General features: G+C 46.1%; 1 long non-coding RNA gene across 1 annotated transcript; it reads left to right on the forward strand.

Moving 5' to 3' along the window:
- The first annotated feature begins 18,226 nt into the window (after nt 1-18,226).
- On the forward strand, nt 18,227-236,032 carry LOC138467145 (uncharacterized). The gene is made up of 4 exons (XR_011268072.1): nt 18,227-18,359; nt 18,607-18,720; nt 18,821-18,905; nt 235,952-236,032. It is a non-coding gene; the product is annotated as an uncharacterized lncRNA (long non-coding RNA).
- Nucleotides 236,033-256,684: the final 20,652 nt, after the last annotated feature.

The following is a 256,684-nucleotide window of genomic DNA, read 5'->3' on the forward strand; positions in this document are numbered from 1 at the left end:
AAATAAAATATAAGTTATGTTTTATTTATTTTTTGTAATGCAAGCTCCTGAGCTGTGGCTAGCACCATGTAGCTCTTTACTTCTGGAGTGGCTGGCTTTCTTGTTCAGGCCCCTTTAAAGAAAAAGAAGAAACATAAGAACAGGAGTGCCACAAGTCTTAACACTTTCAGCACTGACCCTAAATAAGAAAGAATAGGAATACCAAATAATGTGTCTTCTGGAATTCTATACAATAATTGCTAGACTCACGGTGTAGTTCAGGCACACTTCAGGAGGAGAGTCACTGATTTAGTCTGTTGTTAAACGCCTAAACTCAGCCGTTCATCCTTCTGAGGTCGATAAATGAGTACCAACGCAGGTTGAGTGATATTGGGTGTATATTTTTTCAATATAAAGCGCTTAAGTGTAAGTGCTATATAATAACACATCATTATCATTTGGTCATGGACGTCTGCTTGCATTCACAGTAATTTGGTAATATGGGCCTATGCACACTGATCTTAACAAAACATATGGCGTTCCATACTTGTATGAAATGTACATCACATTATAGTGATATCTTAACCATATTTTTCGTAGTGTACAATGCTACTTACTGTTTTGTCAACGGGTGAAAGGTCGTGTTCCATCGCTTCCCGCAATATCACTTTGGGGGGTCAAAGGTTGTGTATGTCACTTCCACCACCCGTGGCATTTTGGTGAAATGATGTCCCTGGTTCATTGTGCCTTCTTTGTCACAGTGAAAGCTGCTGACCCAAATGGCATGCTAAACTCTCCTTTGACTGAGTGAGTTTTCAATAGTAGAGTGTCTTGTCCTCCACACTAATGGCCTTCAGCTTTCTACAATATTGTTCTTCCGGGTGGCTGCTACCTGATTTTATTGCAATGGTGCCAAAGAGGGATGCATAGAATTCATGGTGCAGGTTGCCCTTCCTAGTAGGAGCTGTAGAGGAGCAGCTGAATGCCTCTGCAGGAAGTCCCGCCCCCATTCTGCCTATATGTTGGAAACCAGAAATTGCGACATGCTCAACGCCAGTAATGATGCCTATACCACGAAGAGCCTTTGAGACAAGGTATCCGTTGAGAAAACCTTATATGATGTACCCCGGTAGAGATGACAATCTCTTCGAGAAGATCCCTGAAGGAATATGAAGATGAATGAAATAGAAGGTTGGTGACATCACAAGCAGCGAGCATAACGCACTGAAAAGAGTGGCTGAAGAAGAGAGTGCATAGAACGTATTGAATCTGATAATGAAGTAAAGAAACGAGAAGACTTTCATGTGCGTAATGAAGATTGCACATCTGAAGAGCACTGCAGACAATGCAAGCTGTTTTATAAATGTACAGATGCTGTAGTAATCGTAAATGCTGGCTATACGTAGTGAGTAGACTGCAGGCAGTGCCGCCGTTATAGAGAATCTGGACATTCGATGTCATACTTTTAGTAAGCTCGAACCCATGGAGAAAGGAGGATTGATAGCTATGCATGTGTCACAGCAAAGAAATAAGCTGATGCTCGCAGGTAGACCAAGAGAGGTGGTCTGGCCTGGTGTCAAAGGATGAAGCAGCCAAAACTGGTTATCAGTCTTTGAAGAACAGTGAATGTGAGACGCCGAGGCAACCCTTGTTAAGTTGCAAAGAGAGAACATAATGAGCGCCAAGTTTCTTTATTTCAGACAATTAAATGCTATAATATGGGCCGATTCACGGTCTCCTGTCACGTGAGTCCAGGATGGAAATAGAAGTGGTCATGCAGACCAGAACTTTGATAAGCACATGCTTAAACTCCCTTATATTCCCAGAGAATAGAAGCTACAAGGCTAAATTCAAAGACAAATCTGAATGGCAGATAGCATGAGTGATGATGGATGTCAATCTAATTGGGTGGGGAGGCATGGTCAAGTACACCCACCAGCACCTGGTTACCAGCTAACGTGCTGCTAGTGAGTCGAATTTCCAATAGGGTACAAGGTGCCAACCAATTGTAGAAGGCCATATAACGAAGGGCCTTATAGTTTGAGAGCCAATGAGATGCTGTGTACTTAATAACCGTTGAAGATGACTTGCACTAGGGGTGTGCATAGGTTGTCCTCCTGACTGTAGAGACCCAATCACAATCCAAGCCCTTATATAAAGTATACTTAGATGTTCCGCTTAAGCCAACCACAATCTCACATAGTTTTTCATAGTTTGCCATGTAGTATGACATCATGTATGATTAATTTTTGCTGTATAAGGATGTTTTTTTTATGAAATTCACTGAGCGAGCTAGTACGACATCTGTTGATGTCCATTGTAACTCCCTGTTTTAGAAAAATAGTCTTTTGAGACATTCTTTGACAACTTCCTGAGTTGGTCTTATCATTTGGTGTAAGAGTTATTCTGCGCCCCATCCATTGGACGATGTGTTACCTCAACTAAAAGGACCATAAGGGTTCAGAGCACCCACTCCTGTGGACAACTGAGGAGTAGTTTGGTATGCCATCAGGACCTGGATGAGGGCCCACTCCATGTCCGAGTGGTGTACAACAGCAATTCTTGTGACTTTTCTCAATGTTTGCATCAAACCTTCAGCATTGCGTTTGGCATGTGGCCAGCAAGTAATAATGTGCACATGCACATTGTCTCGGAAGGATAGCTCAGGGGAAACCTACTCACCTTGGAAGCAAGAAGACACAGAGCAACACAGGTTTGATCCCTGGGTCCATGCTTAGAAACCTCTGGGTATTAAGCATGTTATAAATAACCAATCATAGCATGCTTTTTTTCAGTGACTCAAGGACTTCGTTCTTTTGGATTTTGGTAGTCTATGAGTCACCAACAATTTCTCCGATATGGGTATGAGGGCTACAGCTGATGTTGATTCAATTATTGTGCCTTGTGGGTAGTGGGAGAGCTAATCTGTGACCAGTAATGCATATTGTCCATTGGGCAGTGATGCAAAGTCAGTGCAGATGCATTGTCATAGAGTTTCTCCTATCAGCATTGACCTGGAGGTTGCTGGACTTGCAGCATGCCTTGTGGCGGACATGGGATGCAGTTTTCTAGAGCTGGCTTAACAGTTTGATCAAGGTCCAGAAATAACACCTTCTACAGAAAGTGAGCTTGATCTTGCTCTCTTGCTCTGATCTTTCGATTGCTAGTATGTGCTAGCTGGACTGTTCTGGACAGCACAACATTGGGCAACATTGGGAAATATGATCCACAAGTCGCTCTGAGGAGGCCTGTGGACATCTTAGCCCTGATCATGATCAGGCTTTTCAGTATTTGCTGGGTTAAGTCGGTGTGTTGGCATTGAGATTCCATGAAGCCCTTCCATCTACCAGTGTCTAGTGCACTTTTAATGATGCCAAAGCTTTTCTTTTCCAATGAGGCACTTTTGAGTCCATGAACCAGAATGGACCTCAGCGTGGCATTGGATACCACGAAGTTGACTTGTTGCCCTAAACAGTGGTATGCATTCTCCTCTCGTTCAGTAACTGGCCGTAGGTGCCATGAGAAGATATCTGCTGGGTTGTTCACCCCTGGGCATTAGGTAACTTGGAATTCTTATTCTTGCTGCTCTAGGATTCATTTCTCTACTAGTAGTGGTTGGCAAAGTGCTGAACCATTGAAAATATGCATGAGCGGTTTCTGGCTGGTGATAATCATAAATGGGTTGCTGTATACTGTTGGAATAATTATGAATAACACTCTTTATTAAAATAAAGAGTCAATTCAAAGGTGGTTTCCAATGCTATGGCGTGGAAATAGCCACAGTATAATATTCAAACTTAGGCAGCTTTTGTACAGAAGAAATCAACCTGCCTGCAAAGTCTTGTTTATAATCATTAATAATAATAAAAATACTAATAATAATAATAATACTAATAATAATGATAATAATAATAATAATGATACCATTCTTGCTTATACTAGAACACAAACATTCATTCACATACATCCAATACAGCACAATATGGTATGCGTTCATGGCACATGTACGACATAAATAACTTTGCATTTATTTTCTCCAATATCAGAAACAAGTGTTGGTATCATTGAAATGTTAAACAGAAAAATGCATTTGCTCGATACTTCATATTAGCAATGTGATCCCATGTGCAAGGTGGCGTGGATGGTTTCTAGCATATGGACGTAAATGAAATAGAAACTGTACTGGGTTACATCACAATCTACAAGCTTGAGTTTCAGAAAGCTGTGCTATCGAATTTCGAACACACAGATTATTGATGTATCTACACTATGAAGCAACCTAAACATTATAATTTACTGAAACAACAACATCTACCGACAATTCCCTTGGATGATTTGCATGTATCTGATTCAGTGATCTCTCACTTTCTCACAATGTCATTGGAGAAAAGTAACAGCTCATTTGAGATTCCATTATTATCAACGGTTCAGGAGGATAACTCAGGGGGGACGTGCTCGTGTTGGAAGCAAGACGACACAGAGCAACACAGGTTCGATGCCCGGGTCTGCACTTAAAAACCTTTGGGTATTAAGCGTGTTATAAATAACCTATCATATTATAAATGGGATAGTGTTTCATTTCAACTCCCTTTCATCACAACATCTCTTTTAATCTGACTTGGCTTTCAAAGGGATTTATGAATTCTCTTTTAGGGTATGAAGCATGCATTTCTGTTCATAGCCCCAGTTGTTGACTACACCTGTGAAAATGTCCTGGGCTTCCATTCACTCCTGGGCTTCCATTCACTTGACTGTGATTGCAAGGGACTGTGTGTCCTGTGCCAAAATGCTATCGGGTTCCAGTTTAAACTACTCTTCCTTGGTTTTAATAGGCCCAGAAAGCACTACACATTTCACTAGACAGCTGAGGACTTATTTATGAGGGATGTTCTACCCCACTTTCTCTTGAGGGGCTATTGTGCTGTTTCTGTTGTTAAAGAAAATAAATTGTATGAACTATATCATGATTTACAACATTAAGAAACATGCTGTCGCTTCTGCTACCCCTAGGATGTTGCCCAAATGAGGCCACCATCACTATCACAGATAGAGCACATCAATATGACTGAAACTAATCTACTACCCATATGTTAGCACCTCTTGAATGTCAGCACCTGACACAAAATGGAAATAGAGATTTCTGGAGAAATCAGGCAGAAGCAACATATTTCCAATGCATATGTAATGATGCTAAAATATGCAAGTGCAGTAAAACAGACGAAATGTGTACCTTATTTATTAATGCATATTCATGCATTGTTATATTTCTGCAGTATGCAAGTGTATCAAACACAGGTTTATATAGCACAAACTAGGTCCAAAGAATTTCAGAGCATTGTAGATGTACTGTTAGAATTATAAAGACATCTAAGAACAGTATCATTAGACAATAATCTTTAGGAGGAACACATTGGAACACATTTCACGCCCTGAAACACTTGTGTATAGGCGCGTTACAAATGCCATATCATATCATATTGGAAGAATTGAACATTTAATTATGCATTTATTTATTGGGGTTTCCTAAGGTACCAACTGCGAACGCAGTTGCATTGTTGCCCCCAATTGTAAAGGAGTAAAAAGGTGGTGGGGAGGAAATAGGGATCTTGATCTTTAAAGCTTTGTAAAATTCTGGAACATTTAAGTGTCAGTATGAGTTGAACGAAGAAATGCAGTGCACCCAACTAAGCATAGAATTACAAATTACAACTACAATTAAGTTCAAACAGGAGCAGGGTCAGCGTATGCCTGTCTGGTTCACAGTTAGCATAAGTGCAATATTGCCAAACAGAGGAACATTAGAGTCCGTTGAGGCATTTCTATCAGGGCCTACACGGATCAAGAATTAAGATGGAATGTAAAAATCAACGTCTTCAACATTTCCTAGAACAGAATATGTATTTTTTTTTAAATTGTTTGGCAGATAAATCAACCTTTCAATATAAAATGTATAAATGCAAAAATGTATTATACATTACATGGTTATGAAACCATTACTAATCATAAAAAGAAATAAATAGCATAATGTAAACAAGATTACATAGTTAAGTAATCACAAAACACAACAAATATCAAAATCCTTATTTACATTTCTTCAAAAAAGAGAATTCATATAAAAACACGATAGCTCCCTGCTTTCTTTGTTTGTTAAAAGCTAATTTCTTTCAGTTAATTACAATCATCCAGTTCACAAAATCGATTCTAAATTTGATATAAAACTCTACTTTCAATTCTGTCCCAAAACAGTTTTTTCCGTGGCAATTTGATTTCAGCCCCCTAAGTTATAATGGGTATTGGTTTTTGGTTATAATGCACAAACACAAAGCTACAGGAAAATTTACTGAATTTGTAAAGTAAAGCTTTTGCTTGAGATATAGTGCTAGACACTTACAGTCCAGATTAACTAAGTATACACTTGGATCATCATTTATGTTGACACCTAAGCACTTATTTCATGGAGTTACTAGCAGCTTAGTTTTTTTAAGAAACCATGTAAATGATTTTAAATGATGCCATCTTGCTTTAACGCATTCCATTGTGTTTTGTCCAGATTAATGATCAAATGATTCGTTTATGCATTGGAGCTCAGTCCATCTAGCAATCTATGCAGACCTCTTTGAGTTTTGGATCGTAAAATTAGGTCATCAGCATACAACAACCACAGGCCCAATTTCGGGGCATCAGAGTTGATGTTGACAAAACTATAGCCCATGTGTAGAATGAAAAGATTGAATAGAGTGGCGGCCAATATACACCCCTGCCTAAGGCCTCTATGTGTCGGAAAGGTGGCTGACATGTGTCCATCTAGGGTTAATCTCACCTGCATTGTGGTGTTAGAGAGAAGCAGCTCAATAAATGTCACTAGCGAGGGCGGACAATTAAATGTTCGCAATTTCTTTATCAGCTTAGCCCTGTCAATGTAGTCGAAAGCTGTGCAAAAATCTATGAAGGCCAAAAATAGGGGCTGTTTCTGCTCGACGCAATTGGCTTTGATTGCATTTAATGTTGTTATATTAAGGGCTGTGCCCAAGGCTGACACAAAACCCATTTGATAGGAATCACGTTTTTTTGTTAATGCAGGCCATGCATTTAAATCTCTAAACATAATACGTGAGAAAATGTTACCCGGAGTATCAAGAAGGGCGATAGGTCTGTAATTAACGGGATCTTGTCGATGGCCCTTCTTGAATATTGCTACGATAATTGAATGGCGCCATGATTTTGGTATACGTTGTTGTTGAACTATCTGATGGAACACACTGTACAGAATAAAAGCCCAGATTTCCGGAAATTGCTTAAGCAATAAATGTGTCAGTCTATCGGGCACAGGAGCCCTTGAACCACGTGCTTTCTTTATGTAGTCTACTATATCTTCTTTGGTAAAATGAAGATCGAAATGACCCATATCAGAGTTGTAAGAAGCTTTTGGCACAGCCACTGGATTTGCGTACAAACTAGAAAAGTGAATTGCCCACTGCGTCTCTCTGACTTTATTGATTTGGAATGTTAGTTGTGACCCAGTATTTGTTCTATTATTAAGAGCCCATATTTGGGTCGTGTTTTTATTGGTCAATGATTTTAACATTAATTCACCATCAATCTGAAATAGAGTAGATTTGAGTGAACAGACCCAATTTTATATGTCGTTGTAATTGACTTAACGGCGGACCAGTTTTGTTCAGCTGGTAACAGCGAGGCACGATTTTTAGCTCTCTTAAATACTGATTTTCTTTCCTTTACCTGCATATCAAAGGTATGCACAGGTTGAAATTTTCTTTTATTGATGTTATTAGTACTTTTCTGAAAGAGTTGTAATAAATCACTATATTCAAATTCTCCAAGTGCATGGTCCTTAGATATGTCCAAATGTGCTTTTATTAAAGCTCTATTAAATTGATCTAATCCCTCTGTCCAGCGGAATCTGTTTTGAACGTTATTTACTATCAAGGTGCCTTGCATTTTGATCAAATCTTGGGTCTTTGATTCATAGTTCATTTTGCATTTCAGGTTGAGCATTTTGTGATTGGTATCATTCGTTGGGATTATTTGGAATTGAGTTGCTTGGGAAAGTAGTTTAGGGTCAACATAAACGTATTTGATTATTGCTCCTGAACAATCTCTCTTCCATGTGTTATGAGGCGGAATATCACCCTGAATAGCACCATTCACCATAATCATATTTTTTCAGTCTATTAGCTTTTTCAACGCTTTAATCTGGCCTCTTGCTGCATAGATGCTGTGTATAAGCAATGCAAATTAAGGTCTCCAGCCACAATGATGTGTGTGACTGCTGGCACCTGCATGATCAATTCCCAGAGAATTTCAAAGTCCTTAAAGTACTGTTTGTCAGAAATCGCCATCGGATTCCAATATATGTTTAATATGACAAGTAAGGACCCATTAAGGACCCTTTGCTAATTGCATAAAACGGTTTGGATTATTCCAAGATTCGAGAGAAATGCCAGAACACATTATTTTGGCAATCAGAACACCTGACATTGGTCTCCCATTTTTTGGTCTTTGTGCAGGGTTTATTAGTATGTCATGATTGTCCCATGAAGGGCGCTCCAAAAGCCATGTCTCTGCCTCATTACACGGATGGCGGAGAACCATGGCGCTATTAGCGCCATGGTTCTTGCCGGTAAAATACCCGAACCGCGTTGGCGGAAAGGGGAATTACAGCCCCATTCCAAGGTTGGCGGGGCGGTAATTCCCCCTTCCACCATTGCCCTTCCCCATTCCCATTTTTGCCCCATAGGGCTCAATGGGAATGGGGAAGGCGCTAATTACGGTACTAAAATTACGGTACCGTAATTAGCTCCCTGGGTCCCTTTGCGGGTTGGTTTTTAACGCCTGCAAAAAGCAGGCGTTAAATCCCCCAACCCGCAAAGGGACCTCGTAGTAAGGCTGTAAGGATTTACCGGTACCGGTATTTTACCGGTAAATCCTTACCGCCATCCTTGTAATGAGGCCCATGTCTTATGGATTTTTTAGCAAATGGGCAAAACCTCTGGTATTCCAACACAATCGGGAAATGATCATAGGAGCGATATCCGACTCTAGTTACATGTTTTCGCTGCTGCAAAAACGAGTCATCTGCGGCTTCTGGGTTGCATAATTGGGCTGAGGTTTGCCACGTTCATTTGTGTCGTTACACTTAGTGGTCTCTCCATTATCCATTACACGAGAATTACTTGCGCAACCTGTGGAAGAGTTTTAAAATGTGATTTCAGAACATAAGGCAAATAATTCATTCTTTGCAAGCCATATTATGTTCAAACTACTCTGGATGTCAGCCATATTCTCGATGCTGTCACATTTCTCTCATAAAGTAACTCGATCTGATCAATATCTAAAGAGCCAATGTCTTCGAGACTAGGGGCCTCATTACACGGAAGGCGGTAAGGGTTAACGGTCACTGGTAATGGTACCGGTGACCGTTTACCCTTACCGCCTTACTACGAGGTCCCTTAGCGGGTTGGTACTTTAACGCCTGCTTTTAGCAGGCGTTAAAAACCAACCCGCTAAGGGACCTTGGTGCTAATTACGGCACCGCAAATTTGCGGTACCGTAATTAGCACCTTCCCCATTCCCATTATGCCCTATGGGGCAAAAATGGGAATGGGGAAGGGCAATGATGGAAGGGGGAATTACCACCCCGCCAACCTTGGAATAGGGCGGTAATTCCCCTTTCCACCAAGGCGGTGCCGGTATTTTACCGGCATGGACCGAGGTGCTATTAGCACCTTGGTCCACCGCCTACCGTGTAATGAGGCCCTAGGTATCTCAGCCATTGTGGCTGATAACAGTTCTATTCAATTCATACTTAGGAAATGCCTTTGCGCGGCAGCTAATTACCAGTGAGTAAAGCTAATTGTTCCTATTGCGCAACTGCTCTGGCGCTGAGAAAGTATTATGAGCGATATTATTTACTTTACTCAGGTTCTCGTTATATGTCTTGCAATGTGGCATCACAAGAGGATGAGATGTATGCAATTGGTGTTTATATGGAACCAGCTCGGAGGCATACACTTGCCTTGTCGTGTGAATACAAGTTGGAACATTAGAGTTATGTGTCAAGGAAATATGGGAGTCCATATAATGTTACACAGCCACTCTAATTTCTTCTTGTATATCAATTAAAGACTCGCTCTGTGGAGTGTTAGAGATTGTTTTTTTGCTGATCCTCAATGGAGGTTTGTTTTGTTGGGTTACTTGAACCCGCCTTGGCTAGTAGTGTGTCCTCTTTAGTTAGGTTGACAACAGGAATACTTTTTTATAATTAGGTAAACTGCTAGGTGAATTTGATAACCTGGTCACGTGAGCCGCATTTCTGTGGATCAGAGGTGGTTCCATTTTTTGTGAGGCCATATAATTATCGACCTCTTTTCTGATTTCTTGTTGTCTTAAATCAAGAGCTTGTATTTCAGAGAGCCAACCTCGTGTGTCCAATTTAGAATGAGATGTTAGAGGTGCGGTTTGTTTAATCGTTTTCCTGGATTCAGACTATTCTAATTCCAGGCGACTGTGATGAAGTCATTGAGTGGAGCGTATGAGGCAACCAAGTGCTGAATACTTGAATTTGCTCTTTCTTTTTTCGATTCACTTATTTGGGAGTATTCTTTTAGGATTGCAACAGATGTTATAGTGGGGTCTTTTGTTGGCAAGGTCAGTGATTTAAAAAAGGGATTAATATATGAATGAGTTGTAGATTCGAGTAATTTTACAATTTTAGTTTTTTTCCCTTGATTAAATTGATTATCCTTTTTATTGTTTTTGAGCTTTCCAGAAGCTGCAAAGATCGTTTACGCACATTTATTGTTTTCAGGAGATGCATCATTGTTAGTTGCAATCTCTTGTGTTGCGATTTGTGTAGTTAGTTGTTGCCTTGCAGGCAAGTCTGCATCAGGTTTAGCTGATTGAATTATTGTGTTTATCAGGGGTAAATTATCACCACACTTTACGTAAAGACTTTTTTCCTGGGTTTGCTTTGTTTGCTGTAATCTAATGTTGAAAGGGTCCGAACATTTTTCATAATGTTTAAGCCATGAGAAAGTATCAGCTAGCCCTTTTAGACTGTAGTCTTTATACTCTGATTGCTAATCCAGGATTTTATTGATTTTAGCGGCTTGTGAGTTTAATTTGAAATCCAAAATTTCTAATAATCTCACAAGAGTCAAAATTGCTGTGTTTAAGATTTGTAGCCTTGTATCAAATAAGGTTATCGCAGGATATGAAGGATTCATAGCAGTTGGACCTTAGGAGACTGAGCGTGAGAGATTTTACTAATTACTTTTCTAGGAGTGGGCGCGGCATACGATGGAGCAATTATAGATTCCTCTTCAGTTCTATTAGCAAAGAAAATTGGAGATTGGATAAATTGTCTGGCACCTCACAGTTGGAAAAGCAAGAGTTATTTGCATTCAGATCATCAAAGCTGGTTCTGCATAGGTAATATTACTAGTAGCAGACTGATTAACAGAGTACATTGAATTCGATACATTTAAAGCTGGCTGTTCAAGTGATCTAAGAGCAGATGAAGCATTTGCATAGCATAAAATGGCATAATGATCTGACATGTAACTGTGCTTATGTTTGCTTTAGACGTTGCTGAACATTTCTGCAAAAAAGGGGATATTATCGCAGCCAAACGTTAGAGTGGCATCAGACATTGTGTCACCTCATGGGTCATTTGCAGGAACTATTATGAGATCGTGAGTTGGAGCCTGCGGGTTTGACTTTGTAGTTTGTAGATTGTGTATCGACTCGTGACAGAATTGCCTGATGTCAGCATGTGGTTCCTTCAAGTAGTTGCTAAATGGGAGCGAGCAAGTTAGCTGCGGGGTTACTACTCAGCGCATTGCTTTTGCAGCTGTCTTGGGGGCATGGTATTGGTCGCCTTGCGTTTGCCATCGTAGACCAATTTGCTAACCCAGAGGGCATATCCAATTTTAAAGTGTATTAACCAAGGCAAATCTGTTAATCAAAAGTGAAAATGAATTGTACCTGTAGTCACCAGTGTTGCCACACGCTGCATCACCACGGCAAAGTGGAAAAGCAGTACTTGCAGGTACCTGACTTGGTGTGCATGCGCTGCTACGCGCGGATTCAGGAGATATAGGCGGAGATTTGCAGGGGGCGGGACCACACTATATAAGCAGTTTTAAAAATCTGGAACAAGACAAAAGTGAATGTAAGTATATTGGTAACAATGTATCAACTTATACTATGCAGAAGACTACAATAGAATCACCTCAGCAGTAATTTGAACTAACAAGTAACAGGAGGCCTCTGGAGCACAGACAAACGTGACATGGGCGGTACTTGCAGGTACTTGGCTTGGTGCATGCACGCTGGTGCGCACGGGTTCAGGAGATTTAGGCGGAGATTGGCAGGGGGCGGGCCACACTATATTAGCAGTTTTAAATATCTCAGCAATAATTTGAACGACCACATGACAGGAGTCCTCTGGAGCACAGAGAAACGCAGCAAAGTGGTACATGCAGGTACTTGGCTTGCTGCACATGGGTTGAGGAGATATAGATGGAGATTGGCAGGTGGCGGGGACACTCTATATTAGCAGTTTTAAATATCTCAGCAGTAATTTCAACGACCACGTAACAGGAGTCCACCGCTGTAAAGCGGGACTTGCAGGTACTTGGCTTGGGGCGCGAATATGGTTATTCAGTTCTCTTAAAGTGATACGGGGCTGTTCCAGAGAGTCACTCCATTCGAGTTTAATAACATAACATGTATTTATCCTGAAGCAACCATGCCATAGGGAGAATTGTAGTTCTTGGTCATCTTCTGTTGAAGGTAATCTGTTCCAACATCCCAATAGGCTTGCTGTATCAAAGAGAATGTTTTGATGGCAATCTGCCTTTCAACAGGAAGCCAGTGTAGGAATGAAAGGGCTTTGGTGAATGTTCTCTGTGTTTCTCAATCATAATTAGTCTAGTGACCTTATTTTGGATAACTTCTAGTGGATGTCCAAGACCTTCAGGGAGACCAGGTACAGGCTGTTACAGTAATCAATTCCGTGAATGTACAATATCGCAGGTGAACTTATTATCATTTTTTAAATAAAGGGTGTGTGTTTTTATCATTTCATGTTTTGAACACACAAATTAAGGATAGTAGCAGTTCAGATCCTACTGGCATGAGGACAAAAAACAAATAAAATTTCTTCAGAACACACATATTAAATCCTAAATAATTGTACAATTATATGCAGATTCAATTTCAAGCACATTTGTTATTTTGCAAGATTAAATATTACACAAATTTTATAAGGAGATCTGCTATTTTCTTCAAATTAAGTCAAATATGCACTTTAGTTGATCTACAAGGATAATGCATTTTCAAATGAGATCTTAAACTGTAAAACTTAATTTACTGGAATAAACCGAGAGAGTGATATGAATACAAAAGATATGTGGTCAACATTTGGAAAAGAAATAGTGAAACTGTTAACAATGAGACTGTGATACCTGCATATGATATTAATTTGTAAGTCAATTCATAAACTAAGTATCAACTGCTGTCAAGATAATTGCCTTTTACAAGCTGATGGTACAAACGTTCAGATTGACCTCTGCCAACAAAATTATTAGTTAGCGTTAATGGATGTGACATTCAGATATAAAAATGGCATGGCTGGAATAATGAAGGGACACTCCATTCATCAGATTGATTGTTATTTTAGGTTGAATAATACAAACTAGCTATTCCCCAGAGAACAGAATTCTTGTTTTTCCACAGCATCTCGTCAGTGTCCTATGATCTTCAAGAGTCCACTTCACAAGTTTAGACTTACAGAATGATAAGAACTTGCAGTTAAATGCAAAGGAAATAAATGTACCACCTATAACTTCATTTGATTACAACAATCCTCAAAATCCCATTATCATATGTCCTAAGAAATTATGAACTACATTTTTCGGACCCTTATGAGATCCATGATCAGATCACTATAGTTCATAATTAAAAACATGTTTTATTTCTCCAGATAATAGATCAATGTTGGCTTAGCCAGTTCTCTATGGTACATGTTTTTGGAGGCATTGTGTTGGAATCAGTACACGCTTATTACTAATATTATGTTATTTAGCACAATCTCACATGTACACAAAATGATGTTATGTAAGAAATAAACATTTAAACAGAAATACCAAGTCACGCCTAAAAATGAGGGTGGCTGATCTACCATGTCTTCAAACCAATGAGACTTAGGAGATGGGCTCTTCTAATATTCATTATTGATATACCAATCACAGTGTTTGTCCAATAGGATATTGCTGCAATAGATTACCCTAAGGTGGGAGCAGCAAGCTAAGTATGAAAAGTCATAATCATACGTGGAAGGGGTGAGACAACATTATTCTTGCATGCTCACACCATAGGCTATTCAGCAGAGGAAATGAATGCCAGTTTGCTGACAGGACCTGAGGCACACTAGCACACAAGTGAAATTACCCAGGAAGGCTGAAGGGCACAGCATTTGGGATATTTGTTAAAGGGAGCCAGGCCTGAGAAGGGAAATATGATTACCTGTTGTCCAATGAAGCTTCTCCATCTAGGATAGAAGAGAAATTAGTATTGAGAGGGACCAGGATGATTCATCGCAGGTGCTTACTCTTGTCCAAAGTTGCTTATCCAAAAGTAGGCAAAATTAAGTAAAGCAATGCTCATGTTGTGTATTTAGATATTACACCCCATTACAAAATTAATTTTGAAGATGTCGGGTTATTTCCCTCTGAAGATAAAATAAATAATTAAGTTTGCCTGCTTTAATTCAGAAGTAAGATTTTCATGGACCAATGACTTCTGGATGCATTACAATTGACAGATATATCACAGGAATTAAAAATACTCTATGTCCTGTAAGATCCTTAGCCAATCAATGTCCCACATTTTCTTTGTTTTTTAGTCTTTGGAATATTGGCAGAGCTTTCTTAAGGAAATGGGTTCTCTGGAACCAGCTGTTTAAATCATTCAAGGTTAAAAGACCTTTTAATAAAAAACAATTAAAATAAAAAGATTTAGAAAGACCGATCTTAGAACGCTCAGAACGGTCTTTCTAAATCTTAGCTGTCACGTCACTGCAGCACACAAGTGTGCACATTGGCTGACAGGCTGACCGAGATGGGCAGGCAAAGACGGTTACAGGTAAGTGTGTGTTTGCGTGCGTTTGTGTATGAAACGGGACAGTGTTTCTGGTGGGGAGGGGCCTGGGGATGGAGTGTGTCTGAGTGTGTCTGTTTCTGAGTGTTTTTGTATGTAAGGGTGTGCTGGGGAAAAGGGCATGTCTGAGCATGAGGTGGGGTAGGTGTGGGAGAGAGGTTGAACTGTAGTTCATGGGTGAAACCCCCAATTTCAAAGCATGGAGGGGGAGGAATTCAAGTGTTTTGAATATTAAAGGCCGCCCACAATCGGTCAAAAAAAATCTGTCTTTTTTAGGTGCAGCCTTTAATATTCGAGACAATGGGCCTCATTACATATCAGGCGGTCCGGAAGGTGATGTTCCCGCCAGGTTTGACCTGGCGGGTTTAACACCGCCCGCCTGCAAGCGTACGAGGGAACACCGGCAGCATTACGAGATGCTGCCGGTGTTTCCATGATCCCCATTCCCATTGAGTCCTATAGGATTAACACCATTCCGCCTCCGTGATTCCCGGAAAACCGGGGTTGTAATGCCCCGGTAATTCCGGGAATCACGGAGGTGGAATGGTAGTACGAGTCCGGCGTTAACCAGGTGGTTTTACTGCCTCAGTCACCGCCGGACTCGTAATGAGGCCCAATGACATAAAACCATTGGAATTGTTTTTTCTTTTCACTTGCCCTCTCTCCATAACCATTTAGAATGTTCATTTTACTTGTCCTTGTTCAGATTAACATGCCATTCGGAGTGCAAACTTTCATTGTTCAGATAGGGAAAATGTTGCATTGTATATAACGTATTTCTGTTGAACTACATGTTGCTTCTGTCAAATTTAAAGTATTCAAACTCTGAATCACAATAGAAAATTAGATTTCAGTTGATTATGAGATATTTCTTCGTCCAAATGTTAGTCATGTGTCTATGCGTTATATTGTCTGAATATTCTAATTATGTGATGATTTGCTCAAGTTTCAAGATGTCACATTTTATTGAATGCTGCAATAATATTGTGTTTGCACTGAAATAAAGACAATGGTTCTGAGATTATATTTAGAATAGCCATTTGTATATGATCATTTATAGCTGCTTGAACAAGTGATATCTTTCCTGTATTTCACGGTCTATCAACATTAATCAGAGAGGCAAAATTGGGCCAGCGGCATGGTGATATCTACATTGATTGGTTGGAAAATCTGGATTTATTTTGAGTGTGTTGGTGATTTCCCCTGTTATGGAATGGGGTCAACCTGTATGTATTTTATTTTTAATTTAAAAAAGAATTTTGACCAAAACAGTCTCTTTCTTGTCCCAGATTCCGGTGAGAGTGTCACTGTACTGATCATTAAATTGTTTGTATTCCCGTCCATTAAACAACCTGAATCAAATAAGTGTAAGATCTTGTCTTCGGGACGGTTGGTAAATTATGCCAAAGGGAATGTCACCTAATTGAATGCCCCTATCTCAAAAACATCCTTTTTATGCCACATGCTTAGACATCAGATGTTTCATTTGAGCATTAAAAGGTGAGAATGCAACTTATTGATGTGTCCTACTGCTCCCTATCAATGAGGAGGAAGGCAACACAATCAAGCCAGGATACTGTTGAAGGCTGCATGTATCATCTACAAATTAGTCATGAGTAGCACACCAGCGTACCTTGCGGCTAAGCTCCACATATTTGGTGGTACACGCTCATCGCGCAGCAAATCGACCAAACAAAGAGGACCCAACACAATCAGTCTCTTGTCATACACCCACTCTCTGGAACTCAAACCCGAACCCGGTGTCGGTTCGGAATGCCCCCACAATTCTCCAATTTCGCAAATCTCTCCAAACATGTCTCTTTCAACAACACCCGATCAAGGACTAATTCACAAACCGACGCACAGACCGCACAGAACTGTGCTACTGTTTAAAAGATGCCAGCCCAAATGTTATGGATCGCAGTGTCAAAAGCTGCTCACATGTCAAGGATGATGGGGATATCAAAGGGGCCATTATCCAGTGAATGGAGAAACCCAATCCCCATGAACAGATGGTCATAGAGTTTTCCTCTTGTGGGCCAGAATAAATGGATAACACACAATAAAATGAAAAGCTAAATCGCCATAACCAGTACATTCTTAGTCATGGCACTTTTAATATCAAGTAGGTTAGAAGACACAGGTATCATCTGCTTAGGGGAAGGATTATCCCTACCCATGTACCTCTTGTATGGCTTGTAATTATTCCAAAAACACTATGTCTTTTTTTTGCAGAAGGTAAAACTTGGGATCTGCACACTTTTACAACATGTAAAAGTAAAAATGTAATCTATGTGGTACAATGCCAATGCAAAATGTTGCACATTGGAAAAACTACAAGCAAAGTTAATGTGCGCATTAACGAACATTGTTTGAAAATAAGAAATCGTACCTTGAATGCCCCCATGGTAATGCATTTCTTAGAGATGGGCCATAGTGCGGACCAACTTCTAAGGTTCTGCATGGAAAAAATAAGGGCATCCAATGCCGTACAAATGACAAACAGTCTGGCATATAAGGAACAGCTACGGACCCTTAACCTTAAACTAAAGGTCTAACTACATTGGAACCCTGGAATTCCAATATTTAAGGCCCACTCCCATTTGTGACAGAGATATAACAATATCTGGTTGATCAGTTATAGTTTCCTTTGACTCAGCTATCCCTATTCAATTGTGGTTTTGGGTTTTCCTTGTCTTTTCCCTTTCTCTTTCACTGGATTTGGGACAATTTTGTTATACATGGTAGTGCAACGTGTTTCTCCTTGTAAGTAATATACCATCCCTGATTGGTTTGCATTATCCGTGTATGTTTAAATACACAATGCACCACGTGATTAGGCTTAGCGTGCATACGCTTTTAGCATACATATAAGCTTGATGGGTTTTACAGAGTTCCATCAGCTCTGAATGCCCCGTATGTATTACATTACCTAATCAGGCTGTGAATCACGAAGCAGAGATTGAGCGTTGGATGCTGTCTGAGCCGTCTCGTATCACGTGACTGGTCTCTTGACATACGGCTATGTTTTATCATATTAGCTGCTTTATAGAGAGCTGGCAAGGCAATGGGCTTTCTGACATGCGCAGTGTTCTTTTGCAGATCCCAGAAGCGTAATGGTGTCCCACGGGAGACCTCGGGATTAAGCGAGCGCTTTGCTTGTTACTACATTGCCCTCATGACAAGCGTGACACGCGGTAAGTAACTTCGGCTGTATAATGCCGTCTGGGGCTGGGGCTGTCACTTCTCTTTTCTCCTCCCATCTACCTGGCCCCTTCTCGTAACTTTCATAGTTGATCACTTATATATAGCGAGTCTCTTTTTATACACTCCGATTTTGTGCTGTGCATGCGCCAGGGACCAGTTGAGTGTACACATGTATTGTTAGAATTGTACAACTGACATGGTGATATGGCAACAATTGATTTAATCTTTTACACATAGATGATTGCAGCAGACGTGTGCAGACTCCAATCTTTGTGTGTACGTATGGTGCGGAATTTGCCATAATATCAACATCCCGCTTTCTGGGGAGGTGATTGCAGAACCCACAGTGTGGTGAGTTCCCTCCTCACAGATGGTGCTCTGAGTTGTAGTACATGCTATAGAGGATGTGGGCACTCTCTATATATATATATAATTTGCGATCTCATTTTAGACATTGCCATTCCTGTCTTGGATCCGTTGTGCCTTGTAAACTTCCACCAACATGGGAAGTCGTACCTTCTATGTCCAGTCATAAGGTTAGTGATGGTTCATTTACTTATGGATCTGTGCATTCAATGAGTGCATGTTAATTGCTGGGCAACTTTCTGGATTCTGGATATTTTTATCAATGCATGCCATCTTTGCAGCTCTATTCTGGCTTACTCTTTCACTGCACCCCAGGGCACCAGTGTTTTTATGGTAGCACTTCCTGTTTCACGCCATAGGAAACAAGTGGTGCACCTCAGAGAATGGTATTTCTTGGGATGCACCTCTTTTTAGTAGTTTTGTGTGTCTTAAATCGATTTTAAATTGTGAGGGCATTTCTAGTATGGATGGTCCCTTTCAGTGTTGATGTGTCTTTTTAGAGATGGGGGCTGACACAAATTGTGTATGTTTCTCTTTCTCTATAGTCTAATTGTATTTTCCTGACAAAGACGTTTTAAGTGATCTTCATACGTCAAAACTGGTGAAGAAATTGGGGATGTGATCATGGTATGCATCTTATTGATCCAGTCCAGGAGTAGACCACATAGGATATAACTCTAGTGGTCTTGTACATTGAATGCACCTTTCTAAAATTCAAAATGTCAATGTTATTTGTTAGGTTCTACCACATAATTGTTTGGGTGGTACTTTTATGGATTATTGTATGGATGGTCGCTGTCTGTGGACGAATGAGTGTATCGTGTATTGTCAATTGTATGAAATGTTCTTAATAGTCAACTCCCTTGAAATGTGAATAATTTGTTCAGTGCTGATTAAATCATGATTAATTTGTTTATTCAAATAATGTATCAGGTTCAATAAAATTCCATTTGATACTTTGTTTATAAATCAGTTTCCTCTGGACTAACTTTTCTGAGTTTAACTATTATATTAATACCCTAGCCCAGAGTGTAGGGTCTCCTGCGTCTTTCAGTGATACACAAGTTTTGCCCATGGCATATGGCAACATTATCCCATTATTAGAACGTTTTGCCATGCTGCAGCCTGACGATCATATAACTGTGTTGACTATCCATGCAGAATTGACAAAGAAGTTAGGCTCCCTCTTTTCTAAACCTCGAAAAGCCATTTGTTCCCTTCTGGCATGTAGAACTCCCTGGTACAATACTGATAGACATGCCAACAGCTTGCTAATTTAGCAAGATAACTCCAATGATCCATGGGAAGTTAATTTATTCGGGAGGCAAGGAAAGTGTATTGTCTACCCCTGAAGGAAAAAAAGAGCATGTGTTTAAGAGACCGGTACACAACTTTTGTTGGCTATTGACAAGGGGGATTCTTTGGGATTTTGGAGAACTATGGGAAACTGTTGTCAAAATAATAGTAATAATGTGCAGGGTTGCATCCCAGAATCCGCCTGAGTCAAACATTTCACTAAATTGTATAAGGAGAACAGAAATATCACCCAGGAAGCTCAGGGTGATTTGGCTCATGTACAACGAACCATGGACCCTATTGAAACTCCCTTTGTTCTCTCTGGTGATGAGGTTAGAAGAGTCCTACACAATCAGAAATTAGGGACAGTTCCTGGACCAGATAGGGTCCCAATAGATCTTTATGGTTTGGAACCTGGTATTTGGGTCCCCTATCTGACAAAACAATTCAATTTTGTCCTTAAAACCAATTATGTACCTGTCTCATGGGCAAAGGATGAGACTGTTCCCATCTTCAAAAAGGGTTCTATTAACTCGCCAGGTAATTACAACCCTATATCCCTGCAAGATGCACGCAGTAAAATTGACATCAGAGTGATCTTGGTGTAGCTGGAAGACTGGATTAGTGATAACAACATCAACAACCATAACAAGGCAGGTGTGTGTAGTGCATTGAGTACCATTGAACAAGGTTTACTGTTGGAGCTAATATGTGACAAGTATACTGTCCAAAGAAAGATGAACGTGTATGCTATTTTCGTTGAGCTTTGCATGGCTTATGACACTCTACCGAGGAGTTGGCTATGGGATGTTTTGCGCAATCTCAGGATCCCAGCAGATCTGCTATTGGCCATTCAGACCTTATATTCAGAAATCTCTTCTGTGATCCGATGGGGCATTAATAGAAGCACCATCCAATCTATTAAGATCAAGGTGGGAGTGCGGCATGGGGGTGTGTTGGTCCCTAAACTCTTCTGTATCTTTATTCATGGGATTATTGTAGAATTATCCTCTTCAAACTCAGATGCCCCCCAAGATGGCAGGCGATAGCATCCCTGTTTTAATGTTTGCAGATGACGCAGGCCTCTTATCCCCAGCACTAATGGGCACTAGGAAGCAACTAGAGAACTTCCTGGACTTTTGTAGCAAAAATGGCTTATCTATCAATACCTCTAATACTAAAAGTATGGTCTTCACCGTTTGGAAATAGAAGAAACTGAAACAATTGGGGCTAGAAACCCCAAAGAACAGGTTGACCATTACGACTATCTTAGTCTGAGAGTAGCATCGACCTGTCATTGGGTTTTACATCTGGCAAAAGCAAAGGTTTCGCTAGCCAGATATAGTGGGGCCCTCTTGAGGTTCTCCAGTGACTTTGGAAAGGAAGTAGTTTGTGTCTCCCTGGAAGCCTAGAAAGCCCAGGCAAGAGAGGTTGCTATCTATAGAGCAGAGCTGTGGAGGCACATGAACTGCACTGCTCTTATCATAACTGAAGAGAAACACCTGAAGAACATTCTGGGGCTACCTTACTCTACTCTAAATTTACCAGTCCGATTAGAAACAGGGAACTCAGGTGTCGCCTGTTACTAGTTTATTACTGGGTTCGCTTATAGACGAGCGATTCTCTATTAAATTACAAAGAGGCCTGTGAGGGATGTTTTATTGCAGGCATGGGAAACGGCTGTGCCATGGTTTGTCCATATAAAGGAGGAAATGAAGAAATGAGTGCCCTACATTTAAACAAGTTCTGGATCGCTCCTTCTGCTATGACTAGTGTTGTCAAAGCGATATTGGTAATAAAGCAGAGGGACCTGCACTTTTGACATGATATTGGAACATGAAGCAGAATTTGGTTTATGAGTATTACCTAGACTTTGTTAATCCCAAATATGAAAGATCATTATATTTTAAGTACTGTATTGGGACTCTACCGATTGCCAGTCTTCACAATAAATGGTAATATGCTGTACCTGTGGTGTGTCTGCTTTGCGTTGCACTTGAGAGACCATGGTCCATTTCCTGGTGATTTGCATGTTTACCCTGCCAGCCAGGAAATGATACTTGAAGCTGCTATTTAGGGATTATGGAGCTCCTACAACTGTGGAAGCCTTGTTATTATCTTGTGCTGTTTTAGCAGTACATTCCACATGCAAATATCTTACCTGGGCATGGAAATGAAGGCAGAAAAGGATTGGATGAGCATGTTCTCTGCCAACCAGATGGAGGGACGATCTGAATGTTGAAGACTTTAATCCCTGATTGGGTGGTGCCCTCATTAGTAGCATTTCGGTGATATCGGGATGATCTTAAATGCTGCATTTGGGTATTTATGGTTTCAATACGTTAACCTGTGTTCTTGATAAAGTTGTATTATTTTTATTGTAAAATCGTGTTTTTGTTTGTCAAAGATTTTATAATGTACTGTATTTCAATATGTTCGTTATAATTTTACAAATTGTATGGAATTCGCATGTGATTCTATTGTGTGCTTTTATGACATTTTAATAATAATAAAGCATTGCATTAAAAAAGTAGTGGTCAAAGGCTTTGAAGCCAAGGGATTTGACAGGTGTGGAGAGGGAAATGTTTGGGTTGTTTGTTTTGAGTTCTTTGATCCAAGGAGTGTAGTTGGACTTTTGCCTCAGAGTGTAGTTGAGGAGGTATTCTGTTTTGGAAGGATTGAGTTTGAGGGAGTGGATAGCCAGTGATGGTGGCAAGAAGAGGAGACAAGGGGAAGAGGAAAAGATAGCCAGTTTGGCTGGGAAGTAGAGAACTTCTGTCTTAGTGGAGTTGAGCATAAGTAAGTGAGACGTGATCTAATATTTGATGGCACACAGACAGTTTCAGATTTTTGACAACAACATGTCAGATAAGGGGTGAAAGGAGAAGAAGATCTGAGTGTCGTCAGCAAATAGTTGATAGGAGAAGCCGTAAGAGGAGATCAGGGCACCAACAGCTGAAGTGTAAAGAGTAAAGAGAAGTGGACCAAGCACTGACCCTTGTGGACCACCAACAGTAAGAGACGGGGGTACGTGTGAGTTGAGTTTGAGTGGATAGCTAGTGATGGTGCAGAGACAGCTGTTGAGTGTGTGGAGTTGTCACGAGGAAGATATTTGGAAGTATATTTTCTTAATGTCATCTGCATATTGGTGGAAATGGATGTTGTATTTGTTAAGGGTCTATCCTAGGCAATCTACATATAGGCTGAAAAGCAGAGACTGTGAGGAAAATTGTGGGACCCCATACTTGACAGATCACTAGGGGAGGCATGTAGACTAAAAGGGTTCTGTCAGTGCAGAAGGAGGTGAACCAATCAAGGACCCTGCCTGAGATTTTCATTTTATGGATTATGATGTTGTCGGGAATGGTGTGGTTGATTGTGCTGAAGAATGCAAAGAGATCAAGGAGAATGAGTTTGGTAGTGTTACCTTCATCAGTGATATTGTGGAGGTTGTCGATGATGTGAAGTGTAGCATTCTTAGTGCTGTCTCCAGCTCAAAAGCCAGATTGGGAGGGGTTAAAGAGTTTGTTTGTGATGATGTGTAATTACAGTTGGGTTGCTATGAATGTAACATGATTCCGGTGATGTATGACAGGATGATGGGGCAGTAGTTTTCATGGAGCATTGGGTTGAGGGACGGTTTTTTGAGGAGAGGGACATTATATCCAGTTTTGAGCGAATAGTAATATGTGAAAGACAGGTGTTGATGTTTATGAGACAGGGCATGTTAATGTTAATGTTAAAGGTATTTGTACCACGCACCGTCACCAACGGAATTGGTCCCCAGGCACCCAGGAGGAATTGCAAATAAGATGGCGGGGTGGGTTAGTCAGGTTAAGAGGGAATAGGAAAGTGAGAAAGGTGGTGTGCTGTTGGCAGCTTCAGTTCGATTTTCACTGAGCGCTGAGCTTGGGTGTGAATATCAGATCGATGTGAGTCCTCGTGTGTGGTTGCTGCGATGTATGTGTTGTTTGCTTGTTGTTGTGGTATGTGTAGTGCATGTGGTTTGCTGAGCGAGAAGGTGGTTGTGGATATTTTTGTGTGAATTAAGTATGCAGAAATGTGAGCTTTTAAGTTAGTGGGTTATATGTAACTTAGTCCTTATAATTCTTATTCTATGTAGCCGGTTGTCCTATGGGTAGGCATATTCTGTCTCTTTTTCCTTTCTGTCCATCTAATTGTTAGGAGAGATGGCGCGGCAAGTTCACACATGTGTTAGTTTTGACCTTAGTGTACCAGGTTGGGGTGTGCATTGTCCCCCAATCTGGTATTGGTGCTGTACTTTTACAATTACCTGATCCCTTCCTATCTATTTCCTGTCGGTGGTCCATTGCTGCCTGTGTGTACTTTGTAGGCCAAGGTGTTATTGCTATATCAACCTTACCCTTCCATCCTGATCCCTCCATAATCTTTCTTTGGTATGGTTCTAGCTTATCTATCTTTCAGTTGGTAAGTTGATATTCCGTAGATTCTTTATAGGGAGGATACGTTTCCTCTCTCAGCATTGTTTCGGCTGTGTATATGCCCCCATAGGCATTCTTTCTAGTTATGGGGTGAAGAGCCAAGATAGATTTGAGGAGTTTTCTCTTGTGTTACGTATGTTCTTTGGTAGCTCGTTCCAGGTTTTTGGGGCGAGGTGAGAGAAAGAGGATCCTCGGAATGTTCTTTTGTTGTATGATTTTGGTTCCAAACGGATGTCGCTGCTGGATCTCAGCGAGATTGTTGCATCCAGTAAGTGTTGGGATTTTGTTTTGGCCATGAGGGTAATCAGGTTGTCTGTCAATGGGGTGGAAGGTTTTCACTATGATGGAATGTTTGGAAGTGGGTGTTGTGAGTAGGATGCTAGAGGGGAGGTCTTGTCTGACATGTATTTTCGAGTTGAAGTAGTCCATAAGGAAGTTGCATACTTAAGTAGATGGACATGTGGAAGGCATAGATGGTGGTTTGGGGTGGGACTTGACAATGTTGAAACGTTTTGGTGTACGATTGGTGGTGGATTAGAACCCTTGGAGGCAATGGGTGGCCTTGGCATTGAGTATGGCAGTGTTTAAAGGGGTGTCCTGGTGGTGGAGCATGGGTTCTTTACCCAGGCTCTCTCTAGACATTGGGCATCCAGCTTTGTAGAGAGGATGGAAATATTGAACCATGGTTTATGTAGGTGTTTGCTGGGTTTTTGTGATTTGAGTGGGGCTAATTTGATGAGTGTCTGTGTGATGATGGTGTTGTAATTGTTGAAGAGAAGGGAGGGATGTGTGTGTGGTGAGATGGGGATGGTATCAATGTTGCTAAGGCTGTGGCTGTAATGTGTTTTCTGTTTGGCTAAGGATGTGTGGCAGATGGGGATCTTGTGTGGTGGACTGAGAATAAAGTGGATCACAAAGTGAAATTGATTGCTTGTAATCACAAGGCTATGACAAGCTATATGTATGGGTTATACAGTGATATAAATGATGATAGTCAATGCCTCAACAGTTAAGAATCATAAATCCTATTCTTGGGGACAAAAATCAATTTACAATGACCTCAGACCCATCTTTGACAACAAATGCTTCTTGTAATAAATCCAGCATCTCACCAAAACATCTCAATATCAGCTCCAACTATGAAATCATATGGTACACGAACATGAAACCATTGTCCTAGACTGCATTGTTTACTGTATCAGCCTTCACATGAGCCTCCGAACACCCAAGCTCCAGGTTATCCGAATATTGTCAAATAACCCTGCCCGGATGAGTCTAGGCTTCAAACATTAGCTAATGTATCTTCTTCAAAACACTGTGCATGACACATGGTGCCTCTTGGAAAAAAGTCCCAACATTCCTCTACTATGATATAAAAACAAATCTACTGTCCAGGAACCTTAAATCAACCAGCGCAATGAAAACCATAATCATCACGTTTAAGAAGACACAGACAGGTGGTAGAACCATGGCTCACAGTGACTATGCCCTGGAATTATCTCGCCTGTCTCCTTGAGGCTTGATCATCTTAATTTAGTAAACAAATTAAAGAGTGTCTTTTCAAGCAAACTGTCACCAAATAGGCTTGCCACTCCCTGCTCCCCTCCCAGGATGGGTGCTTCTGTCCTGGTGGCTTCAGCAATCGTAACACCACCCTCCTCTGACATTGAGTTACCTATATCCTAGCAATACCAATGTATTTTCACTTTTACAGTGAACAAATCTGCTAGAGACGTTTCGACAACCTTCAGCATTCTCTTTAATAACTGACTGTGCCTGCCAGGACAAGCATTCTTTTGGACTTAGTCTGGGCAACAGCTATCTCAGAGGATAAAATCTAATGGAAAACGTACTCCTTGCATTTACTGACTGTTTTTATACATGACCTTGCTTCCTGCAATACTGGATTCACAATGCTGGAATTCTGTTATGCTTGTACCGACATACTTTTCTCTCTTGCACCTAATCGTGGACCTTACTGGATCTGTAATGAGCCAAGAACATGAACATTAGCTGTGTCTGGGTCTTCTTTTAAATTGAACTATGCTGCAGCGGGCACCTTATAAGTTATCAATAGATAGATAGGTAGGTAGAGTATCTCCTGCATGAAGCATTAAAGCTGAAGGCAAACAATGGAGAGGGGTAGAGGAAGGATGTTTATAAAAGAAATGCACATGAGCTACTTAGTGTCACGGGTGGACCGGTATATGGGGACCTGTGGAAATGTCCTGGTATGCCTCTGCACCTTGGGCCTCTTTTGCGCGATAACCTATTTTATTTTAAAATGTTCTCATAAGAAAAGGGTTAGCCTTGCTGAAAATTTGTAATTTGGGGGCACTTTGAAAATTATTTCCAGGGACCTTTCTGGTTCTCAGTCCATCCCTACGTAGTGTTATGAGGTCATGGGTCAGGAATGGGGGGCCATTGAGGGCAACATCGATAGGAGGAAGAGTGGGCAAGCAGTAATTAGTAGTGGGCTGACTCTCACATGCCAGACCCCTTCAGGGTGAGTGAGACATGTCTGAGGGGAAGAGGGTTTGATGTAACCTATGTATAAGGAATTTTTGAAAAGCAGAGTTGTTAGCTCTTTGTAGCCTCAATTCAGGGAGAGGCAGTTCCAGAATTTTGGAGTACTTCTAGAGAAGGATTGGTTTAGAGTTTGCTTTTTGCTGAAACACAATATACTCTGAATAGAAGTTCTCCCTGCAGTGGAAGAAGCGACTGCATCCTCTCTATATAGAGAGATTGCCCTTCAGGTACTGTGGTGTATTGTGATGGAAACAATTCTGGGTGAGAAAAGTCATCCCGAAGAGCTATCTCACAAGGTAAGTGGTGACCCAACATACAGGGGAATCCTACACTTTGCATATTTGACTTCTATGGCAGGACCAACTCAGCCATTCACCTTTCTGAAGTTCATACATTGAGTACCAATAACCTGGAGACAATTAGAATCTGTTATTACAGTGCTTAGAAGTTGGAGAAATGTGGCATGAAGTGCTATACAAGAACACAAATAATGTTATTACTATTATTACTGTTAATAATAATGATAATAATACTAATAGCAAAACTACTACTAATAACTATCATTAAAAACATTGCAAGAAATCACTGTAATGTGATGTGAGTCAAAGTGAAGTGGGAAAAATGCTGTAGGCCTTTGATCAGAGAAGAAGTTGCGGGTTATTCTGCATTCAGTGAAGATGGGGAGTTTTTCCAAAGAATTGTGAAGAGAGTGCTTTCATAGTCTTGAACCTTGAACCACTGAGGACAAGTCCTCTCTGGGAGGTTATTTGCAGTCTGCAAAAACCCGACTTCAAATTTGGACTTCAAATTTATTTCTCCTTGATGATCAGTCTTTTGTCTATGTTAAAACCATGCAATGTATCATTTGTGACCTGTGTAGTGGAGATGTCCTTGTCCATCCGAGATGTGAAACAGGTTTAAAATAAGAGGATGAAATATAATACAATAAACTGAATTACATGTTGTCCTAAATTATGTGTTTGGATATATTTAAGGTTATGTTTTGGGCAGTGGAAATCCTCCCTTAAATGCCCTTTGTTTCGCTCTCTAGTCCCTTTCTGCTTTCCTCATCACTTACCCTTTACCATTTAGACATAAATTACCTGCCAATTACATGGCATTATAAGTGTCTAGCCTACCCACCACACATCCACAGCTTTACCCTTCATTTCATACAGGCAGAAACAACCAAACCTCTGCCCGCCTCCATACTTCGATTTCTTACCCGCAATGGATAAGGCCATTGAGGTCAACGTTGGAGCACCATAGTTTAACAATGGTAGCCTATGTTAGGTAAGACAAACCTCATCAGAAAGTGTTTTGGGAATAAGATAAAGGAAGAGAAGCATAATGCTCATCTTGGCTGCTCCTTGAAGGAAAGAGGTATTTGGAAATATATTGAATGAATGAACCAAAAGGCCCATTCTGGGTGTTAGCACTGGTACAAATTAATGTGGGTTACCACAGGTTTTCATGTAATCCTGACTGGGTTTTGAAAGGGGTTGTGAAGGATATACCTGCCTAGGTAATGCACAAGTCTCCATTTATACTGCTGCTGGGGAAGTACCCATGTTCTGAGAATCTGCTTTGGCGAAATTCAGATTTTAATGTAATCCCTTCAGCTTGCAGTCACACATTTGAAAACAAGAGCTAGAAGCCTAATGCTTTTACCTCCATTTGCTTTGGGTTTTTTTTGTTAAACTTCTATCTGCCTTGATTGGGGAGTTGCTCCCACTTTCTTCCTTCCAAACTTCAATTTTGTTACCAAATTTTGTTAAACTTCTATCTGCCTTGATTGGGGTGTTACTCCCACTTTCTTTCTTCTAAATTTCAATTGTTACCAAATGCCCCTTTTCACTTTTGAGGGAGTGTTGCTCATTTTTCATTGTATCTTGATGTATATTTACTTATCCTCTCTCACGACCCGTCGATTTTTGGGCGTAACAGCGGTTTAGTTATGTGAGCATCCTAAGATGCGGCATATTATGTAATGCTATATGAGTCATGTCTTGTTATGCCAAATTTGCAATGTCATGTTACTTATACCAGGCCGACAAGGGCAGTGAATCAGTGAGAAATGTATATGTAGCAACTCATCAAGTGACTGAATAATTAAATAATACACCTTAGAAGCATTCATTTCAGGAAACGAGACATGGCGCTCAATATAGGCTTGCAAAGTCAGACTCTACAACACTTCTGAACCAATATCAGAGAGACAATCCACTGATGAACTAGGCGATCAGGTGACAAGAGAATGTGTGTCACTCCTTCTAGTTTTTGGATTCACTTTCACTCTGGAACTTCTCTTCCAGTAGCCATTTCAGATTGGGGACATCACTTCCAGTGTCCATCTTGGATTGGTGACATCACTTCCTACGGCCATCTTTGATCAGTGAATATTAACACAAAGGGTAGGCAAGGCCATGAACCCTCATTGCATGGCAGCAATATGTGGAACAAACAACAATAAATATTTATGAAGGAGAAATATTGCCAAAAGATTGATTTATTGATTCCATTGTGGGGCTTTTTTTTATATGCCCGTCTTCGGGTGGCTTTGGCGTGAGTAAATACACTGGTAATCAATCTGCATGATTTCCTAGATATACAATACATGGAAAGTGCAATGTGACAAGAAAGTGCAACAAATATGTCCCTCGGGTTAGAGCGAAAGAGAAAAGAAAGGGTGAATATGTACAGTGAGTAAAACACCTTGCCTCCTAATCAATTAGGAAACAAAGAACTTTTACACATTGATTTACAATCTAAAAACAATGTAATCAATACATATTCCATAAATCAAGATTTTGAAGTACATAGCAGTCATAAAGCATTTTAATTAATTGTGCTGAATTCTGTTGAATTCTATCTACTAGGTGAGACAATCTGCAAGGGATCGCAGATGTCTTCAAAAACGTACATTTCTTGAGCTCTGAAAGAGGGGCGAAAAGGTATGCCGACTTCCCTTTTATTCCTAGTTTCAACAAGATGCCGGTGGCAAGGTGGGAAAGTTGTCATCAGGACATGTTGCCTCTATCTAAAAAGAGTAATAGAGAACAACTGCTGAAATTCTAGTTGTAGAGTAGCCAGAAAGTTATTTGTTTTAGCCAAAATAAAATGTAATAGCGTGTGAATAGCACACTTACTCTAATTCATTCAAAGCTGTGCAGTTTGTCAAGAAGCTTCAGCTTAAGGTATCCCCAGCAAACATACAGATAATAAAACAGAAAGAACACCCGGGGGCAGAGGATGTCATTCATCTGATATTGGGGAACCTCTGTGGCGATGTTTGTGCCCCACACATACCATTCATATGGTATTCTTGAGAAGGCGAAAGCATGTGAAATAAGACATGGCTGGTGGTCGGAAGGGAAGCAGGATAGGAAAAGAGGTTGGTATGGTGTCAACCTCACTCTGTAGTTGGGTACAGAGGATTGTGAATAGATAGATTGGGGGACATAGAGCCTGTGCGATAGAAATTATCTTACCTCTATAAAAGTTCAGGAAAGTAATGGTCTGATAGTCCACCGGCCGCAGATGTTGCCGCCACTGCAGGATCTCCAGCACTCAGGATATGCTTGGAGAGACTGTGCTAACTAGACTCTGTATGTCATAAGTAATGAACGGTACCGCAGGGAAATGCGTCGCTATGGACAACAGCAGTCCTCCTACCATGTGGTGTGGATCACGTGAGGGGGCGGAAGGACACTGAAGCACCACTGCCATGGCAACGCCTTGGCATCAATGTGTGCAGCACACTCCCTGTCTACAGCACTATATGGTGGAATGGCATATGGCCTGTCCAATACAATAAAGGGGTAGTAGAGTAAGGAAATCCCATGACAGAAATTGTACAAGGAGTAGCAGCTGCAAGCTCACCGGTTCAATGCCTTGAACATATATGAACATCCATGTGTGGGGAAAGGATGTCCAAGCGGTGCCTTCATGGGAGGCTGTTAGCATAACAATGTGGTGACTTGCAATCATTCTGTCTATCCCTAGAATGGGATGTCCCAGTTAAGGGTGGAACAGTGAAGAGTGAAGATGAGCCGTTAACCAGCCTCTTTGCCTCTTAGCCAATGAACCTTTTCTTTGCTGTGTACAGCAACTTGTCTGTAAGGTTGGTTCTTCTCAGCTTCACCCTCGCCATGCACTTCTCATGCTATCTCTTTGTCGTACTTTTCTTTGCTCTCCTCTGCTCAGAAACATCTTAACTCTCTTCCCATCCCTGTCATCTCTTCTCCTCAACACCAACTTTCTTCTCGCTTCACTACTCTTTCTATTCACAGACTCTACTGCAACCCTAACTTCCAATACACATCCTCTTCTTGCATCTACCATCAGCGCTTCTCGATTTCTTCTCAGACTCAATATCACTATGCTTCTACATTTCACTTTCTTTCCATTGCTCTTTGGATTGCGAAATCTGAAATAAAACCTCCTTTACCTCTGACTTCTTCCTTTCTCCTTCTCCTTCTCTTGACCTCATTACCCTTGCTGTAACCTGGATCTCTCCCACTGACTTTGCAACCGTTGCTGCTCTTCTTGGCCCTGCATACATCTTCACTCACACTCCACCTTCACTCAATCCACCTCCATCTCCTCTACTGTTTCCCAAGATGATCTTGCTCTCTACCTTACGTCTAAAATGTCTGCCATGCACAATACCCTCGCTAATTAATGTTGATCCCTTACTCCTGCTCAGTTTTCGTCACCACACCTATCCTCCTCTGCTGCTACTGTCTTCCTTTGCTCCCACCAACCCATATAAGATACTTGCCTTACTCCTCAGGGCTAATCTTTTTGTGTCCCACTGACTCTCTTCTACCGCACTATTCCAAAATCTTAGAGCAAGTAGTATTCAATCGACCCACAGAGTTCCTTGATAGCCACACCCTCTGGAGCCCTCTTGAATCAGCTTCCTACCTCTGCATTCTAAAGAGACAGCTCTCCACGATGTCAGTCACTTCATCTCTTCCACTCAGCATGCAAACCTTTCATCTATTCTTATTCTTCTCGACCTCTCTGCTGTCTTCTATACAGTCGATCATTCTGACCTTTTTTCTACATGTTCTATTCTTGGCAACATAGATAAGGCCTTCGCTTAGTTTGTTTCATCCTTTGCCCCCAGACACTTTCAGGTGTCCTGGAACAGCCTTAGCTTTCCACTCAACTCTTACAGTTGGTGTTTCCGAAGGGTCAGTGCTTAGTCCACGTCTCTTCACTCTTTACACTTCAGCTGTTTGCGCCCTGATCTCCTTTTACGACGTCTCCTATCAACTCTTTGCTGACGACACTCAGATTTCCTTCTCCGTTCACTCCTTATCCAACAAGCTGGTGTAAATAATTTTAAACTATCTCTCTGCCATCAAATATTTGATAACGTCTCACTCACTCATTCTCAACTCCACTAAAACAGACGTTCTCTACTTCCCAGCCAAACAGGCTATCTCTTCCTCTTCTCCTTTTCTTTCTTCTCTCCTGACTACCTTCCTTACTCTGTTTCCGCTCGTAACCTTGATGTCATATTCGACCTACCCCACAACTGCTCGCTCTTCATCTCCAAATCTGCCACTTCAGTTAGACTCAACCTCCTCAATATCAGAAAAATCTGTCATCTTCTTCCTTTCAATACGGCTAAACAGCTAATTTCCTCCTTAGTACTTTCTAGATCTTACTACTGTGCCAGTTTCCTCTATGGCCTTCCCAACTAAGCTTTGCTTTTTCACCTCTGGGCAAAGTCGTCAACTTTGCGGTCTGCACACTATTCAACTTTTCTCACTTTACCGCTAACTCCTGTGCCTGTCACCAGATTAGCTCACTTTCTATGAAACAAAGGGATAAGTATAAGCTTCTTGTCATCATTTTCAAAACTATGGATTGACTCACCTCATCCTACCTATATGCTCATCTCACTCCCTACTCTCCTCCTAGCTTCTTAAGCTGATCCTCAGCTCAGCCCCTTGCCACCACTTGAGCCCCCGGTGCTCCCTCTCGTTTCCGATCTCTCCTCGCTCCCCGACTCTGCAAAGCTCTTCCTCTCCTGTACAATTCCAACTCTACCACTATTTAAATCTAACCTCAAAGCTCACCTTCTTTCTGAAGAACCTGCTTCATAGCACTCTGTGCTACTGCATCGCCATGTTATCCTCTCTCACTAGCCTTAACGGACAACCCTAGAGAACTTTTCAATCCTTAATTCAGCACTCAGCACTTCCTCCACCCACCCGTTCCTTTGTCAATCTGTCCTGTCCTCGTCCCTGGATTATAATTCCACCTTTCCCTGCAACATCTGGTCTTCAAGTCACCTTCTCTCACCCCATTGTAAAGGACCCATATCCTCCGCTCTGTTATCAATGGTAAATTATGTGAATGTTTTTGTGCCACAAATGCATTGCTTTCCCCGTGATTTTTATGAATAAATAAATAAATGGAAACTAAAATCATACTGTAGTCTTACATTGTAATAGATGTTTGAGACGTTATAGTCTATAATATAGTGGAGGGTGTATATTGAGGAAATTTGGTGCAGTTTGTCTGGGGTTACATTAGACTTACATTCACTTTGTTTGGCAACCAGATTAACCCCTCAAATCTCATAAACTAGAAAACCTGGTCACTGTCAATAATGCTCACAAATGACCGATTTCTTGGTGCATAACAGTAAGTCTAAATATGTGTTACAAAGTAGGGTTCATTCCGGGAATCCTCTTTTTCCTCAATATCCTTTTTATGCTTTCTTCAAAGCTTTTATGCATAAGCACCATAAGTATTCAGGACTGATTGGTCCTTTTTCTCAAGACCTTTAAAGGACACAGTCTTTCCAAGTGGCGACCTAGGAAAGCATGAGCACAACACAAGTCCCTCATGCATCCATACAATACATCCACATGTCATTATTTACATCCTTTCCATTCATGTGTTCATACATTTCAAGCTTCCTTCCAGTTCTCTTTTACTCCTTTCTCTTCCTATCCTTTCTCCCCCATCTCCTTTCCCTTATTTTTATTTTCCTCCAGGATACTACACTCTGGTGATCCTGGGGAGGGGAACAATGCTTGCTAAATATCAGTCAAGGACACTTTGAGAGCACAACGGTGGATATTCGGCACTTTATAAAAGCTGAATAGTTAATGAATGAAGCACAGGGAAGTCGAAGGGAAGAAAATAGTGAAAAAACAAGCTACTGGTTAAAAAATTAAATTTGAATATTTAGGCCAGATGAATACACTGCATTTGTCACAGCAAAACAAAAATGCACACTATGTCATTACACACCATGCCCCAGGTAAGATTTTGAAGTGGGAGTATTTTACTCGCTATTTTTTAAAGTTGGGAGTCAAATGATTTTTTTAGGGAGTGAAAAAGTAAGTCCCATTCCCATTAAGTCCCAGTCCCATTCTTATATTGATGAATTTGTCCACTGCTTTCGATACCATTGATCATGCCACCCGTCTGGCCGGATGTGGGAGGCTGGCATTGCTGGCACTATATTGCACTGTTTCTGTGCGTTTCTGGAATCAGGTTCTCAATCGGTTTCTCTTTGTCCTTTTAAGTCTCCCACCGATCACTATCACTTGTGTGTACCTGTCCCCCAGGACTCGTCATTTTCCCATCTGCTTTTTGATATTTATGTTCAGCCTCTGCCCAGCTTCATTCATTCTCATTGTTTTCGTTTTTAGTCTTACCTGAATGACATCCAGCTGCTTCTCAGACTTGACCTGGAAAGGCAGTGTTTAGCCAACCGCTGTATAGCTTGTCTTGAGGCAGTTGTCTATTGGATGAATGCTAATTGGCTTCCATTGAATGCAGACAAGACTGAGGTGCTGGTGGTGGGCCCTCCACGGTCTGCCTCTTTATGGACCCATATTTTTGGCCTACATCTTTGGGTCCACTGCCTAATCCTGTCAAATTGCTTAAGAACCTGGGCATAACGATCATGGAATCACTTGTACCTGATGCTCAGGTTGGTGCTGTTTATAGCTCATGATTTTTGAAACTTACATTGTTGAAAAAGTTGATCAATTTATATCCCTTGAAGGATTCATGTCAATGGCAGTCTTGACTACTGAAATGCCACCTTACTCTTCTAACCCTCCTCCCAGCTTCATCATCTACAGGTTCTGCAAAACGCTACAGTTAGATTGGTCCCTGGGATTCCCTTTGGCCAGCCTACTTTGCTAGCCTACCATCAACTGCATTGGATCCCGGTTCCAGCATGCATTCAATTTAAAGTGCTCTGCCTGATTCATCAAGCCTATCATCGTAAAGGTTGTCTATCACTTCAGGAGAAAGTTATCCCTTATACTTCCTCTTGCCGTTTGCGATAAGTGCACTTAGCACAGATGGTTGTTCCCTGATATCGTTTGAAACGTGTTGGAGGGCGGGCCTTCGCAGTGCTTCGTCCCAAGCTCTGGATTTATCTTCCTGCCTCTCTTCGACTCTTTTTAGACTTTAATGTTTTTAGAGCGACAGTGAAGACCTGATTCACAGAAGTATTTTATAATAGTGCCATCCCATAGAAAAACGATCTGTGAATCAGGCCCATAGTCTCTTTGTCTAACTTCTTCACTTTCTATTGGTCTGACTGTTTTCGCATCTTTCTAACGCCATGATACCTTTGGTATACGTGTGCGCTCTATACGTTTGAAATAGATAGATAGAGTTGGAGAATTTAACAGAGAGTAGAACTATGAGTAGAGCTTCTTCCTGTGGCATTACAGTTACCACTGGTCCAAACATATTTGGCACCAGGAGGCGAATAGGCCAAAATGACCGAATATTATTTACTGACTTTACAAAAAGACCTAAAACACATACCACCAAAAGGTCGAAATACCAAAAGTTCAAACTTTTGGATTTATGTGTTTTGGTGGGGTCATTAAATAAAAAAAAAGAAACACAAAGCCTGTGAGGGCTGCCGGGTTGTCCCCCACAACACCTTGCTCACTATATACAGTATAGTGAGCAGGGTGTTGCGGGGGAAACCCCTGCAGGTCACCCGAGCAGGAAAAAAAGAAGAAAAAAAAAACGGGGGGCTGCCCCCCACAACACCCCACTCACTATACTATACAGTATAGTAGGCGGGGGTTACGGAGGACACCCCTGCCGCTCACCGAGCAAAACAAATTTTTAAAAAACTAAAAACTAAAAAAAACTAAAAAGAAAAGGACCCCGCGTCGCCTGTTCCCGATCACGGAAGTGAAAGGGAGCTGGCGTTGCAGGGACACAGCGCGTCTGAAGGAAAGGTAAGTAGGGGGTTGGGGGTGTGGTGGCGGGTGTGTGTTGGGGGTGTGAGTGAGTGTGTGTGTGAGGCTGTGTGTTTGAATCTGTGTGATTTTCAATGGATGTCCGCATGGTAAATGTACGAAAATGTTTTTGTTGCATACATTTCCCCTGCAGACATTTCCGTCACGGACCATTCCGCAACGGTAAAATCACACAGATCCCCAGGAGGATAGCTCAGGGGCAATGCACTCGCCTTGGAAACAAGATGACATGGAGCAACACAGGTTCGATCCAGATCCAGTGCTTAAGCGTGAAATAAATAACAAATTTAGAGTTCAAATTACAAAAAATATTCCTAGAGCTCTATGTGGACAAAAGCAAGGGGACATCATCTGTTTGCCATCTTTGTTGGGAGTATTTTTATTTATTTGTATTTGCCTATTTTTAGGGAGTAAAAGTAGCCGATACACCCTTATCTGTAGGGCTGATTACGCCTAACATTTTTTGCCATGAAATTATCCCCTGTACCTTTATTTCTGCGATCAGAGTCAACACACTGGAAAAATAAGAAGCTCCATTTAAGACCTTTCTGTGGAACATTTTCAACTCAAAGAACTGACGTTTTCATTTACGCGCTGTTATTTTCTACGTGCAATGTTTGGTTCCCACGTTTTCACCAGTGGTTCAGTTTGATTCCCACATAATAAGACGGGGGAAAATAGAAAGAACGCAAAAATAGACTTCATAAAAGAAACACGTTCCCTTTGAAACATTCCCAGGAACAACAAACTTCAAGAACATATGGCAGGCATGTATGCCGCCCCAGGGAGCGGTGAGCAGTACAAATACAACACATCTGAACCTCGTGTTTACTGCGTCTATCAAAAAAATATATATATATACATTCTGGGTAATCAGAAAATAAAAATGAGATTCAGCCAGACCCTCGTGTGCGTGGGGGAACCAGATAACCAACACAGCGAAGCTGTGAGGATGTCTAATACCAAAAATAGAAACGCAGAGGGAAAACAAAAGGACCCTTGCACATTAAAATGACATTCATTCCCAGGCATAGCAGAGATTAGGCTGCCTAGTGTGTTTTATGGCAATGTTTTTCGATATGACTAATAAGAGGGGGTTGGGGGGATTGATTCATGCGGGCGCTGTTATTTATAGCCTCTGCTTCCACTTCTGGCATGTGAGCAAATAGTGTCTTGGAGCCCCATTCATTTCTTCTCTGGCTGAGGCGGGAAGAGCGCTGTGGCTGTCAGGAGCCGTGACGCACGCGGCACTCTGGGAGTCAGGCTGCTGTCAGGCAGGGGGAGGAGAGGAGACTGACAATGGTCTGGAGAAAGTGAAAGTGTCCTCTGGGAGAAGGAAAGACCTTGAGAGAACTGACTTTGGCTGCCGGCAGTACCTGTTATTTGCGCTCAAATGAGGAAGGCCGGGAAGGCATGACGTAGACCGCATTGGCAGATGCACTGGGGTGGTGCATGCGTGGTAACATTTTGCCCCTTGCATCTTTGACCTGGGCCTGCAGTTCCCACCTTTCTAGTGCCTGTTTGATAAAACTTGTGAGGTTTAGGAGGGGACGGTCCCTGACCCGTCCCATGCGTGTACTTGATTTATAGCCATGCATTGAATCACACTCATGTGTGGGGGCGGTGGGGGGATTGAGGGGGGTTGGCGCTGGGTTCTTTCATGCCCCCCCACCAGCCAATTTGCTTGCAGAGAAAGTATCTACAGTACAATTATGCATTCCTCTGTTCTTGATTTCTAACTGTAGGGTCTGGAGCAGAGAATGAGCTCAAGGGCTTCCAAGTGCACCCCCCTGCGAATCAGTTGCAAGGAAGGTGCAGCCTTGCCTTAGCATACAAGTGTAACACATGTTTCAGGTGGGTTGCTGCACATCACTGAAGCTGCTCTCCCACATCCAATGGTGCACACAGATCCACTCATGTAAGCCAGCACTCCCTGAAACAGTTTCACTTAATTGACCATCAGTTAAGATTGGGCAGGGAGAAAGAGCATAGGAGGGGGGGAAGGAAGGAAGGAAGGAAGGAAGGAAGGAAGGGAGGGAGGGAGGGAGGGAGGGAGGGAGGGAGGATAGATTCTAAACTCCAACTCAGCCTCACACTATTATGAAACCAGAATCATAAAGGTGATGAGGCACAACCCGAGTAGTCAGCTCCTTCACCTTGGGTAGCATGGGATGAGAAAAGGCTATAATACACAAGGGGGTTATGAGCTAGAAAGGAAACATCCAAACCACAATAGTACTGTAATAGGGAAATAAAGGAAACAGCCAATCATGTTTCCATAAAAATGCAAAACGTTACTAAAACAAAAAGGGCAGACAAACACTAACAGCTTACATCTTTAATGAAATGCACAGAGCATGCAAGTTTTTGATTGTCATGCGCACTCAGCGCATGAAGACGGTTGTATGCAGCCAGTTGTCTTTGAAGCAATAATGTGCACGTTTTCAGTGTATGTCTTTTAAAAAGGTAAGGAGCAGGGTCTAAATTGTCAATACGTTCCTTAATACAAGGCATGGGGTCAGAATCAATGTGATCTTAAAATGTTCTACTGGAGGCCTGATAGTGTCGCACAGGTCTTCTGGGTGCTTTTCCTACGGGTATGCCAGAGTCCAGATGGTCAAGCTGGTTGGACAGACACGCTGCACTTCAGCAAGTAGCAATCAGGAGATGTGAAAGAAGCTTGGAAACAGGTGCTGTGTAGGTCCATGCGGTTTGACGGCTTAAATGGGTCTTGATGTAGGGAACCAACTGCAGTGGCGAGCCCACTCGACGGGTCCAGGGATGTGATGCTGTTCGGCAATGGCAACGGACTTGAAGAAGCTGGAGAACAGGCAGGGGATGGGTGGTTTGCTGGCTTTACAAGGCTTGAAGCGGTTTCAAAGACATAGAGTGCCAAAGGCAGCTCTGTGGCTCATGCGGCAGCTTGATGTCGCAAAGAGCAGTCGTGTCTGCTGCAAAGCAGTTGCAAGTGAGAGAAAGAGCCCAATGTGATTTTGATTCTGGGCTGCTCTGGTACCAGGTGCAGGGTCTCACAGGAAAGATACGTTCTTAATCTGCCCTTCCCATTTGGCAAGGTGGCCAGAGAGAGCTTTCAAGCGGTTCTCTTCCATTGGGCAGGATCCTGGGTACCAGTGTTTCAGCAACAGGGGCAGGCAGGCTTTTCCTGCAGCAGGTTACTCATAATGTTACCTGAAAGTAGCTGGGGGTGGAAATGTCTTGCTCCTTCCTTGGAAACCCTTGTCTTCACTCCAATGCCTGAGAACTTTGACGGGTGCCCCACATGTTCACTCCTGACCAATGCCCCAAAAAGGTCTCAGTGAGTACATTGCAATGCTTCTGTAAGGGGCCAATATCAGCTGTTATAACAAAATAAGTTGAGAGGGGGCACAGAAAGGAGTGGTGCCGAAATGTTTACAAGATGATGGAACCTTTCCTCTGGTGACAGACCAGATCTTCTCCGAATTTCTTCTAACCATCCCCCTAATTTCCCCCTGATCAAAAATACTCCAGTAATTTCCCCCTGGTGTGACTTTCCCATTTTGTTGTCAGACCTACCTTGGAAGCACTGACTCCCACCCATACCCTTGGGGGTATGTTCTTTTCCTCTGGGGAGGTTCCAAGCCTTCCCAGTGTAGAGCAAAGGGAGCCTTCAGGATTGGGCTTTGCATACTTTTCTGGGTTACCCCCAGTCCGAGAGATCAGTAGGCAAATGCTCTGACAACTATAGCATAGTGAGAGGAGATAGGAGTAAAGAAAATAGAAGGGGATTACATGCCAACCAAAGCGAAAGGAGGGTGAAATAAAGAAAATACAATTGGAAGGAGAGAACGCTGTAGGTTGTGTGAATGCGCAGCAGAAGTGAACTAGAAAAGAGCAAGCCGTAGACAATGAATTAGGGAGTGTTGAAGGAAAGGAAATATGTACAACAAGGAGGACATTGAGGTGTTGTAAAAGAAAACAAGACTAGAGATGGAATGTGAGATGGCTGACGAATATGAAAAAAGAGAAGAAGGAAAAACAAAGCAACATCAAGGGAAAGATAAAGGGAGACGTTGAGTCAGGCCCGGCTCCAGCGGGGGGACAGGCCTCCCCAAGGCCACCCCTGACCCCCCTAGAAAGGAGGCCATGCCAGTGATGTTATACACCACTGGGACCTTAAGGAGTTGAAGTGTGGGGCGTGGGGGGTGGATTTCACTGTAAGTAAGCTGCAACAACCTCAGAGACATCATTCTGAGAGGCAGAACTGCAGGAGGCCCAACCAGGATTTGTTCGCTTGCCCCAGGCAATGATTTGTGCCAAAGACATAAAAGCACAAATGACCAGGATGATGGAGGGCCATTCGCACCTCTAAGTGAGGTCAAACAGGCTGCCAACAACTATGTTCGCTAACCTAAAATTACAATTTTGGTTTCTGTAATTTAAAGTATGTGTATTTTATGTGCAGCGTTTCATATCATGCTTAATAACATGGTTAACTATATCAAACATTAAATGACAGGTAATGTTGCTTGAACACAGATTTCTGCAGAAGGTGCATCAGCTGACTTGGGGCCCTTACAAATTACTTTCAAACTATATATATACGACTTGATTATCAGTAATAAAAATAAGGTTAGTAGTAACAAAAAGCTAATGCTGGAGGGGGGGTGTAGTAAAATAAAAAATTGATAGATGCGAGGCTTTGAATTAAACATTACCACTACCGTTGCTTTGCGCAACATTCCATGCCATAATTATGTAGTATGTGCATTAGATAATGGGACAAGCTATTAACAAATGTCTCTTGGTGCTGCTGCCAAACGTTGTGGTTCAATCTCAATTGCTGAGGCCTTGTTCACTACTGCACTGGAACACAAGCAACCACACACATTTTTAGGCCTTGTGGTCTAACAGGTTAGGAAGGGCTTCTCACATTAATGAAAGGGCCAAGGCTGATTCGAAAACAATGGTATAGAAGGATCAAAGTCAGTGATTATAATTGATTCAGAGGCTTTTGACTATTAGTTACACCCAGAACTCATGCAGTGGCACACAAATAGGATGGTGATAACATGTGAAGAGAAACACACATCTGATGGGTGTGTTTGGTCATTTAACCTCCCAATGACTAGCCATGGCTATGTTAATTCCTATGGCATTAGCATTAACTATCTGCCCCTTGCCATCTAAACGTAACCTTTCTGGAACTCTTTGGGCAAGCTCTATCACAAAGTACCACCAAGTGTGTTGCTGTATAGGGCCTGCCAGTGTTATATCTAAGCATTCTTTTGAGTGTTTAATGACTTAATTGCCACTGTAAAGGAGCTCCTGTTGCAATAAAAATCTCTTAGTTTGTGTTTCCAGCCAGTTGATTTTATAAGCAATATCTTTGTCAATGCCTCTGTTCCTTGCACTGACGTCCTGTCTTAAACAAACAATCACAAAGTCAGCAGTTTTGGCTTCCGTCAATGTATTAGACAGAGATTTGCCAGGCAATGCCATCATACACCCAGGTACTCACATTGTTTTCCAGCTGTTCCCAGCTTATGGCCAGGTGACCTTATGGCAGTGCCTGGCAAATGCCTATCCATACTTCAACCAACACCTCCTGCCTCCTGATGCAGCTCTTTTAGCCCTAGCACTGTCTCTTACATGCTAGCACTCCCTTGGACCCTCAACTCAATTAAAATGTGCTGGAAAAAAGCAACCAAAAATAAAACTTTGCGTTTAAAATGTAATTTTGTAAGAAACAAAATCTCCTATTCCTGGTTTCAGTGTTTTGGAGGGGTTGTCTATCTTTCACAACAAGATGGAGGGACAACAAGAACCTCCTCTGTGGTCTGCTGGGAGTAGCCACAGTGTCCAGGGTGGCATTGCTGGGCGAATACCATCTGAGATGGTACAAAGACTGGGGACCTCACTGCTCAGCCTTCTCAGAGGAGGAGGGAGGTATCACCCTAGATTCTCTCCAGCCAAGCCAAGAAAGGCATGCTGGGGTCTGGTGGGAATGGAGGTAAATGGGGATGGTGGTTAACGGGAGCTGAAGGAAGGTCACTGGGGGGTGAAAGGTGAAGGAGGATCAGATATTTATTTATTTGTACATTTATAGCAGCACGCACAGCCCATAGAAAAGGTGGTTTGTACTCAATTCCAAGCATTTGTAAACAAAGAAAAACTGCTGGACAATTGTCAATCAGGATTTTGCCCGAATCATGGCACAGAGTCAGCCCTCTTGGCTCTACATGATGATTTGTTAGAAGCTGGGTTCAGGAGGGGTGCAATAGTGTTATTGATGTTATATCTGTCCGCAGCCTTTGACACTGTGAATCACCAGATAATGGCACAACGGATCGGGCAGGTTGGAAAAGCATCTAAACAGGTGGTAAAATTGTTTGAATCATTACTCAAAGACAGATCTCAGAGGGTTAAAGTGGATAGCTTCACCTCACAAATGGTGGAGCTTGAATGTCCCCTCTCATCTTCAATCTGTATTTTCGCCCAGTCTTTAATATATTTAAGAAGTATGGCTTGCTATTTCATTCATATGCAGATGATACACAGCTATACATCGAAATCCAGAATAGTGAGGATGCCTTTCAGAGAATAAACCAGTGCATGGAAGAACTTAATGAATGGATGGCTAACAACCATTTACAGCTAAATGCAGCCAAGACTGAAATTATATTGTTTGGCCCAAAGGATAAAATGCTATTGGAGAGACAAAGTCCCCCACCCATTGATTCTAGGGGAACAATTACAGTATGCCGAAAAAGTTAAAAACCTAGGCTGCTGGTGGCAGGACAACCTGGGCAGCGAGACTCAAGTAGGAGCAAAGGTGAAAACAGTCCACTTTGCACTGTGATCACTACGAAATGTACTCCCTTATATTTGGATGGACGATTAGGCATTTGTGACTAACACCCACCTGGACTACTGCAATAGCTTGCTAGCAGGAATCCCTCAAAAACAAATGGACAGACTTCAAAGAAGGCAGAACGCAGCGGTCAGAGTGGTTGGAAACCTCAGGAAACAGGACCATGTATCATCTGGTTGAGAGTGGAGGACAGAATTAAATTTAAGATGGCCTGCTTAGTTTTTAAATGCCTGAAAGGGCTTGCACCCGCATACCTGGCTGATAAAATTATGCTATATCATCCAAGAAGGAATCGGCGTTCAGAGGACAAATTCCTGACCTGTATTCCACGGACAAGATGTGTCTCGAGAGGAGACAGAAGCTTTGGAGTCTTCAGCCCTAAAGTGTGGAATCATCTTCCATTAGAAATCAGAATGTGTGAAACTTTAGATCTCTTTAGGAAGGGACTGAAAACGTTCTTATTTAAACAAAAAATGAAAGTAAATTCATTTAAAACTCCTGTTGCTCTTTTTTCTGAATTTTGTTTAGTTATCATCTGCGCTCGAATACGGTTTACTCTGTCTGGTGCGCGTAATAAATCAATCAAAATCAAAATAAAAAATAGGCATCTAGGCGCTAGTTACAGGTGGAGAAACAGAAGTCAGTAGGCAGTGGACAAAGGGGATGAAAGTCAGTTCAACAACAGTGTTTTAAGTTCCTTTCTGAAAACATTGTAAGAGGGTACTGCACGCAGGTGAGGGGGTAGCTTGTTCCAGTGAGATGGCGCTTGGACTGGGAAACTGGTGCACCCCGCTTTGGCACAATTGAACCTTGGGATGATGAGGCAGTGACTGTAGGCTGCCACAGTGGGTCTTTCCGAGGTGTTCTTCCTTAAATTGGCCACCAAGTAGCCTGGGGCGTTATTCGAGAAACAACGGTGGGTAAGGGATAGGATTTTGAAAATGATTCTATCCTTTACAGGAAGCCAGTGGGCGGATCTCCTGACCTCTGATATGTGGTCCCGTTTGCCAATGTTCAGGGTGGCTCGGAGTGCATTGTTCTGGGTGGTTTGAAGTTTGCAGAGTTTTTTATTTCGAAGTGCCGCAGGGCAGGTAGTTGCAGTAGTCAAGCTTTGAGCATATTAGTGCTCGTGCAACTTCCAGATGGTTCATGGTGGTGAGTAATGTGGCATTGATGAACAAGAGCAGATGGGAAGGGAAGATAGGTCGATTGATGTTGCAACACTATTTTCCTTGCTTCTCTTTTGCGCTGTACTTTTATATTATAGAGAGGTGCAATTGTATTTTGCCAGATCTGGAAAGGTTTTTTTGCTGGATCACGGATCTTGGAAATCTGGATCAACCCCATCACTTTTTTTAGGGTACTCCTAAACCCACACCCAGTGGAATTTGGACCCCACCTGATCACAAACCTGGCCCACCTAGATGGCACCTAGATGGCAATTCCTGGAGCAGGACCTGCTTTGAGTGTGGTTATGCAGCGGGGCAGTGTTTGTACTATGGAATTGAGTTGCGCTTGTGCCTAGAAACTGCACTGGTCATTGTTAATGCCACTATCCCCCGCTTTTGTTCTCTGATACATCTGCAGCAGCAGACACAGCAGCCTTCTTTTCTCATGCATATGGCACATGTCGCGCAAAGTGTACATTGCTGTTATTTAATCAAACTTTAATTATTCAGGTTTATTGCTCCCAAGTTACATACTCACCTCTTAGGCAGAACCATATAATTCATATAGTCTAACCTGCAACAGAGCTGACTCTTCCTGGTCTATAAATTAGGTACTGTTAAACTGGGTAATTATACTAACTGTTTTAACAATGTTCAGAAGATGTGGGTATCTATCATGAAGTGGAATTTGGAACAACAAACTATTATTATAATTAGTGTCATTGCAGGACAAACATCACAGTGTAGTAAGGATCTTCAGAAGAGTATTGGAATAACAGAAGGTCCTACTGCACCAATAACACTCAATAAACACTTAGTTTATAGAACACATTTTATCATACACATTATTATCTGACTCTTTGCACCAGCTGCCAACTCTGGCCAGTCAGTGACTAGTACTTGCAGTCAGGTTAAATACTAGGCATTAGGGTGATGGTGGAACAGTGGTCATCCTGCCATTGTTGCCAAGAAGGTTGGTGAAGATGGTGACCATGCAAGACAAGTCTACAGGTTTACTCTGTGAACATCATTAAACCTATTTTAGATTCAGTGTACTAACACACACACAATCAAAATCACAAGTGAACAGGGTCAATCCTACCCATTCAGACAACCCAAAAGTCCACTTCATATAATATAAAGGACACACCTTCAAAGTAGCTGTAAATGTTCATAATCGAAGGATGAGACATAATATTCTAATTGTACACAAACCACAGAACTATGCTAATGATGAACACTGTAATTGAAATTGAAAAAAGTCTACACAGGAGTGTTTCGGCCCTAACAGGTTACAGCATAAGCCTTTCTTGAGCGGGCCTTCATCAGGATGGATTAACTCAAAATCTGGAGTGTTCTGTGTGTGTACTACATACAAGACAGGAACAATGCAGCAGTGTCAGTACTTGGGTAACGAGGAATAGGTAAGGAGGTAAACATAACTAATTTGTTATTTATGTACAAATGTGTAAATTTCTTACTGTGTCAATGCAATGACTCAGCACAGTTTCAGAAAGAGCGGGGCACCCATGACATAGCAGGTGACCTCTTGGGAAACTTCATAGTTTCAATGGAGGGGGTCCAATCTATAAATGAGAAAAGGCTTATACTGTAACCTGTTAGGGCCGAAACACTTCTGTGTAGATTTTTTTTCAATTTCAATTACAGTGTTCATCATTAGCACTGTTCACATCTGTAACAACATTGCATTATGTTAATGAACTTCATGTTTTATCCCCTGTTGTGTTGTAATTTAGCAGTAGGCAATGTATTCACTAGTATGTTTGTATTGAAATCCGAGTCCCATGTGTCTCGAAGATGCATGTGCTTCAGCATCACACATTTGTTCCATGTCTGTTGTTCATTGGAATGTTCTGTGTTTTGTGTAGACCATTAGGTCTCATCCTTCGATTATAAACATTTACAGCTACTTTGCAGGTGTGTCCTTTATATTATATGAAGTAGACTTTTGGGTTGTCTGAATGGGTAGGAGTCACCCTGTTCACTTTTGGGCAGATTAGGGTCTCAACCAGGAGCCCTTTACATTATTCTAAGACACACACACTAAGCTGCCTTGCATCATTATGCCCAACGTGTGCCTTTAAAGCCTAGACCTTATAAACAAGAGAAATAATCATCCAGGGTGGCACTGCACATAGAAAAGCACGCGAAGGTCAAGGTCTTGCTCATTTGCAGCGCCAAAGTGAAGCAGCAGCAATGCCTTGTGCACTCAGTAGGAGCGCATGCCCTTTGACAGCAGATCACTGGCCGCCCTTTAGCCATGTGACGTATTTGGTGCACACGGGAACACACATTGCTCCTGTGTTAACATAATGAGTGTGAATTTGCTGTGCGCTTGGTCTTCTTGTGTTTAGCTATCTGCTACAAGAAGCACGGCAGGGGTGCCAAGTACTCGTGTGCTCCGGGGCCTAAGAACACCCTGGGAAAGGGCAATTTCGTGAAAGTTCCAATACTTACAATGGGACTTTTTTGTTGTTGTTGCCGCCGGAGCCCCCAGATCCTGCCGGGAAAAACAATAAAACAATAGTCTATGCCCCTGCTTGACGTTTGACTTTCAAGCGCTTTATGGCTGAAACAAAAAGTGCAAATCCTCACAAAAATATATACTAGGAGGATCTAGCAAGAATCCCAAAGCCACTTGAATATACTACAATTTGGGCTATTTCTAAAAAAAACATTTAAAAACAGTCACAAAAACCATTAATCATTGTAGTACCCTTTCTGCGGGATCAATCAATCCATTCTGTGGGATCGATCGATGTGCATCACAAAAACAAAGTTACCAAGCTATCAAAGGAAAATATTCACAAATTACAAAAAATGCAATGAGTACAGTTGGGGGAAATCCCCCAGTTGTGAAGAGGTTAAACACTTTTGGGCTCATTTTCGATGGGGCATAATGTAAGAAATATGCAAAAAAGCCTTGAGTAAGGGTTTGACACATGTTTCTTACGTCACTCCCCATTTTCCTGCGCTTGAATGGAAAAGAAGAGGGCCGAAATGCAACTTTTGTTTTCGCCACTCCCTGCCATGCACATACACCCAGCATTTGTGCCAGCATGCATTTTCATGCTGCTGCACATGCTGTGCAACTCAATGGGGTCCGTTGGCTTTATGCGCCAGAAAAAAGAATGCAGACCCCATATAGATAGAGTATAAACCCGGATTGCAACGCAGACATGGCAGAGTGCAAATGTGCAGGCCAAAAAGGCGGCGTACACGCTTATATGCCTCCTTTTGCCTTGCGCTTTTGCACCCCGCCGTGCAAATGGCCAACATTCAGCAGAGGGGACCCACTGATGTGTATGTCTACACAAAACTTGTCTCAGCTGCCGAAATACAGCTCAAATAAAATGTAAATTTTCCTTCTTCTGCTTTTTAAAACAAATAAATTCAGCTCCTGGATTTCTATCCACACCCCACTTTTCCACTGGAATTAACTTTGAATCCTTAGGGCATACATAACTTTGAGCCTGCTTCTGTGCCGGTGGAGGGGTACCAGTACCTCTTTGTATATTGCTAATGTGCACTCAGCTCTTGTGAGTGTGTCTAATCCAAATAGTAAACATTAAGAGGCCGATTCATGGAATAATTAGCGCGGCGCAAGTGGGCAAAAACGTGCGAATCGCAGTGGAATAGCGAAAATCGCAGTGCAAGTGCGAAAATCGCACGAAAAGCAGCGCACATCGATTCATGGAAGTCCGTGCGCGAGAAAACCAGCGGATGTGCGATAAAAAAGTGCGCGGCGCACGTTGGCGCACAGGCCATCTAACAGCGTGCGCCAGGTCACAGCGAAATTCGCACATAGCGCGGCGCACGCAACAAAAGTAGGCGGAACACGGGCGTAACACTCGGAATGGGGAACAACTTGCCAAAACGTGGGCGTCACGGGGGAAAGTACAGGGCACAAGTGCGCGGAACGCCCACACGCTCGCCTACAACACGTATTCATGGAATAGAATAGGGGAAAAAAGCGCACGCTCAAACCAGCGCACAGGCACAAACACGACCGCCACAAGAAAGCAGGCGGTAGCGTCTCTGCGGCTGTAAAAAATGTGCGCCAAAAGGTGCGCCAACAAATAGCACCTATATACTGCCATGATGAATGTCCTATACTGTGGCCCTCCAGGACAAATGACGTGCAAAGGGGTACCCACAAACACGGACACCCGCTGACAAAAAATACGTGTGCGTGTATACCGGGGTGCGCGGGAAGTCTCACACGCGATTTCAGCAGGGTACTTACAGGGGTTCGCATGAAGTTTTTCACGCGATCGAGCCTGGGGGAGCGGGCTACGTGTATTACAGGGGTTCGCGTGAAGTTTTTCACGCGATCGGGCCTGGGGGAGCGGGCTACGTGTATTTCAGGGGTTCGCGTGAAGTTTTTCACGCGATCGGGCCTGGGGGAGCGGGCTACGTGTATAACAGGGGTTCGCGTGAAGTTTTTCACGCGATCGGGCCTGGGGGAGCGGGCTACGTGTATTTCAGGGGTTCGCGTGAAGTTTTTCACGCGATCGGGCCTGGGGGAGCGGGCTACGTGTATTTCAGGGGTTCGCGTGAAGTTTTTCACGTGATTAGCCAGGGTACGTGTATTTCAGGGGTGCGCGGGAAGTTCCACACGCGAATAGCCTGGGCGCGTGTATTTCAGGGGTGCGTGGGAAGTTCCACACGCGAATAGCCTGGGCGCGTGTATTTCAGGGGTGCGTGGGAAGTTCCACACGCGAATAGCCTGGGCGCGTGTATTTCAGGGGTGCGCGGGAAGTTTTACACGCGATTTCAGCAGGGTACGTGTATTTCAGGGGTGCCGGGGAGTCCTACATGTGATTTGACAGTGTGGGTCCTCCCAGGTGTTCCCTGTACACCCTCCACGGCCCCTGCAGGCAGCCCACGCCACAGGGGACTACCCTGCACACCTGCTCATGTCCCCCTGCACCCCCACCCCCCAGCAGTGCAGGGGCAGCCTCCACCAGGCCCCCACTCATGTCTCCCACTACCCCCACCCACCACCATCCAGGGGCACCCTCCACCAGGCCCCCACTCATGTCTCCCAGCGTGCTACGTGTATTTCAGGGGTGCGTGGGAAGTTCCACACGCGAATAGCCTGGGCGCGTGTATTTCAGGGGTTCGCGTGAAGTTATTCACGCGATCGGGCCTGGGGGAGCGGGGTACCACTCACCGTCTGCCTTGCGTGTAGAAGAACGCGTAGCCAACACCCGCTGTGAAGTAATAGCGTGTGAACCCCAACGGATGGAAAACACACGCACCACACGAAAAGCACGTACAGAACATAAAGGCACGCGGGATCACCAAGCCCTGCCAGGGCAACGCCCATGCGCAAAAAGTCACAGACGCGCTTACGCTGTAAGGGCCTTTGGTCCAATGAAATCGCGTACGGGCAACGCCCGTGCGCAAAACGTCACAGACGCGCTTACGCTGTAAGGGCCTTTGGTCCAATGAAATCGCGTACGCGTGCTGACGCGCTTACGCGCTAAGGGCCTTTCCTCGATTTTCACGCTGACGTGCAGGATTTTCACGTGCCAAATCACTCCGTATCAAGCTGGCCACGCGAAAACACACGGAAGACCACGCTCCTGCCCAGAAGGCCGAATTACTGCCCCCCAGTGCCCCGAGCAGCCTCCCACGTGCCATCTGCTGCTGCCTGCCTGCCTGCCTGCTGCCACCGTGCCCTGCCATTTGGTGCCTGCACATCAGCCATCTGCAGGTGTCCAGTTGCTGTGTCCACCCCTGCTGGAACAGAAGACTCCCGACTCGGATAACATCGCTCCACAGCCCAGCCCCAGGACCCAGTTGCCCATCCACTCCTGCCCCTGGGGTTGCCATGTCGGGCACATCAACATCTGGCACCAGTGGCAACCCCCAGCCAGAGGGGCAGAGGGGCACCAGCTTCACTGCCACCGAAGTTGGTGTCCTGGTGGAGCAAGTCCTGGGGCAGTATGATGCCCTCTTCGGATCGTCCCGCGCCAACAAGGAAGGACGGGACAGGATCTGGGCCAACTGTGTGGTTGCCATCAACGCGGAGGGGGTGGCAACCCGCACCATCCAGAAGGTCAAGAAGCGCTGGGAAGACTTGAGGTCCAAGACCCTCATGAAGGCCCGGCGCCTCGTGGAGGGGGGCCGGGGCCGCATGAGTTCCATCCAGTTGAGGGTCCTGGAACGCGCACACCCAGCGCTCCATGCCCAGGTCCTTGAGAGGGAGACCCATCTGGAGTTGAGCGGTAAGTGGCCAAGCATTGCTGTGTGAGACAGGCCATGTTGCAGTGTGCTGGTTGTCTGATACTTGCCTGCATGTGTGACATAGGCCATGTACGCATGTATGTGTGCAGGGACATCATGGGAATGCATGTGCGACCTTTAATGTGTGAACCGCACAGTTGTTGCATGTGTTTGAATGCGACATGGGGAGCCCTGTGCAGATTGCACACATGAGAGCATGGCAGTCTCTGTTCCTGGACATGGGTGGGGGCGAGGGATGGGTGCTGATGCCAGATACATATGTGGTATCCATGTCTGTGTGCCTGACCTGCGTGTCTGTGACTTGTGAGTGCCAATGATGCATGACACATGTCTGTGACAATGTACACATTCACTGATGCAGCCTAGTCATCCTTGTATGCACTGTGATTGGGGTGTACGGGGCCAGATGGATGTGACTGAGGTGAAGTGTGTGCATGTGATAGGCATGACCCATGATGCATGTGAGTCCCATTACATTGTATGATTCGAGAGTCCATTGGACATGCATTGAAATGTCCATGGCACGCACCATGACTGTCACTGTGTGTGTTTTGCCTGGACTGACACATGTGTTGTGGTGTGACATGATGGAATTGTACTTTGACAGTGGCACTCATCTGCTATTGCTTCCTGTCTAGGGGACTATTGTACAGTACCCTGATGCTTGTGTTCTATGACTCCCTCTACGCAGCGGCTAGTGAAGGAGAGGGCGGAGACGGCGCTGTGGAGCAAGGCGGCGTGGATGCCCCCACGGCTGCAGCGGAAGGGGTGGGTGAGCCCCCACAGGGGCCTGCTACGGCGGTAGACGGCGAGGAGCCATCCAGGTTGGTGGTTTCCACAGAGGAGGAGGAGGCCGCCACTGAGGCGCACATGGGGCCTGGTGGGGGCATCCCTGCTGGTACAAGTGGTGCAGTCCAGGGCAGGGGCAGGAGGCAGCACAGGTCACCGTGGAGGGGCCTGTGCATGTCGCTGTCCCTGAACCTGTGGGTGCACCACCTTGCACCAGCAGGGATGCCCCGTCCCAGGCCCGTCCGCAGGTAGAGGGGATGTCCATGTCATCTGACTCCCCTCCACCTGCGGACGAGGGGACCCCTGGCCGTGTGGAGAAGGTCCTGATTGGGGTCGCGATGCGCACGGCTGTGATTCGTGATGCCGTGCGTGCTTCCCAGGAGGAGCACGCACATCATCACGAAGAGCACCGTGCCGACGTGGCCCAATTGGGATCGGCCATGTTCGGGGGTTTCCTGCATGTGTCGGCCAATCTGACGGCCCTCTCCTCCTCTGTGGAGACTATACGCCAGTCGTTCTCCTTGCCGTCTTCCGGCCCAGATGCCACCAGGGCCCCCTGTGGACCTGCCCTGACCAATGCAGCCAGCTCGGTGGGGATCCCATCCCTGCCACAGTCGGGAGTCAGAGGTCCAGCAGGGGTGGACAACACAGCAACTGGACCCCAGCAGATGGAGGATGTGACGGCATCATCGGGCAGGGCACGTGCACGACGGCGTCGGTGGTTTCCATCATCCTGGATGCCGTTGTGCTGGCAGAGGCAGTGGCGTCGGAGGCAGCAGCAGGCTCGACGTGGGAGGCATCATGGCTCGGGGCCATCAAGATCAGAGGGGCAGGCATCGGCCGGAGGGCAGGAGAACCCTGGGATGGTAGTGTCTTCCGTGTGGGAGCAGTTGGTCCAGCAGATAGGTGCGGAGCGGCAGCGGGCGGAAGAGGAGCGGCTCACCATGGTCAGGGCGGAGTTCTCCATGCGTCGGGCGTTGAGGCGGGCAGAGTGCCTCGAGGAAGCTCGCAGGGAGTTTGAGGTGAACATGGGGTTATCCCTGCGAGACCTCAGGGCCAGGACAGAGTCCCGCCTCCAGGACATCGACATGGAGTTCGATGATGCCCTGGCTGGCAACATCACAGAGTGAGCCGCAGGACTTGCCCGCTGCCATTGTATTTAGTTATATAGTTAGTGGTAGGTTTCCTTTAATTTTTTTTTTTTTTATTTGGTTGCGATTGGACAATGCGCCACTTTTTTGTATATAGTTCAGTTTTTAGTTAGTTGACATAGTTAGGTTTCATTTGGTTGGGCTCATGGACCCGGGATTGTCTTGTAAATAGTTATTCTATGGATTTTTTGATTTCTTGGATTTTTTCATGGACATTCTTCTTCTTTTTGTTGTTTTGCTTTGTGGTTTTTCTAATTTCATTTCCATTCTAGTTGATTTTCAATACATTTTTATTTTCATCCTTCAATGTGTCGTATCATCTCATTGCTTTCATGCATGTCATGTTGGGTGTTTTAACATTCACTTGCAGCCATTGTGTGTGACAGACATGTGTTCATTTGCATTATTTACATTGGGTGTGTATATGTGGGTGGATGTGATAGTTGGTTGGGCCTTTTGGCAGGGGAGGATGGCCATTACGGACATGATTGAGGATTGTTGGGACCCAGGTGCAGGGGGGCATGGATGGGACATGGGCGAGGGCCTGCTGGCAGGTGCCCCACAGTGCTGGGGGGTGGGGGTGGTGGGGGACATGAGTTGGACATGGGCGAGGGCCTGCTGGCAGGTGCCCCACAGTGCTGGGGGGTGGGGGTGGTGGGGGACATGAGTTGGACATGGGTGGGGGCCTGCTGGCAGGTGCCCCACAGTGCTGGGGGGTGGGGGACATGAGTTGGACATGGGTGGGGGCCTGCTGGCAGGTGCCCCACAGTGCTGGGGGGTGGGGGGGTGTTGGACATGAGTTGGACATGGGTGGGGGCCTGCTGGCAGGTGCCCCACAGTGCTGGGGGGTGGGGGTGGTGGGAGACATGGGTGGGGGCCTGGTGGAGGCTGCCCCTGCACTGCTGGGGGGTGGGGGTGGTGGGAGACATGGGTGGGGGCCTGGTGGAGGCTGCCCCTGCACTGCTGGGCGGTGGTGGGAGACATGAGTGGGGGCCTGGTGGAGAGTGCCCCTGGATGCTGGGGGGTGGGGGTGGTGGGAGACATGGGTGGGGGCCTGGTGGAGGCTGCCCCTGCACTGCTGGGGGGTGGGGGTGGTGGGAGACATGGGTGGGGGCCTGGTGGAGGCTGCCCCTGCACTGCTGGGGGGTGGGGGTGGTGGGAGACATGGGTGGGGGGCCTGGTGGAGGCTGCCCCTGCACTGCTGGGGGGTGGGGGTGGTGGGGGACATGAGTGGGGGCCTGGTGGAGAGTGCCCATGGATGCTGGGGGGTGGGGGTGGTGGGACACATGAGTGGGGGCCTGGTGGAGAGTGCCCCTGGATGCTGGGGGGTGGGGGTGGTGGGAGACATGAGTGGGGGCCTGGTGGAGAGTGCCCCTGGATGCTGGGGGGTGGGGGTGGTGGGAGACATGAGTGGGGGCCTGGTGGAGGGTGCCCCTGCACTGCTGGGGGGTGGGGGTGGTGGGTGACATGGGTGGGGGCCTGGTGGAGGCTTCCCCTGCACTGCTGGGGGGTGGGGGTGGTGGGAGACATGAGTGGGGGCCTGGCGGAGAGTGCCCCTGGATGCTGGGGGGTGGGGGTGGTGGGACACATGAGTGGGGGCCTGGTGGAGAGTGCCCCTGGATGCTGGGGGGTGGGGGTGGTGGGAGACATGAGTGGGGGCCTGGTGGAGAGTGCCCCTGGATGCTGGGGGGTGGGGGTGGTGGGAGACATGAGTGGGGGCCTGGTGGAGAGTGCCCCTGCACTGCTGGGGGGTGGGGGTGCAGGGGGACATGAGCAGGTGTGCAGGGTAGTCCCCTGTTTTGTGGGCTGCCTGCAGGGGCCGTGGAGGGTGTACAGGGAACACCTGTGAGGACCCACCCAGCCCAATCGCGTGTGGAACTTCCCGCGCACCCCTGAAATACACGCGCCCAGGCTATTCGCGTGTGGAACTTCCCGCGCACCCCTGAAATACATGCGCCCAGGCTATTCGCATGTGGAACTTCCCGCGCACCCCTGAAATACACGTACCCTGCTGAAATTGCATGTAAAACTTCCCGCGCACCCCTGAAATACATGCGCCCAGGCTATTCGCATGTGGAACTTCCCGCGCACCCCTGAAATACACGTACCCTGCTGAAATTGCATGTAAAACTTCCCGCGCACCCCTGAAATACACGCGCCCAGGCTATTCGTGTGTGAAACTTCCCGCGCACCCCTGAAATACACGTACCCTGCTGAAATCGCGTGTAAAACTTCCCGCGCACCCCTGAAATACACGTACCCTGCTGAAATCGCGTGTAAAACTTCCCGCGCACCCCTGAAATACACGCGCCCAGGCTATTCGCGTGTGGAACTTCACGCGCACCCCTGAAATACACGCGCCCAGGCTATTCGCGTGTGGAACTTCCCGCGCACCCCTGAAATACACGTACCCTGCTGAAATCGCGTGTTAAACTTCCCGCGCACCCCTGAAATACACGCGCCCAGGCTATTCGCGTGTGGAACTTCCCGCGCACCCCTGAAATACACGTACCCTGCTGAAATTGCGTGTAAAACTTCCCGCGCACCCCTGAAATACACGCGCCCAGGCTATTCACATGTGGAACTTCCCGCGCACCGCTGAAATACACGCGCCCAGGCTATTCGCGTGTGGAACTTCCCGCGCACCCCTGAAATACACGTACCCTGCTGAAATTGCGTGTTAAACTTCCCGCGCACCCCTGAAATACACGCGCCCAGGCAGGCTATTCGCGTGTGGAACTTCCCGCGCACCCCTGAAATACACGTAGCACGCTGGGAGACATGAGTGGGGGCCTGGTGGAGGGTGCCCCTGGATGCTGGGGGGTGGGGGTGGTGGGAGACATGAGCGGGGGCCTGGTGGAGGGTGCCCCTGGATGGTGGGGGGTGGGGGTGGTGGGAGACATGAGTGGGGGCCTGGTGGAGGCTGCCCCTGGTGGCTGGGGGGTGGGGGTGGTGGGAGACATGGGTGGGGGACTGGTGGAGGGTGCCCCTGCACTGCTGGGGGGTGGGGGTGGTGGGAGACATGAGTGGGGGCCTGGTGGAGAGTGCCCCTGGATGCTGGGGGGTGGGGGTGCAGGGGGACATGAGCAGGTGTGCAGGGTAGTCCCCTGTTTTGTGGGCTGCCTGCAGGGGCCGTCGAGGGTGTACAGGGAACACCTGTGAGGACCCACCCAGCCTAATCGCGTGTGGAACTTCCCGCGCACCCCTGAAATACACGCGCCCAGGCTATTCGCGTGTGGAACTTCCCGCGCACCCCTGAAATACACGTACCCTGCTGAAATCGCATGTAAAACTTCCCGCGCACCCCTGAAATACACGTGCCCAGGCTATTCGCGTGTGGAACTTCCCGCGCACCCCTGAAATACACGCGCCCAGGCTATTCGCGTGTGGAACTTCCCGCGCACCCCTGAAATACACGTACCCTGCTGAAATCGCGTGTAAAACTTCCCGCGCACCCCTGAAATGCACGCGCCCAGGCTATTCGCGTGTGGAACTTCCCGCGCACCCCTGAAATACACGTACCCTGCTGAAATCGCATGTTAAACTTCCCCCGCACCCCTGAAATACACGCGCCCAGGCTATTCGCGTGTGGAACTTCCCGTGCACCCCTGAAATACACGTACCCTGCTGAAATCGTGTGTAAAACTTCCCGCGCACCCCTGAAATACACGCGCCCGGGCTATTCGCGTGTGGAACTTCCCACGCACCCCTGAAATACACGCGCCCAGGCTATTCGCATGTGGAACTTCCCGCGCACCCCTGAAATACACGTACCCTGCTGAAATTGCGTGTAAAACTTCCCGCGCACCCCTGAAATACACGTACCCTGCTGAAATCGCGTGTAAAACTTCCCGCGCACCCCTGAAATACACGCGCCCAGGCTATTCGCGTGTGGAACTTCACGCGCATCCCTGAAATACACGCGCCCAGGCTATTCGCGTGTGGAACTTCCCGCGCACCCCTGAAATACACGTACCCTGCTGAAATCGCGTGTTAAACTTCCCACGCACCCCTGAAATACACGCGCCCAGGCTATTCGCGTGTGGAACTTCCCACGCACCCTTGAAATACATGTAGCACGCTGGGAGACATGAGTGGGGGCCTGGTGGAGGGTGCCCCTGGATGCTGGGGGGTGTGGGTGGTGGGAGACATGAGTGGGGTCCTGGTGGAGGGTGCCCCTGGATGGTGGGGGGTGGGGGTGGTGGGAGACATGAGTGGGGGCCTGGTGGAGACTGCCCCTGGTGGCTGGGGGGTGGGGGCGGTGGGAGACATGGGTGGGGGCCTGGTGGAGGGTGCCCCTGCACTGCTGGGGGGTGGGGGTGGTGGGAGACATGAGTGGGGGCCTGGTGGAGAGTGCCCCTGGATGCTGGGGGGTGGGGGTGGTGGGAGACATGAGTGGGGGCCTGGTGGAGGGTGCCCCTGCACTGCTGGGGGGTGGGGGTGGTGGGAAACATGGGTGGGGGCCTGGTGGAGGCTGCCCCTGCACTGCTGGGGGGTGGGGGTGCAGGGGGACATGAGCAGGTGTGCAGGGTAGTCCCCTGTTTTGTGGGCTGCCTGCAGGGGCCGTCGAGGGTGTACAGGGAACACCTGTGAGGACCCACCCAGCCTAATCGCGTGTGGAACTTCCCGCGCACCCCTGAAATACACGCGCCCAGGCTATTCGCGTGTGGAACTTCCCACGCACCCCTGAAATACACGTACCCTGCTGAAATCGCGTGTAAAACTTCCCGCGCACCCCTGAAATACACGCGCCCAGGCTATTCGCGTGTGGAACTTCCCACGCACCCCTGAAATACACGCGCCCAGGCTATTCGCTTGTGGAACTTCCCGCGCACCCCTGAAATACACGTACCCTGCTGAAATCGCGTGTAAAACTTCCTGCGCACCCCTGAAATGCACGCGCCCAGGCTATTCGCGTGTGGAACTTCCCGCGCACCCCTGAAATACACGTACCCTGGCTAATCGCGTGTATAACTTCACGCGTACCCCTGATATGCACGTTACCCGCTTTGGTCCAGGGTTAGTGCAGCCCTTTGCGATGATTTAGCGATTTTGATGGCTTTTCCTTGCGCGAGGGCGTTCTTGGGGGCGTTACTGGCGCTGCTGCAGGGTCGCTGCGATACGCTGCGATACTCTGCGATACTCTGCGCCACGGCTGGTTTGGGAGCCTAAAATCCATGAATACGCTGTGCGCGGAAATCGGTTTTAGCGCACGTGCCTGGCGCAGACAATCGCACGCGGACACTCTGCGCCAGCCGCTTGCGACACTTTTCTGCGAAATTCTATGAATTACCCTGTTAAACTGCAGCACTGCCATTAACGAGTCAAACCAAAAATCCCAGACGCGTTCACAGGAATACAGCCAGAGGTTATCTTGCTTTTTTTTCCTACAAATGGCTTACTTTCTGCCACTTGCATTATAGCCTATAAAATAATGAGCTTAACTTGTGGTTCAAAATAACACTCAACGTGCCATAAAAACTACATCAAAACATTTGCTTTAATTCACCAGAAGGCAGAAGCCATGATAATGTTTGTGGAATGTGCTGTCTGACTTGAGGCGCTGGATTCCACTTGGCTGTGCTGCTATTTCTGAGACTGAACTTGTGCAGGTGCTGCACTTGGTCAAGCTACACAGTGAAATGTATGTTTCTCTGTGTCTGTTTCCACATGTATGTTCTGGGCTGAATGGTAACTTCTAGGTCCCAAAATATCATTGAGGACGAGTCGTCCCCGCATTCCCTATTGAACCCCCTGGCCTTAATGACATCGAGAAGGGACTGCGCAGAGATGGTCCCCCCCACCCCCCTCAACCCCCTTGGGTTTTTTGATGCTTCACTGATTGGACATTAAGTACTGTCATTGCTTCAATGCAGTGATGCACCTCTGCTTAGACGCTACACTTGGGAATATGCCGTGCTCCACTGGCCATGATTGGCACGGGAGACACAGATGTAGATGTACACCTGAAGACGCGATGGCAAATGGAAGTGGCGTGGCTCTGAGGGACCATGTCCGAAAAGCAGAAAGACCTTGGGGTGCCTTTCATGCAAAGCGAAATACGTTCTGAGAAACTTTCATTTCGATGACATCTTGATCCATGTAGGCAAGTTATATGAAGGCAGCTCTTCAGAGGTGGATCACAGAACCCTGTCTTCTATGACATTATTTTTATTATCCTTAAATAGGTATTCATTTAATTTAATTAGAAAATTCTATAAAGATATACAAGTTTGATTATGTCCGTGCAAGCTCTGTCCCCATGCTTGCAATGCACGTATGGAAGCCGGACCTCCCACAGCCAGTACACATCTGTATTGCCACAGCCTCCACAGTCATACAGGAACACAGAGTGGATGGAGCTCCTTGAACAAACTCACAGAAGTGCAAGTGTAGAACTGAGTAGGAAGAAGAACAGGTAGTGGGAACTCAGAATTACCTCCAAAGTTATTTGGAAAGGAGCAGAGGACACAGCCTGACTGGAACCAGGAACAGAACTTCCTGAGCTGGGACAGAGAGGAAGCTGAGCAGGAAAACACAAAAAGGAAGAGAGCTGATGAAGAGAGGACCCCAAGCAGGAGAACGCAGAGTGTGGCGGCTGGAGCGACTACCAGGGGCAGCAAGAAGGGAGGTGAGGATGCAGCCACATATGATAAGATATGATATGATATAGCATTTATAACACACCTATACACACGTGTTTCAAGGCGAGGAAATGGAGGAGAAATAGATGGAGGACAAAGGCAGCGATCTTACTAGGTCTAGTGACAGTGAGATCACGCAAGTGCGGGGAGGGGGGAGGGGAAAAGTGCTAGGGGTGGGGGAGGGTGGGCAAGTGCCAGACATGGGATCAACACAACAAGTAGTGCAGCCAGCAGGTGGCAAGTGTGAGGGTTAAGTGCATACAGTAGATGTCCAATAAGTGCAGGTAAGGGGACTGTATGGTTGCAGATACAGACCCAAGTGCAGGGGTTGCCCAGAGGCAGTGTGGGTGTGCAACTGGGCGGGCAGGGACTTGGGCCTGAATTCAGAGGGTAGCCAGGTGACCAGTGCAGTCTCAGGCAGGAGATTGGCAGGAGATCGTCAGGGGAGATGAAGAGAGAAGGCAGAGGAAGGTCTTGGGGTGCTTCTGGAACCAGAGATGGTTCTGCTCAAGTATCAGAGAGGCAGGGAGGCTGTTCCAGATGGAGGCACCAGCCAAAGAAGGAGAACTACCATTAACTCGTTGCCCGGAGAAGCTACTGACCCTCAAGGAGTTGGAGGTGGAGGAGCGAGGAGCTTGAGTAGGAAGATATTTCTGAAGAGGAACCCAGAGGATCCCAAAGAAGGTGGAAGGGAGAAGAACAAGCCAAGCACCATTACAATGTCACGCTAGATCTGTCTAGGATAGGCCATGGCCAGCTAGCACTTTTCATTCAGCTGCTGGTTAGATGATTCACAATGTTGTTGGTGGAACAAACCTCAAAATAGATGCAGATTAAGAGAAATATGTATAGATACCATTAAAAAACATACAAATGTGAGTAAAACGTGCTGCAAAAACCATGATTGTTGAGGCATGCAATGCTCTAATTCAGAATGCTGCTAGAGGTTGAACCACAGATGTAAGAACAATACCTTGCAGCCAAGGCTGATAAGGTGCCCTGGATATATTTCCTTCCTTGAATATTAGGCACTGGCCTAAAATGCGATTAGTTGCCTTGTTTTCCTCTAAGACTCCACAGAGGAAGAGGCTCAGTGCTGCTGTTGACTATTACTTACAACCAGAACTCATGCAGTGGCACACAAATAGGATGGTGATAACATGTGAAGAGAAACACACATCCGATGGGTGTGTTTGGTCATATAACCTCCAAATGACTAGCCATGGCTATGTTAATTCCTATGGCATTACCATTAACTATCTGCCCCTTGCCATCTAAACGTAACCTTTCTGGAACTCTTTGGGCAAGCTCTATCACAAAGTACCACCAAGTGTGTTGCTGTATAGGGCCTGCCAGTGTTATATCTAAGCATTCTTTTGAGTGTTTAATGACTTAATTGCCACTGTAAAGGAGCTCCTGTTGCAATAAAAATCTCTTAGTTTGTGTTTCCAGCCAGTTGATTTTATAAGCAATATCTTTGTCAATGCCTCTGTTCCTTGCACTGACGTCCTATCTTAAACAAACAATCACAAAGTCAGCAGTTTTGGCTTCCGTACATGTATTAGACAGAGATTTGCCAGGCAATGCCATCATACACCCAGGTACTCACATCGTTTTCCAGCTGTTCCCATCTTATGGCCAGGTGACCTTATGGCAGTGCCTGGCAAATGCCTATCCATACTTCAACCAACACCTCCTGCCTCCTGATGCAGCTCTTTTAGCCCTAGCACTGTCTCTTACATGCTAGCACTCCCTTGGACCCTCAACTCAATTAAAATGTGCTGGAAAAAAGCAACCAAAAATAAAACTTTGCGTTTAAAATGTAATTTTGTAAGAAACAAAATCTCCTATTCCTGGTTTCAGTGTTTTGGAGGGGTTGTCTATCTTTCACAACAAGATGGAGGGACCACAAAAACCTCCTCTGTGGTCTGCTGGGAGTAGCCAGAGTGTCCAGGGTGGCATTGCTGGGCGAATACCATCTGAGATGGTACAAAGACTGGGGACCTCACTGCTCAGCCGTCTCAGAGGAGGAGGGAGGTATCACCCTAGATTCTCTCCAGCCAAGCCAAGAAAGGCATGCTGGGGTCTGGTGGGAATGGAGGTAAATGGGGATGGTGGTTAACGGGAGCTGAAGGAAGGTCACTGGGGGGTGAAAGGTGAAGGAGGATCAGATATTTATTTATTTGTACATTTATAGCAGCACGCACAGCCAATGAAAATGTGGTTTGTACTCAATTCCAAGCATTTGTAAACAAAGAAAAACTGCTGGACAATTGTCAATCAGGATTTTGCCCGAATCATGGCACAGAGTCAGCCCTCTTGGCTGTACATGATGATTTGTTAGAAGCTGGGTTCAGGAGGGGTGCAATAGTGTTATTGATGTTATATCTGTCCGCAGCCTTTGACACTGTGAATCACCAGATAATGGCACAACGGATCGGGCAGGTTGGAAAAGCATCTAAACAGGTGGTAAAATTGTTTGAATCATTTCTCAAAGACAGATCTCAGAGGGTTATAGTGGATAGCTTCACCTCACAAATGGTGGAGCTTGAATGTCCCCTCTCATCTTCAATCTGTATTTTCGCCCAGTCTTTAATATATTTAAGAAGTATGGCTTGCTATTTCATTCATATGCAGATGATACACAGCTATACATCGAAATCCAGAATAGTGAGGATGCCTTTCAGAGAATAAACCAGTGCATGGAAGAACTTAATGAATGGATGGCTAACAACCATTTACAGCTAAATGCAGCCAAGACTGAAATTATATTTTTTGGCCCAAAGGATAAAATGCTATTGGAGAGACAAAGTCCCCCACCCATTGATTCTAGGGGAACAATTACAGTATGCCGAAAAAGTTAAAAACCTAGGCTGCTGGTGGCAGGACAACCTGGGCAGCGAGACTCAAGTAGGAGCAAAGGTGAAAACAGTCCACTTTGCACTGTGATCACTACGAAATGTACTCCCTTATATTTGGATGGACGATTAGGCATTTGTGACTAACACCCACCTGGACTACTGCAATAGCTTGCTAGCAGGAATCCCTCAAAAACAAATGGACAGACTTCAAAGAAGGCAGAACGCAGCGGTCAGAGTGGTTGGAAACCTCAGGAAACAGGACCATGTATCATCTGGTTGAGAGTGGAGGACAGAATTAAATTTAAGATGGCCTGCTTAGTTTTTAAATGCCTGAAAGGGCTTGCACCCGCATACCTGGCTGATAAAATTATGCTATATCATCCAAGAAGGAATCGGCGTTCAGAGGACAAATTCCTGACCTGTATTCCACGGACAAGATGTGTCTCGAGAGGAGACAGAAGCTTTGGAGTCTTCAGCCCTAAAGTGTGGAATCATCTTCCATTAGAAATCAGAATGTGTGAAACTTTAGATCTCTTTAGGAAGGGACTGAAAACGTTCTTATTTAAACAAAAAATGAAAGTAAATTCATTTAAAACTCCTGTTGCTCTTTTTTCTGAATTTTGTTTAGTTATCATCTGCGCTCGAATACGGTTTACTCTGTCTGGTGCGCGTAATAAATCAATCAAAATCAAAATAAAAAATAGGCATCTAGGCGCTAGTTACAGGTGGAGAAACAGAAGTCAGTAGGCAGTGGACAAAGGGGATGAAAGTCAGTTCAACAACAGTGTTTTAAGTTCCTTTCTGAAAACATTGTAAGAGGGTACTGCACGCAGGTGAGGGGGTAGCTTGTTCCAGTGAGATGGCGCTTGAACTGGGAAACTGGTGAACCCCACTTTGGCACAATTGAACCTTGGGATGATGAGGCAGTGACTGTAGGCTGCCATAGTGGGTCTTTCCGAGGTGTTCTTCCTTAACTTGGCCACCAAGAGGCCGGGGGCGTTATTCGAGAAACAACGGTGGGTAAGGGATAGGATTTTGAAAATGATTCTATCCTTTACAGGAAGCCAGTGGGCGGATCTCCTGACCTCTGATATGTGGTCCCGTTTGCCAATGTTCAGGGTGGCTCGGAGTGCATTGTTCTGGGTGGTTTGAAGTTTGCAGAGTTTTTTATTTCGAAGTGCCGCAGGGCAGGTAGTTGCAGTAGTCAAGCTTTGAGCATATTAGTGCTCGTGCAACTTCCAGATGGTTCATGGTGGTGAGTAATGTGGCATTGATGAACAAGAGCAGATGGGAAGGAAAGATAGGTCGATTGATGTTGCAACACTATTTTCCTTGCTTCTCTTTTGCGCTGTACTTTTATATTATAGAGAGGTGCAATTGTATTTTGCCAGATCTGGAAAGGTTTTTTTGCTGGATCACGGATCTTAGAAATCTGGATCAACCCCATCACTTTTTTTAGGGTACTCCTAAACCCACACCCAGTGGAATTTGGACCCCCCCCTGATCACAAACCTGGCCCACCTAGATGGCAATTCCTGGAGCAGGACCTGCTTTGAGTGTGGTTATGCAGCGGGGCAGTATTTGTACTATGGAATTGAGTTGCGCTTGTGCCTAGAAACTGCACTGGTCATTGTTAATGCCAGTATCCACCGCTTTTGTTCTCTGATACATCTGCAGCAGCAGACACAGCAGCCTTCTTTTCTCATGCATATGGCACATGTCGCGCAAAGTGTACATTGCTGTTATTTAATCAAACTTTAATTATTCAGGTTTATTGCTCCCAAGTTACATACTCACCTCTTAGGCAGAACCATATAATTCATACATTCTAACCTGCAACAGAGCTGACTCTTCCTGGTCTATAAATTAGGTACTGTTAAACTGGGTAATTATACTAACTGTTTTAACAATGTTCAGAAGATGTGGGTATCTATCATGAAGTGTAATTTTGGAACAACAAACTATTATTATAATTAGTGTCATTGCAGGACAAACATCACAGTGTAGTAAGGATCTTCAGAAGAGTATTGGAATAACAGAAGGTCCCACTGCACCAATAACACTCAATAAACACTTAGTTTATAGAACACATTTTATCATACACATTATTATTTGACTCTTTGCACCAGCTGCCAACTCTGGCCAGTCAGTGACTAGTACTTTCAGTCAGGTTAAATACTAGGCATTAGGGTGATGGTGGAACAGTGGTCATCCTGCCATTGTTGCCAAGAAGGTTGGTGAAGATGGCGACCATGCAAGACAAGTCTACAGGTTTACTCTGTGAACATCATTAAACCTATTTTAGATTCAGTGTACTAACACACACACAATCAAAATCACAAGTAAACAGGGTCAATCCTACCCATTCAGACAACCCAAAAGTCCACTTCATATAATATAAAGGACACACCTTCAAAGTAGCTGTAAATGTTCATAATCGAAGGATGAGACATATTGGTCTAATTGTACACAAACCACAGAACTATGCTAATGATGAACACTGTAATTGAAATTGAAAAAAGTCTACCCAGGAGTGTTTCGGCCCTAACAGGTTACAGCATAAGCCTTTCTTGAGCGGGCCTTCATCAGGATGGATTAACTCAAAATCTGGAGTGTTCTGTGTGTGTACTACATACAAGACAGGAACAATGCAGCAGTGTCAGTACTTGGGTAATGAGGAATAGGTAAGGAGGTAAACAAATGTGTTATTTATGTAAAAATGTGTAAATGTCTTACTGTGTCAATGCAATGACTCAGCACAGTTTCAGAAAGAGCGGGGCACCCATGACATAGCAGGTGATCTCTTGGGAAACTTCATAGTTTCAATGCAGGGGGTCCAATCTATAAATGAGGAAAGGCTTATACTGTAACCTGTTAGGGCCGAAACACTTCTGTGTAGATTTTTTTTCAATTTCAATTACAGTGTTCATCATTATCACTGTTCAAATCTGTAACTTCTCAACATTGCATTATGTTAATGAACTTCATGTTTTATCCCCTGTTGTGTTGTAATATAGCAGTAGGCAATGTATTCACTAGTATGTTTGTATTGAAATCCGAGTCCCATGTGTCTCGAAGATGCATGTGCTTCAGCATCACACATTTGTTGCATGTCTGTTGTTCATTGGAATGTTCTGTGTTTTGTGTAGACCATTAGGTCTCATCCTTCGATTATAAACATTTACAGCTACTTTGCAGGTGTGTCCTTTATATTATTTGAAGTAGACTTTTGGGTTGTCTGAATGGGTAGGAGTCACCCTGTTCACTTGTGATTTTGATTATAGAGCCCTTTTGGGCAGATTAGGGTCTCAACCAGGAGCCCTTTACATTATTCTAAGACACACACACTAAGCTGCCTTGCATCATTATGCCCAACGTGTGCCTTTAAAGCCTAGACCTTATAAACAAGAGAAATAATCATCCAGGGTGGCACTGCACATAGAAAAGCACGCGAAGGTCAAGGTCTTGCTCATTTGCAGCGCCAAAGTGAAGCAGCAGCAACGCCTTGTGCACTCAGTAGGAGCGCATGCCCTTTGACAGCAGATCACTGGCCGCCCTTTAGCCATGTGACATCTTTGGTGCACACGGGAACACACATTGCTCCTGTGTTAACATAATGAGTGTGAATTTGCTGTGCGCTTGGTCTTCTTGTGTTTAGCTATCTGCTACAAGAAGGTGCCATCTTTAAAAGGACCAAGCCTACCGATGAAAGCCGTCCTATTTTAGTTTGGGACGGTGCCTTGACGGCAGGGGTGCCAAGTATTCGTGTGCTCCGGGGCCTAAGAACACCCTGGGAAAGGGCAATTTCGTGAAAGTTCCAATACTTACAATGGGACTTTTTTGTTGTTGTTGCCGCCGGAGCCCCCAGATCCTGCCGGGAAAAACAATAAAACAATAGTCTATGCCCCTGCTTGACGTTTGACTTTCAATCGCTTTATGGCTGAAACAAAAAGTGCAAATCCTCACAAAAATATATACTAAGAGGATCTAGCAAGAATCCCAAAGCCACTTGAATATACTACAATTTGGGCTATTTCTAAAAAAACATTTAAAAACAGTCACAAAAACCATTAATCATTGTAGTACCCTTGCTGCGGGATCAATCAATCCATTCTGTGGGATCGATCGATGTGCATCACAAAAACAAAGTTACCAAGCTATATTATCAATTATCAAAGGAAAATATTCACAAATTACAAATTACAAAAAATGCAATGAGTACAGTTGGGGGATATCCCCCAGTTGTGAAGTGGTTAAACACTTTTGGGCTCATTTTCGATGGGGCATAATGTAAGAAATATGCAAAAAAGCCTTGTGTAAGGGTTTGACACATGTTTCTTACGTCACTTCCCATTTTCCTGCGCTTGAATGGCAAAGAAGAGGTCCGAAATGCAACTTTTGTTTTCACCACTCCCTGCCATGCACATACTCCCAGCATTTGTGCCAGCATGCATTTTCATGCTGCTGCACATGCTGTGCAACTCAATGGGGTCCGTTGGCTTTATGCGCCAGCAAAAACAATGCAGACCCCATATAGATAGAGTATAAACCCGGATTGACAAGGCAGCCCGGGTTTACTCAATGTGAATGGCAGAGTGCAAATGTGCATGCCAAAAAGGCGGCATACACGCTTATATGCCTCCTTTTGCCTTGCGCTTTTGCACCCCGCCGTGCAAATGGCCAACGTTCAGCAGAGGGGACCCACTGATGTGTATGTCTACACATAACGTGTCTCAGCTGCCGAAATACAGCTCAAATAAAATGTAAAGTTTCCTTCTTCTGCTTTTTAAAACAAATAAATTCAGCTCCTGGATTTCTATCCACACCCAACTTTTCCACTGGAATTAACTTTGAATCCTTAGGGCATACATAACTTTGAGCCTGCTTCTGTGCCGGTGGAGGGGTACCAGTATCTCTTTGTAGATTGCTAATGTGCACTCAGCTCTTGTGAGTGTGTCTAATCCAAATAGTAAACATTAAAACTGCAGCACTGCCATTAACGAGTCAAACCAAAAATCCCAGACGCGTTCACAGGAATACAGCCAGAGGTTATCTTGCTTTTTTTCCCTACAAATGGCTTACTTTCTGCCACTTGCATTATAGCCTATAAAATAATGAGCTTAACTTGTGGTTCAAAATAACACTCAACGTGCCATAAAAACTACATCAAAACATTTGCTTTAATTCACCAGAAGGCAGAAGCCATGATAATGTTTGTGGAATGTGCTGTCTGACTTGAGGCGCTGGATTCCACTTGGCTGTGCTGCTATTTCTGAGACTGAACTTGTGCAGGTGCTGCACTTGGTCAAGCTACACAGTGAAATGTATGTTTCTCTGTGTCTGTTTCCACATGTATGTTCTGGGCTGAATGGTAACTTCTAGGTCCCAAAATATCATTGAGGACGAGTCGTCCCCGCATTCCCTATTGAACCCCCTGGCCTTAATGACATCGAGAAGGGACTGCGCAGAGATGGTCCCCCCCACCCCCCTCAACCCCCTTGGGTTTTTTGATGCTTCACTGATTGGACATTAAGTACTGTCATTGCTTCAATGCAGTGATGCACCTCTGCTTAGACGCTACACTTGGGAATATGCCGTGCTCCACTGGCCATGATTGGCACGGGAGACACAGATGTAGATGTACACCTGATGACGCGATGGCAAATGGAAGTGGCGTGGCTCTGAGGGACCATGTCCGAAAAGCAGAAAGACCTTGGGGTGCCTTTCATGCAAAGCGAAATACGTTCTGAGAAACTTTCATTTCGATGACATCTTGATCCATGTAGGCAAGTTATATGAAGGCAGCTCTTCAGAGGTGGATCACAGAACCCTGTCTTCTATGACATTATTTTTATTATCCTTAAATAGGTATTCATTTAATTTAATTAGAAAATTCTATAAAGATATACAAGTTTGATTATTTCCGTGCAAGCTCTGCCCCCTATGCTTGCAATGCACGTATGGCAGCCGGACCTCCCACAGCCAGTACACATCTGCATTGCCACAGTTTCCACAGTCATACAGGAACACAGAGTGGATGGAGCTCCTTGAACAAACTCACAGAAGTGCAAGTGTAGACCTGAGTAGGAAGAAGAACAGGTAGTGGGGACTCAGAATTACCTCCAAGGTTATTTGGAAAGGAGCAGAGGACAGAGCCTGACTGGAACCAGGAACAGAACTTCCTGAGCTGGAACAGAGAGGAAGCTGAGCAGGAAAACACAAAAAGGAAGAGAGCTGATGAAGAGAGGACCCCAAGCAGGAGAACGCAGAGTGCGGCAGCTGGAGCGACTACCAGGGGCAGCAAGAAGGGAGGTGAGGATGCAGCCACATATGATAAGATATGATATGATATAGCATTTATAACACACCTATACACACGTGTTTCAAGGCGAGGAAATGGAGGAGAAATAGATGGAGGACAAAGGCAGCGATCTTACTAGGTCTAGTGACCGTGAGATCACGCAAGTGCAGGGAGGAGGGGAGGGAAAAGTGCTAGGGGTGGGGGAGGGTGGGCAAGTGCCAGACATGGGATCAACACAACAAGTAGTGCAGCCAGCAGGTGGCAAGTGCGAGGGTTAAGTGCATACAGTAGATGTCCAATAAGTGCAGGTAAGGGGACTGTATGGTTGCAGATACAGACCCAAGTGCAGGGGTTGCCCGGAGGCAGTGCGAGTGTGCAACTGGGCGGGCAGGGACTTGGGCCTGAATTCAGAGGGTAGCCAGGTGACCAGTGCAGTCTCAGGCAGGAGATTGGCAGGAGATCGGCAGGGGAGATGAAGAGAGAAGGCAGAGAAAGGTCTTGGGGTGCTTCTGGAACCAGAGATGGTTCTGCTCAAGTATCAGAGAGGCAGGGAGGCTGTTCCAGATGGAGGCACCAGCCAAAGAAGGAGAACTACCATTAACTTGTTGCCCGGAGAAGCTACTGACCCTCAAGGAGTTGGAGGTGGAGGAGCAAGGAGCTCGAGTAGGAAGATATTTCTGAAGAGGAACCCAGAGGATCCCAAAGAAGGTGGAAGTGAGAAGAACAAGCCAAGCACCATTACAATGTCACGCTAGATCTGTCTAGGATAGGCCATGGCCAGCTAGCACTTTTCATTCAGCTGCTGGTTAGATGATTCACAATGTTGTTGGTGGAACAAACCTCAAAATAGATGCAGATTAAGAGAAATATGTATAGATACCATTAAAAAACATACAAATGTGAGTAAAACGTGCTGCAAAAACCATGATTGTTGAGGCATGCAATGCTCTAATTCAGAATGCTGCTAGATGTTGTACCACAGATGTAAGAACAATACCTTGCAGCCAAGGCTGATAAGGTGCCCTGGATATATTTCCTTCCTTGAATATTAGGCACTGGCCTGAAATGCGATTAGTTGCCTTGTTTTCCTCTAAGACTCCACAGAGGAAGAGGCTCAGTGCTGCTGTTGTGCTGGCTGCATCGGATGCTGAAACTCACTGGAGATGAATGTTTCCTGCCCCATGGGGAGGCTGGGTCAGACAGCTAGTGAAGCCAAAGTGGAGGACCCCAGCAGGTGCTTGTCTACGATTGATGCCTCCCAGATGAGGAAGAATCTGACAATCTGTTAAAAGAGGGGAGCATGGAAAGCAGACACCCAATTGTGGAGTAGCTTCAGAAATAGGGGAGTGAAGTAGGCATTCTTGTAAACCCCAAAGCAGATCCAAGTCCAGCCCTCCTTCAAAGCAGAGCCAATGAAAGAACAGCAAAGAGTTGGACCTACCAGGGTGGGCCTGATTGTCTCTGCACACAGAGGATTAACAGAGAGACCAGTGATATGGTTTGATAACAGTGGGTGGGGGCAGGAGTAAGGCCTTTAGCCGACAGACACATGAAGTCCCACATACATTCTCACTCCTAGAAACACTTGTGTATAGGCGTGTTATAAATGTCAGGGTCCGAATGGGACAAGAAATGGGCTTGGACACCTCAAAAAAAGTGGCCCTCAAACCATCATCCGTGTCAATTGACAACTTTACAGAAAATGCTACTTATGGAGGGTTAATGGTGTTTGTTGCATGTAATGTTTTGTGTAAATACTTGAGAAAACGAGTGATAACATTCCTTTTCCATGGCCCCAACATTTGATAATGATTTGTTATTTAAATGGGGCGTTTGCCAAAGCACTGTACCTAGCACATGTTTACAATCATTTCGAACCGAAGTAGTTGGTACTCATTTATCAACCTCTGATTAATGAAAGGCTGAGTTGACCTTGCCAGGATTTGAACCTGCTACCTACAGATCATGCAAAGATCGTATCAGCACCTGCGAGCGCTCATCTTGCACTCCCTTACTCTTTATTTTCTTTTTTCTTTTTTTTGAGTTCCTTCCTTTTTTCCTGCTTCCCTTTCCATTCCCGACACTTTCGTTTATGGGCATCTTTCCTCTCCTCCTTTCCTTCCCCTCTCACATTGTTTCCTTTCTGTCTCCCTACCAACTTCCCCCATCCCTCTACCCTCCTTGTTTTTGTCGCTTCTACCATTCATCCTTAATTCTTTCCTTCCTCACTCTCTGTAATTCCTACCCAATTGTTATATTGGAAAATAGCAGTTAAACATAAAATATTATGCATGGGTCAACAGACTAGGGTGCACTAGAGTCCCGAGTCTGCAGCATTCTTGAATCACAGCTGATACCAAAGGGCAGCTGCATCAACAAGCCCTTAGTCGAGACAACATGAAAGTGTGATAAATCCATGTTCAGACAGAAGCATTTAATCTAAGCATGCATGAACCGCACATCTGGGCCTGTCTAGGTATAGATCTCTTTCAGAATTAGGGGTCAGGATTTACAATGCTTACATGTGTTATCGAGTCCTGCGGGTAAGGTTCCAGGAAAGGGTGACATCTGCAAGCATGCAATTTCAGCTATGACTTAACAATGCCACAATTCACCACAAACATGGTGCCACCACACACCTCATGCCACTCAGACAATCCCCAATCTAAAGCAATGCCACACTACGGTTACCACCTCTCCAATTCTACCCAATTCTACAGTGTGAGAACCATCCCTTGTTAAATCAGGGTAATGCACCTAAACTACCAAGGTGCGATTGCTGGCTGGAAAATTAGGAAAACCTGTCTGTCCGCAGCATACCACGTGATGCTCATACCAGTGTGACACAGCGTGCTGCAGAACTGGCACAACGATAACCTGGCTTTAGATCGCTGTATTTAGACTTTAGCAAAACATGCCCTACACCAGAAAACACATATTCAAAGGAAACATGGTGCAATAAACCTCATGTCCCTCGGGCTCCCTCCCAGGCACACAAATGGCCCAAGAAAAAAGGCCTTGATGCAACTTCAGAAAGGGTCACAATAAATATGTGCAGGTCCTCAATGCAGCCACTGAATCTGAACCATACACAGCGTCTGAGAGGTCCCTTACTGAGGGGCCTGTAACAAAACTCCCAATGCGCAGGGAGGCACAGAGAAAACATTGTTTCATATCATTTTGTGTATTGGGGTTCCGCTGTGCAAGTGCACAGGCACAATCACAGTTAGAATCTTTACATTCAACCATATACCCAATATATATTAAAGCAGGCTGTTTGGATTAGGGGGCAGCGTTTAGATGCCAGAGACCATGAATAACGTTGGAATACTGAGCTTTTAAGAGAGAATAATGACTGTACGCCTCAGGTATCAGCAAATGCAACCGTCGGCCAGCACAAATGTTCTTTTTATTACACCCACCATTGACCTGAAAAGGTAAAGAGAAAGCAGTGTGCATGGCATTCTGGGAAATAGTTTTTTAAAATTAAATTAGTTTTGCTGATTGTCTTAATCCCCATATTCTGGATATATAGTACATTCTGAAATATAAGCCTAGGGTTTGCAGAACGCGACAGCCGTATGGTGTGAAGTTTGTAAGCAAGGTCAAACACTAGGCTCCAAAGCTAACAGTTTGGACTGAGAGCGAAAGGACCACATTATGACAAATTATAGTGCACACTTGTTCTTGCCACACTTTATACCTAATGCAGAAGTACAATAGACTGGCTGTGTCCGATAATTGTACACGGGAATTTAGGAAATCAGCTCTTACAAGAAGCAATGTGCATTGGACCCTCCTAGTCCACGGGCATGCACAACATACACATACATGCAGCAATATTTATTACAGTTTAAGGGAAATTTCCATTTCTGTAAACTAAAATTAGCAAGCTTTGTCCTGGCCTGTAGCGGGTTGTCCATGTCAAATTTCAGACATTTTTAGAAAATAAGAGCTTTGGCTCATGGTTTAAAAAGAGACATGTGACATGGATGCAGTTTGTTTTCAGTTTTAGAGAGCTTTCAGAAAGGCTCAATCATGACCTGATAAATGTTACATACATACATACAATCTCACTGCATGCAGGAGCCAGCAGGTACGATAAAACAGACCCAGGGCAGCCCAGGTCGAAACATAGAGCTTCCTGCACATATTTATTGTGACACTGGAGCCACCTAAATACTGTGTCGTCACCACTCCCTCCCAGGTCCACCCAATTTAAACCTTTACATTGAACCACCTTCACTATGCTTTTTTAACACTGACACACTGAGTAGCATCAAATGCCTTTACCACTGAGCAGCACTAAGTGTTTTCACCGCAGAAAACCAGAATATTCACATGCCTTTAACAGAAAGAAGCACTGACAGGAGTGTAGCACCTTTGACAGCAGCATAAACATCTCTTTCGCCGAGTACCACCACAGAGCAGCATTCATGTTTTATACATTAGGCTGCACATTTGGTAACTCTGTCCTGACTTTGCTGCAGCAGATAACCACTTCAGAAGCATTCCTGCCTGATTCGCCTAAATTGTAGTTGGACCTCCTCCATTTTTGGACCCCTCCCACCGAGTAGCACCCAAAGAAGTGAGGGCCCGTGCCTGGCCCGGGTTATCTTAAAATGGATAGACAAGCGCAGACTGTCTCGGATTTGCGACCAGAAACCCAGTGCCCACTAAGGAGCAACAGTGGGGCTGCCTCTAACAAACAAACTGAGCTGCACCATAAACGTAACATGGAACTGCCAGGCCCCTAACACCTCCTGGGCCCACATTATGAGAAATTGTATTCAGTTGAATACTTGGGGCCAGGCTTGATAGAATATGGTTGGAGGACACAGGAAGATAAAGGTAAAAGGGGTATGGGAGTTGGGAGCAGGTTGATGCTTCAATTATTCTCAATGATACTATTTCCGAAAACTTCACATCAACAAGGATACCTAGGCCCTACATGTGCCACCAGGACAGGACCTTCACCTTTCCCTACACCCGGTCTGTCCAGGGAAGCTCTTCCATGTGGGCCAAGTCCACACTACTTTAAGCGTGTTGTTCTGGTATTCATTCAAATTGGCAATCCTGCATGCGCACATTTATGTACACACAAACGGGTCATTTTAGGATTCAGTGTTCACCTCTCCCATGGTGCACTTTTGGAAGGAGTAGGACTACTCCAAAGGCTGGCCGTCCACCTCTGTCTATGCCACACTGAGCCAGGTTTTGGAAGCAATGACCCACGCAAACCACAACACAGCTCCATTCCCCACCCGCTCCGGATACAGCGACAGGAACAGCATTGAGTTTAAGTCATCTCATGCTCCCACCACCATATGCCATGAATGGGAGGGATGTTGCTGCCTGCAACAGGTGTTTGAGAAAACTTGATCTTCATTCAAAATTCATCATTTAGTCTGAATGGAAATGTGATTGTTTTTCATATTTGTTTTTGTCTGTGCTCAAACATCCCCTTGTGGTTTGAGTTGCATGTGTTGTTAGACATGCTGACACGATGATTGCATGGCCGTGACACACACTAACTTAGTGTCAGTGCTGGGGCCCTATCTCAATTAACAGAGATACTAACAATTAATTAGAAACACTTCACTTGACTGTTCTCGTTCAGAGTGATTGCCTCTTCTCCAACTCCTGACCCCTGCTGGCCCATTCAATTTTATGGTTTTATTACTTACTGTGTGTAACCCACATCCACAAATTCTGTCTCCAGAGACTCTCCATTGCAGTTTACGGCTGGACCCTGCAGCTCGAATAGGCCCCTCATCGTTGTCAAGTGTGCTTTGCTTGAGGCCTGCTCCTTCCTCTGTCATTAACACTTCCTTCAAATATATGTGCATTGTGCTTGGTGTGACACCAGCAACCCACTAATATGCATGATGGCCCATGCCTCTTGATAATGATTGGCTGCCACTGCCAACCTACTACATGTCAATAGGCCCCCTGACCCTGCCCTGAGAGGGCAAGGCTCAAGAGTCATCCCCAGGTCAGCCCCGCCCTTCCTCCCACTCAAGGCAGGCAAAAGCAAACTTGATGTAGAGCCCACCCCCATGACCGGAATTGTTGGTGTTCTCAAAGAGAACGTGGATGGCTGTTACACTGGCAGCCCCACGACTCATGCTATTGGTGCATCTTCACACCATTTTTAACACTTACTGGCCCTCATTACGACCCTGGCGGAAAGTGACTGACCGGACCGCCACAGCGTAAATAGCGTTTCCGCCATTGCACGAAGGAGCAAAGTGCGGCCCATTCCGACCCATCGGGCACGAGCACCACGGCATGGCGGAAGTGCAAAGTCCGCGATGGTGGAAATGAACCCAAAACGGCCCACACCGCCGCCGTACGGCGCCCTAGGTGCAATACCGCCACCCATCACAGCGGACACCGCAGTGTGCGCCTACCGGAAAGTACGGTGACCGGAAATATACGGAAACGGAAGTTAAAACACGGGCCCGGAACGGGAAACATCCCGCCGTACACCTATAAAACCACTAAAACCACACAACCACTAAAATCACTACCCTGAGACACACCCCAACCCGTCATCCACCCTAGCGAAACCAAGAAAAATGGGAAAAGTAGCGAAGAAAGCGTGCGACCGCAAGCGGCAGGTCCACTTCTCCCGTGAGGAACTCACCGTGCTAACAGAGACCCTCCAGGAGAATGCTGCCGTCGTCTTCTGCACGCAAATGACCAGGACGGCACTTGCAAACAAGAAGGCCATATGGGCTCTGGTGGCACAGCGGGTAAGTGCGGTGGGGACCGCACCCCGCACCCCACAGCAATGCCGTAAGCGATGGGACGACCTGCGGATACGCGTCCGCAGCATACTCTCTGCCAACCGCAACATTGCCACAGCCACCGGGGGAGGTCCTGAATCACCCATCAAGTTGACCCCCTGGGAAGAAATCTGTGCCTCCACCATCGGAATGGAGAGCATAGAGGGAGTCGGAGGGATGGAGAAAGGAGTGCAGACATCCGAAGATTCAGGTAGGTGGCCCAAATAAAACAATGCCAAATCCACAAAGTCCATCCATGTGAAGTACCATGCGTCCACATAGTGCAACAGAAACACATGTCCAGGAGAACGGCCACACACATCGGCCTGATAGCGCACGTTAAAACCCACAATAAATACATAAATAATTAAAAACCCCTAAAACACGCACTACACGTGCAGCAGGCACACCCTAACTGCAGGCTGCCAAACAACTGCACCCTCACTCCACACACAAATGAAAGCACCTCCAAGGCCCCGACCCAAATCACCCTCAGGTACCACCCCAATGCATGTGATACAATGCCATTCCAATTCCCACAGACCCATCAATAACCCTCGCCCTCCTCTACTCCACCACAGGGTCCAATCCAAACGACGAGCTTCAGGACACCCCTACCAGCACACCTGCAAAGAGGGCCAAGACCAACGGCCAAAGACCCTCCACCTCAGCTGCACGCATCAAGACACGGCAGCAGCACAAATCAGGTGGCAGCACAGAGGAGGGAACATCAACAGGCACCCCAGCAGCCAGCATGCCCACAACACCACCACCACAGGTCCCCCCAACGGATGCCACAGAAGGCACTGCCTCCGGTGGCAGCAGCACCATAGGTGACACCCCATTGATGGCAGCATGCTCCGACACAGAAGACGGGGATGTCGAAGTCAGATCCATCCATGACCTGTCCCAATCCCCCTGTCTGTCCCATCCCGTACAACATGAGGATACCACGCAGGGGCACCCACAAGACGACGACTGGCCATCCCCCACAAGCCCTGTGGCAGGGCAACATGAGGACAACAGCCCCTCTGTGACACCCCCGCAAATGGCCATGGCCCAGCAGAGGCAACAGTCCCTCGACCAGTTAATCGTGCAACAGCAGCAACTGGCCACGCTCCTCAAGGACCATGCCGATGAATGTGGGGGCACTAAGGCAGACATAGAAACATCAACTGAGACACTTAGGGCAGAAATGGAGAGAGGTACAGAGACACTAAGGGCACAAATGGAGAGAAGCACCGAGAGCCTGAGGGGGGAACTGCATGCGACGTCCAAGGACGTATGTGCCGAACTTGCCGCAGTGCGCCGTGTGCTCACTGAGCTCTCGCAAACCCTTAGGGACATGCATGGACGTGAGCAGGCAGAGACATCATCCGTTGCAAGTTCCGTCCAGGGCAGCCCCCAACGTAGATCTGGGAGGAACCTGCGCTCCACAGGCAGGGGTGCCCCTGATACCCGCAGAGGGGGCTTGCAATAGCGACTGCCCACTGACAATGAGCATCTTTGGACACTGGTGTTCGGGGGGGAGGTGGGAGGGTGGAGGGGGTGTGTTGGGCTCACTTGGGTGGCGGGTCGATAGGGTGTACAACATGATATCACATATGCCATAAAAAGTGCACGATCAACCAATGAGATGTGTGGACATTGATCTTTGTGTACTAGGCCATCATAGGCGTACAGTCCATATTGTGCATGTCCCAGACACACACAGTGCCACGAGTCCCGTGTCCATGTATCAGCCACCAGGCGTGAGTGCTAGAAGCATACATCAATGAGATGCTGACGAATGTCACGGGCCTCCGGTGCCTTGCAGACTCCTTGAGGTGCTGCCACATCCCCACCCTCATCATGACCATCATCAGGTGCTTGCAGTTCTGCGTCAGGGGGCATGGGCACATTTCTACGTACGCACATGTTGTGGAGCATGACACATGCCATCACCATCTTTGCAACCTTCTCATGGCGGTACAGGAGTGCCCCGCCAGACCTGCTGAGGCAGCGGAAACGACCCTTCAGTAGGCCGAATGCCTGTTCAATGACTACACGGGTACGTGAGTGGGCATGGTTGTAGTCCTCCTCATGCTGGTCCCGTGGGTTCCGGACTGGTGTGAGGAGCCATCTCTTCAGGGGATATCCAGCATCACCTGTATGTGGACGAGAAACGTATGATGTGGAATGCCATTGCTACGTACGCACACCCCCCCCCTTCCTGCCAGGTCATTGCCGAATCACATACCCCACATTATCATGCATGTAATGAGACTCACCGAGTAGCCAGGATCTGTTCCCTGCCTGTCGCTCCATGTAGCGTGGTATTGTAGAGTTCCTCAAGACCATAGAATCATGGGTTGATCCAGGGAATCGGGCACAACAATGTGTAATGATCCTGTTGGAGTCACACACCATTTGTACATTCAGAGAATGAAATTGTTTTCGGTTGCGGTACTGGGCCTCCATGGCATGTGGGACGACCAATTCCACATGGGTGCAGTCGATGGCACCAATGCAACCCGGTATGCCGGCAAGTGCATGGAATCCCACTTTTGTGTTGGTAATTTCCTGCTCCGAGCGTGGTAGGGAGATGTAGTCGTCTGCGTGCTGCAGGAGGGCATCGAGCACTTGCAATAGTGTCCGTGAGAACAGTGGCTGAGAAATGCCATGCAACTGTCCGACTGTGTGCTGGTAGGTGCCTGTGGCCAGGAAGTGGAGTACAGACACCACCTTCAGTAGGGGTGGGATGGCGGTTGGGCTATCTATCATGCTGACAAGGTCAGCCTGTGTCATGTCCACAATGGCGGCTATGGTGTCCCGGTCCAGACGGTAGAGGGTGTGGATCTGCTCATCAGTGAGGTTGAACGGATGTGCTCGGAGGCGTGGGATTGCGGGCTGCCTGCGTGGTGGTAGTGGCTGTGCTGGCGGCCCTTGCTGGCCCTGCCTTGGCCTCCTCCTCCTCCTGCGTCTCCTCCGTGCGGCCGGTTGTAGTTGGTGTTCGTCTTCTTCTTGGTGTTGGAGTACTTGCAGTGCTATCAGGTCCTCCAGGGCCAACATCGCGAGTCCTGCCGGTAGCATTTCGGTGTGGTTGTGGGAGGAGACTGGCTGTGCAATTTATGTGTTTTCAGGCTGAATGGCCTCCACCTGTGGTGATTCATTCCACCTGTGCAAACTGCTCTCCCCTTTGGCCGAGCACGTCCCGCGCACAACGCTGCAATTCATGGAATGGCATCTTGCTATTGCAATCATGTATTTGTACCCGATGGCCGTGTAACATTGGTTGATATGTTCATTGATATGTGAAGGCAGTTGCCATTTTCACACACAGCCGCACTCGATGGATTAATTAGTGTTTTCAAACGGCCACAGATGCCTCTTCGACGTGATGTTGCAAATGAGGAATTCGAAGGGCGGCGCTTTCGGTTTTCAGCTAGCGGCGAGGAGATGCCCACAGGTCTGACTGCAAATATAACGTTCTATTGTTCAATGTCCTTGGGACAGGGGCCATGGCGAGTATGCAATGATTGATATGAATAGTATGGGATGCGCAATAGCGTAGTGGACGATAAGGCAGGACGTTCCCAAATACATGTTACTTCACTACACTGGAATTACGGGCTGGGGCACTGTGGATTTTGCAGGCTGCATAACGCACAGACTCAATGGATATTTCTAATGTTATGTGAGTAAATATTCAGGCGTTTTAATCCCGGGATGAGGGAATGATGAATGGATGCATGGGCAGGTGATTTGATACAGAGTTTGCCATGTACAGGGCTTCTTGGGATCTATCCGCCTCCCCTACGCTATGTGATGCAGGGCTGCCATAGTGGGACCATCGTCTATCTGGCCTTGTTGAGCCCTCCCTGTCTCGACGCGCCCTCAGACACTTGTGTCCATGCACGTTACCAATCCCATCAGATGGATTCTGTTTTCACAGGCGCATGCACAGGTACACTCGTTTGTGATGGTGTTTACACCTCGATATAGATAGTTATGAGTCGCAAGTGGTTTTTGGGTGGTGATGGACCTTTGGAGTGGGCTGGCATGCATGTGGCTGTGGATTTAGTGTGATCATTGCAGTGAGTTGTTGGAATGTAGTACTGATGGCCATTCTGTTCTTTTTCTTTTCTTTTGGTTGACAGGTATCTCCTCCCCTTTTGCCACTGCCATCTGTATGCCACTCCTGCAGATGGGTTTTACTCCCGACACCTGCTGCTTCGTGTTAATCAGTGGAGCAGCATTACGATCTTATGGGACGATCGCCAATGGGCCACATGCCCTTACGCAGTACTGGTGGCTCGGAGCAACATTTCGGCCTTTCAGCTGGACTAGTGCCTCCCCATTGGGACGGCCCTGCGGTTCTGTGCGCTTCCATGTTGCCTTTTCGTACGTGAATGTGGCTCTGTGTACCATGAGGGAACAGGGCGTCACACAAGTAGTGGCTGGTCATTTCTTGCGGATGCAGCCCACAATGGTGAAATGTGTTTTGGAGTTCATGGCCTGATGGCTGTATGGGCTTGGTGATTTTGATGTGCATTAAATTTCTATTCTGATTTGGCCCGTGTAGCGTTCTTCTTTGCAAGTGATGTGGCATATGCCTATTTGGGGGGCGATGTATTGTGAGGAGATCTGCACTGGGTTCCAGCTTCGGAGTTTAGTTGCGTGGTACTGTACTGGGCGCGTTTGCCTACGAAGCCCGTGAGGTCAGGGATGGGGGCTGCCAATATGACAGTTTGAATGTTGTCATGCTCAGGGGCGGGGGATTGGGTTTTGTGTAACAGATGCCGGTCAGCCAGGTGGACTGGTGGAATGATGTGATTTTCGGAATATTGCTGGTCACAGGTGCCTGTGTTTGCGTGCGTTTCTTGGTGGGGGACTGTGGTCATGTCCATTGGGATGGCTTCTGTATTCGTGCCATCTGTGCCCTGCAGCTCCCATTGGCCCCTGTTGTGTTTCTATTGTTCGTTCGCATGCATGGGTGACTTGTACATTTCACTGGTTGCATTGTGGCTTCGTTGCACCTACGGGGAGTTGTACTTTGTGGGCAGGGAGCGGTGTACGGGCACTCAGTGGGGCCGTTTACGGTTGATTCGCGATGCCGTACTTCTCACCATGGCGGAATGGTGCATTCCGCCATGCTTGATGGCGTTAGGTACATGTCCGCTAGGGTCGGAATTGGCGTACCGTTGCGCCATGGTGGTGTTTACGGTTTGGCATGGCGCGCGCGCGCGTGCTTGGTGCAGTTAGCGTTGGCGTTCACTACGGTGTCGCTAATGGCATCGTACTTTGCAGTGACGGGTCATAGTCGCACCGAGCGCTATTCGATGGCGGTATTGCATTTCCGCCATCGTTTTCCGAATTCCGCCAGGGTCGTAATGAGGGCCACTGTGTGCATTCTAATCATAAATACATCCGTGTGCAGGGAACTGGCAGCAGGCTGTGTGAGGCAACATAACAATGACCACTTCAGTTACAAAAGTCCAGCCCAGCTCCATGGATATTAATGTGGCACATAAAACCGGCCCCAGAGTGGCTTATAAAATTGGCTCCAGGGCAATCCAAAGTCCATTTTGATTCGGCCGGTGGCAGAATGGCAGATAGGCCAGTCCGCCCCTCTAAATGCCATATCATATCATACTGATATCTATTTGAGCCTGGAAAGTGAGTTGGGAGATATCTTGAGGTCACAGGCAGTTAGGACAAATAGTTTAGCCATCTAATGAAGATCAAGAGGACTGCAAGGTGATCTCATATTCTATCATGCTTAGCATCCATTGTTGGAGGGCTTATTACCTACAGTGATAGTGTTCAGGAATGCAGTCTTGAGATCAATGAATTACCAGCAGTGGCAGCCCATTTGTAATGGGCGACAAGCTGTCATTGCTTCTGTTATGCAATGCATTCTCAGGCCACACGTTGTCAGAAAATATGAGGGGAAAACCTTAACATTGCCACCGAGTGCCTGCGGAATGAGGGACTCTGCAGGCCACTGTTGAACAATGTTTCTTGATAAACTGCTGTTTTAAGTATTTCACTATATCGTTAATTTCTATTCAAAATTATTGAATTTATTTTTTAATAGAAAAAAACTTTGGGGTAGATTCACAAAGAAACGTGTTTGAGCATGAAAAATGTGGTGGCCTCTACAACCCCTTACAAATTGCTCATGCACAGTGATTAACAAAGGACACACCCATCCAAAAATGGACTAGCCTCACACCAGGGTGCAGCATACCAAAACAGGGTCTTTGGTGATATTTACAAGGGAAGGGAGTGGAGTGAGTGTATACAGAGGGAGCTCAGTCCACGGGGAGGAAGATTCATCCACTCTATCTCTACCTTTCCTACCTCTCCCCTCCACTTCCTTAAAAACAAAACATTTTGAGTGTGATGTCTGAAGGCAAAGACCACTTGTCTCAAGCACAGGGATTGGACTCTTTAAAGCAGGTATGCGTTGGTCCAATCACCTGTGGGCTTTTGCTTTTGAAGAAGTGGTCTCTCACTCCTTCTTTGTTTAACTTTGATTACTATTTCCCAGACCAGTTGCTACAGGCAGGCTGGCTCACTGGAGAGAGGTGTTGCCCTGCCTCACAATGGATCAACGAGATCCTACCCCACAAGGCCAAAATCTTTCTCGGAGGAGCAGAGACAGCCTGGCTGGGGGAGTGGGATACACATTGGCCTTCTGCAGTTGAGCTGGGCTCTGTAGGGTATTTTGTGTAAATTTGGGGCCTAGCAGTATTTTCTTACCGCCAAAAACAAAGGTAATTTAGCAATGACTACTCCTTGCATTTAGATTGGGTTTGGCTTTATGGTAGTATAGTGACTATGCATTATTTCAGTACACAGATACATTTTGTTGGTATACATTTTGTTGTGGTATAGTGGTGAGCATAGCTTTCTTTTCTATTTGTGGCCCTAATATACAAAACCCCCTTCTTCTTGCTTGGTCTGTTCGTGTGATCACTAGAGAGGCCTCGGGCCTACATTTATGGATACCAGCATTTTCACATATAGCATTCACAAACCCCTGTGGTATTATCACTAATTTATTTACATTAGTGAGATTATATTTCCAGAGGCCTCTCTCTCTGCTTATTCATGTACGCTCAGCAGACTATTGTATTATATTCCACTCAGAAGCCACACACACATACCCTGAGTGGAATCACGCACACAGCTATTTATAATTGCTAATGACATTACTTCATCTGCATAGGAAATTTGGCACGTATATTACCTAATAACCTCCCCTTTTTTATGGCATAATTTAAATGCACCAAAAAAAAACAGAAGCAAAAACACCCTTACACAGTCTGTGAGTTATAACAGTTTCATTTCAAAATAATACATTACCAGCTTTGCGAGGCAGTCCTTTCTAAAATAAACAGAAGAGAAACAAATACAATAATACAACGCATTTTATTTTACATTTGCAACAATAAAAAGAACAGTACATCAATATGACCGTATTTAGATGGCAACATTATAATGTGGCATTTACAGTGATTCCCCAGCTATATTTTTCCTGCCTGAAACAAACTTCATTCACACAACACTCCCTAAAATTTTGCGTGATAATTACCAGTTGTTTGTAGCTTTTCAGCACACGAAATCTCCTGGCTTATCACCTCCGAGCAGTGACCCAGGGCTTTCTTTTTTCTTTAAAACACACAGCGAGAACATGCAGTTCAATCTGCTATCTGCAGTTCTCAAGCCGGTGCCAAGTGACCAGGAACCCCCAGTCTTTGAAGGTCAGTATTCCAGCTCCTCACAGCAGCAGAACAAAGGCGACCTCACTGCAACTCCGCAAAACCTTCATTCTCTCAGAGCTACCCCAAGAAACCTCTGTTATATCCCCCAGGCTGACGTGTCACCAATCAAATTCACAATATCATATCCTCCTTCCTCAACAATAGCTTGCTTTTACAGTAGGCAACTGTATCTAACTGATTTCCTGGTATGCAGAGTGATTTCCTGCAAAGGCAGTGAACAGAGCAAAGAAAGAAAAAAATCTAAATGCACGTTTAAAAATGACTCTCAGAGCATGTCTTTTCTGCCTCCTCTTTTCACATGGAGAGCACATTATAATGTTAATGAGTTAATATTGGTGTTAGTATTTGTTAATTAAGTCAGTCAATCAGATAGCTAATGTGGTCTCCTGTGAATGAGGCATTTCAAGTGAGAGAAGAAAAAGAAAGAAAACTTCTGGTGTGCTTTTAAATCTGTAGAGAAAAACGAAATTCTGGTGTGCTTTAGATCTGTAGAGAAAAACAAAATTCTGTTTTCATTTGCATATTCATATGTTACACTGGCGACACATGGCTGACTATATGTGCCACATTATAGCAATAATGTAATCCCATACCTTGGTGCTGCATTCCAAAACACACTAAATTATACTACAGCTCACAGGGTTAATGTATGTGTGATATCATGTTGATCTGGCTTGGATAATTAGGAGAGATAGTAGACACCATACTTTAAATTCAGGTATGGCTTATATTTAAAGTTTACAACTGCCACCAGGACAGTAACTCACATAGTTATTAGATTTTGGGAACAGGGGTGCATATTTTATTAATACATTAATTTAAATAAACAGGGCTTCTATGCCATCGCCAGAAGGCATTCCGTCATAGGGGTTAGGATTTTCAATCTACCTGGAAGAAAGAGATGAAGGAAATAATATTGAATGGTTGTGATTTTGAAAGCTATCAGAGTCAAAACCAGCATGGCAGAGCTCCTGCCCTCTTGAAGGCCCTTTGAATTAATGACATAAGGACAAAAAAACATGTGATTTCAAATTTCCTCCAAAACTTGAAGATTGGACAATTGATAACAGTGTATCCTGAACCTTGCGTAATCTGAAATCCTCTGCTTTGGTCACCAACACCTGCTTACCCTCCCTTTCAAAGGCTCTGACTCATGGGTCAGGCCCCTTCACCTTTTCAAAAAGATGGAAACTTGGGAATTCTTCATGACAACAACTTGTCATTTGCCCCTCAAAAAAACCTGTCCACAAAATGCAGTTCCACATGCAAAATATGAAAACAATCTTCCAGTACCTTGCACCAACCCAGAACATCGAGCCTCCTTAAGCCCTCGTTAAATCAATACTAGATTACTGTAACTCTGTCTAAATGGGTCACATTAAATACTTAGTTGCCATTTTTAGTACTTGCAGAACAGGTTGCCAAGGTTATTCTTTTCCTTAAAACCCTATCATTGCATCTTTCAAAACTTTCCAGTTGAGGAAAGAATTATGTTAACACTCTCTGCTCAATATAGAAGAGCCTTTCTAACAAAGGCCTAAAATACCTTGGGCCCGATTCATGGAAAAGTGCGCAGTGATCTCTCAAAGCCTGCACGTGGAGAATGGCTCTGTGTGGCCTTAAGCGCAAAGTTTCCAATACGCGCTTTGCATATTCATGAATTGAAACGTGCATTCCAACCCGACCAGCAAAGAAAACTGAGCTGCTTGAGGAACGCCCATGACACGCCCCCATGCAAACCAAAAATGCAGCCACAAACTATCATTCCACAAACCTCTGCATCCACCAATGACTCGATACCCAGCACCCATGCAAACCTGTGTGAGCTTCCCCGTACGTAACGGCTGCACTGCTGAGAACCTGCGCGAGGCCCTCCATAAGTAATGGCTGCACCTCTGCTAATCTGTGCAATGCCCCACGCAAGTAACGGCTGCATCCCTGAGAACCTGCACAAACTCCCTGTAGGTAACGGCAGCACCCCACCTAATATGCACTATGCCCCACGAAAGTAATGGCTGCACTCCGGAGAAATGGGGGGTCCGTCCCATGCAGACCAAACCAAACCCCCACTCCTTTACACCCCTAGCTCATCATACACAAATACATATAAATATATATGCCTAGATAATTGGTCAATTCCAGCCAAACGTGCACAAAGAAAATGCTAACTTTTAAATAGTTTAGTGTTAACTATTGATAGCGCGTCCTTCCCTGATGGTGGACAGACCCACCCTGGGGTGCCGAAAGTCATTGGGAGTAAACCTTGTAAGTCATTGCCCTGATCACACTGTGACCCAGATGGGTTAAGAGCGAAGCTTGTATATGATAACTTGCCCAGCATGGAAATATGCTTGAATTCATCCAGTGATTCATTTGGGGTCCCAGATTCATGGGGTAATATAATAAGGGGGCAGGTGAGGCCTTCATGCAGATCTCCTGTAAGACTAGGGGCCTCATTACAAGATGTGCAGAATGGGTTTAACGGTGTTGGCAATGGTGCCGGCGCCGTTAAAGCCACTCCACACTATTACAAGGTTCCCTCGCGGGACCCGATGTGGACGTCTGGTTTATCCAGACGTCCATAGCGGGTCCCGCGAGGGAACCAGGGAGCTTACAACAGGCCCATTATGAGTGGGCCCGTTGTTAGCTCCCTCCCCATTCCCATTGAGCCCTATGGGGGCTCAAATGGGAATGGGGAAGGACCGCGTTCGGGTTCCCTGAAGGAGGAATTACCAGGCCCTCCATACTCGGAATGGCCCAGTAATTCCCCATTCAGTGAACCCGGACCCAGACACGGTTTTGGAGGTAGCCATGGCGCCAATAGCGCCATGGCTACCTCCAAAGTCGTTATGAGGCCCTAGGAGTTTTAATCAGCACGCAAATGTTTTTGATGCCAAGTGTAAGCTCTTCAAACAATGACTCCTCCTCTCTTTAAAACGTCTTATTAGGGGTACTATTGAAATCGCCACAGCTTGGCAAGAGTACAAAAATATCAGTAGGGAGAGGAAAACCCATATGGCTGAAAATAACAGGATAGAGTTGGAAAGATCTGCAGCTTCAGTCAACTCGAATTGGTATTGGAAGGTGATTGCTGCTCGTCTGAGTGACAACCCACCCTGTGTTCATGATAGAGTTGCTGATATTTCATCAGCAAAATGGTTTGAAAATGTTTTACGCTTACATAACCCTCCAACAAATTCTCTCGACTCAGATTTGTGTATCAGTTTTTAAGGGCTATCAGGAAGCACACCCCATGAGCACTGGTGGCAATCTAACGCTATCTGTGGAAGACCTTGAGATTGCGCTAAATAATATGGCTGTCTAGAAATCAGCAGGCCCTGACCTCGTTCTGATGGAGCTTTTTAAACATGAATATGTAATGCGTTTGCCAATTTTTACAAGAGTATTTAATATCTTACTACTTCATAAAGTTGCCCCTCATAGTTGAAACAGGCAGTTATCTTTCCTATTTATAAGGAAGGCAACTGGGCATGTTATCACAAGATCTCTTAGTCGACACTAGGGCCAAGTGGTTTGGTAGGGTTGTGTATGGTAAAATCAAGGAATGGGTAGCTTTTATGGATTTAAGTACAGCGATTGATTGTTTAAATCATGGGAAGCTATGGGCATCCTTGACATGCCATCCTCGCTGTGGGACTGTTTGGTGGAAATGCATACAAATCTGCCAGTCAGAGTGCGCCTTAATAATTTAAGCAACTCTCAGACCCAATCAATGCAACACAAGGTGTTAGACAAGGATGAGTGCTAGTGTGATGGTGCAGGTAAGACCAGTGACAAGCACAGGCATGCCCCTGCTTGTTCCCAAACCGACAGCAAACATATAGAAGAAGAAAACTAGAATAAGTTGTTATTTTGTATATACCAGAGCCATGTAGAATGCAACACAAGTAGGATAGAGCTAGTTTTGCCACATTGTAGGGAGCTAGTCTATGATATTATATGGAACATTAGGTTGCTGAATACACACATAGGCAATGTAGTAAATGGTGGTATGTACAGTTAGGTAGGGTAAATACATGTATAAAGCAGCATTATAAATTGCAAGAGATGCTTTGTAGTTTAGATAGGTTAATGGGGATTTTTGTTGGTCTATGTTGGTGTCCAGACAACTGTAAATTTCAAGGCCAGGAGGATAGTTGAAACTTCATGAATAGGCCTTTCTCATGATTCCAGTTCAGATAAGCAACAAGGAATTTATTTTTGTTGCTAGCATACAGAAATACACAAGTTCCATTGCCAGGAACACACAGTAACGTTACCAATAACACACTAGCAAAATACACTCATAGTGCTTCCAATGGTAAAAGCAGTTCAACACACAACACATTAAAACAGCAAATTACTACGGCCCTCATTACGACCCTGGCGGAAATCGAAAAACGATGGCGGAAATGCAATACCGCCATCGAATAGCGCTCGGTGCGATTATGACCCGTCACCGTAAAGTACGATGCCATTAGCGACACCGTAGTGAACGCCAACGCTAACTGCACCAAGTACGCGCACGCGCGCCATGCCAAACCGTAATTACCACCATGGCGCAACGGTACGCGAATTCTGACCCTAGCGGACATGTACCTAACGCCATCAAGCATGGCGGAAAGTACCATTCCGCCATGGTGAGAAGTACGGCATCGCGAATCAACCGTAAACGGCCCTACTGAGTGCCTGTACACCACTCCCTGGCCACATTGCACAACTCCTCGTAGGTGCAATGAAGACACACAATGCAACCAGTGAAATGTACAAGTCACCCATGCATGCCAACGAACAAATGAATCCAGGGGCTCCAAGTGCCATGTGAGTGGGCATCCATATCTGCCATGGCACCATTGCCGCACTGATGCAGCACAGGCATGTGAAGGTCCAAGTACAGCAACATGAGCAGAAAAATGAGACAAACAAAAACAGGCCCCCCCCATCGACTGACACCAGTGTAAGGCAACATCCAAAGCAGTATCCTGAGTAAGACTGCACCAGCCCTGTACTCCTGCCAGTAAACAAACCAACCATCAGCATAAGCATGTACCACACAAGTTGGCAGAGTGACAGAGCAGCCAGGCTCATCTCAAGAGGGGCCAATGGGAGCTGCAGGGCACAGATGGCACGAATACAGAAGCTATTCCAATGGACATGACCTCAGTCTCCCTCCAAGAAACGCACGCAAACACAGGCACCTGTGACCAGCCATAGTCTGATAATCACATCATTCCACCAATCCACCTGGCTGACCGGCATCTGTTACACAAAAGCTAATCCCCCGCCCCTGAGCATGACATCATTAAAACAGTCATAATGGCAGCCCCTATCCCTGACCTCACTGGGCTTCGTAGGCAAACGCGGCCAGTACAGTACCACGCAACTATACTCAGAAGCCGGAACCCAATGCAGATCTCCTCACAATACAACCCTCCACCAATAGGAATATGCTACATTACTTGCAAAGAATAACGCCACACGGTGAATATCAGAATAGAAATTTAATGCACCACAAAATCACCAAGCCCATACAGCCATTAGGTCATGAACTCCAAAATACATTCCAGTATTGTGGGCTGCATCCGCAATAAATGACCAGCTCCTGCTTGTGTGACGCCCTGTTCCATCATGGTACACAGGGGCTACATTCACGTTCAAAAAGGCAACATGGAAGCGCCTAGAACTGCAGAGCCGTCCCATTAGGTAGGCACTAGTCCAGCTGAAAGGACGATATGTTGCTCCTAGCCACTAGTACTGCGTAAGGGCATGTGGCCCATTGGCGATCGTCCCATAGGATCGTAATGGTGCTCCACTGATTAACAAGAAGCAGCAGGTGTCGGGAGTAAAAGCCATCTGCAGGAGTGGCATACAGATGGCAGCGGCAAAAGGGGAGGAGATACCTGTCACCCAAATGAAATGAAAAAGAACAGTATGGCCATCAGAACTTCATTTGTATTACTCACTTCAATGATCACACTAAATCTACAGCCATATGCATGCTAGCCCACTCAAAAGGATTATTCCCACCCAAAAATCACTTGCAAATCACAACTATAAAAATCGAGGTGAAAACACCATTACAAACGAGTGTTTGTGTGCATGCGTCTGTTAAGACAGAATCCATAAGATGGGATTAGTAACGTGCATAGACACAAGTGTCTGAAGGCGCGTCGAGACAGGGAGGGTTCTACAAGGGCAGAAAGACGATGGTCCCACTATGGCAGCCCTGCATCACATAGCGCAGGGGAAGGGGATAGATTCCAAAAAGCCCTGTACATGGCAAACTCTCCATCAAATCATCTGTCCATGCATCCATACATCATTCCCTCATCCCGGAATGAAAACGCCTGATTATATACTCACATAACATGTGAAATTTCCATTGAGTCTGTGCGTAATGGAGTCTGCAAAATCCACTGTGCTCCAGGCCGGAATTCTAGTGTTGTGAAGTAACATGTATTTGGGAACGTCCTGCCTTATCGTCCACTACGCTATTGCGCATCCCATACTATTCATATCAATCATTGCATTCTCGCCATGGCCCCTGTCCCAAGGACATTAAACAATAGAACTTTACATCTGCAGTCACCCCTGTGGGCGTCTCCTCGCCGCTAGTTGAAAACCAAAAGCGCTGTCCTTCGAATTCCTCATTTGCAACATCACGTCGAAAAGGCATCTGTGACCGCTTGAATTCACAAATACATCTATGTAGTGCGGCAATGTGTGAAAATGCAAACTGGCTTCACTCACAAATGGGACGCCCCGCCCGTCGGTGAACCGCGGTACAGTGCTGCATGAGGGTCCACCGTTAATCGAGTACTACATTCCACTGACCCTTCACAAGTTTGTTCGCGACTGCAAAGATGGTATGTGAAGCAATGGGACCATAGCAGAATGAACATATGAACCAATATCTCACTGCCATCGGGATGAAATACATGATTGTAATGGCAAGATGCCATGCGTCGAATTGCAGCGTTGTGTGCGGGACGTGCTCGCCCAAAGGGGATTGCAGCTTGCACAGGTGGAATGAATCACCACAGGTGGAGGCAATACAGCTTGAAAACACATAAATTGCACACCCAACCCCCTCCCACAACTACACCACTCCAAAATGGTACCGGCAGGACTAGCGATGTTGGCCCTGGGGGACCTGATAGCACTGCAAGTACTACAACTTCAAGAAGAAGACGAACGCCAACTACTACAACAACCAGCCGCACAAAGGAGACGCAGGAGGAGGAGGAGGGCAAGGCAGGGCCAGCAAGGGCCACCAGCACAGCCACTACCACCACGCAGGCAGCCCGCTATCCCACGCCTCCGAGCACATCCGTTCAACCTCACGGATGAGCAGATCCACACCCTCTACCGTTTGGACCGGGACACCATAACCGCCATTGTGGACATGACACAGGCTGACCTTGTCTGCATGATAGATAGCCCAACCGCCATCCCACCCCTACTGAAGGTGGTGTCTGTACTCCACTTCCTGGCCACAGGCACCTACCAGCACACAGTCGGACAGTTGCATGGCATTTCACAGCCAGTGTTCTCACGGACACTATTGCAAGTGCTCGATGCCCTCCTGAAGCACGCAGACGACTACATCTCTCTACCACGCTCGGAGCAGGAAATTACGAACACAAAAGTGGGATTCCATGCACTTGGCGGCATACCGGGTTGCATTGGTGCCATCGACTGCACCCATGTTGAACTGGTCGTCCCACATGCCATGGAGGCCCAGTACCGCAACCGAAAACAATTTCATTCCCTTAATGTACAAATGGTGTGTGACTCCAACAGGATCTTTACACTTTGTTGTGCCCGATTTCCTGGATCAACCCATGATTCTATGGTCTTGAGGAACTCTACTATACCACGCTACATGGAGCGACACGCAGGGAACAGATCCTGGCTACTCGGTGAGTCTCATTTCATGCATGATAATGTGGGGTATGTGATGCGGCAATGACCTGGCAGGAAGGGGGGGGGGTGCGTACGTAGCAATGTCATTCCACAAACATCCTTTATTGTCCACATACAGGTGATGCCGGGTATCCACTGAAGAGATGGCTCCTTACACCACTCCGGAACCCACAGAACCAGCATGAGGAGGACTACAACCATGCCCACTCACGTACCCGTGTAGTCATAGAACAGGCATTCGGCCTACTGAAGACTCGTTTCCGCTGCCTCAGCAGGTCTGGCGGGGCACTCCTGTACCGCCATGAGAAGGTTGCAAAGATGGTCATGGCATGTGTCATGCTACACAACATGTGTGTACGTAGAAATGTGCCCATGCCCCCTGACGCAGAACTGCAAGCACCTGAAGATGGTCATGATGAGGGTGGGGATGTGGCAGCACCTCAAGGAGTCTGCGAGGCACAGGAGGGCCGTGACATTCGTCAGATTCTCATTGATTCATGCTTCTAGCATTCACGCCTGGTGGCTGATACATGGACCCGGGACTTGTGGCACTGTGTGTGTCAGGAACATGCACAATATGGACTGTACGCCTATGAAGGCCTCGTACACAAAGATCAATGTCCACACATCTCATTGGATGATCGTGCATTGTTTATAGCATATGTGAAATTATGTTACACACCCCATCGACCCGCCACCCAAGTGAGCCCAACACACCCCCTCCACCCTCCTACCTCCCCCCCGAACACCAGTGTCCGAAGATGCTCATTGTCAGTGGGCAGACGCTATTGCAAGCCCCCTCTCCGGGTATCAGGGGCACCCCTGCCTGTGGAGCGCAGGTTCCTCCCAGATCTACGTTGGGGGCTGCCCTGGATGGAACTTGCAACGGATGATGTCTCTGCCTGCTCACGTCCATGCATGTCCCTAAGGGTTTGTGAGAGCTCAGTGAGCACACGGCGCACAGCGGCAAGTTCAGCACATACGTCTTTGGACGTCGCATGCAGTTCCCCCCTCAGGCTCTCGGTGCTTCTCTCCATTTGTACTCTCAGGCTCTCGGTGCTTCTCTCCATTTCTGCCCTAAGTGTCTCAGTTGATGTTTCTATGGCTGCCTTGGTACCCCCACATTCATCAGCATGGTCCTTGAGGAGCGTGGCCAGTTGCTGCTGTTGCACGATCACCTGGTCGAGGGACTGTTGCCTCTGCTGTGCCATGGCCATTTGCGGTGGTGTCACAGAGGGGCTGGTCACCTCATGTTGCCTTGCCACAGGGCTTGTGGGGGATGGCCAGTCGTCGTCTAGTGGGTGCCCCTGCGTGGTATCCTCATGGTGTACGGGATGAAACAAACAGGGGGATTGAGACAGGTCATGGATGGATCTTACTTCGACATCCCCGTCTTCTGTGTCGGAGCATGCTGCCATTAATGGAGTGTCACCTATGGTGCTGCTGCCACCAGAGGCAGTGCCTTCTGTGGCATCCATTGGGGGGACCTGTGGTGGTGCTGTTGTGGGCATGCTGGCTGCTGGGGTGCCTGTTGATGTTCCCTCCTGTGTGCTGCCACTTGATTTGTGCTGCTGCCGTGTCTTGATGCGTGCAGCTGAGGTGGAGGGTCTTTGGCCGTTGGTCTTGGCCCTCTTTGCAGGTGTGCTGGTAGGGGTGTCCTGGAGCTCGTCGTTTGAGTCGGACCCTGTGGTGGAGTAAAGGAGGGCGAGCGTTATTAATGGGTCTGTTGAAATTGGAATGGCAATGTATCACATGCATTGGGGTGGTACCTGAGGGTGATTTGGGTCGGGGCCTTGGAGGTGGTTTCATTTTTGTGTGGAATGAGGATGCAGTTGTTTTGCAGCCTGCAGTTAGGGTGTGCCTGCTGCACGTGTAGAGGGTGTTTTAGGATTTTTAATTATTTATGTATTTAATGTGAGTTTTAAAGTGCGCTATCAGGCCAATTTATGTGGACGTTCTCCTGGACATGTGTTACTGTTGCACTATGTGGACACATGGTACTTCACATGATTGGACATTGTGGATTTGGCATTGTTTTAGTTGGCCCACCTACCGGATTCTTCGGATGTCTGCACTCCTTTCTCCATCACTCCGACTCCCTCTATGCTCTCCATTCCAATGGTGGAGGCACAGATTTCTTCCCAGGGGGTCAACTTGATGGGTGATTCCGATCCTCCCCCGGTAGCTGTGGCAATGTTGCGGTTGGCGGATAGCATGCTCCGTACGCGTATCCGCAGGTCGTCCCATCGCTTTCTGCATTGCTGTGGGTTGCGGGGTGCGGTCCCCACCGCACTTACCCGCTGTGCCACCAGGGCCCATATGGCCTTCTTGTTCGCATGTGCCGTCCTGGTCATTTGCGTCGAGAAGACGACGGAAGCATTCTCCTGGAGGGTCTCTGTAAGCACGGTGAGTTCCTCACGGGAGAAGTGGACCTGCCGCTTGCGGTCGCACGCTTTTTTCGCTACTTTTCCCATTTCTATTGCTTTCACTAGGGTGGATGACGGGTTGGTATGTGTCTCAGGGTAGTATTTTTAATGGTTGTGTGGGAATTCTGATTTTATAGGTGTACGGCGTGCTGTTTCCCGTTCCGGGCCCATGTTTTTACTTCCGTTTCCGTATATTTACGGTCACCGTACTTTCCGGTTGCCGCTCATTACGGTGACCGCTAAGATGGGTGGCGGAATTGCACCTTGGGCGCCGTGCGACGGCGGTGAGGGACGTTTTGGGGTCATTTCCGCTGTCGCGGACTTTGCACTTCCGCCATGGCGTAGTGCTCGTGCCCGATGGGTCGGAATTAGCCGCACTTTGCTCCGTCGTGCAATGGCGGAAACGCTATTTACGCTATGGCGGTCAGGTCAGTCACTTTCCGCCAGGGTCGTAATGAGGGCCTACATATGCAAAATGTGCTTCTTACAGGCGGCATTATAAAAGTATATTCACTTGACATTATGGTAAATGAATGTGTGTGTGCCACCTGTCACATGCAGGCCAATAGTAATTGTGTAAAAAGTGCATGGTAATGTATATCTTATGTCTTGTGAATGTAAGAGGCTGTCTAGTAAAATAAACCATTGCAGCTCTCCACATAGCCTTACCTGCAACATTAACAATCAGTGACAATAAGGTATCCACCTTTCTTTGATGATATGTGGCAGTGCTTTGAGTCCCATTAGGATTTCTATTACTGGATTATCCTTTTAAGCCTGTATTTTCCTTCATGCATCTATTTCGGTCCGATAGCACAGCGAGTAGAGCGTTCGCCTTAACATCTGTGCAGAGGCTGCTGACATCCCGGCAGGGCCAAACGCAGCCTATCATCCTTCCGAGGTCGATAAATGAGCACCACACCGTGGGTAATAATAAGCAGCGCTCAAATTCCTGAGGGTTCGTAACACTATATAAATGCTAAATTATTATTATTATTATGCCTACAGAACATTCTTTACAGCTCAACTCAAACACAAACACATGGATCCCTAATTTTTAGAAAGTTATATAAAGTCATATAAGGCACAAGCCTCTGAAGGACAATGAATGTCAATTTAACTGATAGTGTGCTCCAGAGATTTACATTTCAAGGATGTTTATTTGAAATAAATAGAAAATGCCTACCTGTCCCTATTGCGGGGTCTACCCTGCCTAGAAACTAAACTAAGGGTGCTCGTCAATTGTCCAAATCAAAATAGTTTTAAATCTTTTCACAAATCCAATGTTTCCAATTCCTTAAAACGAGAAATGATTCTCTTATTGCGATTTCACCAACGTGCAATTGTTCTTGATTTAGGATTGAGTGCACTGTTTTCCAAGTGTTGAAATATGTTCCTTATTCTTCTAGGGCCCCCCAAACCCCTCTGGCCCTCTGATTGGCTCAACTCAGCAGGGACTCTCTTGGCTAGCTGCCATCCTGCAATCGCTATTCTTTTAGGCTGCAGTAACTTTTTTGCCTTCTCCAGCTTAATTTAGTATTGGGTAGTTGAACACACCAGGTTCTCATTTTCCTAGGGATGCACACAGCCTTCTGGCCCTCTGATTTACTTAATTCAGCAGGGTCTCCCTTGGGCATTTTCCATGTCCAGCGATCATGTTTCTCAGGCTTCCGTAACCCTTTTGACTTCACCATCTTCTTGTCTCACTGTCGCTAGTTAAGCCCCTACTTAAGCCCCTTTTTCTTTAGGAATTGCTTAACTCAGGGACGTAACGGTCCATCCCTCACCCTAGCTTTACCTTTCCTTTGCTTCACCTGACCGGCTTAAGAGTTGCTACATTTATCGCATATAGACTGGAGATTTGATTTCCCAATTGCGGCCTGGTGTCTGCGTCACTTAACCAGCCCCAGGCCCACCAAGGCTGTTGTGTGGTCATGCCACCAGACGAGACGGTCTCTCTCTTGTGCCTGTCTGTGTTTCCAGTTTGGAGTTGTTGATGTTCTACCTTCTGGTGTTTTTCTCACCATTCTGCTCCCGCTCCATGCTACCACTATGCTACCACTGGCTCCTCGGTGTAGCACGGCTCTGCCCCTCCAGGACCTTCCTACGTCAGAGGCTCGCCTCTGTGTAGGATTCTTCTTGCTCTATTCCAGTTTGCTCGCCTCTTTATTCTCACCACCACGTTCCCAAGGGGCGTGTTGATCTCCATCAGCTGTTGACATCACGAGGATCCCAGCATTGCCCTCAGACAAATATCTGGGAGTAATGTTAGTCTGTTGGGTATGCCAATCCACAGAAATAATTTCAGTATGATCTATTCCCGTATACATCGGCTAAAGTGTTCTTTGTAGGGAGTTCCTGGTAGGAATAGGCATCCTTGTCAACTAGAAGAGAGTCACTCCAAGTGAGGTCCCAATTTCCCTGACCCCTACGGAGGGTCTTGCTTAGAAGGCTTACCTCCTTAGCCTCAAAGGGTGTGGATCACTCCTGGGAAGAAGGCACACATTGACCTTCAACACCTGTCAAACATCCGTTAGCAAATTATTAATTAGGGGTTATGTGAGTATGTCTCTCAACCTCTGCAACTTGTGATGTGCTCTCTTCTGGAATCTAATTATGTCATTAAGTGAACACGCACCCAATGTATGGTCACATGCCAGATGACAACGTTCTTAATAGCACAGCCAGAAACAGAATGTTAAATGCTAATTTGTGGATTCAATATATTTCAGAAAAACCTTACTCTGCTAAACCAATCTTGGCCATCTCATTATAGTGCAATCTCATTTCAGTGCACATTTTCATGGCACAATTTGAAAATAGCAAAAGCAAATTCAGTTCACTGAGTACATAGAATAACTCGGGTGGGGGGTTTCCTTGAAACTTTGCAGTGTGGATAATTTACCAACCCTATGCCCCAGTCATGCAACATTTGGGACAAGGGCATGTGGTGTTTGTAAGTATTCGAAGGGTGAGACCATTATATATGCCTTTTCTCCAGTTGTACAATATTTGGGGAGGAGGTTGATTATCCTAAATATTCAGAGAGAGAAGGCCTGTATTTATCTTGTCACTTTTTGATGTGGGGTGCTCTGTGGAGTTCATTAATTTGGGTGATAGATAATAGTCCATATCCAATAGCCTTGTTCATTCCTTGTCCCTGAGGATTTTTTCCAGTTGAACAACATTGTTGAATTAATGACAAATACCTGGTAGAGAAGGGGGGAAAGAGGAACACATACCAGAAACACGTACCTATTAATATATATATTTTCTAAAGCTTTAGTTTCATCTCCATCAACATAGCAATAGTAACATACAACTTTTAGAGGTATCAATGATGGATGACAGTATTTCAATTTCAACCCCCGTTCCCCAAAAGAAGAAGAACAAATATATATTATTAAAGGTCATGCAAGTAGTTGCAATGCTACATTCTAGTCCACAAGACCATCCCATCTTGTTCCAGTGTGTTGTCCAGGTTCATTGGAACCCTGTACTCCCCTAGTAGACTTAACTCCTGCCCCTGACATGCCTTCTCAATATTATCTCACTTGATCACTAACCAATGCATAAGGTTTGCATGAGTCAGGGCCTATGTAATGGAGCCTTTCTGTCTCTCACATGTTCCATGACAAGATGCTGGTTTATATGGGGATAGTTTTTACTCACAAAAGCTGTGATCCCCTCCATGGCCAGAATCTCCCAGATCTTGATCCACCAGCATGCTATTGGGGAGGGGTGGCCCTCTTGCAATTTCAAAAGCGTGTCCTGGTTATTCTGGCCCCTAGAAGTAAGTGTGTAAGAGGTTTTGCCCATTGGCCTGAGAGTTGGAATGTGCCATCTTCTGGGGTGTCTCCCAAAAGTTTTACCAAGGGGCATAAGGGCAGTTTACCCCCAATAATGTCCTTAATCTGCACCAGGAACTCCTTCCAGTATAGTTGTATCACGGGACATGTCCACCACACATGGATCAAATGTCCCTTACCCCCGCATTCCAGCCAGCAACGGTTGGAGGTGGTCGGGAATATGTTTTGGAGTCTCAGTGGTGTGAGATACCATCTGTAACACATATTTATAGCCCTCATTTAGAGCTTTTTTGGGTTCTCTGCCAGATCCTGTACCAAGAATCTTCTATGATTTCTTTCTTGGTCAATATCCTGCTTCCAAATGATCATATAGGGAAGCTTTCATTCCTCATCTAATTTCTCCAAGAGTTTATACAGTTGAGAAACCTTTCCATTTCGCCTGTACTGTTGAAACATGAGTTCCATTCGGCCAGGAGTCCTGGTGCATGTCTTTTTGACTGGCGGGTTGGTAATAAATGTCTCACCTGTGTGTACCTGAACCTTTCAACTTCGGGGAGTCCAGATTTCTCTTTGCATTTGTGTGGGAGCGAGAGGCTGTCAGGCCCCCCTATACCCCCCATGCATTCAGTACAGCTTGGACCATGTGCCTCCAATGGTGGGGAATGCCTCCATAGCCCTTATGTAATACCAGCGTTCGCTGGCATTTGCGTAGATGGGGCTGTTGCGCAGGACATGTGGCATCCATTTTGTGCACCCTCGATTCCATCTTTTCTGACTAGGCCTCACTGCGATAATACAAAAAGGCTTCTCTCCCCTCAGCAGTGCCGCGCACACCGCGCACAAGCCCCCCACCCTTTCTCACTGTGAAAGCTTCACAGCTCCATTCTCACGCTCGAGCTGGAGGTAAAAACAAAAACAAATATAACATCTCAACCTTCCTCTGAGATCACTGTCCCATGTGGGAACCGGCTTGAGCCAGGCCCTGTAGCTCATCCATCTCCACAAACTTGCCCATGCCCCCTCACCCTCGCTATTGGAAAATTACTTCCAGTATAATCCTGTGTCCCTGCAAGGTTTTCTCTTGATGTACCAGATATTTGACCCCGTCATGATGCCCACCCCAGCATGCCCTTAGCTAAAATCATACCTCTGTCACAGTATATTGTCTGCCACTACTAACACCTCAGCCTCTTTGATGAATCCAGACCCATGGTGCAATCAATGTTATTGTACTGGTCAAGACCCTTAACCTGCTACCCCATATGAGTTCCAATAAGTAATGATGTAAATACACAAATTAAATTTATAGGTTTACAGTGATTTGCTCAAAGGAGTTGTGATGACTTTTATCTAGTGCATGTTTTATTAGGTTGTATTATGTTAGCTTAGTTAGTGGCCACCCCGCCTCGCAGCAACCTGACCCTCACCCCACCCAGACACATGCAGATGGACCTCATAACGCTTGTCCTCCCGCCAGTTAAAACAACCAATCCGGACGGAGCAACGCCCCGTTGACTATATGCATCTATACTGCCTATCCAATCCTGCACTGGCCTAGTACCCTATGTTAGTTGCGTCATCTGTGACTATTTTTTACTTTATATTGTCATGTAAGTGTAATGTTTGCCAGAGCGCTCTCAGGCAGCAGAGTCCTCTGGATGCCAATTCTAGATAAAACATTCAAACTCTCGCAAACCTGTCCTCTTAGCCTTATTACCCACCTGGGGTGTGTCTCATTTATTTGTTTTGCACGTGGTAAGACTGGGGCTCTTACATTTGGTGACCCTCTGCAAAGTGATTTGGGACAGGTGCCCTGAGGCCCGTGGCGTGCGGCGAGATCCAGGACGCCCCACAGCAAAACCATTGCCTCCGCAGTCGACCAGCCTGTGCGCACAACAAGAAGGGTCCCAGTGTTCCCGGTTACCAAATACCCAACTAAAAAACTGCTCGCCAAGGTGGGCCATGGCTTGGTTGGGGTGCGGACCTGACTGTGGATAGACCGTGAATGGTGACTCTCGAAACACCCGACTGAACATGTGAGTACCGGTTGCGAAAGTTTCCAAGAGGTAAAGGAGGGGTTGGGGAAAAAGGGAACAGGTAACAGAGTGAGCAAGACAAAAGGTAGGCTCTGTGTGTATGATACTGAGGCTTTTTCTGATCTATCCTTTATATGGCCATTAGGTTCAGTGGAGATGAAAGAGGTAAAAAGAAGAGTAAGGGATCCTAGCCCGAACGGGGTAGAAGGCGGCTCCGCGTAGCATTGTCTCATCCAGTGCAGGTAAATAAGTGAAGATAAAGAGAAAACAGTAGAAGTCTTGTATATTTAGTAGACTCGGAGTAGTAATTTAGAACATTCTTTTTCCGTATGAGCAGAATTCTTGGTGAGGTAGCAAGAAGGGAGCAAGAAGTGGGGAGTGAATGAGAAAGTTAGAGCAAGGGGTAACAAACTGAAATGATTAAAAAAGGGAGTCAAGCGCACAGGTAGTCCATGTTACATGTTTTATGTTTTTACGTGCTTAAAAGTGTTACATGTTGGTCTGTTAGTAAATGCTTATGTGTCTGTGAATTGAAAACAATTTAAGGTTAATTAAGAAAACTGACAATGCAATGTGTACGTAAATGAAAAATATTTTGGTTATTTGTAAATGATGAATAGTCACAGTTGAAATAATTTATGGTCCCAGTAAAATGGTATAAGTGGGAAGGTTGTTGAAATATTGTTAGTACCAAAAGCTAAAAAGAAAGTTGAAAAGAAGTGTTACAGCAAAGAGATTGTTAACTGAGTGTCCGTATACCTGCACTCAGGAGACTAATTGACCACAAATAAGAGTCAGAAATACATTATCATGGGGGGAGCAACACCACTAGCACATATTTGTCAACACCTCCCTTTGTACAGTGAGAAGATACAGAAATATCACGATCAGTGGGTGGCGGAAATAAAAGGAGACAGCACAACACCCATATGGCCGGAGGGAGGGTCTTTTGACAAGAGGGTACTGGATCTAGTGTCTACACACTTGATGGCAAGGTATAAGGGAAAACAGTAACAGAACAGGAGGGAAGTGTTAGATCTGTGGCGAATGTTCGAGGAAGTAGCACCCACAAGTGAGGTAAGTAAGGATATGACAGCTGAGAAAGAGAAGTTGCTGGAAGAGGGAAGTGGGGCCACGGGGGGAGAATGCACGACAACCACAACAGAAAATGACACTACTAAAATATACCCACTGATGACAAGGCCTGCAGTGGGATACAGTGAGCCCCAGTATGGGCCCACGTGCCACACCCCGACCACTCCGGCAATGGCATCAGCCATCACACCACCCCCGTATGACAGGGGAGGGCTCTACAGCCCAACGAGCGCCCCTCCGGTGAATTTAGCACAACTAACCGGAGATTTAGACAGGCAACTTGCACATGCACAATTGGAAATGACACGATTAAGAGCGTTATGCGATAGGAGCCAGATGTTGCCAGGGGGAGGGGAGGTGCAACCATTGGCGGTGGCAGACATCACGCCTCTGCCAAGCGTTGCAGGAGAATCAACGCCAGCGCCGCCACAGCCGGCGATAATACCAAGAGGGCAAGAGCAGGAGTGGTAATTGGGGGGGTTTCTGTTCCATTTAAATGGTAAGCCTGTGAGAATAATACGACCAACAACCCCAGATAGCCAGCGCGGGGAGGGGCAAGAAGAGAGGGAGCAAGAAGAAGAAGTAGAAGTAGTATGGAGCGATTTAGATGACTATGAAGAAAGGGTAGCGGCGGCGGGGTCTCCGCTGCCATTCCCATTCGACCAAGAAGATGAAAGGGCTGCACCAAGGTGGCAAGGGAGGTTAAGAAAATGAGTAGGAAATATGCTGGTGAGTAAGACAAAGAAGGGAATGGTAAGTAAGGGAGGAAGAAAACACAAACTACAAATGCAGCTAATACATAACGGGGCAGGGAGGCCGCAGTACATTCCCTGGGCCCAAATGGATAAGAACAACTTGTTGATACTTCTCCCCCCACTTTCGGGTGGGGCGGGGAAATGGATACACACATTCAAAACGAATACAGCAGGGGTTCCATTAGCAATAGAGAATGTGAAAAGAGTGTTGGTGTCTGCTCTTGGTGATCAGGCAGATGCAGTGTGGGTGAAGGCGGGGTTCCCGGGAGTGACAATGAGTTGTGAATGCCATGATGGATCTCCATTCAATAACGTTAGAGCACAAGTATGGGATGCATCGCGGAGAACATTTCCAGACATTCCAGATTTACACTTAGTGATGCAGTGCACAATGGGAGAGGAGGAGGAGCTTACGCAATTCATCCTCTGAGTGCAAGACCTGTGGAGAAGTGAAACGGGTATGGCGTGGGATCAATCCACCGCCTTGTTCTATTTCATAATTAAAAAAAGGACTCCCGAAGGAGGTACAGAAGTCCTTGGATAAAATAGCTGGGATAGAAGCCAAGGCCTGGCCTGAGATCCAAAGCATAATTGTGCACCATTGTAGGAGGATCAAAGAAAGAGAAAAGGAGATAGCACAGAAAAGGTTGGCAGACAAAGCAAAGTTGGTGCAGAATAAGTTAGTGAAGGTTGCAGCGCTGAATGCAGCAACCTCAACTGATAGGAGCAGTGAAGGGGATGACGAAGTAGGAAACGCACCAGCCAGAATGGCCGCAACATGGGCTGCAAGAGGACAAGAACAGTGGGACGGAGAAGAACAATACGGAGGGCCCCAATGGCAAGGAAGACCAGCAAGAGGACGAGGTGTGTACAGAGGACCACGAGAGGGATTCGGAGGAATGGGAAATAGAGGATTAGGTGGCCCTGTGATGAGAAGAGGATCGCAGCGATCAATTTGGAACTGCGGGAGGTGGGGGCATTATTCAAGAGAATGTAGAATGCGGCCTATGGGTTACTTCCAAGGGCAGCCCCCTATGGGAAATGAACAACAATACGGTCATCCACACCCGGGTAGTCCCTATGGGTTGACTATGGGAGGCGGGGGACAAAATGAGCAATATTACAATGAAGCCCAGATGCCACAAATACAGCAACCCCAACAGCAGCAGCCACAACAGAGGGGTATACAACCACCTATGGCAAGACAAAATACTGTATGGAATGCAAACAATACCATTTTTGCAACATCTGCCAATGGTGCACCTGCACCTTTTCGAGGCGCAGCGGTGGTAGGAGATAATGTTTTCTCAATGGCAGGAACTGAGACGTATGCCAATTAGGACAGCCCACAGAGAGCTCTTGAATGTGCAGTCCTATCCACTACCCTACGTGCAGAAGAGGAACCACTAGTGGGAGCAGAGATAGGAAACAAGCAGTTTATCTTTATGGCAGATTCAGGAGCGGAGAAATCATGTCTCATGGAAGGGCGGTTTCCGCTCTCGGGAAGAAATTTGGAAACGCAGGTATTCTCTGGGGCTATTTTAAAAGTTCCTTACACAAAAGACCTTGACATAGCGGTGGGGGGAAAAACAGTGCACGCACCCTTACTGTATCACAAAGACGCGCCAATAAATTTGCTGAGAAGAGACCTTTTGAGCAAATTAAACATGACAATCTCCTTTACTGAAAGGGAGATAGTATGTTCGACCCCCGGAGTTTGCCCCGTGCGAGCGATGTTGATGATTAGCACCATGACAAACGAAGTTGCAGTAAGAGTGGTGCCCATTGACATGGACATGTTCATTTATGGTATCAGGGTGTTGACACGAGTGGTGCCAGTGATAACGAGAAAAGAGTGGAAGGTACCCTCAGATTTAGTTTTTCGTCCAATTGTAAATACAGACATTGTGCCAGGAACCATTTTGTCTATTGATCTATAGGGGGTTCAGGTCTCAAGCAAACGTACCACGGTGATAGGACTGGACACACATGGGTGCGAGTGGAGAACAGTACTGTGCATAGACCCAAACATAATGTTGCGCGACTTAACTGATGAAGAGTTGTCCACTGACAATGAGAGTGATGGAGAAATAATAATGGAAATAAGCATACCATGTGACATCATGATCCAACATAGGGAAATACACAGCTCACTCATGGTCAGTGTCAACATGCCACCCACAATATTTGAGAAAGACATGGAAAGGGTCCTGCCAGAAATATGGACTACAGGCCCCCATGATGTAGGGTTATTACACAAAGTAACACCAATAAAGATAAAATTGAAACCAGGCGGCATACCCCCTAGAGTCAAGCAGTATCCACTATCAAGGGAAGCAGAAGAAGGGATTAGAGAGACAATAAATACACTACTAAAGCAAGAAATAATAGTGCCATCAAATTCACTATATAACACTGTGATTTTTCTGATCAAAAAAGCAAAAGGTGGGGCGTGGAGAATGATACAAGACTTACCCCCACTCAATGACGTCATCCAGAAAGAATTCCCATTAGTGCCTAATCCAGCATCAATATTGTGTAGCATACCTAAAGATGCCACATGCATCACAGTAGTGGATCTGAAGAATGCTTTCTTTTCGATTCCTATTGACCCAAGCTCTCAGTGCCTCACAGCGTTCACGCTAGGGGGGAACAGATATGAACATCGCAGACTACTGCAGGGATATTGTGAAAGCCCCAGCATTTTCAATAGGATCCTGCATGAAGATCTCGGAAACATTTATTTAGAAAGCACAATAATACAATGGGCCTCATTACGACCCTGGCGCTAAGTGTTTAACGGCACCGTAAAAGGCTGTGCCGGCGTTAAACACTTAGCGCCTTACTACGACGTCCCTTTGCGGGACCCGACCTTAACGGCTGGTCTACACCAGCCGTTAAAGTAGGGACCTGTAAAGGGACCTTGGTGCTAAGTACGGTACCACAATTTGCAGTACCGTACTTAGCGCCTTCCCCATTCCTATGGGGCGAAAATGGGAATGGGGAAGGGCCATGGTTCAATGGGGAATTACCGCCCCGCCAACCTTGGAATGGGGTGGTAATTCCCCATTGAACCATGGCGGACCCGTTACAACACCGGCACCAATAATAGCGCCATGGTTTAGCGCCGGTGTTGTAATGAGGGCCAACATGTAGATGATTTACTCATCTGCAGCAAGAGTAAAGAGCAGTGCAGGGCCGACTTCATAACATTGTTGAATTTGTTAGCCATGAAAGGGTACAAGGTAGATAAAGGAAAACTGCAATACTGCCTAGCAGAAGTACTGTACTTAGGGCAACTAATTTCCAAAGATGGCAAGAGGATACTGCCTGACAGGGCATCTGCCATACGCCATATGATAATACCAAAAACAGTAAAAGACATGCAAAAGTTTCTCGGTATCTGCAATTATTGCCGCACATGGATACTAGACTATGCAGCATGCACATGCCCACTGCTGCAAGCGCTAAAGGAATCCCAAAAGAATAATGTCCCGATAAAATGGACAAATGAGATGATGACACAGTACTTCAAGTTGCAAGATCTGATCGCGAACACTCCAGTTCTCGCAAACCCAGATTATGACAGGGAATTTTATTTATTCTCACACTGCAATGTCACGTTAATGACTGCAGTGCTGACATAGAAAACTTCACTAGGCCACAAGCCATTGCCCTATTGCAGCGGAACATTGGACTCAGTGATGCAAGGGCACTTTGTGTGCGAAGAAGCTCTAGCTGCAGTGGCCTTCGCCATTGAAAAAAGAGCCACCATCGTAATGGGATGCTCAGCGACAAGATACGCGGAGCACTCACTATTTGAAGTTCTGGAAAGATCCAAATCAACCTTAACAACACAAAGGGCAACAGCCTACAAAATAATAATCTCCAGGCCAAATGTACATGTTGTCAGATGTAAAACAGTAAACCCAGCCACGTTCATCACCGAACCATGCACTGTAGAAGACATGCAGGAACATGTGGGAGTAGCAGTTGTAAGAATGGAAGAAGAAGGATATGAAATAATTATACAAAAACGCCTCCCCTCTCATTACTCTGCACAAGCGGCGGAATTGGTAGCACTAATTGAAGCACTGCGCACTGCAAAAGGATGCACAGTGACGATATATTCAGATTCAGCATATGCCACAACAACGGTACACTCAGGGTTGTCACGATGGTGACGAAGAGGGTTCCGAAGGGCAGATGGGTCACCAGTACAACATGCAGCATTACTAAATGAACTAATAGAAGCGTTAGCAGAACCATGAGTAGTGGCAGTGGTGAAATGCCAGGCCCATACCAACAACACAGACGCAATCTCATTGGGAAACGCAGCAGCAGATGCAGCAGCGAAAGATGCCGCATGTTTCAAGGCACCCCCAACCATTGAATGTATTGTCAAAACTACCAGTACTGATACATTAGAGGAGGGGTACAGCAATACACCATTAACACAATAATAGAAATGCAAAGGAGAGCACCGGTAGAAGAGAAAGACTTGTGGGTCAAAAGAGGGTGCAAGCAGTAGCCAACAGATTTGATATGGAGACAGGAACTAACTGGAAAAGTAGTTGTGGCAGTGAAAATGTTGACAGTAGCATTTCAGCAGACATACGAGAGCATTGGTTCGTTCCGGAGTGGTGGAAAAGATCAATGGTCTGCTCAAAAGTAAATTGTCAAAGTTGTGCAACACACTTAAAAAGAATTGGGTGTATTGCCTGCCTCTAGCACTGTTCCAACTCAGAACGCAGACAAGCCAGGACTATCATTTGAGCCTGCACGAAATAGTGACGGGCAAGCGTATTCATACACCACACTCCCCAGTAATAAAAGCATCAGATGTACACAGGGCTGCCACAGTGCTGGGGGAAGAATTTAAGGAATACCTTACACAGTTGACACGCGCAGTGCGTAGCATAGCACGACAAATTGCACCACCCTTTACAGAAAACACTGCGACAGATACAGCAATGCCAGCGCAAGACAGTCCGGAAGGACCATTGATGCCAGGAGAAAATGTGTATGTGCGAAGTTTTGTTCGGAGGTGGAACTCTCCAAGATTCCATGGTCCGTATGAGGTAATTTAATGCACACCCACGGCAGTAAAAGTGAAAGGATTGAAATATTGGGTGCGAGAAGAGCATGTGATAGTGCAATCCCTCAATGCGAACAAACAACTAGCAATGAAGTAGCAAATGGGTAGGAAGAGTGATCATGGAAACAGTATAAAATGATAAAAGCAAGAAGTAACAAAAACTGAATAAGAATACATGTGCGACTTTCTCTCTCTCTCTCTCTCTTGCTGTCTCTCTCTCTTTGTCCATTTCACTTTATCTATCCCTCTCCGTCTCTTTCCTAAATTTGCTGAAGAATACAAGTAACAACCAGTACACAGGAATGATGCTTAAAATTGAGAAAAAAATCATGTTCGTTATAAAAAAGTATAACAGCAATTGAAAGTACCAGAAATATAGAAATACAGTATTACAGTGTGCACACCACAGACAGTATAACATAGTAACAAAAAAGAGCTTAATAAATAGCATGAAAAAACAATAATAATAGTGAAATGAACAATGAAATGATTGCTTATCACTTAACAATTTTATATCGGCCCTCTAGGTAACACAATGACCGAAAGAAGTGCACTCACAGACACCAGAGCAATGTTAGTTAGCGATAGGGTAGTTAATAGAGCAAATAAATATAATATTGAATGTGGACTGAAATATTCGGCAATATTGTTTTCTACAATGTGATTTTTTATGGCTTGGTACTACACTGTGTTTTTCATTATAGAGGACATGAAAAAGGGGGGAGCGGGGCACAGCTAATACAAGAAGGGTCAGTACTTATATGGGCAGGTGTGAAAACAATGTGGAGACATGATTATTCTGTTAATGATTACCCTGCCAATACAAACCTCACCACGTTGCATATTAATCACACAGCAACAGCCCCCCTCCTTCCACTTGCTGCTATAAGCGTAAGCAATGACAATGAAAAAAACCGAATATGATGGTAATTACTTTTGGGTAAATGAACCTAACATGATACATGTTAATGCACAGACAACCAGAGAACCTACCTCGCACAAAACTATAATGCAATTTCATGTTGCTGCTACCCAAGAGTCCCCAGATTTATCAGCTGGGTAAACTGTGAACGAACTTAATGACACAACATGGGCAGGAGTGTTTCCCATACACTATTGAAAAGTAAAACAAATGAATAACCGGGAAGGGGGGAGGAGGATATGGAAAAGGGGGTGGAAGGGAAGATATATGATATCTACCACAGCTGGAGATTAGACGAAATTGAAGACCCCTGTCACCCCGACCAATCAAATAAATGGTACTCCGATATGAGTGCTACAGCAAAACAAGCCACGAATGAGAGCTGCTATGTCTGCTCGCTCATACCCTTGTCAGACGCCCAGTGTTTTATTCATCTCGTATTATGTAGAATTCAGAGCACCTTCCAGCCACACACAGTTACAATAGAGCTGCTGCAGAATGAGAAAACATGCACAAGCAGGCGCCAAGGAGTAATTAAAGAACCGTTCTTCATCATAAAAGGAACAAGGGTCACAGAAAACAAGTGGCATGATGAAACGATCGAGTGCAAAGCTGAAGCACTCAGAGGATTAACGGAAGAAAACTTTCAATGGGTCAAAGAAACGTGTGCTCCTTTCTGGTCTCAGCACAGTGCAAAACTCACTTGGGTCACCGCACTAGAAAAACCCATCAAGGCGCAAAAAGAAATATCACATGAGCTTTGCTTTCATGGAGAAGGGAAGATGCCTATGGGTGTCAGCAAGCAGTGCAACAAAACAATCATTATTCCGGACATGAAAAAAGGTACAGCCGCATTGATGGACATTGAGACCCAATGGTCTGCGGTAAACAAGCCTACCTGCATCTCCCGGCATCATGGAGAGGAACTTACGCCCTAGCCACCCTACATTCAGCTCTGATGGTAATACCAGAAAGCCATATCCAAGGAGGTGAAGGTTCAGCTGGCATATTGGTAGCAGGGAAATCGGCTGACATATCGGCAGCAGGGAAATCGGCTGGCATATCAGCAGCAGGGCAATCGGCTGGCACATCGCCAGTGCCCCAAGTAGCAATAACAGAGCCTGCTGTATGACCTGACCTAAAAGACAGACTCTCTCGCACAAGCAGATCATCAAACTATATCTCCATTGAATCATCTGCTCTTCTTGCCGAGATCCCGGCGAAGTGTAAACTCTTCAATTCCGCAGAGACATTCTTTGCTTCTCTCTTAACGCCAGGTCTCCAGGCTCGAACTAACACCAAGTTGTTACAAATCATCCGCTGGGAGCCGATCCAACTGGCCAACGACACTGACGAAGGGTTCAATGTGATCAAGGTGGAACTTTGTGCTTTGCGCCTAATGACAATGCAGAACCGGTACGTCCTGGATCTTCTCACAGCAATGGATGGTGGTGTTTACTGAAAAATCGGTAACCCATGCTGTACATTCGTACCCTCTGAAGATGCAGATAATGGGACCCTCTCCCACGTAATCTCACCAGTACACAGCCTGGGGGAGAGAATGTCGAAAGAGGGAGGAATAGAACCAAGCAACTGGTTTGACAACATGTTCAGCTGGGTACCATCCTGGTTCAACACCGTGATGAAAATGTTTGTTCCTGTCATCGTGTTCATTCTGCTATTTTTCTGTGTGTGCCAACTAGGTACCCGATGCTGCGCAAAATCTATGCTTAGCTCAACTATGATGATGGTAACGATGGGCCGACAGAAAACGGTAACAACTATAATAGACGCACAAATGCAAACTGGAGAACCTAACCCACCAAATTATCGCATGACAGCTGTATACCGCCAGAATGGGGACAGGGTTGACAAACTACACCACACCACCATAAAAGAACCAAGCGAGCTGCAATGGTACAATGAAGCATGGGTGGACCTAGATGGGAATGGAGGGATAAACATGACATGCACCCCAGATGAATACGCTAGGAAGGGCCACAGCCTTAAAAGTGTATGTAGAGCATGGATGCCCATAAAAGGTACACCTGCTTGGGATGAAGCGGTAGCTGAAGCTGAGTACTATTGAAGTGAGAACAAAAGAGCTAATAGTTTGTTACTTTAGATGTAACGAAAGGGGGAAATGTGTGGGAGTGAGGGGCCGTTAGGCCCCCCCGTTCCCCCATTCATTCAGTACAGCTTGGACCATGTGCCTCCAATGGTGGGGAATGCCTCCATCACCCTTATGTAATACCAGCATTGGCTGGCATTTGCGTAGATGGGGCTGTTGCGCAGGACATGTGGCATCCATTGTGTGCACCCTCGACTCCATCTTTTCTGACTTGGCCTCACTGTGATAATACAAAAAGGCTTCTCTCCCCTCAGCAGCACAGCGCACACCGAGCACAAGGCCCCCACCCTTTCTCACTGTGATGAAAGCTTCACAGCTCCATTCTCACGCTCGAGTCGGAGGTAATTGCAACAAAAACAAATGTAACATCTCACTCTTCCTTTGAGATCACTGTCCCATGTGGGAACCGGCTTGAGCCAGGCCCTGTAGCTCATCCATCTCCACAAACCTGCCCATGCCCCTGACCCTCGCTATTGGAAAATTAATGCCTGTGTCCCTGCAAGGTATTCTCTTGATGTACCAGATATGTGACCCCGTCATGATTCCCACCCCAGCATGCCCTTAGCTAAAATCAGACCTCTGTCACAGTATATTGTCTCCCACTACTAACAAACACCAACCTGCCTCAGCCTCTTTGATGAATCCAGACCCATAGTTCAATCAATGTTATCATACTGGTCAAGACCCTTAACCTGGTACCCTATATAAGTCCTGATAAGCAATGATGTAAATACACTAATGAAATGTATAGGTTTACAATGATTTGCTCAAAGGAGTTGTGATGACTTTTATCTAGTGCATGTTTTATTAGGTTGTATTATGTTAGCTTAGTTAGTGGCCGTCCCGCCTCGCAGTGACCTGACCCTCACCCCGCCCGGAGACAGGCAGATGGACCTTGTGACGCTCGTCCTCCCGCCAGTTGAAACAACCATTCCAGACAGAGAAACGCCCCGTGGACTATATACATCTATCCTGCCTATCCAATCCTGCACTGGCCTAGTACCCTATGTTAGTTGTGTCATCTATGACAAGTTTTTACTTTATATTGTCATGTAAGTGTAATGTTTGCCAGAGCACTCTCAGGCAGCAGAGTCCTCTGGATGCCAATTCTAGATAAAGCATTCAAACTCTTGCAACCTGTCCTCTTAGACTTATTCCCCGCCTGGGGTGTGTCTCATTTATTTGTATTGCACGTGGTAAAACAGGGATGGGCTCTTACATTCCTCAAAAGTTAAAGGTGCCCCTTCTTTGTATAAATCCCCCAGTTTCAGAGTAGAGTCCCTTTGCCATTATGCAAAGACCCATCTATTCATCTCCAGAATGCAGGAGTGGTCAGAAACTGGTCTACAGGTGACTTCTTCATAATAGGAAACAGTGTTTGTTGTGGATTAAGCATACAAGGCACAAGCAGAGCACAGATTCCTTAGAGCAGATACCAGGACATTGTGCTTCTGACTTTAAAACATACAAGTCAATGTTATCAATTCAATTTGGGAGACACCAGTCCAGTCCTGGTTTTATTGTGCATTCTGGGACTCTTAGTCCTGGATTCATATTGGGGAAATCCAGGCCTTCAAGTCCCCAATGCAAAGCTGAAAAGAGGAGTGTACTAATCTCTCCCAAATGGAATGTTGACATGTATGTTAAAACAACTCTGTAAATGGTCGTCGATGCAGCTAATAGCAGATCATGTCGTGTTCATTTTTACGATATTACCCAAATTGTTCGAACACAATTGTTCGAATTACCTAATTGACCGAAAGTGGAGGGTCCGAATTGACCTTTGCACAATTGACTGGATATATATATATATATCTGGATCAGAGGTTGAGTGAATCAGCCAGCAGGGGGAGATAGAGTCTGAAAGGGGCATACCGAGAAACAGACAAAGTGTGAGGTGGTGGTCAAGGAGTGGGAAATTGTGGTTACAGAAGGGTCGATGGTGATTCGGGAGAAGGTGGTGATGATTGAGATGGGATAGATAGAGAATAGGGATGGAGATAAAGAGCATGAGGAGGTTAATTTGTGTTTCTCTATCTAGAGAAGGTCGTGGTAGAGGCAGAGTCAATCGAGGAGTTCCTGCAGAAGGTAGGCATGTACCTTGACCATGGAGTTGGTGTAGGAGGAGGTATTCCACAATCAGAAAGGGAAGGCCACCACAGAGGTTCAGCAGGGCAAGGGCAGAGGTGCTAATAGAAGGAGGTGGTAATGGTGCAAGAGACCATAGAGCATGAGTTGGACAACCCACGATTTTCTGAGCAGAAGGTTCTGGAGGAGAAATCTGGGTTCTCAATATTTTTTGAGGATAGGGATGGCAGGACATAAGGCATCCCCACCCATGGCATCACATTACATCTATTCATGAAGACTATTGCAATGCCATTTATTTAGGGATCCCTAAAACATTACAGTGCATTCAAAATGGGACTGCAAGGCTGATTTTCCATCTCAAGCAATGTAACCATATCTCCCCCTCTCCCTATACTTTTCACTGGTACTCAGTAGCTCAAAGGATTTAATTGAAAGTCCAGTGCCTTACACATAAAGCAGATCATAAAACAGGCCCTGCACTGAGTAGGAATGATCTCTCCTCTTATGTCCCGGGGAGCCATCTTAGATCTGTCTCTGCTAAACTTCTAACCAACCCTATATTCAAGTGACATGAATGGGGTTGCCCATGATATCACATTCCATCTGCTCAAGGGTGTGGGACTGATTCAGCTTCCCTGAGGTTTTCACTGTCACAGGGAAGCAGGCGGTGTAATATGGAGACTCTGATAGAAAGCAATTCACAGGCGTAACACATGTAAGATTGCCTTGAGCACCTCCTCACTGAACAAGCATTGTAGTTTGTGGCACCACAATGTATTCAAGTACAATATGTAGTCCAGAACCCTCCTGCAGCACTGACAGTGGCCACAATGCAGTGTCAGATAACATATCAGCTCATCGCTGGTCACACTCTGGTAGACAACCTCCATTCCCACTGACTCTTACCCAGGCTAGCTGCCTTCTAGACCACGAATCTCTGGCTATGGCCACTTTACCACCACAATCAGTATGGCCTAATGTTGGTTGTGGCAGAATTCAGGGTGTGGTATTATTTCGGCAGCATGAGTGAGATAGAGTGATGAAGAAAGCAGGCTGTGTGCATTGCATGGCCTCTCTTGGTTGATGTAAACTGGATGATGACCTAGTGATGGATGCAACAGAGAATCATGTACCAGTCTGCCCTCTAATAGGTGACTAGGCAGGGGGTTTGTAAAAGGATGACATGGAAAACTGGAAGAGTGCCGTAAAAAGGCATTAGTGGCTCCACTGGTTGGTAGAGCCAATTAAATTGAATCAGAACTATGACTCAGACTAGGACTGAAGAATGGCTCAGAGTTAAATTCATAGAGACATAACCATGACTGAATCCAATGTTTTTTGTTAACTGAACTGTAGAAGAGGTCCTGAATGTAGCACTATTGACAAAGACTAGAGTATTGTCACTGCTCCTGAGGGGGCTAGGGAGGTGAGGCCACTACCCAATAGTCCCCCTGGGGGTGGTACTCACCGGGTGGATCTCATGGGGCGGGAAGCCCTCCATGGGACCTGTGATGACTATCGTGGGAGACCATGGTATGTAACTCCTCCTTCTATATCCCCTCACACCTCTCAGCCCACTCCCCCCTCTATATCATTGCTAGTAATTTCTACGACTGGCTTTTAAACATGTACAGAATTACGAAAAAAGGTCATCAATTTTTTTTTTTAATGGAGGTTTAACCCTAACAAACCCACCCTACCCCACCCATTTTTACCTATTCCCAACCCCTTATCTGTCCTTTAGCATTCCCCTAAAAATTGGGAGCTGGACCAAGTGACCGAGGCAGAGGGAAGTATATCGAGGAGACACAGAGAGAGCCGGAAGGGGTGCGGAAGTCCATAGCTTGCAGAGGCAGTCCTGCAAAGTCATCCAAATCAGACGTTAATGCCACAAAAGGTACCTGGGTTACCGTAGCAAGTGGCTGGGATCACAAAGAGCAAAGGAGGCATTTGGGGAAGCTCAGGAACCCCTTCTCACTCATCCCAGTCCCTGGGGAGAAATGCAATGCGGACATATGAGAAACAGTACCTGGCAGGTTAGTGAACCAGGCCTGGCCAAAAGTGAGTGAAAACTTTAGCGAGGGTTCTGGGACCCATATGACATGGGTAAGCCGCACAAGATGAGTACAGAAGGGTCAATGACCCACTGCAGTCTAAGGAAGCATGCAAACAAGGTGCTGAGAAACAAGACAAAGCTGAGAGAGGCGTCTGGGGTCCATATAAGACTGGTGAAACCGCACAAAAAGAATACCGAAGGGTAAAGGACCCTTTACAGTCTGAGGAAGTACGCGAACAAGATGCTGAGCGCCAAGACAAATCGGGGTAGTGCTGAGAAGGCAAAAAGGGGTCAGGGACCCACAGAAACAAGAGAAAGGATACAGAGTAAATCAGGGACACCCTGATGCATTCCAGAAGGATATAGGACCCATTCAAAAGTGAGCAGGAAGAAGTAGAGCTAAAGGGGCAAGGGCCCATTGTTAAACACAGTCTCTGGCGCAGCAACAAATACAATCAAGTCTGGCAGGGGAGTAAACCAGACTTAATTATACATTTGGGAAATTTGCTTTTGATGCTTGTTTTCTTGTGGGACACAGCTATAGGCGAACAAAGAAATAACCATAAGAAAATCTGTCAGTAGAGTGAACCAGATTCGCTGTGTGGCATTAGTTCTGTGAAAGTACAACTATCTACACCAAGATGATTTGCAAATCAAGTCTGATAGAATAGTGAACTCAGACTTGATGAGACATTTGTGAAGTGAAAGGAGAAGAGGGGAATTGTGTTTTCTTGTTACGATTTGAACATGAAGAACTGAACATTTTAGTGGGAGTCTAGAACTTGAGAAGCATTCCTCTGCATCCAGAAGGTCAGAGTTTTCCTCAATTAATTTAGTGTGTAAGGGACGGAAATAGGTTTGGACACAAGACGGTGGACATTTTATGTTTTCAGACTTCCTGACAAAGTCCTTTGACTTTTTGGTGAGGCCGGTAAACCCCTCTTAGAAATAGGGCCAGATATGTTTTTCCTTTTATTTATCTTTTATAAAAGTATTTGCCAACAAATATGCCACCTCTTTGTCAGGCTCATACATTTGCACCCTTCACACTATAGAGAGGATGTGTGGAATTACTATTTGGTAGAGCCAAATAAATTGAAGCAGAAACATAACATAAGCAAACTCCAGATTGGAAGCATAATACTAGGACTCAGATAGTGCCTCCACTAGGTAAAGCCAAATAAATTGTAGATGAAGGAAAAAAGTACTTTTGCATTGCACTGAACCACTACTGTTAGAATCAAAGTCTTCACCACCTTTTCGCACATTACTCCATCTTCAAGAGTGTAGCTGGTTATCATACAAGTCTTCGACATCTGAGGAATCTGTCTTCAAAGCAACGGACCTATTCTAGTGGTGTGGGATGGTGGTGCAAATATGTCCCTTGGCAGTAGTTGAGGGATGGGAGGCTTCCAATCCCATTTCCTTTTGCCAAGCATGCAGATGATTCTGTCTCATCTGGGCAGACAGGGAAGAGGGCACAAAACTGGTACCCCGCTTCCAACGCAAGACACTTGGTTTGTATACATGGCAGGTGGTAAGAAGAGCTTGTTTGCTTTTCCACCGTAAAATAACTCCATGCTCCTCAGTTGTTGGGAGGCCTGAGACATGCCCTGAGATCTGTTTTCTCTAGGGGTCTTCTTGGTATACTTTTAAATTAATGTTATGCTGGCACTGTTGACCAAGGAGCTGGTGCATTTGAGGTGACTGACTGCAAAGTAATTCCAATTACTATGTTTGGAAAAGAATGTATGGTGGTGAATGGGGAGTGCCTGAAACGTTCTACTTGGGTACAATGCTTTCACATGACAATTGTATGTTTTTTCCAATGCCTACTCTCTATTCTACTCTCTCTTAGTCTTCCTCGCTACCTGTGGCATCGTCAAAGAAGAGGTGGCTGAGTCTCAATCCTGAATCAGGAGATGAAATATAATCTTTGTCACGTTCTTCATTTTGCTCTTTTTTGAAGGAAATCAGTAGTGGGGAATTTTCAGGAATGAACTCCCTCATCTGGCACCTGATGCATGTGCAGAGGTAGTGTTTGCAAAATGACTTTTTCACAATGCACCAGATTCTTTTGAGATAGGTACCCTTGTTATTTGCAAAGGAAGAGATCTGCGTGTGAGGCTTTTAGTGAGTTAGCCTTTTCTTCCTATAAAATTCATATGGGGTTCTCAGTTCTTTGGCCTCCTCTTCTTCCTACAGAATGCACACCATTTGTTAAGTGATTTGGCTTGCTCCTACACCTGCTAAATGCACATAGGGATTTCAGTGCATTGGCAATCTCCAAGGCCTAACGAATTCTTGTCAGGTTCTCAGTGATTTGGCTGTGGCCTTATTCTATGCCTGCTAAGAGCATGTGGGGTTCTCAGTGCATTTGCATTCTCCTATGCCTTGTATATGTACATGTGGTTCTCAGTGCTTTGCCTTTCTTCTTTGTCCTATAAATAGATGTGGGGTTCACAGTGCTTTGGCCTTCACCCACACCCAGTAAAGACATAAGACTTATTGTGTAACGGCAAGAAAGAAACACATGGGGGGTCATTACGAGGTAGGTGGTAACCATGCCACTATTAGCAGCATGGCTACCCCCTTACCGGGTACCGGGTCTGGGTTCCTTGAATGAAGAACCTTTGAGGGCCCGGTAATTTCTCTTTCAGGAACCCATCCCCATTCCCATTTGAGCCCCCAACGGGCCCGTTGTTAGCACCCTGCTCTGCTCGTGGGACGCAGTTAAACCCTTACCGCCTACCTCATAATGACCCCCATGGTCTGGCTTAGAAAATTATTTAGGGATCCAAAGACATATTAGTTCCCAGCTGGGCTCATCCCCTGGAGTGAAGCTGCTCCTTGAAACATTGTTAAGGGTCATCCTTTGTATGAAAGACATGCCTTGAAAAATTAAGTCACCCATTGGCTTGTACCAAAGACATGCCTTGAAAAATGGTTAACAGTCATCTCTTGTATGCAATCTCTTTAAAGCCAGCTCACTCATTCCTGTTTGAGACTCTTCAAGCCTGTTGGTGCCTGTAGGCTGGAAGAGTCTCAAATCGACGCACCCTACAGCGTCACCCCAAGTATACCTTGTTCTGAGAGCAACACAAGAAATGCATTCCAGGACACCTGAATGTTATTGTCAAGCAGGGAACTGCACATTCATCCCAGTGAAGTAAACGACATTTTTTTCAGAAACCTCACGAAAGATGTTACACCTAGAACACTTACATGTAATTTCAGGCAGGGAACCATAAATCCATTCCATTACGTAAAGAGGGAGAACATGCAACCACAAGACACATGAGAAAATAGAGGATATACCTACAAGAACACCCGCATTCTTTTAGGCAGAAGACCGAACATCGAACCCAGCAAGTAAAGGCTCAAGCATGCACGTACTTCTTTTAAGGTACATGAACAGTGAATAAACTGAGAACAGAAACAAAATGCTAAAATGCTGCTCAAAAGAAATTAAAGTAAAATATCAGAGCTTTTATTTAAGCAATAAGCCCTAATCCGCGGGGCACCTTTTTCTCTATTTTTTTCGCAGTAATGCCCCCGAGGTGAGGGGCTTATTGCTAATAGTACCCCGGCCCGTAAGACCAGGATACTAATGACATTGTTTTTCTGTTCCGAAACACTGCAGGGTTTCATAACAGGAGAAAAAAAGGTTAAAAAAATTGCTGCTGGGGAAGGAAACACAGAGTCTGTTTTCCCTTTCCATGGCGGCCACCGGGAGCGAACGCGCTGGGGAAAGAAGCATTCCCAGCGTGTTCGCTCCTGAAAAAGGAGAAAAAAAGAAGGTAAGTGGGGTTGGGAGGGCGGGGAGAGGATTTTTTGGAGGGGGGAACAAGGGGCGAGGGGGCGTGAGAAAACACTTACCTCAATCCCCAGCGGCGGAGGAAGACCTTCTCCACTCGTGTGGTGGCTTGGAGCAGGGATTACCCCGTTCCGAGCCTCCGCATTGGCTGAGGGGCTGCCACAACCCCCCCACCGGGGATGGAGATTCGAGTCGGGTAAAACCCCGGCGAGGGCCTATCAGATTGCGTGTAATAATCTGTTTGTTCCTCGCCGGGGTTCTAATGAGCAACAAATAACTGTCACTGTGAAACAAACAATCTGGTAAAAGCCCTCACACTGACTTATAAATACTCTGACTTCAGGGAGTGACTTTACTCTCAGGGAGACTCAGACCCATGCTGGGGTGGCACAAAAAGCAATGGCATGACCTCATCATCAGAAAGTCAGTATGTGGTAATGACCTTTAAGTCACCAGTGGAGCTATTCATTTTCAAACCACATGCACCATGTAACAAAACTCACTACAATGTTTTTTGTCTGACATGTAGTGGTAGCAGCAAGTAACAGGTCATATTCGTCATCCAAGCTTCTGTGTCAGCTGTGGGTAAATGACTTCCCACAAACCGCTACAATTAAGTGCTTCTTCATTTTAAAAAAAAGTTCATTATTCTTTTACATGTTTTTTTTTTGTATATGGTTACATCACACCTTTACAATATCTTTAGTAAACATAGACAATATTCTAAACAAATGTGTATTACATAAAAAGACCAGTTTATCCAATAACCCATTAATTACAATGTAACATTTCCAAATTAAAACTCAATTATATAATTTGTCATTTAAATATCTAAAATTACTAATTCATCAATCATTTATCAAAAACTATTGCAATTCAATTTTATAGAATTCATAAAGTTTAAAAGTGAATATGTTGCTTGATTAGAGTGTCCACTCAACAGATAAAACCATAAAGAATCACAATCAATAAAATCAGGACTATCTACCTTTCCCTCTGCTTTCAAGCGTGCAACGATTATTCCTATTCTTAAGAAACCCTGTGCTGATCCACTGCTCACTGCTAACTACAGACCTATCTCTCTTCTGCCTTTCCTTTCTAAACTCCTTGAACGCCTTGCCTACTCTCAACTCTCCTCCTTTGTCTCTACTTCCTCTCTCCTTCCTCCTTTCCAATGTGGCTTCCGTCCCAAACATTCCACTGAAACTGCTCTCACCTCTATTCTTAACTCGCTCCTCTCTGCTCATCATGCTAAGCAATCCTCTATCCTTATTCTCCTCGATCTATCTGCAGCATTTGACACTGTCGATCACCCACTCCTGCTCCACACTCTCTCCTCCTTCGGGTTCAAAGGCCCTATTCTAAAATGGCTATCCTCTTACCTTTCCTCCCGTTCCTTGGCTGATTCTTGGGGAGGCCAGACCTCTCCTTCCTTCCCTCTTATTTACGGTGTTCCTCAAGGCTCTGTACTTGGTCCTTTCCTCTTCTCTCTCTACACCTCCCTCATTCCCCCTCTGATCTCCTCCTTAGGCATCTCCCATCATTTCTATGCGGACGATACTCAACTCTTTCTCTCTTTCTCCTCCTTCACACCTGACCTCCACCATTTTCTTTCCCTCTAATACTCTTCCCCCTCCCTCACCTCCCCCTTTCATCCACTTTCCTCCCTCCAATCTACCTATCTCCACCCATGCTCGCAATGTAGGTGTTCTATTTGACTCCTCTCGCACCTTCTCGCAACACATTTCACTCACCTCCCGCTCCTGCCGATACCACCTCTACAATATTCGCAAAATCTGTCCCTCCCTCACATTCCACGCTGCCAAACTCCTAATCTCCTCTCTCATCTTTTCCCGCCTTTTCTACTGCTCCTCTCTAATCTTCGGACTTCCCGCATCTCAGCTTGCCCCTCTTAAATCTATATACCACTCTGCTACTCGTACCCTCTGTCTCCTTACCTCCCGCGACTCCATCTCCTCCTCACTCTCCCGCCTTTGCTGGCTACCTTTCCACCTACAACTAAAATTCCACTTTCTCTGCCTTGTTTTCAAATCCCTCCATGGTCTTGCTCCTCCTTATCTCTCCTCCCTTCTCTCCTTCTACTCCCCCTCTTGCTCCCTTCGTTCCGCTGACTTTTTTCTTCACACTGTACCTCCTTCCCCCTGCGCTTCCTCCCGGTACCGCTCCTTCCAACTCCTTGCTCCTCTGCACTGGAACTCTCTCCCCCTCTCAATCCTCTCTTCCACTACCCTCACCTCCTTTCGCACTTCCCTTAAATCCCTCCTCCTCCATTCCCCACCTTGAAGCCCCCCCTGCCCTTCCTACTCCCCCCCTATTTTTTCCCCTCTTTTAATTCCCCTCTCCCCTCTCCCATTACACTCTCTCTCCCTTCCTTTCACACTCATTCAATCCTTCTCCTGCCCCCCTCTCCACTCCTATACCCACATCCTTTTAGACTCATTCAATCCTTCTCCTGCCCCCCTTCAACACTCCTATTCCCACTCCATTCCCCCCTCTCAGTTAATTGCTCTTTGCACTGTTTTGTTGAATGATTCAAGTTGTAATTTTTGCTCACAATGTTATTTGTTGTTCTTACTCTGTATTTTGTTGTTCCATTGTACAGCGCCTTGGTGTAATGCGCTCTATAAATAAATAAATCAATCAATCAATCAATCAATAAATATACAAAATCTATAAAATATGACAGATGTTTATACCGAAGGACTGGGCCCATAACAACAATAAGCTTCCATTGTTCTATGTTTCTATGCTGTTTTGCTCATTACAATATCTAGACAGAATCATCTCTCTAGATATTTCTTCTGACCAGCACTTCACGAGAAGACAAAATATGTGACCAAAATCTCATAAATACCTCACGCCCCTTCTTACATGGAAAAAGGCAAAGATATATAGGCAAGGATCCCACCTTTTTTTTTCATACTGCAAATGATTAAGGAAGCTATAATTATGCATAGTTTCAATAGTTTGACTCCAATCATTCACATGTATGGCTTTTTATTTTAAACTCTCTTTATTGGTACACTTGGCATCACACATCGCACCATTACACGTTAATAAGACAACAATATAAATTATAGGATCAGACATGTTGAATTGTGGGTCTCGTAGATTACATCATAGCGTATGGGGGTGTCATGTAGATGTAAAGTTATGCGTCCATGTGGTACACGCAGGCCAGGTCATATAGCATGAAAGCAGTTCACCTCTGTAGTGGGGACTTGGGCGTATCCAGTTGTGCAGTTGTGCACCAGAGGTATGATTTGAGTGGACCTCAAATATCCTTTGGTCTGGATTCAGAAGGTTGCATGTGCATCCATTGTTCCTTCATATCATTAGCCCATATCACATCCTTTAGCTAATGGTCTTTGTTTGGAGCATTCTCACTTGTCCAGTGTAGATGGATGCAGCGCTTGGCCAGCAAAAGGCACAGTCGCACAAATCTACCCACAGTCCCTCAGCAAAATGGAAGTATTTAGGGTGGGGAGATTTACAACGCGGGTATGGCCCGGTCCCCTCATTGGAAAACATACTCAACCTTTCTGGGGTGTAGTGATAACGGTGAAGTATTTTAAGCTGTATTAACTGAAATCAGGTACTATAAGATACCCTGCATGCGTGTGCGCACATGTGAGCCCATAGCTCATTAGTAACATTGATGTGGAGGTCATCGGCCCACTTAGCTTGTACATTGTGATGCAGTGTGTGCGAGTGGGTTTCAATTAGGTGATACAGGGTAGACACCTTACTTCTATTGTCGCCCGCTGTCAGGGCAAATTCCAGCATGGGATCATTAGGCGGCTGGACCGGGAAGCCGCTCCATAGTTTTCTGCATGCTCTACGCAGTCCTGCATATAGCAGCCACTGCAAGGCTTGCGTTTGGGACCAGGGGCATCTGTGGTTTGTATGAAGCTGTCCTTCCTATACAGAGACCCCCAATGTTTGGAACCCTTAGAGCTCCCGAGTGACAAGCGAGCCTGCGCTAACTTGCGGAAGGGCGGGGACACAATTCCAGAGTGTGAAGTGTGCGTGGTATGTGTTATGTGTGCCTGTTACCTCCCATATTTTGCTCCAAGCTAGTGCTGTGGTCCTTGCAGGGTCAAATCCACAGTTGTCTGTAAATCTATCAGGGAGTACCATCGATCATAGATCTCTATCTCCAGCCGAGCATTGTTCAAGTTGTGTATGAGACATGGGTGGACTATCTCCAAACCAGGAAATTGCAAATTGTGCCTGCGCGGCCATCAAGTATACACAAAAGTTGGGAGCTGCAAACCCGCCCTTTTCATTTGCCTGCACTAGTGTGTCCCACTTCGGTCGGACTACAACTGAGTGGCAAACAAATGTGCAAATTTCCCTTTCTAATACTTGAAAGAATGGGCGCCCAAGCTATATTGGTGTGTTAAGGAAGAAATATAAGAGCTTAGGAAGAACAATAATTTAGAGGAGCGCTATCTTGCCGGCTATCGTAATGGGGACATGAGACCAGCCAGACAGCTTGGATCACAAGTGGGTCAAGTACATTCCATAGTTACAGTCATGTAGTCTTGGGCTATGCCTTGCAACTGTTACCCCTACGCAGTGCATGGACTCTGAAGCCCACTTGAATCCCTGTAGGTCCCCGGGTTGGGTGGTGGTGTCCGTGAGGGGGAAAAGTTCAGACGTACTGCAATTCACCCTAAGGCCCAATTACTCACCAAAATGTAGGATGTCCTCCATTACAGGTCATAGATGTACCTGGGGTGTCGAAAATATACCATGCATCGTCTGCATAAGGCGAGACTATCTGTGGTTCACCCGCTATTCTGATCCCTTGTGCATGAACCTTATCATGTCCGCCATTGGTTCCATAATGAAAGCAAATATCAGAAGAGACAACTTTGTTGGTATATAAATCTTTGTAGAACCCAGCAAATACCTCATTTATGTCAGCGGGGATATGGATTGAGTCCCCCGAGGTGTTCAATATGAGAGGGATACACCGGTTGCCGTTCTCTTGCTTTGCCATGCGGGCGAGTAGTCTGCCTGGTCTGTCTCCTTCCTTGTATCTTCTAGCACCCATTGGGGAGTCAAAGAACTTGACCCCATGATCGGCATGCATCCTAAAAGTGTCTATGGCCTCTTTGATCTGCGCTAGAGTGGCAGTAGGGGGGTCTATTGGTTAGTTCAAGCTCCAACCTCCACAACTCACCCTCGCTTTCTGCTATACTGTGACAGATGGCCTCAAGGACACTGACCTCTGTCAACACCTTTATTCCCCTGATATATGCCTTAAAAGCCTCCCATAGCACACCAGCAGTGACACTGAGCCTATATTCTGATTGAAGAATAGCTGGACATGTTTGTCAATGGTAGAGGCGAATGCTACATCCTGATACACCGGCAGTTTAAAGCACCAGTTACTGTGGTGCCTGGTGAGCATCGGCAAGGTTAGGGAGATGATGACTGGAGAATGGTCAGAATAGGTGCTAGGTAGGATGTTGGCAACATTGACCCCTCCCAGCAATGGGTCGGTAATGATCCACATATCAATATGGGAGTGGGAGTCATGGACCGACAGATAGAAGGAATAGGAGCAGTCTTTGTTATGTAATGCACTCCAAATGTCTACCAGACCTAGGGTATGCACACTCTTCGTAATCATAGAGGTGGCTCGAGTACGCGCGCTCTATGGGCATGAGTTAACCTGGCCTGTTCCAAATTGGGATAGTATTGAAGTCAGCCCCCCCCCACAGTATAGGGATTAGTTGGTATCGGGCTAGTTCCTCCAGGATTTCTCTGTAAAATTCAGGGTCGTCAATGTTAGGGCCATAGGCATTTAGCAGTAGTATTTCTCTCCAGGCAAGGACCCCGTATACCAAAACATATCTGCCTCGGGGGTCTGCCCTTGCATGCTTGCATTGGAATGGAAGAGATTTGTGTATTTTGGTCATGACCTCTCTAGCTTATGAGCAGTATGCAGTGTAGAAGCGGTTACCCCCCGGTTTTTAAAAAACCCTTTGCATGTGACTGCGAGAGTGTGGGTTTCCTGCAAATATATAATTTGGGCTTTGTGTCTTTCAATGTATAGATGCATCATACGCCGCGTATTGGGATTCCCTAGGCCCCGGACATTCCAATTTAGACAGGTTATGTCTCCCCTTTGGGTGTGGGGTAAACAATGGTGCCTCCATTTGTGTGCAGATCAGACCTTCCTTGTGTCTTCAAGGTCCTGTATGTAATTCTGATTATCTCAGTTGTAGGTGTGGTGTGTACCAAGTGCTTTTTTAAGAAACTTAAACAACCCCTCCCACGCCCCTCCTGCATCGTCCACAGAACTAGGAAGATGATGCTCCCCAAAAAATCACAAACTGTAAATGCAACATTCCATGGGGGGGCTGGTACACAGAGACACCTGGGCCTGCACAGGACATAGGTACAAATAGAGAGGTAAGTGTTCACATACTTCTCACTTAATCACCCCCGTCATGGGGCAACACACCCTCCAATATTTGTTGGTCCAAAGATGTGAGGGCTACCTTTCTTAGCACCACAGTGAATGTTTCTCAGGTAGTATTACAAGTGCACTATTTCTGTGCGCAGTAGATCATAGGTACAGTATGGTCAGGGCTGTTAGGTTGCGTTTTCATAGATAGATCCCAGGGACCATGTTTGTGAGGTCAGAGCGTCAGCAGTGTGTTGTCCAGGAACTTCATGGCCTTGGAGAGTGAGAAAAAGAAGGTCTGTTGTTCCATTCAACATGTAGCTTGGCGGGATATAGCATTGCATACTTTACATTGTGGTCTTGCAGCTGCTTCTTGACCTCTAAGAAGGATTTCCTCACTTGTTGAACATCCACTGTAAAGTTGGGATAGAAATGTATTCTGTTGGGCCCCAACATCAGGTCCCCTTGCTTGCTGGCCCCTTGAAGGATCATGTCACGGTGGCGGTAGGTAATAACACAGGCAATGATGAACCGTGGTGGGGCCCCAGGTTTGGGCCTGGGAGTCAGGCTCTATGTGCTCGCTCAATTGCGCACTGCAGCGATAGTTTTGGGTTTCCAAGTAGTGGTAGTAGGGTGGTCTCAATCAACTTTTCCAAGGCTTGTTCGGGGTTGCTCTTGGGAACTTAATGCGATGAGAGCGTGATTCTAAATCATAATTCTTCCTTTCAACATGAAGTATGCACCTGGAGAGTGTGGCAAGCTCATTTCTCATGGTGGACACATCATCCTCCAATGTGCTCACTCTTGTGTCAGCTTCAGCTAGGTGCTGATCAGTTTTGTCTATGCAAGTTTTGATTAAGTCTATTGTGGTGGTCATATCGTCCAGTTTACTGCGCGCCGTGGCAAACCCCTCCTTCATGCAAGCTCATGGAGTGCACTTCCCTTAGTCATACTGCACAGGGGCAGGAGGTGGAAATACTCTTCTAGATCACCTCATGGACCGTGTGGTCTGTCCTCTCGTTAGGGTGGTAGATTGGTTATTTTCTGTCTGACATGTAGTAGCTGGTGGTGGGGTTAGTCCCAGGGTAGTGGAGTGGGGCAGGACAACCCCTCAAGGCTCAATTGAGTCCCTCAACAGCATAGGGTAGTCAGATTGCTGGGTAGTGGCAGTTGTGCGTGAGGTGACTGTCCTTTCGCTTTATATCCCCCCTCGAACCTGCTTCGCACTAGAGCTGGGCCTGTGGTCACTAAGGTGCTCTGTGGGGGGCTCTATTGGGGCACAGCACATGGTCTTTCACAGGCTGCTGTGTGATGCTATGACCGTGGTTTCATGTTCTTGGGTGCAGGATGATGTGAGGGATCTGTGTCACCTCGCAGCGTGCTTCCACTCACGTCTTACAGCCTGCAGACTCTCAGTTATCTTGCTGGGTGTGAGGGCCACAATCCACTCGGTTGCAGGTAGTTGAGCCACTTTTGTTATGCAGGGAGGGATCAGCAACGATGCTGGAGTCGGGGCTTTAGTTGGGTGTTGTAGAGTGTTTATCGTAGCAGTTGGGGGAGGGGTGTCACAGATGTATCCACTGGAGGGCAGGGGTTTCACAGTTCCCAGTCCTGGCCCCCAGAAGCTCACTGTATCAAGGTGCTTGGATCCGTTCTCCGCCTGGGCACCACCCGCAGGGCGGGCTGTGTCAGGTACACCATCCCTCACCACAGCTCCAGATTGCGCAAGTTCCCCATCCCTCACTGAAACTTTGGAACGGAAGGCTTGTTCCTCGCTCCTCGAGCTCCACTGAGGGCCAGGGAAAGGTCCTTGGGTAACTAGGTTTGTTAGGGAGCTTGTCGAATAAGTGTGGGCACTGGTAGTTAGCTGGAAGAAGTCGGATTTCATCCCAGCTGCATCAGAGCAATAAACAGTAGCGGCCATCTTGTCCGTTGCGCAACAGAGCCCCCTCATACATGGATTTTTTAATCTTTGCAAGTTTACTAGCTAGATCAGCAAATGAGAAACCTAGATTCTCCATGGTATCTGTACACATTGAAACATATTGTAGTACAGTTTGATTCTTTCCACTCTCTATTAAAGAGCCCATATCGTCATACTATACGTTTGTCGGTGGTGCAAGAAATGTATGCATCAAATGTCCACTTACATCTAATTGTAAGAGAAAGCAAACCCAGTTCATATCTAATAAAGACCATTTGCACACAGTTAGGTAATTGTAATGCCTTTCTCCAAATAAGAGTTTAATGGAATACACACTTTTCAAAAACCCGAGGCTGCATTATTTTAATAGCATAAATAATTTTGGGCACCACTTTGCCTTCATAGAAGCACACTAAAGGCTGGACTGAAAATGTACAATATTTTCTATATATCAATCTCATTTGACACCCAATTCCTTCAGCCATATTCCTTAAATTTTCCATAATTTCCAATTTAGAAGGTTTATTAAATATAGGGAAACATAAGTGGATACATCCATCTATAATCTGAAATTTCTCCTCATTTAAAAATACCATGAGGAGTTCTTCTGTTCGTTAACATTAGAAAAATCCAGGATCTTGTTTTTTTCTGAATAGATATTTCAAAAAACTATATTGGCAGAGAGATCAAATGCATTAATCAATCTTTGGAGGCCACGCTGAGTACAATCGAATAACATAATGTCGTCAGCATAAAACATCCAACAATATTTGAAATTAGCGATCTTGGGTAATGCAAAGACATTTAAGGATAATTCCTCTTCCATGTCAGGGACGTCTAGAGCCAAAATGCATCCTGGCCTCAATCCTGTATCCAAACACTGCTTGGCCTTCATGCTCGTCACCAAATGATGGCATTCATATGGAGCTAGGAACATCATTATTTTATTAGCAGATGAACTATCAGTTCAACCTATTTTACATGGCTCTGAATTTGGAGCAGTCAAAAGGTAGAGCTGAAACAAATCATTATGAAATAATTGATGACAAAAGAAAAGTTCCTGAGATATCATTCCTACAGTGCGCAAAAGCACGTCTTCAGAAAATCAATGCCCAGCACCACTTTATTTTGCCTATGAATCTGGATCAGGCCCTAGCACAGCAACACAGATGATTTTACACATAAACAAACACAAGAATCTATTGAACTTGCCAAGCCATCTAATCTAAAACATGCAAAAATTACAGCAGGTTCAATACAAAATACTTGAGATGGGCCCAGAATGCTAACTAAATTAACCTTATTACACGAGCTAGATTCAAGTGTCTCTGCCCGAGAGTGATAACAGCATTGTGGTCAGTTAAGATCAGAAAAAACAATGCCTAACTATTATGTCAAGCTTTTGAAGAAGATTTACTGCATTTTATGGCTTTTGTTTTGCTCAGCTTATTTCATCATTAAAACAAGAACCCTGATCCCTATATTAGGAGAGGTAGAATTCACCCAATGTCTCCCAGCTTTGCTGTACTGATTATGGGAAGACATGCCAAGGACACGTTGGTGCTTATTGACTTATGGAGTGCAATATTAAAAAGACTGCACCACACAAAACTGGTTTCTTGTAATAACATAGAACTTATTCATACAATACAATTCATAATGTCTTGTTCACCCCTCAGGGGATTTTAGATTAGATTACATCACTAGGATGAATCAGAGGTTAATTTTTGCATATACCACCAATTTGAATAGTATCTACTACATACATAAGTTATAGTATGTTTAAACTTTGTTAGGCGGCTACCCCCTTATGTGACATATTGACTTATCTGAGACACGTTCTGATGTGAAGGATATCACTCCTTGGACTTTAAGACCTTTTATTAACGAAAACATAATGTTTAGAATGAAATAGAAGAAAATGCATAATCGAATTTTAATGCAAGCTCTGTTTTTATTCATTTCATGTGTTAATGAATTGTGGACGTGTTTTTATAGAATACTAACTTCCGAAATACATATACATTGATTGTATGTTGTCTCACTAGATTTTTGTCGCAGGCCCCCCAACCTGATCTGAAGTCTGCAGTTTCAATGGCCATCGCCGTTTCTCCCTTAAGTCAGTGGTCCCCATGTCCGCTGCATGGCCTTCAGTCAGACTCTACCACAAAAGACAACCAAAGTGCCAGACTCAGTTTCTGTGATCAGTAGCCACCTACCCCCTGAAGTGGTCACTCAGTATGGCCTGTGGTCAAGTGGTGCTGGAACCTGTTCATCCTCAAATATTGGCTACTCAGCAGGAGACACTCTTCCCTATCATGGTACCACTGGCCACAGGCCTCAAGCCGGGTGCCCGCAAACCTGGTTGGTAGCCTGTACAGTGCGGATGAAACACCGATCTGTTAAAAAAAATACAAATCTGCTGGTATAATGCACCATTCAGGCGATAGCCTTGCCCTCCCAATGAAGGATGCACTTTTCCCCAACTGATGGTCTGTCGACATTATCGCCCATGCAGCCTTTCTAGGTAATGGGGGTGCATATGGTTGCACTCTGGCTCCTTCAACCATATCCAATATGGGGGCCCAGTGAGCAACTATATCCCCCTTATAAATGGTTTTGGAGCAGGGCTGTACACAGCTCCTGCTTTGTATGCACAAGCCACAATAGCTGCCCTTCAAAAAATGTTTGCCCCATTCCTCTCAAGCAGATTTTCTGTCTTCATACCAACCAACATGGTTTCCTTTCACTGTGTCTCCAAGTCTGTGCCACTTCTGCAGACCAATAGAATCCAATCAACACACTGAAAGATTTGGCCACTTTCGGCAGATTTAAAATAAACCAACGGAAATATGTGTACCAAACCAAAAAAAAGGATGTTATTTATTTATTTGTACATTTATATAGCATGCCTAACCCTCGGGAATCTGGGCACATTTTTTGACAGGTAGGATAACGGTTACACAGACAGTCATTTGAGAAAAATAAAAAAGCAGTTATGGTTACAACTCTTGTGTTGCAGCACAGTTGTTCAGGAATACATACAGTGGTGAATTCATTTGTAGAACAGTCTGGTTAGGCAAGGAGTAACGACAGGTGGGGGGTAGGATTCAATTGCAGAACAGTCTGGTTAGGCAAGGAGTAACGACAGGTGGGGGGTAGGATTCAATTGCAGAACAGTCTGGTTAGGCAAGGAGTAACGACAGGTGGGGGGTACTGTAGATAGGATTCAATTGTAGAACAGTCTGGTTAGGCAAGGAGTAACGACAGGTGGTGGGGGGTACTGTAGATAGGATTCAATTGCAGAACAGTCTGGTTAGGCAAGGAGTAACGACAGGTGGGGGGTACTGTAGATAGGATTCAATTGTAGAACAGTCTGGTTAGGCAAGGAGTAACGACAGGTGGGGGTACTGTAGATAGGATTCAATTGCAGAACAGTCTGGTTAGGCAAGGAGTAACGACAGGTGGGGGGTACTGTAGCTAGGATTCAATTGCAGAACAGTCTGGTTAGGCAAGGAGTAACGACAGGTGGTGGGGGGTACTGCAGCTAGGATTCATTTGTAGAACAGTCTGGTTAGGCAAGGAGTAACGACAGGTGGGGGGTACTGCAGATAGGATTTGCAGAAAGTTGTTACTGTGCAAAGAGCCACGTTTTCAGCTTTTCCCTAAAGGTCCAGAATGATGGTCCCGCTCTTAGTGACAGAGGGAGCGAGTTCCATAATTTTGCAGCTACCAACGGGAAACTGCTGCCGCCTGCTTTTTGTAGTTTGTGTCTGGATGGTTAGTAAGTGTGCCTGGGAGGAGCGTGTTGGTCTGTTGGTGCTTAGGTAGATTGTGAGTCAGATCAGAAGCGAAGTGTATGCAGAGGTTCGGCACAGAACTGTCTAGTGGTTTGGGCTGCATGTGAGAGAACATATTGGCCTATGAGAAATGTCATTGGAAATGCAAGTTTTGGCACTCACTCCCCATAACTGTATCCCAACTTAAAGACTCCTATAAACATGGTCAAGTCTCCCTTTTGTTGAAAAGCTCTGTTAATATTTGCCAAATACCGTAAAAAGTATAAACTTCCTCAGAGGAGTGCGAATTACCCATAACTACAGGCTTGCTTTCGCCGACTGTGTAATTTACCAGATTGCTGCGTTCAGAATGCAATTGGCACCAGGTAATATGATTTCCCTGAGAATAATTGTACTGCAAAAAAATGATAACAGTGTCCGGTACATAATTATCTGGAAATCTATTTTGCAGCAAACCCGAATTGCGTTTGGGTAATTTTGTCTTAGTTGTGTGCTCGCTCGATGGCAGGTGGAAAAGCAAAGTGTGCGCCTTGTCCCAGATGTATGCGTCAGTGGGTGGGTACATGAAGAGTGTTTTGTGTTAGAAGTCTTGCCTAAGGTCATAGTAATTAAAAGAGTAACACAGCCCAAGCTCAGCTTGCCTTCTTGTTTGGTCGATCTATATGCCAAGCCAATCAGCATAGTAAGAGAGCAGCATGGCTCAGTGTGTTGTGGCTTGCATACATGAGTTAACATTCAAGTTTTGAAAGGTATTTCGTGCAACTCCCAGGATAGGCAAACATCACATGGTCATTCTCTCCGTGGCATCAATCATAGGATTACTGTACAATTGCGAATGCCTAAATTCCCTTTCAGGGTGTCCGGTCAAAGGGTCGACTACAAAGGATCGACACAATAGGGCCGAAAACAAAAGGATCGCATTTTTTTTAATTATATATATTTTTTGGGGGGTTTTCGCTTAGGGAAAAAAAGTGTTTTTTACCACATAAACGGGGGACCTCCCCCCCACCCAAAAAAAAAGAAATGTTAAAAAATTTTTTAAAAATGTGATCCTTTTGTTTTCGGTCCTTTTGCGTCGATCCTTTGACCATTCGATCCTTTGTAGTCGATCCTGCGCAAGTGCGCCCTGGGGCCCTCAGGCGAGCTGCGGAGTTAGTGAAAATTAAACTAAATAAATAAATAAATTTGCACCAGAATTTGCACCGGTACAAGTAGCGTGCAAAGGCATTTGGACTGGTGTTAATGTGCAAGCAGTATTTGCCAACATGCAAATGACGTCTGTGCATTAGCAGCTGGACCGTAACCCTGTCACCAGACAAAACATGTTGTTTTCTTCAATAATCCGTCCCGATATGTCCCAAAATCATTGTAGTGTTGAAGAAAAATGTTATGACATTAAACATTAGTAAGAGGCATTGCAATTTTGGTTTCATTCGCAAAATAAGAATATATGTTTTGTTTGCTTGTAAAATGCTTACTAGTGATTTCCACATATACCTACTGTACAGGTGAGGCACCATTGCACAAGTACATTTTGTTTTTTTGTATAAATGAGCATGTTCTCTTAAGGTTGGCACTTCAGCATAACTGTATTTATTGAATCATCAACAACCTTTCCAAAAGCAATAACGATAATTTTACATCACAGTCTTTTTTTTTCAAATATGTGAGTTCAGATTGTAATGTTATTCAGAAGAAACAAAGAAATCAGGAACGATTGCTGTTTGTTTGTGGAATTCCCCATGGCAATGTATTTGATGACAGCTGGTGGCCTAAACAATGCTAAAAAGAAGAGAGAGAAGGGCAAGCATGTTGAGAAGCAGAATATGTTGTTGGTCTGATAACTGGCAATGCCTTTGTCCAAGAATTGCCTGCATTACAGACGGCCATTGTTTGTTTCCTGCCACTCACAGCACTTTTTTCTGCAGCATGCCTCAGCCCAATTGATTGCACCCGAGTCACTTTCCTAGTTTTTCTTCCACATTGCAGTCCCACTCCTCTTCTTTCTCGTCCCTCTTCCTCGCCCTCTTCCCTTTTCCTCTTCCTCGTCCCCTTTCCTCTTTCTTATGCCTCCATGCAGTCTTCTGACATTGTTTGTGCCGTCCTGGATTGTACAGTGATGGAAAGCATTGCATGGGCCGTCAAAGTTAATGTAAAATGTTAGAAGTATTTAGTCATCTGGGAGAATCCTACAGGTCACCTAGCAATAGTCACATGGTGGCAGGCCCATCAGCCTGTATATTCTTTGAGATGGGCCCGTTGCTTGTGTGGCTGAAACAAATTCATGCCAATAAAACTAAAATAGAATGCACACCTGGACAACCAAAATGATTTGCTTATCCAGCGCTTGTTTACAACATTTGGCTAATAAAACGTACATTTCAAAACAGCATATCTTCTTTCCCTCCACGATAGGCTAGTATATAGAAGAACTTGGTACATATTTAATAAATACATGATTGTTCAATGATTTCTTGGGATGAGTTGTTAAACTGCCCCATTAAATGCCGCCCTGTTATTGAACAAAAGACACAGAGCCACACAGAAATAAACGGTATTAGTACAGAAGACTGTTTTTATAAATCCGAACCAAAAAAAGATCAATTTAGGAAAACCGCTCTGTGACCGCGCAGAGCGGTCTTTCCACATCGAACTGTCAAGCCCCTGCCGCACAGGAGTGCACACAGGGGCTAACAGGCTCTGTGAGTCCCAGTGGAGTCGTCGCGGGAGTGAGAGAGGAGTTTGTGTATGTATGCGTGTGTGCGTGTATGTGTCTGTGTGCGTATCTGTGGGGAGGACGCGTGTGGTGAGGCAGGAAGCGCGTGGTGAGTGGGGAAATGGGGATTTCGGGGGGGGGGGTTAGAGCTCCCTGAGTAACAAGATAATCAGCGGGAGAGGGTGCGGGTAGGGATGGAGGGGGGCAGTATGTAATATTTCCACTTTTTAAAGCCAACACAAAAACGGCCAAAAAAATAAACACAACAACCCTTTCCCCTAGTCAGGCGTGAAAAGTAGTCAGAATTCAGTTCCCACCCTCCAGACTCTCCCTAACTTGAGGGTGTAGGGGCAGTGCCACACCTTCCTTTTGGCAAACGGTGGAGCCCATTAAGGTTAACAGAACAGTGTTGGTGGAGGGGATGGGTACAGCGAGACATCATCTGGCTGGCAGGAGAGACAGTGGTTCAGGGTGAAGGCACCGAAAAGCAGATCAGCTGGGAAAGAGCAGAGGATCAGAAAAAGGCAGCTTCAGGCGAAGGACAGGCATGATCTAGCGATGGGCTGCTCCTATCGTTATGGGCCATGAACCCACCCTCCCGGCCAGACCACAATGGTGCAGTCATCATCTCACATCCTTAAGGGCCACTGCCGTTGAAGGCCGCGTGCAATGTGCAGCATCAGCCATTCAGCAGCCGCAGGGATCCCTTACCCACCATCTCTAGAGAGCTACAGAAATTCCCATATTACCACCATCATATTCAAGAAATGCTAAACCTCACATAATGCGGAAGGAAACACAAGCATGAAATGCAAATGCATGCATCACAGAAAAACAGATGGTTGGCAAGGGTGCAGTGGCACCGTTTGAAAGCTTTTAGGGGAGGGGTTTGAATTTTGTATTTTTATAAATATGTATTAATCAAGGTGCCTCTTGAGTGGTTTAGACATTACTCATTAGTAAGCATTACTATAAAGAAGATAGGGCTGGTAATGAGTGTTTGCGACTGGCACATTGAGGGCTGTACCACTATTCTCTTCATGAGAAACGCATTGCACTGGTGGCAGAAGCTGTTCCATGCATGCCTATGCAGCCTGAGTGGCTGTGTCACCCTCTGGGACATCAAGAATGGACCCATTCAATGAGCCTTGTAGAAGGATCAGTGAGAACTCGGATCCTGTGATGAAATCATTATCAGGATATGCCCTTAATACTGACCCCCACATGGAAAGCCCTTCCTCTTCTGAAATCCACATTCTGAACTCTCCCCGCACCTTCGACAGATTGGTAAGACATCTGACCTTGCTCTGTGGATTTGTTCAGGCTGAATACATTGAGAGAACATCTCCAGTGAGCACCATAGTCATTTTGAAAGGGCCACACAAGTCTTAAGCAAACCAAGAATTGACAGCAGATAAACTCTACCAAATCCATCCAGAATTCGCAAGTACAATGCCACCTCCATCCTGGCTGTGTACTAATACTAAAAGTATATTGACGCTTATAATCATTGGTTATTTATAACGCACTTAATACCCATAGGTTTCTAAGAGCGGACCGGGTTATCAAACTTGTGTTGCTACGCCTCGACTGGGAGCGCAGTGCCCCTGAGATATCCTCCTAGGACAAATCTTACCTATTTCGTGGCATCCTTCTTCGGTTTAAACTTTTCCTGCCTTAGACAAGAAATTTTTTCAGCTGAAGATCTCTCTATCTCCAGGCAAGCTTGCCCACTGCATATATATGGTCCTTATTGTCTGCTGCCCTGTAATAGATTGTTTTTTTATCTCTTGAGAGACGAAAGTCAAAAATAGAAAAAGTCTCTGGAGAGCTGAATTGTAATGTATAACAAATGATCACAAACAGCATATCTCGAAGATGGCCGCCATAGCCAGGCATTGGACACTTGAACCAATACTTGAGAGCTCATACCAGAAGTGGAACCCAGGCCTGTGATCGGCGAAAAGGCCTAACACTGCGGTCCTGAGAAAGACCCAAAACACTGGAAGGGAGCATGAGGATTGAGGCATGCGTGTACCATTATTAGGTTCATTGGTTTACAGGCAACAGCCCACGTCTAGACGTCCGACTATGATGCGTATTAATAATCGCTTGTGTTCTTATATAGCCCTCTATGGTAGATTCCTCCAGCTTCTAAGTGCTGTAGGTACTATTACCACCCTAATAAATGGCTCTCAGTGTGTCACCCCAAAATGAAGGAAGGCTAAGCCAGCCCTGCCACACGATTAGAAATGTGCACGTGCAGTCTCACCCCATGTGAGCGACGGGCATTTAACTCGTGACCTATCCACCTATGCATACGGTGGGCACTGCTTAAGCGCTGTTCTCCCAGCCCTTAGCCGTATGCTTTTCGCAATAGTGTACACATCGTATCCGTTTTACTGAGCGCTGCATAGGTTGTTTAAGCCGCGCTTAGAAACCTCTGGGTATTCCTTCTTATAAAGAACCTATCATATCATCTCGTTAATAAATCACACATGAGTCAAATATAGTGTTCTGCGGTTGGATTCCTTGCCGTTAAGGGATTGTCTGCTCTGGAGGCTGTCACTGCAAATAATGGATCATCCCAAAGGAAGAAGATTGGTTTCCCATTGATTCGCATCCTAGAGTATTTTTTTTGTTTCGTAACTGCCCCACTCTCACGAGTTTGCCCCAAGTGGCCCTTTGTGTTTTGCTTATACCTTAGGAGACATTTAAAACAACAATATTGCAGAGATAGGCGTTCATCTGCACGCACTCTCTCTCTCTCTCTCTCTCTCTCTCTATCTATCTCTCTCTCTCACACTCTCTCTATCTCACACTCCCTCTGTCTCTCTCTATGTCTCTCTCTCTCTCTCTCTCTCTCTTTCTCTCTCTATCTCTCTCACACTCTCTCTATCTCACACTCTCTCTGTCTCTCTCTATATGTCTCTCTCTCTCTCTCTTTCTCTCTCTATCTCTCTCTCACACTCTCTCTATCTCATACTCTCTCTGTCTCTCTCTATGTCTCTCTCTCTCTCTCTCTCTCTCTTTCTCTCTCTATCTCTCTCTCTATCTCACGCTCTCTCTGTCTCTCTCTATGTCTCTCTCTCTCACTCTCTTTTTCTCTCTCTATCTCTCTCTCACACTCTCTCTATCTCACACTCTCCCTGTCTCTCTCTATGTCTCTATCTCTCTCTCTCTCTCCTCTCTCTCTCTCTCACACACTCTCTCTATCTCTCCACACTCTCTCTATCTCACACTCTCTCTGTCTCTATGTGTGTCTCCCTCTCTCTTTTTCTCTTTTTCTCTCTCACATTCTCTCTATCTCACACTCTCTCTGTCTCGATGTCTCTCTCTCTCTCTCTCTTTCTCTCTCTATCTCTCTCAAACTCTCTCTATCTCACACTCTCTCTGTCTCTCTCTATGTGTCTCTCTCTCACTCTGTCTCTGGATTTGTATACCACTCTTTCTCCTCGTGAACCTTTTTCTCTGAGGGCATTTGCATTGTTCATATCGACTTTCGCTGTTTTTTTCCTGGGTTCTCAATTTTGGATCTCTTTTTTTTCTCTCGTCCCCCCCTGGTCACGGCTTCAAATCTCCTATATTCCTTATTTTGTGCCTACTTTTTCGTTCGGACCACTCCCTCTCTCTCCCCGGGGTTATTGCTTGCACTCTCTGTGTCACATTACATCACTGTCTTTCCGATTCCCTCCCATTCCCCTTTTCTCCCGCCCCCCAGTAGTGGCTAAATCTTCTTCTGTCCTCTCCCACACATATCTCGAGCACTTGTTCTTTTCTTCACCCACTTTAACTTGCTAACACCCTCTCCCTCTTAACATCTCTTTGTGTGTCACTTCCTCTCACACACATTGCTCTTTCATACCTTTCCCTCCTTTTTCGGTCTGTTCGGTCCCTCATTTCATCTTTCTGTGCAGGGCAACACACTGTCAAATCAACAGAAATGGCCCTCAAGTTGTAAGAGCTGTTTACACCAGAGAAAGCACATGCCTGCTCATAAAGCACCTTCTCTTCTAATACCGACCCGAGCACTTCCCACAAGAGCGTGGAAGGCGCCGCCTGTGACTGTGTGAAAGGCTCTCCATTTTGCGAGCCCAGCATTCCTGCCTTTGTTTAGAATCGAGATGAGAAATGCTGGGCATCCCAGACAGTCAGAGCGTGTGGAATGTTCCAAACACTTGAACGAGCATTATACTGCGACTGCCTCGAGTCTGGAAGATTGCGATTCTGTGTGTGACTGACTTGCCTTCTGCACCAACCAGCGGAAAGGACAGTGTGGCTATATCAGGCGCCCAAATCATTCATACTAACTGTCCATAGTGTAACATAGGCCGTTATAGCATTATATGGCCCTCCTCTTACAGGGCTCCTAGTGCAGAGGGTGTGGGGTGTATAGTGTACCCAGAGAGTCACCAAATGAGTCTGCAAAATCCTTCAACTAATTATTCAATGTTCTGATATACAGAAAATAAATTAATATGTGACTCGGATGCTTTAATAGTTTAATGCGAAATAAACATAAATATAAAAAGACCAGCATTTGGAATGGTAATCAATGTATGACTTCAGAAGAATGAAATGCTAACTTGACCCTGCCTGCTTTTACCTGTAATTGCAAGATTCACAGAGGTCTGATCTGAGCTATTAATGTGGTGAGCTTTCTTACCAGATGCAGATGAAACACATGTGTCGATTACGCACTAATCCAAGCAAATAGCTAACATAGGCAGTCATAAACATTTCTTCTGTGCTTTAGTACACATTATCTTCATAATTCACCAATGAGAACTTATCGTTAGGCCGATCACAATGCTGGGCTTGCTTTTTGTTGTCTGTTTTCTCAGAATGAGTTTCATGGCAACCATTAGAGTGACACTACTCGAAACATAGTGTGAACGCTAACATGATCAGTCTTTAGATTCTTAGGCTTGCATAATTGGTCACAATTGTGGTGGGCAAAGATCTGAGGCAACCGATTGGACAAAGAGCTAACTTTTAACATTCATTGCTTTGCGTATCCTTTTTACCAGTAGATATTTAAGGCCTCATTACAAGTTGGGTGGCGCTGATAAAATGCAACAGTATTATTGTATGCCGCTTCATTACTGCACTATACCAACTATATGTTTGGTGGAAAGTTGGAGGATTTACCTCCATTTGCCAACGTTCTGCCCAATTTCAGAGTAATTACCCATGGAGTCCAATGGACTAAAATAAATGGGGACTAACACCGGCTACCACCACTTGTAATCCGAAGGTAATACCGCCAGATCAAATGGCGATAACAGTAATACTGTGGGGTAAAGACAACCCAAGATACATATGAACTGCCTCTGGCTGAGTTAAGCCCAATTGGTGCAGAAATATGAAAACACACCATTGGCAGAGACACGGCCAGCATTTCATTCTGAACTATTAAGTAACAGAATGTTGGTTTCAGAAAAAGGAAACATAACATTAAATGGGCCCTGTGTTCGAATGACAAAGCACAAAACCTGAGGCCTACTGTCCAATACATGTGAGCATGGCCCAATGCAGCTTTGATAACACAGAGTGCTACCATGGCAATGTGTACACTCTGCAGCATGGAAATGAACATGTACAGATGGATCTCCACTGCAGAAGTAAATTCAAAGGCACACATTAAGGAAACTGGTGGCTACAGAAAAACGGTTTTAAAATAAGCTGCAAGGATAAAGATGGTAGCAAAATGCATCTTGTGTGATGCAAAACATTGAAGTAAAACATATACTGCAAAAATAAAAAGCATTTTAAAAGACCTATATCTGTTCATCAGAGCTGACTTTAAAACCTACACCCAAAGAGGCCTTCCCCCACATCAGATTCAATTGGCAAGCAGTGACCTTCCCCCAAGGCTTACAGGTCATCTGGGAACTCCATGCAGGCTCCGACAGGTTGCATAACTTGTGCCTGGCCAAAGTTCTATTGTGATAAACAAATGACCACCCAGTCAACAACGACTCATCTAATGGATGTGAACTATGATTAATACAATAAAAGTTCAATTTGTTGTCTCTCCCTGAGCACAATGACAATTGACATGTTCCAGGAGATTATCACAGGAGTCAGTGGGCGGAGTTATCCCCTCTGCTTGACGAAGATGAGAACACAGATGGGCAATAAACCCTTATAGAAAGAATGATTAATTGCTTTTTGCAGGCCAAACCAACAAAGAAGCAGCCATCCCAGGTCTACATTGAAGGTTTGGGAAAAATACATGTACTGTTCATTGAACTCATATTATGCATGCAATTAGTACTCTTAGAATTGTATGGGAAAATCATATAATGTCCATTAACTTGATAACCATGACAATTACAACAATGTTTCAAATATGGCCACAAAGCATATGAAACACCCTATTTGATGATACAATTTCACTAAAAGGTTGACCTTGTTAACCAGAGTTATAAGCTAAAATGGGATTATAGCATCCAAGAAAAAGTTACGAAGTGGAGAGTCAGTAAAATGGTAGCTTTTTAAATCAATACCTATGTATAAAATTTCATTAAGCTAATTTTTATACTGTTTGAATAAATCACAAAGATCTGCCATTTGCACCTGAAACCACGTGTCGACATGAGACACAGTGCATTTCATCTGGAACAATTAGACCAATTCAGAGAAATATCATTTGTGACTCTTATCTGTAAATTGGAAAATGGTGTCATGTTGAAGATTTTAAGTTCATAACTGAAGTGGTCAAAAATGCAATTTCAAATAAGTAAAGTTACACCGCCCAGAAATGAAGCCTAGTAATGAACAGGAGCAAATCATTGCAAATAGGGAAGGACGATAGATATCCAATATGCGTCATGAGCCAATAAGCTGGCCCCTCATAATTTAGATATTTTGCAGTGTGATTATGGTTTAAAAGGAGACACACAATGGTTAAAGAGATCTCTTGCCAAAATGAGGATTTACTGTCCAGAGTGATGAGCTGACTAAAAAGAGGAGATATGTCTGTAATGATCGGAGCTCTCTAAGCTGACTGGAGTTCTATAAAACTATTGGAAGGGGGACAGAAGGAGGTGGATGAGACCAAGAGAAAGACTAAAATCCGGAGGGAACCACGATAGAGGGATCGAAATAACTGAGTCTTAAGGGGCAGTCTTACCAGATCCTCATGCTTCCCATGAGATGACTCTGGAGCTTGATGACACCTGAGCATTCATCCAGAGAGATATTAAGTGAGAATACCCAATCCCAACAAAACAAAGCATTGGCGGGGGTCTTGTTAAATTGGTATCATTTAACAGGACTGCAAGATTTGTCCTTGGCCTCAAGTCCAGGGATCATATCTCTGCAACCATGAAATCTCTCCACTGGCTTCCTGTGCCTGCAAGGATCAAGGATCAAGTACAAGACCTTCTGCATCATCCACAAGGCTTTCTGGGGCCAGGGACCACACTATATTCAACGCTTGGTTGCTAAGCACCTTCCTTCTCGAGACCTCCACTCATCCACCTTCAACTCTCTGAGGGTGAGAACCTTCTGCAGGCAGATATTGGGGGGTAGATCTCTGTCCTCAGCTGGGACCTCCCTCTCAAACAGCCTCCCTGTGTCTCTCAAACTTGAGCAGGACTCCCTAAGGTTCCCGAAGCAACTCAAGCCCTTCCTTTTCTCTTCCCATTTCTCTCCCTTTCTCCTGCCGATGCTCTTGTCTGCTGTGCTAACTGGTTACCTGGCCACCCAACTGTACCTACGGGGACAGGCTCCTGCATGACCTGCATGAACAATTGCCCCTTGCACTGCCTCTGGGCCTCCCAACCACTTAGGAACTGTGTCAGAATCCCTACAGTCCCCTGACTCCCTGCACTTACTGAGCCACCTGCCTGGCAGCACTTACCGTGTTACCATTGCACTCGCCCTGGCAATTCTCCTCCCTCCTCTTCGCACTTGATGATATGATTGACACAAGGCTTAGTAAGATTGTTTGTTTTGTCCTTCTGTCTACCCTTCCTTGTCTTGTCGCACATAGAAACACTTGTGTACAGGCGCATCATGAATGACTTATCATATCATATAATTTATGGGGAGGGCATCACTAACCATTGTGATTTATTAACAATGTATTTAATTCCCACATAGCCAAATGGCAGGGGGCAATCTTCGAGAAGTTCAAAATCTCTAAAATCTCTCCAAGTGTGAATATCAGTATATTCGTTTTGACCATTTACATCCCTGTTGCAAACCTCAACATTTCCCTTGTGGCAAGGGAATGCAAAATTAAATTTCAAACTGTTGAACACTCCCTGCGCTTTGCATTAAAGCAGACAAGGTGCCAAATACCAATTGAATATCTGAGTCTGTGCTGTTCAGGAATATGTTTTCTAGGTCAAACAAAGTGAAACAATTGAGTTAAAAGCACACTCTCTAATGAGAGGTAGAGACTCCACATTGAATGAGAGATTAGTCAATGCCACGGGGTAAAGGAAAAGGGTTCATTATGCATTGAAAAAAGAGGTTATTGATTGAATTTGTTGTGCCAGAATCTTGCTAGAAGTGAAAAGTGCGCAGCGAGGACCAAAATAAAGAGTGCTGTGCATGTCTATTCTGTTGTCAAATAGAAAAGCATTACATTTAATTTAAAGTCACACCATTTACAATCTGTATGGTAAAGCAAAACTCTCATGTCATGTTCTCGGGCGCTGCCTAAATTAACTTGATATTAAGAGTATTTTGTGAGTGACCCTAGCATATGAAGTATTCTCTAGGCCTGTGTTTCTAGTTAATAAGAAAGTAAAGATTAAAAAATTCACATGTTGTTGTGTTGTAGGTGTTCTGCCAATTGTACACCCAAAAGTGAATTGTGTCCAACTTTTTTGTATTGAAGTTGTAGGAAGGAAAGGTGGTGAGCCACAGAGTGGTGGGCATTTTGATACTTATTGTGTGATAAGAATTGTGTCTACTAAATAATAAATATACATTCTTTCTGTACACTGGCCTGATTCTTGGTTTGCCTATTGGAAAATGGGTGAGAGATAATAGTGGTGTTAAATATATTAAAGACAGTCTTAGTGAAGAACCCAAAAATATTTATATATTGATGTGGAGCTTTTGATTGGAGGGGGAACAAACCTGATGGATTTACCGCCCAGATACCACCAAACCCATAATGAGGCCCTTAGTCTAGTAAACTACACGAGACACATTGTGAACACTAAGATGATGAGTCTTCCCATTCTTCGACCTGCGTGATTGGTTGCCATGTTGGGGGCCAAGGTCTGAGCTAACCGATTGGAGAGAGAGCAGAAAGTCAAATATTCCTTGCTGTGTGTATCCTTTTCACATAGTCCAAGGAAAGAATACAGAAACAGCAATGAATTGCGTGAGTGCAAGCAATAACAGATGCATAGAGTATGAATGCTGTAGAATGAAAATGCATGGATGTTATGCTTTACGCTTTCTGAAAGCAGCATTAGATGTGCACGACAACCCTGTTTTTCACCATTGCTGTCATCAGTGAGGCTGCAAAAATACAAGATGCCAATTTACAAAATCTGAGAGTGCACTGACCTGGTGCAGAGCCAGTGCTGCTTAGGGGCTGTGATGATGCAAAGTGCCTAACACTGCCTGCACAAAAGCAAGATCTATTGGCTATAACAATGTTTGATGTTTGTGTCAGTTAAAATTGTGCTCTGTACTATTGTACATTTTGCTATCTAAGGACAGTGCCACAGTAAGTAAGTACAGCCTTTCCAGAGTACTCATTCAACCAAAGAGTTTCTTGGCGCTAAGGAAATTATGAGCAGTAAGAAAAGAGAAGCCATAAAAGCTGAGTCAGGACCAGGCCAGAAGGAAAGTGACAACTGAGAACTAGAGAATGGCCAGGAAAATAGACTGTCTACCCATTGTGATGCTTGAACAGGATACTGGGGCCCTGGATTATAAAAGACCTTTTCCAAAATGAAGACCTAAAATACAAATCAGGGCATTAAAAATATGAGCTCTGTAACCACCAGCGACTGAAATCTATCTTGTTGCAAAAAAAACTGTAAACAGCAATCTGAGCCAATAGCCAAATGTGATAAAACTAATCTGAGATAAACATGCTGTGATGATCATGATAGCAGACATGTAAAATACATCGGCAACACCTGCAGAAGAATCAAATATTCACACTACATACTGGTAAATTGATTTAGATATTTTGGAAAATAAATGACATAGCCATTACAAGGCGCTCATCTAACAAGAAACTCTCCATAAAACCCAGGATCACCTCATCCATAATGGGTGAGCGGGTGTCGAATCACCGGCCCCCTTGCCCATTATGGAGGAGCTAAGGCGCCAGCCCAGTGAAACAATGAGTGCTGCCTCGTCTGCTTTTTCCATGTGTATGGATGTGTGTATGATTGTGTTGTTATAAGTGCGTGTATGATGATGGGTGCTTGTGTGAATGAGTGTGTGCTTCTTGCTGTGTGAATGTTATATGAATGTGTGGGTGTTTGTATGTTCATTAAATATTTAAATATGTGTATGGATATGCGCATGCTTGTGATGTTATGAGTGAGTGTATGATGATTGGTGCTTGTGTGAATGAGCAGGTGCATGCACTGTGAATGCGTGTGTGTGTATGTTCATTTGTCTATTATTTAAATATGTGTATGGATGAGTGTATGCTTGATTATGAGTGAGTGTATGATGATGGGTGCTCATGTGATTGAGTGATTGCTGAGTAAGTGGTGTGAATGTTTCTGTGGGTGTGTGTATGTGTGTGTGTGTGTCTGTGTCTGTGTATGTGTGTCTGTGTGTGTCTGTGTGTTTGTGCTGGTGCAAGGAGCTGATTTTGGTGAGTTGGGGGAGTAGGTTTGCTCAAAAAAGGCTTTTTAAAAATGCCTTTACTACCCGATCCCCCTCCCCACCAGCCAAATTGAACTCTCCTTCTGAGCGCTGTGGGGCCCAGGAGACAGTGATGATAATTGTTTTAAATGAAAATCTATCATAGATGTCCAGTAAAAAATGCAATGCTTTTCCCCTGGCCGCCCCAGCGCATCGCATACACACATAACAACATTGATTGTGTGTGTCTGTTAGCTGCTATGGGACCCGAGGGAACAGGGATGGTATTTGTTACAGGACATCTATGATAGATGATCACAAAAAAATGCCATGCCTGCCCCCTGGGCCCCTCAGAGCCTTGCATACACACATAATCACCTTGATGTTATGCTTGTGTTAGGTGCTCTGGGGCTCAGGGGACAGGAGGGTATGTATGTATTGGACATCCATGACAGATGACTACTAAAAAGTACCATGCCTGCCACATGCGCCCGCCAGCGCCTCGCATACACACATAATTATGTTGAATGTGTGCGTTTGTTGGCAGTGTGGAGTCCAGGGGACAGGGATGATATTTTTGACTGGATATCTATGATATATGTCTAGTAAAAAATACCATAACATGCCTGCCTCCTAGGCCCTCAGGGCCTAACATACACACTTAATCACATTGATTGTGTTTGTGTGTGAGGAGCTGGGGGCCCATGGGGCAGAAATGTCATTTTTCTGCTCGGCATCTATGATAGATGTCCAGTAATAAATACCATGCCTGACCCCTGTGCCACTCAACGCCTTGCATACACCCAATCACACTCATTGTGCACGGGTGAGGCACTGGGGCCCAGGGGGCAGATATGGCATTTTTTACTGGGTATGCCTAGTAAAGAATGCCAGCCCAATATACTGGGATTCCCGGCGCCTTACATACAATGTCATGCCTGACCCCTAAGCCCTCCAGCGCCTTGCATGCAAACATAATTGATTATCTGTGCATGTGAGGTGCTGGAGAGTCCAAGGCGAAGACATGCCATATATTAATGGGTATCTGTGATAGAAGATGCTTTGCCTGGACCCCCCAGCACCTTGCACGCACACAATTGATTGTGTGCCTGCGGGGTGATCAGTGCCCCAGGCGGCAGGCATGGCAGTTTTTACTCGGCATCAATGCCCAGTAAAAAATGCCATGGCTGTACCCTGAGACTCCAGCACCTGACACACATCTGCGCTCTGGACCTTCAGTGCCTCGCACTCAGACATAAGCACGAGTGTGAGGCGCTGGCACACCATTTTTTACTGGGAATGCAAGCTAAAGCTATTATGTTACTAGACTGGCATTTTAATGCAGCCAATATAGCCATTACTTTTTGTAGTATGACATTTTGTATTAGGCATCTTTGAAAAAGCAAGCATGATCAGTGGTATTATTCTTACTGTGGCATGCACCTTTATGTTGGGCATCTTTGATAAAACAAGCATTATTACTGTTATTACATAGCTAGACTGGCATTTGAGTGCAGCTAGTGTAGCCATTTCTTATTGTGGTATGACATTTTGTATTGGGAATATTTGGTAAAACCAGCATGATAAGTGTTATTATGAAGTAAGACTGGCGTATGCACTAGTCTAGCCATTTCATACTGTGGCATGACATTTTGTATTGGGCATCCCTGATAAAGCAAGCATGATAGGTTTTGCTATGTAGCTAGACTGGTATTTTGGTGCAGCAAGTTTGAACACGTTTTCATACTGTGGCATGCATTTTTAATGGTAAAGCCAACTGGAGTGCGGATACAACCATATATTGGCAAAACAAACATGAACATGTTTTCTTATAGAATAGGAATGACAGATATGGAGGAAGACATGACAGCATGGGGGAGTAAAAGGCAGCGCCTGGGAATGAGGGAAGCACTGTGGGGGGAGAAATAAGAAATACTTGGCAACACTAGGGAGAATCAAAAAATACAAAAGATGAAAGCTAAGCCAGTGTTGGGATGCACGTACAGCGTACCAGCAGGGCAAAAAGGTGCAGGTTGGGAAAAACCTATTAGCATCTATAACACGAGCCTATCGCCTTTACTACCCGATCCCCCTCCCCACCAGCCAAATTGAACTCTCCTTCTGAGGCGCTGTGGGGCCCAGGAGACAGGGATGATAATTGTTTTAACTGAAAATCTATCATAGATGTCCAGTAAAAAATGCAATGCTTTTCCCCTGACCGCCCCAGCGCATCGCATACACACATAACAACATTGATTGTGTGTGTCTGTTAGCTGCTATGGGACCCGAGGGAACAGGGATGGTATTTGTTACAGGACATCTATGATAGATGATCACAAAAAAATGCCATGCCTGCCCCCTGGGCCCCTCAGTGCCTTGCATACACACATAATCACCTTGATGTTATGCTTGTGTTAGGTGCTCTGGGGCTCAGGGGACAGGAGGGTATGTATGTATTGGACATCCATGACAGATGACTACTAAAAAGTACCATGCCTGCCCCATGCGCCCGCCAGCGCCTCGCATACACACATAATTATGTTGAATGTGTGCGTTTGTTGGCAGTGTGGAGTCCAGGGGACAGGGATGATATTTTTGACTGGATATCTATGATATATGTCTAGTAAAAAATACCATAACATGCCTGCCTCCTGGGCCCTCAGGGCCTAACATACACACTTAATCACATTGATTGTGTTTGTGTGTGAGGAGCTGGGGGCCCATGGGGCAGAAATGTCATTTTTCTGCTCGGCATCTATGATAGATGTCCAGTAATAAATACCATGCCTGACCCCTGTGCCACTCAACGCCTTGCATACACCCAATCACACTCATTGTGCACGGGTGAGGCACTGGGGCCCAGGGGGCAGATATGGCATTTTTTACTGGGTATGCCTAGTAAAGAATGCCAGCCCAATATACTGGGATTCCCGGCGCCTTACATACAATGTCATGCCTGACCCCTAAGCCCTCCAGCGCCTTGCATGCAAACATAATTGATTATCTGTGCATGTGAGGTGCTGGAGAGTCCAAGGCGAAGACATGCCATATATTAATGGGTATCTGTGATAGAAGATGCTTTGCCTGGACCCCCCAGCACCTTGCACGCACACAATTGATTGTGTGCCTGCGGGGTGATCAGTGCCCCAGGCGGCAGGCATGGCAGTTTTTACTCGGCATCAATGCCCAGTAAAAAATGCCATGGCTGTACCCTGAGACTCCAGCACCTGACACACATCTGCGCTCTGGACCTTCAGTGCCTCGCACTCAGACATAAACACGAGTGTGAGGCGCTGGCACACCATTTTTTACTGGGAATGCAAGCTAAAGCTATTATGTTACTAGACTGGCATTTTAATGCAGCCAATATAGCCATTACTTTTTGTAGTATGACATTTTGTATTAGGCATCTTTGAAAAAGCAAGCATGATCAGTGGTATTATTCTTACTGTGGCATGCACCTTTATGTTGGGCATCTTTGATAAAACAAGCATTATTACTGTTATTACATAGCTAGACTGGCATTTGAGTGCAGCTAGTGTAGCCATTTCTTATTGTGGTATGACATTTTGTATTGGGAATATTTGGTAAAACCAGCATGATAAGTGTTATTATGAAGTAAGACTGGCGTATGCACTAGTCTAGCCATTTCATACTGTGGCATGACATTTTGTATTGGGCATCCCTGATAAAGCAAGCATGATAGGTTTTGCTATGTAGCTAGACTGGTATTTTGGTGCAGCAAGTTTGAACACGTTTTCATACTGTGGCATGCATTTTTAATGGTAAAGCCAACTGGAGTGCGGATACAACCATATATTGGCAAAACAAACATGAACATGTTTTCTTATAGAATAGGAATGACAGATATGGAGGAAGACATGACAGCATGGGGGAGTAAAAGGCAGCGCCTGGGAATGAGGGAAGCACTGTGGGGGGAGAAATAAGAAATACTTGGCAACACTAGGGAGAATCAAAAAATACAAAAGATGAAAGCTAAGCCAGTGTTGGGATGCACGTACAGCGTACCAGCAGGGCAAAAAGGTGCAGGTTGGGAAAAACCTATTAGCATCTATAACACGAGCCTATCGCAAGAGCAGACCGAGGTTCGCACAGAAGAAGGAGCACATATTGTTTTTAGTTAGTTTCGACAGATATTAGATACTCACATATAGCTACACAGAATGAGCAACACTTACTGTTGTGGTACTGTTGTAGTCGACAAAGTTATAGATAGGGCAATTTCATAGACCATGGGCCTCATTACGACCCTAGCGCTAAGGGATTACAGGTACCGGTAAGGGTGCCGGTACCGGTAATCCCTTAGCGCCTGATTATGAGGTCCCTTTGCAGGTGCCCACCTTAACAGCTGGTTTTACCAGCCGTTAAGGAATGAAACCGCAAAGGGACCTTGGTGCTAATTACGGTACAGCAATTTGCAGTACCGTAATTACCGCCTTCCCCATTCCCATTATGTCCTATGGGGCACAAATGGGAATGGGGAAGGGCCATGGTGAAATGGGGAAGTACCGCCCCGCCAACCTTGGAATGGGGTGGTACTTCCCCATTTCACCATGGCGGACTCGTTACAATACCGGCAGCAACCATGGTGCTAATAGCGCCATGGTTTAGCGCCGGTGTTGTAATGAGGGCCCATGTGTTTAGTTGTTGTGTTCAAAGAAATAGTCCGAAGTAAGCAGGCCCTGATGTGGAGCTAAGGCTCTGTGTAGCTCAGCTCTGAAAGCAAACCCCCTTTCCTTTGATGCAAGAGGCGAAGCAAATATTTGAGAGCACTGCTACCCTCCCCAAGAGTGGCCATCCCATATGAATTATACAAAGATACACAACCAAAGCAAATAAATCCTTGAAATTCAGACTCAAGAGTGGTTCCCCAGTCACGTCATTACTGGGCACCTGGGGCTTGAAGCACATAAGGGGGCGAGCCGTGTCCGGAACGTCCTGTTATTTGGGATAGGAGGAGCAATGGCGATAACAGCAAATTAAGTACAACGTTGGAGAGGTGGCTTGTGTGCGTCATGGCATTGGGTATAATGAGAAGGCCTGTTGTCCTATCAAAGCACAGTTGGCCTCACCAGCCTTCTGGCAGTCACACCTGGAACGAAGGAGTGCACATCACATGGCAGTCTCAATTCTTTAATGTATCAATACGTTTGAACAACCAATCCCGTACATGGATCCCACAGTGATGATGTAGGGTGACCTCGTGTTAAGGCATAGTGAAAGTGTGGCCAATCAGTCCAGGGACTATAGGGGGGCATTAGCATGATCTATAGGTAGTAGCCAATGAGGGTGGTGGGATAACATTGTAACCAATATAACCAAATGTTATGATTCCCCATTATAAAAGATGTAATCTTGTGGGATGAGACGAGTTTTGTGTCAGTTCAATTCTACAGGACTGTCTGAGACCGTTTGCATGTGATAAACCTTGTTTTCCTTTGCAAAAAGTTGAAGTGATTATTTGGCCTTTCTAATTATTTTTCACGTTTGGTTTTTGGGTCATTATTTCTTTACAATTTAGTGACCCTGACTTGATCCAAGACTTTCTGTGAGGTCTGGAGTGTCCCAGCCATGCATCCTGGGGTGTGGCACCCATCTGCAGCAACCAGATCCCGTGCACTATCTGAAGAGGTTCGCAGGGGCTGTTTTGCAGAAGGCCTATCTGCTCCTTGGAATGGGGCACTGCTTTCAGATTGGGGATGCTGTTGACAAGGCCCCATATTGGAGGTGCTCAGGAGGATAAATAGATGAAAGCACACCTTTGTGGAAGAAAACAACAGGGGAGAGTGTGTATGTGTGGAGTGAGTAAATGGTGAGTGTGAGGGGTGTAAAAGACCATGTGGCAATATATAATGATTTATGTATATAGAATTGGCCAGGGGGATCTCTTCCGTTGAGAGGAAAGGTGACATCACGGTATTTGATGAGGTAAAGAAAAAGAGATTAAAAGGAACCTTCTCCATTATGGAGGAAAGACAGCACTGCAAATAAAATAGTGGTGAGGTCCATTATATGGAGGCCCAGTGATCCCGTTGCCTGGCATAAGGGAGTGTAAAGTGGTAAATTCCCTCGTCTCGAAGAGGAGAATGCAGAAGGGTCTAAAACATTTGTATATAATTGTTATAGTATTGAGTTGTGAGTTAAGGGCCCTCATTATGAGTTGGCCGGTACATAATCAATTACATCAAATACAATTGCATGTATTACCGTATGAACATGTTTTTTAATGAGTTTTTTGCCCATAAATGTTGGCTATGGGGCTGAGTGCAGGGGGTAGGTGCATATAAGGGGTGGAGGGGTGGGGAATAGTGAATACATAATGGAGGGGCCGTTTGGGGGAACCCCCACCAAATATAAAAAAACACATTTCTGATTAGTTTTTTCAGTCAAAGATTTTCAGCAAAAAATGAATAGAAAAAAACCGGGATGAATGAACATAGCCCTATACCAGCATGATTTGAACTACAAGTTTACCGGTGAGGTGCCTGATTTACCTCCAGAGCTGGAGGGAATTCAAGCACCTTACAGGCAAAAATAGCCCATATTACTGGCACTTGTTTTACCAGTGCTGTGTGGATTGGTGGTGTTTGAGTAGTGTGAAGAGCGGTGAAGAGAGGTGAGATGTGCTAAGTGTGTGTTGTGTGCGGTAAAAAGGACATGGAGGGTGCAACGGGGAGTGTGGACAGCATTGGGAGGGGGCATGTAGTTGGCTGGATCAGTGTATATTAAACAAAGTATAGTTATAAGTGTAGAATTGACGTAACTAAGAGTTCCCTAACCCAACTTGAATATATGTGTACAGTGCTTCCGCTGTGCTGAGAGAAGATAATGAAATATCATAGGGAGTGGGTTGCTGATTTGAGAAGAGGGATAACAAGCCGTGGGCCGAAGGAGAGATGAATAACAAAGATGTTCTGGGCTACATGCATTCATATTTAGCTGCAAAGTATAAGTGGCAGAGGCTAAAGAATAGAAATAGCATTTTGGAGCTCTGGAGGATGGTTGAGGATTCGGAAGACATCCCTGAGGAGCCTAGAAGGGGAGGAATTGTTATATTTGTGTCCTGTGTCACACCAGCACCTGGTATAGACCCTGAGTCCAGTGAAACCCTGACAACAATCACATCCCCTGCAGCCCCACAGAGGTGTTATCCTATGAAACTAGCTTCAGGTTACGCCAACCACAAGTGCGTGCCCCACACAGTGCCACGACAGAAGGACTGTGACCTATAAAAACATCATGGAGCCCCCAGCAGAATATTCCGCATGCACCCCGATTGAAGAGCCCCATTCAGCACCGATGAATGGAGAGCAGTCAATATTTCATTTAGGATCGATAGCACTGCTATTAGGCATGTGCATGTTGAAAAAGAGGATGGGGATATAACAGTGACAGGTATAAAGGGGCAGTCTAGATTATGAGTCAATAAGTTGGACGTTGATGTAGGCATGTGCATGTTGAAAAAGAGGATGAAGATATAACAATAACAGGTATAGAGAGGGATTTCCAAGGGAGGGCGGTCTAGATTATGAGTCAATAAGTCGGACATTGATGTGGGAGCAGAGGAGGAGAAGTGGGGCTCGGGTGATGAACAGGTAGACAAGGGACTGCCTAGAATGATCCCGAGGGTAGAACTTTTGTGGGGTCCTATGCTTAGGGCATCACCAGGTCACATGGCAGTGGTGAAGGGGTAGCCACGGGGGGGGAAAGTCACTGGATAAGCAGGAGGGAGAACAGTTCCAGACTCTTAGCGTGGGCAGGTAAATGGATGTATGCACTTAAAAAAAACGCTGGTATTACACTAGTGATAGGGGACATGAAAGTTTTGTTCACCAAGTTATTAGGAGATCTATCGGACAACATTTGGAAAGATATGGGTATCCAGAGATACAAATGGGTGATTATATGCATGATGGTGCACATTTTAATGATTGTCGAGCTAAAGTATGGGCTGACCTACAAGCAGCGTATCCCGACAGATGAGACATACATTTGATAATGGCAAGGTCCATAAAAAAGGACGAAGACCCAGCACACTATATATTAAAAATTCAAGAGATGTGGCGGGCTGAGGCAGGGGAACCATGGAACAAGACTATTACAATATTTTATCACATGCTAAAGAAAGGACTTCCAAAGGATTTGCAGAAATAATTGGATATAGTAGTGCAGATGGAGGCTAAGGGATGTGCAGAGATTCAGGCAATCATAGTACAACATTGTAGAAGAAGGCTGGAGAGAGAGAAGGAGGTGGGGAACAGGTTGCAGAACAGTGAAGCGAAGTTGTTACAGAAAAAACGAGTGAAGTTGAGCATTGAAGGGGCAGTGATTATGGGGCAACCTGTGGGGCAAGTGGTTTCACGAACGGCACCAGTGGAGCAAAGAATGTGTCCACAGTGGGCAGGATGGTATGAAAGTTATCCTTACAAAAGAGGGTACCAGGGTGGGTTTCAGTGGGGCTACCAGCAAAGGTATCAGGAAGGTTAGTCACGAGGGAGAGAAGAATTCTTTGAAGGTAGAGGAGGATTTTGCGGAGTGGGCCGATATTTGGTGGACCTCAACCATGTTGGTCATGTGGGAGAATGGGCCATTTAGCGGGAGAGTATAAGAGTAGGCAAGTGGCAGCGCAAGATCCCAGAGCATAGCCTAGTGGACCGGTAGCCCAGGTCCTGTATCTCCGGTCCCATATCCACAGCAGTATGGGATGATGCCTCCAAGTGCCCTGTATGGTGCGGTGCCAGCACAAGTGACCCAGCAGGTCCAACAGACCAAATATCAATATCGGGCACCGGTGGCACCACAGATGCAATTCCCAGCGCCGAACAGCATGCCGGTGTACGCACAGCCACATCGCAACAGTCTGCCACACAACAGTCAGCACCACAGCTGTCGGTTAAAAATGCTGTGCCCAATGGCACAGTGACACTGTAAACTGGGGCAAGTGTGCTAGGTGATAATCCATTTGTGTTCCCAGAGTGGAACACATAACCAGACTAGGACAGCCAACACAGAGCTTTGGCGTGCCCAGTCCTATTAGTTATTGCTGACCCGGAAGAGGAACCCCTGGCAGGTGTAGAGATAGGCAACAGATCATCTGTTCATATTGTTGACACAGGTGCAACAAAATCATGCATACAAGAAGCACGCTTTCCCCTATCGGAAGGGTAATGGGCATGCAAGGGTTCTCTGGGGCAATACATTCATTTCAATTTACAGAATGCTTACCCATCAAGGTATGTAACCAAGAGGTGTTAGCCCTATTATTTTTTTCTACTGCAACCCCAGGCAACTTGTTAGGCAGGGATCTGTTCAGCAAGTTGAATATGACAATCTCTTTTTTCGGAAGAAGGGCGGGTGTGCTTCACACCAGGAATATTTCATGCTAGGTTCCTGGTGATAACACGAGCATTGTGCAGTGATGGCACCACTAGAGAAGTACCTTTGCACCCAGATTGGTTTATGTATGGAGCAAACGGTGTTGCTGAGTTGTGTGCCAGGCATCAGGAACACACCATGGAGAGTTCACTCTGAATGATTGTTTAGGCCAGCTGTGCCCCAAGGACATGCTCCAGGGACCATTATCACGTTAGATCTGGAGGGGGTGCTGATGGCAGATTGTAAGATAGCATTGATAGAGACTGACGAGGAGGGAGATGAGTGGCATACAGTTTTATGTGTTGACACAGTCCAACCACTGAGTACAGTGACGGACGGGCAGTTGTTCGAGGATGCTGATAATGATGGTGAGATAATATTGGAGGTATGTATCCCATGTCAATCAAATAATGATTCAGAATAGGAATGTCCCTTGTCCTAAACTTATTGCTAAATGCATGTCTGTGTTAATTCTTGTACTTAACTTTGCCCCAGAGTAATGTTGTATTTTTGGTGCTATAAGATCAATTGGTGCACCACTGTATTTTAAACACTAATTTCATTGTTGCATTATTTGCTGCATTAGAAGAAATGCTGTACCATTGTATTTCTACTCCCAACATTCATTTTTTTCCATCATCTTGAAAGGGGCCCCTAGGGGACCCTGACGTCTATGGAAACAAGGCGGGTCACCACACACGATCGAGACGCCAGACATGAGATTGTATTCCCAAAGCTAGGGTTTTATTGCAAAGCAAAAGTCTCAGTTGGCCAACTCGGTCTCACGCCCCGCGACGTGTATCTCTAGACCTCGAGGGACGCAAGAGAGCAAATTACGTACATCAGTTACATATATATACAAAATGCATATCAAACAATCAGCTATGACATGGTTAACACCCCCCTTTATTGGGTTTCTTTGAACTTGGTGTGATGATGGACATCTCCGACCACTATGACACCCTTAAACATCTATTCTAGTAACAATTTGCAATTTGTGAGTGCAAAGGCATCTTTTGGTTATTGAATAGAACACAACGCTTCTGTTCTTTGAAGCGAACTACATACGGGGGGGAGTTGCATTCCGGACCTTGCTATATATCAGGTGCTATTCGCGTCCTGGGAGCCGACATGCTCTAGCGGGCTCAGCAAAGGGGGGCCCTTAGAACGGCATAATTCAAGCCTTTAGCGGTATTATTCTAACATATTCTACCATATAACGAGACTGGCTGGCAGCTGTGAAATGATTAAATGCCCTGCAGCTCTGCTTCAAGGCTACATTCGGGAGGGAGCCGGGCATTCATCCTGGCGCTGCCTACGTTTGTGTTTCAGCAAACTCTTGTTATCCTCACGGCCTGGCGGCCTTGTCCTTTTCACATACAGACTGTTAAGCGGCTTCACTTCAACACTACAGCTAAGTCAATCCCTAGTCTGGGATGCTGAGGGAAACCCTTATTGATATATTTTTAGGTCCAGTTCATGTATTCTGGATGACAACCCTTATATAACACCCCTCTCTTAGAATCCCCCTGACCCCACTGAGCCAAGAAGTAGGTCTGTTTTGCAAATTTTCAAGGTTTATTTGAGAAATATAACAATATATATATATCTATCACACTTTTATAATAAATTAATATTGGATATCACACTTAAAATATGACAGTGATCAACAATGGATAATGTTCTACTGGTAAACTGATTTGGTTACTTAGAAGTAGTATACAGGATGAGGTAGCTGAAATGCTTTATGGTTTCAAGGAAATGCAAGGTGGAATAAATGCAGTACAGAAAAACAACTGATATGGTTACACAAGAGATCATATGTTCACTTTTCCCCTGGTGGCAATTCACCCCCCCCTATATGCAATGCAAGGAGTTGGAAGTAACACACACAGTCTTCAGGAATACAATCAAATACAATACGGAATTCAGTTCCCCCCCAGCAAGCTTAGAGGAAACAGGTAGAAGTTTGAAACACAGGCCCAAAATGCTTTTAAATGTGATGGCAATGGATGGGAAAATGTGCTAACTGATTTTAATTCCCTCTAGAGATTCAAGGTGAGTGAGAGATGCTTGTTGGTATTAGTTCAGGCTCACTTTAGCAATGCTCTATAAGTTATTACCAGGTTGCAAACGGATTTTAACAAAGGAAGGAATGGAGCTGCTATTTTGACAAGTGGAGAAATTGATCCAAAATCGCAAATCGCGGTAAATTTCGCGAGTGCGTAAATCGCGATTGGGGAAAAAGTATAGGGAGTAGATTCTAAGCTTTCAGAGGAAGCTTTCAGAGGAAAGTTAAATCTCGTTCCTAGGACAAACGGTTCCAGAGATACGGACGATTTAATAAAGGTAGATTTTCGGATTTAAAGTAAAACTCAAAATGACAGGTGACAGTTTGCAGCTTTAGAATGACAGATGACAGCTCGCAGCTTCAGAATGACAGATGACAGGATTACTAGAAGGCAGTTCTACTTAGGTTAAATAGTTTGGATTAGATTATTTTAACTAAGAGATTGGTTTTGCACAGTTCTGCTAGGTACTCACAATATAAATTTGAAATAGGCCTCGTCACAGATCTGGTCAGCACGTCCAGCGGCGGTTCTCTCTGCACGGTGGGTCAATCAGGCACCGGTTCTGCTCACAGCGATCTGGATTTCTGGTTCTGCTCACAGCGGTCTGGGCCTGGTCTGCGTTTCCGGCAAATGTTCTTGGCAAAGAATTCAAACAGCTCGCCCGGCTGTTGAATAGTTTGCAAATGATTTTAAGGATGCTGAGGCCTGCTGAGAAGAGTTCTCAGTTTGTGGGTTTAGGCCCTTGCTTTAGGTTCTGAAATAAAGTTCTGGTCTCTGTCTGGATGGGATGTCGGCCGTCAAAATGCTCCGCAGAAATGGAAAATGAATGTCCCTACCTGTCCCAGCAGTCTCTTTTTATGTGTTTTGGAAGTGGGTGTGTGCGTGGCATAACTGAGCCTGCCACTCTCTACTTGTCATTGGCCCAATTCTCCCCTCTCCCATGATTGGGGTAAGGAAATGGATTGTCATCATGATGAGGTCTGTTTATGGGTCAGAGAATCCTCCCCTGGTCAATTTGCCCACAAATCTATATTTGATTCAAATACATATTTCCCAGATACACAATTTGTTGAAATTACATGTACACATTATATATTCCTTATGGTCCATGCTTGTCCGCCTCTGATCTTCCTGGGGGCTTGCATTCAAAAATGACAACATTTTGCGCTTTTTGACTGGATTACCAATATCGGACATTTACCAAAAATTACACACATGTGCGCAAGGAGTATGGACATTAATTGATGAAGTGTCAGATTTTTAACATGCAGACATTTGGAGTAAGACCCTATTTTCCGCTAGCAACCCCCTAGAATACACCATAGGGTCCTAACACCTCTTAAAACGTGCACAGAAAAATCACCAGAATAATGATATTACTTATATAATTCTGACAAGTCCGTACTATGAATTATCCATCTTTTTTAGAATTATGCTCTGGCCCAGATGGGTGTGGTTTAGGTTCCAAAGCACATGTGGGAAGCTTCTGTCTGCCCCCGCCTCCAGCTCGGGTGGCTCCCAGAGGCACTTCTCCTCCCACTTCTCCCAAGAGGAAGCCGCTTTACGGCCCCCCCAATATAACATTTGCCTGAGTCCAGGACAAGGCTTTGTTCAACCTCCTGCAGGTGCCCCTCCCCTAATCTAATCAGAGAGGTGTAAACTCCTTTTGGTGGGGAAGCAGGATGCAGCTAGGCCTGGGAAGAGTGGCTGAGCAGGTTTCTCCTGTCGGGGGTAGTTGTCAGGCAGAATTCAGCTAAATGTCACTTTAGTTCCCAGTTTAAATCAAAACTTACAATTTTTACATATACATTAAATAATTACTTCCTTCAAGTCATTTCAGAATATAGTTTTACATTGTATCCACCTCTTAGCAAGTCTTTCTTTGGCCTGGTTTGGGTTCCTCTGTTCAGTTTTACACAAAAGTCTGGTGGTTTTAAAACGCCGGCTTTCTGATAGTGGTGAGTACCGGTATTGCATCAATGTTGTTATTAAGAAAATGAATTCCCCACAGTTCTGGGTTGCTTTTGGCAATCAGCATTGCCCTTCTCAATGGTTTCAGGCTACTGTGTGTGTAGCCCAATGGTGGTTTTAGGCGGTGCCCTCCTGTGCTCACAACATAGGCAAAAATGGGTGGCAGCCTATTCTTCATGTTTTCCCTGTGCACTCTCTGGGGAGTTCTGGCCATCATGATGTTTTCCATGCCAGTACTGCACAGTTTTATGGTAGGGCTTGGATGCATGGGTAAAAACATCCCACAAGACAACAATGTTCCACAGTCGAGCAGTGTAAGCGGAAAATATACTGCGAAGCAATAGGAACAGAAAGCAATGAGCAATGGTTAGAAAACAAAATGGCGGATCTTGCTACATCAAAATGGCCGTTCATTGGCAAACTCGAATACCTATATTCTGTCGTATTTCACATGAGAGGGTTGGTCCACGGCCACCAAAATGCGTTTGCAGTCTCAAAGTAGAGGTATCCGTATTTCTAGACTGACAAACCCTCCTTTGGCCGTATGCCAAACGTCTCAACTATTTATTGAAACCTCCTCTAGTGATGATGAATCTGAAGTACTTATGTCTGAGTCTTGCATGCTATCGTGGACATCATCGTCTTCATCAATATCTATTGCCATCAACTCTTTCACTGCTCTCATCTCATTTGGGTCTGGGCTAGTTCGATCATGAGGTTGTTTTTTCTTTATTATCATATGCATGCATCCTTCCGTACATCCCTCAGTTACCTCTGTGCAAACTATGGGTAAACAATGTATACAACAACAGCACGTTATTGTGAACGCCACTACTAATATTGAGATCAACTTCCATCCCCAAGATCGTAGTATTCCCCAAAACCAAGATCCTATTCCCCAGCTCCCTTCTCCCGTGGGGAGTTCAGAGCTTAGAACATGCCTTTTCTTTATTGCTTCAAAGATCGTAGGGGAATAGTCATCGACATAAACGCAACATGCTGATCCCACTATTTTGCAAATTCCCCCACGATCAACCAGGATTACATCGAGAGCCATTCTATTTTGCAGCGTCATTAACCTTATTCCTCTTTCTTCCAGCGTCATGTTAAATAATATATCTGTTGTTGTGTTTATTGTATTCTTTAGGATTCTGGACAGTTGCCTTATATTATAGGAGTTCACTATCTGTCCTAAGAATGGAATGAATGATTTCGCTACATCAGTTGCTATTAAAATACCTTCGTCAGTCCTTTTGACCCTAGTTCTGGATAATCTGGCCATGGCTGCTGTTTCTAAGAGGAATACTCCTGGGAACAGTAGCCGTAGGTAACATGTACCTCCCCAGTTTCTGGGCAACCAAGGGTATGCTTTCTCTCCACATATAAAATAAACTGGATCACCTACGTATACTGGTTCTATTTCCCATTTTAGTACCACTGTATTCATACAACCAGTATATGTTCCGACTGAAAAAGAGCCTTTCTTTTTTAGACAAAAAGGGACAGTTCTTGGGCTATAATTCACCATGTAAAATGGGGGAATTGCATCTTTGTCCCCTTCTGTTCTTACACGAAACGTCATTACAGATGTTTTTTCTGGCGGGGACAATCTATCTCGTCTATTTTGTCGTGTTATCTTCCGTGTACTTTTCCTCGTGGGCTCTGGGGCTATTACTTGTGCTTTATGGAAAATGGAACAACCCACAGGCTTCATTATTATCTCCTCAAACTTATTCATGTTGGTTCTGTCTAATTGACCCCTATCACTCTCATTCCACTTCCCATAGAACATTGCACCTAAAGATGCACTACATGCAGTACTTAATGGTAATGGCTGTACATACCACCCTATTCCTTTTTCCGGCATGCTGTGGTAAATGGGCACATACTGTGGGATGTATTTACCCATGCATCCGGGCCCTACCTCAAAACTGTGCAGTACTGGCATTGAAAACATCATAATGGCCAGAGCTCCCCAGAAAATGCACAGGAAAATCCCATTTTGCCTATATTGTGAGTTCAGAGATGCAATGCTGATTGCCAAAAGCAAACCCATACTGTTGGGAATTCATTTTTCTTGAATGTCAAATATGGCAAAATCATGGGCACAGAATTACTTTACTGCAGAAACACACCAATGCCATGTCCTGAACATGGACAATCTACTCCATATAATATCACTTGCTGAAAGGAATCAATCTAAAAGAAAAAATCCCAAGGATGGATGCAGTAACCACAAAATCCTGATGGTGGCGCTAGCGGTCTAAACTCTGACAGGAGAGCTGTCTTGCAAACTGCATGAGTGCAAAGAAAGGGGTCTTATTTCATCAAAGGTTCAAAGGGGTTGCCTGTCCTGAGAACTCTTGACACTTCAGAACTCAACACAAGAAGCCAGGAAATAACAGGGTTCTGTTAATTAAATGCAAAGTGGCCCCCTGGCCTCCTGATGTGAGCTTGCCAGACACCACACAAAGGACCCTTTCCTCTGAAAGGAATATGTTAATTCTGGATGTTTGCTGTCAACAAAGATCTGCCAGCCAGCAGAGATCTGTGACTGACCCACCCAAGTCTTGGAGGCGGACTTCAACACTCCGAGGACTGAATTGAAAGTAAAATATATATTTTACAAAAACACTGATAACTCTTTGTAATCAAATGACAGAAATGTATAACTTTGAGAGCTTTAATTTAAAAAATGTACCTTTAATTCAAGCCCAAACTCCAATTTGTGTGATGTTCTGGGGCAAAACCCCATTGTTTATTAATATTACAGACTCCCTGTTTCAGCTAGACAAACGAAAATGCATTGGTATGTGGGTAGATATGTGAGGAACAGTTGTATAAAATTTAATGAAGATCCAATGTTGTTCAGCACATGAAAAAGTGCTAGAAGTTGCCATTTTGAATGCAAGCTCCTAGAAAGAGCAGATTTGGACAGAGACATGGCTAAATTCAGCCACACCATGTATGTGTAATTTCAAACAACTGTGTAACTGTGAAATATGGATTTTGATCATATATAGATTTGGGTGCACAGATGATAGGGGAGTTGTTTCAAGAGATCATAAATGGATGACATCACTCTAACTCACAGCTCCTTCGCCAATCAAATGAGAAATGGAAGTTTGACCAATTAGAAGCTGAGAGAGAGGTAGGGTCAGTGATGCTAGAACACACCCACATTCTAAACACATAAAAGCAGACAGACAGGACAGATAGAGACCTTCAATTCCATTTGCTGCAACGCACTCTGCCGGACCATACAACATCCAGAGATCCAGACTTCAAATTCATCAAACCTCCAGAGAGCCAAACTAGAGACTTCAATCTATCCAGAACTAGAGACCCAGACCAGAGAACCAGAGAGAGCTGACCCAGATCACTGTGAAGTGCAGAGACCAGAGGCGAGTCTAAAACCCTGACCAGATCCGTGATGAGGCCCATTTCACTCAAGAATATAGTGTGAGTACCTAGAAAACTGTGCAGATCCAATCTCCTAGTTAAAATAATATAATTCAACCTATTTAATCTAAGTAGAACTGCCTCCTAACTGTCACCTGTCATTTGTAAAGCTGCACTTGTCTTTTTGAACTTTAAAATTTCAAATCTGAAAAACGACCTTCACAAAATCGCTCATATCTCCGCAACCGTTTGTGCTAGAGACTTGCAATAACTTTTATTTGAAAGCTTAGAATCTTAGCTTTGAATCGCACCTAGAACCGCATTCCTACCCCTTATAGTTTTACCGCAATCGCGGAACACGCATCCGCGAATTTTGCCGCGATTTGCAAATTTCTTCACATGTAAAAAACTGCTGCTGCTTGCCTTCCATTTGCCAGAAATTCGTTTAACCTGCTAACTATCCCTGCCTCATTGCTAGTGTGAGCCTGGACTAATATTAACTAGATACCACTCACCCTGAACCTCTGAAAGGGAATTAAAAAGCATTTCCAGCATATTTCTCATCCATTGCTAGCACACATCAAAGCATTTGGGCCTGTGTTTTCAAAATTCCTATCTGTGTTTTAAACTTCTGTTGTCTAAGCTTGGGGGGGGATTGAACTGATTACATTGATTGCATTTCTGAGAACTGTGTGCTTTCCTCCCATTCCCTTGCATTGCATAAAGAGGGGGGGAGTGAATAGCCAGAGAAAAGTGATTACATTGTTTTGTTGAAATCATATTGAGTATTTTCTATACTGCATTTCATTCATTCAACCTTGCATTTCCTTGAACCCTATAAAGCATTCTCTACCACATTATCCTTCTGTACCTATTTACCAGTGTGCTACCTTATCCATTTCATCTCAACTCCTTAGTAATTATAAAGAAGTGTGCTAGTGCCAGATTCTCTGTTGTTAATCTGTATCATATCAGATTAAGTGTGATATTCAATTATTAATTTATTATAAAGTGTCATATACATATCTATTGTTTAAATTATCAAATAAACCCTTTTAACTTGCAAAACAGAACTACTTCTTGGCTCAGTGGGGGTCAGGGGGATTCCAAGAGAGGGGTGTTATATAGGGGTAGTCATCCAGAACGCATGAACTGGACCTAAAGATATATCAATAAGGGTTTTCATTCAGTATTCTAGACTAGGCGTTAACTTAGCTGTAGTGCTGAATTGAATCCTCTTACAAATTGGGGGCTCGAGCCGAGACGTTGGGTTAGATTTACCACTTGTGCAGCTTAATACAGTGTGCTAACTGACGGGATACATACATCCGGTCGGATCACCACGCTGCATTACGCTGTGAAGCATTCCTCAAAAGGGACACTCCAAGAAAAGTTCTGTTCTGCAAAAAAATAAAATACTAACTTCTGTAAGTTAGGACAGAGACCAATCTCTAGAATGACGACCTTAGTAGACATGAAAATAGCCAGAGAGCACTTCTTACATAAACTATTTGTGAGAGGTGAATGGGCTGAGCAGGGCCAGGATGCCTGGTTGCAGGCCATCACGCGACAGGCCACTGAAACAGGGTCAGACTTATGGAGAGATCAGGGTCCATTACATGTGGCCCTGAGTGAACTATATATGGCTCCTAAAGCCAAAGAGGAACACAATAAGATTGCCAGGATAGCAGCATACCTGTACCTATATATGGGAGACATGCAGGATAGATGTGCTGAAAGCCAAAATCTGGCAAATAGGCAACAGATCGTGTTAGAGAAGGCCCAATCTGACCTGGTCTCTTCTGAGCAGAGGCTGCAGAGGAGCCAGGAGTCAGAAGATGATGGTAGGCAGCACATCATTAAAATAAAGAAGGATATGGATGTGCTGCAACAGGAAAAGGTAGAACAGGATACTAGATTTCTGGCCCTGCAGAAGGAGCACCAAGACAGTTTGGACTCCTTACTGCAGAGCCAGAAAAAGCTGGAGCAACAATTAGACTTTAACAGGGCATGCACGGAGCAGGTAGCCACCCTGCAAAGTCATCTAGATAGAGTGAAGGTAGAGAGCAACAAGCTGATCTTGAAAGACCTGGATACCCAGGCAGAGTTTGATGAAGAACGCCAGAAAGCTGGTGCCTTTCAAAGGCAAAGGGACGACCTGGCGGCACAAATGCAGGCTCTTAGTCAGGAAAGAGACGCCTTAGGCCAGGAAGTCTGCCATTTAAAAAGGAAAATGGAAGAAAATCACCTGGCCCACCAGGGACTGGGTGACCTCCAAAAAGAACACTAGAACTTGCTAGAGCACACCAGGAGGGTGGAGGATGCTCTAGCAAGAAAGGAGCAGGCCAATAGGGACACAGCTCAGGAGGTAACCCTCCTGCAGCAAAGACTGGCCCAGTTCTCCAGGACCACCCAGGAAGCACAGAGGGAAAATGAGGCCCTCTGTCAACACAATGATAGGCTCCAACAACAGGTAGCGATGCAGGAGAGACTGATAGAGTCCAGTAAGGCCTTAACTGAGGAACTGAAGGCACACATGCAGGCTCTTGCATTGCAGCAGGGAGCAGGGGCGGATAGAGATGAGGTTCGCTGGGAAAGGGAAACTCCGGAGCATAACCTCAGGAGCCCTAGTACCAGAGGCCCTCATACCTCTCAGTCCCTGGACTCTGCCACCCCCATGTCCCCTGGCGCACATGAGCACAGGGCCGCAGGGATGGCAGATTACTATCCAGCTAAGAGTATGTGGCTCATAGGCCAGTACCACTCAGGAATGGAGGGGTGGGCATCTGGGTATGGGCACCCAAGTACAGTACAGTTCAATGGGGAACCCCAGGAGAGTAGGCCCATTAAGGGCATCCTGAAAACCTCTGCCCAGTTAGGTCAGTGGAGGGGGTACCCATCAAATCCTGGCAGCAAGGAGGAATCTGAAGACTCCGCTGAACTGCGCAGGACACAGGAGACCAGGTCCCCACATTCTGCCAGCCATTCCCAGGCTCGCAGAATCCGGGAAAACCTGGAAGAACAGACGGGAACCTCTGGGAGCAGTGCCTCTGAGTCCGAGGACGATTGGACCAGGGTTACCCGGACCAAAAGGGCCAATAAGACAAAAAGGGCCTTGCTTAAGGACCCTTTAAAGCAGATTAAGGCGATCAGGAGCGTCATCACGCCTTACCATAAGAACGCTAAGTATTCTGTTTGGGAGCACTTAGAGTTGTTTGAGCAAATGATGGAGACTTTCCATATGAAGGACAGCCAAAGCTGTATTCAATATGTAAAGTGGACCTTCTCCCCGGAATACTCCAGTTTCTTTGCGGGGCTGGAGGACCAAAATCATTTAAGATGGTCCACCTATAAGGCGGCCATCTTGAAACATTTTTCTGTTCACAGAAATCCTCAAGAGGCTCGCAAGGCAGCCTACAATTTGCAATGTGGGGAGGATCAGGCCCCACAAGAATTTGTTAAAGTTAAAGCGTGCTTTTGCACAGACCACCAGAAGGGTGCGCACAGATAGCAGAGAATTTATAAATACGTTTTTCCATGCCTTGCCCAAATATATCATGACCCAGCTCGTGAGGGATTTTCACGAGAAAAGATCTTTAGACTGGGTCATTGAACAGGCTACCCGGATCTATGAGGTGCAGAAACCGATAGATAGCAAAAGTAATGCCCAGAAAAACCCCAAAGCCAACAGCACCCCTGCTGCTGCCAAGGTGGCAGAGGTAAAGGTCACCCCCGTTTTGGATTTGGAGATGGGGGGGCCTAAAAACCTGCCTGCACCTAATAATGCTAGGCCCAGGAGGTCCTCGGGTCAGTCACAGACAGGGAGCCAAGGAGGCAGCCCCACAAATGGGGTCCCTCGCTCTCCTGATTATGTAAGTCCCCGTTACAAGGGAAATCGACCCATCCTGGGTTATGTGTGGACTCCTCCAGCCCAAGGGGGGGGATCCAGCCAAGCACCTAACCCAGGGAACTTCCCTCCTAACTTCCCACCGGAGGGCAGAAACTCGCTAAATCCTGGGCAGAACTTTTTCCCCAGGTATCCACCCAACTTTCAGCCCCAAAACCATCCATCCTTCTTTCCCCAATTCCCTGAGCCCAGACCCCTGAATCCGGGAGAGGGGAGGCCAAGGGTGGAGGGGTACCCAAATCTTCCCAACCCGGGGTACTACCAGAGGAGGGATAGCTACCCTTCCCGGGATCAGCCCAGGGGAGAAAACAGGGCCCCGTATCAGCCTGAGCGGGTTTCCCAGTTAGAGCGCCAGGTTCAAAACATGGCGCGGGATATGGGTCATATACTGAGGGCGCAGCAGAACCCTCAGATCAGCATGCCGGCGCAGAACGCACCCAACTCTGGACCTGGTGCTCCAGAACAATGACGGGGGCAGCACCCCGATAACTCACCGGTTCCCAGGGAGGAGGCACAAGGGGAAGGGGGGTGTAAAGCCTTGGAGGAAGCGTCCTTCCTCACTTGTAAACAGCCCCTGGAAACCCAGGAACCGGAAACAAAATCTCTTGCCCCTGAAAGTCTGCCTCCTAAGGAGCAGAGGGGGGGTAGGAGAAACAAAAGACCCAAACAGACTCAGTTTGAGGAGGAGGTACAGATCTTCCAATTTGAGGGAGAGGGATCCTCAGAGGATCCTGGGAAAAGGATCTTCTCCTTCAGAGAGGGGGGAACTCCTCCCAAAGAAAAATGGGTCCCTAGGGATGCAAATCCAGACTGGGGAGATGTGGAGACTGAGCTACCGCCGCCCACCATCTCATCCCAGAACCAACAGCAAGAAAATCCCCTGGTTCAAACCCATCCTGGTGACTGCCTCCAAAAAGGGGGGGGCGGCCAGAACCGGAGCCAGGGGAACCCACAATGGCTCTGATCTCCAGTTGCCAAATTTTTCTTTCAGATTCCCAAGACTCTCCACAGAATTCTGCCCAAATCTCTTCGCTAGCGATGTCCAAAACCAGAAAGTTAGCCCACCAGTTGTCCAAAAATGTACATTATCTGTGCCCCCTTGAGGAGAAGGAGGGAAGATATTATGCCCCGGTACAAGTACAGGGACAGGGTACAATTTTGGCACTGGTGGACACTGGATCTCAAGCTACCCTTCTGTCCAGAAGGGCCTTTGATGAACTGAATGCAGGAAGGGGAGAGAATTACCAAATTCCTCTCACCTCTCTTCCTGGACAACTGCAGAACTTTGACGGGAAGGAAATTCCCGTTGAGGGGACTGCAGACTTGGACATTAAAATTGGGCGACATAAGTTGAAACACCCGGTCATAGTTGTGACCCCAGAGGGCACCCCTTGTTTACTAGGGAATGACCTCCTGAGAAGGTTGTCACCCCTAATAGATTGCGTAAACAAGGTCCTCTGGACCCAGACTAGCCGACCGATAAAATTAAAACAGAGTGTCAACCATGTTAGTTTAAACGGCACCTGCCACATGGTTGAACAAAAATCTGACCAAGTAGAATTTCACTTCCAGAACAACCAAATTCCAGACGTGACAGTCATAGCAGTAGGACAACAGACTGGTGATGGGGGGTCCTCTCTATTTCTGAAAATCAACCTTCCTTCCAGTCTAAAGTGGTATTCCACGCTGGAAGGAAACACTTTGAAATTCTATACCAATCCACAATCTGAAACTCCCACTCCTATAGTCCAGAAAGATGTGAAATCAGCTCAAAGCCTGGCTGATATTCAGCAAATTGGAGAGCAGTTGTTCATCCCTGTTCAGTTAAATGATGGGAAGGACTCTGTTCTCGCTCGAGTGTGTGTGAACAACGGTAAGAGCTTCATCAGCGAAGCCATGTTTCGCCAACTTCCAAAAGATCCAGCCATTCCCACCTTCAAACTGATAGACAAATGGGAAATGGACCTGGAAGCACCTAATTCCAAACATCTCCTGCCAAGCAGGTGTATGCTCAAAATCTCCATTGGCAACAAGAGCATAGTCCACAATTGTTGGGTCGTGCGAGACGTCCCTGCCGCCTTTTACTTAGGCAGTGACATTCTCAATCGCTTTGCCATTAGTTTGGACCTAATAAACTTCAAAGCTTGGTCCCGATTAGCGGATAATCCCATGGGCTTTGATGATCCAGAAAAAGCATTTAGGTCAGCTCAATTGCTACCTTATGCAGTTGAAATTCAGATTAAAGAGGAAGTCACCATCCCAGAAAGGACCCGACAATTCTCCCTGGAAGTGAAAGTTAAAAGAGGACAACATTTGAAAAACCCTGATGCTTACATACATCTAAATGCTTCTCTCCAACAGCAAGGGTTAGGGGTAAACCCAACACCATTAGTCAACATAGAACATGACACTATTCCAATAGAGGTGGATAACAGCGACTTAAAGAGTATTACTCTAGCCGCAGGCACCATTATTGGAATGGCGGTTGATGACCGACATTTCTCCATTGATCTTGTAAATGAACTGTTAGGGCCAATCCCCAAGGACTGCTTTGACAGTGACAGTGATGACAACACAACACCAAACAGGATTTTTACCCGGCATGGGGGGAACTTCCTGGTGTACACTTCCTGCCCTTATGGTAAGGAAGATGTGACGTGTGACTTCAGGAGGGATGAGGTGATTTTCCAGGTACATGAGGGCTGCCTTTCCCACCTGAAGCCTCCGGTCCAAATCAGCACTCTGACCAGGGACTTCTCCACCCAGCTGGAGGAGGCCGCGGAAATAGCCAAACCAGAAGTCTTTCCAGGCTTCAGGCAGATGGTGGAAGAGAGAGTCAACCTAGCTGATGCCTGTGTGACTCTGGAACAAAAGCAAAAGTTGAAACAAGTTTTCTTGGATTTCCAAGATCTCTTTGCGGTAGACTCATATGACTGTGGCCGCACCGACATCCACACAACCACAATCCCCACGGACCCTGGCATGACTCCTGTGTTTGTGAAACAATATCGCTTGCCTCTCGCATCAATGGAGTCCCTTACTGAAATAATTAAGAACCTTGAGTCCAGGGGAATAATCCGTCCAGTCCACAGCACCTTCAATAATCCGGTGCTGGGAATATTGAAGCCAAACGGCCAGTGGAGACTCTGCGTCGACCTTAGGGAGCTCAACAAACGGGTCCATACTTCCCGATGGCCTCTGCCCTACATTGACCAAGGGCTGGCCCAGATTCAGGGGTCACAGGTATTCACTGCAATAGACCTGACCAATGGATACTGGACTGTGCCTGTCAGTAGGGAGGACCAATACAAGCTGGCTTTTACTTTTGGGGGCCAGCAGTACACATGGACCCGGACTCCCTTCGGATACCTCAACTCCGGCAATGAATTCAACATTTTCCTACATAAGGCCATGCCCGACCTGGGTGCAAGGGGTAACCTGGCTTATGTAGATGATGTCCTCATCAAAAGTTCATCTGTGGAGGAACACATAGCGGAGATCCGTTATGTTCTGACACAGTTGAGGGCCGCCGGAGCAAAACTTTCCTTTCAGAAAGCACAGTGGTGTAGTACCCGTGTTAATTTCTTGGGGCATGAGATTACTCCTCAGGGTCTCTGTCCCCAGGAAAAGAAAGTGGAAGCACTTCAGAAACTGAAAGACCCCACAACTCTGCGGGAACTAAGGAGCCTCATTGGACTGACTAATTACAGCAGAAAGTTCATTGAGGGCTACGCAGAGATCACCAGACCCCTGATTCATCTCCTGAAGGGGGGGGTCAAGTGGGAATGGGGTCCAGAACAAGCCGAGGCAGTAAAACAACTCAAGAGAAGCCTCTCACAAGCGCCTTGCCTAGCTTACCCTGTCAGAAACAAGGAGTTCTTCCTGGAGACAGGGTTCTCTAATACGTGCTTGACGGCAGTATTATACCAAAAGCATGACAAGGTCAATAAAGTAATCTCATATGCGAGCAAAACTTTATCCTCTGTGGAGGAGAAATTCAACGATTGTGAGAAGGCACTCCTGGCGACGGTGTGGGCATTGAAGAATTACCGCCCGTTTATCCAGGGGGAGCACATCATAGTGGAGACTCCACACCAGCCTCTGCAATATCTCCAAAGTGACAGAATCCGGGCCGGAAATGTGAGTAATTCCCGAATTACTTCCTGGATTCTGTCAATGCAAGGCTTTCCTGTGGAGGTCAGATATGGCCAAAACAAGAAGAGTCCCCTCGCGCAAGGTCTGGCTGACTTGCATGATTGTGCCAGAGAAAACTGTCTCGAGGACGAAAGTCTGAAAATCAAGGACAACATGGAGGCATACCTTAATTCCCCACACAAAGTCTTTGAAGAAGACAAGTGTGAGGGAATGCCCACTGTGTATGTGGATGGATGCTCTTACCATGTTGACAACAACGGGGAGAAAGAACTGGTGGCCGGCGTAGGGAATGCATGGGTGACTGAGTCCCCAGAACCCTCCGCTGGATACAAAATTGGTCCCCGAAGTAGTCAGGTGGCAGAATTGATGGCTGTGCATCATGCCATCCTCACTGCTGTCCAGCATCAACTCCACGAACTGGTCATAATCACAGATTCGGATTATGTACGGAACGGGTTCGTGGAGCACCTGATTAATTGGAAAACCAGAGGCATGTTATGTGCTAACAACAAACCCTTGAAACATGGGAAGTTGATCCAAAACATTGATGATCTGGTCACATCGAATGGGATGACCATCTATTGGAAAAAGATTAAGGGTCATTCCAAAGTAGAGGGACCAGACAAAATTGGAAATGACTTAGCTGATCAGTTGGCCAAAACCGGGGCCATCCAAGGGGATCTAATTGAGATTGAGTCCCTGTTGGGGGAAATCCAGGTCACTGCTATCACTAGGTCCCAGACAAATGCTCACAACGACCTTTCAATTGCACAATGGAGTAAGGAGACCCCTGATGATGATTTGATTACTGCTCAGAAGGGGGATCCAATTATTGGTAAATTTTACCAGCACCTTGAGGACCCTGAGAACTTTCCCCTGATGGATACCGATTACATTGGGAAAGAGGACCTAAGAGTGTTGATGAAATGTCCAAAAATGTTCCGGATTCAAGACGGTTTGCTGGTAAGGAAATCCAAAGCTGGCCACGATCAGTGGGTGGTTCCTACCTCATTCCGAAGCCTGATGTTAAGTCACGCCCATGATGCGGCCACCGCCGGTCATAGGGGGTTTCACACAACATTGGAAATCTTAAGAGAGGTTGCATACTGGCCACACATGGGGCAGGACCTCGACCAATACTTGAAGGGGTGTCTTGTGTGTGCACAATTTCAGCCATCATCCCTCACGCACCGCACGCCTCTCCAAAAGAGGGGAATGACACTGCCATGGTCAGATTTACAAATCGACTTTGTAGGCCCTGTGATTCGCTCGGCTAGGGGGAATAAGTACATGTTGACCGTGACATGCTTGTTTACCAAGTGGGTGGAATGTCTCCCAGCCCCAAACTGCAAGGCAGAAACTGCAGCTGCCTTGATGATTAACCACATCTTTTCCCGTTTTGGTCTACCTCAAAGGATTGAGTCAGACAGAGGTAGCCACTTCACCAGTGAAGTAATGACAAAGATGTGGGAGATACTGGGGGTCAAGAGAAAGCTGCATATTGCTTATAGACCAGCTTCTTCTGGGGCAGTAGAGAGATATAACCGAACCATTGTGAGCATGTTAAAGAAGTTTGTGGCAGATTCTGGGCCAAGTTGGGATATCCGATTACCTCTGGTCCTAATGGCTATCAGATCTACCCCTTCATCTGCAACCAAAATGTCACCATTTGAGTTGATGACTGGGCGCAAGATGGTGCTTCCTCAGCATTTGCTCTACAGGACCCAAGAGCAGACACTGATAAATGCCTCTACTACTCATGAGTATGTAGAGAATTTAAGGAAACACCTCCAACATGCTTTTGCTTATGCTCAGCGGAATCTAGAAAGATCAGCTGATAGCATGAAGACCCATTATGACCTGAAAACTTCCAGGAAGGAATATCAGGTGGGAGACCGGGTCTATCTATACAACTTCCAAAGGAACCAGGCCAAGCAGCGCAAATTTTTGCCTACATGGAAAGGACCCTTTGAGATCATCGACAAGATCTCCACTGTGGCCTACAAGATCCGCATCCCCAAAGGCGGTTCGGCAGAGGGGGAAGACAAGTGGGTCCACATAAACCAGTTGAAGTGTTGCCATCCCAGGCACACTCTGCAACAACTGGAGGAATCCTCTGGAATCCTAGCGGGTACTGTCTCAGACTAATTCAGTTCCAATCATAAAACATACCACATCTAGTCTCTAAAAATACTGTGATTTGCATGAAACTGTCTCTTAGTTATACTGTTGTTTTTTCAAAATAAGAATGTAATGTTTTATTATGATGAAATGCATATGCTGCCCCACTATCTCAACAGTGGTGGAAAAATCGTCTATGAGTAGATATTGCCGCTTCTGCTTTATCATCCTAGGAGAGATGAAACCATGAAGAATGACCAAGAAGGACGATCCGGAGACCGGGAACGAAGATCCAATGGGCCCAGTGGACCGCCCAATATTCCCATCAGGACCGGCGAGGAGAACCGATCGATCCGACCGGATGGAGGAAAAGATGCTGAACTGTGCCATTTATCGGAAGAAGATGAGAACTACATCCCAGATCTTGCGGGTCCCATTAGTGAAGGATCAGATGGCCACCGCAAGAAGGGGGGCTTGTGGGATGTATTTACCCATGCATCCGGGCCCTACCTCAAAACTGTGCAGTACTGGCATTGAAAACATCATAATGGCCAGAGCTCCCCAGAAAATGCACAGGAAAATCCCATTTTGCCTATATTATGAGTTCAGAGATGCAATGCTGATTGCCAAAAGCAAACCCATACTGTTGGGAATTCATTTTTCTTGAATGTCAAATATGGCAAAATCATGGGCACAGAATTACTTTACTGCAGAAACACACCAATGCCATGTCCTGAACATGGACAATCTACTCCATATAATATCACTTGCTGAAAGGAATCAATCTAAAAGAAAAAATCCCAAGGATGGATGCAGTAACCACAAAATCCTGATGGTGGCGCTAGCGGTCTAAACTCTGACAGGAGAGCTGTCTTGCAAACTGCATGAGTGCAAAGAAAGGGGTCTTATTTCATCAAAGGTTCAAAGGGGTTGCCTGTCCTGAGAACTCTTGACACTTCAGAACTCAACACAAGAAGCCAGGAAATAACAGGGTTCTGTTAATTAAATGCAAAGTGGCCCCCTGGCCTCCTGATGTGAGCTTGCCAGACACCACACAAAGGACCCTTTCCTCTGAAAGGAATATGTTAATTCTGGATGTTTGCTGTCAACAAAGATCTGCCAGCCAGCAGAGATCTGTGACTGACCCACCCAAGTCTTGGAGGCGGACTTCAACACTCTGAGGACTGAATTGAAAGTAAAATATATATTTTGCGAAAACACTGATAACTCTTTGTAATCAAATGACAGAAATGTATAACTTTGAGAGCTTTAATTTAAAAAATGTACCTTTAATTCAAGCCCAAACTCCAATTTGTGTGATGTTCTGGGGCAAAACCCCATTGTTTATTAATATTACAGACTCCCTGTTTCAGCTAGACAAACGAAAATGCATTGGTATGTGGGTAGATATGTGAGGAACAGTTGTATACAATTTAATGAAGATCCAATGTTGTTCAGCACATGAAAAAGTGCTAGAAGTTGCCATTTTGAATGCAAGCTCCTAGAAAGAGCAGATTTGGACAGAGACATGGCTAAATTCAGCCACACCATGTATGTGTAATTTCAAACAACTGTGTAACTGTGAAATATGGATTTTGATCATATATAGATTTGGGTGCACAGATGATAGGGGAGTTGTTTCAAGAGATCATAAATGGATGACATCACTCTAACTCACAGCTCCTTCGCCAATCAAATGAGAAATGGAAGTTTGACCAATTAGAAGCTGAGAGAGAGGTAGGGTCAGTGATGCTAGAACACACCCACATTCTAAACACATAAAAGCAGACAGACAGGACAGATAGAGACCTTCAATTCCATTTGCTGCAACGCACTCTGCCGGACCATACAACATCCAGAGATCCAGACTTCAAATTCATCAAACCTCCAGAGAGCCAAACTAGAGACTTCAATCTATCCAGAACTAGAGACCCAGACCAGAGAACCAGAGAGAGCTGACCCAGATCACTGTGAAGTGCAGAGACCAGAGGCGAGTCTAAAACCCTGACCAGATCCGTGATGAGGCCCATTTCACTCAAGAATATAGTGTGAGTACCTAGAAAACTGTGCAGATCCAATCTCCTAGTTAAAATAATATAATTCAACCTATTTAATCTAAGTAGAACTGCCTCCTAACTGTCACCTGTCATTTGTAAAGCTGCACTTGTCTTTTTGAACTTTAAAATTTCAAATCTGAAAAACGACCTTCACAAAATCGCTCATATCTCCGCAACCGTTTGTGCTAGAGACTTGCAATAACTTTTATTTGAAAGCTTAGAATCTTAGCTTTTAATCGCACCTAGAACCGCATTCCTACCCCTTATAGTTTTACCGCAATCGCGGAACACGCATCCGCGAATTTTGCCGCGATTTGCAAATTTCTTCACATGTAAAAAACTGCTGCTGCTTGCCTTCCATTTGCCAGAAATTCGTTTAACCTGCTAACTATCCCTGCCTCATTGCTAGTGTGAGCCTGGACTAATATTAACTAGATACCACTCACCCTGAACCTCTGAAAGGGAATTAAAAAGCATTTCCAGCATATTTCTCATCCATTGCTAGCACACATCAAAGCATTTGGGCCTGTGTTTTCAAAATTCCTATCTGTGTTTTAAACTTCTGTTGTCTAAGCTTGGGGGGGGGATTGAACTGATTGCATTGATTGCATTTCTGAGAACTGTGTGCTTTCCTCCCATTCCCTTGCATTGCATAAAGAGGGGGGGAGTGAATAGCCAGAGAAAAGTGATTACATTGTTTTGTTGAAATCATATTGAGTATTTTCTATACTGCATTTCATTCATTCAACCTTGCATTTCCTTGAACCCTATAAAGCATTCTCTACCACATTATCCTTCTGTACCTATTTACCAGTGTGCTACCTTATCCATTTCATCTCAACTCCTTAGTAATTATAAAGAAGTGTGCTAGTGCCAGATTCTCTGTTGTTAATCTGTATCATATCAGATTAAGTGTGATATTCAATTATTAATTTATTATAAAGTGTCATATACATATCTATTGTTTAAATTATCAAATAAACCCTTTTAACTTGCAAAACAGAACTACTTCTTGGCTCAGTGGGGGTCAGGGGGATTCCAAGAGAGGGGTGTTATATAGGGGTAGTCATCCAGAACGCATGAACTGGACCTAAAGATATATCAATAAGGGTTTTCATTCAGTATTCTAGACTAGGCGTTAACTTAGCTGTAGTGCTGAATTGAATCCTCTTACAAATTGGGGGCTCGAGCCGAGACGTTGGGTTAGATTTACCACTTGTGCAGCTTAATACAGTGTGCTAACTGACGGGATACATACATCCGGTCGGATCACCACGCTGCATTACGCTGTGAAGCATTCCTCAAAAGGGACACTCCAAGAAAAGTTCTGTTCTGCAAAAAAATAAAATACTAACTTCTGTAAGTTAGGACAGAGACCAATCTCTAGAATGACGACCTTAGTAGACATGAAAATAGCCAGAGAGCACTTCTTACATAAACTATTTGTGAGAGGTGAATGGGCTGAGCAGGGCCAGGATGCCTGGTTGCAGGCCATCACGCGACAGGCCACTGAAACAGGGTCAGACTTATGGAGAGATCAGGGTCCATTACATGTGGCCCTGAGTGAACTATATATGGCTCCTAAAGCCAAAGAGGAACACAATAAGATTGCCAGGATAGCAGCATACCTGTACCTATATATGGGAGACATGCAGGATAGATGTGCTGAAAGCCAAAATCTGGCAAATAGGCAACAGATGGTGTTAGAGAAGGCCCAATCTGACCTGGTCTCTTCTGAGCAGAGGCTGCAGAGGAGCCAGGAGTCAGAAGATGATGGTAGGCAGCACATCATTAAAATAAAGAAGGATACGGATGTGCTGCAACAGGAAAAGGTAGAACAGGATACTAGATTTCTGGCCCTGCAGAAGGAGCACCAAGACAGTTTGGACTCCTTACTGCAGAGCCAGAAAAAGCTGGAGCAACAATTAGACTTTAACAGGGCATGCACGGAGCAGGTAGCCACCCTGCAAAGTCATCTAGATAGAGTGAAGGTAGAGAGCAACAAGCTGATCTTGAAAGACCTGGATACCCAGGCAGAGTTTGATGAAGAACGCCAGAAAGCTGGTGCCTTTCAAAGGCAAAGGGACGACCTGGCGGCACAAATGCAGGTTCTTAGTCAGGAAAGAGACGCCTTAGGCCAGGAAGTCTGCCATTTAAAAAGGAAAATGGAAGAAAATCACCTGGCCCACCAGGGACTGGGTGACCTCCAAAAGAACACCAGAACTTGCTAGAGCACACCAGGAGGGTGGAGGATGCTCTAGCAAGAAAGGAGCAGGCCAATAGGGACACAGCTCAGGAGGTAACCCTCCTGCAGCAAAGACTGGCCCAGTTCTCCAGGACCACCCAGGAAGCACAGAGGGAAAATGAGGCCCTCTGTCAACACAATGATAGGCTCCAACAACAGGTAGCGATGCAGGAGAGACTGATAGAGTCCAGTAAGGCCTTAACTGAGGAACTGAAGGCACAAATGCAGGCTCTTGCATTGCAACAGGGAGCAGGGGCGGATAGAGATGAGGTTCGCTGGGAAAGGGAAACTCCGGAGCATAACCTCAGGAGCCCTAGTACCAGAGGCCCTCATACCTCTCAGTCCCTGGACTCTGCCACCCCCATGTCCCCTGGCGCACATGAGCACAGGGCCGCAGGGATGGCAGATTACTATCCAGCTAAGAGTATGGGGCTCATAGGCCAGTACCACTCAGGAATGGAGGGGTGGGCATCTGGGTATGGGCACCCAAGTACAGTACAGTTCAATGGGGAACCCCAGGAGAGTAGGCCCATTAAGGGCATCCTGAAAACCTCTGCCCAGTTAGGTCAGTGGAGGGGGTACCCATCAAATCCTGGCAGCAAGGAGGAATCTGAAGACTCCTCTGAACTGCGCAGGACACAGGAGACCAGGTCCCCACATTCTGCCAGCCATTCCCAGGCTCGCAGAATCCGGGAAAACCTGGAAGAACAGACGGGAACCTCTGGGAGCAGTGCCTCTGAGTCCGAGGACGATTGGACCAGGGTTACCCGGACCAAAAGGGCCAATAAGACAAAAAGGGCCTTGCTTAAGGACCCTTTAAAGCAGATTAAGGCGATCAGGAGCGTCATCACGCCTTACCATAAGAACGCTAAGTATTCTGTTTGGGAGCACTTAGAGTTGTTTGAGCAAATGATGGAGACTTTCCATATGAAGGACAGCCAAAGCTGTATTCAATATGTAAAGTGGACCTTCTCCCCGGAATACTCCAGTTTCTTTGCGGGGCTGGAGGACCAAAATCATTTAAGATGGTCCACCTATAAGGCGGCCATCTTGAAACATTTTTCTGTTCACAGAAATCCTCAAGAGGCTCGCAAGGCAGCCTACAATTTGCAATGTGGGGAGGATCAGGCCCCACAAGAATTTGTGCAGGAGTTAAAGCGTGCTTTTGCGCAGACCACCAGAAGGGTGCGCACAGATAGCAGAGAATTTATAAATACGTTTTTCCATGCCTTGCCCAAATATATCATGACCCAGCTCGTGAGGGATTTTCACGAGAAAAGATCTTTAGACTGGGTCATTGAACAGGCTACCCGGATCTATGAGGTGCAGAAACCGATAGATAGCAAAAGTAATGCCCAGAAAAACCCCAAAGCCAACAGCACCCCTGCTGCTGCCAAGGTGGCAGAGGTAAAGGTCACCCCCGTTTTGGATTTGGAGATGGGGGGGGCCTAAAAACCTGCCTGCACCTAATAATTCTAGGCCCAGGAGGTCCTCGGGTCAGTCACAGACAGGGAGCCAAGGAGGCAGCCCCACAAATGGGGTCCCTCGCTCTCCTGATTATGTAAGTCCCCGTTACAAGGGAAATCGACCCATCCTGGGTTATGTGTGGACTCCTCCAGCCCAAGGGGGGGGATCCAGCCAAGCACCTAACCCAGGGAACTTCCCTCCTAACTTCCCACCGGAGGGCAGAAACTCTCTAAATCCTGGGCAGAACTTTTTCCCCAGGTATCCACCCAACTTTCAGCCCCAAAACCATCCATCCTTCTTTCCCCAATTCCCTGAGCCCAGACCACTGAATCCGGGAGAGGGGAGGCCAAGGGTGGAGGGGTACCCAAATCTTCCCAACCCGGGGTATTACCAGAGGAGGGATAGCTACCCTTCCCGGGATCAGCCCAGGGGAGAAAACAGGGCCCCGTATCAGCCTGAGCGGGTTTCCCAGTTAGAGCGCCAGGTTCAAAACATGGCGCGGGATATGGGTCATATACTGAGGGCGCAGCAGAACCCTCAGATCAGCATGCCGGCGCAGAACGCACCCAACTCTGGACCTGGTGCTCCAGAACAATGACGGGGGCAGCACCCCGATAACTCACCGGTTCCCAGGGAGGAGGCACAAGGGGAAGGGGGGTGTAAAGCCTTGGAGGAAGCTTCCTTCCTCACTTGTAAACAGCCCCTGGAAACCCAGGAACCGGAAACAAAATCTCTTGCCCCTGAAAGTCTGCCTCCTAAGGAGCAGAGGGGGGGTAGGAGAAACAAAAGACCCAAACAGACTCAGTTTGAGGAGGAGGTACAGATCTTCCAATTTGAGGGAGAGGGATCCTCAGAGAATCCTGGGAAAAGGATCTTCTCCTTCAGAGAGGGGGGAACTCCTCCCAAAGAAAAATGGGTCCCTAGGGATGCAAATCCAGACTGGGGAGATGTGGAGACTGAGCTACCGCCGCCCACCATCTCATCCCAGAACCAACAGCAAGAAAATCCCCTGGTTCAAACCCATCCTGGTGACTGCCTCCAAAAAGGGGGGGGCGGCCCAGAACCGGAGCCAGGGGAACCCACAATGGCTCTGATCTCCAGTTGCCAAATTTTTCTTTCAGATTCCCAAGACTCTCCACAGAATTCTGCCCAAATCTCTTCGCTAGCGATGTCCAAAACCAGAAAGTTAGCCCACCAGTTGTCCAAAAATGTACATTATCTGTGCCCCCTTGAGGAGAAGGAGGGAAGATATTATGCCCCGGTACAAGTACAGGGACAGGGTACAATTTTGGCACTGGTGGACACTGGATCTCAAGCTACCCTTCTGTCCAGAAGGGCCTTTGATGAACTGAATGCAGGAAGGGGAGAGAATTACCAAATTCCTCTCACCTCTCTTCCTGGACAACTGCAGAACTTTGACGGGAAGGAAATTCCCGTTGAGGGGACTGCAGACTTGGACATTAAAATTGGGCGACATAAGTTGAAACACCCGGTCATAGTTGTGACCCCAGAGGGCACCCCTTGTTTACTAGGGAATGACCTCCTGAGAAGGTTGTCACCCCTAATAGATTGCGTAAACAAGGTCCTCTGGACCCAGACTAGCCGACCGATAAAATTAAAACAGAGTGTCAACCATGTTAGTTTAAACGGCACCTGCCACATGGTTGAACAAAAATCTGACCAAGTAGAATTTCACTTCCAGAACAACCAAATTCCAGACGTGACAGTCATAGCAGTAGGACAACAGACTGGTGATGGGGGGTCCTCTCTATTTCTGAAAATCAACCTTCCTTCCAGTCTAAAGTGGTATTCCACGCTGGAAGGAAACACTTTGAAATTCTATACCAATCCACAATCTGAAACTCCCACTCCTATAGTCCAGAAAGATGTGAAATCAGCTCAAAGCCTGGCTGATATTCAGCAAATTGGAGAGCAGTTGTTCATCCCTGTTCAGTTAAATGATGGGAAGGACTCTGTTCTCGCTTGAGTGTGTGTGAACAACGGTAAGAGCTTCATCAGCGAAGCCATGTTTCGCCAACTTCCAAAAGATCCAGCCATTCCCACCTTCAAACTGATAGACAAATGGGAAATGGACCTGGAAGCACCTAATTCCAAACATCTCCTGCCAAGCAGGTGTATGCTCAAAATCTCCATTGGCAACAAGAGCATAGTCCACAATTGTTGGGTCGTGCGAGACGTCCCTGCCGCCTTTTACTTAGGCAGTGACATTCTCAATCGCTTTGCCATTAGTTTGGACCTAATAAACTTCAAAGCTTGGTCCCGATTAGCGGATAATCCCATGGGCTTTGATGATCCAGAAAAAGCATTTAGGTCAGCTCAATTGCTACCTTATGCAGTTGAAATTCAGATTAAAGAGGAAGTCACCATCCCAGAAAGGACCCGACAATTCTCCCTGGAAGTGAAAGTTAAAAGAGGACAACATTTGAAAAACCCTGATGCTTACATACATCTAAATGCTTCTCTCCAACAGCAAGGGTTAGGGGTAAACCCAACACCATTAGTCAACATAGAACATGACACTATTCCAATAGAGGTGGATAACAGCGACTTAAAGAGTATTACTCTAGCCGCAGGCACCATTATTGGAATGGCGGTTGATGACCGACATTTCTCCATTGATCTTGTAAATGAACTGTTAGGGCCAATCCCCAAGGACTGCTTTGACAGTGACAGTGATGACAACACAACACCAAACAGGATTTTTACCCGGCATGGGGGGAACTTCCTGGTGTACACTTCCTGCCCTTATGGTAAGGAAGATGTGACGTGTGACTTCAGGAGGGATGAGGTGATTTTCCAGGTACATGAGGGCTGCCTTTCCCACCTGAAGCCTCCGGTCCAAATCAGCACTCTGACCAGGGACTTCTCCACCCAGCTGGAGGAGGCCGCGGAAATAGCCAAACCAGAAGTCTTTCCAGGCTTCAGGCAGATGGTGGAAGAGAGAGTCAACCTAGCTGATGCCTGTGTGACTCTGGAACAAAAGCAAAAGTTGAAACAAGTTTTCTTGGATTTCCAAGATCTCTTTGCGGTAGACTCATATGACTGTGGCCGCACCGACATCCACACAACCACAATCCCCACGGACCCTGGCATGACTCCTGTGTTTGTTAAACAATATCGCTTGCCTCTCGCATCAATGGAGTCCCTTACTGAAATAATTAAGAACCTTGAGTCCAGGGGAATAATCCGTCCAGTCCACAGCACCTTCAATAATCCGGTGCTGGGAATATTGAAGCCAAACGGCCAGTGGAGACTCTGCGCCGACCTTAGGGAGCTCAACAAACGGGTCCATACTTCCCGATGGCCTCTGCCCTACATTGACCAAGGGCTGGCCCAGATTCAGGGGTCACAGGTATTCACTGCAATAGACCTGACCAATGGATACTGGACTGTGCCTGTCAGTAGGGAGGACCAATACAAGCTGGCTTTTACCTTTGGGGGCCAGCAGTACACATGGACCCGGACTCCCTTCGGATACCTCAACTCCGGCAATGAATTCAACATTTTCCTACATAAGGCCATGCCCGACCTGGGTGCAAGGGGTAACCTGGCTTATGTAGATGATGTCCTCATCAAAAGTTCATCTGTGGAGGAACACATAGCGGAGATCCGTTATGTTCTGACACAGTTGAGGGCCGCCGGAGCAAAACTTTCCTTTCAGAAAGCACAGTGGTGTAGTACCCGTGTTAATTTCTTGGGGCATGAGATTACTCCTCAGGGTCTCTGTCCCCAGGAAAAGAAAGTGGAAGCACTTCAGAAACTGAAAGACCCCACAACTCTGCGGGAACTAAGGAGCCTCCTTGGACTGACTAATTACAGCAGAAAGTTCATTGAGGGCTACGCAGAGATCACCAGACCCCTGATTCATCTCCTGAAGGGGGGGGTCAAGTGGGAATGGGGTCCAGAACAAGCCGAGGCAGTAAAACAACTCAAGAGAAGCCTCTCACAAGCGCCTTGCCTAGCTTACCCTGTCAGAAACAAGGAGTTCTTCCTGGAGACAGGGTTCTCTAATACGTGCTTGACGGCAGTATTATACCAAAAGCATGACAAGGTCAATAAAGTAATCTCATATGCGAGCAAAACTTTATCCTCTGTGGAGGAGAAATTCAACGATTGTGAGAAGGCACTCCTGGCGACGGTGTGGGCATTGAAGAATTACCGCCCGTTTATCCAGGGGGAGCACATCATAGTGGAGACTCCACACCAGCCTCTGCAATATCTCCAAAGTGACAGAATCCGGGCCGGAAATGTGAGTAATTCCCGAATTACTTCCTGGATTCTGTCAATGCAAGGCTTTCCTGTGGAGGTCAGATATGGCCAAAACAAGAAGAGTCCCCTCGCGCAAGGTCTGGCTGACTTGCATGATTGTGCCAGAGAAAACTGTCTCGAGGACGAAAGTCTGAAAATCAAGGACAACATGGAGGCATACCTTCATTCCCCACACAAAGTCTTTGAAGAAGACAAGTGTGAGGGAATGCCCACTGTGTATGTGGATGGATGCTCTTACCATGTTGACAACATCGGGGAGAAAGAACTGGTGGCCGGCGTAGGGAATGCATGGGTGAATGAGTCCCCAGAACCCTCCGCTGGATACAAAATTGGTCCCCGAAGTAGTCAGGTGGCAGAATTGATGGCTGTGCATCATGCCATCCTCACTGCTGTCAAGCATCAACTCCACGAACTGGTCATAATCACAGATTCGGATTATGTACGGAACGGGTTCGTGGAGCACCTGATTAATTGGAAAACCAGAGGCATGTTATGTGCTAACAACAAACCCTTGAAACATGGGAAGTTGATCCAAAACATTGATGATCTGGTCACATCGAATGGGATGACCATCTATTGGAAAAAGATTAAGGGTCATTCCAAAGTAGAGGGACCAGACAAAACTGGAAATGACTTAGCTGATCAGTTGGCCAAAACCGGGGCCATCCAAGGGGATCTAATTGAGATTGAGTCCCTGTTGGGGGAAATCCAGGTCACTGCTATCACTAGGTCCCAGACAAATGCTCACAACGACCTTTCAATTGCACAATGGAGTAAGGAGACCCCTGATGATGAATTGATTACTGCTCAGAAGGGGGATCCAATTATTGGTAAATTTTACCAGCACCTTGAGGACCCTGAGAACTTTCCCCTGACGGATACCGATTACATTGGGAAAGAGGACGTAAGAGTGTTGATGAAATGTCCAAAAATGTTCCGGATTCAAGACGGTTTGCTGGTAAGGAAATCCAAAGCTGGCCACGATCAGTGGGTGGTTCCTACCTCATTCCGAAGCCTGATGTTAAGTCACGCCCATGATGCGGCCACCGCCGGTCATAGGGGGTTTCACACAACATTGGAAATCTTAAGAGAGGTTGCATACTGGCCACACATGGGGCAGGACCTCGACCAATACTTGAAGGGGTGTCTTGTGTGTGCACAATTTCAGCCATCATCCCTCACGCACCGCACGCCTCTCCAAAAGAGGGGAATGACACTGCCATGGTCAGATTTACAAATCGACTTTGTAGGCCCTGTGATTCGCTCGGCTAGGGGGAATAAGTACATGTTGACCGTGACATGCTTGTTTACCAAGTGGGTGGAATGTCTCCCAGCCCCAAACTGCAAGGCAGAAACTGCAGCTGCCTTGATGATTAACCACATCTTTTCCCGTTTTGGTCTACCTCAAAGGATTGAGTCAGACAGAGGTAGCCACTTCACCAGTGAAGTAATGACAAAGATGTGGGAGATACTGGGGGTCAAGAGAAAGCTGCATATTGCTTATAGACCAGCTTCTTCTGGGGCAGTAGAGAGATATAACCGAACCATTGTGAGCATGTTAAAGAAGTTTGTGGCAGATTCTGGGCCAAGTTGGGATATCCGATTACCTCTGGTCCTAATGGCTATCAGATCTACCCCTTCATCTGCAACCAAAATGTCACCATTTGAGTTGATGACTGGGCGCAAGATGGTGCTTCCTCAGCATTTGCTCTACAGGACCCAAGAGCAGACACTGATAAATGCCTCCACTACTCATGAGTATGTAGAGAATTTAAGGAAACACCTCCAACATGCTTTTGCTTATGCTCAGCGGAATCTAGAAAGATCAGCTGATAGCATGAAGACCCATTATGACCTGAAAACTTCCAGGAAGGAATATCAGGTGGGAGACCGGGTCTATCTATACAACTTCCAAAGGAACCAGGCCAAGCAGCGCAAATTTTTGCCTACATGGAAAGGACCCTTTGAGATCATCGACAAGATCTCCCCTGTGGCCTACAAGATCCGCATCCCCAAAGGCGGTTCGGCAGAGGGGGAAGACAAGTGGGTCCACATAAACCAGTTGAAGTGTTGCCATCCCAGGCACACTCTGCAACAACTGGAGGAATCCTCTGGAATCCTAGCGGGTACTGTCTCAGACTAATTCAGTTCCAATCATAAAACATACCACATCTAGTCTCTAAAAATACTGTGATTTGCATGAAACTGTCTCTTAGTTATACTGTTGTTTTTTCAAAATAAGAATGTAATGTTTCATTATGATGAAATGCATATGCTGCCCCACTATCTCAACAGTGGTGGAAAAATCGTCTATGAGTAGATATTGCCGCTTCTGCTTTATCATCCTAGGAGAGATGAAACCATGAAGAATGACCAAGAAGGACGATCCGGAGACCGGGAACGAAGATCCAATGGGCCCAGTGGACCGCCCAATATTCCCATCAGGACCGGCGAGGAGAACCGATCGATCCGACCGGATGGAGGAAAAGATGCTGAACTGTGCCATTTATCGGAAGAAGATGAGAACTACATCCCAGATCTTGCGGGTCCCATTAGTGAAGGATCAGATGGCCACCGCAAGAAGGGGGGCTTGTGGGATGTATTTACCCATGCATCCGGGCCCTACCTCAAAACTGTGCAGTACTGGCATTGAAAACATCATAATGGCCAGAGCTCCCCAGAAAATGCACAGGAAAATCCCATTTTGCCTATATTGTGAGTTCAGAGATGCAATGCTGATTGCCAAAAGCAAACCCATACTGTTGGGAATTCATTTTTCTTGAATGTCAAATATGGCAAAATCATGGGCACAGAATTACTTTACTGCAGAAACACACCAATGCCATGTCCTGAACATGGACAATCTACTCCATATAATATCACTTGCTGAAAGGAATCAATCTAAAAGAAAAAATCCCAAGGATGGATGCAGTAACCACAAAATCCTGATGGTGGCGCTAGCGGTCTAAACTCTGACAGGAGAGCTGTCTTACAAACTGCATGAGTGCAAAGAAAGGGGTCTTATTTCATCAAAGGTTCAAAGGGGTTGCCTGTCCTGAGAACTCTTGACACTTCAGAACTCAACACAAGAAGCCAGGAAATAACAGGGTTCTGTTAATTAAATGCAAAGTGGCCCCCTGGCCTCCTGATGTGAGCTTGCCAGACACCACACAAAGGACCCTTTCCTCTGAAAGGAATATGTTAATTCTGGATGTTTGCTGTCAACAAAGATCTGCCAGCCAGCAGAGATCTGTGACTGACCCACCCAAGTCTTGGAGGCGGACTTCAACACTCTGAGGACTGAACTGAAAGTAAAATATATATTTTACAAAAACACTGATAACTCTTTGTAATCAAATGACAGAAATGTATAACTTTGAGAGCTTTAATTTAAAAAATGTACCTTTAATTCAAGCCCAAACTCCAATTTGTGTGATGTTCTGGGGCAAAACCCCATTGTTTATTAATATTACAGACTCCCTGTTTCAGCTAGACAAACGAAAATGCATTGGTATGTGGGTAGATATGTGAGGAACAGTTGTATAAAATTTAATGAAGATCCAATGTTGTTCAGCACATGAAAAAGTGCTAGAAGTTGCCATTTTGAATGCAAGCTCCTAGAAAGAGCAGATTTGGACAGAGACATGGCTAAATTCAGCCACACCATGTATGTGTAATTTCAAACAACTGTGTAACTGTGAAATATGGATTTTGATCATATATAGATTTGGGTGCACAGATGATAGGGGAGTTGTTTCAAGAGATCATAAATGGATGACATCACTCTAACTCACAGCTCCTTCGCCAATCAAATGAGAAATGGAAGTTTGACCAATTAGAAGCTGAGAGAGAGGTAGGGTCAGTGATGCTAGAACACACCCACATTCTAAACACATAAAAGCAGACAGACAGGACAGATAGAGACCTTCAATTCCATTTGCTGCAACGCACTCTGCCGGACCATACAACATCCAGAGATCCAGACTTCAAATTCATCAAACCTCCAGAGAGCCAAACTAGAGACTTCAATCTATCCAGAACTAGAGACCCAGACCAGAGAACCAGAGAGAGCTGACCCAGATCACTGTGAAGTGCAGAGACCAGAGGCGAGTCTAAAACCCTGACCAGATCCGTGATGAGGCCCATTTCACTCAAGAATATAGTGTGAGTACCTAGAAAACTGTGCAGATCCAATCTCCTAGTTAAAATAATATAATTCAACCTATTTAATATAAGTAGAACTGCCTCCTAACTGTCACCTGTCATTTGTAAAGCTGCACTTGTCTTTTTGAACTTTAAAATTTCAAATCTGAAAAACGACCTTCACAAAATCGCTCATATCTCCGCAACCGTTTGTGCTAGAGACTTGCAATAACTTTTATTTGAAAGCTTAGAATCTTAGCTTTGAATCGCACCTAGAACCGCATTCCTACCCCTTATAGTTTTACCGCAATCGCGGAACACGCATCCGCGAATTTTGCCGCGATTTGCAAATTTCTTCACATGTAAAAAACTGCTGCTGCTTGCCTTCCATTTGCCAGAAATTCGTTTAACCTGCTAACTATCCCTGCCTCATTGCTAGTGTGAGCCTGGACTAATATTAACTAGATACCACTCACCCTGAACCTCTGAAAGGGAATTAAAAAGCATTTCCAGCATATTTCTCATCCATTGCTAGCACACATCAAAGCATTTGGGCCTGTGTTTTCAAAATTCCTATCTGTGTTTTAAACTTCTGTTGTCTAAGCTTGGGGGGGGATTGAACTGATTACATTGATTGCATTTCTGAGAACTGTGTGCTTTCCTCCCATTCCCTTGCATTGCATAAAGAGGGGGGGAGTGAATAGCCAGAGAAAAGTGATTACATTGTTTTGTTGAAATCATATTGAGTATTTTCTATACTGCATTTCATTCATTCAACCTTGCATTTCCTTGAACCCTATAAAGCATTCTCTACCACATTATCCTTCTGTACCTATTTACCAGTGTGCTACCTTATCCATTTCATCTCAACTCCTTAGTAATTATAAAGAAGTGTGCTAGTGCCAGATTCTCTGTTGTTAATCTGTATCATATCAGATTAAGTGTGATATTCAATTATTAATTTATTATAAAGTGTCATATACATATCTATTGTTTAAATTATCAAATAAACCCTTTTAACTTGCAAAACAGAACTACTTCTTGGCTCAGTGGGGGTCAGGGGGATTCCAAGAGAGGGGTGTTATATAGGGGTAGTCATCCAGAACGCATGAACTGGACCTAAAGATATATCAATAAGGGTTTTCATTCAGTATTCTAGACTAGGCGTTAACTTAGCTGTAGTGCTGAATTGAATCCTCTTACAATATCCAGCAGTTTGTTTTCTTTAGGATTGCATGTGTCATGTTCATTATTAGCAGTAAGGTGTTATTTCCAAAACCTTCCCTGTGTTTTTCTTCCATTGGGGGTAGGGTATAAGTGATCACCTGAACCGGGCTTTCAGTAGTGGATATATTAATTATTGGTAAAAACATTTCTAATGGGTGTATTGTTTCTACCCACCATAATATTAGAGCTGTCGATATTGGTGGTACCACGCTCATAAAGCACATTATTATCATTAGTGCCAGTATACAATTTGTTTTACCATGCGTTTTTCTTAAACTTATAGTCTTTATAACTGACTCATTCGCAGCGGTGGTGGTGCAGGAGGAGGCTGGAACCGGTCCAGGCATGTTTCTCGTCATCCTTCTTCTTCCTTATCACATTTCGTTGTGGATATCTCTCTTCGTTGTGCTTGCTCTGATGTCTATAAGTTCAATTGAATTCTCACAGTTCAGTTTTGCCTATCCTTTTTAGCCTGGATTCGATTATTCGTTTTTAGGCAAGATCACTTGTCCCTCCTTATACTGCTCAGGGGACCTTTGATCAGTTATCGCCTCAGTATCATGTGCGCCCAGCTTGTCCGCTCTGGTTCCGGACACATGTACTGTTAATCAATTATCTCACTTGCCATAGTACTATGTGCGCCCAGCTTGTCCGCTCTGGTTCCGGACACATGTACTTTTTATGATCGCACCGAGGAGCCGCGAGTCTTGAATTGTCCGATTTGACCAATTCTCACGCTTCTCTCCTCTACACCCCTGGGTCCTTCTCCGTCCATGAGCTGGACCAGAGGTTGACATAAACACCAAAAAAAAGAATGCGGATCACTTTGTCTTCCGAGGCCGCAGGTTGTATCGCCTTGCTCCTGGTATCGTATGATCCGTGAACAGTGCGGGTGCACTTTCAGATTTAGGCTTGAAGTCAGCCTGTGGCACTACTGCAGGTGCTGGTGTGCGCCGCGCCAATGATGCAGATCCGTTTTTTGGCGTGCTGGTTGGCACCAAAGGGGTACACGATTTGGTTTTGCTGGTATCTGCAAGGCAGATTTCACGTCGTTCAGCAGTGATGTTGATTCTGCTGGGCAACGTTGGGGCACTCTTTGCTCTTCCCCCTTTTTGGCAATCGTCTCAGTCTTTGTTTCGAGTTTCACTTCTCGTTTTGGCAGATTCGGTGGCTGCTCACTGGCAACAGTTTCTTTCGTTTCTGGGACCGCTGTCTCTTTCCGGTCATCAGTGTCAGGCAAGACTTCCAGTGCAGATGGAATCTTTTTGGCATGGGTGGCATGGATCCACGACTTCCTTCCATCCACCCGTATTGCCGTCTGCGTCACCAAAAGTACTTGATGAGGCCCACGCCACCTGGGTGCTAATGATGACTTTCTTTCAAAGTTTTTTAGCAGCACCCAGTCTCCTGGCTCCAGCGCGTGCCCCGGACCGGTGTACCGTACTGGTAATGCCTCCTGCACCTGCTGATGAATCAAACGCAATTTCTGCATTAAAAGGCCACAATAAGTACTAAGCACAGGATGTTCTATCTCACTGAGTGGTTTTGACTGAGGTGCGCACCAAACATTTGCCGGCCTCCCCATTACGATTTTGTACGGAGAGAGCCCATTTTTAGCCTGTACAGACGTACGCATGCATAATAGTGCTATTGGCAATGCATCCACCCAACTCAACTTGCTTCCCGCACAATTTTTGCTAATCTTTGATTTAAGAATCCCGTTGTGCCTCTCCACAAGACCGGTAGAACTCGGATGCCTTGAACTATGGAATCTCTTATCAATCTGGAGACCAGCACATATCTGTAATACCACTGCACCCACAAAATGCGGTCCATTATCAGACCATAGGACCAGGGGCAAGCCAAATCTGGAAAAATACTCCTTCAACATTACTTTTGCTGTACTCATTGCTGTGCAATCTTTCAAAGGATATGCCTCCACCCACTTACTGAATGCACAGATTACCACCAAGACGTATTTTAAGTTTCGGCACCTCTCCATCTCTATGAAATCAAAATGAACTACCTCACACAGCATGGAGGGCAGGCCAAAACTGCCTCTTGCAGTCACTGTTCCCTTTCCTACATTGTGTTGTAAACACGTGATACAGTTCTGCACCAACCTCTCTGCATTCTTTTTTATGTTTACATTCTGCCATACTGTAGAAAGGTGCTGTATCATTTTCTTGGCACAGATGTGCGTAGGGCTGTGGGCCATTGTGACCATTGCAGTCACATACGAATTTGGCAACCTCCAGTTTCTAGTTCCCTTGTCCACCCAACAACCCTCCAAACCCAACTCAGCAGATCCCTCTGCCCATCCCTGTATTTCATCGGCCGTAGCCTCGGCCTGCATTCCTTTGACAGTCGCAACTCCATCTTCTATCATACAGGGTACTTCCTCTGTCTGAACCGTCATCATCTTGGTATTCAAATCAGTGGCAGTTTGTTTCGCAATTCTGTCTGCAAACGCGTTTCCCTCTCCTATTTTGCATGTTACTTTTTTATGTGCCTCGCATTTCACTATTGCTAGGCGCTTTGGAAACGTGAGTGCAGTCAGCAATCGTACGATCAAAGGGCCATGTTGAATTCTGGCACCATGTGATGTCAGAAACTCTCTCTCAGCCCAGAGTCGACCAAAGTTATGAACCACTTCAAAAGCATACTATCAGTATATATATTCACATTCAAATTTTCAGAAATCTCGCAGGCTCTGGTTAATGCCATTATTTCCGTGGCTTGTGCTGAATTATAGGGGATTCTTTTACTTTCGACAACACTCTCTAGGGTAGTGATAGCGTATGCGGCAGTTGTCGTGCCATCTGGTAATTTAAAACGTGAGCCGTCACAAAATAACTCTCCATCCGGCTCTTTCTGTGGAATATCACTTAAATCAACTCTTCCCTTGGTTTCTTCCTCATTGACCATTAAGCAATCGTTGGGGGGTGATTCATTCTTCCCAATTTCTTTTATGGTTAGTGGCATTAATTCTGCAGGATTCAAAGCGCTACACCTCATAATTTGGATATGGGGCGCAAACAAGATAATCTCATATCTTGTCAATCTAGCAGAGTTGAGGTGTTGCGTCTGTGTCCTATTTAATAGAACGTCTATGGCATGTGGCACCATCATAATTAAAGTGTGCCCCAATACCATCCCTTCCGTTTGTTTCACTGATGCAGCAGCCGCCGCGACAGATCGCAAACATCGTGGTAGTGCGCGCACTACAGGGTCCAGCGCAGAAGAAAAATAGCTGCACGGCCTATTTCTTCCACCTTGTTCCTGTGTCAAAACCGCCAATGCACATCCTTCACTTTCACACACAAATAGTCTAAACATTTTCTCATAGTTCGGCGTACCTAAAACTGGAGCCGAGCATAATGCAGTTTTCAATCCATCAAATGCTCTCTGACATTCCTCATCCCACTGCAAAGGCATAACCGCATCTTTTCTAGTTAAATTCACAAATGGTTTCACAATTAACGCAAAACTACCAATCCATTGTCGGCAATATGAAGCCATGCTTATTATGGCTCTGACTCCTTTTTGTGTCTTTGGAATAGGCATACAAGAAATACTTTCTATGCGTTCTGGCGTTAGTCTTCTCCCTCCTTTCGAAAGTAGGTAGCCCAAATAAGCCAACTCCTTTCGATTATACTGAAATTTCTTCAAACTAGCTTTATGGCCATCTGCCGCTAGGTGTGACAGTAGTAATACAGTGCCTTCTTTACAAATCTCCTCTGTGTCTGCAGCTAGCAATAAATCATCTATGTATTGCAAAAGTACACAACTCACGGGTAATTCCAGCATGTCTAGCTGTTCTTTTAATGCTCTACTGTAAAGACTTTCCGTATAACCTTGCGGAATCCACGTAAATGTAAATGATCATCCTCCTAATGTTAACTCGAACAAATATCTACTGTCCTTGTTCACTGGAATACTAAAGAATGCGTTTTTCAAATCTATTACACTAAAATATTCTGCTGAAACAGGTATCATTGTCAATATTGTAGTGACATCTGGCACTAGAGGAAATTGCGGATCTACTACCTTATTCAATGCACGTAGATCAATTATGAAACGGTATGGTACCTCATTACCTCCTTTTTTATAAACCAGAAGAATCGGGCTGTTGCATGTACTGCCTGTGATTTCCTCTATTACCGCTAATTTCACCAAATCGGTAACAATACTCTTCAATCCTTTCTCACCTTCAACCGAAATTTTGTATTGGGGTATTCGCGGTAGGGTACACCTTCTTTTTAAATAATCTTTACTGGCTCTATCTTTAAACATCCCACATCCTTGTCATGCATTGCCCATATACAGGTTGGTACTTTACTTAGAGGCCGATTCATGGAATAATTAGCGCGGCGCAAGTGGGCAAAAACGTGCAAATCGCAGTGGAATAGCGAAAATCGCAGTGCAAGTGCGAAAATCGCACGAAAAGCAGCGCACATCGATTCATGGAAGGCCGTGCGCGAGAAAACCAGCGGATGTGCGATAAAAAAGTGCGCGGCGCACGTTGGCGCACAGGCCATGTAACTGCGTGCGCCAGGTCACAGCGAAAATCGCACAGGCCACAGCGAAAATCGCACATAGCGCGGCGCACGCAACAAAAGTAGGCGGAACACGGGCGTAACACTCGGAATGGGGAACAACTTGCCAAAACGTGGGCGTCACGGGGGAAGTACAGGGCACAAGTGCGCGGAACGCCCACACGCTCGCCTACAGCACGTATTCATGGAATAGAATAGGGCAAAAAAGCGCACGCTCAAACCAGCGCACAGGCACAAACACGACCGCCACAAGAAAGCAGGCGGTAGCGTCTCTGCGGCTGTAAGAAATGTGCGCCAAAAGGTGCGCCAACAAATAGCACCTATATACTGCCATGATGAATGTCCTATACTGTGGCCCTCCAGGACAAATGACGTGCAAAGGGGTACCCACAAACACGGACACCCGCTGACAAAAAATACGTGTGCGTGTATACCGGGGTGCGCGGGAAGTCTCACACGCGATTTGGCCGGGTACGTGGATTACAGGGGTGCGCGGGAAGTTCCACACGCGAATGGCCCCGTGCAAGCAGGGTACGTGTATTTCAGGGGTGCGCGGGAAGTTCCACACGCGAATGGCCCCATGCAAGCAGGGTACGCGTATTTCAGGGGTGCGCGGGAAGTTCCACACGCGATTGGCCCAGTGCGAGCAGGGTACGTGTATTTCAGGGGTGCGCGGGAATTTCCACATGCGATTTCAGCAGGGTATGTGTATTTCAGGGGTGCGCGGGAAGTTCCACACGCGATTTCATCAGGGTACGTGTATTTCAGGGGTGCGCGGGAAGTTCCACACGCGATTGGCCCAGTGCGAGCAGGGTACGTGCATTTCAGGGGTGCGCGGGAATTTCCACACGCAATTTCAGCAGGGTATGTGTATTTCAGGGGTGCGCGGGAAGTTCCACACGCGATTTCATCAGGGTACGAGGATTGCAGGGGTGCGCGGGAAGTTCCACACGCGATTGGCCCAGTGCGAGCAGGGTACGTGTATTTCAGGGGTGCGCGGGAAGTTCCACACGCGATTTCAGCAGGGTATGTGTATTTCAGGGGTTCTGGGGAGTACCACACGTGAATTGGCCGTGTGGGTCCTCCCAGGTGTACGCACCACAACCTCCACGGCCCCTGCAGGCAGCCCACACCACGGGGGACTACCCTGCACCCCTGCTCATGTCCCGCAGGCAGCCCATCCACCATGGGCATGCCCCCCAGCCAACTCACATGTCACCTTGCACTACTGATCAACAATGCATGTCTCCCACCACCCCCACCCCCCAGCCACCAGGGGCACCCAACACCAGGCCCCCACTCATGTCTCCCACCACCCCCACCCCCCTGCCACCATGGGCAGCCCCCACCAGGCCCCCACTCATGTCTCCCACCACCCCCACCCCCCAGCAGTGCAGGGGCACCCTCCACCAGGCCCCCACTCATGTCTCCCACCACCCCCATCCCCCAGCAGTGCAGGGGCACCCTCCACCAGGCCCCCACTCATGTCTCCCACCACCCCCAACCCCCAGCAGTGCAGGGGCAGCCTCCACCAGGCCCCCATACATGTCTCCCACCACCCTCACCCCCCAGCAGTGCAGGGGAAGCCTCCACCAGGCCCCCACTCATGTCTCCCACCACCCCCACCCCCCAGCAGTGCAGGGGCAGCCTCCACCAGGCCCCCACTCATGTCTCCCACCACCCCCACCCCCCAGCAGTGCAGGGGCAGCCTCCACCAGGCCCCCACTCATGTCTCCCACCACCCCCACCCCCCTGCCACCATGGGCAGCCCCCACCAGGCCCCCACTCATGTCTCCCACCACCCCCACCCCCCAGCAGTGCAGGGGCACCCTCCACCAGGCCCCCACTCATGTCTCGCACCACCCCCACCCCCCTGCCACCATGGGCAGCCCCCACCAGGCCCCCACTCATGTCTCCCACCCCCCCACCCCCCAGCAGTGCAGGGGCAGCCTCCACCAGGCCCCCACTCATGTCTCCCACCACCCCCACCCCCCTGCCACCATGGGCAGCCCCCACCAGGCCCCCACTCATGTCTCCCACCACCCCCACCCCCCAGCAGTGCAGGGGCACCCTCCACCAGGCCCCCACTCATGTCTCCCACCACCCCCACCCCCCAGCAGTGCAGGGGCAGCCTCCACCAGGCCCCCACTCATGTCTCCCACCACCCCCACCCCCCAGCAGTGCAGGGGCAGCCTCCACCAGGCCCCCATTCATGTCTACCACTCCCCCCACCCCCCAGCAGTGCAGGGGCACCCTCCACCAGGCCCCCACTCATATCTCCCACCACCCCCACCCCCCTGCCATAATGGGCAGCACCCACCAGGCCCTCACTCATGACTCCCACCACCCCCACCCCCCAGCAGTGCAGGGGCACCCTCCACCATGCCCCCACTCATGTCTCCCACCACCCCCACCCCCAGCAGTGCAGGGGCAGCCTCCACCAGGCCCCCACTGATGTCTCCCACCACCCCCACCCCCCTGCCACCATGGGCAGCCCCCACCAGGCCCCCACTCATGTCTCCCACCACCCCCACCCCCCAGCAGTGCAGGGGCAGCCTCCACCAGGCCCCCACTCATGTCTCCCACCACCCCCACCCCCCAGCCACCAGGGGCACCCTCCACCAGGTCCTCACAATCCCCAATCATGTGCGTAATGGTCAGCCTCCACAGCCAAAAAGCCCTACCAAGTAAACCATTCACCCACATGGAAATGGAAATTACATGTTACACCCCCAATGTTCATGAAGCTAATGAACCCATGTCCGTCACACACAATGGTTGCAATTGAATGGGAAAACACCCAACATGACATGCATGAAACTAATGAGATGATACCACACAGTGAAGTATGAAAACAAAATTGTATTGAAAAAAATAAAGAATGCTAAAGAAAGGAAACAAACTACAATGGGAATGAGAAAAAATAAGCTGCATGTCCGTATTAAAAAAAAAACTGCAAACCATAATCCAAAAAAATGTCGTCCAAAGTCAAATGTAAAAAAATCTCTATGCAATAAAGAACTATGTAAAAAACTAACAAGGGTCCATGAGCCCAACTGAACAAAGGAAACCTACTAAAAAACCTAACTAAAAATCAACTATATACAAAAAGTGGAGCAGTGTCCGTCGACTCCAAATCATAATAAGAAACAAAGGAAACCTAAAACTAAAGAACTATATACAAAGGCGGCGGGCAAGTCCAGCGGCTCACTCCGTGGTGTCCCGGGCCAGGGCATCATCGAACTCCTGTTCGATGTCCCGGAGGCGGTCCAGTTCCATGGCCCCGAGGGTCCGCAGGGACGACGCCGTGTCCTCCTCCAACCCCCTGCGGATTGCCTCGAGGCACTCGGCCCGCCTCAGGGCCCTCCGCATGGAGTTCTCCGCCCTGACCATTGTGAGCCGCGCCTCTTCCGCCCGCCACTGCTCCGCACCTATGGCGTGGCCCAACCGCTGCCACACGGAAGACACTCTCTGTCCTGGGTCCCCCTGCCCTCCGGCCGATGCCTGCCCCTCCGATGTGGAAAGCCCCGAACCTTCATGTCTCCCACCATGTTGCTGCTGCTGCACTGCCTCTGCCCGTGCACTGCCTCCTGCTGCCTGCACATCCTCCGCCGGCTGGGGTGCAGTTGTTGATGTGGCCACCCCTGCTGGACCTCCGACTCCCGACTGTGGCAGGGATGCCTCCTCCACCAGCCTGGCCGCACCGTCAGAGGCAGCTCCACAGGGCACCCAGGTGACTGATGGGTGGGAAGATGGCACAGAGGACGACTGGCGCGTAGGGGGTCCAGTTGAGGAGGGGGTCGGAGCAAGCCCCATCAGACGGAGGAATCCGGCCTGGGTGACCTGTCCCAGCAGGCTGACGTGGTCAACGAGCCATTCGAGATGACGTGCAGTCTCTCCATGAAAAGACTGCAGGTCACCTCGCATGGCCCGTTGACGCAACGCCACACCAGTCAGGACAGGCTCAACCTGGACCTGGATGGCCACGTCCGCAGGCAGAGGAAGGCCAGTTGACGTCAGCTCATCCCCTGCCTGAAAATGGGTCTGGACGTAGGCATCCCTGCTGGTGCAAGATGATGCAGGGACAGGATCGGGGACAGGATTGCACACAGGCAACTCCGCGGCGGCCTGTGCTGCCTCCTGTCCCTGGTCCTGCACTGCACCACTAGCACCAGTGGGATCCCCACCTCCAGACCCCGTCTCTGGTGCTTGCACGGCCTACTCCTCCACCAAACCCCCCACCAACCTGGATGACTCCGTGCCATCTTCCCCTGTTGGGCCCTGTGGGGTCCCAGCTGCCCCTTCTGCTGCCGAGGAGTCCAACTGCAACCTCCGCCTCTTGGACCTCCCCCCGGCAGCTGCGGCCTGGGACGCGGCACCGGTCTCCTCACTCCCCGACGAGATGACAACACGGGAGGGGAGCCGGGCCTTGTGTCTCCGGCTGGCGGTCGGATCCCCGCCGCTGTGCTCCACAGCACCTTCTCCGCCCTCTTCATCAGTTGACGCTGCAGACAGGGAGAAACAAAACACAGGCATCAGGGCACTGTACAATGGACACATACACACATGACAGTTGCACATGAGTGGCATTGGCAAACCTCAGACATGTCATCACAATCCCCAACACACATGTCATTGCAACTCGCACACATGAGCCATACCACAGCCATATCGCAACTGCCAGCACCATCCATACACATACAACAGCATCAGCAGCCAAAGGGGAGCCAGACATCACATGCAACACAGGAAGTGCACCACACATGTACACACACCACCACACTTGCATGCATGTGTACACCTCTGCCAAGTGTCGCACTGTTCAGACGGCCATCCATGTCACATCTGCCAATCAGGCTTCCACATACCGCTGTCACATGCATCCATGTTGCATCACTGTTGCACCCTTGTCAAATACACACACATGCACATGTACACAGTGCTCATACATGCAGCCGAAAACAACATACATGCGTGACATCACGGACATGTCTACTTACATACACATTCATACAAACATGTGTGCACGCACAACTGCATTTGCCATGCAAGCCTACACACACAAGCACCATCCATGTCTCACACATTACAGCCCTCGCATGTGTCAGCCCCACGGCCCTGTACACCCCCACCCATACTCGACCCCATACAAACAGATGTGCAACCTGCACAATACCGAATAATCACCACACGCACTGCTCACAATCAGGATGCATGTACACTCACCGCTCGACTCCAGATGGGTCTGCTTCTCTAGGACCTGGACGTGGAGCGCTGGGGATATGCGTTCCAGGACCCCCATCTGTTCTTCCGACAAGTGGCCCCGGCGCCCCTTTGCATCCGCTGCCTTCAAGAGGCGCCGGGCCTTGTTCAGGGTCCTGGACCTGTAGTCCTCCCAGCGCTTCCTGACATGTTGTAAGTCCCGGACTGCCACCCCCTCCGCGTTGATGGCAGTCACAATGTCAGTCCAGATCCGAGTCCGTCCTTCCTTGTCAGCGCGGGAACTTCCGAAGAGGGCATCATACTGCCCCAGGACTTGCTCCACCAGGACACCAACTTCGGTGGCACTGAAGCTGGTGCCCCTCTGCCTCTCTGGCCGGGGGTTGTCAGTGGTCACAGATGGTGTTTGCCCCGACATGACAACCCCAGAGGCAGGAGTGGGTGGGCAACTGGGTCCTGGGGCTGGGCTATGGAGCGATGGAATTCCAGTCGGGAGTCTTCGGTTCCAGCAGGGGTGGTCACAGCAACAGCACCCCTGGCTGATGTGCAGGCAGCAAATGGCAGTGCACGTGGGCAGCAGGCAGTCAGGCAGCAGCAGATGGCAGGTGGGAGCGTGCTCGGGGCTCTGGGGGGCAGTAGTTCGGCCTTCTGGGCAGGAGCGTGGTCTTCCGTGTGCTTACGCGTGGCCAGCTTGGTACGGAGTGATTTGGCATGTGAAAATCCTGCACGTCAGCGTGAAAATCGAGGAAAGGCCCTTAGCGCGTAAGCGCGTCAGCACGCATATGCGATTCTATTGGACCAAAGGCCCTCAGCGCGTAAGCGCGTCTGTGACGTGACCCGCACGGGTGTTTCCCACACAGCACGTGATGACAGAGCACATGTGGAAAGACTGCACGTCAGAGTGTCATCGCGTGTAATTGGACAGCACGTCAGAGTCTCATCGCGTGTGATTGGTGGAAATGACCCTACACGCAGAAGTGACAAAGCGTGTAATTGGTGGAAATGGCCCTACACGCAGAAGTGACAAAGCGTGTAATTGGTGGAAATGGCCCTAGCGCGTACACACCGCGTAAGTGACGCTGGACGTGTGGGCCTGTATAAAAGGTACTTGTAGAACACCATTTCCTTGTACGTGCTTTTCGTGGAGAGCGAGTGGGTGAATTCTGTACTTCTTGTCGTTTCACACGCGATTTACTTCACGGCGTTTCAAGTTCGTATTCCCTGTTACCTCTGACAGCTTTTTCTCTTTTTTCTCTTTTACTGTTTAGCTGGGCCTGTTCCCTCAAACAGTGTTCCCTTCTACTGTTGTCCTGTCTCCTCAGACAGCGTACAAATCTTCTTTTGGCGGGGGTGTTGCCAACCAAACGCGCTCCTTTTTCACGCTCTTTTACCTGGCAGACGGTGAGTCACGCACGTATCTAACATCTGTGCTTGCCCCGTGTGTAGCCTACCCCTTCAGAGGTCATTCTAGGCTGTGTGTGACACGCATACATTCATTCTTGTGTTACTGGGTGCCACAGCGCAGTGCAGGTTTTTCTTTCTGCACACGTGGTCTAGGAGGGGTTGCGTGCACGTCATCTCCCTTTTTTGGGGCTCCTGTGCGTAGCGTGACCCGTCATCTTTCCCCAGGGGTTACAATCAGCCTTGCAAGAGCACTAGGGTACAATTACTATCTGGTACCCAACCCCTTTGACCCCCAATTGCCCAGGACAATAGTTTACAGCCACTCCCATACGCACATCTACATCAGTGCCATGGCTGGGAGGCGAGGATTCCGTAAGGGTGGCAAAGGTGGAAGAGCCACAAGTGGTGGCCGTGGTGGATCCGGTAGGGGACGTGGTCGTTACTTGCAGGGTGAGCCTGTCCCCCCATGTGTGGAGGACCAGTCAAGGGCACCCATAATCCCCCCCCCTCCCGTTGAGGCTGATGTGGCTGACACCATCCATGCTCAGCCCTTGTTGGACCAGCCCATTGTGGCACCAGACCTGGCTGACTCCATGGCTGACTTCCAGTTCAGCAGGCCTATGACACGTGCGCTGGTGCACGTTGATGTCACCATGCCACGTGCATCTGGGGCAGCAAGGTCATCTGCTGCACCAAGTAGGCAGGGCGGAGAGGCTGCAGGGGCAGCTGCGGCTCCATCCACCCCAGCCCTCACACACCCAGCCAGGACAGTGTCGGTCCTAGTCCATGCTGCTGACATTCCCCCTGGCACCATCACACTAGAGCCAATGCCTGCACCAACTCCCATGCTGAGTGTGCAATCCCACACTCCTGATACAGAGTCCACCAGGGCTCCTGCCCCTAGTGTCCAGAGCGGCGCAGGACACTCAGGATCACCACCACCTTCCAAGCGGAAGAGGAAGAGTGCTCGTCCGGCACAGGCTGATGCCCCAGACACGGCTACACAGTCCGGCCCGTCCAGGAAGCCCAGCTTCACGGATGACGAACTGAATGCACTTGTCGAGTATGTGTCCGCACATGACAACGAGATGGTCATTGTTGCAGGATCCAAGACCACACCTGCACAACGCCAGGCACACTGGCAGACCGTTGCGGACATCGTAAGTGCCCTTGGAATCGTGAGGCGCACAGCCAATGATTGCTATAAGCGCTGGAATGACCTAAAGCGCAGGGCAAAGAGTAAGCTGGCCTCAAGTCATGCCGCAACTCTAGTGACTGGGGGTGGGTCTCCAGTAGTAGACATGGAACTCACTCCACATGAGTCAGTCGCTGGGACCTACGTCACGGAGGAACAGATCCAAGGCGTGGGAGATCTGGCTGATTACGAGGCATTGTCCGGTGAGTGCACATGCATGTGTGTGTCATCCATGTGCATGGTGTGTGTGTGAGGGCTTCTGTTTGTGTGCCAGGTGAGAGTGTGTGCGCCTGAGTCGTATGGGTCAGCCATGTGCTTCATGCAATACATCCTGCGCAGCTGCATTTGGCCATAGCAGTATCCCTTCTGCCAACAGTTGCCCTTGAAGTGTCACCTTGCCACAACATTGTTGCTTATTTTTCACTGTTCATTCAGTCAGATTGTTTGCATTCCACCACCTTTACTAGGCATGTCGCAGTCCACTAGTCACATGTCTGACATGGCTATGGTAAAGTGGAGTGACTTTGTTACCTGGATATCATTTGTTCACACATGTCCCTGTGCAATTGGACCATTTCAGACTGGCAGCTCCAGGTGAAAAATCTGACCTGTTAGAATTAGAAAAGCTATTACATGCGGGAACTGGACTGAATGAATAGGTGCTGCCCTCCTCTCCATCTTCACTCAATAGCAATGGTACATGCCATCTGTGTGATGGCATGTGTGTTTCACCTGGCAATCACAGGCCAATGTGTGATGCCACTGCCAGGCAGCATGCAGAAAATGTGTTCATCTTCCATCTTGGTGTCATCAGTGTGTGCCATTTGCCTGCCCTTCATATGCAGTGAGGGTGCATGCATGGGAGGGTTTTAGTCATGTGGGACATGTGTCAATCAAGTACTGGTTCTCTTGCTTCTCAGCCCTCATTGTGTGCCATGGTGCTAATGCCTGTTTCCATTTCTCTGTTTTTATGTCTTTGCAGGGGAAGACGAACCTGATACTGCTGGGGTTGTGGAGATGGTGCAGACCCAGGAGGGGTCCGAGGGCCGACCAACCACCAGTGAGGGACGTGGTGTGGTGGTGGGTGAGAACCCACAAGTGCTGCAGGTCGTGCTCTCAAGGGGTGTCTCTGGCTGCACCTCCCCTGAGCTGTACTCAGGTGTTGATTCGGATGAGACCTATGTGCCGTCGCAGGTGAGTGTTCCAGGGAGGGATTCTGTTCTGTCCCACCCACCTGCACCAGGGTCAGAACCCTCAATGGGGATGTCAGTGTTGGCAGCTATGCCTTTGGTGGTTACGGATGCAGGGTCACACTCCGTGACATCTGATCCTGTTCCTGGGCCAGCAGATCAGAGGGGGAATGCAGTCCTGCAGCCTCAGGCAGTGCCGGCACAGCAAGGCGCAGTTCGCCTTGCCCCAGACAGGTGTGGTGCCCGACGACTTGGTGGCCGTACGCCACCTGGCAATACCGCATGGCAGCAATCCATTTACGGTATGGCAACACAACAGGCAGCATCATCCGAGATGATGGCTCAGGCCATGGATAGGGTGGCCACTTCCATTGTCCCCCCTGAAAGGCTGATGGAGCGACTAGAGCAGGCAACCGACTCCATCTGCCAGTCACACAGGGAGGACATGTTGGGGTCCAACAGGGACAGGCGGGCGGCACTGGCGACTCTGCAGGAGGCCATCTCCATTGAGTCCCAGGCCCACAGGGAAGCCCTGAGGCAGGAGCTCCTTCACCTCAGGACGACTCTTGTTGAGCTTGAGGCTTCAACACACCAAAGGACAGAACAGCAGCTGGAGCGTCTCACCTGTACGCTCTCAGCTGAGATGCAGACAACGAGGGCGGAGGTCCGGGCATCCCGTGAGTTGTTGCATGGGGACCTCCGCACACTCATCCTCCAGAACCAGACCTACCACACCCGCATGCTTGCAGCCATGGAGGAGCAGACTAGGGCCTTGCGTGGGCTGCCTCCCATAGTGCAACCACCTCCGGATGCAGCTGCACAGGGTGATAATAGCGACAGCAGTGATACTCCCACAATAGGGTAGCCGTGTGGGCCATGAGCCCATGGAGGTGTTTTTTTTTCCCAGGACCCACACAGGGGTGGTGTGCACCCTGTCCTCGGACCTCCTGGGTGGCCTCCCAAACCCCCCCGGGCCCATCAATGGCCATTTTTGATTTTTATTTTTTATTTTTATTTTTGATTTTTTTTCTTTTTTTTTTTACATTTTTATTTTTATTTTTATTTTTATTTTTAATTTCTAAATAATTTTTCCCAATTTTTTTGGGATAATTTGTTGGCTTCCATGGTTCCTGTGGGCATACACAGCATTGTGGCTGGGCACATGCAGGCTTGTCATGTATTTGGTTCAGATGCTTGGGTTTGAGTCACACACACCCCTCCTGCTTCCCGTTTCCATGGGCTTGCAAAGGGTGTGCCCAAGTGACAGTGAATTACACAGTGACGTTGGACTCCCATGAGCTGTGTGGGCAGTCTGTAGTCAATACTGTGTATACATTCCTAGTGCATATTGCTGTTGTGTTGTACACTGCATGTTGCATTGATGTGTAACTCATCATCTGTGTCTACCTCCCAATTTGCAGGTCCCTTCCTCATGTCTACACAAGGCCCTCTAGTCTGGAGATGGGGTCCATGTTGGCAGCAGTGCACCTACAACTCTACATGGCGCCAACACTGCACAGTTGCTAGTGGTGGGAGTGCAGGCATTTCCAGGTGGTGAGACTACTAATATATAACATTTGTGATTTCATTTTAATGGTAGTACCTGCTCAAGTTTGTTGTTGGTCCTGCATTACTGTGAGCATTTCAGGTGTTGCAAGTTTCAATTAGGGACACTCTACATTGTGACACTAGTGTCATGTTGTGGGGATTACTTTGTTTACCTGCAAATAGCATGACATGGCACGGTGTGTGGTGTGGCGGTGCTGGGGATGGGTTGGCTGACATGGCATTGTCCTCTTGTTGCATTTTGCAAGTGGGTATTCATTTTAGCTGCTTGAATGTGTTACTTCACAAAACTGCATTGGTGGTGTCTGTGTGGGTAGGGATGCACACATTGTGACACTTCCAGGTGAACAATCTCAGGCTGATATGGTTTTCACGGTTCATTCTCCAGACATTCAGGATCAGTGTCAGGTTGTGTCATCATTGATTGTCAGATGGAATGTGCCAGGGCAGTGTGCACTCCACAGGGGTGTGATTTCTATGTGAAGTAATTAGCCACTAGCTGTGTACGGGCTGCCTCCCCCCGTGGCCTTTCCCCTCCCATGCGCAGCGGCTGTGCATGTGGTTGGGTATGTGGGGCCACCACCATGTCCACGGCCAGGCCCCGGCGTGTTGCAATGTTGTGCAGGACACATGCTGCCACTATGATCCTGCACACTACTGGGGGAGCGTACAACAGCTGCCCGCCAGAACGGTCAAGGGAGCGAAAGCGTGACTTTAGCACTCCGAATGTGCGCTCCACTATGCCCCGGGTTGTAATGTGGGCTGTGTTATATCTTACCTGGGGTGGGGTGGTGGGGTTCCGAATTGGCGTCATCATGTGGGGGCTGAGAGGGTAGGCACTGTCCCCTGTGGAGGTGGTGATTGGTATCATTGATGGGGTTGTGACCTTGCTCAGTATCTGACATGCATGCATGTGCAGTGGCATTCATACTCACCAAGCAGCCATGTATCGCCATGCCGCCCAGCTTCTAGGTCCCGGCTTAGGGTGGACATTCGGTAAATGAAGCTGTAGTTTGCATATACTGAGGTGATGATTCCCTTGGCATTACATACTACCTGCACGTTGATGGAATGCCAGTGCTTGCGGTTCCTATAGATGTGCTCAGATGCCCTGGGGGGACGTTGAGCCACATGGGTGCAGTCGACGGCACCTAGCACTTTGGGGAATCGTGCCACAGCGTAAAAATCCAGGGCGGCAGCATGCCTTTCTGCAGGTGTTCTGGGCAGGTATATGTGCCTGCGGACTGATGGGCGTGCAGTGATGATGTTCAAGACCTGGTGTAGGCAGCGTGACCTGGGTGGCCTGTGATACACCACCCACAATGGCACTTGTCCGCTGAAATGATCCAGTGGCTAAGAAGTGCAGTACATTGAGGACCTTCTCTAGGGGGCTGAGTGCTTGGGAGCACAGGGTGGGTGATGTGAGGTCATCCTCCCACTCACTCACCAGGTCCAGTATGATGTGTGGTGGAAACCTGTACCTCCCATGCACCTGGTCATCAGGCATCCCGAAAAGGCTGGTTCTGGGTGTGAATATTCTGGCCCTGACTATCCTCCTCCTCCTTTGGTAGGCCACGCCCACTGCTGCTAGGAACGGTATGTTCATCCTGGGTCTGAGCTTGTTATTTTGTTAGCGCGCAAATTAATGCGTTGCGCGTGTTGTAGGCGAGCGTGTGACCCGCGCACCCCTGAAATCCAGTACCCAGTCCAATAGCGTGTGGAAATTCCCGCGCACCCCGGGATACAGGTGCGCTGACGTACTTGCGTGTGTAAGTGTCCGCGCACCCCTGATATACACGTACATAGGCCAATCGCGTGTACGCGCACTTTTGTCCAATTACACGTGATGAGACTCTGACGTGCTGTCCAATTACACGCGATGACACTCTGACGTGCAGTCTTTCCACGTGTGCTCTGTCATCACGTGCTGTGTGGTAAACACCCGTGCGGGTCACGTCACAGACGCGTTTACGCGCTGAGGGCCTTTGGTCCAATAGAATCGCGTATGCGTGCTGACGCGTTGACGCGCTGAGGAACTTTGGTCCAATAGAATCGCGTATGCGTGCTGACGCGTTTACGCGCTAAGGGCCTTTGGTCCAATAGAATCGCGTATGCATGCTGACGCGCTTACGCGCTAAGGGCCTTTCCTCGATTTTCACGCTGACGTGCAGGATTTTCACGTGCCAAATCACTCCGTACCACGCTGGCCACGCGTAAGCACACAGAAGACCACGCTCCTGCCCAGAAGGCCGAACTACTGCCCCCAGAGCCCCGAGCACGCTCCCACCTGCCATCTGCTGCTGCCTGACTGCCTGCTGCCCACGTGCACTGCCATTTGCTGCCTGCACATCAGCCAGGGGTGCTGTTGCTGTGACCACCCCTGCTGGAACCGAAGACTCCCGACTGGAATTCCATCGCTCCACAGCCCAGCCCCAGGACCCAGTTGCCCACCCACTCCTGCCTCTGGGGTTGTCATGTCGGGGCAAACACCATCTGTGACCACTGACAACCCCCGGCCAGAGAGGCAGAGGGGCACCAGCTTCAGTGCCACCGAAGTTGGTGTCCTGGTGGAGCAAGTCCTGGGGCAGTATGATGCCCTCTTCGGAAGTTCCCGCGCCGACAAGGAAGGTAGGACTCGGATCTGGACTGGCATCGTGACTGCCATCAACGCGGAGGGGGTGGCAGTCCGGGACTTACAACATGTCAGGAAGCGCTGGGAGGACTACAGGTCCAGGACCCTGAACAAGGCCCGGCGCCTCTTGAAGGCAGCGGATGCCAAGGGGCGCCGGGGCCACTTGTCAGAAGAACAGATGGGGGTCCTGGAACGCATATCCCCAGCGCTCCACGTCCAGGTCCTAGAGAAGCAGACCCATCTGGAGTCGAGCGGTGAGTGTACATGCATCCTGATTGTGAGCAGTGCGTGTGGTGATTATTCGGTATTGTGCAGGTTGCACATCTGTTTGTATGGGGTCGAGTATGGGTGGGGGTGTACAGGGCCGTGGGGCTGACACATGCGAGGGCTGTAATGTGTGAGACATGGATGGTGCTTGTGTGTGTAGGCTTGCATGGCAAATGCAGTTGTGCGTGCACACATGTTTGTATGAATGTGTATGTAAGTAGACATGTCCGTGATGTCACGCATGTATGTTGTTTTCGGCTGCATGTATGAGCACTGTGTACATGTGCATGTGTGTGTATTTGACAAGGGTGCAACAGTGATGCAACATGGATGCATGTGACAGCGGTATGTGGAAGCCTGATTGGCAGATGTGACATGGATGGCCGTCTGAACAGTGCGACACTTGGCAGAGGTGTACACATGCATGCAAGTGTGGTGGTGTGTGTACATGTGTGGTGCACTTCCTGTGTTGCATGTGATGTCTGGCTCCCCTTTGGCTGCTGATGCTGTTGTATGTGTATGGATGGTGCTGGCAGTTGCGATATGGCTGTGGTATGGCTCATGTGTGCGAGTTGCAATGACATGTGTGTTGGGGATTGTGATGACATGTCTGAGGTTTGCCAATGCCACTCATGTGCAACTGTCATGTGTGTATGTGTCCATTGTACAGTGCCCTGATGCCTGTGTTTTGTTTCTCCCTGTCTGCAGCGTCAACTGATGAAGAGGGCGGAGAAGGTGCTGTGGAGCACAGCGGCGGGGATCCGACCGCCAGCCGGAGACGCAAGGCCCGGCTCCCCTCCCGTGTTGTCATCTCGTCGGGGAGTGAGGAGTCTGGTGCCGCGTCCCAGGCCGCAGCTGCCGGGTGGAGGTCCAAGAGGCGGAGGTTGCAGTTGGACTCCTCGGCAGCAGAAGGGGCAGCTGGGACCCCACAGGGCCCAACAGGGGAAGATGGCACAGAGTCATCCAGGTTGGTGGGTGGTTTGGTGGAGGAGGAGGCCGTGCAAGCACCAGAGACGGGGTCTGGAGGTGGGGATCCCACTGGTGCTAGTGGTGCAGTGCAGGACCAGGGACAGGAGGCAGCACAGGCCGCCGCGGAGTTGCCTGTGTGCAATCCTGTCCCCGATCCTGTCCCTGCATCATCTTGCACCAGCAGGGAGGCCTACGTCCAGACCCGTTTTCAGGCAGGGGATGAGCTGACGTCAACTGGCCTTCCTCTGCCTGCGGACGTGGCCATCCAGTTCCGGGTTGAGCCTGTCCTGGCTGGTGTGGCGTTGCGTCAACGGGCCATGCGAGGTGACCTGCAGTCTTTTCATGGAGAGACTGCACGTCATCTCGAATGGCTCGTTGAGCACGTCAGCCTGCTGGGACAGGTCACCCAGCCCGGATTCCTCCGTCTGATGGGGCTTGCTCCGACCCCCTCCTCAACTGGACCCCCTACGCGCCAGTCGTCCTCTGTGCCATCTTCCCACCCATCAGTCACCTGGGTGCCCTGTGGAGCTGCCTCTGACGGTGCGGCCAGGCTGGTGGAGGAGGCATCCCTGCCACAGTCAGGAGTCGGAGGTTCAGCAGGGGTGGCCACATCAACAACTGCACCCCAGCCGGCGGAGGATGTGCAGGCAGCAGGAGGCAGTGCACGGGCAGAGGCAGTGCAGCAGCAGCAACATGGTGGGAGACATGAAGGCTCGGGGCTTTCCACATCGGAGGGGCAGGCATCGGCCGGAGGGCAGGGGGACCCAGGACAGAGAGTGTCTTCAGTGTGGCAGCGGTTGGGCCACGCCATAGGTGCGGAGCGGCGGCGGGCGGAAGAGGCGCGGCTCACAATGGTCAGGGCGGAGAACTCCATGCGGAGGGCCCTGAGGCGGGCCGAGTGCCTCGAGGCAATCCACAGGGGGTTGGAGGAGGACACGGCGTCGTCCCTGCGGACCCTCGGGGCCATGGAACTGGACCGCCTCCGGGACATCGAACAGGAGTTCGATGATGCCCTGGCCCGGGACACCACGGAGTGAGCCGCTGGACTTGCCCGCCGCCTTTGTATATAGTTCTTTAGTTTTAGGTTTCCTTTGTTTCTTATTATGATTTGGAGTCGAACATTGGGGGTGTAACATGTAATTTCCATTTCCATGTGGGTGAATGGGTTACTTGGTAGGGCTTTTTGGCTGTGGAGGCTGACCATTACGCACATGATTGGGGATTGTGAGGACCTGGTGTAGGGTGCCCCTGGTGGCTGGGGGGTGGGGGTGGTGGGAGACATGGGTGGGGGCCTGGTGGAGGGTGCCCCTGGTGGCTGGGGGTTGGGGGTGGTGGGAGACATGGGTGGGGGCCTGGTGGAGGCTGCCCCTGGTGGCTGGGGGGTGGGGGTGGTGGGAGACATGAGTGGGGGCCTGGTGGAGGCTGCCCCTGCACTGCTGGGGGGTGGGGGTGGTGGTAGACATGAGTGGGGGCCGGGTGGAGGGTGCCCCTGCACTGCTGGGGGGTGGGGGTGGTGGGAGGCATGAGTGGGGGCCTGGTGGGGGCTGCCCATGGTGGCTGGGGGGTGGGGGTGGTGGGAGACATGAGTGGGGGCCTGGTGGAGGCTGCCCCTGCACTGCTGGGGGGTGGGGGTGGTGGGAGACATGAGTGGGGGCCTGGTGGGTGCTGCCCATGGTGGCAGGGGGGTGGGGGTGGTGGGAGACATGAGTGGGGGCCTGGTGGAGGCTGCCCCTGCACTGCTGGGGGGTGGGGGTGGTGGGGGACATGAGTGGGGGCCTGGTGGAGGCTGCCCCTGCACTGCTGGGGGGTGGGGGTGGTGGGAGACATGAGTGGGGGCCTGGTGGAGGGTGCCCCACAATGCTGGGGGGTGGGGGTGCAGGGGTACATGAGTTGGACATGAGTGGGGGCCTGCTGGCAGGTGCCCCACAGTGCTGGGGGGGTGGGGGTGGTGGGAGACATGCATTGTTGATCAGTAGTGCAAGGTGACATGTGGGTTGGCTGGGGGGCATGCCCATGGTAGATGGGCTGCCTGCGGGACATGAGCAGGGGTGCAGGGTAGTCCCCCGTGGTGTGGGCTGCCTGCAGGGGCCGTGGAGGTTGTGGAGCGTACACCTGGGAGGACCCACACGGCCAATTCACGTGTAGTACTCCCCAGAACCCCTGAAATACACATTCCCTGCTGAAATCGCGTGTGCAACTTCCCGCGCACCCCTGAAATACACGTACCCTGCTCGCACTGGGACAATCGCGTGTGGAACTTCCCGCGCACCCCTGAAATACACGTACCCTGATGGAATCGCGTGTGGAACTTCCCACGCACCCATGGAATACACGTACCCTGCTCGCACTGGCCCATTCGCGTGTGGAACTTCCCGCGCACCCCTGAAATGCACGTACCCTGCTGAAATCGCGTGTGGACCTTCCCGCACACCCCTGAAATACACGTACCCTGCTGAAATCGCGTGTGGAACTTCCCGCGCACCCCTGAAATACACGTACCCTGCTGAAATCGCGTGTGGAACTTCCCGCGCACCCCTGAAATACACGTATCCTGCTTGCACAGGGCCAGTCGTGTGTGGAACTTCCCGCGCACCCCTGCAATACACGTTCCCCGCTTGGCGTTTGCTGTTTGCTAGCCCGCTGAACTGGTCCAGGGTTAGCGCAGCCCTTTGCGATGATTTAGCGATTTTGATGGCTTTTCCTTGCGCGAGGGCGTTCTTAGGGGCGTTACTGGCGCTGCTGCAGGGTCGCTGCGATTCTCTGCGCCACGGCTGGTTTGGAAGCCTAAAATCCATGAATACGCTGTGCGCGGAAATCGGTTTTAGCGCACGTGCCTGGCGCATTCAATCGCACGCGGACACTCTGCGCCAGCCGCTTGCGACACTTTTCTGCGAAATTCTAGGAATTACCCTGTCAGTTCCCCTGGTAACGCTTCGGACATGAATTCTGACACAGGGGCATCGTGTGGCCATATCGTTAGAAACACTCCGTATGCCGTGCAATGTATAACAGAACCTAGTTTTTTCAACAAGTTTAATCCCAACAAATTTTCTCCACAATTTTCTGTTAGAAGGAAAGGACAGTGTTTGGTAAATGGTCCTATGGTAACTGGGACTGGTTTGGACACTGGGTTTATGACTGGTGTACCTGCGAACCCTACGGAAATATTCTTTTGCCCTGACAGTGGTATATTCGGAACCAAGTGATGGTCTATTGAACACTTCTGTGCTCCTGTATCTACAAGAAAGCGGTGCTCCTCATTCCCGACTCTCATTTCTACGTAGGGTCCTCTCTGATTCACGGGAATAGACACTGGTTCTGACTCCTGTCCTGGGCTGTCCTATTGGGGAAATAACACATCGTCCGATGTGTAATCATTACTATTACTGTAATACGTGTTTGGCTGTGTATCGAAAACATTTCCACATTTCCCTCTATTTCCCCCACTCTGATTTCCATATTGTTGATTTTGCTCTCCCTGACTCTGGTTTGGGGCATTTTGGTTTTGGCCTTGCTTTTGATTACCTCCGTTATTATGATGCTGCTGCATACTATTCCTATTTGGTCCATTCCCTCCAGGGTGTCCTCTATGCTGTTTCCTCTGACCAGACCCATGTCTATTCTGCAGATGCGGGCATTGCGCTCGCCAATGTCCTTCCTCTTTACAATATGCACACTGATTCGGCCCCACTGTTCCCCCATGCATATTCGAACTACTCCTTCCTTGTGCGTTCCCTCGCCCTCTATTATGTCCTGTTACTTGCTGCATTAATACTTGTGTCTTTAGATTTACCCTATCCCTCTCTTCTTTTTCTTTTCCTGCAGTCACTCTGCGCTCATAATATTGGGCCATATGCAGTACTTCGCCCAACGTTTTTGCTTGCCATGCACTCTCTGATGTCATTATTAGATCCTGAATTGGAAGTTTTAACCCCCTCACATATTTGTCAACAAATAACCTCTTTCGTGCTTCTGAACTCACATCCTGCCCGCTGAAGTCTGTGAATATTTCTTCAAATCTATTAAAATAGTCTGTAGCCAACTCATCTTTGCCTTATACACATGCAGTCAATTTGTCCCATTGGATTATTTTCTCTGGGACAATCGTTTTTAACTTCTGTACTATACGTGCTGGTAATGCCACCAGGTTCGGTCCTGGTGTCCCTCCAACCGCTTTATTTCTATCTTCTATTATCAAGTCCGCCATGTGGCGCCAAAGGCTGTTGTGTCATCTACCTTTCTTATTTGTTTCCATATGTCTGCTGGCAAGATCACTGGGAATATTAGGTCTATATCACCCATGGTAAGCACGGATGATTGTAGGCAGGACACTACTTCCTTGTAAAACCCTGCAGGATTCTTTCTTATATCAGCAATAGTTTGCTTTATGTTGTTCACCTCCTGTCTGGAAAAGGGGACATGCACATTTTGGGCAGTGTAATGGGCTGGTGTCACCTGCGCCGCTGCACCGGCCACTGCGGGAACCTCCACTTTGGGCACAAAGGTAGGTGGGACCTCTCTCATAGGAAATGCCCCACTTACTGTCCCTCCCCCTTCTCTTAGATGTAATAATATTCCCAGATCCAATGATAGGGCTGTTTCTCCTGTCCCTCGCTCTAGTGCTCTTCTATATACTGCCATTATTTCAGGCGGGCTGGCCTTATCATTTTTCATATCTTTATCTAATAAATGTTCAACCATCGATTGTAGCGCTTTTCTTTTCATAGGCTTGGAATATTCATCAAATATCTCGTGTATCTCCATTGTGGGAATACTAGGATCTGACATCCATCTAAACGCTTCTCGCATACATACTTTTAACTTGTCGCCCCTTTGTACTGACGACATCGAATGTCGTCGTTGTATCTATGGCTCTACAGTTTCCTTCCTATTTCTCCCGATATCTCTACTCCTGTAGCCAGGTGCAGTAAACATTTCAGCATATTCATTATCTAATTCATCTTTAAGCTCAAAAAGTCTATACACATGTTCTCTCACTTCTTCATCCCTCTTCCTACAGCGTGCTAATGCATTCAAATCTAACAATCGCTGCGGTGGTAATTTCCCAATTAGCTGTTTCCATTTCTCCACCAGATATTCACCCATGCATTCCAACACTACCTGTCTTTCGTTGCTTCTACGAAAGTCATATATCGAAGCCAATGTTGCCGTCCCATCATTCCCGTCTATATACATCTCTGCCTGTTGCTGCAATTCCACCTTCCTTTCTTTGCTGATTGCACTGCGGGTTACCCTCGTGCACTCCCTTTGGTCAGTCCCGCCTCTTGCCCCCGCGGTTTAACTTCAACCCCAGGAGGAACGGACGGTACCGAGTCTGTGTCTGAGGCGGGAGGTGCGGATGGGACAATGGGAACAGCGAGTGTCTGTTGTGGGCCTGGTTTGCTAATAGGAAGAGTTACGTGCGCGGTCTGTGGCTGTGGGAGGGCTTGAGCTACCGGAGGGGGAACTTGGGCTACGGGCGGGGTCTGGGCAATAGCTACTGACGTGTCTGGTCTTACTTCTGATCTTGGGCCTTGTTTTGTATGGGTCAATATATTTTCTATCAATTCATCTGCTATGTGTAATTCTCGCTGTGGGTATATCTTTTCTATATTCAACTGGTCACGCCTGCCTGCCCTTCTCAGACTCTCAGTCCACTCCTCTTCTTCTTTTTTTTCCGCTACCTCACCTTTTGATTTATGCCTGCGCGCATGCTTTGCTCTGCTTTTCAATCGGAGCTTTGCTTCCTTTCTCCAGTCTTTAATAGTCTCAAATGCTGCAGGACACGCTTTCTTTCTTATCAACACCCTTTCCAAGTTATCTATCCTCGCCATCTCAAAACTACCATTAATCGGCCACTGATGGTCTTGTTGCTTTCTGGTTTGCCTATGCCAAGTCTCACAGAATATTATCGCACCCACTCCATACATCTCATACGCCGGCGTTCCCCCAGGTGGTACAATTTAGCCATCTTCCAAAGATTGTCTACCACAGCGGAAAAACCCTGCTAGGGTGGACAATACCCCAGGCATGTTTCAACCTTCCCCCTGGTTAATCAACCTTACCTAGGGCGTTTGATTTTGCAAAGTCAACTCTCAACCAATATCAGGATGCTTTGAATCGGGGAATGACTCACCTGATAAATCACGTCGTCTGTATACTGATGCACCAAAGGATGTCGTGTCTGCGTTTCTTGGCTTCCGCCTCGTTTCGGGACCCTCGCCTCCTTGTTTTCTAGCCAGGCACGTCGATCAGGGATCAGATGTGTGCAGATCTGCAAAGGAGTCTCTCATCACTTTTACAGGGCGCCCCGAACACCTCTTGATCCCGGCTCGATCGTCCCGTCCTTGCCGTTCTCTGCCTTTCTCAATTACAACGTTACACGAAGGAGCAAGTGGGTGAGGGTCCCTATTCGGGCACCATCTTGAAAGGGGCCCCTAGGGGACCCTGACGTCTATGGAAACAAGGCGGGTCACCATACACGATAGAGACGCCAGACACGAGGTTGTATTCCCAAAGCTAGGGTTTTATTGCAAAGCAAAAGTCTCAGTTGGCCAACTCGGTCTCACGCCCCGCGACGTGTATCCCTAGACCTCGAGGGACGCAAGAGAGCGAATTACGTACATCAGTTACATATATACAAAATGCATATCAAACAATCAGCTATGACATGGTTAATACCCCCCTTTATTGGGTTTCTTTGAACTTGGTGTGATGATGGACATCTCCGACCACTATGACACCTTCAAACATCTATTCTAGTAACAATTATAATTTGTGAGTGCGAAGGCATTTTTGGTTATTGAATAGAACACAATGCTTCTGTTCTTGGAAGCGAACTACATACGGGGGGAGGGGGTTGCATTCCGGACCTTGCTATCTATCAGGTGCTATTCGCGTCCTGGGAGCTGACATGCTCTTGCAGGCTCAGCAAAGGGGGGCCGTTAGAACGGCATAATTCAAGCCTTTAGCGGTATTATTCTAACATATTCTACAATATAACGAGACTGGCTCGTAGCTGTGAAATGATTAAATGCCCTGCAGCTCTGCTTCAAGGCTACATTCGGGAGGGAGCCGGGCATTCTTCCTGGCGCTGCCTACGTTTGTGTTTCAGCGAACTCTTGTTATCCTCACGGCCCTGCGGCCTTGTCCTTTTCACATACAGACAACAATGTTCCACAGTCGAGCAGTGTAAGCGGAAAATATACTGCGAAGCAATAGGAGCAGAAAGCAATGAGCAATGGTTAGAAAACAAAATGGCGATTCTTGCTACATCAAAATGGCCGTTCATTGCAAACTGAAAAACCTATATTCTGTCGTATTGTGCATGAGACGGTTGGTCCACGGCCACCAAAATGCGTTTGCGGTCTCAAAGTAGAGGTATCCGTATTTCTAGACTGACAATGTGTTAAATGAATTCTTGCCCATTGCATTTCCACAACCCAGATTAACTGTTGCATTATTGTTGCAATAGATAAGTTACTGCATGCATGGTTGCATTAGATTAATTTCTAATGTAGAGGGGTGTGACCCAAAACCTGTACGATAAAAATAATCCAAAGTCCAAATAACCACTGTACCGCTTTGCAAGGGAAAACAAGGTTTATTATATGCAAAGGTCTCAGACGGTCCTGTAGAACCGAACTGACATGGAGCTCATCATGCCCCAAGACGTTACAGGTTATATAGCGGAAATCCACACATTTCCTTACATAGGTTACAAAGTCATTCCACCACCTTCATAGGCTACCTCCTATATGACATGCTAATACCCCCCTATAGTCCCTGAACTGATTGGCCACACCTTATCTAATCCCATTCCCCTGTACACGTGGTCCACTACATCATCACGGTTGAATCCTAATAAATGATTGGTGTGAAGGTACACTACTACACTCATATGTTTTGACCATCACGTGATGTGCACCCCTCAGACCCAGTCGTGTTCAAAGTAAGGATGGCAAGGCCAGCTCTGCTTTGATAAGACAATGGGCCTCATTATATCACACGCTGCAGCAGACGCAAGCTGCACCCTCAACCTTGTACTAAAATCACCTCTGAACCTCATATCCCAAATCACAGCATGTTCCAGACACAGCTCCACCTTATCTTCTTTAAACCCAGATGCCCAGTAATGACATGACCAGGGCACCACTCTTGAGTCTACATTTCAGGGATTTGTTTGCTTTGGTTATGCATCTACTTGTAATTCATATGGTATGATGATTCATTGAGTGTGGGCAGTAGTGCTCTAAATCCTGGTCTGGTCTGTTGGCATCATAAAACCTCATGCCCTGTTCTCATGACTTTTTCCTTCAAAGGGCACATCCATACCTTCCTTCCTCACATCTAACTTTCCATTCCCAGCGCCGTCAAGGTCTGCAGCTGGCTACAATTAGCATCTATCTGAACAGCACGGGTTCCTCTGACCTCAAATTCTCTCTTGGGGAATGGAAAGGGGGTCTGTCTTGGGACTGAGCTAAACAGAGCCACAGTTGTGGCTAGAACGTGAAATCCAATATGGCAATACTCTTGCCATGTCGTCCCGCTGTCCTCGTTTTTACTGCATCACCTTTCTGACTCCATCGTCTCTCTCTTCACCTAGTTCAGCTCCCCTCTCGTATCTTATTCTAAACATAACATTGTATACTATTTCTAAACACAAGGCCTATAATGCACTGCCCTATCTATAACCTCTGCAACTACAACAGTAATACATGTGTTGCTCTTTCTGTATTGCTATATGATATATCTAATGTGTGTCAATACTAACTACAAGTGATACATGCGCCTTCTACCATGCAAAACCCAAACTGCTCACACTGCAGCGCTAATAGATCAGAACCTTTTTGCCTGGCAGGGATGTTGTACATGCATCTCAACCGTCCCCCTTTAGTTAATACTACATTAACTAACCCAGCTGCTTCCCTTCTTCCATAGTCATTGTCTGAGGGCACCATAGTCGTACACACATGGAGTAAGCTTCTCCCACTTTGGGCATAATCCTCCAGAGTCCACGTCATAAAACAACACCCCCTCATCTCTTGCTAGGTCAGCCCAATGCTCTACTTAATTCTCTAGGTCAGGCGGAGGGGAGGTCAAAGTCACTACTCTTATCGCCCACCTATTGTTGGAAAACAGCGTACCTTCCATTTTCAACAGTGGTTTTATTTAGCATTGGGCTTGTTCTTTGTTCTTGGCACACTCTTTGTCATCTCTTTCCATAACCGCTTGGACCATGTGCCCTTGAATAAGCCTTCATACTCTGCACAGGGCCAGGTGTACTAAAAATTGGCTATAAGAGGTGGCATTTCTTGCGGTATGAACAACTTGAGTGCACCCATCCCATGAGGTATAAGAGAGCATATATTGCAGCTCTTTCTCAGTTTCCCTCCTAGCATGTATTATCTGCAAATTCTGTACATATGTACCACCACCATACCCCACTTTATATGCCCAAACCATGTAAAAGCACATTAGTAGGTTGAAATAAGTAAACCACTCATGCACAAAAGTGGATGAAGGACCACGAATAGACTGAGGACGTTAACCGAGGTGCTGACATCACCCTGTTAGTAAGCACTACAAAAAATGTTTGAAACGCACACAGAGATCATCCCATATTTATAGCGCCTTTAACATAACTGCATCTTCTTCAGGTGTTGATAGGCAGACAGTCGTGACCAATCCATTTCAGACCATCAAGGGTCTTTCATCAGGTTAAAATCTATCCAAAGCAGCAACTGGTAAGCACAATCAGTGGTTTCAAATAATGGCAACTTGGAATACTGGTTCAGGTTTATGCCAGATATACATGCATATTATAGTGGCAGTTATGTCTGTGTCGATGGAAGGTCTGTAAATTCAAAGAGCAATGTGATCGCTGGCAGAGAAAGTGTTGGCAAACAATTCAATATTTGAATGTATTTTCTTGTGCCCGTCATCAACTGTTCCTGGACCACCCATGAAATAGGAGCTTGAGCCTTCAGAGAAATTCAAAGAGAAATCTGTCAGGTGGACTTAAATGGGGTTTTGGGAAACTAGAAAGCCTGAATCATTTCCATGATGCATAGATCCCTCAGAATCTGAACCCAAGTATAAACTCTAGATCATAACACAAAATCAAAAGAGACACAGAGACATGGACTCACACCCCTAGATCTTCCGGAAGACAAAAAAATCCAAAAATATGGGTCAACGGAGACAGTAACTGCCACTTTAACTGGGAGGAAGGTTCTCGGACACTCATATGTCAATTAATTGTTGAAAAAATATTCCAATTTCTTTTTGAGATTGGCCTTGTCATAAATATCTATATGGGTCAAAGTGACCATGACCCAGACCTCGCCTCTTAAAGAAAAACAGGTAAAAATTACGTCATGTAGATTATCCTTGATGTCTGATGGGCCTTGAACATCCTCAGTCTTGAATTAGTCATCAACAGAAACCACCTGCTGCCATCAGAAATCTTAGAAGAGGAATAAGGCCAGGATTCCTCAGGTGATGAACGTAGACATGGAGACAATCAACTTCTCTTGAATTTTGTGTGGCTCCTAGCTCTAAAATATGCATATTTGTCAACAGCCAACGATAGTTTGATACACAACATTACACCGGGTTGAGCTTGAAAGGAAAGAAATCAAATCCATCCTTGTTATTGTAATCCAGGTGCTTCCTTTCAGAAGGTGCCTTTCTCTTTTTTTTATATATTTTTTTTAAGTGAATAGATTTATTAAAATGTAGGGAATTTATGCATCAGCAATTGTAACTTCCACTTCTACACCAGGCTCAATACTGATTGATGTGATCTGCTTAACAATTTCAGAAGGACTATGAAGGTCAATCAGGCGCTTGTGAATTCGCATCTGAAAACGATCCCATGTCTTGGAACTTTCACCACATGGTGTTTTTCTGGTAGTGAGATTGAGATTGTCATAAATATCTACAAGGAGGAACAACCATTATAGCCCTGAATAGGCCCTAGGCTTGTGTTTCCATGATCTGGATTAATATCAACTTGTGAAAATTGTTATGTCCGATGCCACGCAGGAGCATCCAGGGGGAAGGAAGCGGCAGACTGAAGATTGCAGGTAACTTTGCTTTATTCCCAAGCTCCCAACATGGGACAACAACTCAGCTCTGAAACCCTGCTCTGTGTGACACGACGTGGGGAGACAGCAGCCGGACTACACTCGAAGGCAAGCTCATGGCACAACCCCAGCTGATAGAACCCACTACACACCTTCCCCCTCGAACCAAACAAACCCAACACAAAATGCGCACATTTTGATGGCATCCACTGTGGCCTACACCTCATTCTTTGAGAAATAACTTCTGTGACAGACTTACAAATTTCCCTTGATAACCTATTAAAGGATAAAGCTACCAGATGACCTGTTGCATCTACAACCAGAGGCATTGGTAGGGTGGGGGGCCGAGGGTGCTATAACCTCGGTCTTTTGGTTATAGCCCCGTATATAAGCTCAGGGGCTACAACCAAAAGGCTAGCTAGCCCCGAGTCCCAACAGTCCCGGCATTAGCGTAGCCCCGGATCTTTACTAGACCTAGCAACACCCCTCTCTAGAACCGATCCAGCCCAGAAGTCAATAAACTCACCCATGCGTGCTTCTTCCTCTCTCCTCTCAGGGTTACTCTGTGCTGAGGGGGAACCTAAAGAGCTTTACATGAGAGTTCCATAGAAAACTATTGACCAGAAAGTTTTCAGAATCAAAAGGAAGCAAACACAACATAATCCAGATAAAACTAGCGCAAACGATAAACACATCTCTTCTCTTTAGCATCCAAATTCTGGAGAATAGTCCCCTTCCTCTTGTGCTGTTCTTAATGAACAGACCCATCCAAGAAAGAAATTGGAATATTTATCCCACAATAAAATGAAAACTGGCCGTCAGAGGCGTTCCCTCCGAGGTAAAATGGCGCTTCCTGCATTTGCTGACCCGTACATTCGCATTATTTAAAGCCAGAACATCAAGAAAAGAAGCGACAAACACTCAAGACATAAAGCAACTACACACAAGTGCAGCTGGTGGGAAGGGAAAGCCAATGGAAGATGCTCAGTTTGAAGTGCTCAGGAGCAGGTGCAAATGCCACCCTTGATAATGAAGAGTATAGATCATGGAACTGAGGAAGGAAGGGTCACTTCCCTGATGGCATCCCCAGGTCTTTGTGACGATGACTTGGATGTCACTTCATTGGAGTGTCTCTCAGATATTGAGAGAGGTTGTGTATCATGTATGAGCGTGCGTTTTTTAAATGTAGTATGTATGTTTGTGTTATGTGTGCGTGTATGAAGAACTTTAAATAAGTGCATGAGTGACTGAGTGTGTCTGACTGGTTGAGGTGTCGATGATGTGCAGCATGCCCCTCCCTCTCCCCTGCAAAGTATTTGGCGAGGTAGGGAGCCTGCCTCACACCATGGAAATGGGGTTTGTATAGAAATACAGGCATTAAAAGGTACAACCAACACAGGGTCTTATAGTGGCAAATATAATACTAGCCTTAGAGGGCACGCCAAAAGAGATGTCCTTACATTGATGCATTTTGGATTGCTGAGCGCAGGCAATGCTGGATGTACAGGGCACAGCCATTAAAAGTGTTCTTGCTGTGGCAAATACCTTTCTGCACATTTCTGTACTCTGTTTCGACTGGACACACAGGGACCTATTTTGGTGAGAGACGAAACGTTAATGAAAGCCTTGCACCAGGTTTTTTATACCTTCCATTAATGGCACGCCCCATGTTTGTCCGTTTGTATGGAGGAGAGGAGGTGTGGAATGCAGCTTGCATTTTTGCCACCTCCCTTCCTCTCCATTTTCATGTATTTATGCGCCAGCATAAAGTCGGAGGACTCCATAGGGATTCATTGTAAATGCTTCCTGCCATGCGTGCATTTACAAGTACAATTAAACGCTGCCTGCCATGCGTGCATGGCAGGCAGTGCTTAATTCATTTGCACGCCAGAGCGCAAAAGTGCAGGGCAAAAGGCAGAGTACACAGGTGTACGCCACCCTTTGCTTTGTACATTTGCACTCTGCCGTGCAAATGACCACAATCTGGCAGCGCGGAGATGGCTCCCCGCTGTCAAATTCCGGGGAAATCGAAAATGAGTACCACAATGTCTTGATTGTTTTATGAATGCACCTGCTGCTACAGTACAAGATTGTGCCTGGGTAAAAATAAACTACTTTCCTCCATGCTTAAGAATCCCAGGGCTTAGTGTTCATTTTGAACCCTCTATTCCTTGTATCGTTTTCTTTAATGCTTTGCATACAGGCCTGATCGAGGCCACTATTAAAACTGCTCTTTTGAATACTACCCGAATGAAATCAAAATGCAAATCTCCCTCTTAGTTAAATCAATAGCTATTAGCTTTGAAGTGGAATCATAGGTGCCTCAAAGCCACATGGAGGAAAGGCAGCGATCTGGAGGATTTGCCTCAACTAAAGCTGCGCCTTACTACTTAATAATGGCAATATTTGGAGAAAAAAATAATGTCTCCATGAGAATATAAATGATGCCTTAAATAGCCCAAAACAACAGTTTGAAGTAATTGAGGATTTGTCTGGCCCTGCGTGTATTAAAGGAGATTTGATTCCTTAGTCGGAGGTTTTGGAAGGCTCAGAAACTCTTCCTTGATTATAAAGTTTAACGAATTCAATAAGACGTCGATTCTGATGCTTGTCGGGCATTATTGCCCTGTTTGGCCCTCGTTCCTTCACAGGATTATCCGCCTCTGTTTCTTTATCGAATACCTTTTCTGGCGATGCTCCAGTCTATTCTGGTTACACCCTGCCCTAGTTCTAATTTGACAGACGGACCTCTACCACTCGCCACAAGACATCATGCTGAAGCCCTTGCCCCCTGGGTGTCCCAATGTATACATCTGCCTTTGCAGTCTTGCCTTGTGCTAATGTAATTAATTTAAACAGACTGTTCTCCAGTCTGTTCTCCCGTGCCAAAAAATTCTGGTTTAGATTAAGTAAACTATAATAATTTCCACCATATTGCAGGACTTCTGGCTCTCAAAGGTTTTGGAGAGTGCGGAAGTTAGGCCTTTACAAGAACACCTGGGTAATGCTAATATTTAGGACCCCTTTCAATATGACTTTCCCTCTCAGCATGGGACAGAAACACACTCTTGAATTTCTGGAACAACATTCTTACTCAGTCTGATAGTTGCCAGGTTTCCCTCATTATTCTCTTCGATCTTTCTGCGGTTCTCAATACTGGGACCTGTAATCTACTGGTTGCGTGACTCGCGCAGCTACTTGGCGCTAACAGTGGTGCACTAGAATAGTCTCTTATGTATGGGGCTAATCCTGAGCAGAGGGTCCAGTTGGGTCCTCTTCAATCCTCTGCCTCTCTGGTGACTGGGGGCTCACCACTCCTTTGTAATGTGTATCTGATCCCTTGACTGGCATTGCCTGACTGTTTGGCCTTTCAGTAGCACTTGTTGGCACATGACACTCAGATCATGCTGTGAGAGGGTGGCCCATTACAGGATGTTCTGGGTTCAGCTTGGGTCTTGCTGGTGTATGGATGTGGACCAACATGTTCAAGTTTACAATAAAAAAAGACAGGTTATCCTGTTCGGACCGTGCCATGTATAGAATGCTCCTACTTCTAGTCCTTCTCCAGATATCCCTTTGGGTCATCAAGTAAATGTAATTGGTTATTTATAACGTGCATACCCAGAGGAAACGGGGATCGAACCTATGTTGCACCAAGTCGTCTTGCTTACAAGGCGAGTGCATTGCCTCTGAGCTATCCTCCTGAGAGCCTTTGGGTTGTAAAGTTAGAAACTTGTGCGTCATTTGGCAGGCTGATAGGCTAAACGCAGAGGCCACTCTCATTGTGTAATGTTATTTCTCCACTTTAAGCCAATTGAAGCAGACTGAGCCAGGCATTCTCAGTGAAACCCCGGGGCTCGTGGCAGGGGCTTTGAATAACTCTGCTTGGCTATGCCAAGGTGATCTATGCAAGTCTCCCCAACGTTCAGCGACCCTGCCTTCAGCTGGCTCAGAAATCTGCGGCGCTATTTTCAGATTGAATAATACACCAGATGTTATGCCTGTCCTCTGCAAGGTGTTGTGTTGGATGCGGCTTCACAGGCAAATTGTGTTTAAGGTGTGTTGCCTGGCACACTCATGTTTCCATAGCCCTATAATGGCTTCTCTGGCTAGTCAGATCGTTTCCCACAAGATCTTGCCATTTTCAATGCTTAATCTCCTGGTAGTTTCCCTACGTAAATGCAAAAATAGTGGTGTCAGGAGTTCCTCTGTTAAGGGCCCTCGGCTCTGGAATGCTCTGCTGTTTTTGTTTGCTTGCTCACTACCGGCTCTCCGTTCTCACCAAGAAGAGAGCCCTTATCCAAGCCTGCATCTCTGGGGCATCTAACAATTCGGCTGAACTCTTTAAAATCTGCAAGGAACTGGCCAACCCTGCTGCAGTCTCTACCTCGCCTGTCGCCTCCCAGGCCCTCTGCACGGCACTGGCCTCTCACTTCATTTCAAAAACTCAGGACATCCTGTCCTCTCTCTCCTCCTATCACCTCCCTCCCTCTATTCCCTGCTCTTCCTCTGGCCCTTCTGCAGCCACCCCTCCTCCCTCCTTATCTGCCTTTCCTCTTTTTTCTGCTGACAAGGTTTCCAGACAAGTCTGATCTATAAAAGTCTCGTCAAAACAGATTCACCGCTGTTCCTCCAAAACTATCAAGGACCACATCGACTCCCTGGCTCCTGCCCTGGCCGACTTCTGCAATCACTCCTTCACCTCTGGAGTCTTCCCATCCCCCTTAAGCACTCCCTTGTGCACCCCCTTCTTAAGAAACCCTCTTCGACCCCTCCTGCCCGGTTAACTATCGCCCAATCTCCATCACTCCCGTCCTGGGCAAGCTCCTGGAGAAACTGGCCATCTCCCAGCTTAATCTCCATGCTGAATCTGTTGGTAGTCTTCATGACCATCAGTCTGGCTTCAGAGCTGCCAGAAGCACGGAAACTGCTCTCCTGAACATCCGTGAAGACTTTCTCTCAAACCTTGACTCTAACACTCCGTGTGTTCTCATTTTGCTCGATCTCTCTTCTGCCTTTGATACTGTCAACCATGCCATCCTGCTCAACCGTCTCCGTGATAACCTGGGTATCACTGGTCAGGCCCTGGCATGGCTGACCTCTTTCCTCTCCAATCGACCCTCCCAGGTCCAACTGGGGTCCTTCCTCTCTGACATCTTTTTCTCTACCTGTGGTGTCCCCCAGGGATCTAACCTCTCTCCCTGGCTGTTCAACCAGTATCTGGCACTCCTTTCCCACCGCATCGCCGCTCTCTGCCCCAACTTTCAGTGCTATGCGGATGATACCCAGCTCATTTTCAGGTTACCCTCAGCCTCCTTCTCTCCTTTCCTATTCTCTGACTGTCTGTCTGCTATCCAGGAATGGTGTGCCACCAATGACCTCTGCCTTAATGCCAGCAAGACTGAGATTCTACTCATCGGCACACCCACTCCCACCTTCCCTGCAGCTCTCTGGCCGGCCTCTCTTGGCCCTCTTCCTGCTCCTACCTGCAAGACAAAAAACCTCGGGGTCATCTTCAACTCCACACTCTCCTTCTCTCCTCACATATCTGATGTCTCTAAGAAGTCACACTACCAGCTGCACCTCCTCAGAGGTATTCTTCCTTTCATCTCCTTCCCCCAGAAGCTGCGGGACTGTCTCTGTATCCCTACAACCCCCCTTCCCAGCACTTGTCTGCACTTACCTTGCACTTGCTACCAGCTGGCCCTTATTATTTATCTGTATTCTACTACCCCTGTACTGCACTTTCCCCTCTCCCTTTCCCCTTGCACTTTTCCCTTCCCTCTACCCATGCACTTGCGCGATCTGAATGACACCTGGCCTAGTAGGATCGTTGTCTGTCTTCCCTTTGTTCCCCCTCCCTGCCTTGTCGCACCTTGAAAGACTTCTGTATAGGCGCGATACAAATACCATATCATATCATATCACTAGTTTGTTTTGTTTCAGGAGGCAACTGAAAACTAAAGTTTTTAATAATAATAATAATACTTTAATGTGATATAGATTGAAAAAATTCAAACTTTACACATATTACTTTTACATAATCAAAATCAAAATACAAAATACATAATAAAACATTTAAAACAAGTTTTTAATGAAGTCTTGACCCCATGCTATTTTCCCATTGGTTCAGCCAGAGGAAATTTAGTTTGCTTGCCCATCGTTGTTTAATCGGCTTACTATCAAATAAATCAAATAGAATCTGGAACCTTTGGCTGCTCTACAAGCATTGGATGCAACGATGAACTCAGTTTTTAATCCGCTTTTAAAATCTGTGACTGTTTTTGACAATATGTTTGGAATAAATAGTAAACAACGAATGTGCTACCTCAGATCACATAGGCGAGCCAAGAAAAGCAGGCAGATGAGTTAACATGCGCCTGCTTAATACTGCCGTGAAGTAAAAGCTACATTTGGGCAACTGATGGCATAATGCTTGAAGTTACTGAAAAGGAGTGTGTCCCCAAATGTTACTTAAAGAATGGGTGTATATGTGTGAGTGCCTATTTGTGTGAATGTATGGATGTCTGTGTCTGCGAGTGTGTGTTTGTTTGTACAAAGTGTGTGTGTGTGTGTGTGTGTGTTGTGTGTGTGTGTGTGTGTCTTTTAGTGAGTGGGTGTGCTGTGTGTGTCGGATGTTTCCATGGTGCATGGCAGTGCATCCTCTCCCTCAATTTGTTTGATGGTGCCTCACACTATGGAAACGTGTCTTCAAGAGCAGTAGCACATACTAGCCTTACTGAGCACTGTGAGCATGAGTGTTCTTCAGTGGCAAATACTGGCATTACTGGATATACTCGACATACGTTTGCTTACTGTGGTCTACAGTGCTAGAGGTCTTACCTGATCAAAATACTGGCATTACTGGACATTGCAAGGACACGTGTGTATTTACAAGGTCAATGATGGCATAAATGAGCACAGCCAGGATTAAAATGACTTTGTTTAGTGGTAAAGTACTGGCACATATTGAGGTGAGGGCAGAGGCATCATGAAGTGTGTGTTTTGCAGTAACAATTGTGGCATATATTGGGGTCAAAGGATTCATGAAGTGTGTTTTACAGTAACAATGTTGCCATATTTAGCAGGTAAAGGCATCCCGAATATGCATTAGAAATTGCTGCAGCAAACATTTGTTACCCTACATAGTTGATTGTAAATTGTATGGATTTTGTAAATGTTTTCTTTTTATTAAAACATACTGTATAATGTATATTTCTAATCCATTCTTTTCAAATAATATTCTGCGGCTAATAGCCCTGAACCACACTAATTTGCTTGAGGCGCTCTCTCTCTACACTCTGTTGTTCATGCTTTAGTGGGAAATATTCATAACAACTTAGTGAAAAAATGTACTAAACACAACTGCACACTGACCATCCACGAACCTGCTTTAATTTAAAAATACTGAAGAACGCATAGTAAACTAACAAAAAACAATTGGAGAACATTACAAATTAATAGTACTTATCTTGGAAGAAAAAAGAAAAAAGGTTACCTTGCTGTTTACCTTTGAATGTATTGGATCTGCATTGCTGTCGCTGGTGTAGGGTGGGCTCCTGTTGCTCAGGGAATCGTGGGAGTCGCAGTCCTGTTTCTATACATGTGTAGGGAAAAGAAATGCTTAAGAGGAATTCTTCATATCATGACATCAAATTAATGATTTTAAATGAGAAGACACGATCACAGCAGTCTCCTATCCTGTCGGAGATGAAATTTCCATCTGCCTTGAATTATCCCCTAACTCTCAGTGCTCTGGTGTGTGTTGCAGCATCAAAATGCTTGGGCCATCCATTCCAAGTGAATAAAACAGAGTAAGTGCACATAAAACGAGTACTAAAATACTGTTCTCGATTACTATCAACTATGTTTAAGATACCAGTTCATTAGTGTGTTTAACGAAATAGTGATGTTCAGGCATTTTTTTTAGATACCAGAGGCCATTACATTTTACAGCTCCATGCATCTTAGTTAATGTGCCTCTTTAAAGGAAATGTTATCTGCAAATTAATGGCGCTCGCTAATTAATTTAATTTCAAGTGCGAGGTCAGGTTAATGCAATCAGAACTGAAGATGGGGAAGTGTGCGCGGGAGATGGGGATCAAGGAAGGTATTGTTGTAGAAAGGGGACTGTTTGTGGCAGCCATTGTTCTTGCTCTAGCTAATGATACACGTTAGTTCCACTCCAAGACGCCTAAGTCAGAATCATTAACTCCTCTCAGACAAACATGCTTTGTTCATCAAGTCTTTGGGAATTAAAGGACTGTGGAGCAAACTAAGCAATTGCTTTAGTTTCAAGTCATTTGAATGCTCCAAAAAGCAAAGAGGCCCACTCCTTTTCAAAATGGAAACTTTACTAAGCAGTTGGGATTTACAAATATTTTGATACGGTGACAGTAAATGATGTGCGCTGTATCACACAATAATACAATTGCTACTCCGATACCACACTCCCTCTAATATTGCCCCAAACACCTGTGCATCCTTCAGGGGTGTTGCTAGGTCTGGAAAAGATCTGGGGCTAGGCTAATGTCGGGACAGTCTGGACTTGGGGCTAGCCAGCCTTTTGGGTGAAGCCCCTGAGCTTCTATCTGAGGCTTTAACCAAAAGAACCGGGGCAATAGGCCCCTCCCCCAATTCCTCCCCTAGTGACGCCTCTGGCATCCTTTCCTGCATGTTAATATCTGGTGTCATTTACAAACATCACATGTATGTTAGATTCTGCCATGTAAAAACAAATACAGTGCTGTTGTTATTCCTCAAACTCAACTTCACCAACACAGAATTCTTTCTCCTATCCAATGACAACAAACACATCCACATTCAGACCGGCCTTGCCATGAACATACAGTCTGCACCCGGCAGCTGACACCATGCACCGACCCCTAGGATTTCACATTGACAGCCATGTCTTCTTCATACCCATATCGCAATGAACATCCATACGGCTTGGTGCCAAGTCTGTCTTTTGCAGAAAAGTAAGCCCTTCCTTCCAAACAAAAATTTCAGATTCATAGCACAGTTCCTCGCCCTTTCTCACCTGGACGGCGGAAACACCCTACTCACTGGTGTACCCACACCTGCCCTAGCACCGATTATTAGTGTTCTCTATGCCTCGGCCCAGATAATCAAAGGCCTCTGCAAATTGCTGCCCCATTGGGCCCATACTCATCGAACTACATGGGCTGCCCCGACAAGCCTTCAAGGCGCTTTGCATCAATTAAAACGTCCTCTCCTTGCTTGCTCCATCCTAAACATCTAACAATGTCAGGTATACAGTCTTTTCACCTACAGATTTTTCACTGAGAGCTGTTTCACCGAAAAATGTTCATTGAAAGATTTTTTCATCGAAAAAATCTTTCACTGAATTGTATTTAATTTAAAATATAAGTATGTATGTTTGGGTGGAGTAAAGGGTTACATTTTGAAAACAGGGATTCGGGTGAGGGACCCCCCAATTAAAAAAAATAAAAAATATTTGGGAATGTTGGGTTGTTTTTAATGGTGCAAAAACAGGGGTTTGAGGGAGCAACGCCCAATTAAAGAAAAAAGAAAAAAAACGCTATACAGGTTTTTGACGAATAGTGTTATTAATCTACATTAGGTGAAAAAAATGGTTGTGAAAAAAATTCGATGAAAAAATCTGTAGGTGAAAAAAATTCAGTGAAAAGACATGTAACCACAATGTCACTATCTCTGGTGGCCAGTGCTTCACAGGAACCCAGTAACTGGTCAGAGTAGAGCTGCCAACATGAAAAATAGAAAAAAGGGTATTTTTCATCTTCGCCCCCTGTCTTGGGAACCTCCTACTTAGAATTGTGCCCATCCATCTGTTATGCAGAAATGAGCTGAAGATGGCCCTCTTCAAGGAACACACCTCATACACGTCGCCAATCCTACTTTCTGGCCAACCCCACCTCACCCCCAATGACTGCTTCTGTTGCTTTACTGTAATATTGCACTGACCTACTGTAACATGTGCCCCCTTAGCTGTCTTCCTACTAACCCATTGGGCCTCATTCCGAGTATGGCGGTAAGGGATAGCGGCCACCGCTAACGAGAGCGGTGGCGGTAATCTCTTACCGCCATACTCCGAGTTCCCTTTGCGCCATGGAGGTTTTAACACCTGCTTTTAGCAGGTGTTAAAATCCATGGCGCTAAGGGACCTTGATGTTAATTACGCCACCGTAATTTACGGTGGCGTAATTAACGCCTTCCCCACTCCCATTATGCCCTATGGGGCAAGAATGGGAATGGGGAAGGGTAAATGGGGATTGGGGAATTACCGCCCCACCAACCTTGGAATGGGGCAGTAATTCCGCCATCCACCAAGGCGCTGCCGGTCCGGGTACGGCGTCAACCAAGGCGTTAATAGCGCCATTGGTTAGCGCCGTACTCGGAATGAGGCCCATTGTTGTGCGGAGCTCCGCTGCTCCCTGAAGCTAAATCTGTGTTGAAAACATACCCTGCATAAAACGTGAGTCCCATTCTTCAATTGTCTTTTGATGAAAAACATTATTCCTGCGTTCAGTGCCATGTGAATGCTGATCAGGTCCCTGGCGCTAAACATGCACTGCTAATGACCCAACCAACCTTCCCTCCTCGAGTGGGTGGGGGGGGACTTATGATTGTGCCTCTATGAGATCACTCAACATACACCTTCCTCACAGCTGCAATTTTCCATTCTAGTCAGTCTGCATATGCAATAAAAAAAAAAAAATCTTTGGGCTTGATTCTCAAACATTTTTCACACCAGTGATGGGATATGCCAGTGAAAGCCCTTCATCTGCACGAAGAAAGGTTATGTCCAATGAATAAGTGCACATCTTCATCTGGCTTTTCCCCATCCTCGGCACAATTTCACAAAACAGGGGGGACAAGGGTGTTTCTGTGCATTTCAAAGTTCAACTCAAATTCCCACATGGGATATGCATTCCAAAGTGCAGATAAAATGCATTCCCCTGCGTTTTTCGGATACTTTTCATGCTTAGGGCCCGATTCATGGAATATGTCCCTGGTTCAAAGTGAATTTGCACTGCTGAAAAGTGACTTTGCACTGCCGACACAAATCCTGATTCATGGAACCGTGCAAAGTGTATTTTTGCAGTGCAAAGTCCGGGCAGAGTCAGCGCATAGTCATGTATGCAGTTCAAAATGACTTTGTCCGGACTTTGCACAGCAAAAATGCACGCTGCAAGGTTTCATGAATCAGGGTTTGGATCGGCAGTGCAAAGTCACTTTTCAGCAGTGCAAATTCACTTTGAACCGGGGAAATATTCCATGAATCAGGCCCCAAGTTTTAAGTGAATGAACTGTGGTGTGAAATGCTGCTGTCGACCTTAGGTAGGAATGCTCGTTTCTTCTGTTGACATTTCACAAGGTTAGGCATTTTAAGGGCCAGTATCTGTGAAATGCAATACCAGCATCCGCCACATGCCCCAAGGCCAACTATGTGCAATGGAGATGGCCAGTGACCCACGCAAATGTACAGGTCACCTTCATCAACAAGATACCTTGCACTGTTTCACAAATCTGGCTATTTTTGGATGCACGCTTTTTCGAGGATAGTGCCCATTGAGCACATCTGTGACATTTGGAGTATATTTTGATTTTTGTGAGATTTCTGTTAACCTGCTTCTTTCAATACATTGCAGTAATTTTCATGTTGAAAATGCCAACACTATAGAAATATATAAACAAAAACTTTCCAAAACTGTGAATGTGCATACATTCTAAAGTAGGTATAATATGCATTAGCAGTTATTTAATCATTTATCTGTTGGTCAAGTAGAAAACTGTTGGGATACCAACCCTCCATCCAACCCCATCAAGTCACCTTAACTGTGTCCTTGTTAGAGCTTAATACAAGTAGATTTCTTGGACTTTTAAACGAGTTAAAGTGACAAGTATTCATTTTAGTAAATTTAAATTTGATTATGTTTTTTCCCCAATGAATACTTTTTGAAGATTTTGCATTGTAGTTGTGTCTCTCATCCCATGTATTTTTACAAATTAGTGCATGTTTTATTTCTTAATTTTGTGAAATGATAAACACTTTTGGAGATTTCCACTTATATATAAGCAAGGCAGGAGGACGCCCTTGAACACATGCAGAACCCTCCTCACCAGTCCCAGTTAATTCGAAATTGCTCAAACATTATGCTCCCTAGTGATGCACAGATGGGTCCACCCTACAAAGAAGCATGACACCTACAATCTCCAGCCTAATTGTTTATAGTTCTAATTGGGTTTTGAAATAGTTCCCATTAAGACACAGATGAGAGAAACCCTTGCTTGCCTCATCAGTACTTAACTGGATGTGATTCCCCAATTCGGGAGGTAATCCTACAACCATACTATTGCCCCTCTCTCTTAGTAATAGGATCCATGTAAGCATAACTATTCAGCCCACACCTGCCAGATGCAAGGTTGACTACCCATGTTGAACATAACAATATGAACCGGTAATACTAGATAGCTCATCAAAAAATCAGGAGGCACAGATGATTTCATTGAAGTACATTCCCAAGACCTATCAGGAGACACAGAAACATCACTCACAGGAAACATCTCACCAGTACCCTCCTAGCTTTCTGGTAATGAATTAAGCAAGGAAGACATGAGACAGGATTTCACTCGTATATAGATCAATGCAGTTGAAGCCTTGTCCACCCAATGACCAGCCTTCTTTCAAAGACCTAACAGTCGAGGAATTATTGGAAAAAAATATCACAATCACAATCCTTATAGCCACGATACATCCTTCCACCAGTAATGGATAATGTCAGCATACTCATTACTTGTAATATGATCATAGTTATGATCACTCCTACATCTCTCCCCTGACTCTGTTCCGCCTTGCTGACTGGTGGCCTGGCTCACCTCCAGAGCCTCACAGTTCCCAGGCTCCCCCACCAGTCTTTGCACTTGCATCTGGGTCTCTGAACTATGTTCAGCACTACTTAACTTGCAGCATACGCTCCGGGAGAGGGGTTACCTATGAGCACTTAACCCTGGGCCCAACTGGACGGGGCGCACTTGCATGACCTGAATTTACTAGGCCTTGTGAGTTCTGTCCTGTCCCCCCCTTTGTCTCCCCTCCTTTATCTGGTTCGCTTGATACAGTTCATGCACTTGCACTAGGAGAAATGCCGTCAGGCCTAGCACGCTAGTTACTTTTTTATTAGAATATTCAGAAACTTCAAGGCCTAAAAATGACTACTGTATTTCCTTGTTCCCTTACCGCCTTGAAGTGATTCGAAGCACTTCATTTGTGTATAAGTGCTGTACAAATAAACAATTACAATTATAATCACAATTACAATGTTATGGGGGACCTAATCTTGTGGCTGGATGTAGATGAGGATTGCACAGGTCACTGGAACATTACTAAAATTAGTGTCTTGGGATTTATTCTAACAATCTTAAACACGCTCACAGTGAGGCCCACATCATTGATGTCATCTTCTGATCGAGCATTTTCCCCTTTCACTAATCACTGTCACACACCACTTCGGGACAGAGCTCTATCTGGAGCCTAGCACATTCAAAAGTGCCCTTTACTGTGCTAGTAACTCAGTGTTTTGAAACATTCAGTCAAGCCGCCATAAAAAACCCAAATCTTATATCAGACACACATGATTTAACAAAGACCATGATTTTATGAACATAAATGAGATGAGTCCAAAGAAAGAACAGTGCCAATCAAGCTTTCCAGAAGATGAACTAGCCTCTAAAGTTCCCTGCCAGGGCTTCAATGGGCCATCCAATGGAGGAAAATAGGGTATTTCCCCAACTATAGTGCAGTAGCTTCCAATAAAACTAAGGCTGCCCTTAAAACCACGAGAGAGATGACACACCCTGAATAGCTTAAGACCTTCAAAGAAACAGCCAATCAAAATGTGTACTTGTCTTTGAAAACAAGGTAAAAAAAACATCATATCAATAATTCTGTCATTCCTCTGTGCCACATATCAATTTCACCCTCTTTAATCCAATAACTCACATTGTATCATCAAATCTGTCTAACATATGATCGCTGCATTGCTGTTTTTTCGCCCCCTTGCTGCCATGATTGAAGACCAAGTCTGCATACTAGCACCTCTCATAACAAATCGATGTTCCCAAAGACAATACATCAAGCATTGTTCCACTCACTTAAAGACACCTAGTGTATACCCCAGTGGTCTTTTTAGTTAAGTTCAATATTGAAACTGTTCATCATGGCCAAGTTAATGGAGAAAGTGGTAAATTGCCAGCTACAGAGCCACAGCCTCTATGTCAAACAATCTGGCTTAAAAACTTGCAGAAGTATTACTATTACACTTCTAGACATAAGAGAGAACTCTCTAAAACCCTTTGACTCCCTCTAACTTGCAGCGCTTCTCATCCTAGACACAGTGTCCTCATATAAAATGGCTGATTATGGAATTTTCACAGAAAGACTAAAATAATGAAACTCACTATGAGTAGAGGGATCATTTCTAAGGGCCTGGTCAGCAACTGTTAAAGTGGGTCCCTTCCTGTCTTCACTGTATACCCTCGCTTATGGATTCCCTACACGGTCCTCACTTGCCAAAGCTTCTTCTATCCCTAAGTGTGTCCCCTGGCATCCATCAAAGAGAACTGCTTTTGCAACAAAAGGTTGGACCACAGTCGACGGCCAGCTATGAAGTTCATAAGGACAGAAGTGTAGACAGGCTAGGGCCTAAGCGGGCAAGGCCCACCTAAAATCTGTAAATGCCCACTCAGCATCACTGTGTGGGCATTCACAGATGTTAATATCACTGAGGTGGGCCCAACTACATTAGCTTCAGACCCTATTTCGTAGACAATCCTGGCTACACTTCTGGATAGCATGGGAAAGTGATGTGATGAAATGGACGTTTTGGTAGCTTCTCATCTATAGATCCTGTGGGAGAGAGGGCAGAGGAGGGTATTGGCAGGAGATGGACATTTGGGTAACCTATCATCTCGTGATCCTGTGGGAGAGAGGGCAGGTGAAGGTATTGGGAGGAGATGGACATTTTGGTAGCCTATCATCTTGAGATTCTGTGATAGAGATGGTATGGGAAGGTATTGTGAGGAGATGAACATTTTTGCTGCCTATCATCTCGAGATCCTGTGGGAGAGAAGTTGTGGTAAGGTAGTGGGAGGAGATGGACATTTTGGTAGCCTATTAACTCGAACTCCTGTAGGAGAGAGGGCATGGGAAGGTAATTGGAGGAGATGGACATTTTAGTAGCCTATCATCTTGAGATCCTATGGGAGAGAGGACAGAGGAAGGAATTCAGAGCAGATGGACATTTTGGTATCCTGTGGGAGAGATGGTATGGGTAGTTATTGTGTGGAGATGACAATTTGTTTGCCTATCATCTCGAGATCCTGTGGGAGATAAGTTGAGGGAAGGTAGTGGGATGAGATGGACATTTTGGAAACCTATTAACTCGAGCTCCTGTAGGAGAGAGGGCATCACAAGGTAATTCGAGGAGATGGACGTTTTGGTAACCTATCATCTTGAGATCCTATGGGAGAGAGGGCAGAGGAAGTTATTGGGGAGAGATGGACATTTTGGTAGCCTATTGTCTCAAGATCCTGTGGGAGAGAGGGCAGTGGAAGATATTGGGAGGAGATGGACATTTCGGTAGCCTGTCAACTCGATATACTGTAGGCGAGTGGGCATAGGGAGCTATTGGGAGGAGAGGGACATTTTGGTAGCCTATTATCTCGAGATCCTGTGGGAGATAGGGCAGAGGAAGGTATTGGGAGGAAATGGACATTTTGGTAGCCTATTAACTTTAACTCGAGATGTTTCGGGAGAGAATGAATTTGAAGGTAATGGTAGGAGATGGACATTTTGGCAGACTATTAACTGGAGATCTTTTAGGAGACAGGGCAGGGGACAATATTGGGGAGAAAGATAGGCAAAATATAAAACCTGAAGGATTGATGATGAGTGTTGATGGAGCAATGAGTTTCCTGGGTGCTGGTATTTATCTAGGTAAGATAGCCCTTCATGGCATGCCTTAAAAGGTGCAAACAAAAGCTCAAACGTGGTCATTTTTTCCAAAACTCTAAAATGTGTGTGTAATAATCCAGGACACTTTCAGTATTGTTTGCTGTGGTGATCCTATGCAAAAATATCACAGGTGACATTCTTGGATTAGTAATTGTGCCGAGGAGAGGAATATACAATATTAGGTACAGTAATCACAGTCAGAGATTAATTTTTCTCTCTGTGTGAGCTGCCTTCCTTGTGCATCTTCACTGTTAGATACATAATCACTGAGAACCAACATGATTGAACCCACACCTCTAGTTGCACTGCTTTCTGCGCCAGGTGACAGAAATGCTGGCAAGTGGCACACCTTGAGACCCGGGATTCGTGTTGCAACATTTTACAAAAAGAAAACATAATATTTTAGACAACATCCTGTGCCTGAAATCGTACATATGTGCATTGTAATGTAATACTGTGCAGTGCCATGACTTTTACTGTCTCAACACCTGGGCCGCTGTCCTGTAGTCCAACTCAACTGAACATTGCACACCCCTGTGTTCCATGTACAACATATTATGTTATAGAGAGCTCGGCTACAAGACATATAATCTCTCTAACATTCTCTCCTGCTTCTTGAATCATGTAGTTTTTAAAATGCATCTGCTGTAGGTTAGGGATCACATTCTTCAATCTTCTTTTAAAACTCTGTAATCATAGTGGACTATGAAGTTGTTAGTTACTTAATTTCAAATTGAATGCCTCAATTACTCCCTACACTGTGGATTCCTGATACCAGACGCATGCTCAATCAAACAACAAATGCAGTAATTTTACTGGTGGCAGCATTTCCTAGGGAACCAAAAACATCTTATACAATTTTAATAGTTGTCCATTCAGCAGTATTTTATTATTTGGATCAACACTTTTTACTCGGCTCACTGATTTAGTTTCCTTGGTCTGCTCTACTTGAGAGAAACATTTATTAAAATGGTGTATCACTTAAATTGGCCGCCTTCACTGACACATGCCACATTTGGGGCCCAATGTATCTCTGATAAACACTGGGCGTAGACGTGGGGGACTCTTCATCATTTCACCATGAGATGGATCTTTGTCATTAAACGGAGGTTGACGCACCTGCACCATTATGCCTGGGCAATGGTCACAAACACACTGCACCTGGGAGGAGAGCATAATGCAAGATGTATTTTCTAGCACATTGTCATTCAGATCACTTTGTCCTTGTTCACTGCAACCTCAGTAGATGTGGGATTAAGCACATACTTGGTGTACCTGTGATAGATTGGGATCAAAATTCAAAACTGGCAAGCCTTCTGCCGACCCTTTCTGTCCAGCAAACTACTGCCATATTCCCATTACACCCTTCCTGTTCAAACTCTTGGAGAAGCTGGCCAACTCCCAGCTTATCCACCACACTGAATCTGTCGGTTGTCTCCATGACCACCAGTCTGGATTCAGAGCCGCCAGAGGCACAGAAACTGCTCTCCTGAACACCTGTGAAGACCTGCTCTCTAATCTCAATTCCAGCACTCCTTCCATTTTCATCCTTCTTGACCTTTCCTTTGTCTTTGATAAGGTCATTCATGTCACCCTAATAAATCAGCTCTCTGATACTCTTGGCATCACAGACCTGGCTCTGGACTGGTTGACCTCCTTCCTCTCAGACCGATCCTCCCAGGTTCAACTGAGCCCTTTCTCTCTGCCATCTCACTCTCCACCTGCGGAGTCCCTCAGCGCTCTATCCTCTTGCCTTGGCTTTTTAATAACTTTAAAAATAAAAAAATATATTTTGTAATAGTATTACACAGTTAGAATGAACAACTTTTAATACATGCCAATTCATCACAGTTAAACACATCATTCATCAAAACATACTTATTCTAAAATTGATAAAATCTGTGAAAAATGTATAATACAGCCTTCGTTAGTCCCTGAGATAAAGAAGTGACCAGAGATCATCAGCAGCAGTACACTCGTTCACTCCCGCTGCTACAATGGCTTGATGTCGTCACAAAGGTGAGGAACTGACTCCATTTCAAGTTTGCTACAACAGCGACATAAACTTTCATTCCTCTGAACTTTGTACCATCCCCCAATAATCTCATGTGTCTTCACAGCATTGAATATAAATTGCATGTAGTCCCAAACAAAAGATTTTCTATTTCCAATAAAGTGCTTTATATATGCCGGGACCACCTGCCGTTCTAATATATATAAAAAGAAGCATTGTCCAGTGGATTTGGAAGCAAGGGTGATGTACAACTGTTCAGTGGCAAGGGATTTTAATAAATATTTCATTAACATGTGTCAATATCCCAACTAAGTAGCCTTCCACTTTATATGAACGCGAGGTAATGCCACCAACTGTTTGTGCCATTCTTACCCTAAGGCAATCAAGTTTAATGGAGCCCATCCCGCCTATGGTGGATCATATAAATGAATGAGAAGAATCTCCTCTTCTCTGCATGTTGATGGATCATTCTACCTGACAGAATATTGGGGGAATGACAGTGTATTTCAATCAGCACAAAGGGGTTCTTTATGCACAATACCAAGCCTCCCTTTTGCCTCCCAACCTTTCCCTTGACCGCCAGTTTATTAATGGTACTCCACCCATCCAATTCCATTCCATGGGTTCAATGAGCCAGGCCTCCTGTAAGGCAACAACGCTAAAATTGTCAACATGATAAATAATAATAATAATAATAATAATAATAAATAATAATAATAATTAGGCTTTTATATAGCGCTACAAACCCTCAGGTATCCGAGCGCTGCTTATTATTACCCACGGTGTGTGGTGCTCATTTATCGACCTCGGAAGGATGAAAGGCTGAGTTTGGCCCCGCCGGGATTCGAACCTGCGTTAGCAGGCTCTGCACGGGTGTCAAAGCGAGCGCTCTACTCGCTGTGCCACTTGACCGGCTCATGATCAAAAGGACCGCCTTGCTCATACTGATGCTGGTGACCTTTGGTGTTCCAACACATCATCAAGAAAGGAAAGCTAGGCAGACTGCTGCATATTCTGTCTTACCATCTGAGCGAGCCATTCCCAATGATTTACTGCGTCATTGAGGAAGTGTCCGCTACCCAACAAGCTTTGTGGTGCTAAATGATCATTCATAAATCTAGCGCCAAATGAAATAACTGCCTTCCCGGGGTCACAGATGAAATAAGGAGGATTTTCCCTTTGGGCAGTGGCTATGTCATGTGGTTGTCTGAAACGAACCGTATTGCCCAAATTTGCAATCCCTCTACTTTTCACAACCATATACTCATAACCAACTCGAAAGAATAATTGAAAGTGGTCTGCAATATAATCAATCATGGCATCTGTGAAGAAATATGATAATGATGTAACAAACTCTTCCTCGTCACATTGTTGAACTATTTGAATGCCACTGCTCCTGACAATACATAATGGAATAATCGATTGAAAAAAATCCACTACTTGTGAGTAGTTCAAATAGTCCCCCGCACATTTCGGAAGGGACTTCTAACTAGTAATGCCTTCCCCAGTGTGTCAGTGCCTTTATGAGAAGAGTGCTCGTTTCGGCATTCCGTGGATAGTCGTGTTCGGGCTGCGGCAGTCACAGCAGTTTTTCATACCTCTGCAGAGGCAGACATCAGAGTTGGGGGGCATGCAGTGGACAAACATGCTTCCGTTTGAACTTCTACTGTCACACCGTTTTTCAGTTCCGCTGCAGAAGCAGACATCGGAATTGTAGGGGCCGCAGAGGAGGTAAACAGTTGCCTAGGATTGTACACTGGGACAGCATCACGCGTAGGTTTAGAGCTTCTAGTCCTCTCCCGGAGTGTATTGGGCTGTTCTTCTCTGCAATTGTTAAGTCAGCAGTTTCCAACTCGTTCCTTTGATAGGTTCTTCTTTGTGGAGCACACAAAGAGATCACTTCATTGTGTTGCAGAGGTTTGCTCTCGGTCTCTACTACAAAAGAGGTTTGCACTGCACATTTATTTTGAAGTGCAGTCCTAGGCAAGTCCTGCTCACCCAGGCAGACTGAGTTGTCTTTCCATGCTGCGTGAGCAGCATTGGAGGATGTATTGTCAGTAGGGCAAGTATCCTGACATGGAGACGGATGAACAGCTAAACACTGACCGGCAATGGATGGACATTGAGTGTCTGAGGCTCTTTGTTAGATCTTTAAATATCTGAGTACATTTTTGCCTGATTTATGACTTTTTGCTTTTTTCTTGTGAACCATTCAATGGACTCATCAGCATTAATAGGATCCAAGGGTGTGGGGGGAGGATGACAAAACCACAGCTGCCTTGCTCGAGTTGATAAGACAGACCTCTGGTGCTGATTGATTTCGATGTCATTGACTCAATATCTGCCCAAATTCGATCTAGTCAGTTGTAGTGATGCATGTTTCCTGTGAACATTTTCCTGTTTTTTTAACCGAGTCAAAATAACGTGAGATTTGGTGAGCAGCTGCATTAGTAGATTTTCTAGAACCCCGAACGTAGTCGCTGAATTGCTGCTTGAAATGCTGATATAATGCATTGTAATGGATTTAAGGAACACGGCACACTTCAGCCAGGGACTCTTTCCACTGACAATGAATGTGGTGCACACTAAAATTGTTTGATTATCTTTATTGATTCTCAGGCTCTACTTTGAGAAGGCACCCAACCGGTCTCACACCCACCTTGACAAATACTCCATGTCGCAATGGACCATGAACAAGGTAGGTTTGTAAACAATTAAATATTTATTCATTTTTAGAATTCAATGAAAAATCAGAGCAAAACAAAATTAGGGCAACAGCCACCACTGTGTGGCAGTATACATGCAAAAATCCAACAAAAGTTGCTTCAACTTCTAACATAAGATGCCAACACCTTTAATGGAAATGGAAACAAAATCACTGTTCTTCAAAATCACAGATGGTACCTAGGTTAGGCACTCTACCTGCAAAACTTTTCAAACACCTGCTGACTAAATTTTCTGTGGATGGAAATCAGTGGCAAGGCGTCAGAAATAAGAGGGAAAAATCAGATTTAAGATTCAGTCCACCAGCCCAAAATGGGAGGCCAGAAACAAAAATGAATGAAAACCCTGAAAATTAGCAAAATGGCATAAACCGATTTTACTGGTCACTCATAGATCAGTTTACACTTGTGTTAGGATAGCTAGGACAGAGATTCGTGTGACTGCACTAAAGAGACAAGAAAGCTTACAGGTTACTGAGCAGGGCAGCAAAGCATCATGAGCACAGGTGAGAAAATCGATTTTGGGAGAAAAACAGTGCACAGGAAAAAACACTCGGCAGAATTGCAATTTCTTTTTTTACACAGGCTTTAAAATGACAAACAGCTAAGAAAATGGGATTAGTAGTCAAAATCGGAAATCTTTGGGATGTGAAACAAAGGCACAGAACAGATAGGATACTGAGGGGAAGGGATGACTATTTATAGGATGAGAGTGTAGGTTTTTCTATGGGAAAATGCAAGTCGGATTTTAAAGAAAAACAAAGTACACAGGTACACTTGGTTTTGTTAGCACAAAGACTAGTTCTACTGAGACTATATTTTAAGGACTATAATTATCTAAAGAAAGGCACTTGACATAAGGTGGTTGAGTTTGAATTGCAACCAGCTCTCCCTGAATCTCTTTATAGGGGAATTCATTGATTATTTCAAATGATACTAGGGATTTATACAGATGACTGAAATTATTACAAAATAAATATGCTAACAGATATAGACTTAACACAGATTCTTCTAGGGAAAGGGTGAAGAGAGGATATTGGCAATTTGTGATATGTGTGGGAATTTAATGGGATTTGAATAGGATGCTAGGTAAAAGAGCGGGATATGCAGTTTTAGGGTACTGGGTGATGTGATACTTACAAGGTACAGTTGAGTATGGTAATCTGGACAGCCAGCAAGGTCTATAGACAGCGGGCCAAGAGATCCGGTTACTGGGACAGCTGGGCTCTCCTGCATGGGAACAGCTGGGCAAGGTCTGGTCACCGTGGACAGAGGAATGGGTCAACTGGGCAAGTTTGGCTACTGGATTTTCCTAAAGGGGATCAGCTGCCTTTCCTCCTTTCTCCCTGGATTATTGGGTATGCCTGGGTCTGGATAAGTGGTTCTGCCTGGATCTGGATTGTCCTGCCTGGGTGGGATCAGCTGCTTCTGGATCTGGTTTTTGAGTTTTTGAATTCTTTGTTGAATATCCCTTGTGTACCCCTGTCTCCTGCTTATATAGACAGAGTTACATCTGGGCAGAAATACTCTAGAATTGCCCCTCTGCCAGGATAGGCCAAGCTACTGGTTTCCCCTCCTCCTTCCGGGCTGATTGGTTCAGGGGAGCTGACATCCTCTTATGTGTGTAATTATATGACTTCCATTGTCTCCCAAGTCTATTTTTTACAAAAATGAGTTATGGAACAGAACTTCAAATTTACACTAGTCACATCATAAAAAGCAGATATGCAGATCCCATATTTCACAAGGAATTGGCCAGTCCGAATGCCAATTCTGTGTGATGTTGCATCACCCTTTGGCACTATTTCGCCATTTTAAGGATAGACATAATATTTAAAAAATCTGAAAATGGATACACATATGCACAGTACCATTCCACATATTTTCATCAAGTTTGATGTATGTGCCATTTATACTTCACCCAGAAATGCACATGGTCCCATTGTGCTTATCCAAAAATCCCACAAAATACTAGCGTAATACTGTATTCTTGCTTATTTAGGGTGCTGGGCAAAATGTCTTGATGTGCAACAGTTTTTAAAATCAATGGGCTAGATTTGTCACTTGCGTGGGCAGTCCTTCCATTCCCCCAACCAAATTGTCTCCCTTGGGTCAGCCTAAGCACAGGGATTCCATGACTCCCCTTTGAAGCCATCCATTGGGTGCTGAGAAAGAATGTAGAGGAAATCACACCTCTGGGTCACAACACAGGGCTTCACCCCCTTCCTTTGTTCTTTGGAGCAGTTCTGCCTGGCAGTCTGGCAGAACCAGGAAGTATCACGCTGTTAATCCTTGCAGCATGAGTTCACTGGTAAGTGTGAAATTAGCCTTTCTGCCAAACTGGTTTGACAGGAATTCCTGGGCCTCAGCCAGGCTGATTGAAATCTTTTTTTGGGTGGAAAGACCATAATATACATAGCTTTGTAGCCCATTCACCCACACATACAATTGTGTTTCTGTGTGAGCCACAGTATTATTTCAAATTTAGTTTTCAAAGGGCATTTTTCTGATTTGCAAAAGCAGATTTACACGTGTTCATTTTCTTTCATGTTAATTTCACAAAATGCGGTTTCTGCCACACACAGTTTCCTTTGACTTTACTTTCTGAAAGACCTTTAAAGATATGGTCAGTTTCTGTACACAGAGATATGCTGCAAAGAGTTTCTTGGTAATTGACACGAGGCAAGAGAGAGAGCCATGCTATAGCTTTCCTTTGCAGTTATTTGTGTGGCTGGTTCATTTCAAATGTAAATTCTAGCCATGCAGACTGAAACAGACTTCTTTGCTCTTCATAGACTTTATTAATGAAAGCAATGCCGTTCTGAGAGAAATTGCCTTATTTATGGCAATCAAATGAAATACACATGCAGGCCTGTGTTTAATAGAGCAAAACTTTGTGATGTTTAAAATGAAAGGAGGCACACATGTGGTGCCGTCTTGAATGCAGGTCATTTTCTTGTGCAGCTTTGAGTCTTTAAATGACAGAACAGCAGTGTAGAGCCATTCTGAATTTAGGTTATTTTCTCTGGATTCACGTGAAGGAAAACAAAATGCAGCCATTCTTGGGGCACTGTGTTCAAATCTCATCACAGATGTGCTAAGCAAACAAAAGCACAGATGTTTTTGGGTGAATAATGAAATGCGGTTTTGTGATCAAGGGAATTTCTGTTGGGGCTGGTAAATGTACCCCACTGGACGTAAGATGAATTTAATAAATTATTGTCTTTGCAAGTGAGTCAGCTAGCGGTAAGCTAGTGTTTCCCAAAGTCCCATACATGCCTATATTGCTAGAGTTAATGAACACGTCAAACTCAGTTGGGGTGTGCACTTCAACATGTGTATCCACCAAGTTTGAAAAGGAAACATCGGACAAAGCGATTAGATAAGCAGCAGGGTAGAGATGAATGTCAGTAACTGCATTGTACACTAAATGTACCTCAGGTGCTGTAACCAACTCATTAGTCCCAGATGTGAAATTATTAATGTCAGGACCAGTATCTCCCACTGTCCCACTGTCCCTGTGGCCACACCACTACTTAAACCGTCTCCTGCCACCATAGGTGTGGTACCATCCGTGGTGAGGGGCACTGTCGTAGAAACTCCCACTCCCAGTGATGACTGTGAAACAGATTCAATCAATTTGGAACTAAGACATGTGGCTGAGGCTGCCAACGCCGCCATTAGCTGGGAACTAAAGTCAGTTTTTGCAGGATTAGCAGTACCATCAATATCGTCAAACCCTCCTACTCATGGGGATGTTTCCTTGGGTACAGAATAAAAATTGGTGACCTTGGAAGGGTATTTCACCGCCTTCACCGTCGGCTTCCCTATGTGTAAGGTCTTCCATGGGCAAGATCTAATGGCTACTCTTGATGGTAAAACTGCCCTGGTTAATGCAGCTATAGTATTGGTTCCACCTGCTTCAGCTATTGAAGTTTCCTGGGCAATTTCATGGGCGTTTTCCGACCCAGAAATAAATTCAATGTCAGAAGCCCCACCTTCAAAGGTCAGGTCAATATTCAAGACATCAGTGCGAAGCTCATGATTACCATGAGTCACTGTTTGTACGTCGCACCTGCTAGAGATAACCCGGTCTGCAAGAATTGTTAAAGTATTACTATGAGTCCACATCGGTTTAATAGCGGTTCCAACTCTGTAATGGGTCCGCCAGCTCGACGCATTGTTGTTTCTAGAAAGAGAGAAAGAAACCACAGGAAGAAGTGGTTTCGCTTTTAGTGACCTTACCACATTTGTTGTTTCTTCGAGAGAGCGGTCTCTGAAGGTCTTTCATAGTTGCAGCTCCAAACAACAAACACACAATATAATGCTGACTCTGCACGCTCCCTGTGGAGTTAGGCTTAAGAGTGAAAATGGAATGGTGCAGGGGACAGGCCACTCACTCCAACAGTCAGCAGTGAAAAAATACTTTTGCAAAAGTTTGCTGGGTGCTCTTAAAATCTTTAGGCCAAGCACAAAACACTGCTCACTCCGCACGCTCTGTGTGGAGTGAAAACAGAACAGTGCAGGGTATAGGCAACTCCCTCCAATAGCCAGCAGTGAAAAAAGCCTCTTTCCAAAGTTTGCCTGGTGTTCTCAAAGTCTTTAGGCAAAACACGAAACACTCTGATTTAACATCTACCTGGTCCCTCTAGCCCATCTGATCTCCACCTGCTCTCCTAACTTCCAGTGTAATGTGAATGACATGCAGCTCTCCTTCAAGCTTCCCTCATCTGACTCCTCTGCTTCCTCTCTCATCCCTGACTGTCTGTTTGCTATTAAAGCATGGTGCACTACTAAGAATCTCTATCTTATTGCAAGTAAGACAAAGATACTTCTCATTGGTACCCCTGCTCCCTCTTTCCCACCCAAAATCTGGCTGACCTCCATGGGTCCCCTTCCCTCGCCCTCCTGTGAGGCAAAAAACCTTGGTATCATCTTTGACTCCTCTCTCTCGATCTCGCCTCACATTACAGGACTTGCCAAGAAGGCCCCTTTCAGCTGCACCTCCTCAGAGGTATTCTCCCTTTTCTCACCTTCTCCCATACACTAAATGTCTCCAGATCTCTGGTTCTCTCCAGGTTGGATGACTGCAACAGCATTTTCCTTAATCTGCCTAACTCCTCCCTTTTCGCCCTACAACTAATCCAGAATAGGACTATGATACTTATCCTTGGCCTCAAGTCCAGGGACCACATCTCTCCAGCCCTAACATCTCTCTAGTTGCTCCCGTTTTCTGCGAGGATCAAGTTAAAGAGCCTCTGCATCATCCACAAGCCTTTCTGGGGACTGGGACTCCTCTACATCCAACTCTCACTCCCTAAATACCTCCCTGCTAGAACCGTTCTGTCGTCTAGCTCTAACTCTCTGCCGATCAGATACTTTTCCAAGCAGAGAGTGGGGGGTAGATCTCTCTCCTCTGAAATGTTCTCCCTCTGGAATGCCCTCCCTGCCCCTCTCAGACTTGTGCCGGATCTCCTTAAATTCTGGAAGCTTCTCAAGACCTTCCTCTTGTCTTCTTCCTTCCCTCTCGCTCTCCCCTGCTAATGGCCCTGTCTGCCACTTGACTGGCTGGCTGGTTTCTTCAGTCTTACAGGGCACCAGGCCTGCCTAATTCAGTCTACCCCTGCACTTGGTCTCCCCGGACCCACCCTCAACCTGCACTTGCCCTTCTGGGGCCCTCCCTCTGCACTGTGCTGGCTGGGCATGCACCCTATAGCCCTTCTAGGCCTTACCTCGCACTTAGCTTGTGGACCTTCCCCTACACTCTCTGCTTTCCCCAGGCTCTGTCCACCTGGCATCCCCTGGCACTTGCTTTTTTCACAGGCCCTGACGCATTTACCGGCACTTCCCCCACCTGCCATCTCAGATGCACCTCTCTTTACTGCACTTGCACAATCCGAATGTCACAAAGGCTAGTAGGCTTGTTTTTGTTTTGTCCTCCTTGTTTCTCCCACCCTCTTGTCTTTTTGCGCCTTGAAACACATTGTGTAAAGGTGCATTATAAGTACCCAATAAATAAAAAAATCATCTGAGCGACTATCTCATCGAGTGGTTGACACCTAAATTGACTGGGTCTCAGGTTTAGATCTGCTCCACAGTGCTATTTTGCACAGTGCCTGCTAAGCTGTATACTTCACACCTCTTCTATTTTTTCGTTTTCATTTAAGAACAAAACACCAGTGAATGGGTCCAGTATTTATTGCTACTTTTCCATTTTCATTATTGGTATTGGTATTGCTTATTTATACAGCGTTTAGACACAAAACGAGTGCTTCAAAGCACTGCAAGACGGGAGGGCAACAGGGCATACAATCATTCATAATGCCTTGGAAATTCCATAATAATATGCATACTAGGCCTGACGCCATTTCTGCTATTTATGTATTGTTTTGTTTTGTTTTGATACATTCTGTGCTGTTTTAACAGTATACATTCCCATTTTTATTTAATATGTTTATATAGTTCATATAAACGTTTTCACAAATGTATCAAAAAGTTGAGAGCAGGAGGCACTGCCTGCAATTGCTCTCTCAATATCAGAGGCGCTCTTTCAGAAAAATAAAATAGGAGTACAACTGTTTCTGCAAAGCATGGGCAAAGGATTCTTCAGATCTAGCTTCCCCTTGAATTGAATCTGTGGCATAATTATAATGATATTTAAAGAAGGTGTAGATAAATCAGAGCTTGACTTTTAAACAATAATCCCTGAATTCAAGGGAGCAAATCAAATAGGGTTGGAGACCCTTTTCAGTGGATATATCAGTCAGAGCCCTATTATACAGTTTTTGCAGTTCTCTGCTGTTCTTGAATTGAATGCAAGTTATCTCTAAATTTACAACTAAGAGGATTTGTCAGAATGTGTGGATCCAGAAAGAAATTGACCACATGACTACTCCCTGGCGATAACTGGGAAGATTTTTAATTTCTCTTTTTTATTATTTATTGTGCTTTCAGCTTTAAAACCAGTTAAAACCTTACACAAATATATCATCTCAAAGTAAAAGAGAAAGCAAGAATAATACAGACATTTGATTTTCAGTTAAAGCTAACTTACATAAAACCATCTTCATCATTATTGCACAATTACACAGAAAAACTTTAAAAGCAGCAATAATTACTCATATTAAAATAAAATTAGGACAGTTTGTGAGAAATTGTTAATTTCCTGCAGGGCAAGTCTAGTGGATCCTTCTATGCCGTCAGCCCAATTATTGTGAGCAATTGGATCAGACATTTACTTAGATGGTAAGGTATCTTAGTCCAGCACATGTTCCAAACAACCTGCCTGGTATTACTACCATAGCGGTCTATACATTTCCTAAAGCATATAAGAAGTTGTGCATTTAATGCTTCACAGTGCCAAAGTAAATGCTGTAATGATACATTAGGGGCAGAACAAAATCTGCAACAATCCAGGAGATCATCTAGGTCCATTTTGCCCAGTTAGGCCTGGTTGGTAGGATACCCAATCTGAATCTCATCAACGTATAGCCCACTTTCCAGGAAGGATATTTACATACGTACTGTGCACAGATACCCAGTTTATTATGGTCTAGTGTGTTATTTTGATATCTCCTGTATTTCCTCAGTGAATCACAAGTTCTGCACCAGTCTGCACGCCACAGCCTTTGTTTTTTTTTAATCGAAGAGGGTTCCTTCCAACCCCAATTCTTCCAATGTTGATTCAGTCCATTCTATTAGGCTGTTTCTTTTGCTGTCCCCCCCAACCCCTCTTTAAATTCTGCAAACAGTGTTTTTGGTGCAGCAGTAATACATGTATAGCATAGTAAAATTATCTTCCATACTATATGTGCTTCTAAAGATAGAAGACCCAATTCATGTCTGATTATACTCATAGGAATGGCCTGAGGGTGTCTCAACACTTTCTTCAAGATTAGGCCCTCTAAATGACAAAGGACTGGGATGAATCTCAGCACCGTAAATCAGCATTGGTAAACATTTTTATTTATAAGATTTCAAAACAGGGATCATGGACAATTTCCCATATTTATAGTTAAAATTCCTCATCTGAGCAACAGCTTTTGATGCCGTTAAGTAGACACCTTCCATTATTGCTTTCTTACCCGGCGTACTATAGATGTCAAAAACCAAATACTTCATGTTATCAACTTCGACCACTTGTTTTCCCGCTAAGCACACAGATTATTTCTTTACATGTTTCCCTGCTGTCAGGGTTATTAACTGTGTGTTTTGTGTGTTTATGGTCTATTCATTGTCTTTGCAGTATGAGTGAAGAGCATTTAGAAGTCTTTGTATACCCACTTTGGTGCAGTCTAACAAGATGTTGTCACCTGCAGATGTAATCCAGTAAATACTTACACCAAACACTTTAGGGGCAATAAAGGAAGCATGTTCAAGGCGTTCACCCATATCCACCATATATGCATTAAATAAGAATGGTGCAAGGATACAGTCTTGACAAAGGCCGTTATTGGTAATTATCCTACCTGAATGTAGACCCTCCTGGTTTAGTCTGGTCCTTATGAACGAATGTTCGTGCAAATGGATCAGCAGTGCCAACAATCCCTTCAGGAGTCCCCAGTCTGCTAGTGTTTTCATAGTATGTCCCTATTTACATGATCAAAGGCTAGTGATAGATCAACCAATACCAGATAGACCTCCTTGTATACTCCCTCCCAGAACAAGCGCTGGGTATGATTTATCACCCATCCCGCCAGGTTAGTAACTACATCAGATCTAAAACCCAATTGGTTATGCTTAAGGATATAATTTGTCCTGGCCCACTCTTCCAAAGAGTAGAGCAATACTGCTCCAAATATTTTGGTGTCTGAATCCAGGAGGGCTACTTGTCTGCAATTTTCAGGAGCCTCCCTATCTCATTTCTTATAGATAGGGACAATATGTGCTTCCTTCTAGGATTCAGGTATACATTTTGTTTGAATAATTGACTGGAAATTACTTTGTAAAATACTTGCCCAAAACTCTGGGGCTGCAAGCCCATTTGTTCCAGTAGCCCTGGAATTGCATCTACTAGGGATTATTGATTTGATTCCATCTATATACAGTGCCAGGGCCAAGTTTTCAAATTTCAAACTATCCCAGCTCCTCAAGGTGTCTACCGGTCGTTATACAAATGCGAAATGTGAAATGTCCAAGCTTGCTCAGTTATAGGATTAGATTGCACAAAAGTCTGCGAGTTTCCTTTCTTTTTAATCAATTTCCAATAATTTACTTTGCGCTTCATGCGCAAGCAAGCATCTTTTCACTTTCCCTTTGATACTTTAGTGCTTTAAGAGCCTTCAGTTTCTGTCTGTAGCACTGCTTTAATCTCCACAATTCAATTTCAAGGTGTGCCTTGCAAACACTTTCCTGTGTAATTCTTCTGGCATTTCTCCTGAGCTCCCTCTTAATTTGTTGGATGAGTGGATTGTAATTTGGCCTCCCATTTATGCGCCTAAATTTCCTCAGGCCCAACGTAGATTTCTATGAGCCACAGGAGTTGGGAATAATTCAGCCATGAGCCCTTTGAAGCTAAAGATAGGTTAACCCCAACTCATTATGCAGAGGCGTAGCCAGGATTGTCTAACAAATGGGGCCTGAAGCTAACGTAGTTGGGCCCACCGCAGTGATATTAACATCTGTGAATGCCCACACAGTGCTGCTGACTGGGGATTTACAGATTTTGAGTGGGCCTTGCTTGCTTAGTCACTACCCTGTCTACACCTCTGAATCTCTCTTACAGGATCTCGAGTTGATACGGCCCATTTAGAGTGGAGGACGTCACACCCTCAGCAGTCAAGTTACAGGGAAGAAGCTTGGATCTTCTTGGGTGACATCAAGCCATCCATCGGAGAAATCCCTCTGCTTGCACCCCACCGTGAAGAGACTACAGACAACGGGGAAGAACCACAGCACGTGCAGACAAGGTGCATGACGAGGAAGAAGGACGCATGACCAGCCAAGTAAAGGACAAAGAACTTGTGTTTGAAATTGTGGCTTAGTTCTGGACACTTCCTTTGAGCAAAATAAGGGAAGAAGGACATAAAAACATGGACACTCTATGCATCCTATTTTCAGGGTGAAGAAGAAGAATTGCACGTATAAGCCACAACATTTCTTGTTGACTTAGTACTTTGGACTGAGGCACACTGAAGCCTTGATAAGGAAAAGATATGCCAAATCTTGATCAAGGATACATGCATTGGAAGAGATTACAGTATCCTGGTACTTTCGACACAGAATCCCTATTTGGACTTACTTATGGTTTCACAAAATAGTGACCCCACCAAAGACATTCTGATCTATTTCGAGTTAGTATTGAGGTCATGCCCGTCGTTGGTGGGAAGGCTCACGAGCATAACAATACGTTTCTTCAAGATCCTGAAAATGAAAAGACAATAAGGAGGCTGATCACCGTGATTGCAGAGAAGTTTCTTTTGCTCCCGGAGTACAGTGAGGACAAGACAATGGTATATCAGAATAGCAGACTAGCCAGTAATGTATACACACTCCAGCTGCCCCCTTCGAAGTACCAGGTACGTTCATACTAAAATTTGTGACATATGGAGAACAGATAAACCAGCAGAGAGCCTCAGTTGGGCTCTGCCCAGTGCCTATCAGAATAACAGCACCTATTGAAGTATGGACACCTAAGAAAACCTGGACAATAAGGTACCCATTGAGAAAACCATATCTACAGGCAAGACAAAATGACGGTTGTCAGAATGTAATACCCGAAGAAGCCAAGAAGATACTAAAGAAAGACGAATTGTGACGTTATGAGAAATCGGACTGACGCACATATAGAAGATAGAAAATTACCTAAGAATACTGACAAAGAGACAAAATACCATGGATAAGTGACATCTTGAGCCTAAGGTGAAACAGTTGATGTCAAGATGAAGAAACTTATGCCATATGCACGATGAAGATATTCAATTAGTTTAAACGTGTACAGATGCAGGAAACTGCAAGAAGCAAAGAAATTGTGAAGCTGCTTATGCTTAGTAGTAAAATAGATTGCGACAAGCACCAACTATACATATATATATACCTCAAAAGCACTTTATAGATGAGTGAAAATCCACTACGCACATGAGCAGAATGGAACACAGGTTACTAAAGGTCTCTATAGGAGAGTGTTGCAGTAAACAGATTGAGAATTAAGACAGAGAGAAACCCAGCAGAAGATAACCATGCCAAGAAGCCAAGGTCATATCGGGCTGGAAAAGGCTAGAGTCGATACAATTAAAGAGAAAAGAACAGAGTATCCTGTTCAGAAAGGTCAAGATAAGCCACAGATGGTAGAAGACTGGCAGAATTAAATCAAATACACGAAATTGCATGAAGAAGAGGTTGATTTCACGGTGTCCTAATCACGTAACAAGGCACGCAGGAAAGGATGAAATTTTCACACCTACGCATGGATCCCTGCCATACCCATAATCCTTAACTTTCTCAGACCAAGAAGCAGATTCAAGGCCGAACTACAAAGAAGTAATTGACACATGACCACTGAGGTGATGATTGATTGTAACATAATTGGAGGGAAGCTGGGGTGCAGACAAACTCCCGGCACCTGGCTGGTTGTTCTGCATGCTGCTAGAAGTGAGTGGAAAAGTATGAGTGGAGTTGATGCCAACCCAATCATAGTAGACCGTGTAATCTAGGGTCCTATAGTAAGTAGAACCAATGAGGCGTCGCTTAGTTGCCTCAACTGACATTGATTATCCAATCCCCTCTCCCCGTTACCACATACAGTTATAGTATCTATGTTAAAGTTACCTTCCTATAACCAATCACATTGCATGTTACGTTTTTGAGATTACGCGTCAGTGATGACGAGTCTTTTATATACATATTGTGTTTTTTCAGAAATTAAGTGGAGTTTAAGCGAGAAGGAAGATCGAGCGGTTGCTGATGTTCAATGAGATCCCTGTTTTTTGTACTTGTCATTAAAAGGACTCCCTTTGCAAAATATTCAGTTGTCATTATTATTTGTTGCAAGAGTACACATCTGCATCCCCATCTATCTCGATGGTGCTGCTACTCATCTTAAAGGGCTGTTTGGAGACCCCCAGTCACATGGGCCGGCTGGGGTCCATCCAGTTCAACGATATTGGAAGGATATGGACATTATTTTAGCTTATTATCTCTAGATCCTGTGTGAGAGAGGGCGGGGGTTGGTATTGGGAGGACATGGACATTTTGGTAGCCTATCATCTCGAGATCCTGTGGGAGAGGGGACAGGGGAAGTATTGGGAGGAGATGGACATTTTGGTAGACTATAAATTCGAGATCTTGTAGAAGAGAGGGCATGGGAAGGTAATGGGAGGAGATCAACATTTTGTTAGCCTATCATCACATGATCACGTGGGAGAGAGTACTGAGAAAGGTATTGGGAGTAGATGGACATTTTGGTAGCCTATCATCTCGGGTTTCTGTGCGAGAGAGTGCAGGGGACTGTATTAGGAGTATATGGACAGTTTGGTAGCCTATCATCTTGAGATCCTATAGGAGAAACAGAAAGGGAAGGTATTGGGAGGAGATGGAATTTTGGTAGCCTATCAACTCGAGATCCTGTGGGAGAGATGGCATGGGAAGGCAAAGGGAGGAGATGGACATTTTGGTAGCCTATCATCTTGAGATCCTACGGGAGAGAGGGCGGGGAAAGGTATTGGGAGGAGATGGACATTTTGGTAGCCTATCAAGTCAAGATCCTATGTGAGAGATGGCATGGGAAGGTATTGGGAGGAGATGGACATGATGATGGCTTCCAAAATGACCATCTCCTCTCATTACCTCCCATGACCTTCCCATGCCCTCTTTCCTTCAGGATATCGAGTTGACAGGCTACCAAAATGTCTTGCTCCTCCCAATACCTTCCCATTCCATCTCTCCCACAGGATCTCGGGTGCATCTCCTCCCAATACCTTCCCAAGCCATCTCTGCCACAGGATCTCGAGTTGATAGGCTACCAGATAAGTGTCACCTTTATGGGCCTCATATCATTATGCAGTGTTAGATCCCCTGCTAATGGCACGCATTAGCCACTGCCCCTGGGTGGTAGTGGTGCATGGTATAAGTTAACATAACATAAAACGTATGACCTCTAGTTATTAGCACACATAGGATGACATTAGACATTTATCAAATTCAGAAGCAAAACTATGTTGTCCTTCTCGAAATATAGAAGTTCGTTTTAGATGACATTAGCAGTTGGATATACGCGCACATCTCACCAGTGCGCAGTAAAATAGTTCAGCAAGTAATGTGAAACCTGCAGTCATACGTTACAAATTCCAGCCCAGCGGACTCAGACTTCCATCATTCTGAGATGGATAAACTGGGTAGCATTCATCTGGGTAATAATATACGGGGTCTTTAGACAAACGAAATAAAATTGCACGCAGGACGACCGATTTCAGCACTTATGTGTTTCTGGCTTCCCTACATGAGATTTATAAATTTCACAAGACGGAGAGTTGCACTAACAGCTTTATTTAAAAAATAAAACCTAGATTGCATGCAATGCTCCACCAGCATTCGCACTTATGTAATGTGGGGTGAGTTTCATTCAGTTTTAAACATTTGCAAGACAGATGGGAGAAGGAACTCGCTTTAACTCTTTCATTTTCAACTGCTTAATGGAAATAGGTAAACATTGCTTGCATCTGCCTTTTGCAGGCGAATCTACATTGGGTTCCCATGGAGTCCGCCTGGTTTTAACCAGGTGCAGATTGGAGATTGTATACGAATACATTTCTTTCATGGCTGCGTGAAAATGTCATGCAGGCTTGAAACAAATTGCACTGGCAGCAAAATGGAGGAGGAATGCATGGTGAAGACCTTATCTCTGCTCAGTGCCCCTCCTCCGCTTTGTCACTGCATCAAAGTGGGTCAGAGAGGTAAATCAAGGCATTAATAATGAGGCTGTAAAGAGTAAAAAGGGGCGTTTTTCTTCACTTTTTCGTCTCCATCTTTTGAAGAAATTAATGACACCGGCAAATTTGTGGTCAGAGTTAATTAATGCACTCCGATGGAATCTGCTTGGTCTTTAGCAGGTACTAAACCAAGGCTTAATGCACAGGAATCCATGTGTTTCACGGCTGCATGAAGATGTCACGCAGGTGTTGCATGTGAACCCCTCCTGGGAGCATGGTAGCTCCCAGGATGTTGTAATGGGTCACGTGGCAGTAGCCACGCGACCAACAATAAAAGAGGCGAGCCGCTTCCGGCTCGCCAGTCACTCCCATTCTGGCTCCAGCGTCGTTCCTTCGGCACCAGGCTGGTGCTGCGCTGTTGGTGCTGGGCCCACGGACGGGGCCCAGCTTAAGGACGGTGCCCCTGCCGGGCAACGCCGTCCGGACGGTGCCCCTGCCGGGCAACGCCGTCCCTGTGGGTCCCCCAACCATGTGAGGCGGGTTGGGGAGCGACCCCGGCCTGGGTGCCCCCAGAGCCGGGGCCGCGGTGGCCAGGTGGACCTGGCCACGTGTGTGGAGCTCCGGTGTCCCGGAGCGGGTGGTATGAGCCCCCACCCTTCGTCACGCGGCGTGATCGCCGCACTGCAGCGTGTGTCGTCGGGTGCTACCCGACCCGAGTGTGGGGCTGCCCGGTGGACCGGGACTGCCCCTAACAATGGCGACGAAGGAACGGGCCCCGTGTGCCCGGAGGACATCATGGTGTGGCGGGCCCTTCTATACCTGGGCCCGCCGAGAAGAAGTGCCGTGGCAGACCCACCTCCAACTGGGCCTGCGATGTGCACATGGGGGCGGGCTGCCTGCCCGTCCCCTGAGGGAGATGGAGGAGGTCCGCGGCATCGGCCGCGGGACGAAGGCAATCGGCCCCCCACCACCATCAGGAGGGCAGAAGACGTCCCCCCCTGTCCCGTGGGGACTGGAATGCCAGCGGCATCGGCCGCATATCGAGGGAGGCCGTTTTTCCCCTTCCCCCCCCCCAGAGAGGGGAGTGACGGTGTCCTGCGGCGTCGGCCGCACGGAGAAGGAGGCGGGCCCAACACCAGCTGGGCCCGCAAGGAAAACATGGTGGGCGAGCGGCCCGCCCGTCCCCCGAGATAGACGGAAGATGTTTGCGGCGTAGGCCGCGTGGGTGGCTGCACCCCTCCCCCACCACCAACAGGAAGGGAGAGGGCGCCCGCGAGCGGTGCAGTGGAGGACCAGCACACGCGGTGTCGCCGGATGGAGAGGGGAGCGGCCCCTCCCCCAGCATGCCAGCTGGCCGCCCACCACAGCGCGGCTGCCCCCATCGGCCCGTAGAAGAGGGACACATGAGGCGGGCCAAAAACCAGTTGGGCCCGCGCGCGCGCGGAAAAAAAAAAAAAAAGAAAAAAAAAAGAAAGGGATGATGTCGCAGGCCCGATTCCAACGGGGCCTGCAAATGAGAAGAACAAAGGGAGGCGGCCTGTGTGCGAGCCCCGCACGTTACCCATCCGGGGGTGGGAGCTGCATTTCCCCCCACTGTCAGGAGCCGCACGCGATGGTCTCTGCCCTGCCACAATGAAGAGCGGCGCACATCGCCGCATGGGAAAACGGGTGCGGGCCCGACTCCAACTGGGCCCGCGAACGAAATAAGACCGGTGCCGCCCCCCTGCCCCGCTGTGAGGAGGAAGGTGCGGCTCTGCCGCAACAAAGAAGTGAAGCCGTCGGCCCCTCCACCACCCCGGGCAGAGAGCAGCGAAGTGGCTGCTGTGATACTGGCCAAACACAACGCCAGCAACCCCCATGTGAAAGGGGAGGTGCGAAAGGGCGGGTCTGCCCTCTGACTCTGGACTTGGCCGATGTGGCCCCTGGGCTTTCCCAGGTGCGGCTCTGCCGGCCCTAAGTTGTGAACAGAGCTGCCCATGGATGATGCCGGACTGGTCTCCTGCAGACCGCAGTTGCTTAATGTGGACTCAGTAGCCACCCCCATGAAGACTGGGATCCTGCAGACCCTGGACGTGCTTAAAACGGCCCATTCAAGTGGCGGTGGGAAGCTGTGATCCTGCATATTGTGGCCATGCTTTAAATGGTGCCAGGGGGGGATCAACAAGGGTGGCGTTCAGCAAGAGTGAAACCACTCACCCAGGTTAATAAAGGGTGTATTAGTAGAGTGGTTGTAGGAGTAGTAGTGGGTAATTAGCGGGATGTGTTTTGTGTTTGTTGTTTATTAAAAAAATGGAGTGGTGTTGCATGTGAACCCCTCCTGGGAGCATGGTAGCTCCCAGGATGTTGTAATGGGTCACGTGGCAGTAGCCACGCGACCAACAATAAAAGAGGCGAGCCGCTTCCGGCTCGCCAGTCACTCCCATTCTGGCTCCAGCGTCGTTCCTTCGGCACCAGGCTGGTGCTGCGCTGTTGGTGCTGGGCCCACGGACGGGGCCCAGCTTAAGGACGGTGCCCCTGCCGGGCAACGCCGTCCGGACGGTGCCCCTGCCGGGCAACGCCGTCCCTGTGGGTCCCCCAACCATGTGAGGCGGGTTGGGGAGCGACCCCGGCCTGGGTGCCCCCAGAGCCGGGGCCGCGGTGGCCAGGTGGACCTGGCCACGTGTGTGGAGCTCCGGTGTCCCGGAGCGGGTGGGATGAGCCCCCACCCTTCGTCACGCGGCGTGATCGCCGCACTGCAGCGTGTGTCGTCGGGTGCTACCCGACCCGAGTGTGGGGCTGCCCGGTGGACCGGGACTGCCCCTAACAGCAGGGGAGTTGCTAGGTCTGGAAAAGACCAGGGGCTAAATGATGTCGGAACTGTTGGGACTGGGGGCTAGCTAGTCTTTTGGCTGTAGCTCCTGAGATTCTATCCGGGGCTACAACCAAAAGATCAGGGGCTATAGCCCCCTCAGCCCCTCCCTAGCAACGCCCCTGTGAAACACGCTGACAGGGCAGTGTAGGAAGGCACAGCAGAGATCCTATCTCCTCTCTCTGCCCCTCCTCTTGTCTGTGCTGCAAAATGGCGCTGACTGGTAAATCAAGGTATGCAAGCATTACGCTTTGCTTCTACGCCCGGATTACCACTCTGCCCGATTTATAATGAGGCTGAACCCCTATTCTTTCAGCGCTAACACGAGGGAGAATCTGCTGTGGGGTTCCATATAAAAATGTGACCCTATTATGTGCTAGCAGTCTCACTGCTTCTATGAAAATAAGCCAGGAATTGTGGACGTGTTTGCCATTTGCTGAAGATGAGAGAAGGAGCCATCAGAGTTGTGCCCTTGTGAGCCATGCTGCGGAAGTAGAGCCCTGCTCCAGTTTCCTGCAGATGTTTGCAGGTCTCCTGATTGTGTACTGCTCAAAATGCAGAGCTCTTTAGAAATGTCAGTCAATGATTTCTCTTTGAATCTCGGCACAAGCAGCCATACCTGGGATTATTCCGCAGAGGCCTTTAAAAGAAGACTTGCAAAGCGTTTTAAAGGCTAATGTGTCCGTATCAACAGCTTGGTTGTCTTAGGCTATTCAGGATGAAGGTCAGTGTAGCATTTTTCTGTCAACCGATTGAACATCAGTGTTATTGTATTGTAGTATGCATTTCTAAGAGTGACTAGGTAAGACTTGAGCTATTTATAAACATGGGAGCTCATGCTTAATGAGCACGGAGCCCAAATGAATGACGTAAGAGCTAAGGCTTTTACGCCTTTCATGGTTATGGCTCAATTTCACTCATTTGTATGTCGGAGAGGAGGGGAGGAATGCAACTTGCATTTCCGCCGTCTCCCTGCATCTCCGCGGTACAAATGCTCCAGCATTTGCGCCGGCATGGATTTTCTTGCCGGCGCAAATGCTGGAGCTCCCTATGGGGTCTGCCTGCTTTATGCACCTGTAAAAACCAGTCGCATTCCAATTGTACACACTGCCTGCTATGCGGGCAGTGGTTACTTGTGATCACCTTGTGCATGCTGCCTTTAGTCCTGCGCTTATGCACTCAGCCGTGCAGATGATGTAGCTATTGTATGTCAACAGATAACGGCGCCCCGTCGCCCAATTACACTTTTGACCATGAGCGCCATGGTCATTTTACACAGGGAGGATAGGAATGCTTGTATGCATTCTATGCCCCATTTTCCAGCACTGACTAGTTGCAGGAGAGGCACAGAGCGGAGGTAAGATGTTGGCTGTGCTGATCTCTTGTCGATGTGTTACGTGACAGATATTGAAAAGAAATGGTTCCGTATAGCAAATACAGCAAAGACCTTTCACTTGCCCAGTCCCAACCCGACCCACCTCTTTGAAGGGGGTCCCTCTTCACCCCCCCACATTCTGTCCCACAATCTGAGCCTCCCCATCCTCAACCAACGCTGTCAGAAAAAAATCATAGCTATGTTCTCCCGCTGCCGGTCAATTTCCTCCACTTCCGCAGCCCCTGAACCGCTTGTCGCCTTGCCCCATAGGCCCAGTCCCTGCATCCCACATGCCCACTTCCAACCCACCCCAGGCACCAACAAAAACAAGGATGCTTCTCAGTTGTGTCACAGTTCATTTGCACACTACATGTGTGCAGGGGTCAAGTCCTCAAAAATAAAGTGGGGGCACTCATCAACCAATGCAATACGATGTGAGGTCACCAGAAATTAACATATAAAGGTGAAATATGCACATTAATGGCATTTGCCTTTCATAAAATCAACACACACACAAATCCAAGAGAGGATATGTTCTTCTAATGGTGTTTTCAAAAACGTTGAAAGGTGTGCATGTTTTAAACTCGGAGAACCAATACAAATGTTTTCTCTGGGATTTGCAGTGCTGAAATTGGACATTTTACCTTTAGTTTGTTACTTTTCGACAGGTTATATAGTGCAGTGTTGAAGTGTCTGGCCTGCAAACCTGACGACTGCAGGTTCAATCCCCGAGGTCTGCTTTAATTCATAAATTCAAAGAGGACATTCAATGTTTCTCATTTTAGCTCGGGGTTGGTGGGGGAGGAACCGAGTCCACCCTCTGAATAAAGTGGGTGGACTCCATCCTCCCCCGTGTACCCTCCACTTGAGCACTGCATGTGTGCTACTGTAAAGACTCACACTGTACTAGCAGGGCGGGAAAGACAGGGCACCAAACACATGGATTCTTAAGGAATCGTCCTCGGTTTTGTACCTTCTCAAGGCCAGGCAGTTTTGATAATTGCCGCCTGCAAATCATTATTTGCAGGCAGCATTTACTATTTCATAAGCTGGAGTGTAAAACGAAAGAGTAAAAAACAGTTTGCCCCTCCTTACTGTTTCCTTTCAGTCCCCGCCTTGTGGATGTTTAAAATTTCATGCAGAGAACATTGGTGGTCCCCGGCTAAAAATACTTGCATTAGGAAATGAAGCTGAGCGTGTCTGCACGTGTGTCATTCCTCCCAGATGCTATCTGTGGGCATTGCATTTTACATGTCCATCCATGCCATTGATGACCAAATGGACAACCATACGAAAAGTGACATTATTACGGTTTATAGTCATTTGGTCTTGGAATTTTTTTTTCAATATGTTTTTTTTTCGAAATGGGGGGTTCTCCCCGAGCCCCCCGTTTTTGTTATTTTACTAATTTGTTATACTTTACTTACCAAATCCCAAAAATACATATAAATAAAAAAATAATAGATTAGACTTTTTTTTCGACATTTTTTTTTCAACAGTTTTGTCATTCGACTTTTGTTTTTCGACATTATGACTGCACACCCATTATTACAGCATTTACACTTAATTATAGGAAAACAAATGATAAATGCTGTGCATTGCAAAGCTTTCACTCAAAGTTAAACGTCTGTTCCCCCAGGAGGGAGAAGTCATCTTTTGAGTTCACTGATTAAAGAGGCACACCCATGCAAAGATTTTTTTTAAAATTGAGGTGATCACCATGAAGTACTCACCAGTGCAGACTTATGAGCATATTTTAAGTAGCCCAAATATATACTGCAGAATAGTCTTATGTCGGGACCCAGTTAACAGTTAACATTCCCCAATGCATGTTATGTTTCGGAGTAGAGGGATACAGAGCCTCTTTCTTTCTTTCTTTCTTTCTTTCTTTCTTTCTTTCTTTCTTTCTTTCTTTCTTTCTTTCTTTCTTTCTTTCTTTCTTTCTTTCTTTCTTTCTTTCTTTCTTTCTTTCTTTCTTTCTTTCTTTCCTTCTTTCTTTCTTTCTTTCTGTAGCAATGCACTATTTGCATATCCTTATTGAGGTCTAGGTGCTCAGTCAATGGGTTGACTTCTGGCCTCTTCCCCTAGTAGTAGGGCATTCCATTAGATAACTCACTTGGACAGACACATGTAATTTGATGAGATGTTGTATCCTCTTCTGTCAAATCTGGTGATGGGCTGGTGCTAGCATACATTTTTTAAAGGGCTGTGTTCTGCCTGAGGAAATGGGCATATTTCCTAAACATCTAGTTGTATGTTTACCTAGACACATTCCTCTCTATGCATAAAGGAGTTTGACATACTGAAGAATCAGAAGGATAGCTCATTGTTTACTATGAATTGTTAACATTGAGATGCGCAGGAAGGAGATCAATGTTGTCTTTGTGCATGTGCTGTGCGGCTCAAGCTCCCCAGGATGTATGTCTAGCTTCTTTTTCAAGCCAATATGCTATTTGAAGTTGACTGTCAGATTGTTTGCATGAGGCTGTCTTGCAAGTATGTGGGTAGAAAATGGAGAAGAGAATGCTTGCATAGCATGTA

This window comes from Ambystoma mexicanum, chromosome 4q, assembly GCF_040938575.1.
Source record: "Ambystoma mexicanum isolate Mex_15411 chromosome 4q, UKY_AmexF1_1, whole genome shotgun sequence".
NCBI lineage: Eukaryota > Metazoa > Chordata > Amphibia > Caudata > Ambystomatidae > Ambystoma > Ambystoma mexicanum.